Source organism: Catharus ustulatus, chromosome 18 (genome assembly GCF_009819885.2).
Source record: "Catharus ustulatus isolate bCatUst1 chromosome 18, bCatUst1.pri.v2, whole genome shotgun sequence".
Classification (NCBI taxonomy): Eukaryota; Metazoa; Chordata; class Aves; order Passeriformes; family Turdidae; genus Catharus; species Catharus ustulatus.
Genome location: NC_046238.1, coordinates 3,495,967 through 3,767,781, shown reverse-complemented (window position 1 = coordinate 3,767,781; position 271,815 = coordinate 3,495,967). Strand labels below are relative to the sequence as shown.

General features: G+C 47.8%; 12 protein-coding genes and 2 long non-coding RNA genes across 41 annotated transcripts; 8 read left to right on the top strand and 6 right to left on the bottom strand.

Moving 5' to 3' along the window:
* Positions 1–6,636: 6,636 nt before the first annotated feature.
* Positions 6,637–72,181, top strand: HECTD4 (HECT domain E3 ubiquitin protein ligase 4). 4 transcript variants are annotated; one of them, XM_033075505.1, is made up of 76 exons: positions 6,637–6,821; positions 16,221–16,738; positions 19,038–19,127; positions 19,483–19,613; positions 20,912–21,020; positions 21,677–21,815; positions 22,954–23,124; positions 23,873–24,065; positions 25,272–25,433; positions 25,529–25,642; positions 25,841–25,981; positions 26,316–26,548; positions 26,951–27,096; positions 28,886–28,956; positions 29,408–29,513; positions 30,068–30,188; positions 30,991–31,113; positions 32,279–32,403; positions 33,422–33,575; positions 33,833–33,933; positions 34,701–34,899; positions 35,809–35,928; positions 36,984–37,088; positions 37,656–37,819; positions 38,123–38,356; positions 38,491–38,683; positions 38,838–38,942; positions 39,026–39,114; positions 39,385–39,560; positions 40,224–40,359; positions 40,490–40,631; positions 40,744–40,910; positions 41,425–41,571; positions 42,661–42,845; positions 43,198–43,351; positions 43,585–43,865; positions 44,273–44,462; positions 45,286–45,367; positions 45,942–46,144; positions 46,305–46,440; positions 46,957–47,139; positions 47,355–47,525; positions 47,950–48,119; positions 48,406–48,521; positions 49,313–49,416; positions 49,632–49,793; positions 49,914–50,062; positions 50,272–50,351; positions 50,469–50,632; positions 51,150–51,387; positions 51,813–51,949; positions 52,117–52,243; positions 52,686–52,823; positions 52,939–53,075; positions 53,227–53,387; positions 53,528–53,709; positions 54,047–54,252; positions 54,540–54,670; positions 54,827–55,032; positions 55,862–56,041; positions 56,329–57,635; positions 59,037–59,244; positions 59,870–60,093; positions 60,175–60,326; positions 60,733–60,839; positions 61,546–61,669; positions 62,658–62,848; positions 63,509–63,655; positions 64,309–64,428; positions 64,539–64,694; positions 65,937–66,040; positions 66,866–67,087; positions 67,406–67,572; positions 67,960–68,155; positions 68,375–68,597; positions 69,645–72,181. In XM_033075505.1, the coding sequence occupies exons 1-76, from the start codon at positions 6,651–6,653 to the stop codon at positions 69,779–69,781; spliced, it is 13,254 nt and encodes a 4,417-aa protein (XP_032931396.1). In that variant the 5' UTR covers positions 6,637–6,650; the 3' UTR covers positions 69,782–72,181. The 4 variants fall into 4 exon arrangements, with proteins under 4 accessions (XP_032931396.1, XP_032931394.1, XP_032931395.1 ...); XM_033075503.1 differs by having other exon boundaries at positions 35,782–35,928; XM_033075504.1 differs by having other exon boundaries at positions 30,991–31,119.
* Positions 72,182–72,924: 743 nt separating this feature from the next.
* Positions 72,925–80,931, bottom strand: TRAFD1 (TRAF-type zinc finger domain containing 1). The gene is made up of 11 exons (XM_033076130.1): positions 80,616–80,931; positions 78,986–79,121; positions 78,862–78,915; positions 77,624–77,879; positions 76,150–76,410; positions 75,774–75,847; positions 75,426–75,641; positions 74,467–74,590; positions 74,010–74,292; positions 73,529–73,601; positions 72,925–73,418 (listed from the first exon to the last, which is right to left on the bottom strand). Exons 1-11 carry the CDS (start codon positions 80,663–80,665, stop codon positions 73,377–73,379), a joined length of 1,569 nt encoding a protein of 522 aa, XP_032932021.1. The 5' UTR covers positions 80,666–80,931; the 3' UTR covers positions 72,925–73,376.
* Positions 80,932–81,035: 104 nt separating this feature from the next.
* NAA25 (N-alpha-acetyltransferase 25, NatB auxiliary subunit) lies at positions 81,036–107,432 on the top strand. Its single transcript, XM_033075789.1, has 24 exons — positions 81,036–81,114; positions 83,821–83,906; positions 84,679–84,817; positions 86,393–86,511; positions 88,016–88,090; positions 88,852–88,959; positions 89,356–89,434; positions 89,866–89,977; positions 90,748–90,837; positions 91,129–91,298; positions 92,840–92,952; positions 95,007–95,214; positions 95,664–95,750; positions 96,619–96,799; positions 97,330–97,429; positions 100,781–100,932; positions 101,469–101,594; positions 101,837–102,080; positions 102,259–102,382; positions 102,742–102,807; positions 103,236–103,333; positions 103,534–103,644; positions 104,055–104,201; positions 104,334–107,432. The coding sequence occupies exons 1-24, from the start codon at positions 81,057–81,059 to the stop codon at positions 104,454–104,456; spliced, it is 2,916 nt and encodes a 971-aa protein (XP_032931680.1). The 5' UTR covers positions 81,036–81,056; the 3' UTR covers positions 104,457–107,432.
* A 540-nt stretch (positions 107,433–107,972) lies between these two features.
* On the top strand, positions 107,973–112,035 carry ERP29 (endoplasmic reticulum protein 29). The gene is made up of 3 exons (XM_033076142.2): positions 107,973–108,123; positions 109,414–109,552; positions 110,784–112,035. Exons 1-3 carry the CDS (start codon positions 108,004–108,006, stop codon positions 111,284–111,286), a joined length of 762 nt encoding a protein of 253 aa, XP_032932033.1. The 5' UTR covers positions 107,973–108,003; the 3' UTR covers positions 111,287–112,035.
* A 953-nt stretch (positions 112,036–112,988) lies between these two features.
* TMEM116 (transmembrane protein 116) lies at positions 112,989–124,035 on the top strand. 2 transcript variants are annotated; one of them, XM_033075390.1, is made up of 11 exons: positions 112,989–113,063; positions 113,797–113,843; positions 113,972–114,035; positions 117,543–117,674; positions 119,744–119,848; positions 120,273–120,322; positions 120,682–120,765; positions 120,857–120,995; positions 121,644–121,788; positions 121,867–121,940; positions 123,513–124,035. In XM_033075390.1, exons 2-11 carry the CDS (start codon positions 113,830–113,832, stop codon positions 123,711–123,713), a joined length of 1,008 nt encoding a protein of 335 aa, XP_032931281.1. In that variant the 5' UTR covers positions 112,989–113,063; positions 113,797–113,829; the 3' UTR covers positions 123,714–124,035. The 2 variants fall into 2 exon arrangements, with proteins under 2 accessions (XP_032931281.1, XP_032931280.1); XM_033075389.1 differs by lacking the exon at positions 112,989–113,063 and adding an exon at positions 113,339–113,419.
* A 2,056-nt stretch (positions 124,036–126,091) lies between these two features.
* Positions 126,092–145,588, bottom strand: MAPKAPK5 (MAPK activated protein kinase 5). Of its 3 annotated transcripts, none has more exons than XM_033075809.1 (14): positions 145,341–145,588; positions 142,299–142,372; positions 141,343–141,418; positions 140,505–140,602; positions 138,481–138,589; positions 136,628–136,717; positions 135,971–136,066; positions 134,943–135,023; positions 133,456–133,643; positions 131,821–131,941; positions 131,160–131,290; positions 130,230–130,351; positions 129,852–129,956; positions 126,092–129,060 (listed from the first exon to the last, which is right to left on the bottom strand). In XM_033075809.1, exons 1-14 carry the CDS (start codon positions 145,374–145,376, stop codon positions 128,966–128,968), a joined length of 1,422 nt encoding a protein of 473 aa, XP_032931700.1. In that variant the 5' UTR covers positions 145,377–145,588; the 3' UTR covers positions 126,092–128,965. The 3 variants fall into 3 exon arrangements, with proteins under 3 accessions (XP_032931700.1, XP_032931701.1, XP_032931703.1); XM_033075810.2 differs by having other exon boundaries at positions 130,236–130,351; positions 145,341–145,446; XM_033075812.2 differs by lacking the exons at positions 140,505–140,602; positions 142,299–142,372; positions 145,341–145,588 and having other exon boundaries at positions 141,343–141,420.
* Positions 145,589–146,402: 814 nt separating this feature from the next.
* On the bottom strand, positions 146,403–154,857 carry ALDH2 (aldehyde dehydrogenase 2 family member). Its single transcript, XM_033075917.1, has 13 exons — positions 154,687–154,857; positions 153,638–153,742; positions 152,512–152,652; positions 152,167–152,246; positions 151,721–151,832; positions 151,186–151,314; positions 150,660–150,773; positions 150,251–150,353; positions 149,470–149,654; positions 149,031–149,195; positions 147,911–148,068; positions 147,231–147,345; positions 146,403–147,010 (listed from the first exon to the last, which is right to left on the bottom strand). Exons 1-13 carry the CDS (start codon positions 154,807–154,809, stop codon positions 146,978–146,980), a joined length of 1,563 nt encoding a protein of 520 aa, XP_032931808.1. The 5' UTR covers positions 154,810–154,857; the 3' UTR covers positions 146,403–146,977.
* Positions 153,769–156,371, top strand: LOC117004811. Its single transcript, XR_004419686.1, has 3 exons — positions 153,769–154,078; positions 154,252–154,402; positions 155,890–156,371. It is a non-coding gene; the product is annotated as an uncharacterized LOC117004811 (long non-coding RNA).
* Positions 156,372–157,283: 912 nt separating this feature from the next.
* Positions 157,284–168,167, bottom strand: ACAD10 (acyl-CoA dehydrogenase family member 10). Of its 2 annotated transcripts, XM_033075915.1 has the most exons (15): positions 168,103–168,167; positions 167,274–167,486; positions 166,434–166,582; positions 165,688–165,882; positions 164,412–164,570; positions 163,584–163,743; positions 163,072–163,213; positions 162,738–162,806; positions 161,851–162,032; positions 161,204–161,354; positions 160,573–160,718; positions 159,938–160,111; positions 159,251–159,543; positions 157,874–157,927; positions 157,284–157,663 (listed from the first exon to the last, which is right to left on the bottom strand). In XM_033075915.1, exons 2-15 carry the CDS (start codon positions 167,419–167,421, stop codon positions 157,586–157,588), a joined length of 2,100 nt encoding a protein of 699 aa, XP_032931806.1. In that variant the 5' UTR covers positions 167,422–167,486; positions 168,103–168,167; the 3' UTR covers positions 157,284–157,585. The 2 variants fall into 2 exon arrangements, with proteins under 2 accessions (XP_032931806.1, XP_032931807.1); XM_033075916.1 differs by lacking the exon at positions 157,874–157,927.
* A 38-nt stretch (positions 168,168–168,205) lies between these two features.
* On the top strand, positions 168,206–181,927 carry LOC117004764 (BRCA1 associated protein). The gene is made up of 12 exons (XM_033075839.1): positions 168,206–168,359; positions 168,508–168,666; positions 169,108–169,291; positions 170,103–170,292; positions 171,588–171,701; positions 172,122–172,270; positions 174,095–174,170; positions 174,648–174,786; positions 175,126–175,235; positions 176,780–176,869; positions 178,680–178,783; positions 179,731–181,927. The coding sequence occupies exons 1-12, from the start codon at positions 168,278–168,280 to the stop codon at positions 180,089–180,091; spliced, it is 1,758 nt and encodes a 585-aa protein (XP_032931730.1). The 5' UTR covers positions 168,206–168,277; the 3' UTR covers positions 180,092–181,927.
* Positions 181,725–190,563, bottom strand: LOC117004765. Of its 2 annotated transcripts, XR_004419679.2 has the most exons (4): positions 189,452–190,563; positions 188,109–188,265; positions 187,005–187,157; positions 181,725–182,291 (listed from the first exon to the last, which is right to left on the bottom strand). It is a non-coding gene; the product is annotated as an uncharacterized LOC117004765 (long non-coding RNA). The 2 variants fall into 2 exon arrangements; XR_006163090.1 differs by lacking the exon at positions 181,725–182,291 and having other exon boundaries at positions 185,571–187,157.
* A 525-nt stretch (positions 190,564–191,088) lies between these two features.
* ATXN2 (ataxin 2) lies at positions 191,089–239,848 on the top strand. 16 transcript variants are annotated; one of them, XM_033075475.2, is made up of 25 exons: positions 191,206–191,310; positions 197,945–197,981; positions 199,581–199,640; positions 200,330–200,401; positions 200,606–200,756; positions 207,153–207,277; positions 208,444–208,535; positions 211,166–211,363; positions 211,869–212,047; positions 213,520–213,729; positions 215,726–215,908; positions 217,382–217,570; positions 218,203–218,310; positions 219,188–219,258; positions 219,944–220,251; positions 220,668–220,731; positions 220,847–220,999; positions 221,912–221,972; positions 223,859–224,043; positions 224,635–224,767; positions 228,875–228,928; positions 233,893–234,038; positions 234,606–234,833; positions 238,168–238,336; positions 239,182–239,848. In XM_033075475.2, the coding sequence occupies exons 1-25, from the start codon at positions 191,303–191,305 to the stop codon at positions 239,208–239,210; spliced, it is 3,213 nt and encodes a 1,070-aa protein (XP_032931366.2). In that variant the 5' UTR covers positions 191,206–191,302; the 3' UTR covers positions 239,211–239,848. The 16 variants fall into 16 exon arrangements, with proteins under 16 accessions (XP_032931363.1, XP_032931366.2, XP_032931364.2 ...); XM_033075473.2 differs by having other exon boundaries at positions 221,912–221,978; XM_033075472.2 differs by lacking the exon at positions 239,182–239,848 and having other exon boundaries at positions 191,089–191,310; positions 221,912–221,978; positions 238,168–239,175.
* A 523-nt stretch (positions 239,849–240,371) lies between these two features.
* Positions 240,372–266,233, bottom strand: SH2B3 (SH2B adaptor protein 3). 4 transcript variants are annotated; one of them, XM_033075924.2, is made up of 8 exons: positions 265,833–266,233; positions 257,185–257,967; positions 246,054–246,155; positions 245,693–245,784; positions 245,509–245,603; positions 245,117–245,331; positions 244,714–244,885; positions 240,372–244,445 (listed from the first exon to the last, which is right to left on the bottom strand). In XM_033075924.2, the coding sequence occupies exons 2-8, from the start codon at positions 257,938–257,940 to the stop codon at positions 244,132–244,134; spliced, it is 1,746 nt and encodes a 581-aa protein (XP_032931815.1). In that variant the 5' UTR covers positions 257,941–257,967; positions 265,833–266,233; the 3' UTR covers positions 240,372–244,131. The 4 variants fall into 4 exon arrangements, with proteins under 4 accessions (XP_032931815.1, XP_032931816.1, XP_032931817.1 ...); XM_033075925.2 differs by lacking the exon at positions 265,833–266,233 and adding an exon at positions 259,440–260,421; XM_033075926.2 differs by lacking the exon at positions 265,833–266,233 and adding an exon at positions 258,241–258,262.
* Positions 266,234–268,810: 2,577 nt separating this feature from the next.
* PHETA1 (PH domain containing endocytic trafficking adaptor 1) lies at positions 268,811–271,261 on the top strand. 2 transcript variants are annotated; one of them, XM_033075805.1, is made up of 2 exons: positions 268,811–268,973; positions 269,479–271,261. In XM_033075805.1, exon 2 carries the CDS (start codon positions 269,490–269,492, stop codon positions 270,255–270,257), a length of 768 nt encoding a protein of 255 aa, XP_032931696.1. In that variant the 5' UTR covers positions 268,811–268,973; positions 269,479–269,489; the 3' UTR covers positions 270,258–271,261. The 2 variants fall into 2 exon arrangements, with proteins under 2 accessions (XP_032931696.1, XP_032931695.1); XM_033075804.1 differs by having other exon boundaries at positions 268,811–268,984.
* The last annotated feature ends 554 nt before the right edge of the window (positions 271,262–271,815 follow it).

Here is a 271,815-nt window from a genome sequence, read left to right as displayed (position 1 = left end):
GAGCTTCAACTTTTCATGTCATTCAATTGCCACCACCCCAAGCCTGGGCAGACTGGGTAATCAAGCCTAAAAAATGCCTTTTTGATGTGTTTGTCAGGCCCAATCAAGAGCAACATGATAAGAGAATGGAGCCCAGCACACAAAATGTGCTCCCTGTGCTGATGTCACTGCCTGGAAATGATAATCTCATGAAAAGGGTGATGCTGGTGACTGACAGCACTGCTCTGCTTCTCCTGTTGATTCATTGATTGTGGGGTTATTTTAGTTGAAGTTTAGTTCCTCTTGGCTCTCTGTTGGCTGCTTGTGATGTTTTTTTTAAAGAAAAGCATGAAGTGAAGGTTTATAAAACAATTCCTATTCCCTGTCAGGAGCAGGATTTTATAAGCACAGGACATTCCACTGCAGCACCATCAACTCACCTGTACCACACCACAAAGGAAGAAACTCTCCTGCCTGTAGCAGCATGAAAAGATTTCCAACCATCCTGGCTTCACCCAGGGGCCAGTCCAGCCTAAATGTGAAATGATTTGGCCTTTCCTGGTTTGTGCCATCTGGCTGGAAGGAAAATAGGGAAAAATAAGTGAGTCAGAGAGAGCATGAAAGGACTGCACCTCTCACACAAATCAGCAGCATCCCAAACCACAGCACACATCTCCAGCCCCTCATATTTACATCCTGTCAGCTTGTTCACTCACTGGGACTTCATTGTATGACAGTTCTTCTTCTTCTTTTAAAAGCAGATTTTTGGCTGGGAATGGAGGAAAGAGACACTGGAGAAAACAAGAGAAATGCTGCAAAAAAAAAGAGAGGAAAGGGAGGAAGGCTCCTTGGGAAGAGCTCCTTTGGAGATGGGGGCACTTAGAGCTGCAAGACAGCACCACACAGAGAGCAAAATTGCTCTTCCCAGAGGAAAACCATTCCACTTATTCCACTTTGCACAGCTTGGCTTCAGCTCTCAATTAGTGGCTTTCAGTTTCAGCTTTGTTTTGAATGCCTGTCACCACTGAAGAGAAAATCAGCACAGACTGACATTTGCTCAGGCCAGGGATTCACTGCCCTGCCTTCCTCTGTCAGGAAAAAGGGTTGGTAGTGCTAATTAGGATTTCACACTCTTGGATATGATTTATGAATTATGAAATTTCCAACACCACTTCATTTAAAATCCTGTTTTCCCTCTTTTCTTTGGTGTCCTGTTGGTTCACACTCTCAAGGGACACCTTCCACTGTCCCAGGTTTCTCCAAGCCCTCTCCAGCCTGGCCCTGGACAAGGAAATTGTCCCAAAATGTATTTTCCTCCTGGAATGTTACACTGCAAATATCAACATTTTAGCTGTTTATTCTGATTAGGATTGAACATTTTTAATAAATATTCTGTGAAGCTGTGCCCAGATCTCAGCTTTGACCAATGTCTGGGAGGGGAGGGAGAACTTTTCAGGGATACCAGTTCTGGAATTTGGCCATTCCAGCCCTTGCTCAGGATGGAGTAACAGGAATTTCCCCTGTGTTTGAACCAATCCCTGTTTGAGGGAATCCCTAAAACACAGGGATTGCAGGATTAGGATTTCAACCAACTCCCTTGGGAAATGAGAGAAAAATCTTAAAATACAAATGTAGACACTCAAATTATTTCTTAATAGGTTAAGAGAGAAAATCAGTTCATGACACTTTCCAAAGGTTTTAAATAAAACTTCAACTAAAAGATGGGGTAAATCTGAAACCAGAAATTCTACCTTGTCACATACTTACAATATTGAGTAGAATATTGTACCAGATTATTTTTTTCATTTATTTATCCCTCATGTTACTGCACCAGTTTTCAGAGAGGTTGGATTTTGAAACAGCACAGAATAGCTGTATTTAAACCTACCTATTTTTGGATAGTAATAATGAGTCTTCTGAGACATTTGAGATTCAGAAATTCAGGACAACCACTCAGGGATCTGCTCAGCTCCCAACCACTCTTCCTCACTGATGGGCAGCATTTAGGTACTTCCAGAAAAGGCTAGTTCAGTAAAAAAATGAAACCTGAGCACTGTTAGGTGCCAGCACCTCCAGGCCAGGTTTGCAAGGCAGTGATTCATACCCTTGTTTCCTATAACCCTTATTCATTTTAACAAAAATATCTATTTGTTCTTCCTTCCTCAAGCCCACCTTGCAATCTTCAGCAATTATTGCTCTTCTAAATGAGAAAAATGAGAATGTTTCCCTTTGCAATTAAAATGTATTTTATTTCACTGTCTAGTTTCTTCCTTCTCCTCTGTCAAATCCTGATTTTTTTTCTATTTCAGTCCTTTCTAAGATTTACTTGGAGAAACTGTATTTTTTGATCCCAGATAATGTGCCAAGAAATGCCAGTATTCCTTGGGTAGTGCCCTTATTAATGATGGCATTTTGGCTCCCTAAATAACAAGTACCAGGCAGAGGAGCCAGGATTCAGGGTCTGCAAATCTGGTTAGTGCAGACCACGTAAAAATAGCAACTTGTTCTTCTTTTTCACACATTTCTTAGTGCCACAATGGTCACTGGAAGTGTTATTTCTAAATGAACAGAAAGATGCACAGCAGAGCCTTGGGATGAAGAGAGTTCTCTCCACACATAATAGCTGTTAATGTAAAATTAAACTGAAGGGTGAGACAATGGTGGTTTTAATCCCATTACATAATAGGCAAATTTCAAGTAAAAATAGGGAATTTCCATTTGCAGCTCTCAGGAGTGAATTTTTGCCCACAGACCACGAGCATCTTCTGCTAAATCTCAGTGTCTGTGACGTCCAGAGAAGCACAAGGACACAGGAGACCTGCACAGGAAGGAGCTGATCCTAAAATCCTGCCACAGCAGCTCAAAGAACCTTCAACATCTGCTCCAAAATAACAGGAAAAATGCAAAATAGTGGAAGCAAAAGACTGGTTTTCTGTAGGAGCCTATTTACAAGTTGAAGGTCTTACTCCTCCAGCTTGATGATCTGTGTCACAAAGTTATTCTGGTCTGTTTTTTAAGTCTTCACATAAAGTAGTCCAAGACTTCTTTGTAGCTGCTGTACCCCTCTGACTGCACCTTGAAGCTGCAGTGGCTGACATTTGCTGGTGACAGGCAGAACACAAATATGATATTTTTTTTCATTTCATTACACAACATCTTCTGCAGCAGATGCCAGACAAACTGCATGGAGTTTGCTGCATCCAGCACAGCCCTGGTACTGAAAATTCCATGTAGGAAACATCAGCATTCCATGCTATGTAAGTTTATAGATTGTACAGCACACTCTTAATTCCTGAATGGCAGGTAATTCAAATAATTTAGGAAATTACATGTACCAGTAATTATTTCATTTACCTGCACTAAGGCAGGACAGAGTACATTTCACAGTTTTATTCCATTACTTTCATTCAATAAATGCTTTTTAACTTTGGATTGTCAAGTCAATAGAATTCAGAACTCCAAATAAGCAAATCAATAAGTATAAAATGGTGAATATCCCTTTTGTTCAGCTTGGGAAGTGTTCACACAGATGTGGCTAGAAGGAAGACTTCCCAAACATCTGCACAATGTGCAGGTCAGAGCCAAGGGGGCTTTTTTCACTGGGACAGCTGCCCACAGAAACCCACATGGATCAGGACCCTGTGGGAGAAATTGTCACCAGAGAGGGGACAAAGCACAGCCCCTGCCAGGGGACAATGTGGCCACACACCTCACTCAGTGCCTCACCTGCTGTGGAAGCTTCCAGAGCTTCACTCTCCTCTCCTGGCTCTGAGTCAGCTCCTCAATCCAGTAAAAGGCCTTGGCTTGCATCCCAAGGCGGTGGGTTGGATCCACAGCCATCTCAAACACGGATTCTCCATCGGGAGCTGCTGTGGCAGCCACATTCCTCAGGATAAAGCAGTGCAGGAGGCCTTGGAGAGAGCACAGGAGAGCTGCAGACAAAGCATTTTCAGCCCTGAATTATCCCTTTGCAGAACAGGTACATCCAAACCTCTGGAAAACACTGCAAACCCTTTCTGCTGATGTCCTTCACCTTGCTTGTGAAGGAAATCCCATTTGATTCCCAGTTCTGCTGTTTGTGCTCATTTTGTGGAACAGACTCGACTAGCACCATGGTAGTACCACAAGATCTAAAGCTGGAATGCTTTTTTGGTGGAATGTTACTCCCACTAAAATTGCACACACACTTGGTGTTTCTCTCCCTCTGTTCCTCTCACGTGTGGATGAATGAAAACAGAGTCAAACTCCCACTCTGGGAACAAAACAATAACACCCATGGCTGTGTCCCCATGAAATGTTGTGACTAATCCAACCCCAGGAGTTTTTCCTTTGCTCCAAGGAGCCTTTGGGAGCCTGGCTTATCTCCCCTGCCAGAACTCAGCTGCCACATCCCACCTGCCAGAAAATGTCCCAGTCTCAGCATTCCCTCTCTTCTGAGTCCTCCCAGGGCTCCCATGGGAGGATCAGGGTCCATCTGCAGCCGTTGTTCTCTCTGTCACGTCTTGACCAAAAATAACAGATGCCCATGAAGCTTCTCCCTCATAAAAACGTTTGATAGCAGCTCTGCACCCTCTCCCTGTTCAAAAATTACTGTAGCACAGAGACAAATAATATCTATTTCTAGAATAAAACCAAGCTTGGAGACTCTTCTACTCTCCAGCACATGAATAGCAGGGATGTCCTACCAAACAGTGCACAGAGCTATCACACAGATCTCTAAACTGCTGCTTGTTTGAACTTACCTGAACCCTGTGTCAATTGAACTGGCCTCAAAAACAAGCTACACAATGGTGTGAGTGCTCACACTGCTGAATCAGGGCTACAAAAGGGCTTTGTGTGGGTCCTATGTGGAGTGGTCTTCTACTACATGGGAAAAAATGCTTCTTCCCAACCACATTTAATAGGATATAAAGCACTGGTGGTATAATTCCAGCTCTTAATAAGCTTTTCCTGCAATAGCACAGCACATTTGTTATAATGCACTAATATGTTAAATAATTTAATCTGATCAAACAGGTAAATAAATGCATAGAGCTCTATTTCTGCTCGGTTGTGCACAGTCACCGTTCCATGAAAAGCAGATACCTGCAATGGGAATCCCCACAGCAATTATCCACTAAAACTATTTAACATTTATCACCACATCTCTCTCATTAACATGATTTGTCTCAGCAGCACGTCCTTTGCTGAACATCCAGGTACAGCTGCCTGTGACACTTTGTGCCTCTGAACGGGCTCAGGGCGAGGTCTGAGGGAACTGAGGGTGAAATTAGGCTGAGAAAGAAGAATCAGTTTTCCTTTGGATCCCCCTTTTCCCACATGTTTTGAGGTGTTGCAACCCTTTTTGCTTTACATCCTCTGGAATCCATAAATCCAGAGTACAGATTTTAAGGGACATACCTCACCAGTCCTTTGGGAAAAGTTCCTCGAGAGGGGACAGGATTCCTGCGAGATGGTGACGAAGGGAAGGGAGAAAGGGAAACAATTCTGTGAGGGGACTGAAAAAATAGGGGTGAGCAGAGGAGAAACAACCATGAGGGGAACGTGAGGGACCAAGATGGATCAGGCCTGGAGGGAAATGGGAATTTCAGAGGGGCCCGGTAAAACAAGCCAAGGAGGCTGAGAGGAGAACAGCACTGAGGGAGCAACACTCAGTCCAGGCAAAGGGTGGCAGGAGGTGAAGGGCTGAGGGAGCGACCATTGCATGAGGGTGAGACCCGGGGGAGTGAGGGGAGCAATCCCTGAGGGGCTGAGGGGAGCAATCCCTGAGGGACGAGGCATTGAGCCCTGAGGGGAGCGCCCCGCGGTGCGCTGAGGGGAGAACACCGGGTGCGGGTGATCCGCCTGCCCACGATGGGGTTGAGGCGCTGAGGGAAGAATACCCGGGCTCCCCATGATGAGGGTGAGGCGTTGACAGGAGAACACCCGGAGAGGTTTTTGCGCTCCCCTCTGCGCGGACGATCCGCTCTCCCTGGCGCGGGTGAGGCGCTGAGGTGCGAGATGAGCGGGGTGAAGCTCTGAGGGGAGCGCTCCCGGTGCGGCTGCGGTTGCCACACTCCCCGCAGTACGGACGAGGCGCTGTGCCCGGTGCAGGTGAAGCACTGAGCGGAGCCACACGCGGTGCGGACGAGGCGCTGTGCCCGTCCGTACTAAGCAGAGCCACACGCCGTGCGGGTGAGGCGCTGTGCCCGTCCGTACTAAGCGGAGCCACACGCGGTGCGGGTGAGGCGGTGGGAGTGAGGCGCCGCCGGTGCGGGCGGAGCGGCGGGAGCGGTCCGGGGGCGGAGCTCCGGCGATGGGGGCGTGTCCCAGCCCTGGGGGCGGGGTATCGGGGGGCGGGGCCCCGCGGACTGGGAGGGGGCCGGCTGTATTGTTCCCCGCGCGGTGCATGCCGGGCCCGCCTCAGCCCCCAACATGGCGTCGCGCTGTCAGCGGTGTGTGTGAGGCGGACGCGGGACGCGGGGCTGCGGGCGGGCACGGCGGCTCCCGGAGCTCCCCGGAGCGCCGCCGCCGCGGTGGCAACGCGCCGCTCCTCGCTGCTGCCCGCCGCGCCCCGGCTGTCCGGCGCTCAGGCCGCTGGGGACGCGCCTGCCCCCGCCCTGCCCCCGCCATGGGCGGGTAGCGGGACCCGCCTCGCCTCAGCCCTGCGGAGCCCCCCCGCCCTCCGCGCCATGGGGTCCCCGGCGGCCGCTTCGGCGGCCGCGGCCACCGACTCGGCGCAGTGGCTGTCGGTGAAGGAGGAGACCATCTTCCTGCACGACGGGCTGATCCGGGTCACCGACCTGGCCGAGCTGCCCAGCGAGATCATTGGGGTGGCCGAGCCCGGCGACACCGAGCTGGAGGTGAGGCGGCCCCCGGGAGGAGGGGAGGGACGGGGCAGGGCCAGGGCTCAGGGGGAGGATGCCCTCGGCAGAGGGGCACGGTGGCAGCGGAGGCCTGAGGCGAGGAGGACGGGGGATGGGAGATGGGGGTGCAGGGAGGATGACTCGGGGAGGATGGGGGGGCCGGGATGCAGGATGCTGGATGCGGATGCCGGCTGAGGGATCTGGAGTCCGGAGCCAGCCGGTGTCGAGGCGTTCTGCTTGTCTTCAGTCAATGTAATTTATGTCAGATAATAATGAAAGTGGAGCTGGGCAGGAGGCTGGTGAGGTGCTGATGTAAATGGAGGGTGAACTGTTGGTGCGTCCTCCTTGTTTTGAATCCATAAGGTTTGGAAATCAGAGCCGCGCTCACGGATTTCAGCGTGGCCTTTGGCCCGTTTATTTTTATTGAAGGTTTTGTGTCTTCTTGCTGTTACTTTTACACGGTTTGTAATTCATCAGCCTTACAACGACATGCTCAAGGGTGCCCGGGTGTTTTATTCAGCTGTTGCCAGTGATGGTTATTAAGGAGCCAGGATTTTCATCGCAGCTTTCCCAGAGCTGCCCGTGGTGTTGGCTGCAGGCGGGCGGTGCAGCTGTTTTATCTTAGGAGGAGCCGCTGAAGGACTGAATGTCACGGATTATAGGTTGCATCTATTTTGTAGGCTGCATTTTTTTTTTCCTCCCCTCTGTGTGCCTCCCTTCTCCTCTTTCACCCCACCCTCCTCCCCAGCAGTGTGGCTCGCAATGACACAGGGGCTTTGTCACCGGAGCTGACAGGGGAAGGTCCAGCCCGAGCTTTATCTCCGGGCTCTGTTTGCTCCCAGGCATTTTAGACTGAAAAAAAAAAAATCCCTTTTAGTGAGGCTTTAGCTGCTGTCTGGGGTGTTGCTGAGAAGAACCCAGTCCTGACAACATCATTGTTCATGGAGTGACGTGGAACCTTTCTGGGCTTTGGGGAAACTTCCCCAATCTTATCTAAGGGAAGATATTTTCTGCAGAGCGTGCGTTTTGTGTCCTGTGTGTTGGGACACTGGGGAAAGGCTTGGGAAAATCAGCTGCTGCCATGAAATGGATGTTGGCAAATATCACATGAACAGGAAAAGGGAGATTTTTTAAGGTGGCTGACTTATCTCTGTGTGTATAAACATAGAATGATTCTCCCTTGTGATCAGAGTTGCTCTGGCATTCAGTGCAGCTTGGATGCAAGAAAATATTTTGATTCCGTGGCATAGTTCTAGAAGCAGCATTGAGTTTAAAAGCTGTGCTAGAAGAATAATGTGCTCCCACAGCATTTTTCATATTATACCCTAAGAAAGGAGGATATCCTTTAAAAAACAAACAAGACCTTATTTTAAGATCTTGCCAGCCAGGCCAGAAGTGTGTTCCAACCTGAAACTTGACACAGAGCTTCACTTGAAAAGCACTTCAGCTCAGGAGAATTTTTTATTAGTGTTAGGAATGTTCTAAAACTCCAGTTGTTTGGGAGAGATAGGAATGGAATTGGTGCTACTGTGTCTTGTGCTTGATGACATTTATTATAACAAGTGTTGCAGCAATCCAATGCCACTGATTCACATCATTTTTCCTGCTCCAGAGATTCTTTTCCTGTTGTTCGTGTTTGCAGTGCAAAACTTTTTAATAAATAATTAAATATGACTTTTTGCTGTGGTGCTTATTTTTGATAAGTACTGATTTAAAATTATTTTGCTCTTTATTCTTAAGTCACAGCTTATTAAAGCCTTTTATTTCCATTCACTGATAGAATTGATGATCACAAGTGATCAATTTGTTTTTCAGATTGGTTTAGAGTTTTGTATTGAGGGGGGAGGGTTTTAAAAAATGAAATTTCACATGGTGCTGATGTTTAATATTTAACTTGTATTTTATCTGCCTTTTTTAAAAGCTGTTTTTATTTAACTAAGGGCTACTTTGGTGCTGTGGAATGGCTTTGAGGAGCCATTTTGTGGAAATAGGTGCACACATCTGATTGAAGTGTGGCCATGCAATCGACTGCTACACAAGAGCTCATTTACACTCTTTCTACTCCTACTTGCAGTGTAATAAATATCTTTGAAAATGGTCCAAACAGAAATCTCTTGGGATGTGCTATTGGCCAAGGGTAGGAGATGCTGCAGCTGCTGCTTTGATTAGGAAACTTCTTTAATTCACTTCTTGTGCTTCATCAGTGGTGGTCAGAAGCCTGGCTGAATTTCTGAGCTGAAGTGCTTAATTAAAAATGTATAATGTTTAATACTTTAATGGATATTTTTTTGGGTGGAGAAGTATCATTCTGGGCTGTTTTGGTTAAATATCCCTTGCAAGGGTGTATTGGTGACTAATGTCAGTGTGTTTGGATGTGTTTCCTTTGTCCTTCTGTTCAAAGGTTCTGTCTATTTATAAAAAGAAAAGCAGAGGAAAAAATGTTACAGCGCTGGTGTTGTGCCAAGAAAGGCTTATGAAAACTTATTATTTTGTTATTTTGACTCCCGTGCAGCTTTGATTTTATCTTTTTGTCTATTTGTATACATTGTTATTTATACATTTACATTTTAGCGGTATGTTACAAGAGCCTTAATCTTCTCTTGCAGCTTGTTCTAGGAGTATGTTGAGTCTTAAAGGGTGTGGAGGTTTTTGCTCTGTGATGATGTGTGCCAACTTCTTAGATTGTTTCAGCCTATTTAAAAAAAAAAAAAAAGGCTTTAAAAAAATGGATAGAATTTTGTAATGAAAAGCATGAACCGAGTGCCCCTGGTGAGGGTTTCCCACTAAAATCCTCCAGTCAGGAGATTAGTCAGTGATTCCAGAAGCCTTTGGACTTTTAAATTAAAGCCTTTCACACAGAGAAATCTTGGAAAGAGCAAAGTCTTCTTCTTGGAGACAGCCCTAAGTGCCAGAGGAGTGTCCAGGAGGGACATTGTGGCTGTTCCTTGACTACCCCAAAGGGAACTGCAGCACTTCCAGAATCTTCCCAGCCAAGGCTCTGCCCTGCAGTGTGGTCAGGGTTTGTCTGAAGGAGAAGAGATCACTTAAACCAGGGAGATTTCATCTGCCAGCTCTGCAGAGCCACCACAGAACCCCAGAATGGGCTGGGCTGGAAGGAACCTTAAAGATCATCCTTAAAGATCCTCCAGTATCCCCCCCTGGGAACCTTCTCTGGGTTTAGCATGGAGCTGTTGGGATCATGTCTGTCCTCACCTGCAGTTTGGACTCTTGTTCAGCTCTGTTCTGTGGGACAGAGTCAGGTGCCACTGAAAATAGTTACCTTTAATCAAGTGGGAGGTGAAAAAATAAAATTAAACAAATAAGGAACAAGTGGTGGCCTGGGCTGGCCCTCCACAGACAGGTTGAAGAGCTGAAGTCCAGTGCTCTTTTCTCAGCATGTGCCAGTCCTGTGACTGATTTGTGTTTGCCCTAAAATGATTTAGACTGAAATTTTCACCCATTTTCCTCCTGGTCCAGGGAAAACATTTTGTCACTTTTCCCTGATGGCAGAAGGAGAAAGCAGCTCCCTGCAATTATCTGGGTCAGTGCTTCCCAAACCTTTCTGCTTGTGACCTTAGTGCCATCTACAAGCATCACCTCTGTCATGCTCAGAGTCCCTGATGCCACCACCAACAATTGGCTCCTTCCTAAGTGGGTGACCCTTGCTGGGGTTGTGACCTCTGACTTGCAAAGTGCTGATCCAGGCGTGTGGCAGCCTTGGAACATTCTCATCCTGCCTGTGCCTCCCCTTCCAGTGCTCCAGGGTTCCTCTGGCAGCATTTGGAATTTATTAAACTCTGATATGGACCATTGTACCTCTGATTGGGCTTTTTGAAATTGTGTTTTAGGTAACCTTGTAGACAAACATTAGGAAACGTCTCAAAGATGATTTTGCAAATTTGTTTCCCAAGTATAGATCTTGTTACCAATTGCAGCTGATTAATTCAGTGATCTGCACTTTCAGATGTTTCAATTACAAAGATTTTTCTTTACCTTTTGCAGCCATTTTTACCTCCTACTTGAGTGAGAACCAAACAACTATTTCATGAACAAATAAAAGAGACAACACTTTATAACATTTTATTTATTTCCTGCTTGCTTGTTCTCTGTAATTTATCTGAGATATGAAGGTTATTTCATAAATTTGTGTGGCTACAAAAATTATTTGGGATAAAATTGTAAAAGGTAGTGGTGCCTTAGTGCTTATTTCTGAGCAATGAGATTTCCAATGCTTTCACAAAAGAAAATAGCTGAGTAGTTAAAACCCTGCTCCACACAGGACTCAGCAGAGGTTTTGGACAGGAGAATGAGGTTAAAATTTCTTGGAGCAGAAAAAATTGGAACAACCTTGAGATTTGTAGTTTTTAACTGCAACATTAAAGCATGTTGTAAAGTGCAGCAGCTGCTAAAACATCAGGGAGAAAATGTTCACACATATTTGTATATTTGACACGTGGTGTAGCAAGGAAAAGGCCTTGGAGAGGGGTTAGGAAACGTTTTAGAGGAAATTCAGGTGGGTTTTGCAGAAAATGCCCAGGGCAGGAATGCTGCAGGTTCAGCTGGGATATGTTTCAATCTTCAGGGTACCTTTAAAACTGTCCCTTGTGTTCTTTCTCATACAGAATAATCCATACTTTTTGTAATTCAGTGTTTTTACATTGTTTTATTGGTGTTTCTAGAGACAAAAGAGCAGAGTGAACAAGTGGTGCTGCCTGTGCTAACTCTGTACAAGAGAAATGACCTTACACATGTAATGGGGTACTCAAAGTAATAGAATTACATTTTTTCATGCTGCTTTTAAAGGTGTTTTACAATTTTGAGGTTGTTTCTGTTTTCTGTCTGGTTGGTACCTCCTGTGAGGTGGGAATAATGCATGTTTTATACTCAGAGGGGTGTTAGGGGTGTAATTGATCCTGATAAATGTTCCACCATCTTCATCTTCACGTGTGAACTTCAGCCAATTGAACTCTGGAGAGAAAGAATTAAATGTTATTGGGGAGATTTAGAGGCTTCCCTTTCCAACTTTAGGATAAAAACCCCTCTTTGTGCACAATTTCACTGCTCCTCAGTTCCCTGTGTAGCAGAATTAAAACACACACCCCCCAGTGCCAGCAGCAGGGAGAGGACAAGGGGCAGGAGTTGTAGCCAGAGGAAAAATTGCCTTTTAGAGACAGCTCACATTTAAATTTACTTAATAGGGTGATAAAACCTCAGGCTAAAACTCTTCATGTATATTAGTGTGTGTTAATTGTGCTTGGTCTGGTGTTTACTACCAGCAGAGAAACATGTTGTCCTGAAAACAGGGGATGTCAGCCACTCCTTTTTGGAGCAGATTTGGCAAAAATTCTGTTTATTGGGAAGAATTAGCTGGGTAAGGTCATGGAGTAGGATGCAAAAGGACAGATATTGGATACAGGGGGAAAAATGACACCTCCCCATAGTTCATCTAAAATCAGATTCCTTTTGTGCTTCTGGATGCTGAAGATGTCAAAGACCAATTAGAGTGATTGAACTTTGGCTCTGCCATTTTCTAATGAAAATATTGACTAGAATGGATTTAAAAGATCAAACAAGGAAATAATGTGTAAAGATAAGATACTGTAAAATTAAAATAGTGCCAATAAAGCTATTTAATAGCACAGTTTTTAGTTATATGTAAGTAGCTACTTGGGTAACTTGTTCTATGGCAAAGTGATTTGTTTGTTACATCCTCTTCATCCTTTTTAATTCTGTCCAAACCTTGTTAGTCAGGAGTGTTTGAGTTGGGAATGGATGGATCAGGGACTGGGTCAGGTGAGGTTTGTGTGGGGCTGGGTTTGGTCCCTGCCCTGAAATTTTGAGGCACCCCAAAAGGTTGCTGCAAATCAGTCCCAAATCCTGAGGCAGCAGAAAAGGAAATTTTAGCTTTTATAAACACTGTGTGTATCAGAATTTGTGAAAGAACACAATGGGGGTTTTCTTGCATTTTATTTTAACTTGTTTTGACTTCAACTAGTTGGAAGATGACAAGCTTTACCTGGAGATGTGAGAACCCTGGGATTCCTGTGTGGAGTCTGTGATGTATCCAGAGGAAAGCACTGATGGATGTGGCAGGGACCAAGTGCAGCTCTGGCACTGCTGGGGTGGGAAGGGCTGGGTTTTTATCCAGGGAGAGCCAGATCAGTTCCTTGGGATGTTTCTGAACCCTGGAAGCTCCCAGGATGTTTGACCCAACCTCACTGGGAACATTTGGTCTTAAAGCTCCTTTTTGGAGTAGCTCTGTACTGACCTCTAGTAAAAGGCTTTTGAGGAAAAGAGCCTTTAATTTAATTTACTGAAGTGACCTGTGTAGCAGATGACCTCACACCTTTCTTCTAATATTCTCTTGTTTTCTGGAAGTACAAATGCCTGTTAGACCTTCAGTGGTGCTGAATAATTAAGGGTTTTTTTCCATAAGCTGTGTGTGAAAATCAGATGATGTAAACTGCATTATCAAAAGTCTCTAAGTCCCATTTTGGAATGATCTTGTAAATCTGTTGAAGCTGATGTACTTCCTGTATCATTCACCCAAATTAGTGCTCATTTCCCTTGTGGAAGGCTGGAGAGAAACACTCTTAGCAATCCCAGACAGACCATGCACACTTTTAAAGCAAATTGGCAACTGTGAGATGAGGCAGAAACTAAAACTTCAGCAGGAAAAGGCTTTTCATCAGCAAAACTGCACATCTTTGACACTGACTTGTCCTGATTGCTACAAGACAGACTCAGAGCTGTAGAACCATATCAAAGGCAAAAAAAAAATTAATTTTCCTGTTAAACTGTGGGATTTGAGGAGCAGGACATGCAACACCAAGTACAGCTTGTCTTTTGTGGTGGTATCTTTGTTATTACCAAAGACCACAGACTTGTTTTCTTCAGCATTTCAATCTGAAAATGCAAACCCATTTCTGCAGCTTGTCACTTAGTGGAAAGTCCATCCAGTTTAGTTCAAGAAAATAAAAACTGTTCTAGAAAATAATTCCATCTAGTACAGGAAACTTATTTCTGAGACAGCAGAACACACAACTTAACAGGAGGTGGTTATTTTAAATGTATAATATGTGGTTTAGGAATTAATATTCATAATCTCTTGGAGAAATTAATTAAAGGAGCTTTATTAGGTATAAGGAGCTCAATACAACACCCATTGAAGTGTAATTACAGTGTGAATTCCTTTTGAGTGAACTTTTCCTGGCTCTGCTGGTGAATGTCCTGCTGCAGAGCTGTTTCCTTGCCTTCAGTCAGGGGCTGTGTGGCACTGGCAGATGTGATTTGTCCTGCAGCATTTTAACAAGCTGTTCAGGAGTCTGCAATTAGCCAGCAACATTTCTGTCATGATCTCTATGACTGCTGCCTGCAATTAAAAAACCCCACAAAACAAACAACCCTGGATGCCATTCCCCATGGCAGCTTTGTCTCTCATGTTCCCCCTCCCACGTTTATTTTGTTTATTAAATGATGGAAGGACAGTTTTACAGCATAAGGATGAGCCAGAGATTGTGTTTGAGGAACTTTGGAACGTGGCCAGAAGCCCTTTGGACACCAAATCCCTTTGGACACTGGATCCAGGGTATCACAAAATGCTTGGCTCATGGCTTTCCTTCAGCTTAAGTAACTTTGCTGATCTCCACTGTTTTTGTTTGCTGGAAGGAGAAAAGTTGTCTGTAAATGACTGAAAACTCTGAGTTTTCCAGTCCCAGGCTGGGTATTAAACCATAAATACATTTTTGTGTCATGCTTTGTTTTCTGTTGTTCCAGCTTGGTATCCAGTTTTATTTAGAAATGCCAAGAAAACCTCTTTCTTCTGTCTGAAATGATGAGGAGGAGACTTTTAGGGTTTTTAACTACAGCAACAACTTGAAGTATTTTGAGAAAGGTGCAAGATGATAAAATTTAAGAAGGGAAAAAAGCAGGGGAGGGAGAGAATGTAACAGAACTCTTGGTGAATTGGAGAGAACTGATTGGTTGGTTTGTTTGTTTATTTGAAGAGCTCCAAAACTAGAACAAGCATGTTCTTATTACACAACATTAGCGACCTATTAGTGTTCATAGAAGGGCTCCAAACCCCTGGGACCCTCCAACCTCCCAGTTCTTTTGAAGTTTTTAGCAAAATTGCCTCGATTACAGCACAAAGCTCAAAGGAGGGAAATGTTTATTTTCCAAGCTACTCCTTGGTGTGTGTATTTTTCTTTACAATCTATGTTGTTGTTGTTTATTGAAAACTTAAAAGTCCCCATCAGCAACCCCCAAACGTGGGTTTGGTGAGGATGCTGACTCAGCAATAGCAGCCTCACAGAATCCCAGTTACAGGGTGGGAAGGGACCTCTGGAGATGGCCCAGACCAAACCTGGAGCAGGTGACAAGGGATCTCTGGAGATGGCCCTGTCCAACCTGGAACAGGTGACAAAGGGATCTCTGGAGATGGCCCTGTCCAGACCTGGCACAGGTGACAAGGGATCTTTGGAGATGGCCCTGTCCAACCTGGAGCAGGTGACAAGGGATCTCTGGAGATGACCCTGTCCAACCTGGAGCAGGTGACAAAGGGACATGTCCTGTGAGGGAGACTCCACACCCTCCCTGAGCAGCTGTCCCTCTCCTTTGCCATCCTCCATGGATAGAGGTTCATGTTTTTTAGTTTATGGCCAGCACTCCTCATCCTGAGATGGACACAACCTCACTCACCTGTTCTTTGGCCTCAAGTCCAGCTTTATCCATTCCCAAAAATTAAAAATAATATCCCTCCATCTGCTACAGACATCAGGTATCGAAAAAAATCCCACCACAACCGTATGGAATATTTTTCCCCTCTTAAAAAAACAAACTTTATGTGGAGGATACAATTCCTCCAAAACCATCTTCCCCTGGCCCCTGGAACTTGCTATAATAGATAAGGATCCTAGATACCAAGGTTGAGCCAAATTCCTTAAGATCTTGGTCACTCTCCTAACACTTTGCAAGATACAGTAATTTCACCACCATAAGGTGCACCGGACTATAAGGCGCACTTCTGGGTTTGGGAAAAAATTTGAGTCAAAAGGGTGTGCCTTATAGTCGTGAAATTACTGTAATTGGTTAGAAATCAGTCTGTGTAATTGGTCAGTTCACCTTTAGAACTTCTCACTTAGATTGGATGCTGTTCTTTGTATAAACTTTTATTGGTTGTAGTTTGAATCCTCCCTGAACCTGTAAATATGGCTGTCTACAATCCCTGCTCGACCACCCTTGGCATGAAATAAAGGTTCTTGTGGAACTCGTCAAGTGAGGCCTCTGGTCTTTCTCTGCTGATGAAATGTGAGCATTTCTGGTCCTGACAAATACCACCAGGGACCAAAAAAGAAAAACCACACCTTTATAACCACCCACTTTTCCCTTTCCTAGATCCTGACCTTCGAGACCAAGAACCCGACGGAGCTGGCGGAGCGCCTGCGCTCGGTGTGCGGGAACCAGAGCAACGCGTACGCGCGGCTGCTGGAGTACCGGCTCAACGCCCTGCGCGGGCTCTGGAACGCGCAGCGCCAGCTGGCCCTGGAGGAGCAGCACGACCGCGACAGCTCCGGGGACGAGGAGGCGCTGGCGCTGCTCAAACGCCAGGGTTTGTTACAGCAGCCGGAGCAGGCTCCCTTCACCTCCCGCATGGGGCTGCTGCTGGTGTTCCCGCTGATCCAATCGCAGAGCAGGACGGACCCTGCTCTGTGTAACATCACTGCTGAGGTGCTGCTCAATTGCCTTCGGGACTGCCAGCCCCTGAGCCTGACCAAGGAACCGGCTGATTGCCTCAATGGCATCGAGGCCCTGCTCTGCTCCTGGCTGGAGGACGCGGCGCCCTCCGGCCAGCACATCCCCTACAAGCAGAAGGAAAATGCTGCTGCTGCTCTGGTTGCCTTGGCTTGTGCGAGGTGAGGGAGCTGTGCTGAGAGAGCAGGGAATCGTGGCGTTTGTGAAGGTTGGATGTAACATCTTGGAGTATTTCAATTCAAGGGTTAAACTGAGGTTTGGCATGAGGTGAAATCCCAACCAGATGTTCTCAAGGGGTTACAGGTAAAATAGAGAGAATTAAGGAGCTTTGACAGGGTCACAGGTACACAAAAGTTTGAGAGAATTAAGGAATTTTGCCAGAGTCCAGCCATGATTCACCACTAACCATATCCCCAAATTCCACATCCATGGTTGTTGAACCTTTCCAGGATGGTGATTCCAGCACCCCTGGGCAATGCTGTGGTTGGTATTCATTCTCTCTTTCCATTGAAACAAATAAAAAATGATGTGATTTCACTGGTGATGCTTATTTTTAGCTTGCACCAGCCTTTCTGATATTTAAATATTGGGTTGGAAAGGGTGAAACTAAGCATTTCTATTCTGCATGTGTTTAGCATATGCAGAAGCAGAAGGATCTGGGTTAGCAATGCCTTGTGTGCATATTGCTGCTTCTACTGCAGTGAGCTGCTCTAGGACTGCTTCCAAATGTGTTTATCAGGGAGAAAAGTTTTCTTTTCCCCTTTGTCCTGCCCTTTTGTGCACCTTTCTTTGGCTGGAGAAGGTGGAACTGCCAGCTTTCAGGACAGTTCCTTTCAGATTTGATTTCAGTGTTGTCTCTCAAATGTCTGGAGGTATTTTTTCATTTTGTTGCCAGTGAAGAGTTCAACCATTGTAGGTTAAAATTCTCCTTGTCCTGCATGGGTTTGGCATCAGGTGATTACTTTTAATCAAAACCTATTTTTATTAGAGGATGGGGAGAGGGGGAGGAAATCCAAAACCTCTGCAAAGCCCTGTGAACATGGCTCTAAAGTCACAAGGAGCCTTTTGGAAATGTTGGATTGAATGTTTCTCCAGGTCCCAGCCTTGTCTGTGAAGTTGTACTCTGATTTAAGATGTTGGAGTTCCCAGGATATGGCATGATTTGCTTTAGGAAAAAGTTTATTCAAATGAAACCTACTTAATCTCTAGTGCACTTGTTTTAATGAAGTCAATGAGAAATTTATGGTATGTAGCAAATTATTCTGTCCTGACAACTGCCTTATCTGAAAGGCAATGTACTTGAACATAGCTCAGAGAAATTGGATTTGATAAACACAATCTCTTTTTTTTTTTTTTCTCCCAGATGTCAATTTGCAGGAAATATGGGATGTTCTGTTGCAACTGAGCTAAATTTCAAGTAGAGCTTTTGAACTTCAGGTTGATCTTTTATTTTCTTTGCAAGTCTGTCTTGCATTGCTTAGAGAGATCAAATATCCCACTGTGCTTTGTTCACCTCTGAAAGCCTCACACTTTCCCTTTAAATATCTAAGTCATGTGCTGAAGAAAAAAACCTTGAAAATGAGACTATTATTGACATTCCTAGTTGCAATCTTGGGTGGTTTTTATTGCTAAAAATAAAACAACAGGGTAAATATTGCTTTAAATAATTAATTGAGGTGCTTTAATGTGTTTGGTGTCAATTTTCTCCAGGCTGAGGTTTATCAGGGAAAGCAAAGAGCTGAAGCTCTGATTTTTGGGAGCAGGGCCAGGCCCAGGGAATGGCTGGAGCTGTGGCAGGGGGGTTAGGTTGGGTATCAGGGAAAGGTTCTTCCCCAGACGGTGCTGGGTACATCCCCAGGGAGTGCAGAGCTCCAGGACAGTTTGGACACTGCTCTCAGGGACAGGCTGGGATTGTTGGAGTGTCTGTGCAGGGCCTGGAGCTGGATGATGATCCCTGTGCTTCCCAAAGTAATGAGAATCTTGATGAGAAATGGATGTCTGGTCTTTCCTGTCTGAGTTAGGAGTTGCAGCTCCAGCTGGGAGTGCAGCAGCCCTCACTCACACTTGTGCTCAGCCAGGGAGATCCATGGCTTGCACTGGAGGTTAAATGTGGTTAATCAGCTACAAGAAATGCTGAGAGAGCTGCCTCAGGAGCAGGTTGGGATGTTTTATCTTTTATGGAGATTGCCTTTATGAACCTGTTGTTGATGACCCAGCCTGTGCCTGCTGCTCTCCCTCCCTACTGGGGCTTTCTTCCAAAAAAACGTGGTGGAATTTAGGCCAGTTCTCTCTGTCCCCCTCTCTTCCTCCTTCCCCTTCCTCCAGGAAAGAGCTGCCAGGCAGAAGAGAAGCTGATGCCCTCTCCTGGCTGTGATTCTGGTGTTGTCCATGGCTGCTGTTGTGTGTGTTCAGTCTGCCTTCCATAGACACCTTTAATTCATGTTTTTCTTGTCCTTTTAGAGGGTCGCTGAAAACCTTTGTTCATACAGTGCATCTATTACAGAAACAGACTGAGCTGGGCTCCCTGCCTGTGGCTGATGTTCTCTACAGGTTTGTACAACTTTGCTCCTTAGAAACTTTGCCAGCAGCTCTGAGAATGTGAAGTGCTTGTAGGGAGGAATGTCTTTAGAAGTGATTAAAAGGCTTTGGCTTTATTGAAAGCTTTCGGGAAGATTGAGATTTAGTCATGTGCAGAAGACATTGGGAAATCAAATCTAAAAGCATTGATTGGGTTTGGGGTGTTTTGTTTTTATTTTTTTTTCATTAAATATTGATGATTCCTTAAAGTGGTTTATGAACTGTGACAGAATAATTACTTCAAATATATCTTTGTCTGAACTTTTAATTTAGCCAATATTTCCTACTGCTGTTCTTCATGGAGTTTTGTTTTATTTTCTGCTTAAAGGTTGTTGCTTTTGGAGGGAGGCCCTGGATCCCCCTCGTGCCTGCTTGGAGGGAAGCACATCGTGTCCTGGGGCTTTGAGGACATGTTACCTGCCCCTGATGCCAACACTGGGGCCAGCAGTGAGAATAAAGGTGAATTATTTCATCCCAGTCACTATCAGGAGGACAGGATGCTTTAAGTGCAGATGAATGTAAAATGTTGCTTTTTGGTTGCTGAAGAGCAGCTGCTTGTTGTAACCCTGTACCTAAGATGTATTAGGAATGGTATGTCCCTTAATTCCTGTAAAATCTATGGACTGACCCCTCTGTTATCCTATTGGAAGCCACATTTCCCCTCCCCTTTCCTGACCCTAGAAGAGACCCCAAACTTCGGGAAACTTCCTCTTTGCCCCCTGGAAGCCATGAAGAAATAAACCGAGGAAAACCCAGGGAGAAGGAGCCTCTTTGTATCTTTTTTCCTGTTCATGTTTTCCATCCCAGGCTTGTCCTGCTACAGAATTGCCAGGTAGCAGAGCAGTGTTGGATGGGGTAACAGCTGCTGGTGTGAACTGTCAGCTTGTGGGAAACAGTCCAAAGCAGTCGATCCAGTGACCCTTCCTGACTCCAGTGGGAATTTTTCAGAGGGGTCAGACAGAGTTTGGATATTATCCCCTTGTTAGATCATAATCACTGCCCCTGCAGTGTCCCTGTGTTCAATGGACAGCTAATAGTGGCACAGCAAGTTTATTTTTAGAAGTACAAGTTCATTGGTTTTTTTTCCCCTCTCTGCTTTTGTTTCTACCCAGTTGATTTTGAAGCTCTTTTTTTAATGCTTTCCTTTGTATTTCTTTTCCTGGATTCATTCTCAGCTTTTACTGCTTTGTTTCATTACTATTTTTGTAATAAATAAGAGTTCACGTGGTTTTAGAAATATTAGTTCAAGCTTTGATGAGATTTGATGCAATCCATAGGAATTAAAAATTTGAGTTATTTTAGACTACCTGCAGATTTATTTGAGAAATTTCTTTTTAAGTGTTTAGGCAAGAGAGTGAGTGAACTTTTCCTTCCTGAGTGTCCAGATCCTGTGAACTTCAATAGATTGACTGGACTTGTGTCCCATCTTGATTATTAATAATTACTGCTCTGTGTTTCAAACACATTTTGTCCTAATTGAAGTGTTCAGAAGGATCAGAGCAGCTTGAGGAGAATCACAGAGTTTGATTCTTCTCCCCTCTCACTGTGTCTCATCTGGGCACCTCTGAAGGAGATGTGAGGAAACCACAGGGTCTCCTTGGCTGTGCCTACAGCAGCTCTCAGAGCACCAAACAATAAATCCAATATTAAAACAGGATTGGTAGTGACCTGCCATGAGCAGGTGCTGGTTTCCATGGGGAGAATTCCCAACTGGAATTTTACAGAGCTGCTCTCTGCTCTCCTTGCTCCTGCTGCAGATGCAGACCTGGGCCGGTGCCTTGCAGCCGATGGGCTCTACCTGTACACAACCAATTCAGTGGGCAGGGGCATCAGCAAACTGGGATCAGGATTGCATGGAACTCTGAGGTAAGGGACACCTTTCTGCAGAGCTGCTGAGACCCAAAAGTTCCTCTTCTGGGAAACCTCTGCCAGATGTTGGGAGCAGCAAGACTGGAGGATATGGAGCTTGGAAGGAGCTGATCTCTGAGGTCCCACCCAAGCCAGTCTGTGATTCCGTGATATTGTGAATTTTCATTAAATGCTATTTTAATAAGTTGAGTTTATCTGAAATTCTTCTTGAGTGTGTTTTTTGTCTAAAATTAAAGAGCAAGTTGAGGTTGGAGAACCATTAGTTCACCCTCCACAGCAGCAGAATTTTAGATTCAATTTTATTTTTTAACGTTTGCTAAGTTGGTTGATTCTTTGCCGCGAGGGATATGCTACAGACCAGTTCTGTGAGTTTTTATTTATAGCTGAATTTGTGAGTGTTTGTTTGCTAATTATGTCATTCATTAAGTAATTAGTGCAGCTGTGACTCACAGTACCTCCTTGCTTCTTCATTACTTGAAAACCACGAGGCTTTTTACGCTTAAAGCCTTTCACAACAAAAATCGCTGACTCGAGTAGAAGTTCAGTCAAAGTTCAACACTGTGGTTGTGAGTTATTTGAAAAGAAAACAACAACAAAACAAAGAAACAGGGCAGGGTTGAAGGAGTTTGAACATCCTGGTGGGTTTTTTCCAGGGGGTTTGTGTACTGCCGGAACGAGGAGCTGGAGACGGGCTGGGTGGCTTTTGGCAACGGCAAACTCCTCCATCGGCCCGTGTCCTTTGATAGCAAACCTCACTACCTGTTCCAGCTCGTGGATCAACATACCCTGCAGGTAAAGGGGACAGCAGCAAAACAGGCTGAATGAATCACACACATCTGAGCTTTAGTTTTGTCCTTGAATTTTTTTATTTGGTGGAACTGCATTTTTCTAACCCCGCCTCGAAGTGACCGTGTGGTGAATGTGTAAGTTGTGGTGGTGATGTTACTGTTTCAGTGTGGTTTATATATAAATATATGTATTTATCTGAAATTACACTGTTCTGTATTATGGGGTACTTAGAGAGCTTGTTCATCCTGGAGGGGACTGAGGGGAGACCTCATCCCAATCCAGTTTCCTCAGGAGAGGCAGCTCTGTGAGCAGGGACACGACCCAGGGAATGGCTGGAGCTGTTCAGGACTGGGTTGGGTATCAGGGAAAGATTCTTCCCCAGGAAGTGCTCAAGGCTGTCAGAGCTCCAGGAGTGTTTGGACCCCTCTCCCAGGGTGCACAGGGTGGGATTGTTGGGGTGTCTGTGCAGGACCAGGGTTGGATGAAGATCCCTGTGGGTCCCTTCCCTCTCAGGACATTCCATGATTCCAGTGTGGTCACATCTTACAGCAATCAAACAACAACAAAATGAACTTTGATTTAAATCAATAATATGTTCTTCTTGAACAGCTCTTTGTTCTTCCCCTGTCCCAAAATTCAGGTGTTGTTGTGTTTTGTAGATAAATAACTGTTGCCCTTTGTAAAACTGGGGTAGTTTGTTTACTTTGGGGTTTTTCCTGCTGTGGTTTTAAGGATGGATATTCACATTTATATCCAGTGTGTTTCCTGACACTGAGAATGTTTAGATTCTCTTTTTCTTCTCAAGTTTCAAGCAATGTTTGAGAGAAGTTGCAGAAAGTAGGTGACTCAATAGGATGTGTATTTTCCTTGTGGTACTGTGGGTTTGTTCTCCATCATTAGAGAGGAGCTGATCCTTTTATTTTTAGATAGGTTAAATTTGAGATCTATGAGCTGGTTTGGATATTTGGCAAATATCACAGAATAGCTGTTGGTAATAAATCAATGTAATGCTGCTACTAAATCCAATATTAAGCCTCTTCTGCACTAACTGCATTTGATCTCTATTTATTTTCTCATACTGTTCATACTTATGAGGCCAAACTACAAAATGAGACCTGTTAAGATGCTTTCTGTCTCCTAGGTATGTCAGATAATCCCAATGCCAGTAAATCACTTCCCAGTTGGCAGCACTATGACCACCGTGCATCTTTCTTCAGATGGAACTTTTTTCTACTGGATTTGGTCTCCTGCAAGCCTCAATGAAAAAACCCCCAAAGGCCACTCTGTCTTTATGGATATTTTTGAAATTATAGTAAGCAAATTGTGTATTTTCTATGCCAGATGTTGGTGACATAAACCAGTTTAATTAAATATCAGCTTTTTTAAATTGACATATTAGGTTTGGGTATGGATTTTATGTGAAATAACTGAACAGAACAGAAGGTGAACTGTCCAACTCCATCTCCAGAGGGTGATTATATTTAGCAATATGACTTCTCTTGTAGCATAAAATGTATTTTTTCTGTCTGGATTCCTGCTGAGCAGAGGAGGATGGAGTGGGATGGTGGAGCTGGAATTGGGAGGCTGTAGTAGTACAACCATGGAAAATCCTAAAATCACATCTTCATTAAGAGATGCATTCTGCAGTAAAACATCCCCTGAACGTCATGGGCTGAAGAAATCACTGCTCACACTTTCTGCCTGGAAAAATGATTCAGAGCCAAATGATTTGCAAGTGAAACACCACTAAGAAAATACAAGAGGATTATATATTTTTGAGCAGTTTCCTAAATAAACTCAAGTTTATGACGAGCAGTTCTATCTTTAGGAACAGGCATAAATAGAAGATATCCTATTAAATATCTCAAAGATATCTTCTATTAAATTATTCTATTGAACCATGAAGACACAAACAACAAAATACTCTTGTCTTGCTTTCAGAACTTTGTTTTTGCAAGAACTTTTATCAGCAAAATTTCACTTTATATTCCCACATGATCCAAATCTCTCACCTATGGATTTCAACATCTAAAATACTTTTTTCCCCCCCATTTTCCTAGGTAGAAAATGGCATTTGTATAGCAAATCCTCTGCAGGAAAGAATAATCCTGATGAGGAAAGAGGGGGAATCTGCCAAGAGCATCAATGAGATGCTGCTGAGCCGCCTGTCCCGGTACCGCGCGTCCCCCTCGGCCACGCTCGCTGCTCTCACGGGCTCCACCATCTCCAACACCCTCAAGGAGGACCAGGCAGGTCAGAAACTCTTCACTTTGCATTTCTTACACACAACATCCATCCTGGTTATTACTGAGCTCTTAAAAAAAACCCAGAGTGTGATTTTTGGCTCATTTCCCAAAATATGCAGTTGGAAAATCCGCGGTTATCAGTTCCTGGGTTAAATGAGGGTTGTGAGGAAAGTTCAGGGATGGAAAATGGGATGCAACCTTTTCCAATTCCATGATTGGACTGATTTGGACAATCTGATGTTGTATTTCTCTGCTGGCAGCTCAACTGGACTTTTAATTGGTGTGTGAAAATGGCCTGCAGGTTAGAAAATGGAATTACTGCTTCTCCAGTCACTGGAATATTACAAATCTTAGGTGGTTTTGCACTTTCTTGAGGTCATCTGCACAATGTTTGGGAATTCTTTTATGGAAACAACCCAAATTAATGAGGGAATCTTGAATGAGCTGCACTGGGTGCTTTCAGGATGATCTGGAGCTTTGTTAGATTTGTCTGGAGATTTTATTGAGTTTATCTTGAATGATTTCTTTTCTTCCTTCACAAGTACATGAGTTTTCTTTCTTCAATTTGAAACAACTGGAAGTATTTCCATAAAAATAAATTATACATGAAATGGCTCTACTTCCAGGGAATTTGGCAAGGAGTTGGCTTGGAGAGCTATTTTAAAGGTTGTGTTTTGCCATTTAACAACTCAAGTGCTACAGAAAAAGGAGAGTAAATGGCTATTCCTGGCTGATTCTTGAGTCAGCACTCAGGAAGTGTTGATCAGCTGTTGCAGGGGGGAGATCATTTGGGCTGTCTGTGTTTCATGAGGAGCAGGAGAAGTTAAAACAGTAAATGCATAGTGAATCTCCAGTGATCTCTGTGATGAGATCATCTGACTCCAAGTGCTTCCACTGGAATTATCACCACACAATTCTCAATAATTTTGGTTGCACCTAATTTTTTTTAAATTTTATTTTGAAGTTGTTCTCTTTAGTTGAATAACCTGTGAAACTCTTTGTAGCCTTGTGGGGATTGATGCTGAATGTGTGAGGTTGGGAGGCCACACAGAAGTCATGGATGCCCCATCCCTGGAAATGCTCAAGGTTCATGGAGCTCTGCAGAAACTTCTTAACAGAACTTCTAAACATCAATTCCTCTGAAACCCCGAGCAGAGCTCTGCCTTGCTGTGCTCAAGTGCAGTTTGTGACCTTTCTCTGGTGTATATTACAGCTGCCAACACAAGCTGTGGGCTGCCCCTGAAGATGCTGAGGAAGACCCCAATCTACACGTGTGGGACCTACCTGGTGATGCTGGTGCCGCCCCCGGGGGGCTCGGGCAGTTCGGCCACGCGCTCGCTCTTCGGGGGCACCAGCGCTTTGTCCTCCCTAAAAAGTAAGTCAGAGCCATTTGTGGCAGTCTGGGAGCCCTTGGCTGTCTGGAATGCAAGAAACTTCTCAGGAATTGATTGGAGCTGTGTTTCTGTGCAGTTCTTGCCTCCAGCCTGGTGTTCAACATCTCGGATGGGCAGTTCACCAGCAGGGCGGATCTGATCGACGCCGCGGGCAGCTCGCTCGGACGGGGGGCTCTGGTGCCAGGCCTTGGTAAGGAGCACAGCACTCCCTCACATCCTAAAGAATCCATCTGGCTTTGAATTTGCAGTCAGCTGCTCTGCAGTGAGGTGGGGTTGCATGTCCATAGTGAAATTTTAAAGCAAATCGTTTGGATTTACGATGCCTATAAAGATGCTTCAGTCTGGTTTTTCTGCTGAATTGATGTGGGAAATGTTTTCCTTCTCTCAGGTGCCTGTTATGATACAATGAATAACATGATCTGGACGTGCTCCAATGATTATATTGATCAGTGGTGCAATCCTGGGAACCAGGCATTCCACTGTGTGTGCCAGAGGCTGGGAGTGAGTCATGTCATTGCAGAGCCCAAAGGTGAGGGGAACCCAGGGGTCAGCACTTTGTACAGAGGGGAAGGGAAACACAGGAGTGGCAGAGAAAAACAGACAGAAACTGCCTTGCTGTTAAAAACTGAGTTCATTCCTGAAAAGAGTTGTAACTATTGGTCATGGTTTAGCTTTGATTTAAGAGGGAAAAGTACAAAGTGAGATATGTGGAAGATTGCAGATTTTTGCTGCCTTCAGCACATTAAAAATATGTTTTGGGTAATCCTTTCATGCCCTGAAGTTGATTTATTGCATTTTAGAAGCAAAGGTTGATGATGCAGTCTGTGTTTATAGACAGCATTTGAACTCTCCTCTCCTTCCAGGGGATGCAACAACCACAAATGAGGTCATTAACCAATTACTGCACCATGTTGGTGCCATGTGCATCCATCAACTCAACCTCCTGGCAGCCAGCAACAACCTCCCCATCAGCAATTTTTTGGGCAAGCAGCATCCCATTGAAGCCCATCACCTGAGCAGCATCTGTGACATTATGGAGAAGGCCATGGTCAATGGAGACACCTGCATCATCCGCTGCATCCTCGTCGTCTTCCAGGTACAGAAACTTCCATGGGCTTCAGAATTCCCATGGAAAAGTGAAAAACTTGGTTTGGAGTACAGGCAACCACTGTTTTCATTTTTATTTAATTTTATTTCTTTTTCTCCATTGGAATCCATGTAATGGAGGTTAGCAGTGGCTTTGCAATATTTTGTATATTCATTTAAGAGCCCTAATTTAAATGTAATCTCTGTCTTTACAGATTAACATAAAACACAGACAGGTTATTTCCTTCTTTCTTTGTATATCTCTCCCCTCCATTTTTTGATTCAAAATCAAATTCTGACTCTCAGATTTCTAGACCCACACAAATAGTTTGAGAAACTGACTGCAGAAAATAAAACAATGTAAGTAATATTTATTTTTACTATTAATATTTTTGTCTTTAACTTTTCTTAGGTGGTTTTTAAATTTTTCTTCAGTCCCCAAACTGAAAGGAACAGAGACATTGTCAGAAGGTCTGGGCTGTTACTGTGGCAGTTACTGATGGCCCCAAGGGATCAGATCTGCTCTGAAATCCAGAAGGAAGTTTGTCTGGCTATTAGGTGAATATCTGTTTTATCAAGTACAACCTAACTCAGATTTTAGTTTCTTTGACACATGAACATTCACCTGGTATTCAGTTTAATATTACATTCACAGGAGAAAATATGTGATGGATTTTAAGATATAATATGGTAAATTACAGTTAAATTATTGCAGTTTGTGTGGAAGAGGAGAAGTACAGTATGTTGATCTTGATGAAATAACAGGTAGTAATTACTGTCTTACTTGTAATTTGGTTTTTTTACTTGCTTTCTTAAGGAGTTTTAAAAATGTGTATTATAAAATAGTTGCTAAATTCAAGTAAAGTTTCCTTGAACAAATTCCTTATTTAGTTACTGTTGTGTTCAGGAAAAGGCAAAGCTGGTGTTGGCAGCTCTTACCTCAGTGTTTTAAGTGGTAACACTGGAGTTCTGAACAAAAGGAACCTCAGGAGAAGCAGAAATAATAATGCTGGAGGGGTTAATAATACTGGAGGGATTAATAATACTGCAGGGATTGATAATACCTGAGCAATGCTCTGAGACTGAAGACCCATGAAAAACAAAACCAAACTGTGGCTGTATCTCCTGAAAAGGAGATAAGGGAGAGCTCAGGGCCAAGGAATGCTGGCTCCAGTGTGCCAAGGACAAACAGAACCTGCATTTTCCAGTGGGAAGTGCTCCAGAGGTTGAGAACAAAATCTTTTGAAGATCAACCTGCATTTTCTTGGTGTGAATCACAGCATTCCAAATTTCTGTGCAACTCTGAGTGCAGAATAATTTGGCACAGGAGGATTACCTGGCATTTTCAGGGCTGTGTCTCCTGTGTGTTCCAGTGCTTGTTCCACAGCTCCAAGGTGGGCACTGGCTGATGTTTCCTTCCTCCTGTTTTCTCCTTGGGGGATTTTGGTGCCAGTGGAACCCTCAAAGGGAGCTGGCAGTGTGTGATAACTTTTCCTGAGGTTTCTATCAGAGTGGATCAGCATGAGCTGGAGGGAAGGAAGCTGCAGTAATCTCTACTCTCAGTGTGAAGCTGAAAAACATCCCAGGTTGTTTTGTTTTTTTTTTGGTTTTTTTTTTTTCTGTTACTGAAAAAGAAAAGGGAAAGGAAATGGCAAAGTTGTGTGATGATTTCAGCACTTCAGGCAGGCATGGAGTGCTCCTTTGAAGTGATTGTGATCTCAGTGGGGGAATTCACATGGAAAGGACAGAGTTCATCACAAGTTAGAGGGAAAAAGTCTCCACCTGGAATGTTTCTGCAGAGCTGGGGTGTTCCTGAAATGCTCCTTCCAGAATCTTCTGTGCAGCTTAAACTAAAGCTTCTATAGAGCCAGTCTCCACAAAGTACAAAACTGCAGCAGTGGTGATTTCTTGATTATTGTATTTTTATTTTTTCACTGTTCTTGGCACAGAGGAGCCTCAGCTCTTACCCCATCCCAAAGTTTTTGGAGGTTTTCTCTGAGCCATCATCATTTTTCCTGACATCTCTGTTTCTTAACAAACTGATTGTGCTGCCCTGTGTGCAAGTGATGAATGGGGAGTTTTCCAGAGGGAAGCAAACAGCTCTTGGAGAAGCTTTAGGATCTAAACAATAAAATATAATTGATTACAAGAGATTCCTGGAGAAAACAGCTGCTAATGTCCTAATATTGATGTTAAAATCTGGAGATGCTTTTCTAAGCCTTTACACAGACATTGTAAATGTTCCGTCAGGTGCTGAGTCTGTGGTGCCATTTGTCACCTGTCCACTGAAATGCTTTTGTTCACTTCTAAACCCATCAAGTAATGCCTGGTTTTATTTTTTCCTTAGCTCTGGTTTAAATATCCTGTATCCTGGAGAAGCAGAAATCAATAATTTATTGAAATTGGTCTTAACTGAAGGTGAGAATGTCTTATTGCCTGGTGAGAGTGGGGTTTTTCTGAGAACAAAATATCAAAGTGCATCTCAAGCTTAGAGGGAGAGCTGCTTTAAATCCATACTTTTCTAGGCAATTATGGAATGCTTCAACTTCCAGGTGGAGAAAAGGAATATCTGCAAGTACTCAATCAGAGGTGATGTTAGAGCTCAGTGAAGGAGGAATCATGTCCTCAAGTTCACCAGGAAATGGGAACCTGTTTTTGGAAGCAGCTGATGCTCAGGAATTTGTTATTTCACAGCAATTTGGTGCAATTTGGGAATTTCCAACAGTGCCATGGGCAGGAAAAGTGTTCCCAGTCTGGGACAGCAACCCTGGGAATGGAGCCATTCCAGTCTGTGTTAAATGAGGGATTGGGGAAATAAAATCCAGTCTGTAAAATGCTACTTTGCAGAAGTTTTTTATTTCCCTTCTAGGAGAGAGGAACAGTGGCCTCTCGCAGCTCCGGGACGTTATCCTGACCAATTTGGCTGAGCAGCTGCAGAACAACAGATTTGGGAGTGAAGATGATGATCATTACAGGTAAAAACTCTATTTACAGAACATTTTTCTGTTATTTTCATGAGATGAACTTGCAGGAACTTCTGCTTGGTGTGTTCCTGCAGTGTGACCTGAATGGTGTTTGTGTCTGTGGGGGAAGGTTTCTCTAGGGTGAGGGAGAGATTTGATGTTTTAGGGCAAATTTTGGATGTTTCTGTACCCAGCCTGGGTTTGGAATTCTTTGTTGCTTGCCATGTTCATGGTAAATTTGAATGATAATTTAATAAGTAGGATTTTATGGTATTTCTCTGCATGTCATAGGTGACTTTCCAGTAGTAAAACTCAATACATGTTCAGTTTGGGAGGAGTCTTTTATAGGAGCCATAAAAAATCAGATTTACATCAGCACAAAGCCCTGGAAATCTGTTGTGCTTGTTAAACATTTCAGCCTTGGGGTTTTTCATGTCTGAATTTGAAGTTTGATCCTTGTTTAGGTTTCTCATAAACTGAACTCCTGCTTGCAGAGAGGGCTGAGCTGTACAAAATGCACAATAATTCCTGATTAACACTTTGCCCCTTTCTTGCCTCTCTCGAAGACTCAATGATGAGCTCTTGCACTACATCCTCAAGATTGTTGTCAGAGAATCTTGTGTCTTAATCACCAAGTGCCAAACTGTATCTAAAGATGACTTTCAAAGGCTTCTTTCAACTGTGCCTGTAAGTAAAATGTGGTTTGATAAAAGCATCTTTGGCTTCTTTTCCTCCTTGAATCCTTCTCTGAGTAAAAGGTGAAACTTTTACACTTGTGTCTAAACAAATCCAGAAGAATTGTCTTTTGTTAGTGCTGTGCAGGGAAGAAAAGAATGATTTCTCACACCAAAGGAATGGGTTTATACACTGATGTATTTTCCAGTTGCTCTGGTTGCTGTTCAGTTTAAGTGAAGTCTGTGGATTTCAATATTCAAAGCCTTACAGCAGTTTGATTAAAAAATCCAACATGCAGTTGTGTGTTGTGGTTCATACAGGCTGGAAGAGTTATGAAAGAGTCACAGAAATGAGTGAGAGCTGACATTTGCTGGTAAAACTCTGGGCAGCTCCCTGAGAAGGGCAGGTTGAGCTTCCAGAAAAACACCAGAAGGGGCCAGGATGTCCTGACCTGGGGGGGAGGAGAAGTGTGGAACCATCACCTTCAGGAGTGTGAATTGCATTTATCTCTCTTGTGGCATTATCTTTTCAGAATTAATTAATTCTTGGAGTTCCTGCATATTGCTATAACATTCCAAGCCTGAACAAAGTTTTGCTGCCTCGATATTTTTGATTTATTTCACAAAATTCAACGTTTTGCAGCCGATTTCTTAAATAGATAAAATAATTCCTTTATAAAATTATATAAAATGCTCTTTCTTTTCTCCTTCCTCAACCTTTTTTTCCTCTCTCCAACTCCCAAGCCTGAGGCTTGCCTGACTCAGGGTTGATGAAGGGTTTGGATAATTGCAAGTTTTACTTATTTGTGTTCAAGGCTGCGTCCTCGTGCTTGCGGTACCTGATGGCTGTGCAGAACCACCTCCTCAGTAACACAATTCTGATTAAACCTGATGACAATGATGACAGTGACAGCTCCTTGCAGGGAGAGACATTGAAGGTACAGGTAAACACCAAGTTTTATTCTAGTATGGCTCTCTCCAGTCAGTGTGCCTGTGACACCTTGTTCCTGCAGTGCATTTGCTGTTTGCTGGTGGTTGTTTTTCCTTTTGATAGAGTTTAAATAGCTGGAGAACAGGGAAAAACAGTCCAGAGTAAAATCTGTGCTCAGGATTGCAGCTTCCATTCCCTATTATCAGTGAGAGCAAACACTTGCCTTCCTAAATCTATCTATAATGAGATTTTAAATAGATTTTAATTCATATGTGCTGGCATGGGAATTTCCTTTACAACTATGCATTTTTTCTTCTCCAAATCACTCAGGTGGTCCTTCAAAAAGTATTTTAAATAATAGAAATAATAATAGAAAAGGAATTTCTTATTTGCCTTAAATGGCTTCTGCTTTTTTGCAGTTTAAACAAAGTTTATGTAGAACCACCTCCATCAGTTGTCTGAAATAGGGAGAATAAAGTTTGTGCCAAGGAAGCTGGTAGAGGACAAGGTTTGAGGACAGGATTTGGTAGAGGACAAGGTTTGAGGACAGGCTTTGGTTGATTGAAGTTTTTTAGGATGCTACATTTCACACTCCTTCATCCAACTCCCACCTTGGCCCTGGAGTGCAGGTTGTCTGCTCATGGTAGTTTTGTTATAATTCTTCCCTAATGGAATTGATTTCTGAATTTCTGCAGTTTTGCTCAGCTGGTTCCCTCTTTGAGGCTGGGGGTGTTTGTGAGCTGCTGCAGTTGGAAGTGATTTGTTCAGGCTCATTGAGTAAATGCTAACTGCTGGAGTATTTCTCTTGTCTCACTATTCACTGTTCATTGTTCAGTTTTTCTCTCTGCAGTGCTGCTCATCCCTGCTAGGACATTGTCACCAGTGCTGTGCCTTGGCTGGCTCTCAGCTCTCTCCTGTGCTGGACTTGGGGCTTCCTTCCCTCTAGAAACTGGATGTGCATCCTGTAAAACATGCACCTAGTTTCTCCCAGCACTTTGGGGCTTAACATTAATCAAATTTAAGTCTTGGATGAATCTCCTGCTGCAGGCCTGCCAGGTCACATTATCATTCTTTTCATTTGGAAATCCATTTTGTTGTTCTGTTGTCCTTTTTTGGGGGTTCTCTAAGAATTTAAGTATCCTGTAACTCTTTTTTTTTTTTCTTTTTCTTAGGAACTCAAGACCAGCATTTTGTCTCTTGCCACACAAATTCTGACAGGATGTGATGAAGTCTTAGAAATGCTGCAACAAGTCACTACAGCACTAATTAACAGTGACATTTCTGACAGGGAGCAAAGGTAAGGCAGTTGGGAGGATCCTAATTTGGAACCAGGCAACTGCTGCTCTTTGTGCCTTATTGTTACAAGCACAGTTAGCATTAATTATTCTTTATCAATTTGTATTTGAGCTTGGAATGCACAGGAACTGTTTCTTCCTGTGGTAATTGTTGAGCACTCAGCTGGAGGAGAATTTAGAATCCCTCTCTGTGTCAGTCATGATCATCTGTAGGTTGATATTTCTGTAGGAACCTCAAATTGGGAAGGTTTTAGTCAGTTGTAATGGTATTTATGAGTAGGACACCTGGAAATAAACTGTAATTACCTGTAAATACTCCTGTAACTAGAACAATCTGTTTATTTTTCAATTCTTGATTATCCCATCCCTAATAGCTGGATTGGATATTTATATATGCCAGTCCTTGGGTGGTGATTTGATATCCCACATATTCCATCTCCTGCCCTTCCCTGTCTCCCCTCTCTTAAAAATACACCTTGGGAATGGGGTGGAAATAAAAGCTGTGAACTTTTCTCTGCTCAAACAAGCAGCTCCCTGTCCCAGCTGTGCTCCAGGTTTCACTTTCTGCTTCCCTGGGCCTGCAAGATTAGTTGTGTTTATTGACAACACACAATTCCTGGGTGATATTTTCATACGCGCTCGTGTTCAAATATATTTTTGTAGCTGCAGATCCTTTTCAAGTCCTTTGAGCTCCATGTGCTGGGAGCTGATATCCACACTGGTGCATTTGTGTTTGATGGGGACTTTCATCCCCTGTGCCCAGGGGAGCTTATCCTTCTCTGAGTAATTATGAAACTGTTGATTTACTGTCTCTGCTCTCAGATTGTTCAGTGAGAACTGTCAGCAATTCAAGGTCACTGACACTTGGGAGAAATTGTAGTGGTTTCAAGATTGTTTTGGGGATTTTGTTAATATAATACAAACATTCTCTGCTGAGTTCTGAATTGCTGCTGCAAGATGAAGCAGAAGTGCTACTCTGTGAAAAGAGCTGTTCCTGTGTAACTCTGGCTCTCCTTGCAGGTTAAAAGGCCTGGAGCAGATCACAAAGGCCACCATGCTTGGCCACCTGCTGCCTGTGCTGCTGACATCCCTGATGCACCCCAACCTGCAGACCCTGACCATGGCTGATGCCCTGATGCCTCAGCTGGTGCAACTGGTCCTTTACACCAGCCAGGTATGGGCTCTGTGCCACCCCTGGGGCCTCCAAAATGCTGCTCAGCTTCCTCCAGAGACTCACCCACACCCCAGAGTTCAGATTCTCAGCAGCTGCCAAAGCTGCTGATGCTGAGTGTTAAACTTGGCTTCTCCAGGAGCTACTCAGTAATGATTTATTGTCAATAATTATAATAGGATTGTTAATGATGTCAATAATGAGCTCTTTAAATGCTTTACAGTTTGCATGTCCCTAACACTGTGTATTTTGGGCCACAGACTGCACTGCTGCTAAAAACCCAGTCTCCAGTTTTCTCAGAGCTGAACAGTTCCCCCAGTTGTGCTCCAGAGCAGAAAGGGAAGCAGTTACCTGATGAGAGGTGATTTTCTTTACATTTGGGTCTTTTCATGGGATAAACTGAACTATAATGTCTATTTGACCAGCAGTTTTTATTTGAATTATTTTTAAAGGTGTGCTGGAATGATTTCTAAGGCTGTCTCAGTTTTATGAAAGCTTTTGCAAAAGGCAGTTAGTTCCAAATTTTGTTCTCTATATAGACTTAAACTATTTATAACTTCAGGTTGTTTACACAGATTATGGTTTGTTTTGGGTTTTTTCCTCACCTCAAGCATTAGAAATGAATTCTAAATGTTCCTCTCACAATAAATTAGGCTAAGGAGGACCATCAAGAGAAAATGTAAATTGCTCTGGCAGCATGAGATACAGAATTAAAACCATTGCAAAGCTATTAAATGGTTTAATTTCCAGAGAAATAACATTTTTAACTCCTGCATTTAAATGCTGTGTCTCAGCTTAAAGTTTTCCAGCTCCTGCTTAGGGACAGAAACAAGCTGCTAAAATCAAATTAAAAATGCTTACTTACAGCAATGGAGAATTTAGAATACTAAAGAATTTGTGACAATGGGTTTTTTGTGAATAAGAGTACATGTAATGTATGAATAATGATGATAAAATATATAATTATATAATGATAATAATATGTATAATATATGAATTCCATCAATACAGGAGTCAGTTCCTTGTCTCTGTGTGTCAGTACTGAGAGGTGATTTTTAATTCCTTTCTATCTGAATGACAACAATCTCTGTGCTGTATTTGAAGCCCAATTTCTCCCTCTAATTTCAGGATGCTGGAGGAGAAGGAAGAGCCAGGATTCCTGACTGGTTTGAAGATTCCTGCTCCCTGGGCTGCTGGCAAGACTGTGGAGACAGTGCATCCTGTCAGGGATAATTATAAATTTAAGGAAACTGTCCACATTCCAGGAGCCCGCTGTTTGTATCTTAGATTTGACAACAGATGCTCCTCCCAGTATGATTATGACAAGGTAAGCAAGGGCCAGCTCAGCACCTCTGCAGTCAGGGAATTCCCTCCAAAAAAAATGGGAATTCTGCCATGGGACAAGTGTGGGGGGCTCCAGGGATTGGGAGATTGAGGGGTGGTTTGGGTTGGTTTTTCCCCTCAGAAATTCTGTCAGTTCTGGTTTTTTAAGAAATAATTTCAGGTTGGCTCAGGCTGTCCAAGTTTGACTTTTCTCATTTTCACTCATGTTCAGTTTTCCTTATTTCCTTATTTTAATCCAACTGCCTCCTTTGACCAGCACAGCTGGTTTAAACTGGGCAGAGCTGGAGAGATTCCTTTCTCCCTGATGATAAAGAGTTTGTTTACCTGGATTACTAGGAATAAATAATTTTGAGAACAACCAATGGCACTTTTCCACTTTGTATTATCAGAGAGTGTTGTCAGAGTGTGTTATCAGAGTGTATTATCAGAGCTGAGTGCTGCTGTTTATTCATTGGCACAGAGCAAGTCCTGATGCTCATAAATAACTAATGGGAGTATCCTCAATATTAATATCACCCATTACTGATTAAACTCCCACCAAAATCACTGACAAAACTTTGGCTTTGCTGGGAGCAGGATCAACTCCTCACTGCTGGGGAAGGAATTTGTTCTCTCCCTCAGGGCTGGCAGTCAGGATTGCTCCTGCTCTCTGCTCTGTGAGCAGGGACCAAACCCTGGAGTCCCTGAGTCCCTGTGTGCCACAGTTTCCCCATCTGTAAAATGGGGATAATAATACTTAACCCTGCTGCCCTCACAGAGCCTGTGAGGTTTGGTTCACGTGCATGGAGCGCTTCGAGAGTCGAAAGCGCGGTGGAAGTGCTAAGTATTATTATTATTATTAGGTTTTCTTGTTTTTCTCTTACAGTCTAACAGTGTATTTTATGTTTTGAAGTTGGTGATCTATGCTGGTCCTAGCACAAACAGTAGGAAGGTTGCTGAGTATGGAGGCAATACACTGGGATATGGCAGCCGTAGTGTCTTAGGAACGGGCTGGCCCAAGGACTTAGTGAAGGTACAGTATTCCCATGTGCACACTCCTTCCCCTAAAATCCCCTTTGGAAACCATGCCCAGCCCATTTTACCCTCCCAGCTTTGCATTCCAAGCTTTTAAATGTACAGTTATCCATGATGAGATCCCTGCTCAGGGAGCTGTTGTGTCCTTGGGGGAGAACTTGAAGCTCGGCTCTGTGTTCTCTGTGATGCTTCCCTTGGAGTTTGTTTTGTGTCTTCCTGGAGTTCCTGATGGAGATGTTTGGAGTCCTGGAGTCTCTAATGCTCTTCTCCTAAGTACACTCTCCTAGGAGAAGTTCTGTGCAGATTCTCTTAACCCCCAAATATATCAAGTAGCAAATTCCAACCATTTCTGTTGGATTTTCAAACTTCATTGGGTGCTTTTGGCAGTAAAACTAAGAAGAATCTCTCAAACTTCTTGAAACCTCAGCATTTCAGTGCTTTGGAAATGTGTCCCCTCACACTTTCTACAGTGTGATTTTATTTTTAATGTATATTTGTGCTTCTACATTGTCCCACACTAAAACTGGGCTTATTTACATAACAAAACACATTGTAAAAAGAAATCAGGAGGTAATAAAGTGGAAAGAAATTTCAGACAAGAGCTCCATTGTTCACAATCAGTAGAATTTTGTTTATTTTTCACACATGGATTTTGATACTATTGTGTAAGCAAGCTGCTTGATGAATTTGTTGTCATTCTTCAACTGAAGAGCTTGTCTGTCTTCCTTCAGGAAGAGAATTGTTAATTATTGCCTGGTTTCTTGCAGACAAACAGTGAAAATCAAGGCGAAGTAACACACTGCTAATTTCTGCTTTGGTAGTTCTTTTTGTTTTACAGCAGCAAAAAAAAATTTCCACTAAAAGATACCTTTACAAAAAGAATAAAAAAAACTTAAATCAGAATCTTATTTGAGATAAAAACACCCCCTAGATAACTGTCATTAAAAGCATTCATCTCTAAAAAAAAGCCTGTAAAAAAGCCTGTTTGTTTGCCTCAATTATTAAATATATTTTCTTTTTTTTCCCCCCTCTTCCTGCCGTGGATATTGGAAGGTGGAAGGAGACACGGTCACGTTCTCCTTTGAAATGCGGAGTGGGCGGGAGCACAACACTCCTGACAAAGCCATGTGGGGCTTTGCCTGCACTGTCCGAGCCCAGGTATTGCAGGGGGAAATGCCAGGGGAGAGCTGCAGCCTGCACTGCCTCCTCCTGCCTGCCACACATCCCACCCCATGGAAATGGAAACCAGACTGGTTGGGGCAGTGAGATAAACCCAAGAGTTTGGGATGCAGAGATGGCTGGGGATGGGCTGGCACTGGGGATTCATGGAGATCGTTTTTATCAAATATCTGTTCCTGTCCCCATCCAGCATCCTTGCTGCTTGGGGGTCAGCATTTCTTTGTAACAAGCCCTGAGGAAATAATGATTCCAGCCCTGGAAGAACAGAGGGGAGGGATTCTGGGATCAAACACAGGGAATCCTGAATCCCACTCCAACTTGGGATAATAACTTCACCTGTTCCTTCTTGGTTCAGGAAAATGTTTAAATCCCTTCTTGTCTTGAGTTGTTCTTACAAGTTGCTGTTAATTGTTGAGCATTTTTTGTGTAAGAGTTAAAATAGATATCAATTTAAAATATTATGTGTAAAATCTCCTGTCTTGAATCTGTTGGAAAGGACTTCCTGATGGATTGCTTGAACTTCACTTCTCCCTGTTCCTGCTGCAGGAATCCTCAGAGGATGTGTCAGGAGGTTTGCCTTTCCTGGTTGATCTGGCCCTGGGCCTCTCTGTGCTGGCCTGTTCCATGCTGAGGATCTTGTACAATGGGCCAGAAATTACCAAAGATGAAGAAACCTGTCAAGAGCTCTTAAGATCTAAACTCTTACAAAGGTAAAAAAAAATAAATCAATTTTGATCTGAGTGTTTTGTGAATTCTTGTATTGAAGTCTTGTGCTTTAAGGTGATGTTTGGATTCATTTTTCCTGTAGTTTGTTCAACAGTTTGTGTTGCAAACTGAGGGAATATTCTCCTAAACAGGGGGGTTTTAGAATAAAAGGAGGGTTGGTTATGCTTGGTACAAACCACACTTCATATATTAATATTTAATCTTTGTAATGTATCATTGATTGATGTTGATTTCTCAATGAGGGAGGAAATAAAAATCCTTTTAATTGGTTTTTCCTCCTTTTGCAGGTGCCAGTGGCAGGTGGAAGCCAACGGGGTCATATCTCCAGCCCTGACTCCAAGCCCTTCCCCTTTGCCTCTCACCATAGAGGAGGACAGGGAGTTCACATATCCCTCTGATGTGCTGGTGCCTCCTGTTGGACACTACTTTGATCTGCCCAGGATTAGGCTGCCCCCAGGAATCATGATCAAGCTCAGGGAAATTTCTGGACGTGCTCGGCCTCAGTTTAGACCCAGTATAAAGTAAGGAGTCCTTGTTTCCCTCTGGGCTTTGAACTTTCTTTGTGAATGCAGCATCTGATGATTTATTGAATGTGAATTGTCCAAGTTGGTCTCTTACTCCTGATTAATGAGTTTGGCTTTCCCTGGAACCCTAGGGAAGTGATCCAGCCAGAAGTCATGGAGGAGATGGTGGTTTCATGTGTGATTAAACATCTCAATTTGGTTGATGCTCTCCAGTCCCTGATAAATTTCCAATATCAGGAGGAACACGCTGAGGAATATGATTTACTTTGTAAAATTATGGGAGAGACCTTCAAGAAGCTGAATGCCATGGAGAGACAACTGCAGGTAAAAAGAAAATTATTTAAAAGAATAAAAGGCTTGTTTTGAGGTTAAAGCTGTATTTTAGCACCACAGAAATACAAAATGTACTCAGATTTCTTATTTTAAATTCCCTTCTACAACTTAAGTGCAACCAGTGTGATTTTTGTGTCTCTATCAGAGTGTGGCTGAGCTGGAGCAGAAGTGGCAGAACGAGGTGGATGATGCCATGCACGGGAAGCTGGAGAACAATGTCCCCTTTTTTTATGACTATCACTTCAATGAGGTGAGCCCTGGGGCTGCTGGGGGTGCTTGTGCCCCACTCTGCTCCCTCAAAACATGTTCATCCTTCTCCTTCCCTTTGTTTAGAGCAAGATGAAGGAGCTGGAGCTTCTGTGTTCAATGAAGGAAGTTTCTTTTGATGGGAGTGATCTTGAGAACGTGGTCCTGGCGTTAAGGTCAGTATTAAGGGCAGCTTCAGGGGAATTCCAAAAGTATCTGAAAAAATTATTAGAAACTTCTATACTTAATATGTTAATATTAATACCTACAACTCCTTGTGTTTCCTAATGAATCACTTATTTATTTCTTCTGCTTTCTCCTTTGTTGGCACAGAACAAACTGATGCCATAACTCCTCTTTAGCTGACCTTTCCCACAGTAACACTTCCCTTCTGAAACCATTCAGACATGGACTTGCCTTCTTTTGCTTCCCTTACATAATCCTAGGGAGAAGTTTTTCCAAGAGGTGAATTCACTGATCCAGAAGACCTCTCATCCCTTAGCAAAGACAAAAACCTTGGTGAAGAGTTTGATGAACAGAGCAGAGCTGTTGTTACATGTGACCATTGCAGCACAGTCTGGGATCACAAGGAGCATATCTGGGACCCCTGCAGAGACTCCAGGTACCAGCATTTGCTAAAGATCCCTTTTATTTCTTAGTTTTCTCTCTTTTGCTTTAAATTAAACTATTTTCTTCCTAAATAAAATGAATTCTTTTACAATAAATAAAGTCGAGTTTTTGTTTTCTGATTGCCGTGGTGATGGTAAATAAGAATCTGAGTAATGATAGGTGGAATTTAAACTTCAGTCTCCTGATTTCTTGAGAAAAAATACTTAACCAAATTTTAAAAATATGATTTGAAACAATTCCTGAAAGCAGGAAGATCCTCAGAGCTGGTTTTGTGTTTTGTTTGTAGTGAGATTTAATCATGTCTGAGCTGTAATTTCCACACTCTGTTTACATATTTCTTATGAAAACACAAGTGACTTGCAGTTCTTCTGAATCTCCCTTGTGTTTATCTTAACCTGTGCTGACTATTATTTTTTTAAATCTACATTTGGAAATTTGTGAATTTGAAGTCTTCAATTCCAAATCTTTAACTCTCAACAGGGTTGAAAACAGGAAAATTCTCAGATCTGAGCTGCACGTTCTTGCTTAGACTGGGTTTTCCCCACCCTGTGTTTCAGCTTCCACTGGGATATCCACCAGTGCTTTTAAAACCAGTTTGTAAATAATTTCCTGTGTCAGGAAGGACCTTTTTAATTATTATTTTGTAATACCTCAGCCTGTAAATCAGCCTCTGAGACCAAGGTGATCTCTCACGCCGTGCGCCAGCCCGTGTTCCTGCGCAGCATGTCGGCCCCGTCCGACCTGGAGATGATTGGCAACGAGGACATCGAGTTTGCCCGGGCCAGCCAGAGGTACAGCAGGGTTTGTTCCTCCCCTTATCCCCCTGAGCTGTTCAGTGATCAATCTGATCCAATTTATCAGCATTTGTGGCGCTTGGCTCAGCCACCTGCTGCCAGGTGTGACATTGCTGTTCCCTCGCAGGCGCCGGCACGTCACCAGCCACAGGAGCAGCTCCTTCACCCTGCTGCAGTCCCTGGCCATCGAGGACAGCAGGGACAAACCCACCTACAGTGTCCTGCTGGGGCAGCTCTTCGCTTTCATCGGCACAAACCCCGACCAAGCCGTACGTTGTTCTTGCGTTTCAAATCCCAGCTGGCTCAAAAACAGGAGCTGCCCTCTGTGTGTGTGTGTGTGTGTGTGTGTGTCTCACAAAAATCCCATCCCAAACCTCCCAGGTGTCCAGCAGCAGCTTCCTGCTGGCTGCCCAGACCCGCTGGAGACGTGGCAACACCAGGAAACAGGCGCTGGTGCACATGAGGGAGCTGCTGACGGCCGCCGTGCGCGTCGGGGGCGTCACCCACCTGGTGGGCCCCGTGACAATGGTGCTGCAGGGAGGGCCAAGGTGGGTGCATGCCTTCAGAATTCAGGGCTTTGGTCTCTGAGGAAGGGAATAAATTGTTTTGGGCAAGGGAAAACCAGAAGTGAGTGGTTGTGAGGGGACAAGTTGGCAGAGCTGAGGTTGCAACAAACGCTTTGTGGGGTGAAAAGGCAGAAATTTCTAAGAAATGCTTTTATTTATCAGTAGAACAACTTTCATACTGGGCTGATGTGTACCCAGGCATGTATAGAGGGTATCCTTCTCTCTATTTAATTCTACATTAATTTCAGTTAGGCATTAGTGGTAGATTTAGCTGATACTGCCTTCTAAATGCAGTAAATGTTTTGTATTTTGTTTGTAGCGAGATTTAATCATGTTTCATATGAAAATGAGTGACTTGCAGTTTCCCTTCCAACTCTCCCTTGATGAATTCTTAACATGCACTGTTATTATTTTTTATTATTACGATTTTCTTAAAGCTGCATTTTGGCAGTTTGTGAATTGAAGCCTTCCATTCCCAATGTCTAACCCTGCACAGGATTGAGGAGCTGACGTGTGGTGGGATGGTGGAGCAGGTCCAGGAGGCTTTTGGGGAGACGATGACGTCGGTGGTGTCGCTGTGTGCCCGCTACCCCATCGCCTGTGCCAACAGCATCGGCCTCCTGTGCACCATTCCCTACACCAGGTGGGAAGGCAAGGGGGGAATCCACACCTGGCCTTAGCAGGCTTTGCTTTAAGGAGCAATATTTGTATAAATACACCCCCCTTCATCATGAGGAATATCTGAGAACATCCAGTTAAATTCCCTCACAATTCCATCTGGGCAGGACAAGGGGGGAGGTGGAAGTAATTTCACCATTATAAGCTGCACCATTTTGACTAAAATTTTGGTCCGAACCCAAAGTGCGGCTTATAATCAGGTGTGGCTTATATATGGACAAAGAAAGAAAAGTTGCTGTTTTAGTTTGGAGGACAGGTGTCTGCTGAGAAAGGCAGGAGCTTCTCTTTGAAATGGAGAATGTAAACCCCCTCCCTCCAAATTGTTATAATTTTGAAATCAAGGGGCTCTCAGGCAAAGATATGGGAATTAGGAATAACAGTTCTTTACTAGGGAAATTAAAATAGAAATACAGCACTACAAAGAAACAAACCCCAAACCCTGACACAGTCAGAGCACAACCTGACACCCGTCAGGCAGGGTGTTGGCAGCAGTCCCATCCCATGGTGGCTGCATCCTCCTGCAGTGACAGATGTGGCTCAGTTGGAGCAGTGCTCCTGTACAAGGTGCAGTTTCCCTCCGGAGCTCCAGTGGGGATGTGGAGAAATCCGGTTTTCCTCTGGAGTCCAGTGGAGAAAGGGGCTCCCTTAGTGCCCCAAAACCTCTGTTTTTATCTTGGTAAGAAATGTTGGGCTCTTCCCCCTGGCTGGAGCAACTCCCAATGGGATGCAGTAATTTTATCAGTGCCACAGTGGGACTCAATGGCCATGAGCAGAAAATGACTGGCTGGAGGAAGGATGGGTTGTGAAAAGATAAAGAACACTGCCCTGCCTGGTTTCAATGGATGGCCCATTAGCAGAATATCTCCCACAGAGATAAGGATCACTGCCCCAACCCTCAACAGATGGTGACAGAACAGATACCTTTTATCACACTCTGGATTGTAACCTGCGGCTTATTATCGTGAAATTACTGTAATTAATTACTGAGCTAACAGCAAGCTCTGCATTCCCATGGTGATGGAGAGGTTCATTCCACCCTAAATTTCTCCTGCAGGAGTGAGGAGAAGTGTCTGGTGCGTAGTGGCCTGGTGCAGCTCATGGACAGGCTGTGCAGCCTGAGCAGCCAGACAGAGTCCAGCTCCAATGAAAAGCAGACCAAGAAACAGAAGGTGGCCACCATGGCTTGGGCTGCCTTCCAGGTGCTGGCCAATCGCTGTGTGGAGTGGGAGAAGGAGGAAGGTAGGAGCACTGGAGATAACTTCTGCTCTGTGTGTTAGACCTGGCTGAGGAGTGGTGTAAATGTATTCATTCACCAGGACTTAGGACTCTGTGGATTCTTAAGAAGTGAATAGAAAATTCAGTGGATTTTCTTCTTGCTGTTTTTTAATTCTGGCTTTTTTCCTCCCCATGGAAATAATTTCAAGTTTTGCCACTTGATTCTGTTTAAACATAATCAGAGAACCCAGAGGTTCTGAGTGGCATTTCTCCTGTGGTGGAATTCACCCATAGCACACTTTGGATGGCTTGTTTTTGAGGTGTGTACATTGATTTTTGTTGATCACAGCTGTGTGTTCTTCCATCCCTTCCAAAGGAGGTTCCACAGATGCTGTTCACTCTGGGCTGGCCAGGCAGGTCTCCAGCCTCCTCACCAACCATCTGGCCAGAGCCACTGAGTGCTGTGGCAACCAGGCTGCAGGGAATGATGCTCTGCAGGATGTCCTCAGCCTCCTGAATGACCTCTCAAGGTACCAGGCCTTTGTTCTGGAATATTTTCATCCTGTATATCAAAGATCAAAGGATCTTTTGTGGAATTTTTTTAAACCATTCTAAAACTGACCCTTAATCTTAGTGTTTAATCAGTGCTGTCAGATTATGGAAAAATTGCTACAGATGTTTTGTCAGGCACTGAAATTGCTTTTAATGCATCTTGTAAATGATAAATGATTTTTGGTTTTAATTTCAAGATTTTCCCTTTCAGGAGTCACATAGGCAAAGCCATCCTGAGCCAGCCAGCCTGTGTGTCCAAGCTTCTGTCCCTCCTCTTGGATCAGCGTCCTTCTCCCAAGCTGGTGCTCATAATCCTGCAGCTGTGTCGTGCTGCCCTGCCTCTCATGAGTGTTGAGGACTGTGGAAATGTGGAATTGCCTCCCTGGAGTTACTCAGTGCCCTCTCTGAACAGCGAGCAGGATGATCCCAGTGACCCAGCCTCCAAGATTGCCTCCCTGCTGCTGGCAAAGCTGGCTGATTATGTTGTGCCAGGTACCAGCAGCTCTTTGCTGTGCCCAAGGAACTCGTGTTTCATGGGATATAAAGGACCTTAAATCCCATCCCACCCCATTCCACACCTTCAGCTGCCCCAGGTTGTTCCAAGCCGCATCCAGCCTGGCCTTGAGCACTTCCAGGGGCAGCCACAGCTTCTCTGGGCACCCTGTGCCAGGAGCTTTTGTACTGACAGAAAGCTCAAGTGTTGGGAGGTGTCTGATGTATCACTGAGAGCAGGACATTCCTGTGACTTCCCATCTTCCTCCTGATTTCCCTGACCTCAGAGCAAAGTGGGGGGGTCCCAGTGATGTTTCAGGCACATCCCAGATGTGTCAATGTTAGTTCCAAGGGTTAAAAAATTCATGGTTTGTTTCTTTGTTTTCTTTTTTCCTTTCTACTTAAAGGCTGTCAGACAGTCCTTTCTCCAACTGCCTCTGAGCCAGATACCACCTTGGCAAAAGCCAGCCCTAAAAATTCCATCAAAGGTGATAAAGATCCTGGAGAAGAGAGCGAGGCAGTGGATGGTAAACTCTCTATTTTTATCCATAAAAGAGAAGATCAATCCTCCCATGAAGTCCTTCAGCCTTTACTAAGGTAATCTCAGCTCACTGGATTGGAATTAGAACCAGTTTTGTCAATTCCCTTTATCTTCTCCTTTTTTCCAGTGCTGCAGCTGCAGGAAAAATGCATCCTAGATATGAGTAAATGGGAGAGCAAAGTGTCTGCCCAGTGTGTTGTGCTTACTGGCAAAGCAGTAAGATAATGCAAAGGAACCTGGGAGCATCTTCATCTGTCTGAAAGCAATCTCATGAAAAATTAGCTACTTAGGCTCAGTGTTTCTGATGGAATATCATTTATCTTATTTATGGTGTGTCAAGCTGGGTAGGGCTAATAAATAGAACTGTCAAGGCAAAATGGCTTTAAAAGCACTGCTTCAATAATGCATAAGCTGGACAATAATTAGCTATTAAAAATTTTTAGTATTCTCAGCACCCACCTGGGTGTTGGGATCACTGAATGCCAATGCTGTCACCTCTTGCATTTTCATCTTCCCTCATTCTGTGGGTTGATTTTTGAGCCCATACTCTAAAAATGACACTAAAAGGCACGAGTGAAAAGTGAACTGAGAGCCCTGGGCATTTGTGATCAATAAAAAAAACATTTCATGAGGCTTCTTCCTGAGGGGGGAAGGGTTAAATTGCTTTGCAAATAACTGCATGCAATAGGATTAAATCCCCTCTGTAAATGGGGCATGTCCTTCACTGCCTAATATTTCTCTTGCTATGGAGCACTGAGCTACAAGGGTGGCTTCAAATCATTTCAAACCACCCACAATACATGAAATTGGGCTGTGTAGCTCAGCTGTGTTCTCCAGCAGTCAGAACAAAGCTCCTGTGTTTTGTTTCCCCTCCAACAGCAGCTCAGAAGGTCGCCCATTCCGACTGGGAACTGGAGCCAACATGGAGAAGGTGGTGAAGATGGATCGGGACATGACAAAAGTAAGAGCAGAAATAACTAAAGGATTGTTCAGCATCCTAAAAATTGATAATAATTGATAGCCAGTCAGAATTCTTGGGCTTTACTGATGCTAAAACCCCTCTGTTAAATGTTTTATTCATAATTTACCTCTGTAAATACAAATCAAATACAAGGGTAAATGATGAAAAAGAATTTCAGCTGATGCTTCCTGCAGCCATTGTAGGTCAGCAGGTTTAAGCCCCTTCAGTATTCTTTCTTCAAGTGTTTAATGCACATTGATAATGCAAATGTTAAACCACACACTTGAATTAAAATGTAATGTCTGTTTTCAGGTATGCTCTTGAGTGTTTGCACCAGGAACACTCAATGGTGGCTTTTTGATCAGAGAAACTCAACTGCTAATTTAAGAATGGAATGTCAAAGGCAGTGACTTGATCCCTGATCTCTCTGTAGATAATAAAAAGCAAAAGACAGAGCTTGTCTGTGACTAACACACACCCAGGAGAGGGTTTTGCTGTGTTCTCAGCACTTTTTACACGAGCAGAGTGACCAAACAGATCTGACATTTGCCTTCCATGGTAATTTCCTTTGCAGAGTGGCTGCTGTGAGGTCATTACAGAAGAAGCTGCTGCAGCTCTTAGGAAGGCAACCAAGTGGGCACAATCTGGGCTGATAGTGAGCGTGGGGCCACCCATAGAGACTGTCAATCCAGAGAGCACCAGTGGCTTGTCCACTGGGGACAAAAAGAAGACTGCACAAACTTCCATTTGCAGGGAGAGGAATTCGGAGCTCGCCAGGTAAATCCCTCAGTCTGCACTCTGCTTTTCTTTCTACCAATATTTTTAGATCATCTGACTGGGTTTTTTTCCTTTTTTTGTGTATATGTTGTTGACAAGTGAAGCTTCTTTTCACTCTGGTTTTGAACTGAGTGATCAGATTGCCTTTGTGTCCTGGCAGGACGGATCCGGTGAGGCCGTTCATCAGCGGCCACGTGGCAAACAGCATGGCAGCAGAGGTGATTGCCCTGCTGCACAGCCTGCTCATGGCCCCAGAGTCCAATGCAGCCCAGATCTGGACAACAACTGCTGAAAAAGTGAGCAAACACAACCTTGAGTTGTGTGGGGGTTGAGTAGTTAGGGAATCTGATGATGAGCAAGGCCCTGAGCTGCTCGTTGTGATTTCCACACCAAGGTGTGGAATTGCACAGACCCAGCCCTTTCTCAGCTGTCTCAAAACAAAACCTCAGAATTTAGCCGTCCTTAGATATTGTGCTGTTTGTTGGGGAGTTCCCTTTCCTGTGGCAGGTTATTCTACCTTGGCTGTATGGTTTTATGTTCCTCTGAATCCTGCAGCACCTAATTTATTCCTTAGGTGAAATCCTCAGCAAAGACTTTTTCCAAGATTGTTTTATCCTAAAAGTTACCAGGGAATGGTCATGGCTTTGATGGTGCTCACACTTCAGAGAATTTGGAATATTCTGAGTTATATAATTCTTTTCAAGAACAAAAACAATTCTTTTGAGACTGTGTGGGCTGGAGGCTTGGGGCATTGGTTTTTGTTGGAACTGTGCTTTGAAGTCATTCCCTGGTATTTTTACTTCTGTCTTCAGGTTCTGTCTCGGGCTCTGATGTACATTCCACAGCTTGGCAAATATGCAGAGAGCATTTTGGAGAATGGGAGCAGCAGTGGAAGGAAACTGGCTAAACTTCAAAGGATTGCTCGGCAGGCAGTGGCTGCCCTGTGTGCTCTGGGTGGCTTTAAGGAGACAATTAAAATAGGTTCTGAAGTTCAGGTAATTCAGCACTGCTCATATTTGATATCTTAGTGAGAATTGCTGCTCTCCTGAGGTTTTTCCCTGCACTGGGATCCTTGGGAGCAGGATGTGCTTGTGGAACAGCAGCTTGTGGAGCCTTGTTTCCTAAAACACCCCCTGTGCTTGTGTGTGATGTCAAACACTGATTCCTGCTTGCAACACCTTCAGTCTCATGCAGCTCTTCTTTGCTTTAGGTTTTAGGCAAAGGAATAGCAGGAAGCATTGGAGTTGTGGCATCTATTAATGAGCAAGAAGGTATAGCCACGGTCAAATTCCCACCCACCACTATAGACACTAGAAAGACCTCCCAGGCATCAGACACTTTAACTATTCCATTATCTAGGCTCTGTGTTCCAAGATCTGAGGTATGGCAGTTTTAAACATCCAATATTCAGTATAATCTTGATTCTTGCTTTATTTCTGTCACAGCATACTGACTATTAATCTACAGCACGTAAAAAAAGTGTTTCATCTTTGCTTTTCAATGATTTGTAATGTTTGCCTTGTTTATTTAAGCATATATTAACAATATGTTTAAGTTCTCATTCAAGTAACATAAATATTCATCTTTTGTGCTTAAAGATATTCCATTGCATACTGGGTTGGGAGGTTTTGTGGTTAATTTCTGGCTTGGTTTAGGGGTGGGTTTGTTTTTTTTTCTTTTATTGGTGTTTGGTGCTGATTTTGTGATAGTAAAATATAAGAATTAACTCCAGGTAATAAAACACCCTCATTTCTTAGAAACTAACTACTTGAATTTAACTTTTTACCGTGCCCCCCCACCATCAGGCATTGCCTCTTCATAAACTGTCCATTACTGAGAAGGTAGTACAGGCAGTCCAGTCCATGTTGCTCCCTCAGGAGGGAAGTCTCTCTATTCACACCTCACTTCCTGCAACAGGAGATGGCTCAACCCCAGTAATGGCAGTGGTCCGGCTCCTTGCTGAAATAAGAACCAGGTGAGTCCTGGCTTTGTGCACATGAGTTCTGTGCCCTTCCTCTGGGGGTGTGCACCAAGGGACTGCAGAAATTCCTCTTTCCTCCCTTTTAGTTCATCAGTGTCCCTGTAACACTGAGCAAATGCTTCAATAAATAAATCCATTTATGAAACATGGAAAAGCTGCCTTTGGGGAGGGTCCAGCTAAAATCAGGGTTAACATCACCCTTAAACCACCCTTGAATTCAACCAGCTTTAAATTCAGCACACACTTTGTAACACTTTAAATGTATTATTTTTCTGCTCAGAGCATGCCTGGTGATGGCTCAGCTGTTGGAAGACAGCTCATTCTGTGAAGAATTCATTCAACAGTGCCCAGCTGCTGTGGAAGTTCTGAATTTGGTGGCCCAGGAGTGCAGCCCTGGTATGTAGCAAAACATTTTCTTGGCATATTCAGGTCAGAGACAGAGCAGCTTTTAAAATCATTTCAGTGTTTTCTCCTCCAGCTACTCAGAGTTTAGGAACTGGCACAGGACAGAGTGTCTTGTCACAGCTGCTGATGGAAGAGCAGCTAATAATCAGCCTAAATCATTAAACATTAGGCAGTAATTTAGGTCAGAACAGGATTGTTCTGTGTATCACAGAAGCAAGTCCTGGTTCTCTTCTGCACACTCCACTTGATTGCTTCCAGCATATCCTGCTCTGTATTCCTTGCAATTATTATCTGTGTTTTCTTTTTATTACCTTTTTTACTGGTTTTTCCAATGCTTTGTTATATTCCTCATCCTTGAGCTCTCCTTATTTAAGGAAAGCACTGGGGCCCAGCAGAAATCTTAGTTCAGGGCAAGTTTTTAGGAACATGCCAGAGAAAAAGTGACTGAAGTGAAGGGTAGTGATTCAGGTGTAAAAGGGTGAGGACTGATTTTTGTGACATAATTTTTTTTTTTGCTTTCCTGTCTTTGCTGGGCCATTAACTTGCTCACTAAAATGAACTTTATATCTTTATTAACACAGCAGTGTCTTTGCAATCCAAATATAAATTAAACATGAGAAAACACTTGAGTATGTTACCCAAACAATTAAATTGAGGGTAAAATGTGAGTGAGGCTGCAAATATCAAAGTGCAAACATCATACTTATTTGTGTATTAAGATTTTTCTTGGATTGGAGGAAGCAGCTGGAAGCTGATGCCTGGTTTGGTTGTTGTTGTTACAGGGGAGAGGCTGGTGGTTGTGGAGATGCAGTGTGAGAGGTTACGGATGCTGTACCGCGACTGTGCTCGGCCCCCTCCTCCTCCCCTGCAGGCAGACAGGAGACAGGTGAGCACAGGGACAGTGTCCTCTGTCCTGGGACACCCCCCTGCTGCTGCCCAGATTGGGGAATTTTTGAAATCTCTCATTTAATGTGAATTTCTGTGCTGGGATAGAATTTGTTGGGGTTGTGTTAAATGCACCCCTCGTAAACTGTGTGGTTGTGTTTTAGCGGGTGACTCGAATTGTGATTGGTAAAATAAACTGTTCTGTTGTGTCTGCAGCCCAAAGAAATCACCTGGAGCCCATCCAGGGTGTTCCCCCCAGTGAGAGCCTGCATGTTCTCCTCACACCTCACTGCTGTGACCTTCCTGGCAGATCCCAGTGCAGGTGGGGGACTTCCTCGGGGCACCTTTATCTATGCCACCTCCCCAGTGCCAGTGCAGGTGAGACCTCACAACTCTCCAATATTTTGTCATTTAACATCCAACAGGTCAAGAAAATTGCCTCTTTAAACTCTGTTTTGTAAATAACTTTTTAAAATGTGGTATTATTTCTATTTCTAGGCACCATCATTCTACTGGGAAATTGAGGTGGTTTCCTATGGAGATACAGATGATGACACTGGGCCAATAGTTTCCTTTGGATTTGCCACAGAGGCTGAAAAAAGGGATGGGGCTTGGACAAACCCAGTGGGCACCTGCCTCTTTCACAAGTAGGTTGGAGATTAAGCTATGTTCAGTACATTTGTCAGCAGACTGGGGAGGAGGCTGTAGTGAGCAGTACATACTTGTAAATTGAAATGCTAAAATGTTGGACTGGAATATCTTTGCAAAATCAGGAGAGCTGAGTTTTCTTTTGAGTGTCACAGCTTTGGTGGGTGGTGATCCTGCTCTGGCTCACTGTGTCCTTGTTGCCCCTCAGCAATGGGAGAGCAGTGCATTACAATGGCTCCAGCCTGCTGCAGTGGAAGAGTGTCAGACTGGATGTGACTCTGTCCCCTGGTATGTGACAGCATGGCTAAAATCCTTATCTGCTCCATCAGAAAATCCTCTAAATGTCAGGGAAATGCTGGAAGGGAAAACTGATTAAATCCTTTTTATGATTGTGTTTTTCTCCAGGTGATGTAGCAGGAATTGGATGGGAAAGAACAGAAGGAACTCCCCCTCCTCCAGGGCAGCCAGCAAAGGGCAGAGTTTATTTTACATATTGTGGGCAGAGACTTGTGCCCTACCTAGAGGATGTGTCTGGTGGAATGTGGCCAGTTGTCCACATTCAGAAAAAGGCAAGTTTGTAACAGAATATAATCTTAATAAACTTTCAGAAATATTAAAAAACATCATATGAAATATTGAACCTGCTCTGCAGAAAAGCCAGTTGATCATTTTTACCTTTTTTGAGTAGATTGAGGTATTCATTATCCCTCCCAGGTATTGTGCCATTATTTTGGTATTCCCTGCCCATTAGCACAGCAGTGTGCAGCTGGCCTGGCAGGATGCCTTGTGCCATGCCAGGAGCTCCTGTGAGCATTCCTGGCCAGCAGTGACAGGATGCCTTGTGCCATGCCAGGAGCTCTGTGAGCATTCCTGCCCAGCAGTGACCTTGTTTCAAAGCACCCAGCTCAGGCTGCTGCAGCTTGAAGCTGGAAAGCGGGCGAGTTCAAGGTGCACCCTTAGCAGCTTGAAGCTTTCCCAGAGTGCCAGCTGGGGATCCTGGGTGGTGGGGAGGTGTGACCAGCTCCTTCCTGGGGCAGAGTGAGGGCTCAGAGCAGGATCTGAGAGTTTCCCTGGATCCTTTTACAGAACACCAAAGTGCGAGCGAATTTCGGCTCGCGGCCGTTTGCCTACGCCGAGGGCCAGGCTCACCGCAATGCCGCCGACCTGTGCCTCGACCTGGCCGAGGAGATCAGTGCCAACTTCGAGGCCTTGCCCTTTGCCATGGCCTCTGACAGTGACAATGATGCTGGCACCAGCATTGCCTCAGACCCTGGCACCCACGGGCCCCCCTGCAGGATCGCCGCCGTCGCCACGGCTCAGCAACGTAAAGTGACATTCACTCCTTTGAAAGCTCTCCCAGCAGAAATGCCAAGCAAGGATTAGGATTTAAGCCCAGCCTGGCTGCAGTCTTTAGTCCTTAGGTAGTGCCTGTTTTGGTGGGGCAGTACCACAAGTCAAAGCCATGTTTATCTGATTTTAGACAAGGCAATTAAAGCTATCTTTGGTCTTCCTCTGTGTGAATACACAAATTATTCGTAATTAATGCAGCTTCAATGAGAACTCATCTCATTAGGGCTTGGGATACAATAGGATGTCATGGTGGATTGGATCAGCCAATTGGTTCTGCTGTGTCAGAAGGAATTGCATTCCCACCCCCTGACTGGAGAGCATGGAATGCTGTATATCTCCAATTTCATGGGATGTCTTTGCATGCATTATCATCTCATTATTCCTGTCTGTGTCTTGCAGAGTATGACAGTGACACATCCTGCCACTATAAAATGGAGCTGAGCTATGAGAACTTCATCACCTCAGGCCCTGATCCTCACCCCCCTCCTATTGCAGATGATGAAAGTGATGATGATGATGACGATGATATTCCCAGGGTGAGGAATGTGGCAAACTCTGCCTCTTATTTAGAGCCTAAAACCAGATCTTGTCATTTAGATTTAGAAACTCTGCCACACAAGACTTCTTCCTGCTTCCCTAACAAAAATACAACTGCTGGTAATTTATCACTTCTTGGTGTTCTAAACCACTTCTGTCTTTGTAGGAGGATCACTATGCCCTCTTGGTCAAAGCCTGGGAAACCAAAGTTTTCCCTACAATTAGAAGAAGATTCCGTAATGAGGCTGAGAGGAAGTCTGGGCTGGATCAGATTAAAGGAGCTTTACAGTTAGGTATGGCTGTATTTCCTTCCAGTGCTTAGAATTTGCTTTGTGCTCATGCTTTTTCTTTAGTACTTTTGCTATGTTGGACTATTTAAATAGGGAAAAATATGTCAGAAATAGTGACAGAATTTGTTGTGATGTGGATATAGAAACATTCTGGAATAACAGTTAGGGAAGGAGCTATATCCATTCATTTTCTGTCTGTGTCTATTAAGGCAAAACTTTTTAGGTTTAAATAATAAGGGGAGAAGTCACACTAAGAGCAAGGTAGGAATTCTGAGCTCTCATGAGAAGCTCAGGAAAAGCTTTCTCAGGAAAATTCCCAATTTCCATCTTTCAGCCTGACTGAGAGTATTTAATTGGAAAACTCCCCTGCTTGGGATCTCAGTGAGAATAAGAACTTAATTCAAGTGACTGAGGGAAATAACTTGCACTCCCTGTTGTCTTTCAGGAATGGTTGATATAGCAAGGCAAACTGTGGAATTCCTGTATGAGGAAAATGGGGGCATCCCAAGGGATCTCTACCTCCCCACCATTGAGGATATCAAAGATGAAGCAAACAAATTCACAATTGATAAAGTACGGAAAGGTAAGGGCAGCACAACAGAGCCTGAGGGGTGGAGAAAAACTTAGAGGTTTTTGGGATCTACTGCAGAGATTGTCAGCTGAAGAAAAAACCTGAAAGTGGTGTCCCTTTCTGCCAGGTCTCACCGTGGTGACTCGCTCTCCTGACAGCAACAACGTCACCAGCAGCGCTGTGGGAACAGCTCTCCCCAAATTTGCCATTCGGGGCATGCTGAAGACATTTGGCCTTCATGGGGTTGTTCTGGATGTGGATTCAGTGAGTAAAGACACACTGGGGGGGCATTTTAATGATCAGCATCACACAGCTGGGAGAAAAACTGCTCAGGATGCTGGATTGGGGCTCTGTTGGAAGGAAAAATGTGGTTGTAATTATTGCATTACTGACAGTGGTGGGGTTGGTGTTGCAGGTGAATGAACTGGTGCAAGTAGAGACCTATCTGAGGAGTGAGGGGGTCCTGGTGAGGTACTGGTATCCCATTGACATGTTGGAAAGGCCACCTGCAGGATACAGGAGGACTGCAACCAATGGATTGGTCACCCTGGATAACACCAACATCCAAATTCACAGGTGAAAAAAGAAATGTGGTAACAAAGAACTTTATTACCTAAATTTTAATTACCTGAAGAGTTGTGCAGTTACTGCTATCTTATTTTCATGGTTGGATTTAATGTTAAGGAATTAATAGAATTAATGTTTGTGTTCCCTAGGGAGCTGTTGAGGAGTGAAGCTGCCCTGGCCAAGCTCTACTGTCGCATGGCTCTGCTCAATATTTTTGCTCCCAAATCTCCCCACATGTTCACCCGGCTGTTCCACATTCCTGCCATCAGGGATATCACCCTGGAGCACCTGCAGCTGCTCTCCAACCAGCTTCTTGCACCACCTCTCCCTGGTAAACATTTGGTTTTGTTACAGCTCTTCTTTGGGGACAAAAAAAAAAATTAATGCATTTGGAATTTCTTTATTAGCTGGTAAATAATGAGTGTATTTAAGAATGAGCTGGGGAGATCACCCTTGCCAGGGGCTGGGCTGAGGCTGGTGAGGGGCACAGCTGGCATGGAGAGGCCATCCCTGGGTGGGTCCTTTCTCCTGCTGACTTTTAGGCAAGGAGTTTTCCACTTGAAAACAGAGGTTGGGAATCTTCCAGGTGTTTTACAGCTTTTGTTTCCCAGGTTATGTAAACATCTGGAATGATCTCCAAATTTGTGCTGTTTTCCTTGTTATTCCAGATGGAACCATCAGCTCAAGCTCCATTCTCCTGGCCCAGTCCCTGCAGCACTGCATCCATTCCCAGACCTGTGCTGCCACTGACCTCTTCTACCAGGGCAATTCCCAGGCCATCAGGGAGTGGCTCACTGTGGCCATCACTCGCACCCTGCATCAGGGAGAGGAGAGTCTGTTGGACCTCACCAAGCAGATCTGCTCCTTTCTGCAGGTAAAATAGTCACTCTTTCATGAGTGTTGGGCTCCCTTCTCAGGAGCCCTTGTTCTCTGTGATTGTCATTGTCACAGGGAATTGTTTCTCTGGATGGATTCTGTTATCCTGATTGTAGTGGGCACACTGAAAGCAGAAGCAGTAGCAATGCTCTGGATTGAATTAAAATGAAGTGCCCTAATTTGCAATTAATTAAACACATTGGCTATAGAGCACTCTATGAATAAAGGAGAGGGAGGGGGTTTGCTGCTCTCTGGGATCTTCCATGATGAATTGTCCTGTTACAGGCGGCACCAGAACAATTTCCTGCTGAAGAATTCCCAATTTCCGAATCCAAAGTCAACATGGATGTGAATTTTCCTGGGGCTGCTTTTGTGATTGTGTCCTGCAAGGAAAGTCAGTCTGGCTTCCGAAAAGAGTGAGTCATGGAGAGGGGCAAGGCTGGGGCTGAGCCTGCCAGCCTGGGCATGGAGTTCTTTATTTTTTTTGAGTTTTCTCACATTTATTCTGAGTGGTGGCTGGGATGTTTCCCAGCTGGTTTGAGCCTAACCAAGCTGTGCTGCTGTTTCCCCAGCTCATCCCTGTACAAGGCCCCCTGGGCTCGGGTGCTGGTCTATGGGCTGGGCCACAAGGTGAAGAGGAACGGGCAGCTGAACCTGATCGAGGCCGTGTGCTACCCCCGCGACGCCTCCCCCACCAACACCGGCCTCACCCCGCCCCCCACCACCAACCAGTACCCAGCTGTCATCACCCCCACCGACAGAGTGCACATCAAACTGGGTGAGCACAGCCACAGCACCAGGGCAAAGCCTGCACTGCCCTCTCAGAGCTGGGAACGGTTTCATTACAGCCTCTGCAGCACCTTCCTGTGTCACCAGTCCTGGCGGCACTCAGGACAGAATTTTTGTACAAGGAATTCATTCTTAACCAAAAAAGAACCATCTGATTCTGGTTTTTATATTCCAGGAGTTCACCCAGCAGTGTTTGTATTTGAAATATTTTATTCAAAATACAAATTTCTGCAGTCTTGGTGCTGTTGGTGTTTGAGGAGCTGTTTCAGATGGAGAATGGTTTTGTTTTTTTTTTAATTACCTTTTTAGGTGTTTGTAGGAGTCTCTTATCCACAGAGTAATATATCTGCAGTGTAGCAATACTTAGGTCACCCCAGCTTCTCCAGCAAGAAGAATCATTATTTTTCTTTTCATTATTTTTCTTTTTATTCTTGCCCAGAGGGAGTGACAGTGGGATTTAGAACTGTGAAGGTGACTGGGTGCAGCGAGTTCTTAAAACTTCCCCTTGGAGATCCAGTTCTAGTACCCATCAAACAGAAATAAATTATTTTGAGGGAAGTTCTGTGTGTATATTTAGATATGTTCAGGCTCAAAATTATTCTGTTTTTGTGACTAAAATGTTCTCTGGACATTTATAATTACAGATTATATTAGCTTATCAATATAGACAAACATTCCTATTTGTTTATTACAAGGTGCTACAGAGAAAATTCTCACTTACTGTAAGTTTAGCCTTGAAAAAAAATCCTAAATGTTACTGCTTTTAGTTTATCAGTGCTCAGAATCATGATAAATATTTTCTTGGATCTTTTTCTTAGGAGTGTCTCCTCCTCCTGGAGCTGTGCTGGTCCTGCATTCCCTCCCCCTGGAATTCCCCCTGGCAATGGCATTCACAGAACAGCTCTTAACCTGGAAATTAGAAGATGGGGATGGAAAATCTGAAGATGAGCTGGATACTATTCCTGCCTCAGTTCTCTTGCAAGTAGTGGAATTTTTAGGTGAGAATGGAATATTTCCTCAATAATGAGCACTGATAATGTGCTGGCTCTGGTGGAGAGTTCAGGAAACAAAAACTACAGTTCAAATTTTCTGAGCTCTTCCACTCTAATGAAATTTTCTTCAAACTCCAGAAATTTTCTGTTGATCTGCAGTTCTTGGTATAACCTCTCTGAATTTCTTACTGCTGCCATGATGTTGAAATGAGCTTTTCTGGTGCTTTTTTTAATGATACTCTCTGCTATGTGTGCAACACTGCTGACTGCCATGCCTTACCTTCCTCACACAGGCAACTTCCTCTGGACCACTGACATGGCAGCGTGTGTGAAGGAATTGATCTTTCACCTCTTGGCCGAGCTGCTTCGCAAAATCCACAATCTGGAGCAGAAGAAGAACCCAGCAGGGCTGTCCTCATCCATTGCCCTGCAGCTCAACCCCTGCCTGGCCATGCTCATGGCCCTGCAGTCAGAGCTGCACAAGCTCTATGATGAGGAAACCCAGAACTGGGTGTCTGGGAATGCCTGTGGTGGCTCTGGGGTAGGAGTGGCTGACCAGGGAAGGTTCTCCACGTACTTCCACGCCCTGATGGAAGTGTGCCTGGCTGTGGCAGAAGTCACCTTGCCCATCAACATGAGCGTGACAGCCAATGTGATCTCATCCACCAGTGCCCCAAATCTTAGTGACTCCTCCTCTTCATCCTCATCTTCACCAGGGCAGACCCCACAGAGCCCGAGCTTGCTGTCCAAGAGGAAAAAAGTCAAAATGAAGCGGGAGAAAACCTCATCCTCTGGGAAAAGGGCTTCGTCCAGGGCGGCCGAGACGGACGCGGCGCTGCTCAGCATCGGGGGCAGCAAGCCTGAGGACATGCTGTGGTTCCACAGAGCTCTGACCCTGCTCATAATCCTCAGGCACCTGACCAAGAAGGACCCCCAGGGGCTGGGTGTGACCAACGATGCCGTGGCCGATGCCTGCCAGGCCCTGGTGGGTCCCACCGCCCACAGCCGCCTGCTCGTCATCTCCGGCATCCCCACCCACCTGGAGGAGAGCACGGTCAGGAACGCCATCAGGAAAGCCTGCAACGCCCACGGGGGGGTGTTCAAGGATGAGATCTACATCCCTCTGCAGGAGGAGGATCCAAAAAAAACCAAGGACAAAGCAGAGGGAGGCGAGTGCAGGACGGAGCTGGAGAAGCCGACGGTTTCCAGCAGCGCCGACAGTTTGGACATCAGCAGCTCCAGCAGCGTCACCCCCGCCATGAGCGTCAGCGCCTCGGCCTCCACCAGCCAGGCCTCCCTGTGCAGCTCCCAGGGCATCTCCCGCACCGTCAGCGACATCTCTGTGGATCAGTTCCAAGCAGGGCTGGAGCTGCCCATCCCACCTGGATTGCTGGAGCAGCCTCATGTGGTGTCCAGCCAGGAGAGTTTGGATCTGTCCCACTGCAGCACGGGCAGCCTGGGCAGCCTGGGCAGCCTGGGGGAGCCGCTGGATAACGTGGAGACGGCCTCGGTGTCCGACGTGGGCTCCATGTACACTGTGACATCTCTGGACAATCAGCCCCTGCTGGCACGGCCCATCAAGGGCTTTGCTGTGGTGGAGGTAATGGAGAGTTTGTTGGAGGTTTTCTGGAGGAGAGTGGGATCTCACTTTAGGAACTGGCTCTTTCCATGGGTGCAGGAGGAATGTATGTCTAAGAGCATGGGAGACTGGGAGTTCTCAGCTTGGACAGGATGGTTGAGGAGCACAGAATTCCCTTCTCCACATTCACAGTCTCAGGAACAATCCCTGTCTCTCAAAGGCCAGAGGGGACCCAGTAGTGGAGTGATCCAGCAGCAGAACTCTTGTGTGCTCCTGTTTTCACAGAGTGCTGCTGAAGCCAAGACCATAAATGAATTCCTAAGGGATGAAATTCCTGGAGGATTGGTAGCTGTGGAGCACAGCAGCCAGTACAGCTTCCAACTGAGGAAATGTTTCAACTGCCTTGCAAAGGCTGGGAGGACATGTCAGGGGAAAGATTATTCATTTCCTCTTTCATGTGCCTTTCTCTAAAATTTGCTCTGGCTCTGGGATGGATTTAGAGATTGGGGCCTTTTGGTTTGACCCACAAGGCAATTATTTAATGTTCAATCAGTACATTTTCACCTATTTTGAACCACCTATGGATTCCTCTGTAAAACCACTTTAGGAGAGATGATAAATTTTGTTGCTGTCTGGTTCCAAATCAATTTTTAAAAGCATTATGGGTGATTGCCATTGCTGCTGGGTCACTCCAGGTGTTCAGCTCTGCACAAGAACCTTCCCCTCTGCTGCTTCCACAAATTGCCTGCTGCACAATTTGTGCAACACAGCCATTCCTGATAGCCTGAGAATGCAGAGAGATGTTTTTGTGTAGTCTAGGATTGTATCAGTTCCTCTTTTAGAAGAAAATCAGCTTGTTCAGATGGAAACTCTGCAAGTTGCTATTCTGGAGCTGTTAATTGATGTGAAGACATCACTGAAATAAAAGCATTAAGTGTGGAGAGAAAGCTGCCAGAGTGTTCACATGGAAACTGCTCCAAGTCTGGAGCTGCTCTGGTTGTAGTTCTTCAGGGAATCAAAGGAAATTGCTTTTCCCTTGCCCTGTGTGGCTGAGGCTTCAAGGTCTGTGCTAATTGAGATTTTTCAGACAGGAGAATTGAGGGACAGCAGAGTTACAAATAATGCCAGCTGACCTGGCTGACACCCTCAGCTCCTTCCCTGCTGTTCCCAGGGGCTGTCAAATGGGAGAGCTGGGTCACAGCTGGGCCTGTTCACTCCCAGCATGAGCATTTCACTCTTCTCAGGAAGGATCCTTTCTAGGCTGAGCCTGAATTTTGGAATCACATTCCTGATAGCAGAGAAGAGAAACAATAATGATTATCTGCATGGGGAGGGGGGAAAAACTTAAACCCCAAATTCCTATGAATGGAAATGAATTTGTTTTCTCAGAATTGCTATGAACTAATTTCATTATTTGTACAGATAAGGTCAAGAGCTAAAATAGAGAAAATCCGAGCCAGCCTCTTCAACAGCAGTGACCTCATTGGCTTGTCCAGCCTGGATGGGGAGGATGAGCTCATGGAGATGTCAACTGAGGAGATTTTAACTGTTTCCACTGTAAATCAGAGTTTGTTTGACACCCAGGGGAGCCCAGCACTGGAAGATTATTTCAATGATAAGTCAATCAAAGGTAGGTGGTTGGATATTGGCAAATCTCTCTTGTGTTCAGTGTTTTGGGGGATGATCAGAGCTCAGATCCTCCTTGGTTCATCAATATATATAAATCAGGGGTGACAATGAGCCAGGGAGAAATTCCAAAGTAAGTTTTATCCTTCCAGGGGCCCTTTGCAAGCTGAGCATTGCTCATTGTCCACCCAACTAATCAAATAAATAATAAATAGATAAACAAAACACTCCTCAGCAACCTAAAAGACACTGATTTCATTCTTTTGGGACTTTTTAAAAAAGAAAATAGCCACTGAAATAACTTCTGACTGCTAGTTCTGTTGATAGATGTTGCTGTCTGTCTGCACAACATAATTTTTATCCTGGCATGATAAATAAGGTGCTCTTCTCATCTCCACTACTCCCTCAAGTAATTATTACAGAATGTGGCCAGTTCTCTGTTTAATGGGGTGCAGAAGGAGGAGATTTTTCACTGAGATGTGATTGATTTTTCCTACCACAGTGACTTTCCATCTCAAAGCAAGTGCCATGTCATAGAATATTTTATCTGAATGGCAAATTCTACCAGTTCTCATGGCATTTTGTACCAAATTGTTGGGTTGGTTTTTTGTTTTTTTTTTTTTAATTAGGCGAAAAACTGGTCCCAGGCGCTCGGGAAGTTCTCACAGAGATCTTTAAAAGCTGTGTCCATTCAGAACAAATGCTGAGCCTGACCCCAGCCAAGCCCATCAAGGTGGCTGACATTTACCTCAGCAAGGAGCAGATCAATTCCCAAACCCCTGGGAACCTTCTCCACGTTTTTTTCACCAACGTCCGCCCTCCCAAGAAGGTGCTGGAGGACCAGCTGACCCAGGTACTGCTTTGCCAACTGTTCTCAGCCTCTTCTGGTGTCACTTGAAGGCACTGGGTGATGATTCACTTTTTGTCTTGGAAGATTTTAAGGAAATATGGAGTTCCCAAGCCCAAATTTGACAAGAGCAAATACAACAAGGCAGGCAAGGAGCAGCACCCGGTGAAGGTGGTGAGCACCAAGCGCCCGGTCACCAAACCCCCCACCAAGGAGAAATCCATGCTCAACAGTGTCAGGTGGGTGTCCTCAGCCTTGTGGCACTTGGGGAATATTGGATTTCACTGCAGGAATCCAGGTTTTTATCCCCAATCCCTCTGTGCTTCCATGGATTGGATTGGAAACGCGGCTGTGGCGTTAATGTTGGAACGTCTCAGATTTCTGGGAATTATTTGGCAAAGTGTTTCTTTATTCCAGAGATTTGGGGTGGAGTTGTTTGGACCTATTTATAGAACACTGGGATTTGTGTTCATCAGTGTTCTATCCCAGTGCACTTATTCCAAATAACAGATCAGGTTGGACAGGCTTGAAGCAGCCATGGCAGGAGTGGGACAGGATGGGCTGCAGGATCCTCCCAAACAATTCTGGGGTTCTGTGAGCAGATGAAGGAAAACTTCTGATCCTAACACCCACTTTGTCCCTCAGCCGAACAGCCTTAAGTGAGAAGAAGCCCACTGTAAAGCCTAAATCTCCTGAGAAGAGCAAACCTGAGGAGAAGGACCCTGAGAAGTCTCCCACAAAGAAACAGGAAGGTGGGAGCTGCAGAGAAAAAAATCCTAGAAAAATATTTTTAATGTGTTTATATGACTTTATGATTTGGTTTGTCTTTATTTCTAACAAGTCTGGTTTTTTTTAAATAGTGATTTAAAATCTTGCTTTTATTTGTGTCTCTGGGCCCATCAGTGTGAGAGCAAACAGTTTTTGCAGCAGTGTGTAGGGCATGTCAATAAAACAGGCAGAAAACTTCCTAAGGGGTGTAGTTCCAAGGCTTTGGACCAGGTGGGTTTAAATTGTGCTTCTCAGTTTATATTGGGAAATTCCTCAGTGGAAAATTGGATAAAAAAGAATGACTGAGATTCCTCAGAACTTGTGGAGGAGACAGCACAGCCATGCCATGACAGGGTTTGGGCTCAGAACTGTTCTTTAGTCAGGTGGAAGAGTGGACAGGTTTGGACTCCTCTCTTCCTGGTAGGAAGTTAGCTCAGAAAATGGGAATTTCAGCATCCAGCCAAGCAGGGATCCTTGGTGCTGGGTTACAGAGATATTGCAGAGGGGCAGTGGGGATTTGAGCCCTTGAGGGGAGTGAGAAGGTGCCACTGACTGAGGTGGGTGTGACCAAAGTGTGACGGATGGAACTCCCTGGGAGAGGCTCCAGGTGGGATGGGAGAGCAGGAGGAAGCTGGAGTGAGAACTTCAGGGCAAGTGCTGAACTCTTTTGTGGTGCATGTTTGGTGGCAGTTCCTGAGGAGAAGTACCTGACCCTGGATGGGTTCCAGCGCTTCGTGGTGGATCGCTCCAAGCAGGACATCCGCAGCGTGTGGAGAGCCATCCTGTCCTGTGGCTATGACCTGCACTTTGAGAGGTACAGCTAGCACAAACCTGGGGGAGCTGGTACTGATCCACTGTGCTCACTCTAAACCCTTGATCCCAAGTATTCCTAATCCAAGAAGCTCTAACACTTCCATCCATGGCTGCAAGGCTTGTAGGAAAATAAGTTATTTCCTCAAAATAGATTTTAAAAGTCATGTTCTGTCCAAATGCAGGTCCTGATTTCTTGTGCACAGCATGGCTGACAAAAGCAGATGCCACAGTGTCCTTTAAGGCTTCCAAACTGTGTAATAAATGACCCTGAAGGGAACTGTAGCTCCCTGTGTGTCTTTGGTTTCCTTCCCCAGCCAGTGCACTGGGTCATTGTTTAACTGGCACGGTTGTTATTTGGTCAGAAATGCTGTAGAAGAGGGAGCTGTTAAATTTCTTAATATTGTAAAGGAAGAGAATCCCTTAAATGAATTCTCCTTATCTGCCTGTGTCAGGCCACAGGCTAAGTGCCCCTTATCATCTCCAGAGGAGACAGTGCACTAACAGAGCTTAATAAGCAGGGTCTTTGTGCCTAATTATTTAATATCAGTGAGGAGAAGTGGGTGATGAACCAGCTGGGATTTTTACCATGAAACAGCTTTGCTTAAGGAAAGGGGAATGAAGAGCAGGGCACCAGCTTCTGCTCCAGGTGTGTGTGGGGAGTTGTGCTCTAGGTGTGTGTGTGGCTGTGCTCCAGGTGTAGAATTGTGCTCCAGGTGTGTGTGTGGCTGTGCTCCAGGTGTAGAATCGTGCTCCAGGTGTGTGTGTGTGTGGTTGTGCTCCAGGTGTGTGTGGCTGTGATCCAGGTGTAGAATTGTGCTCCAGGTGTGGAGTTGTGCTCCAGGTGCAGCTGCCCAACACACTGTGAGTGAGCAGCTGTGCTCCAGGTGCCCTGCCAGGTGTGTATGTGGCCATGCCCCAGGTGTGGCCATGCTCCTGGTGCAGCTGCCCAGCACACAGTGAGTGAGCCCTTGTACCCTGTGCCCTGCCAGGTGTGCCTGCATCGACGCCAGGCACGCGCAGAAGGCGTCGCGCAAGTGGAGCCTGGAGATGGACGTGGCCCTGGTGCAGTACATCAACCGCCTGTGCCGCCACCTGGCCATCACCCCCGCCCGCCTCCACCCCCACGAGGTGTACCTGGACCCAGCTGATGCAGCAGATCCCAGGATTTCCTGTCTCCTCAGTATGTGTGGAGGGTTTTTTTCAGAGGAAGAGTTGGGAGTGCTGCTGGTGTGCAATTGGAGGTTGGAGGTTTGGTGGGAAATTCTTCAGTTGCAAGTGGAAAAATGGATTAAAAAAAATAATTGAGATTCCTCAGAACTTGTGGAGGAGACAGCACAGCCATGCCATGACAGGGGTTGGCTCAGAAGTGTTCTTTAGTCAGGTGGAAGAGTGAACAGAGACAGGTTTGGACTCCTCTCTTCCTGGTAGGAAGTGCCAGGTTAGCTCAGAAAATGGGAATTTCAGCATCCAGCCAAGTAGGGATCCTTGGTGCTGGGTTAGAAGGGAGGTGTTTACTCCTCAGGCTGGAGCAGGAAATACCTGCTGGGTTCAGCGTGCAGGGGGAGGAAGGCTGGATTTCCATTCTTGATTTAGGGCAGATTTTAGTCACTAAATTCTGTTCATTTAGGAGGAAAATTCAGTGATAATGGGAGATTCTGGAGTGACACCCTGATACTCAAGATTCAGGGAGGGACATGAGGGATGCTGTTCCTGCATCCTCAGCACAGGGATCAGAGGGGCTGCTTTGGAAGGGTCTTGTGTTGCTCCTGGACCAAACCTGCTGGGATTTGCAGGAGGTGGAGAATCTGTTGGTGTCTCTGACTGGCATTTCCCCCTGCAGATGTCCCTGTGGAGAGCCTGAGGCTGCGCTTTGCCCTGCTGCAGTCCCTGAACACCACCCTGGAGACGTTCTTCCTGCCGCTGGTGGAGCTGCGCCAGACCGACATGTACGGGAACAGCATCGCTGCCCTGCTGCAGGAGGCCAAGGGTGAGCAGGGGGCACTGAGTGTGGGACACTGAGTGTGGGACACTCTGCAGGGCACTGAGCAGGGAACACTGAGTATGAGACACTCTGCAGGGCACCAGGGGTGTCAGTGTGTGAAAGGAAGTTTTTGTATTGGGCTAGCTGGATAAAAACACTCCCAAACCACTTTGGGGGAGTGAGGAATGTTCAGAGATTTCTCTTCACAGAGATATGAGGTATTAAATGTATTTTTGGGGCAGTGTCACAGCCCTATTTTTTATCATCATTTGTTGCTTGTAGCTTTACTGTCAAAACATCTCAGACTGCTGAAAACTATTTGGCAAAGTGTTCCTATTTACAGAGATTGTGCTGGAGTTGCTGGGATCTATTTATAGAACACTGGAATTGTGTTGATCAGTGTTCTGTCCCAGTGCACTCATTCCAGAAGACATGAGGAACAAATAGATGGGACTTGGAGAAACCTGCACTATGGCAGGGGGTAAAACTGGATGAGTGGAATCATGGAAACCATTCCATGATTTTATAAAATGTATTTTTTAAAATTTAGGTAGGTAAGACATGGCTAATCTAATGAAGGGGAAATTTTTATTCTACCATTGTCCACTGCAGAATTTCAGGGGTAGATTAACTCTGCTGAAATGTGTTTGTTTCTTCAGGTTTAATCTTTTATGACACAAAAGTGACCGTCATGAACAGAGTGCTCAATGCCACTGTGCAAAGAACTGCTGACCATGCAGCCCCAGAAATCACCCTGGATCCCCTGGAGATCGTTGGAGGTACCAGCACTGATCCTTTCCAGCCCTGTCTGCAACGCTGAGCTGCTTTCCCCCAGCTCAGCTGCTGCTTTGTGAGGCTGGAGGTTCATTTTTGCCTTTGTGTTGGACAGGGGAGATCCGTTCCTCAGAGAATTCCTACTTCTGCCAGGCTGCCCGGCAGCTGGGCTGCGTCCCCTCGTCCCAGCTCTGCGTCAAACTGGCCAGCGGGGGAGACCCCACCTACGCCTTCAACATCCGCTTCACCGGGGAGGAGGTGCACGGCACCAGTGAGTGGGGGTGGGACAGGGACAGGGAGTGGGGATGGGACAGGGACAGGGAGTGGGGACAGGGACAGGGCACCAGGGAGTGGGGATGGGACAGGGACAGGGAGTGGGGACAGGGACAGGGCACCAGGGAGTGGGGATGGGACAGGGACAGGGAGTGGGGACAGGGACAGGGCACCAGGGAGTGGGGATGGGACAGGGACAGGGAGTGGGGACAGGGACAGGGCACCAGGGAGTGGGGATGGGACTGGGGGTGGGGACAGGGACAGGGAATGGGTACAGGGCACCAGTGAGAGGGACTGGGGACTGGGAGTGGGACTGGGACAGGGGAACAGTGAGTGGGGATGGGACAGGGACTGGGGACAGGACAGGGGACAGGGACAGGGAGTGGGGACAGGGACAGGGACTGGGGACAGGACAGGGGACAGGGACAGGGCACCAGGGAGTGGGGATGGGGAATGGGGAACAGGGAGTGGGGACTGGGACAGGGGAACAGGGAATGGGGAGTGGGGACAGGGATAGGGCACCAGGGAGTGGGGATGGGGACAGAGAGTGGGACTGGGATCAGGGACAGGGCACCAGGGAGTGGGATGGGGACTGGGGACAGGGAGTGGGGACTGGGACAGGGGAACAGGGAATGGGGACAGGGAGTAGGGGCTGGGGACAGGGACAGGGCACCAGGGAGTGGGACTGGGGACAGGGAATGGGGACAGGGCACCAGGGAGTGGGACAAGGGAACAGGGCACAGGGACAGGGCACCAGTGAGTGGGGACTGGGACAGGGGAACGAGGAATGGGACCAGGGCACCAAGGAGTGGGGACAGGGAGTAGGATTGTGGATAGGGGCAGGGACCAGGGCACAGGGGAGTGTGGACAGGGACCCCAGGGCACCATTGAGCAGGGACTGGGACTGGGGACAGGGAGCAGGGAACAGGGAGTGGGGACAGGGGAAACAGGGCACCAGAGAGTAGGGACAGGACTCCATAGAACAAGTGAGTGGGGACAGGGAGTGGGATAGGACACCAGGGAGTGGGGACAGCAGGTCTGTGGCACCAGTGTACGGGGTCAGGGACAGCCTGAGTGACAACCCCCATCCATCTCCTAATCCAGCACCAAATCCCATTTGCAGGCCAGCTGGTAGAACAAATATTCCTGCTGTTCTTGGAGTGCTGGAAAGCAAAGCAACACTTGGGAATTGAGCAGGAACAAAGGAATATTTTCATTATTTTCCCTCTGTCTTTTCCAGGTGGATCTTTCCGTCACTTCCTTTGGCAAGTGTGTAAAGAGCTGCAGAGCTCCTCCCTCTCCCTGCTCCTGCTGTGCCCCAGCTCTGCTGTCAATAAGAACAAGGTGTGAGATCCCAATGCCAAAGTGAGGGGTGTTTTCTCTTTCTGAGTGCTGGGTTTGAACAGGAGTGGGACACATTTGGTCAGAGGTGCAGAGAGAGGCCTCAGATCATGAAACCAACCAGGTCCCACATCCTGGAGAGCTGGAAGTGGGAGTTGGTGAATCCCCTGCTGCTCCTCCTGTGTGCAGCAGCTACTTGGAGAAGGAGACAAAGCAGCAAAATGCAAAATGGAGCAGAGTTAAAACTGCTGGGCAGTGTTCAGAGTCAGTTAGAGGTTGTCCCAGACTGGTGAACTTCCATGAATCTTTATTCTGTGGCCTATTCTGTGTCACCAGAAAGATCTGCCAGGAGAACAAGATGCTCCTTCCATGCTACTTAGTGTCTTACTTTGTGCAGTAGATGTTCTCTAGAAACAAGATAAAAGCTGGTGGTCCAAAGAATTCTCAGTAATTCCTTCCTGGGAATATTTTAGGGTAGGAAGCAGCTTGGTTCCCTGAGCTTCAGACAAACTGTGCAGCAAACCTGGCTCTGCAAATCCAGGCTCAGAAACCTCCCACAGCTGAAAGGTTTGGATATCAAACTGATGCAGCAAGTCCAGAAAATCCTGTGGGTGTTGATCAACAGCTTGGCAAAGTGGGAACCAACTTTCTGGAGTTGATTTGATCAGGAAGTGATAAAATTTACCAGTGTGTAAAACACAGGCAGATCCTTTGGGGGCTTGTCAGAACACTTGCACAGAACACCCAGAACTCTTCCTGCTCACACCCAGCCCCTCAGGCTGTGGGCAGCTGCTCACTCCTGCCCTGGGTGCCCTGTTCTCTCCACAGGGCAAGTACATCCTAAGCCCCAGCCCCATCACCTACGGCGAGGAGCAGCTCTTCCATTTCTTCGGGCAGCTCCTGGGCATCGCCATCCGAGCTGATGTTCCCCTGCCCCTGGACCTCCTGCCCTCCTTCTGGAAAACCCTGGTGGGAGAGCCCCTGGATCCTGATGTGGATCTGCAGGAAGCTGACATCCTCACCTACAACTACGTCAAAAAATTTGAAAATGTAGGTTCCTTTTCCCTATTCACCTCCTTTTCCTCAGGATCCCCCCATGCCTGCCCTTGCTGGTGGCTGCCAGGTGGTTTTCATGGAAGCAGAGTTGGGGGAGTTGGTTCCTTTTTGTTGCCTTGGAGAAGTTTCCCACACTCCCCTGCTGCCAGGCATGGTGGGATTCCAACTTCTGAAATATTTACTGGGATTGCTGAACCACACCAGAACCTCCAAAGCAGGATTTTGCTGTTGGAGTGGGTCCCTGTTGTGGGGACAGCTGTGACAAGGCCCTGCCATGCTGGTGACCAGGTCCTTGTCCTTGTTCTGTGACAGATCAGTGACGAGACGGAGCTGGAAGCTCTGTGTGCTGAAATCGCCTCCCAGCACCTGGCAACAGAGAGCCCTGACTGCCCCAACAAACCCTGCTGCAAATTCACCTACCTGAGCCTCACTGGGGAAGAGGTGGAGCTGTGTCCCAGGGGCAGGCACATCCCTGTGGGGTAAGGAGCAGCCTTCCAGGCTGGACATGGCACAGAACATCTCTGGAATTGTTCTCAGAGCACAGCCTCTCCAGAGGTGCTTTTGTTACAATTGGAATGATTTGGGAATGCTTTGCTTTGTGAGGAGTTGGCAGAACTTGGGATCACTGGTGCTGTTTGGCTCTGTCAGAGGCAGAGGAGCAGGGCTGGTCCCGGCTGTGAGGGATGGGAGGTGGGAGGAGAGGAGGAAGTGGAGGACAGCAGAATTAACTGGGAAACAGAATGCAAAGTGTATATTGCTAACTGTGGATTATTCCAGATCAGGATCTGTCCAGAAAACCCTTCCATGTGTAACATGAGGTGGGGCTCTCCCAGGTGCTCTCCTCACCCCAGATCTGTGCCCTGCAGGTGGGAGAACAAGGACGTGTACGCGGCCGCCATCCGCAGCCTGCGCATGCGGGAGCTGCAGAGCCCGGAGTGCATGACAGCAGTGAGGGCAGGGCTGGGCTCCATCATCCCCCTGCAGCTCCTGACCACACTCACCCCCCTGGAGATGGAGCTGAGGACCTGTGGCCTTCCCTACATCAACCTGGAATTCCTCAAGGTGCTCTGGCCACACTCCTGTGGGACACAGAGAGGGGGAAGGTGGGAGGGGAGAATCTTCTGCTTCTGTGCAGCCAGAACATCCTTGGGGAAGCTCTCTGTATTCAGGAAATAATAGGGGTGGGGCTCGTGCAGAGAGGAGTAAGAATTTGAACTTCCTTGAGGTAAAAGTGTGGGGAAGAGAGCAGAGCAGCAGTGGACACTGTCCCTGTCCCCTCAGGCACACACCATGTACCAGGTGGGACTGATGGAGACCGACCAGCACATCGAGTTCTTCTGGAGTGCCCTGGAGATGTTCACGCAGGAGGAGCTCTGCAAGTTCATCAAGTTTGCCTGTAACCAGGAGAGGATCCCCTTCACCTGCCCCTGCAAGGATGGTGGCCCTGACACCGCCCACGTCCCCCCCTACCCCATGAAAATCGCGCCCCCCGACGGCACCGCAGGTACGGAACCGGCACTTCCCAAGGGACAGGAGCTGCTTCTGCTCCTGGCACTTCCCAAGGGACAGGAGCTGCTTCTGCTCCCAGCACTTCCCAAGGGACAGGAGCTGCTTCTGCTCCTGGCATTTCCCAAGGGACAGGAGCTGCTTCTGCTCCCTGCACTGTCCCAGGGACAGGAGCTGCTTCTGCTCCCAGCATTTCCCAAGGGACAGGAGCTGCTTCTGCTCCCGGCACTGTCCCAGGGACAGGAGCTGCTTCTGCTCCCAGCATTTCCCAAGGGACAGGAGCTGCTTCTGCTCCCGGCACTGTCCCAGGGACAGGAGCTGCTTCTGCTCCTGGCACTGTCCCAGGGACAGGAGCTGCTTCTGCTCCTGGCATTTCCCAAGGGACAGGAGCTGCTTCTGCTCCTGGCATTTCCCAAGGGACAGGAGCTGCTTCTGCTCCCAGCATTTCCCAAGGGACAGGAGCTGCTTCTGCTCCCGGCACTGTCCCAGGGACAGGAACTGCTTCTGCTCCCAGCCCTGTCCCAGCCTCCAGCCCCTTTAACTGGTGTTTAATAAACAGTGACACGAGGGGCACGTGGTTATCAGGGTGAATAAGGAGAGAATTGGGATTTAAATGCTGTAGAAATAAAAATTTTGCATAAAACAAACTGCATCCAGCAAAGGTTCCCTACCCATGGTGCGAGAGTGGAACTGGATGAGCTTTAAGATCCTTTCCAACCCAAACTGTTCTGGGGTTTTGCCCTGTAGAGATGCAGAGAGACTTTACTGAAATGCTTTTAAAATTATTAAACTATTGGAAAAACATTGGCATGAGGCCTGATGGACAAGCACAGAAACACTGATGATTGAAAAACCCCACACCAGGCAGGGATGGAATTTTGGGTGGTGTTGGGGTTTGTTTGTTGGGTTTTGTGGGGTTGGTTTGTTTGTTGGGTTTTGGGGCGTTTGTTTGTTTATTGGGTTTTATGGGGTTGGTTTGTTTGTTGGGTTCTGTGGGGTTTGTTTGTTGGGTTCTGTGTTGAGCTGTAACCCTGGCTGTCCCCAGGCTCCCCGGACTCGCGGTACATCCGAGTGGAGACGTGCATGTTCATGATCAAGCTGCCGCAGTATTCCTCGCTGGACATCATGCTGGAGAAGCTGCGCTACGCCATCCACTACCGCGAGGATCCGCTCAGCGGCTGAGCAGGAGCAGGAAACGCCTGGAGGTGACTCCATGACTCTGCCCAGTGGAACCCCTTCAGTTCCCAGCCAGCACCTCCCCTGGGATGGGCTTTGGGGGTTAATTTATTTCCTGAACCGTCGTTCCCGTTACAGTAATTCCCGGAAGACTTCCATTTTGTATTCGTAGACTTTGTGGTGGACTGGTTCTTTTGCTGCCTTGTTTGTGGAATATTTGTAGGATAGTTTAGTAAAGACTGGTTTGTGTATAATTTAATTTGGGGGGAAAAGAAAAAACCTTTCCACCTGTACATTTCTAATTTTGTAATCCACAATGGTCTGCCCCGTGCAAACACCACTGGCAGGGAGGGCGTTCTGAAGAGCCCTTTGAGGGGAAGGCTCATGGATCACTCTCCCCTGAGAGGTTTTTGAGTACAAAAATGCCAAGTTTGGGTGTGGGGAGGGAATCACTGTGTGGGCAGGAGCAGAGCATTTCGTGGCACTTGCTTGAGGTTTGAAGCAGGGACTTTGCTGCCAAACTGCTTTTCCACCTTTCCACCACTTTCCTTGAGATTTTTTTAAACTCTGACCAAGCACATGGGGGCTGCCACAGGGAACTGGGGGGTTCAGCTCAACACTTTTGGGAAAATTTCCAATAGAACAGTGAAAGGGCTGTGATTCCATTGGGTTCCTGCCCTAGATGTTCTTGAATGTCTGCTTTGCTTAGCAACAAAATAATTTATTGTAATTAAAATATGAGCAGAACAAAACACTTCTCTCCAAAGGGTGTAAGATACCACAGTCCATCCCGAATGGATGGATTATCCTAATCCCAGTGAGCTCTCAGAACAACCAGGGGGTGCTCAAACACCTGGAACTTGTTTTTGTACTCAAAAATCTTTGATCCAAGAGCAAATTCTCCTAAACACCTCTGACCCCCGGCAGGAGGACGCAGTCACCTGTTGGAAGATAAAGTTCCTGTTTTGTGTGGAAAGCTGGGAGCTGAGTGCAGAGCAGGAACAACTCCAGGTCTCACTGCTGTTCTGGGTGGGTCAGAGCAGCCCCTCCACGGGGGTCTCATCCCTCCCAGGATTTCTGGGACTCTCCAGCTCTGCTGATTCCTCAGATCCTGAGTTCTGAGGAAGAGACCTCCCAGAATCCATCGGTGCTGCCCGGGAGGCTCAGGCTGAGGGTGCTGAACCTTCAGCTCGGTGTCCTGTGGCTCTGGAACAGCTCCTGGGAATCCCAAATGTATTTATTGTACATTATTGTGAATAGTGGGAACGCTGAGTGCGTGGGATGCGGGAGAGGCTGTGAGTTTGGGATGGGTGTCCTTGTTCTTCCGTGAGCGAGTGGGAATGGGAATGTGTGTGCAGCAGTCTTAGGTAGTCCAGAGTCTCCCAGCCCCGTGGTTAGGAAGCTGTTACCCTCCCAATGCATATTGCCCTGTCCAGGGAACAGATCCATGTAGGAAGAATATTTACTCTTGAATCTCGTCCATTTCCTGGTAGAAGCGTTTATGTAGCTCAGAAACCACTCGGAGCAAGCGGGAACACCTGGAGTTTACAAAGACCAAGGGAAATGAAGCCAAGGGGCAGCTTGGAGCTGGTTTGTTCCCATGGGGACACATTCCCAGGCAGGAAACGTGGGGAACACCAGCTGGATTCCATGGCAGAGCTGTGCCCTGGGCTGGGCTCCAATCCCGAAACGCTGAGGGGCCATCCCAGAGGGCTCCGTGTGCCAGCGGTTCCCAAGGCTCCAGTTCCAGCTGTGAGTAAGAAACTGCTGCTGCTGTGTGTGTGCTCCTGGGGGAGGCACAGCCGAGTGGAGCACACCTGGCCGTGTGCTGGGACGTTACTTGATCCCTATTTATTACAGTGAATTATTTATGATGACAAATAACGAACTTCTCATCGCTGCCGTTTGCACCTGGGGGTGTAAATGAAGCTTCTTCTACAGGACAAATGTCACACCAGTAACCAACTTCCATCGACTTTGGTTTGTTCTGGAGAACAGGATGAGCCCCACAAGAGGAATTGTGGGAGGTTTTTTTGTTTTGTTTTTTTTTTTTTTTTTAATTCCATGCTCCTGGGAAGGAAGTGCTGCAGCACCCCAGCTGTGGCTCAAATGGCCTTTTAATTAAAGCTTTTCTAATCATCCTTAATTCCTCGTGCTTTAAATGAACTTGACATTGTCTGTACTAAGCTTGTTTGTCGAAGCAAAGATTGGTTTGTGATGATTATTATTATTTTTTTTAATATATATTCATTCAGAATGTAAAATTATACTAAACAATGGAAAAACTCTGGAGCTGGGTATTAGTTCTAGCTTGGTGTGTGTCCATCTCGGTTCCATACACGGCATTAACCTGTAAGTGCTCTTGGCCATCGAGTGTACACTGCATAAAGGAGATTCTTAACATCCCTGGAGGTGTTTGTGTCCTTCTTTGGGGCTGCAGGGACTGGGATCTGCTGCTGAGGCAGAGAAGGGGGACAAAGGGAGCTGCAGCTTCTTTGTTGAAATTTTGCTCTGTTGAAATCCCACTTTTCTGGATTGGTGTTACTTGGGACAAAACCTGAGGATTTTGTACCAAAGGGAAGCACAGCCACTGCTGAGGTTGTTCCTCCTGGCTGTTCCTTGTGCCTGAGGCACAGCACAGGCTCTGCCACCTCAGTTATTATTTATTTGTCATATTTGATGATTCCTGACCCATGGCACCCCATCATCCATCCCAACCTCAGGGACCAGCTCTCATTCCCTGATCTTCCCCAGGAATGGGAAGAACACAGCTTTGGTGTCCCCCTGCTTTTAAATACCTTTATTCTCCTTGTCTAAACAAACACATTTGGTGGGAGCAGCTGTAAATTGTCTTTATTTTAGGAGGAAGTTCTCTCCAGCCCTCACTGGGCTCTGGCTGTTGCAGGGGGATGGAGGTGGCACCTGAGACAAGGCCTTGGGCACAACCCTGCCCCAGGGGTGGCTCATGAGCCCTGCCAGTGCCATCTGCTGCACCTCCTTCATTAGGCTGGTGTTTGTTCACTTCCCAAAGTCCCAGGGATTCCAGCAGGAACTGAACCCAGGGCAGGGAATGACAGTGGGAATGGATCCTCACAAGGTGTAGCTGTGGTCCTGTGTCACCCCAAGGGACAGATGGCACCGCACACCGGTTTGGGACAGCATCAGAGAAGTTTTATTCCAAGGAACTTTAAAAGCTTTTAACTTGAAAATGCAGGATTGAGAAGCCTTGGAGCCCCAACCCTCAACCCTGCTCAGTGTGGGACAGGTGCAGAGCATTGACTGCTCCCTGTTGGTGTCACCAGCTGTGCCTGAGCATCCCAGGGCAGGACACGCCCAGAGCTCGGGGTGGCACAAGGAGCCCACAGGGACACAGAACTCAGGTGGGGCCCAAGGTAAGACTCAGTTTGATGCCTTGGGGGTGGTGCTCAAGGTGATCAGAGACATAAAAACTCGAAATTTGCTCTCACAGATTAAAAATAGAGATTTAGAAAATGGTTAATGCCTAAAAATTGAAGCTCAGTGTCAGAACTTGCTTGTGCTTGGCCCAACGATTCTGGCAGAGCCTGGGACCAGGGCTGGGCACTCCGTGATTTTCTCTGGCTCACTCCTCCGGGTGTCCAGCTGCTGGGCTCTGGGCTTTTGCCTTAGGGGAGGGGAAAAAGAAAAATGCTGGTTTCAAATATGACTCGATAAGGGAGGGCTGTAAAAAGCAGCTCCTTGTCCTGGCACAAGCAGCAGGAGCTGCAGCCTCACCTTGGAGCCGCGGCGCCGGAGGCCGCTGCGCCCGTCCGCCAGCCCCAGGCTCCTCCCTCCGGCACTGCTGGAGCTGTGGGACAGGGACAGGGACACCTTCAGAGCAGGCACAGCCACCGTGCTGGATAAACACAGGACAGCACAGCAGGGACACAGGGAAGGGCGAGGCAGAGCCCCTTGTGCCTCCTCTGACCCTGGCCCAGATGCTGCAGCAGCAGAACCAGCTCCGTTCAGAGCCCAGCTGGGAGCAGAGCACTCCCATGGCCAGGTAATGAGGCCTCAGCCTACATTTTACCCCAGTGACCAGTGGCTCTGTTCTATTTTGAGTTAAAACCTAAATTTGTTGTTTGAAACTCAAGCAAGCACCAGCCAAATTCAACTGGGTCAATGTGAAGCCTTTGAAAACGCTTTCAGCTACAAAGGCAAGGGGATGCAGATCTGCACTAAGTGGAACAGAGCAGAAGGCAAAGGCATTCATTACCTTGGCTGGGCTGGAGCAGCTCTGGAGGAGCTGGAAGTGAAGGTTTCAGCAGCCTGGGAGTGAGCAGCTCTTGCCCGAGGTGCTGTCCCAGCTGCAGAGTCACCTCTGTCCTTCGCTGTCCCCTCGCCGCCATTCCCCTTCCTGGGCTTGCTGCCACCGGCTCTCCCTGGAGGGGACAACCCTGCATCGCCAGCCTTGGCCACCTCTGTCCTCAGCCTGGTCCCTGCAGCAGGGCACAGCCCCAGCTTCCCAAAGCCTTCTGTGTGCCAAGGAGAGACATCTCCTGCAGGGACAGGACGTGGAGCTGAACAGGAGCACCAGGAACAACCCCAGTGTCCATCCCAGGATCCCCAAGCACACAGTGATTTCATCCTCCCTCCCTCCCAGACCAAGAGCACAGCATGGAAGATTTTTCAGACAGAAGCACCGGGGAGCTCAGGCTGTGCTCTGCCCACACCTTGGTGCCGGATCCGTCGCCGAGCCGGCTCTGGCGATTCCCGTCTGTCCCCGTGGGGCTCAGCTGGCAGCTCCTGGGCTGGAATGTCACCTGTGGGGCTGGCAGGGCGCAGGTCACAGTGGTGCTGCAGCAGAACACACAGTGCTGGTCAAGTGAAGCTCACTCAGGTGAAAATTCCTGGGAAAACTGCAGAGCAGCAGCACTTGGGGGTGTTGGTGAGTAGGGAATTGTTACTGTGGAATCCCAGAATGTTTTAGGTGGAAAGAGATCTTAAGGCTCATCCAGTTCCATCCTCCTGTCAGGTTGGACTGGGATTGGAGCAACCTGGGCTACCAGAAGGTGTCCCTGCCCATGGCAGGGGGTGGGATGGGATGGGCTTCAACATCCCCTTCAACCCAAACCATTCTGGAATTCCATGACAAGCTCTGAAGTTTTATCAGATCTCATTCCCAGAACACTGATTTTGCTGAGCCTCCAGGAGAGGAGAGGGCCAGAACAACCAACCCAAACTTCAGCAGTTTGTTGGGACTAAATGTGAATGAACCATGACACAGAGAATGGGTGAGCTCAGCACCTCCCATCTTGTCTGTAACAGCAGCACATTCCAGAGGATTCTTCCCTGGGCACACCACTCCCAGGGCTGCAGTCTGTTCTCCACTTCCCCTCCTTGTGCTGCTCTCTCCCCTCAGCTGACTCATCCAGGGCTCAACTTCATTTTCTGTGTGACTCAAACATTCTGATTGTGCAACTTCAGGCCCTTTTGTTTCGTTTCACTACAAGAGCTTTCAAATTAATCCAGAACTTTTCAGGAGAAGCCTCAGTGTGGGACAACCCTTCACATGGACCCCAGAGTGGGAAAGTCTGAGGCAGGGACAGCTCCCTGAATTCCTGAAATGTGCCACAAGAGCCCACCCTTGAACAGTGGGATGTGATCCAACAGATCCTGTCCTGTTCAGTACCTGGTGATGAAAGAGAATCTCCTCTTCCAGCTGGATGCCACAGAATTCACAGGGAATCATGATGTCTCCTTCTGCCTGGACAGCTTGGGGCTGGGATGAAGGGACAGTCCTGTGGCTGCTGGACCCCCCAGCTCTCACACCACTGTATTCCCATGGATTTGGAGAAGAACTTCTCTTACTGAACGAGGCAAAGGCACTTGCTGGGTTACACCCTGTCTGTTACACAAACAACACAGAAAAATCACCTTTCCAAATGTCAGAGTACTCCCAATGCCACCCACACCCTTTGCAGTGACAGCCACACAAAAGTCTTCACTGCAAACCCCAAGGCACAAGGAAATCCCAAACCTGGTGGAGGATCAGATCTTCAGCAGGACACAGCTCCTCACAGAACTCACAGGGCAACATGATCATCTCCTTGTCTGCAGGAGAAGGAAGGAGGAAGTGCTCTGGTAAAAAATCCTCATTAAACCCTTTGGTGCCATTTCTGCTCTCACAAGCTGCACTCCAGGTTTCCCCAGATCCTCCTTCCCACCATTTTTACTTCCACAAGAACCTTGTTCCCCACCTGAGCCACTTTTAATAAGCTTTTATTTCTTCCCTTTCTGCTTTGCTTTAGGAGTCTCAAAAAGACTGATTTTGGTAATCTTTAACATTCCCAATCCATGTTTTCCTTTTCCCCCTCCCTCAAATTTAAGGATAAATCCCACAAGAGTGTTTATACCTATTTTGCTGTGGTTTGATGTGTTAAAGGACCCTGGAGAGTCACAGGAGATGTCAGACAGGTCTGCTCCACCAAGATGGGCAGATTGTCCAGGCTCTTTGGTGTAGTCATATTCCCAGAAATCCCTGGGAATGTCAGCTGCAGTGTTCTGGTGAGGATTATTCTCACTTTGCAGGCTGAGAGCCAACACATAGTCCAGGTCAGCGTTCCAGTCTTCAGCAAGTTGGGAATGAAGGATTTCAGGTCTCTCCAGCTCATCCCCTTCAAAAGACAAATATTGTAAATTTGAGAGAACATCAAAGCTGCCACCAGCAGCTTCCTCTGGATATCAGACTCAGCCCCAGGCTTTCACATGGGGACTCTCCAGGAGCTCAGCATCTCAAAGCCAAGGGCACCTCTACCAAATCCAGGAGGATAGAGAAAAATCATGGCCCAAATTACAGGGAGCAAACTCTGGTTTTGTTTTTAAGCCAGTTATTTTGAGACAAAAAAAAAAAAAAGAAGCAACTGGGCTTTTATCCCAGGCAGCTCAGCACTCCTGGAGCATTCACTATCCTGTATTTTCACAGAAAGGAATCACAAAACCTCACACCTGGACCAGCTACCAAATGAGCAGCCAGCTCTTCCTTTGTCCATTTTTTCCTCACTTGATTTCTTTGTGCTGTATGGGGTCCTGTCCCTTAAGATTCTGTCTTTAGGAGTTCTGTCCATAAGGTTCTGTCCCTGGAATTGTGAACCTTAAGGGTTCTGTCCCTAAGGTTTTGTCCCTGGAGTTCTGTTCCTAAGGTTCTGTCCATTAAGGGTTCAGTCCTTAAGATTCTGTCCCTGGAGTTGTGTCCCTTAAGGGTTCTGACCTTAAGGATTTTGTCCCTGGAGTGGTGTCCCCTAAGGCTTCTTTCCCAAAGGTTCTGTCCCTGGAGTTGTGACCCTTAAGGGCTCTGTCCCTAAGGTTTTGTCCCTGGAGTTCTGTCCCTAAGGATCTGTCCCTGAAATTGTGTCCCTAAGGTTCTGTCCATTAAGGGTTCAGTCCTTAGGGTTCTGTCCCTGGAGTTATGGACCTTAAGAGCACTGTCCGTAAGGTTCTGTCCTTGGAGTTGTGTCCCTTAAGGGTTCTGTCCCTGCAGTTACAAACCTCAAGGGTTCTGTCCTTGGAATTGTGTCCCTTAAGGTTCTGTCCCTGGAGTTGTGTCCTTTAAGGGTTCTGACCTTAAGAATTTTGTCCCTGGAGTGGTGTCCCCTAAGAGTTCTTTCCCTAAGGTTCTGTCCTTGGAGTTGTGTCCCTGGAGTTGTGTCCCTTAAGGGTTCTGATCTTAAGAATTTTGGCCCTGGAGTGGTTTCCCCTAAGGGTTCTTTCCCTAAGGTTCTGTCCCTGGAGTTGTGAACCTTAAGGATTCTGTCCCTTAAGGGTTCTGTCCCACAGCTGCTCTAAAACTCCTTCCCCCGCTCTGGCTCCTCCCAGTCCCATCCCCAGTACCTGCTCCCTGTTGGCTCCTCCTGGCTCCATCCTCATTGCCGAATCCTGGCTCTGTCCTGCTGCCCTTGGCTGCCTTGTCCTGAGTGCCACAGAGCCGGGGGTGCTCCTTGAGCTCCCTGAGCAGGACGTTGCGGCCGCAGCGCCCGCAGGGCTCGGTCCTGGCCCCGCAGTACAGCTCGTGCTCCTGCAGTTTGTTGAAAGCCAGCTGGATGTCACAGAACTGGCACAGCACGGGGCGCAGGGGGCACGAGGATGCCTGGGAAGACACACAGGGTCACTCTTGCCATGTGGGAAAAGGAGTTTGCTCAGCTTTGGAGCTCTGTGTTCCAAAGGAATAATCTGGAATTAGCTACAAGGTGGGAATGCAACAGCTGAAGCTCCTCAGACACTCAGGACATGATTTTAGATCCCCCACGTCACACAGAGCTTCCTGGATTTCAATGAGCACATCTAATATCCACACTGGTTTTTAGGGAAAAAACTCACACCTCACTTACTGCAAAAACTCCCTGGACACATTCTTTACCCCACAGTGAACAACAGCTGAGATGTCCTTCAAAAGGGGTTAAAAATAGATAAAACACACGATATTTGCAGATGCTGCACTAATAAAAATCATCATTTGCTTTGCAATCCAAAAGCACCACGCACACACAGGCAGGATTAGCTACTCCCAGGGTTTAGAAGTGGACAGATTTCCAAAGAAAATCCTTTTTCCCTCAGCAATCAGCAGGCTGAGGTGGCAGTTCCAGAGCTGTCTCTAAAGGAGCCCACAGGAAAGGAAGGGATGACATTTATAACAAGATTGTCTGTGACAGCAGCCAACTGGATTCAGAACTCAGAAAATCCCACTCTGGCCTATTTTAGTTTATTTTACAGGCTATTTTTAAAGTCTGTTTGGACAGATTGAGTTATTAAAAGTCACATAATGGCTCCAACAGAAACATGAACCAGTAAAGGAATGAAAAAAAGGCAATCATATTTTAAATAGCTATTTTTCAACTGACAAGGACAAAAAATCACCATTTATCACAGATACCTCTTTGATATGAGTGGCTCCAGGACTTTAAGGTGGTTTCCAATCCCTTCTCCCAGAGGGTGTGAGTTTGGGAAGCATCACTCAATAAAAGGATGCACAAGCCCCAGAAAGGCTCTGGAGTCAAACACCAGAGTATCCCTCAAGGCTTCAATAAGATAATTGAACTATAAATAATATAAATAATATAAAATGCACCAACCTCATGATCCTTCAGGTGGCTGCTTTCCATCTTCATCCTGCACTTGCAGGTGACCTGCAGCAAAGAGAGCTCATGAGGGGAATTCCACAGAAATGAGCAGCTCCAGAGCAGAGATGTCTCTCACCTGCACATGTTCAGACTCAATGTGGTTCTTCATCTCAGACTTTGGGATGGAGTCGCTGCAGTAGGGGCATATTTCAATATTTCTCCTACAGTGGATTTCATGGATGATGAAGTTGACTGCAGGAATGTCCTTTTTGCTGTGAGAAAGTTGCTGAGGTTACCGAGCAGAAATACACTGACAACAAATCTGAGCAGTTGTTCACAACAAAAAAATAATGCTGAGGAAGATTTCAATGAGTTCATGGTTTAAAGTGAGCCAGGCCTCAAGGTTCCAGCACAAGTGGATATTTAACATGCAAAAGTCACATTGCATTAAGATAAAATCCAGGTGGATTTATTTATTTATGTGAAAGGTAAATCTTGCAGCATAAACAAGTTATCACCAGGGTTCCAATTAATAAATTAGTCTGAGATGATAAAAACTTCTTCCTGAAAATAACTTGGCTCTGAGAGGTCAAACAGTGCTTTGGAAAGCAATCAAACCCTGGTTTTTTATACCTGACAGATCCTGTTCCAGGGTAACTGAATGGTTTGGGTTGGAAGGGACCTTAAAGCTCACAGGGACAGCAGTAACAACACTACTCTGCACCCCAAAATTCCCCAACTCACCTCATTTTACCCCAAAATTTTCTGTCTTGAAACCAAACACAAAAGGACCAAAAGGAACTGAGGCACCTGGAGTTCAGTCCTTACTCCTGCCTCAAACAGGATCATTTCTACATGGATCATCCCCTTTCCAGGAAATCCACCTTGAAAACACCTAAATTAGTTTTATAACCTTTTGTTTGCTAAAACCACAGCTGTTCAGCTCTCTCCCCTGCCAGATCCCAGGCAGCCAAAAGCAACAAAGTCCAACAGCAGCGACTGAACTGTGCAGGCCAAACAAACCAGGCTGATATTGCAAGAAACTGTCTGAATTTGTATGTATTTTGGGGAAAAACAACTGCAGAAAAAGTTAATTTATTTAGCTGCTTGTACTCGAGAGACAACTTGTGAGGTGAATTCTAACCAGCCACAGGATTACCAACGCTGGGGCTGTGCAAAGAGGTGTCACAAAGAGAAAAACTTCCACAACAACACTGCCTACCCTCCTGTGTTTATATTTCTGAACCACTGAACTGCTGAAGAAAAACTTAGAATCGTGTGCTTTGTGCGGATCTCACTGAGAACCCTGGATTCTGATCCGAACGTTTCGGTTTCTGTTCTGCCTCCCTGCTAAGCCAGAAGGGAAATCCAACGCCCAGATGTTTACACCAACGCCCAGATGTTTACAGAAAGGCCGTCTGCGGTATTTCACAGCATTTCAAGGAATTGTTCCCCGACGGGAAGGCGGGGTGGGCTCGGCCCAGTTGGACCGAATCCAATCCTCACTGACCCTCAGCCCGGCCCTCACCGACCCTCGGCCCGGCCCTCACCGACCCCCGGCCCGGCCTGGCCCTCACTGACCCCCGGCCCTCACGGACCCCGGCCCGGCCCTCACCGACCCCCGGCCCTCACGGACCCCGGCCGGGCCCTCACCGACCCCCGGCCCTCACGGACCCCGGCCCGGCCCTCACCGACCCCCGGCCCTCACGGACCCCGGCCCGGCCCTCACCGACCCCCGGCCCTCACCGACCCCGGCCCGGCCTTACCAGTTGCCGCAGAGCCGGGACTCGGCGGCGGGCACGGCCGCGATGGCCATGGCTCCGTGCGGTGCCGGGCCCGCTTCCCTCACACCCCCGGGCACCGGGCCCGGCCGCTGCGAGCGAGCCGGGCGGGGAGTGGCGAAAGCGAAAGCGCGGCCCTGAGGGGATCGGCGGCGGCGCCGCTCCCGGGTGGGCTGAGGGTGTCGGTGGCCCGGGTCGGGTCAGGTCAGGTCGGTGCCGATCTGGACGCCCCGGCGCGCGTCGCTGTCGGTGCCGCGGTGAATCCCGGTGAATCCCGGTGTATCCCGGAGTATCCCGGTATATCCCGGTATATCCCGCTGTGCCCGGTGAGCCCCGCTGCCCCGGCGCCCCGCAGCCCCGCCCCGCGGCCCGTCCGCCGTTGCCCGCCCCCGGCCGCGGCTGCGCGCTGCGTTCTGCGCTCTCATCATGGCGGCGCGGGGCCATGTGCAGGACCCCAACGACCGCCGCCTGCGGCCCATCTACGGTACGGCCCCGCCGCGGCCCCGGCCCGGCCCCGCCGCCACCGCGGCCCCGCCGCGCTCCCCCCGCGAGCCCCCCGCGCTCCCGGCCCCGCGGGGGCTGCCAGGCTGCGGCGCCCGCCCGGCCGGGCCGGGGTCCCGCGGAGCCCCGGGGGTGCCCCCTCGGCCTGGGGAGGGGATCGCAGCCCAGGTAACCCCGGCCGGAGCTTTTTGCGTTGCCGCGGAGGAGCCGGTAATGGAGTGATCGCTGAAGGAGCAGCCGCGGATGCCCCGGAGTTGTTGGATGTTGTGGCACGGAGCGGTGACGCTGTTGGGGGAATTAATTGGGAGGCAGGAGAGAAGTGGAAGGGGACGGTGGCGGTGGGAATTGTCCGGTGGTGTTGTGTCCCCGGCTGTTTCCGAGGGTGTTCTGTGCTCTTCGGTTGTTTCAGAGGTTGTAGGCAAAGCTTGGCTTTATGCAAATATGGAGAAAGAAAAGGAAAACACTTCCCCGGGCTACGGTATCGTTTCGTCCCTTAAACCGAAGACTTGGTGTTCAGGAGAAGAACATTGTTAACTTTTTCAGCAGGGATAAAAAGCTCTCTGGAGAGGCGGAGAGCTGTCCTGGTGTGGGGCTGGCCGTGCTTTGGGATGCCCTTTGCTGGGGCACGGGGATGGTGCAGTACGGGCTGAGTCTGACGGGTTCCAGGGAAAGGGAGCAGGATGGTTTTGTTCGATTAACAGAAGTGTTAGAGTTAAATTCATAGAAGTGTTCGAGTTCGTTGCAGTTTGTCTTCATGTAACGATTTTAAGGTTTTTTTCCTTAGTTTTTAATCCGTGCAGTGATTGGCAGTTTCATTGATGTGCAGTTATTTTTGTTATAACCTGTGTGGGAAATGGTATTAATAGAAAAATTAAATTAAATGGGTAAATTCAGCCGGTATCGAAGCAGATGATGTTGAGCACCTCGCCGTGTACATTTTGGAGAGAGCTTTAGAATTCCTTCCTGCTCGTTCTGCACAGGATTCTCTGCAGTGCTGGGTTGGATCTCAGGCTGTGCTGCTGCAGAACCCGAAATAAAGCTTGTGATAAACACGGAGCTTCCCCACAGCAGCAGCAGTGTGAGGTCCAAGGTCTGCCTCTGGATTCCAAAGTGTGCCTGGGTTTGTGCCGTGCTTCTCCAGGATTCCTTGACAGCTCTGGTGATCTTTGATCTTGACTTGCTCTCCTTTCACCTGAGGGTTCAGGTGTTGCATTTCCAACCTTTGAACTTCCCCACCTAGGCTGAAGTTTATTTTCCTTCAGCTTCATTTCCTTTGGAGGCTGCTGTGACTTCCAACAACTTGACTTGTTGGGAAGATCCAGTCTCTTCATTCTGCTGTGGTTTAGGGAGGTTTGAGGGGTATTTGGTTTCCTTTGGGGCACCCAAAGCTGTGATGTCCTTGGCACAGCTGTTAATCCCAGTCAGGCAGCTCAGCGTGGGGGATAATTTGTGTGTCACTAAACTGGGTGACAGAGCCTTGAAGTAAGAATCCTCTGATGTGCTGTTCCACACCTTTGAAACCTCTTCAGTGAGAAATCCCCAGAGTTTTAATGTTAAAGGTGACCCAGAGGTTTTCCTAAGTTGAAATACCCAGTGAAGAAAGTGTCTTGTGGCTTCAGACTGGATTTCATGCAGCAGTGTTTGTTTTGGTGAGTGTGGAAAGGCTGCTTCATGAGAGGTTTGCTGTGGATGGGCTCAGGAGCCCAATTAACTCTGCTTTAAATATACAGCATCCATGGGAGCAAATGTGGAAGCTGCTGAATGTAAATCTGTAAATCAGAATAGATGCACCAATTTGTGCTGAGCATTTCCAAGGGTCACCCCTCAGTTTAAGAGCTCTGGCTCGTAATGGGAATGACAGGTTTGATGAGGAAAAGGTGTGTGATGTAATTTCAGTTAACTGGCAGGAGAGAGGCCAGAGCAGTGTGAGCAGCCCCTTCCTCCCCTTGGCATGTGAGGGGCAGCAAAGCTGGGTTTGGTGAGGAAGGAGGGATTTTTGAGGGAAGGGGAGCACATAGGGATCGTGTCCTGGTCTTTTTTGTAATTGTGTAATAATATCAAGATTAATCTGAAAATTATAATTCCGAGCTCAAACAGGAGAAAATGATCTGGAGATGGGTCTTCTGCAGCTGAAGTTTCACTGGATAGTGGGATATCCCCTTAGGAAATATTGGTGCTTCACAGTTGTGCCTCCAAAACCAGTCTGGTGGAAGGGTAGTGGTGCTCCAGGGGGACAGGTTTGCTCTGCCTGAGATATGGATGCTGTGGACAAGAGTTTCCCACTTTGCTGGAGTGTGTGTGTTTGGTTTCTGACCTCCTGCCTGTTAAAAGTCATTGAAAGTCTCTCAAAGACACACCAAATTAGTTTCTACTTGTCCTGCTAAAGCTCTGGAGCTGCACTGCCAGCAAAGAGCTGTTGCTGCAGAATCCTCTCTTTTGTTGGTGTAATGATCTGTGTGGAGTAATTACAAAAGCTTGTTTGTTTGAATGACTAAAACCAGTACAACAGATGAATCCTTCATCCCTGAAATGACAGTTTCCTGAATGTTTGGCTTAGGAGGAGCTGCACAGGGAAAATGTGGTTTGTGCTGCTGGTGTGACAGCAGGTGCTCCATGGTAAAATTGGAGGTGGCTTTCCAGAATGGCCTTGGTGTTCTGGTGTGATTTTGTGTCTGCTCTTCCTCTGCAGATTATCTCGATAATGGCAATAATAAAATGGCAATCCAGCAAGCAGATAAACTGCTCAAAAAGCACAAGGACCTTCACTGTGCCAAGGTGAGTGGGACTGGGGGGCACTGAGTGTTCCAGTTCCCTTTCTCTGGGAGCTTCCACAGAGATTTCTGAGCCCTCTGGAATATCTCTGTTCCAGCTCACCTCTATCCTGTTTACCTGAAAACTTGTGCAGACACCCTGGTAGGGACTGGAGTGTTTGTTCCACCTGGAATTGTTCAAGGACAATTTGAGCAGCTTGGTCCATGGATGATGGATGATTTTAAGGTCCCTTCCAACCCAAAGCATTCCAGGATTTCAGTATTTTGGAGGCATTTGCTTTTCTGCTTGTTTTTCTTGCTGTGCCCCTGCTGAGGGAAAGGGGTTCTGTTCCTCCCTTTCCTGAACCTGTGACTCTATTTCTGCTTCTCTCATTTCCCTGGGGGTTTCCCTCTGCAGTTCACTCCACTTCTACATTTTGAAAGCTTCTCAAGCTGCAGTGAGTGTCATTGACCTGAATCTCATTTATGTCATTTTTCTCTGGCCAGTTAGTGAAAGAAAACTGAGGACAATTGGCAGGACAGGTTAATTTGCAGCCTCCAGGTAGAGAAAACCGTGTGGTGATGCCTCAGGGCAACCCCAACATTTATTAAGAATCAAGTCCCCTCTTTGATGCTGTTGCATTTGGGAGTTTTTCTCTCCAGCCACATGGATTAAAAGCTTGATAAAACCTGGAGTTCTGCAGAGGGAGTGAGGTGGTTGGGCTGTACCCAGCAGGAGTGAGAGGATTTCCAAATGCAAGCTGTGTCTCTGAGAGCTGCCTGTGTTGTGTCCACAGGTGCTGAAGGCCATTGGCTTGCAGAGGACTGGCAAGCAGGATGAAGCCTATGCCCTGGCACAAGAAGTAGCAGCACTTGAACCCACAGATGATAATTCCTTGCAAGCACTGACTATTCTCTACCGGGAAATGCACAGACGTGAGTTTGTTTCTTCTCCCAGAAATCTTTTATTTGGGTTCTTCCAGAAGGTTTGTGCCCCACAGTTTGGTGGGAAAGGTGTAAAATCCAGGATTTGTGTATGTGAGAGGCTGTTAAGAGGCTCAGAATTGAAGTGATGCTTGCAATGCCTGTAGTGATCTTCATAAAGCAAAATAAAATCTTCATTCTGGTTTCTTATCAACACCATTGTGTAGCAGGTCCTAAATGAATTGTGTTATAATGATCCAGCAGCCTGGCAGTTCACTTTTATTGATGAAACTACTGGAATTTGTTGTCAGTGGAGTGACAGAGATGACAAATCCCCCAGGGTGTGTTGAGGGGTTCAGGCCTCAGGGAGCTGGTGAAAAATGGGAGGGAAATCCTGAGCTCCCAGCTTTGTCAGGTCCTTTGTAGTGATTTGTATTTTCAAAATAGTGAATCATCAGCGTTGGAGTGATGGAGGAAAGTTGTGCTTTTCTGAAAGATGCCACACCTGCTTTTCTGTAGCTTGAAGAGTTGTTGTTTCTGGCAGCTCTTTGGGGAGTGTGGTGTGGGGATACCAATGTTTATTGTGGAGTTTGGTGGGTGGTGCCCCCAAAATTTATTGTGGAACTGCTGGAGAAAGGATCAAGGGGTGAAAGAGCTTCAGGAAAGAGTGTTTGCATCAGTCTGCAAAAGATCAATTGCTTCTGTTGTCTCAGCTGATTTCTTTGTGTTTGTGGAGCTGAATCATTTTTTTGAGTAATACCAACATTTTTTGTTTATTTTTGACTTTGACATAAACCCCTGTGAGTGACAAGGGCCTCTCTGTGATTGTTAACAACTTCTGTTCAGCTGAGCTTTGTAACTTTAAGGTTTGTAAGTCAGGAACTGGTGGGTGTCAGGCACTTCCACTTTTGGTCCTGCAAGAAAATTGTAATTAGATGTTTTCTCCATCTGTGTCAGGGATGTATAAACTGTGTGGAAGACAAGTTGCATTTGATTTTCTGTTTCTACTCTGAGCTACAATTGTCTGTGGAAGGATGAAAATATAAGAAAGTTTTGCATATTGTACTATCAGAAGTTTCTTGTCATGATAGATCTGTTATTAAAAAGTATAGTGTGAAATAATTGTTTAGAGTACTGATCCAGCCAATTGGGAAATAGCAGGATGTGATTAATGTGAGTAAACCTGTGATAAAAATAATTAATTTGCTATTAGGCTCTGGAAGTGTTTGTTTTGATCCATGATTCACATGGAGCAGTCATTCTGCCAGCAGGAAAAACCTTCATTCAGTTTAATGCTCAAAAATAGACAAACTTACTTTAAAAATAGACCTAAAATTCCCCTGAACAGTTCAGTTGCTGCTGTTGAACTCTATTTTGATTTAAGTCTATTTTGAGCTTTGTTTTAGAGTTTTTTTAAGCACTTTCCTCCTTTGCTTGATGTTTGTAGTGCCTGGGGGACAGAGCAGCATTTTTGGGGCTGCTGAGTGCAGTTAGGTGCTGTTCAGAGCATCCCTGGTGCTCTTTAGGGAACTCTGCTTTAAAATATCCCCAAACTGATCTTAACTCTGGCATCTGGTTTTGGTTTAGCTGAGCTGGTGACTAAACTTTATGAGGCAGCTGTGAAGAAAGTCCCCAACAGTGAAGAGTATCACTCCCACCTCTTCATGGCCTATGCCAGGGTTGGAGAATACAAGAAAATGCAACAGGTATGACCAACAGTTGGTGTTCTGGCTGGTTTAAAGAGTATTTTTCTATATATTTTACTCTCATTTCTAAAAAATCTGAGAAGTTAAACTCTTGGTTGGTTTTTACAGAGAGGTTTAAACCTCATTTTTTGGAGGTGGGTTGTCTGAAGACAAAAGTTTTGTTTATTTAAAGCTGTCCTTTACTGATCTGTGGTTTAGTACTGACAGTACAAAATAAAGGAATTCTGGAATAGACACATCTGGGAAGAGTTTCTGATCCTTGTTTTCACCCTTGATTCTGGCCTTAATTCTCTGGTAACTTCAGGAAGAGAAATCCTCCCCATGCTCTTACTTGAGCATGTAAAACACAATTTGTATTGCTGTCATCCAGTGAAGAAAAACTAAAAAGCACTGGAAATATCCCCTCTGCTGGCAGCACAGTGTCCCACTGGTTGGTTTTGTTTGCATCCCTTCCAAATGAGGTGTCTGGTGCCTGTAAATGGGAGATGATTTTCAAGGCCTGCATGCTTACTGTTCTCTGTGAAAAAGCACAGAGAGACAAGAAATAACTGCTAATTTCCCTCTTGTTCCTCCTGTGACTTGGATTTTAGCACAGGTTTGGCTGAAATTACTAAAAGGAGTTATTGGTGTGCCTGAAATGAGAAACCTCATGATACAACCCAAATTTTAGATGTGATGGATCACAATAATGAGTGGAGAAAATGCCACAGATAACAATAATTAACATTTGTGACCTTTTGTATGTCAGAAGTGACATAAAAATGTGGGTCTCATTAAATGATCATTTTCAATATCAATTGAATCAAATCATCATTATCAATATCACATAGAGTGATTTTTGACCTGTGCTTTTGGATTTAGGGATGCAAAAAGTGTGTGGCTGATTAGAGAATGAAAATAAACCCCAGTGTCCTGTGCTCTGGGGTATTCCAGCTGAAAATCCTGGAAAATGCCAACTGCAGTCAGGGAATTGGTGGTGCTAGACTATTATGTGTAGTTTCTTGAAATTAATTACAGATTTTGTAGAGGTAAAAATCTTGTCCTTTATATACTGTGAGGGGAATGTGTTAAGGAAAATTATGATTTCTTTGAGTCAGCCAAGTTCTTTGCTCCTCCTGCTTTGCAGGTGGAGGTGAGCCCAGATTTGGGTGTGAAGGGAGGGTTGAGGGCTGCAGGTTCCTCGTGGATTTGTCCTTCAGCACTGGAGAAACCTCCTCACTCCCAAAGGAAAAATCTGCTTCCTCCTGGAGTTCCACTTCCAGTTAAAGCTGTCATGTGTGTGGGCAAGCAGTGCTCACTGCTGTTAATTGTCAGACCTGCACCAAGTCCTTGGGAACATTCCCACCCTCAGTTTTCCTCAGGGATTTGTGTTAGGAGGGAAGAGTGGCGAGAAGTCCTGCCATGTGCAAATCCCGTGTTGTCTGCTCCCATCACTGCTGCCCACCATCATCTTAGAAATAAATCTATTTCAGGCATGGTGAAACTTGTATTTTCTGTTTTGCAGGCTGGAATGGCACTTTATAAGATTGTTCCCAAAAATCCATATTATTTTTGGTCCGTGATGAGCCTGATCATGCAGGTGTGTGCAGTGTTGGGTTTGGCTGTTGCTTTGTTTTGAGGGAAAACATGATGATTTTGGGTAAAATCTGTGTTTGAGCTGCTTCTGTGTGATGCTGGGAGAAAGACTGAGCCTTCCTTAAGTAGCATTATTGTTGTGGTCCCAAATAAAGGCTGTTGATGGTCAAATTTAACTGTTGTTTTACCACCTTTATGCAACTTGAATTATTCTCTCATCTGCACTAATATCCACCTGCCATTTTGGCAGAGAGATAATGAATAAATCCTCAACTATCTGCAGTTTCTCAGTGAGAATTATTCCTCTCTAATGAGGTTATAAAAGCTCTTGGAGGGAATAAATGAGAGCTCTGGAATTAGCAGCAAGTCTGCAGGAATAGGCACAGATCAGCTGTGCTGCTGCTGCTTGAGGCAGCACATTTGGGCACTAATCAGACACAAAATCAAACCAAAATAAGCTTGGAGGGTTTGAATCACATTCTCTAAAATCCTGTGCCATTTAAAACACAAAAGTGTTCTGGCTCCATTTTTTTGCCACGAGGTTTGTGTGCTCAGACATGCAGGACTCTGCTTGATGTGATCAAAAATGAGATTTTCAATTTTATTGCTGCCTTTTCTCAGGTCACAGATGGCAGCTCCAAACAGGTGGCTGGGGGGGATTGGAGAAGCTGGGTTTGTTTTTTTTCCTCTTCCAAAGTGAAAAGAGCAGTGGGTGGGACATGACAGAAAATTGCTGAGTGTTACAAGAATCCCTCTCTTCCTCAGTCCATCTCAGCACAGGATGAAAACCTCTCCAAGACGATGTTTTTGCCACTTGCTGAGAGAATGGTGGAAAAAATGGTCAAAGAGGACAAGATTGAAGCTGAGGCTGAAGTAAGGCTTGGTTTGAAATTTGTTGAGACGGGGAATGCACTAAAGGAACTTGATTACCTTGGAAAACTCAAAATAATCAACAATGTTTTGGAATTAAGTGTGGATGGAGAGGACAGAAGGAAAACCAAAAGCAGGGGGTAGGAGGGGCTCAGCATCCTGTGGCTGAGGCAATTTTTGGGGTTTGATTTGACTGATGAAGTGCTTTGCTCTCTGGGAGGCCTCAAGAAAAACCTGAGGACTAAGAATGGAAAAAAAAAAAACCAAAATTTGAGTATTGCACCCTTGGGAATACTGCAGATATCTTAGCAGACCTGGTATCCCCTATTTTTTCTCTTTTGGCACGTCTGGGTGGGATTTTCCTGGCAAATTTTGTTGCAGTCTGATTTTTCTTTTAAGGTGGAGCTGTACTACATGATCCTGGAACGTCTGGAGAAGTACAAGGAAGCTTTGGATGTTGTGAGGGGGAAACTTGGAGGTAATTTATTATTTAATAAATCAGAGTTGTGTGGAGAATACAGCAGTCCCCCTTCACTTCTGATTTGTCAAAAAAAAATAAAAATTAGGAAGCCTGACTTGAAACCAGTTTTAACCTCAGTGTAAACTCTGGAGTTTGTGCAGCCTGGTTTTACCTGCTTTGTTTATGGTATTTAAACACTATTCAGGGCTGAGCTTTGCAGTGGTAAATTGGGATCATGTTCTTGGTTGTAAAACTGAAAAGTCTTCAATATCTGCATTTTAGAGGGGTTTAACTGAAGGTTAAAATGGACTCAGAATTGGGGTGTGAAGATTTCCATGGGGAATCTTTCTGGGTTGGTTTGGGGCTGGGCTGCAATAAGAAGTTTTGTGCTGGGAATAGGGAGGAAATGCAGGGATGAGCTGAGCTTTCCATGGTTTTTTTTGGTGCAGAGAAGCTGACAAGTGAGCTGCAGAGCCGGGAGAACAAGTGCATGGCCATGTACAAGAAGCTGCACAGGTGGCCCGAGTGCAACGCGCTGGCCAGGAGGCTGCTGCTGAAAAAGTGAGGGAGGATTCCTGCAGTCCTGCAAAAAAGGGATGGAACAAAAATCCCTGCTTGGTTGGGAATGGCTTTTGTGGTTAAAGTAGGAGAATATCAAGGATTGCACTTCAAAGCCAGGCATGAGGGAGAGTCGGGGTCAGGACTGGAGTTGCTGCTTTTTCCAGGCAGAATTTAGCAACTCATGAATGCAATGAAAGGTTGTTTCCCTTAAATCCTGTGCTGATTGTCTGGCTCTGACTCTGCAGATCTCATCCTGTCCATGATTTACATTAAATTTTCTACATCTGAATTTCTCCCATTTGGCCAGACAATGTGGGAAATGCACGTAAAGCTTGGAACAGATGCAGCAGGAGACAGAACATTCCAGTGTGACCAAATCTGTCTCAGAACTGTCAGCAGAGATGTGTTTGCTTTTGGATTTAGCTGTGCTCTCATCTTAGAAGTTAAATGCAGAAGAGAAACTTCTGCCTTCACATTTTGTGGGGATGTTGTTTAGCTCTGAGTGGAATGTGAATTTTAGGAGAATTCATAGCTTGCCTCAGTTTTGAATTGAAATGGTTTTGCTTAATATATTTCCAGAAATTCAGGATAATGGTGTTCCTAAGATTTGAGACCTTTTCAAATGGAAACAATTATTATTACAATTGGGTTTTTTCTGTAATAGGATTATGTGTTCTTCCTTAATTCAGCTTTGGCAAGAAATGTAGTTTTAGCTGTTAATCATTTTGGCAATTCGCTAAATTTTGTCCTGTGCCTGATTTTTGTTTCAGCTCAGATGATTGGCAGTTTTATATAACCTACTTTGATTCAGTGTTTCAACTCATTGATGAATCCTGGACGCCTCCAGCAGAGGAAGAGCAGTAAGTTGAGAATTTTGCTGCGAATTTGTTTTCCCTTTGTGCTACAGCAAATTGTTTGGGTTGCTATATTCAATATTAGATGTCAGAGCCCAAATGATGTGTTTTCCCTGCTTTGTTTTGTGTGTTTCCCCTGCTTTTATCTGGAGGCTGGGAATAGTTGATGGAAATAGTTTGGACATTACAGAACTCTTGCAGCTCATGTTGGACTGAGTTGGAGAATCATCATTTCCCCGTCTGGGAGTGTGCTGTCAGTGAGAACTCTCCAAGAACCTTTTGTCTGTGTGGTTGCAGCTCTCTGGAAGGGGAGGTGCACTTCTCCATCGAGCAGGCTGTGAACTTCATCGAGGAGAGGATAGCAGAGGAGTCCAAGAGCTCCCGGCCGCTCCGGGGACCCTTCTTGGCCAAGCTGGAGCTGATCCGGCGCCTGCGGCTCCGGGGCTGCAATGATGAGTACAAACTGGGTAAGAGCCCTGTGGGGAGAGTTCATCCCTGGAGACAGAGACAGCACAAACTTTCTGCTAAATCACTGAGTTAAGTACGGTAATTTCACCATTATAAGCTGCACCATTTTGACTAAAATTTTGGTCTGAACCCAAAGTGCGGCTTATAATCAGGTGTGGCTTATATATGGACAAAGAATGAAAAGTTGCTGTTTTAGTTTGGAGGACAGGTGTCTGCTGAGAAAGGCAGGAACTTCTCTTTGAAATGGAGAATGTAAACCCCCTCCCTCCAAATTATTAGAATTTTGAAATCAAGGGGCTTTCAGGCAAAGATATGGGAATAGGAATAACAGTTCTTTACTAGGGAAATTAAAATAGAAATACAGCACTACAAAAAACAAACTGCAAACTCTGACACAGTCAGAGTACAACCTGACACCCTGTCAGGCAGGGTGTTGGCAGCAGTCCCATTCCATGGTGGCTGCATCCTCCTGCAGTGACAGATGTGGCTCAGTTGGAGCAGTGCTCCTGTACAAGGTGCAGTTTCCCTCCGGAGCTCCAGTGGGGATGTGGAGAAATCCGGTTTTCCTCTGGAGTCCAGTGGAGAAAGGGGCTCCCTTAGTGTCCCAAACCCTCTGTTTTTATCTTGGTAAGAAATGTTGGGCTCTTCCCCCTGGCTGGAGCAACTCCCAATGGGATGCAGTAATTTTATCAGTTCCACAGTGGGACTCAATGGCCATGAGCAGAAAATGACTGGCTGGAGGAAGGATGGGTTGTGAAAAGATAAAGAACAATGCCCTGCCTGGTTTCAATGGATGGCCCATTAGCAGAATATCTCCCAGGGAGATCAGGATCACTGCCCCACCCTCAACAGCTGGTGATAGAACTGATACCTTTTATCACACCTGTATTGAAATTACTGTACAGTTTTCAGTAGGAAATGACAGCTGTTGTTGTGTATGAAAAGAGTTTTTAAAACGTTGGAAGATGGATTTTGAAGAAAGGCAGGGATTTCTTCAGGGCTTGGAGGAGCCAGCAGGGAGGTTTTCAAAAGGATCTCTGGGATTTAGGAGCATCCAGGCACTGACACTGCACTCCTGGTGGGAAGTCTTGCTGTTAGCACTGGAATCTCTGGGTGGGTTTTGATCTTTTTATGGCAGCAAGGCCAGGTTTTGCTTTTTAAAAACCTGCATTTAGGGAATCAATGAAAAGGGATGTGATTAGAGCAACATCTGTGCTATTTCCTAATTCCTTTTGTTTTTCCATCCCAAGTGAAGCCATGGTGAGATAAGTGGAGGCTGCGTGTGCCTGCCTGGATTGCTGAGCTCTTATCTGCTAAAGGAGCTTGAATGAAGCTCTTGGGCTTTTTTTAATGTGTCCTTGGTTACCAGAGACATTGAGCCTCTGTTAAAATCTCTGTTAAAATCTGCACTAGTGCAGCTCTCTGTTTTCTAAATCACTCTGTAATCTTGAATGGGGAAAAAAAGCACAAACAATGATTTCTCATAGTGATTTCACTTGTACTGGAGGGTGTTAAAAAAGTGGCCTGGCTTTTTTCCTAGGTGATCCAGAAGAACTAATGTTCCAGTACTTCAAAAAATTTGGGGACAAGCCCTGCTGTTTTACTGATCTCAAAGTGTTTGTGGATCTCCTCCCACCCAGCCAGTACACAAAGGTAAGGAAATATCAAGAAGTGGTGGCAGGAGCTGCAGTGGTTGTTTGCACTCTGGTCCCTTTATCTTAAAATACCTGTGGATCATATTAAAGGACTGGAAACAGTGAATTTTTACTGCTTGAAATTCAGAGAACTCTTTGTGCTGTAGAAAATATCGTGAACATCTGAACACTTGAGAAGTTTCATTCAGAGGATTTTTACTGGAGGTTTAAAGCTAAGTTTGATCCTGCAGAGTCTCAGATCTGGTATTCCTTTGGCATTTTTATTCCCATTTTTCAAGGTATCAGGGTGCTTTGAGCTCAGAGTTTGTGTTTAATGGGAAGAAGCTTCCCCCTCATCCCATGCAGGGATGTCACAGTGCCAAAGAAGGGACACACTGACCCCAAACCAGGGCTCATGGAGGCACCTGTGGCAGTTTTTTCCAGAATCTCTTTGTGAAACAACTCTCTGGAAAAAGAGTTTCTCTGAAAAGCCCGTTTGTGCAGAGTCATGAGCAGCCTGCAGTGACTTCAGCAGCTGGGAATTCTGTCACTCACCCCAGTGTTTGTCTGAGCCATTGTGTCCAGGGATCGGCCCTGGGGAGGGCAGAGAATCCAGGATCAGCCAGAGCCTGGGGATAAAATGTTGGTAAACAAAGTGTGGGTAGTGAGGTTCTCTTGGGTTATTAAAGTTTTTTTTGATTCCTAATGCAAGCTCTTCCCACAGCCACACTGCTGAGGGGAGCAGTGGCTCTGGCAGGGATGGCTGTGGCTGATGTTTTATGTTTAAATGTGTGTTTTTAGCCCACTGGCAAGAGATGTGGCCAGCAGGATATTGAGCTCCTAGTCCTGGAAATGATGATTCCATTGTAAGGGAGCCCTGAAGTACTGAACAGGTTTCATCCCAAAACCAAGAGTGGAAAAATTATATTTAAAAATAGTTCAGACTCCAGTTTGTCAGAGTACTTGTAAAACCATGACTCTGACTTTTTAATTTTTTGTCTGACTTTAAAACTGTTGCTGTTTTGCTGACTATATTCTGGAATATATATTGTATTAAACTGAATATTGGGTGGTTTTCTGGCTGACCCTGGAGCAGCATCTGCAGCAGTTTAACTTGGTCAAGGACACGAGGAGCTGAGGAGGTTTTGTGGTGCTGAAGTGCTGATGAGTTTTGACATGAGAGTTCCACTTCAGTAGCTGAGATCATGATCTTGCTGGGCTGTGACATGTGAGAAAGTGCAGGAGTGATGGTCATTACACCAACCTTGACTTGCTGCAGGTGTAAATTGGAGAGCAGAGCCAATGATGTGGTTGACCTTGCTCAGCTTGGCAGAGTTTCAAACTGGAAAGATTTGTCAACACAACATTCATCAAATTCTTTGGGAAAACTGGAATTGTGTGTGTTGTGCTTGGTGCTGCTCCTGAGCTTTTTGCCTCAGGCTTGCATTTGATGCAGTTTTCTGTGTCAGTACCAAGTGTAGTAAAACTGAATTCATTGGCTTTAACTCAGATTTAAATTTGCAGACAATGTTGGGGTTTAGAACAAGGAGCTGCTGCTCAGCTCTGTGTGCTGTGAGGAGTCTTTTTTCTCCCATTAAAGCTAAACAGTGAGAAGCTGATTTTTCTTACAGCTTAATTCCAAAAAGAAATCATTAATCAGAGTTGATGACCTCACTGAGTACTGCACATTACTTCAGAGCTGAGGGAAAATGTAACAGTGAAAAACCATCACTGCCTGGAAGTGTGCTGAGAAGCCTGTCAGTAACTAATTTTTTTAATTGCATCTCTTATTACCATGAGTGTTAGCAGGTGCTTGAACTCCCTGGTGTATCAATGAATTGGAAACCTGCTCTGATTTTTCTTCCCTCCATCTGTTTGATGAAACTCAATAAAACCTCAAGCAACTCAAAAAAAAAAAAAATTGAGCAACTCAAATAAAAATCTCACAGGCTGCTTTTGAACCACAGTGGCATCAACATAGATATTTCCATCTTGGTTTTTGTTTCATGTGGATTTGATTGGAGGGAGGAAATGATGCTTGCTCACCTTTTTTCCACGGCGTTTTTCTCGCAGTTCATCCGGCAGCTGCTGGACGTGATCCCGCTGGTGGCGGCGGCCGAGAACGAGGTGGCTCTGCCAGGTGACATCAAGGCCCTGCAGCAGCACCTGTGTGTGGTGCAGCTCTCCAGGCTGCTGGGCATCTACCACGCCATGGACAAGAAGCAGAAGCTGGCAGTGGTGCGGGAGCTGATGCTGAGATATCGCCACGGGCTGGAGTTTGGTGAGCAAAATCTGGAGCGCCGTAAAACTTGGTTTTCTCCTTTCTGATTCTACCCTTCACCTTCCCTGAATTGTTGCTCCTTTTATTTTTATTTTTCTTTCTTTTCAGCTGTGTATCTTGAAGATAAATGAGGCTTTCCTGGGTGGTTCAGTGTGTGTTTGTGCTTTGCAGGATTTGCAAAGCCAGGTTTTCTCATAGCACACATTTGTGGTCAGGAGTTATTAATTTGTAAATCTTGCAGCTGTGGGAGTCAGTTCTCCTTCCTGCAGATGTCAATGTTTGAAGTGCCCCAAAGGCCACTCAGTGATGTGTGAAGTTGGATTTTAAGACAATTCTGATTTTATAAATTAAACTCTGGTTGTGGTGCCACCCAATAACCCAGACTGTGAAATTAGCTGCCAGCACTGTTAGTCATTCATGGTAACAGGTTGGTTTTTTTTTCTTTTTAGGGAAATCTTGTTTGAAAACTGAATTGCAGTTTTCAGATTATTACTGCCTGCTTGCAGTTCACCTGCTGCTTGATCTGTGGCTGGAAGGTATGTTCCCAAAATTGTGCCTTGCTCTAATAGCTCTGTGGGAGGTTGGGAAAGGGAGGCTGTGTCCCTGTGGCCACTGAGTGCCTGGTGTGACTTGTTAGGCCTGGAGCTTTCTGGTTTGTTTGGGTTTGTTTTTTTGGGGTTTTTTTTTTTTTGCGATTTAAGTATTTCAGGAGTCCCTCTGACCAGCTGGTGTTTGCCCTGAATCTCACTGACCTCTGAACAGATTTAATTTTTATGCTTAATTCCTTTTTTCTCTCCCTTTGCACAAGTTCTGCTGACAATTCCTTTCTGATACCAGAAGTGTTTTGAGAACATTTCTTTCTCTTCCTGACATACTTTGCCTTTTGGATCCCTTGTTTCTAAACTTGCTGGGACCTGTTCCCTGAGTTAAATTTGCCTGTACTCCACCCCTGCTCCTTGTGTTAGTCTCTTAATCCCACAGTGTCCAGTTCTGGGTGTCCATGTGTACATTCCTGCCCTTCCATGTAGTTCTCTTTTTCCCAAGGAAGATTTATTCTTTAACCTGAGTAAATCCATGGTCAGGTTTCCTGCAGGAAGGTGGATGTGGCTCTTGAATTCCTGGCTCTTTAGCAATGTGCAGGCTGGAATTCCCAAAGAGCCCAGTATTCAAAATGGAAGGTGACTTTGCCTGCAGTGTGCTCTGTGCAGATGTGAGCTAGATGCTCCCTGGGAGGGATTATTCCCCCAGCATTGCCTCAGGGAGCAGCTGGAGTTGTGGAGCAGGTGTTAGGTCGGGCCATCTGCACTTTGCCATCCCTGGCAGCGCTCTGAGCCTTGTGTAACGTGGGGAGAGGGAATTGTGCCTGTCCCTGCTCACACCTGCCCGTGCTGTGTCTGTCACCAGGTGAAGAGGCAGCTGTGTGGCAGTGCCTGACTCTGCTGGAGGAGGGGCTGTCTCACAGTCCCTCCAATGCTCAGTTTAAGCTGCTGCTCATCCGGATCTACTGCCGGCTCGGCGCCTTCGAGCCGGTGTCCGAGCTCTACTCCAGCCTCGATGCCAAGCACATCCAGCACGACACCATCGGGTGGGTGGTACATACTGAGAATAACCAGCCCTGCTCACCCCCAGCCTCACAGCTGCAGCATCCTCTGCCACCCAGAATTCAGCAGATTGTCACATTTTCACGTGCTGCTGTGCCAAAAGCATTCTGGGATTTTTGGGAGGCGCGTGCGCTGCGTGCTCGCCCTTTATCTTCCCTGTGTGATTTTGATCTGTGGTGGGTTTTTTAGAGTATTAATTAGTCTGGAGGTAATTGGTGAAAAGGCTGGCTGCCAGTCAGAGCTTGGTGTTGCAGCTTGGGAGCAGCAGTGAAAGCCAGCACACCCCAAACCCTTGGCTGGTGTGTTTGGGGGCTCTCACTAAACAGCTCTTGTACCTTTAAAGTGAAGAAAAAACTCCAAGCCCTCACATACTGCTTTTAAAAAATGGAGAATTCATTCCACTAAAAGCCTGAACTTGCCCATGAATGCTGTTAATGCTGTTAAATGTCCAGATGTGTCCTGTGCAGCTGCTTCCCAGGCAGTGGCTGACATTTGCCTGTGCTGTTTGTTGCAGTTATCTCCTGACACGCTACGCCGGCTCCCTGGGCCACTACGCTGCTGCTTCCCAATCCTGCAACTTTGCACTCAGGTTTTTCCACTCCAACCAGAAAGATGTAAGTTGAAAGAAACCCCCCATGACCTTTTAACACAGCAAAGTGTCTTAGAGCAGCTCTGTGCAAATGTAGTGGTTTAAAGCATGTCAAAGAGCAGTGGTAGGTGCAGCTTTGTAGCTTCTGCTACAAGGATTTGTGAGTTCCTGTTACATGAGGTTTTGTTTCAGCTTCTTTTCTGTTAGAACCAGTTTTAATGCTCCTGATAAAACAGGTATGATTGCTTTTATGTGATTTTCTGCAATAATTGAAGTGGAATGTCATGTGGAAATAAGTGCTGGTGTTATAAATTTGGAATTTTGGAAAGTTACATAGTGCTGGTGGGTCAGGATGGGGATGGCACATGATGGATCCTTCCTGTTACAGTCACTGGAGCTGTGTGTTTTCAGTGAGGGTGAGGGGTGCACTTCACTTTAAAGGGACCATCCCATTCTGAGGAGTGGGAATATATCCTGAGTATTTGTATTTTACACCCTGGGCACTGTTGAGAGGTAGGTGAAGAAGATTATTTTTACTTCTTAAGAAACAAAGGTGCAATCCAGTTGTAAATCTGCCAGTCAGCCACTGGCTGAGTTGGTTCCAGAGGCTCTGCTGTCACACAATTTCCTCTCCCACTATCCCAGCAATAGATAAAAACCCAGGAATTGTACTGAGCAGTAAAGATTCTCACACAGAAGTCACTCAGAAGCAGCAGCTTGCTGTGCTGGCAGCCCAGGAGGTTCCTGTGTGCAGGATCCCTGTGCCTGGAGTGTGGGTGCCGAGTTCCTGTGAGCTGTGCCTGACACAGAGGTTTTCCTGAGGATGGGAACATGGATTGTTCAATGGGATGGGAGCTCACTCTGCTCTGTATCCCTCACTTGCTCATTTTTTTCCTACTTGCTACTGCTTTGGATTCCTGAGAGTGAAGCCCTGGATCCAGACACATTTGTTTTTTTACTAGAGGTGTAACTTTTCAATCTTGTTTAAAAGTCATTTGGTGGATGTTAACAAAAAACATCCCTGGAACCAACTGTCTGAATGAAATCCAGGTGGAAAAGTGAACTGAAAAACTTCTGGATGTGATTCTTCTGCTTGGGAACACTGTTTTGTAAAGCATCAGGAAATCATCTTTCCATGGAAAACAATCTGAAGCAGTTGAGGTGTGGCTCCCTTGGGAGCAGGTTATCTCTGGCATGAATGGTGGAGCTGCTGATGGCAGAGAAAAGTTGGATATTGGATGTCTCCAGTGGCTCAGCATCTGGACATGGATGGTGATGGCTGCATTCCAGGTGCTGTTGGCAGGAGAACACAGCTTGTGTTCCAGAAATCCCAAAAAGGTGTTGCCTTGCTGCTGCACCTTAAAATGCTGGGATTTCAAGAGGCCAGCAGGAGGACAGAGCTTCTCATGTGACAAAATGAAGATGAAACACTGGAACCACTCACATGATACCTTGGAAATGGTGTTACAGCCAAAGGACCATGAGCTGATGTTGCTCTCAAGTTTCCAGATCTCTCCTGTGTTCTGGACACTTCCAGTGGTTGTCTCCTTCAGATCCTTTTGATGGGAAATGCCTCAAAAGCTGTTCTTGCAACTGGGAATTGAAGGTGAAGGCTCAGTTCATCCTGCTGTTCCCTAAGGATTGTGGTGTGACAGGAGTGGGGAAGAAGAAGGATTCCTTACCATAAACATGTCACCAGGTCAGGATCTGCTGGATCTGCTCCCAGTTTCTGTGCTGCTGTGGTTCTGCTGGAGCTGCCCCTTTATGCTCAGGGTGCTTGGAGCAGCTCCCACTCAAACCCCACAACCACATTTACAGTTTTTGTCCTTTAAAAGTTCCATTTTTACAGATTTCTGGTGCTGCCTGCTCCCCCCTAGGTTGATGCTGAGATAGCTGGAGTGTCACAGCACAGAGCTGTGTGTGGGATCCTGCCTGGAGCAGGAAGTGTGGGATGCAAATGAAGTCTGGAATAAAAATAGAGCTCCTGAATCAGACTTCTTGCTTTGGATAAATCTGACTTGCTGAACTTGCCAGCCTGACGTGGATCCTGTGTCACAGTGATGCCATCAGTAACAGCCATGCAGGATGCTGTGCACTCCTGCCACTATTCCTGCCAAAGACGGGGAGGAGAGAGAAGGCAGCATTGCTATATTTGGCCAAAACTAAAAAGGCAACTTTATCCTCCTTCAGCTGTGCAGAATCACCAGGAATCTCTCTAATTTTCTTGTGTCCATGCATCTTTAATCTCTGCAGATACTGCAGGTAAACCACTCCAGCATATCCTGGGAGGGATTTAAAAACCATGAATTAGAGCCCATAGCCCAGTCCCTGACAGTCACCTCTGCAAGGCTGACTCAGAGTTTGTTGTTGAATATTTGGTGTCTTTTTTTCATTCAGTGCAGATAACCAAATTACTTAAGGGGGAAAAAAAAAAAATAAAGACAACTCCCTAGAGGATATTTCTCGAAAAAAAAGGTGTTTTGGATCTGTGAGTGTTGCCTTCTGGTCTCTCAGAGCCTTCCAGGCTGGTTGAGTCTGTTAGGACCATATAAAATTCAGTTAAGCAGAAGCTTTATTTGGTGCCTCCCATCTTCAGTGCAGAAGAAAACAGTGGATTTGCCAGAATTTCTCAGTTGTGGAGTAATTCTGATGTAAAAACTCGGCTGTCACTCATGGCTGGGAGCATGAGTGTCTACAGTTAGACATTTTCATTAAAACACTGCTTGTCTGGGGCTCCTTCATTGTAAAAAATCTCTTTTTTTGGAGATTGCTTGGACTGAAGTGAAATACTGGCTGCCTGCCTTGTATTGCTGCATTTCATCAGAGGGAAAGCAAAATATCCCATGGATCCTGAGAGCTTTTGGTGTTTGTATTGTGCCATGTACACACTGTGTGATATTATATTCAGAATTCTAATAAAAAAGAGAAACAAAAAATGTGTGAGTAATTTTTTTATTTATCTATGTCATGGTGATATGTGATGCACATCCAAGTCAGTTCCAGAAAATCTGGGCTATATTTCTTTTGCCTGGAATTCTTTCTCACAATGAAATGATGATTTAATGATTTGAATTACGCGTCTAAAAGGAAAAGGAAGGGAAAAAAGCCTTCAAAAAATCTGATCCCTGTGGAGTATTTTTCATTGTGGTGACAGAACCTCACTGCCCATGGAGCATCTGGGCATTCCCAATTTAAAGCAGCAGAACTGCTTGGGTGACTTGGAGAAGCAGAAGCACAAACTCCTCCCAGGGATTGAGGATCTGCCAGGTCCTGCACCTCTGCTGAAAACCACAGCAATGCAGTTCCTCAGCAGTGACCTGTTGGTTGTTCTAATTTGGGAAATCACTAAGGAGAGCTGCTGTGTGTTGTGTTGCAGACCTCAGAATACATCATCCAAGCCTACAAGTACGGGGCGTTCGAGAAGATCCCGGAGTTCATCGCCTTCAGGAACCGGCTCAACTCCTCCCTTCACTTCGCGCAGGTTCGCACCGAGCGCATGTTGCTGGACCTCTTACTTGAAGCAAATATGTGAGTACAGCTCCTGCCATGGCAGAACTGGGAGTGGGCCAAGAGGGGCCTTGGGGAGTTGCAGCTGCAGAAATCTCAGAGCTGCAGCTCTGCCGCTAAAGCTTCGTTCTGGTTTTAATGGTCGCGGGTTGCACCGCGGAGATTTAAAAAAAATCTGTTATGGAAAGGGTTGTCAGGTATTGGAGTGGGAAGCAGTGGAGTCACCATTCAGAAAACATGTGGGAGGGCACTGAGGCCATGGTTTAGTAGTGGTGGTGCTGCTTTAGTGGTTGGACTTGGTGATCTTAAAGGACTTTTCCAGCTTTTGGGATTCTGTGATTCTGATTTGCTGCCCCTTCACATCCTTGTCAGTGCTGTGTGTGTCCCACTCCTGACAGAGAGAAGAGCTGAGCAGTGCACAGAACACAGTGCTGTGTGTGTCCCACTCCTGACAGAGGGGAGAGCTGAGCAGTGCACAGAACAGGGGCTGGTAGTGAGCTGTTCTCCCTCTGCAGGGATCAGATGTTTGATTCAGTGCTGCTTGTTCTTACCTACAGATCTACCAGTTTAGAAGAAAGTATAAAGTCCATGAGTCTGAGCCCAGAGGAGGATGACATTCCATGGAAAGATCTGCGTGACAACAGAGACCTGACAGTCTTGTTTAGTTGGGATCCAAAAGACAGGTGAGTAGAAATATCCTCAACTCCCACACAGCAAAGAAATTCCCTCCTGTACAATTCCCAAATTTCAGAGATCCTTGGGCTGGCTGACTTAAGCACCACCCACCACTGGCAGCGCTGCCCTTTTAGATATTAAATTTTCTGAATTTCTGACCACTCCTTCCTCATCATACAGAACTGGGGAGCTTTGGGAAGGCTTTTGTGCCTGGAGCATTTTCCTGAAGAGCTCTGGTGCCTTTCTCTAGGGACATTTCTGAGGAACATCGGAAGCTGTCCCTGGAGGAGGAGACCCTGTGGCTGCGAATCCGATCTCTGACGTTGAGGCTGGTGAGCGGGCTCCCAACTCTTGCTCACACCATCCAACCAAAGAACTCTGAAAAGACTGCAGAGAATGGTGTCTCATCCAAGATTGACACGATCAGAGCCCTCCTGCAGCAGCTGGAAGCAGCAGTGGATTCAGGGAAGAAGTTTCTAGAACAAAAAATCCAGGTACCAGTGAAGCTAAAGCTGTCCCCAGTTGTTGATTGTGAATGCATCGTGCAGGCTGCAGAGTGCACTGAACTGCCCCTGGGTTTGTGGAGTGTGACTGACTGGGAGATGTGCCAGGCACTGGGTGGGATGAGGAAAAGCTGCAACACCTTTATCTTTTTCTTTGCTTCTTGCCTAGTATCCTGTCCTTGGCCCTCCTCCTACCCGAATGGCTGGCTTCTTCAGCAATGGCAGCTGTCAGTGCCAGACTAGCTTGTTTTATCTTGTTAGTGATATTTATGAACTAGATACCAATGGCTTAGGTAAGTGTTTGGGGCAGGGGTTTGACCACATTGCCGTGGTGTGTGGTGGGAGGGAGCCACATGGCTCTGTTTAGGCTGAACACTGCTGGGCGTTGGAGGATGTGGACTCAAAACTGTGACTTGGGTGTTAATTTTCTGTCTGACACCAAATTATCTGAGCCAGTGCCTTCATTTAATGTTTTATGTAAGTTCATTTTTTCTGCAGTATGTGGTGCTGTAATACTGGCTCCTCTTTGAAAACAGTTGCATTTACTTTTGACTACTGACACTAAATTGCATTTAAATGCCTCGAGTATAACAGAAGTTTGTAGCTTATCTTTTTTTTCTTTCTTTCTTTCTTTTTTTTTTTTTCTCTCCAGAAGATTCAGCAGAAATCCAGGAAAGAATAGGGAATAGTTTCAAGTCTTTAGTAGAACGACTGACAGGTAATGGTGACTCAAGAACAGACACTAAGGCAGAGCTCTCTGGCTGTCTGAGGATGGCTGTGGAGTTTCTGCAGGGATGATGGGCTGTGCTGATGCATCTGCAGAACCTGTGAAAGCTTGAGAGCAAGGCTGGGATTGCCCTTGGCTTGTGTGCTGAAGCTGCTGCATGCTCAGAATGTGCTGTGCCCTTCAGAGCATTTCTCTCCCAGCCTGGGCAGCTCCTTCTCCTGGTGCTTGGGTCAGAGGGGCTCATCAGGGGTGTGGAAATGTTTGTCATGAGCCAAAACTCAGAGGAGATGGAGAGGATTCATGATCTCAGTGCCCTGACAGTTCTGCATGTTACACTCAGATACCTGGTGTACAGAAAATGCACATTTAAGGTGATCTACTTCATCCTCAAGTAAGGCTTTTCTTTTTTTTCTTTTCAGATTTGTTCAATAAATGTAAAGGTGATTTGATTGAAGTCAGAGATGGCACATTGAAAACTCATCCAAACCTGTTAGAAAATTTAGTCTTCTTTGTTGAGGTATTTTTTTTTCCTTTGGAAATTAGAAATTTGGGAGTACTGTGGGGTGAAAATATTGGGACTGAAACACAGTGAAAGTTTCATCTCAGTCACTCATGAGGGATTTTGTTGCTTATTTTAATCATGCTGAGTTTTACCAGGAACACTAAAATGAGTTGAGAATAAATGCAGCTTACAGATTTTTTTTACCTTTCTTGCAGACGATCTCCATTGCCCTGTGGGTATCGAGTTACTGTGACAGTGTCCTCCGACCTTTTAAATCCAACCTGCAAAAAAAGAAGAAGAAAAAAAAAGAAAGCAGTGTAGCAATGGTACAAACAATATTTCTTTCTCTCTTCCCTAATCACAGCTTGTTTATACTGAAAGGAAATTCAGGATAGGTAACACAAACATGGAGTGGAGTTTATAAACTGGTGGTGGTTGATGTGGGTAATGATTACTTGGGGGTCATTTTTGCTGTTTAAAATCAATGTGTCATATCTCTGTGACATTGTGTGACAGTTTTTTAATGAGAAATACAGTTTAGAGTGTCTTTGACCTTCCTGCCTGGAATGCACCACAGTAAACTTGTCAGCTGGGAGTGTTTGTCTGGGCAGGTAAATTATAGCTTAGCACTGGTGGGAAGAAGAGAATTATATAGAATTATATCTTACAAAGTGAGTTCTATAAAATGGCCATCAATATGTGTTTGTAAATTCAAGACCTGTGTTTGTTTTTGTAGCCACCTGTATTTACCCATTTCCTGGATTATGTAACTGAACTCCAGACATTGACTTCCAATGTAATAGATCATATCAAAGGGCTTGAAATCATCCTGACTGCACTAAAACCTGAAGAGCTGTCCCTCAAGGGCACTCTGCTTTTACAGGTAAGGGATTCCCTGTCCAAACATTCTGCTCCTCAGGAGTTTCCTTTTGGTGTTTGAGATGCTGGAGAAATTTTAAAAGGGGGATTTCAAGAGTTGCTGTGGAGTGAGTGATTTCTCTTTTGCACTTTGCAGGAAGAAAAAAAGTTTACAAAGACTGTGCAAGGGAAGGTCCAGAGCAGTTACCATCACTCAGTTCAGGAAATTGGAGAGCTGCTGAAAAAGAGACTTGATACCATTAAAAAACTAAAGATTTGAGCAATGCATCCCTGACAGACTCCACAGGGGAGTGACACCAGAGTCCCAGACAGAAGCAACATCCACTCTACCATCACTTTAATCCAGAACTTCCTCATAATGCATGAAGGACTTTAAATCATGAAACAATTTTTTTAGGTATTACAGATGTATTGAGCTGATTTAAATTATTGTACATAAAAGAAGCAGGGACCCTTCCTGGGGTTTGACCACTTTTTATACATGTTCATAAGCATATTGCAACAGGAGAAAATTCACTTTCTTCCCTTTTGATCTCTAGAACCAACTGGAGATGGTCTTTAGAAGCAGCAATAGCAATCCAGTGTAAAGCATCTATCTCCAAGGATATTTTCATCACCATACAGTGTTGATAATTTTTGTATGGTCCTTGCCTTAGAAATGCAGGAAGTGTAGATGTCCACCTTCAGCCACCTCTGATGAACTGAGCCTGGCTTGGAGCTGTTTTGTCTGCAAACCACCTGGTCCTGCTGCCAGAATTCCCTGTGTTGGTCCCACCTGGTCCTGCTGCCAGAATTCCCTGTGTTGGCCCCATCAGGGAGAGGTGAGGCCTCTGTGGTGGGCTGGGAATCATCCAGAGCTGGGGCAGGATCCTCCAGGAGAGAGCAGGAGGGAGGAGGTGTCTGTGCACAACTCGGGAAAACTGCAGGTGTGATGAGGAGCAAACTTCAGAGAGAGAGATGGGAATGGGTGTTTCAGCAAAATAAATTAAAAAAAAAAAAGACAAAACAAGAGAGCTTGTAAATAATGGCTGCAGTGACATGTGACACTGCTGGTATCATGTCAGTTCAATGTCAAACAGCAACATCATGACTTTAAAAAAGTGTATTTAGATTACTGAAACTTTAAGACTTCAATATTTTAATAGAAATGGAATCCTATTGGCTTTGGTTTTAAGTTGGCAGAGGTGACTTTTGCTTCTGCTGTGGTCTGAGGCTGAGATCCTTTTTGTACCTGTGTGCTTGCTTTTTGCAGTTGAACTTTGAGTATCCAAGCACTGGCTCATGAAGCTTTCTGTTAGAAAGCATGACCATATCACCTGCTCCCACAGAATCTGCATTTCTGCTGGGTTTTTTTTTCATGTTCAAAGAGCAATGCAGCCTAAAATTGATAGGCAAAAAATAATAAAAAAAAAAAGTTCATGTACCTGCAATACAAGGGACAGGTCAGACCCAACAGATTCCTCATCTCCTGGTTTAGAGCTGCAGTATCCAAGTCTAGATTTAAAGTTTAAAGAGAACTTGACTGCTTTTGTCATCTCCTCTGTTTTGTTAGTTATGCTAGAATGTTGATGAGAGTATTTTTTTAATAAATCCCCTGTATTAAAAAAAAAAAAAAAGTCCTATAGCTGCTCTTGCTGGATTTAGTTTGGCTTTGCCCCATCCTGAAAGGGAAAGAAGAAGAATGTCTGCAGGTTGTGAAATTGTAAAAGATGTTCCTGATGGTTGAATCACAATGTCTGGTAAGTGCTCTGGGCTGGAGGAATACCAAAATGTGTTAAGTCTGTTTTATAGTAATACTTTTACTGAAAAAAAAAAAAAAAAAAAAGCAAAGAAAAAAAGAAACAGAATTGTTATGTTGTATAGAAATATAATTTTTGAAAGAAGGGTGTGGTCCTTAAATGAAAGCAAGGCTGGTGACTGAAGGTGATGCTGTCAGGTGTGTAGGGTGAGTGAAAACAGCCCCAGTGCTGAGGTGGGGCAGTTCAGAGCAGCCCTGAGCCAGAAATGGGCACTGCCCTTCTCAGGGGGACAGTGCCACTGCTGCTGTCCCTGGCTTTGCTCAAACAAAGGTGACACAGGGGACAGTCCAGGGCTGATCCAGGCTGGAATTTCCTTCCTCTGCTGCTACACCAGGTTGAGCTCAGTTGTGTCAATAAGCAATGGTGACAATGTAAGTGAGGTTTAAAGATTAAGAGAACCAAGCATTTAAAATCCTCCTGTGTGCCTGAAAGCAGAAGTTGGGTTTAAAAAAGTTTTCCTGCATCCCTTGAAAGCAGAACTGAAACTGGGGGGGGTCAGGGGCTGGGACAGGATGGAACCATGGCTCACTCACTTCCAGCACAGGGAATACTGACTGTTCTCAGTGCCAGCTGCTGTTCTTTCCACTTCCAGCCACTGGGAATGACAACCTTGGCAAACTCAGAGCTTTTGGATTTACTTGGTGGTTTATAAAAGCAGAGGCCATCTCTTCCCAAGCTGTAGTTTCTCTAGGAGGAAACAGTGTACAAAAATGACTCCGTGCTGGCTGACTGGGGGCTTGCTAGAGGGAGAATTTCTCTCCCCCTATAAATTGTGTACAGTTAAATATATTATATATTTCTTACAAAAGAGCATTTCCCCTCCAGAATATGTCCCACACGGACCTGGTAAGAAATTCAAGCTGTAACCCATTGCTGCTGTTCCCCTTTTTTCCACTCTTAGGATTTGTTTTTGTTTGTTTGGGATTTTCTTTGGGTGATGAATTGTAAAACATACCTAGAAGAAGCTACCAAGACTACTGTTTACAGACTGAAAAAATACTGCTTTTATACTACTGGGATCATGAGCCACGATCCTTTTACAGATTTCCTCAACTCCTCTTGGCTTAAAATCTGTGTCTGATGTAGATAAAGGTTGGAAATCTCCTACCCTGCTTTGTCTACACACAGGACAAACTGTACAATGCTTGTTTGTGTTGTCCATCATTTTTGTACTTTTTAACTGGTCAAAAATTGCATTTATATTTTGCAATCCTTGATAATCATGACTTTTATTTTAACGGCTAGTAAACTTAGGGAATTTTTTTTGTTGTATTTGCAGCCTTATCTGAACTTTCTCTTCCTTGATTATTGTTAATTTATGACTGTAGGAGATATGTACGCCTCAGCCTTCTACGGACTTAAGTGACACAGCTGCAACTGAACTGCTTTAAACTGGATGGGTTTATAATTTATATAAAAGTCAGTTTCGTTACAAATCAGTATTGCTGCCTCATTTTTCTGCCTGGATGCTCTGGATGCGATCAAAGAGGAAAGATGGAAAAAGAGGGAAAATTCTCGTTGTTTTGCAGCTGGGGATTAGGTGCAGGATGATGTGTGCTGGGGGAGGGAGTGCGGATGGGTCAGTGCTTTTACTTGATGAGCTGTCTGTGCTCTTCATGCATTGCTTGCTTTTCTCCACTCTTTCCACGATCCAACCACGTTGTGTCCAATTGCTGGCTGGCAGTGCAGGAGATCTCCCCTGGCAGCACAAAAACCTCTCAGGGCTGTGGCAGTGCCCACCTGGATAGAACCACACACCCCGGCTTCTGTCCCTGTGCCCTCCCGCCCTTCCGCTGCTCTGCAATTGCTGCTGGACGCCGCTCTTGTCCTGTATCACCGGCACCAGCAGCTGGCCCGGTGCGCGCGGAGCTCGCTCGGTGCGCGCGGAGCCCGGTGCGCGCTGCCCGCTCCCCGCCCGCTCCCGTGGCCCCGGGGCGGGGCGAGCCCCCGGCGGCGGCCGTCGCGCCGTCACGTGAGCGCGCAGCTCCGCTCCCTCCGCGCTCCGCCATGGCTGCGGCGGCTGCCGCCGGCTCGGTGCTGCTCTGCCTGCTCGGCCTGGTGCTGCCCGGCGGCAGCACGCTGCACACCAAGGGCTCCGTGCCGCTCGACACCATCACCTTCTATAAGGTACGGCGCGGCGGGCGCTGGCGGGCCTGCGGGAGCGAACGGGAGGGGGGCGTGGGGCCGCTCCGGGCTGTGCATCCCGCGGTCAGCGGCAGCCCCGGCGGCCGGGGCACGGGAGGAACGCGGGGGGCGCGGCGGGGCCGCGGGGCCGCTGCCGCCGCCACCGGCACGGGGAGCGCTCGGTGCTGGCGGAGCGGCCGCGCCGCAGCCAATGGGAGCGCGGCAGCCGCGGCCAACAGCCAATGGGAGCGCGGCGGCCGCGGCCGGCAGCCAATGGGAGCGGTCCAAGTGGAGCCGAGCCGCGCGGTTCGGCCCGGCTCGTTCCGGCCCGGCGGTACCGGCGCGGGGAGGTCCGGCCCAGCCCCGAGCCCACGGCCGCTCGGAGCCCGGGCTGTGCTCTCTGTGCCGGTGAGGGAAGGCAGGATCGTGAAGGGATGGAGTGGGAACCGTGAGCTCTGCTCTGCTGGGTCGTTTCACTTTTCATCAAATAGCAACAAGCTTTTTTTTTTTCACTTTTTTTTTTTTCACTTTTTTTTTCCCCTTCATTAAATCATTTTGCAAGGAAGGCATCTTCCCATGGCCTCGTGTGCTCCCCAGCAGGCCCAGGACGGAGCTGCAGCCACCTGTGCACACAGATGTTGTGCAGTGAGCGCTGTGTATGTAGGTGGGGAGCTGTGGTGCAACCTCAGCCTGCTCGCTAGAACAAAAAGATTTTGCAAGGTCTTCTCCTGCACGGAGGGGGAAATCCCTCAAGGAGTGACAGAGTCCGTTGCCAAGCTAATTGAAAAAGGCAGAGCAAGTTTGAAGTGAAGAGGAATCAATTAAAGTGTGAATTCTCCATTTCCTGATCCAGTACAACACCTCCAGCATCTCCCCTGCCTCCCTGTGCCTCCTCTCATAGCCAAGAGTGCAGCTCTCGTGCTGGGACACTTCAGAATAATATATTTGACCTCTCTGTTCTTCATGTCCCACTAGAAAGTGGGGGATGTGATGCCAGTCAGATTTACAATAAGCAAATCTTTTAATTAAAGGCATTATCAGATCCCCCAAACCTACCCAGTACTATCTTTATCATCTGGTGCAAGAATGCAGACACCCAAAGCTCAGTCCTTCCTCCACACAACAGTGAGTCATTTCTGAAAGGCCATAATTATATAAAATTTCCATTCTCCTCTGCATCTCTCCACTGCACAGGAAAAAAAGGACAAGAAAAAGCAACTTTTGGTGATTTGTAGATTGCTCAGACCTAAAATGATGAAGTTTTGTCTTTTCCCCTTTTTCTTGTTGTTTTAGGTTATTCCAAAGCATAAGTTTGTCCTTGTGAAGTTTGACACACAATATCCCTATGGTGAGAAACAAGATGAGTTTAAGAAGCTGGCAGAGAGCTCAGGCTCCAGTGAGGATCTGCTGGTGGCTGAAGTGGGAATATCAGGTGAGGAACTCTGAGTGAATTCAAACAGCGTGGGCTGGTGAGGAGGGGATAAATTGCAGTGTGATTTCTGCAGGATCTGAGGTAATTCTGGAGGTGAGAGTGGAGCTCCTGCCCTGCTGAGCCTGGCTGTGTGTGGGAGAGCTGCTTATCCATCTGGGCTGGGTAATGAGGAGTCAGCCCACGCTGCTGAACTGCTGCCACCTCCTCATCCCCTGCAATTCTTACCTTTCTTTTTTTTTTCCCTTCTTGCTTTTTTCCCTTTCTGTCCCATGTGCAAGGAACAGATCTTACAAAGATCACATTTTAGCCACAATCCTGGTCAGACAAAGAATATTTAATGTGATTAATTCCATGCAGCAAACCCTGGGGCAGCACAGCAAGGGGTTGTTGCGCTGTGGCTGCTCTAACTCAATGTGATTGTGACTGGATTAAGAGAAAAAGAGTGAAGAATAGATCAGTGTCACCTGATGTGCTCTGCCTTTGTAGGTTCAATTAAGAATTTAGGCTTAATTATCAAACTGTGAAGTTTTACCCACTCTGATATTTTGAAACATATGTGGAATACTCTAAGTAGCATAATTGCAATGTCTTTGTTTTCTGTCCTCAAGAATGAACATAATTTATGTAAGATGAGTAAACATCTTGTAGCTTGGCATGCTGTCAGAACCTAATTATTCTTTGCACATAGACAGGAAAAACTTCTTTAACTGTAAAATCAGATAAAATCAATGGACAGAGGAAAATAAGAGGAAAAAGGGGATTGATTTCCCATAAGGAAGATGGGATTTGTATGAAAGGTCCTGCCAGTGTCTTACACCCTCACAGTCACAGCAAAACAACATTACAGTCTTTTTCTTTGGAAAACCCACTCCATGTTTGCCTTGCACAAATGATTTTATGAGGTGTTTTTATTTCAGTGTGTGGCCTTCCCTTGGTACAGGCTGCCCAGAGAATGCTCAGGGCCCCAAGGCTGCCAGAGCTTAGGGAATATTTGGGCAGTGCTGTCAGGTACAGGGTGGGATTTTGGAATTGTCCTGAGCAGGGCTGGAAGTTGGACTCAGTGATCCTTGTGGGTCCCTTCCAGCTCAGGATATTTCCATGGCTCTGTGATTTCCTGGCAGACAGATTATTAGGACATGTTGAAGCACTGGCTCCAAATATTTGTGGAGGAGGGAATCCTAAATGAATTTTTGATTAACTGTGCTTTTCTGTGTTTGTTTTCCCTCGTCAGATTACGGTGATAAACTGAACACTGAGCTGGGAGAGAAGTACAAGCTGGACAAGGAGAAGTTCCCTGTTTTTTACTTGTTCCAGGATGGTGACTTTAACAATCCTTTACTTTATGGTGGTGAAATCAAGGCTGGAGCTATTCAGCGCTGGCTGAAGAGTAATGGCATCTACCTGGGGATGCCAGGCTGCCTGAAGGAGTATGATGTGCTGGCCAGCAAATTTGTGAGCACCACAGAGAAATCTGATCGCCAGGCCCTCCTGAAAAAGGGGCAGGAGAATTTAGGAAAAGCAAAAGAAACCGAGAGGAAGTCAGCAGAGCAATACTTGAAAATTATGAGCAAGATCCTGGAGCAGGGAGAGGAGTTTGCTGCTAATGAAGTTGTCCGAATCACAAAGCTGATCGAGAAGAACAAGATGAGTGATGGAAAGAAGGAGGAGCTCCAGAAAAGCCTCAACATCCTCGCTTCTTTCCTCAAGAAGAATAGTGAAAAAGATGAGCTCTGATGTGTTGGAGAACTCTCTACAAGCTGTGAAACATTGTCAAGAGTCCTAACCAGTTCTCCTTAATGCAAGCAAACTTCCCGCTGACTTCAAGAGGGCAGCAGATTTCCTTCTGGGATTCTCAGTTTAGAACATCAAGAGGAAAACATTCCTTAAAAACACAGTATTCTAAATGTTGGAAAAATCACCCAAGAGCAAGACACCAGTATTGTGTAGTACTATCCAATAACAGTGTTAAAGCAGGCAACAAAAAAAAAAAACCCTCTAGATTGGCCAGAAGCTCATTCCTGGTGGTTTTTACAGTTCCTTGGCTAACAAATAACAAAATTCAGTCTCTCATTCCATCTTACATGCTGTAAAAGGTATAGATTGGGTGCCCTCGACATCACCACCTTTCCCTGTCCGTAATATCCTTGGGTTTTATGCTTGTTAATCTACCCCTCACATGCCTTGTGTTGTCCCACTTGGGCTCTGAGTCTTGTTCTTACCTGTTGTTGTCTAAGAGATTCAGAACTTCCTTTTTCTGCCTTCTCCTTCCATGGCTTCTGTCCCTGTTTGCTTTGGGTATCAGCCAGATGCTGGCAGTGAAGACAGTTCACAGCTTGCTCCTCATTTTCTGTCCAGAGCAGCAGTTTCATCAGATATTCTCCCGAAATCCTTGGTTAAACCCTGACACAGTGGGTGAAGTGAGTTCTGAGCAAGGGCAGAGTCTCCTTGAGGTGCTATTACACTCAGTCTCACCAGTTTGTGCAGAAAATCAGGTAAATTCGGATGAGTTTTCTTACAATGCAGAAGTGTTTTACCTGTCCAAGCTTCACAAACAGAATGTTTTTCTAGCCTCCAAAAGTAATTAACACTGTCAAACGAGCCTCATCAGTGTTTGGTAGTTCTAAATATTTAAAAAGGAGGTCTTGTATAAGAGGAAGCAGAAGTATTTGTGTCCTTAGAAACCTCATCTGTGTTATTTAAAAGGAGATGTGTGGCCCAAGGATCAGGTCAGTTCTCCAAACTGTGCAGTTCACACTGTGTGGAATTCGGATGCCTCTGGAAGATGCTGAAGCCCTGGTCAGGGTTACAGAGTTGGAAAGAGAAACACCTGTGAGTTTTACCTTAAAAGTATGCTTTAAACAAAACTGATTCCTGTGGGAGCTTTGCTGCCTTTTGAATCTTGGGGTGGGTACAAGGAGCAGATGTTGCTGTGAGATAAAATGTATTAATAATGCTATAATAATAAAAAAAAAAAAAAATCCACTTCAGAGCTGCTTCTTAAACCTCTTAATAGAGAAACTAGAGAAACTATAACTACTGCTGATTCCATGATCAGAGGGGAGGCCTGACTGCTCTGTGTGGCCCCAGGAGCTGTGAAGGAGCCATGCCCGGGATCTCTGAGGGGAGCAGACCAGGAGCCGTGCCCGGGATCTCTGAGGGGAGCAGCCCTGGAGCTCTGAGGGGAGCAGCTCCAGGAGCTCTGAGGGGAGCAGCTCCAGGAGCTCTGAAGAAGCCATGCCCAGGATCTCTGAGGGAAGAAGCCCCGGGAGCTCTGAAGGAGCCGTGCCCAGGCTCTCTGAGGGGAGCAGCCCCCGGAGCTCTGATTGAGCCGTGCCCGGGATCTCTGAGGGGAACAGCCCCAGGATCTCTGAGGGGAGCAGCCCAGGAGCCGTGCCCGGGATCTCTGAGGGGAGCAGCCCAGGAGCCGTGCCCGGGCTCTCTGAGGGGGAGCAGCCCCCTCAGCGCCGCCGCCGCCCCGTGCTCCTCGCAGCTCCTTCCCGCCCCGGTGCCGGTGAGTCACGGAGGGGCGGGGCCGCGGCTCCGCGGGGTCGCCTCAGGGCGGCTCCGTGAGGGGAGCCCGGGGCGATGGTGACCGAACCAGCCCGCCGGGGTTCTGCCCCCTGAGGGATGCACGCGACGCCGGTCCCCGGGACACCAATCCCGCTGTTTGCCCAGGGCTCCTGCACCCTCAGCCCTTCTCTGTGACCGGGCTCTCCCGCAGCCGGCCCCGGCGGCGGGGGCCGGGCGAGGTGCGGCCCCGGGGCGGAGCGCGGGCGGTGCCCGGAGCCCCGGAGCGGTGCGGCGGCGGTGGCGGCACTCATGGCCGTGCCGGCGGAGGTGGAGCGGCTGGATGGGGGCTGGCAGGAGGTGAGCGAGCCCCGCCGGCACCGGGACCCTTAGGCACAGAGGCTGCCCCTTCCCCGGGACCTCGCTGTGCGCGCCTCTCCTCCATCCCCTCACGGTCCTTCCCCGTCTGTGCGCCCCGATCCGTGCTCGGCGGCACCGGCAGCGCTGCACGATCTTCTCCCGGTCCCTGTCCCCGTCCTGTCCCTCTCCGGGACCCCGCGATGTCTGCTCCGTGCTGCCAGCTCCTGTCCTGATTCCCGGTCCCTGTCATTCCTTCCCGGTCCGTGCTGCCCGTTCCTGTCCTGATTCCCGGTCCCTGTCATTCCTTCCCCCGGGACCCCGCGCTCCTGCCGCCCTGGGGCCGTGTCACCTGAGCTCCCTCCCGTCCTTCTCCCCAGGTCTACTCTGCGCTCCAGTGGATCCAGTTCACCATGGCCATGCTCAGGTACGACACGCTGCCCATGGAGTTACTGTCTCGAAGATTATTTTACCCAGAAAAAAAGAGAACTCGCGTCTCCCAGCGAGGCAGACGCGCTCGTGTTCCAACCTGTGCTTTTTTGTTTTTTTCCTCAGCGTTGTAGGTTCCAGCTCAATTATTGCCTATGCTGTATTCCAAAATGCAGTGCGGTCCCCCGAGGTAAGGTCTGAGTTTCCTCCTCCCTCCCCAAGCCATGGTGTCCCTGCAGGTGGGTCACACCTGTGGCACAGACTCTCTCCTAGGAGCAGCTGCAGGTCTCAGGGTTATGTGCTTAAACCTTGTTTAATAGGGAGGTAAAGGGCTTGCTAAGAACTGGGCTCTTTGTCTTGGTAGGAGGTGAAAGGACTGACCTTGAACCTGTGCTTCTGCAGGGAGAAGCAGGTTCCTTGGTCCTGTGTTTTCTGCTGCTCCAGGAATGTCCTCCAGTTGTTCATGAGAGCAGGGATTTCTTGGCATGCCCTCCTCAGTGGGGCCACACTCCTGAGGGGCTGAGGAGTGCACAAAGCTGAAGTGCAAATTACAGCTGCCCCTGCAGAAAAGCTTTTACAGGTGTTGGTCTTTAGTTGTCTCTGAGGAGCTTCTCTGGGCAGGTGTGCTCCTAAAACTGATCCCACAGCCCTCCATCCCATCCTGCCAGGCTTGGATGTCCACACACTGCGTGTCCAGGACTTCCTGGGGGCAGTGAGCCAAGCTGATCCCTGTGAAGTTGGGATTTGCTGTCCAGGCTTTGCAGGCTCAGCCTGGCCTGTGGACCACGCAGAAAATCAGTGGAGCTGGCAGCAGCTGTAATTGTCCTTACTTCATCTTCATGTTCTTTGTACATTGTGGGTTTGATCTGCAGCCCAGAGAATGGGATTTGAAGGGAATTCCCAGAGCTGTCCCTGGGGAAGCAAGGAATGCAGGCCACTGACACATTGTTGGATGACCCGGTGGGAAGGAGCGCATGAGTCCATGTTTGCAGGGCAAATCTGTCCCACTTACAACAGGCAGGACCTTGCTCCCAGCCAACCTCCTGGAAATGCTCTGCACATCCAGAACAAACTGTGGAGATCTCCAGGCATTCCCAGGGAAGGACAAAGGCTGGGACTGGAAAACCTGCTTGAGCTTGTGCTGCTCAAGGTGCACATCAAAGCCTCCTCCTGCCACATCTGCACCTGGCAAGCTCCAGATGTGTGGAGCTGGGTTTGGCAGTGTCCTGCTGTGACTCAGCAGCCTCATCCCGTTGGTTTCCATGGCTGGGTTACTCAGGAGCCCTTCTGCTCTCAGTCATGTGATGGAGCTGAGGCTTGGGAACTGCTCATGAGCCACACATGGCTCCAGGTCACTGATGGGCCTTTCCTGCTCCAGCAGGTCCAGATGTTTCTGCTCAGATTATTTCTGCAAATCCGGAGAGGAGGGCTGGATGCCAGCTGGAGGGACTGGTTTACATCAGCCTTCCAGGCTCTTGTGCTGCCAGGGGAGATCTGGTGCTGGGTTTCAAAAGTAACAAAATCTCCAGTAACTTCCCCATCGTCTTGTCCTCATGTCTCGAGGCTGAAGTGGAAGTTTGTAAACAAAAGGGCTGGAAGAGATCCATATCAAAGCTGGCCACAAACAGCTTATTCCCTGAGTCATGAGGACCCACAGCAAAACATTTAAAAATAAGCAGCTCTGGAGGCTGGGAGGAGAAGGATCTTAGAAACACTTCCCTTCCTGCCCCCAACCTCAGAAATCAAATATTGAATTCTTGAAGCTTGTTTTCTGTCTCCATGGGGTCAATAAAACCCTTCAGCCTGAGGTAAATCATTCAGAAGAGGTGATGGCAAGCAAGGAAGAAACTTCAGCTCAACAGGTTTGAGGAAGAAACCTCAGCTCAACAGGTTTGAGGAACCTTCAGCTCAGCTTGTGCCATGGCCACAGAGCCAGATCCACGTGTGTGCTGCAGCTGGAGCTGCCAGGATGTAAATCATTACATCTTTGCAGTCCCTTCCTCTATTTTATAAATACCAGTGGTTATTTTCTTTCCCCTTTTGCAAGCCAGAGCCACACTTGCCCTTATGTCACCTACTTCTTTATTCAGGTCTCTGCCAAAACAGCTCCTGGCCCCAGCAGCAGTGCCTTGCTCCAAGGGCACTTGTGCTGGAGAAAGAGATCACCTGTTTGATTGCAAAAGTGGCTTCTTTGCTTATTTTAGAGCTGTTTGGTTTAACCTGCCTTGATCACGATCTGGACAGTGCCCCCAGCCTGTCGTGCCAGGGCTTCGTTTCTGTACCAGTGAGGAAAGCCTGGTTAAAAAAATGCATTTATAGGTGAAATCAAATTAAAATTTACTCCAGATCTTTAGGCCTCATGCTCCTTCATGCCCTAAGGACAAATCTGGCTCAATCAGATCTACCTTAACTCTTATCAGTCTTCCCAAGCTCACTCTGATTGCACATGGGAACAAGCAAAACACAACGTGATGGGTGGCATGCATTCACTTCCAGGACAATATTGAGGCAAATCTCACCAAAAACTCAACTCCATGAAAAGAAATACAAAATCAAAGCCTCCTAAAGCATTTCCATGCTGTGTTTAGCATTACAATTTTCTGTAGGGAAAGAAAAACACCACAATTTGTTCTCCTGGATGCTGAAAATGAGGTTCCAAAGGCTTCAATTAAGAATGCAGGTAATTAGGCTGCTTTTCCAGTGTCTCTGCTCTCCCACTAACAAGGAAAATGTTGGCCTGAATTTTGCACAAATGTTTTCCTGCAGTGTTTACAGTCCTGGCCAGCGTGTGCAAACTGGAAACTGTTGTTAAAGGAGACATGACTCCTTTCCAGCAAGATGCAGCAGAGACTGATGGCTCTCAGTGGAAATTAATCTGGCTTGTAAAATAAACCAAATTTTAGTCACCAGCTGAAATGTCATGGAACACATAGAAAAATGTTTGTGTTTACCTGAGGAAGGGTTTGTGTTTACCAAAAGTTCTGATTTCTGTGTGAGTTTATTTAAAACACAGTGTCACTTCTCCCTGCCAGCCTGTCCCATTCTGCACAGCTGTAACATGATCTGGGATATTTTCTGGAAGTTGTGATGCTGCTCTTGGATCCTGTGGCAGAAATGGTGGTTGGAGTGGGGAATGTGCATTGGAACAGTTCCTGAGAGCACAAATCCATGAGGAATTTCCCTGCAAGGAGAGTTGTCTCAGCAGAAGAGCTGGGGGTGACAGTGTTAACCTGGTGTTGATGTCTGAGCACAGTAAATCTTTCTGCCATCACTGGTGTAGGAATATTAAAGGGCTGAAAACAAGGATGATATTTAGAAGTAAAGGCTGAGAAGTTTTCATCTGGTAACTTTTCTTTGAACTTCCTTGGCTGTGAAAGTAGAGGAGACTTTTTTATTGAAGCTCTCAGGGTTTGCTGCAGATGAATTGACTGTGTCAGAAATGTCACAGTGCTTCCCTGAGGGTAAAATCATCCCTCCACAAAGTGCCACTTATGCCCCACTTCCCCTCAATTAAGGCTTTCAAAACAACTTTGCAGTGACACTTTACTGCTGAAAAACTTTCCTTACCTGCAGAAAAACCTTTGGAAGGCTGCATTAAATATATTTATGTCTGATAATGAAGTAAACCTGCAGCTGGGTGGGGGAGTGGCAGGGCTGTGACTCCACTCACACCTGCTGAGCCTTTTCCCTTTTCCAGGTGCGGCCACTTTTCTACCTGAGCCTCTCAGATCTGTTCCTGGGCTTGTGCTGGCTGGCTGGAGCCCTGCTCTACAGCTCACCCCCCTCCCAGCAAGACCTCATCTGCTACAACCTGCAGGCCACAGGACAGGTGAGTGACCTTGGCACCACATTCCATAATTAATCTTGTAATTTGTCATAATTAACTTTTGGTGTGTGCCACCAGCAGTCCTCACAGCACAGCGACTGCCAGGGTGGCAGAGCTGGATTGTGCCTGGCAAGAGCTGTCACTGCTGTTTGCTCAGGGAGAAATTAAAACAAACTGAGCCCTTGCCATAGCAACCTTTCCTCAGGGCATGTGACAGTGCAGGACCTCCTCACCCAACACCCTGCAGTGCCCTTGAGAGGTGGGAACACCTTGTGCGTGAGAAGGAGCCGGTAACAGGTTGAACCAGCAGACTGTGCAGAGCAGGAGGGGTCTGGGAGCTGATGGAATGAGTAAATAAAAGTCTCACTGTGCTTCTGGGTGTCTCACAAACACTTGGGTCCCAGAAGGTGTCAGTTGTGCTGATGTTGTGCTCATTGTGCTGAGGTGGGGATGGGCAGGGACAGCCCAGCAGTGGAGTTTGCAGCCCTTAGAGAGGCTCACACTGGAGTCCTTGTGATGTCTCATTTCTTAGGACCAGTGCAATATTTTGCTTTATCCAGGGTTTTTTTTTGCTATTATTTGTGATGTTGTAGTGGATGGAGCTGCCCAGTGTCCAAACTGTGTCATAAAGGAGGAGATTGCTTTGTTTCTTGGATTTCCCCTCTTTCAGCCTCATAGCTTTGATTGATATGAATGTAAATACTGCTCCCTTTGCTGTCCCTCATTCTCTCCTCCTCCTGCACTGCAATAATAAAGTCCAGAATAGATATTGTGGTTATAATTGCACAACTCCCCCACGTTCTTCCAGTTCAGTTCCAGTGGCCTAAAAATGTCCTGGCAGGCTCAGCTCCCGCTGGGCAGCACAATGGGAGCCACACAAGTGGGATAATGAGGGATTCTTGTGGCTCTGCTTTATCTCCTGGTGGGCAGTGCTGCAGGACTGTCCCCAGCCCCAAAGCTGGGGCTCAGGAGAGCAGAATTCCCTTCCTGCTGGCACCTTCACAAGTGGCATTTGGGTCTGTGTTGCAGAAGGCAGTGCTGACATTCCATGAGCCTCTCCCAGGTGTCCTGAAGTGCTGGAGAACGATCCTTGGGAACTGTTCTGGCTTTCTCTGCAAGTAGTTGGAAAAGGGCAACAGCCCCTCATTAAAACTCATTTAATGAGCTGCAAAGTCACTGCAATGTTCCTGTGGCAGCCTCTTGAGCCAGCCAAGAGCATTCACAACCTCAGTGAAGGAGGCCAAGTTTGTTTAGTGACCACTTTCCCAGCTGTGGATGATACCAGGGTGGCAAACCTGTGCTCCTTATTTTTTTGGCAAAGATAGCAAAGCCACAGAAAAAAAAAATTCCTTGTCCAGCCCTTCCTCTTTGCCTTTGCCACTGAAGTTTGTGTTTCCTGTGACAAACACAGCACATGCATGTACATGGTCTGATTGGGCAACCTGGAACAAGCAGGAATTTGGAAACAAATTTAATCAAGATTTGGGGGGGGTTTATAGGAAGTTTTAGATAATTGGACTCATCTCAAGCTATGATACTGTCAGTGTGCTCTATCTTCTCTCCTTTTTGCCATGGAGAAAGAAGTTTTTGGGATGTTAACTCAGGCTGAGGGAAGGGAATATCTGTTCTCACATTCCTCTTGAAATATCCAATTGTTTTCTGTTTCCGTGAATTCTCTGTGCAGTGAGCTCATTATGCAAGAAGCAAATCTAAATGTCACATCTGTGCTGTGTTTCCTAATGGACATAGCACTGAGAGGGTCCAAGTGCCTCTGAAACCCTCATTGCCAGGCTCTGAGCCAGAAAAATGAGCCAGGTCACAAAGATTTTTATTCCTAAGACAGCCCTGCTGTCATTGGTTCTGTCTGAGGCCAAAATGAAGCTGCTTTTGTGTGGTTTAAAGTGGGAATCTCTCTCCAGCCTGGCTCTTCCAGGTGAGAACAGCCCCTGTGCTCAGACCCTCACCTTTGGCAGGTTTTCATCATCCTGCCTCTGTTCCATGGCGTTTGGGAGGAGCTAAACATGCTACAGGAATTGTTATTCCAGGGCTGAAATGTTGGGTTTGTTTCTCAGATATTCTACGTGGCCTCTTTTCTCTACACTGTCAACTACACCTGGCACCTGTACATGGACCTCAAGGTGAAATACAACCAGAACCTCTTCAGGGTGCCCCCCCAGGTGAGTGGGACTGGTGTGAAGGCTGGGAACCAGGGACAAGGACTGAGTGTTACTCAGGAAAACCCTCCCTGCATTGCAGGCTGAGCAAATACTTCACACACCCCGTGACCAAAATCTCTCCTTGCAGTTAATTCCTCCCTCACTCCTAAACAAGGAGGCACCACCACTGCCATGACCAGGCTGGGAGTAGCCCAGATATTCCTGCAGGATGGCACATTCCTCACATTCCTTATGCAGCTCTTCCCAAAAAACCCATCAGCCCCACTGCCCTACACAGCTGTGCACAGCAAACTTTGGATCCCAGCTATTCCATCTGGAAATGCAGGAGCAGCAGGCTGGGCAGATCCCCCTCAGCTGCTGAAATGCTTCCTGTGAACCAGGGGCTGTACAGAAATAATTTTATTAAGATTTTTGGATTTTGCAGGTTGTTGATTATGCAAGTTGTGTTGGCCGAACAGCAACGATCCTGTCAAGGTAAGATTTCATTCTCTCTGGCAGAGGCTGTGGATTTGGTAAACTGCAGTGTGCTGATACCTGCTTCCTACTTGTTTTGTAAACCTCATCACAAACAGCAGAACAACCTCATGAATGCAGACTAAGAAGGTTTTTTTCAACCAAGTTAATGATAACTTTATTAACTGGATGTGGTTTTCCAGAAGACTTCCCTTTACCAATGATTAGCCCTCACAAATGAGAGCCCTGATGCTGGTAAAGCTGATAAAATACTTTTCCAGAGCAGTGCCAATAAAAACAACTTTCAAGTCCTCTGTAGTGATGTGAGAAAAAGGGAGCAGTGCAATAAGCCATGACCATGCTGTCCTTCCTCCTCTCAGCCTGATCCCTTTCTTCCTCATGGTGCCGGTGTTCTGCCTGGGCAACAGCAGTAACTGCTACCAGAACTTCAGCCAGAAACATGGGTGAGCTTCCTCCCTTCCTCCCTTCCTCTGGCACAGCCCCAGGGCTGCTGGGGGTGGGCAGGAGCTCAGGCTGTTCCCTGTGTCCCCACAGGTGTCTCCTGATGCACACGGAGATGGCCGAGCCCCCCGGCGAGCCCCAGAGCCCGAGCGGCTCCGTTTGCCGCGCCATGCATTTCTACGGCATCGGCGTCTTCCTCATCTCCTTCCTCATCAGCTTCGTGGCCATCCTGGTAAGGCTGGGCCTTGTGCAGCCCTTGGATGGCTCCACAGGCCAGGCAGTCATGGAATCATGGGATGGTTTGGGTGGGAAAGTGTTTTAAGCTCCTCCCACTGTCTCAGGTTGCTGTCCAAACTGGTCTTGGACACTTGCAGGGATGGGGCAGCCACAGCTGCTCTGGGAAGGATTTGCTCCCAATATCCCATCTAACCCAGCTCTCAGTTTTCAGTCCCTCTTGAGCACTCACTCTTGGTAAGTAGGAGAATAATTGTGTGGTGTTGCTTCCCTTTTTGAAGGGGTGGTAGAGGAGGGAAAATATCACTGTGCCACCAGATAAATCCATCTGGAGCCCTGTGTTCTGTCAAACCATCCCAGAAATATTTAGCAGGATTTCAAAGGCTTGGAGCTTGGCAGAAGAGATCACCTCCTGCATGGGTCAGCAAGAAGTTGGACTCCATGATCTTAGAGATCTTTTCCAGCCTAAACAATTTAAAGATTCTAAAATCAATTCAGAATCTTCAGTTTAGAAAAGGTCACATGCAAAGCAACACCTGCCACAGGATTTCAGTGCTGTGTGAAAAGGCTGGACAGGCTGGCATCCATCCTGGATGAACCCAGCAGATCACAGGCTGTACAGTAACATTTATCTGTTCTTTCCCAGGTTATCCTGAGTCAGGCCCGAGGTCTGTACAAAAGGTTTGTGAACTCCACAGGATTCCTGGGGGATCAGCAGTGGGCCATGATTAAGATGGTGGAACAACGAGTGGTTTTTTACCCTGTGGCCTTCTTCTGCTGCTGGGCTCCAGGTGAGCAGAGAGCTCCTCCCACAGCATCCCCCAGAGAAGTGGGGTTAACTTCACCCTCTCATCCATCCCTTTCCACAGCTGTCCTGCTTGGAATGCTGAAATTAACTGCTTCAACAACCAGCAAAATCTACATGGCTCTGCTGATCCTGCAGGTAAATGTCTGCCCCTGCAGCCTCCTGGGCCCTGCCTTCTCCCCTTGAGTCTCCTGCCCTGCATCCCTGCTGGATCTCTGCTGTGTGAACCCAAGTCTCAGTTGTGCTTTTCATTGGCAAAGATCTTGGTTTGGTGCTTGAAAAGGTCCCAGCACCGTGACAGTTTAGTGGTGAACTCAGTGCTGGTGGATGTTTGCACTTGGTGACCTCAAAGGTCTTTTCCAACCTCACTGATTCTGTGGTCATGGAAATTGTAGCAAATTGAACTAGAAAGGATCCCCAGAAATTTTTTCCCCCCCCATGTCTCTAAGTTTTCCCTAAGTCTCCAAATGTGATTCCTTAATAACTTGTCCAGCTCCTTCCTGTGTTTGAGGCAGAAGTTAGACATTTTAGTAAAAGTAATTTTCACTATTATAAGCCGCACCATTTTGACTAAAATTTTGGTCCGAACCCAAAGTGCGGCTTATGATCAGGTGTGGCTGACATATGGACAAAGAATGAAAAGTTGCTGTTTTAGTTTGGAGGACAGGTGTCTGCTGAGAAAGGCAGGAACTTCTCTTTGAAATGGAGAATGTAAACCCCCTCCCTCCAAATTATTATAATTTTGAAATCAAGGGGCACTCAGGCAAAGATATGGGAATTAGGAATAACAGTTCTTTTCTAGGGAAATTAAAACAGAAATACAGTACTACAAAGAACAAACCCCAAACCCTGACACAGTCAGAGTACAAGCTCACACCCAGTCAGGCAGGGTGTTGGCAGCAGTCCCATCCCATGGTGGCTGCATCCTCCTGCAGTGACAGATGTGGCTCAGTTGGAGCAGTGCTCCTGTACAAGGTGCAGTTTCCCTCCGGAGCTCCAGTGGTGATGTGGAGAAATCCGGTTTTCCTCTGGAGTCCAGTGGAGAAAGGGGCTCCCTTAGTGTCCCAAAACCTCTGTTTTTATCTTGGTAAGAAATGTTGGGCTCCTCCCCCTGGCTGGAGCAACTTCCAATGGGATGCAGTAATTTTATCAGTGCCACAGTGGGACTCAATGGCCATGAGCAGAAAATGACTGGCTGGAGGAAGGATGGGTTGTGAAAAGATAAAGAACACTGCCCTGCCTGGTTTCAATGGATGGCCCATTAGCAGAATATCTCTCACAGAGATAAGGATCGCTGTCCCCACCCTCAACAGATGGTGATAGAACAGACACCTTTTATCACACCCTGTATTGTAATGTGAGGCTTATAATCAGGTGCATCTTGTGTATGGACAAAGAATGAAAAGTTGCTGCACCCGGAAGTGCGGCTTATACTCAGTGCGGCTTATAATCGTGAATTACTGTATATAGTTATTATATTTATTTCACATACAAATAGGTTTAAAATAGATTCTATATTTGTATGGCATTTCTATTTAATTAGATATTTAATTAGATATTAATTGGATATTTATTAAAGTAACAGCACCATTTCTCTATCACACGAAGATAAAATCCTGCTGCCAGGGGAGGTTTTCCTGGCATCCCTGAGCACGGAGCAGTGCTGGGATCCCCGATTCAGATCCCTGACTCCCCTGTGCTCTCCCCCAGGCTCTCACTGCAGCCTCCCAGGGGCTCCTGAACTGCCTGGTGTATGGCTGGACCCAGCACGTGTTCCTGTCCCTGAAGCGCGGCTCCCGCCGGGACGTGGACACCCAGACCCCTCTCCTGCGCTCCCAGAAGAAATTTTACTCCAGCACGGCCCCCAGCAACCTGCCCGACACCGCGGGCTCCTCCTCCACCCTGCTCTGATGCCTGCCAGGAGAGAGGCAGAGTCCTTGCAAGTCCTGCAGAGCTGGGATGGGACTGACCCTCGGGCAGCACAGCGGGACTGGCAGAGCTGGCTGCTCAGTGGACAGAGTTATTTATTTGATGGATTCTTTCAACGTGATCAATCTTTAGTCCAGACTTTCTCCTCCTGGAAATATCTGTAGAAATACAGCAAACCCCATGTAACAGCTCAGAGACCTGGTCCAGCTCCTTGAAGGTTGGGCAGAGAATGTTTTATTTTGTTTTATTTCTCCAAGTCGCTGCCTTTACAAATTAACAGTAAAGCAAAATGAGTGTTTTTCAACCTCTGCCTTTTCATTCTCTCTAACCATGAGAATTTGCACCACCCTAAGAACCAAGTGCAGGGAGTGAAGAATTGCAAAGCAGGACAAAACCTGCCTGGAATTTCAACACATTTCCCTTCCCTTCTTCCTGCTCAGCCACAATACTCCCAAAAATCAGCTGCTTCGACCCTGTGGAGCATCTCTCATGAACCAGGTGAGCAGGACTTTGTCTGAATCTCTCTTTGCATTTCCAGATGTTCACATGAATTATTTACTGAGGTCCCAACATTCCACAGGAAATAAACCAGATCTGGAGCTGTGTTGAAAACAACACTTCACTTTTACACTCTTTCTTTTCCAACAGCTTCACTTTTTGGGGGTTTTTACCTCTCTAGCTGGTCAGCCCCAGATCCCAGCACACTGCCAGGGATGTTCTGTTCCAGCTGGTCCGTAAGTACCGCGTGTTTTTTCCATGCGAGATTTTTTTTTCCACGCGTGTTTTTCCCCACGCGTGTTTTTCCCCACGTGTGATTATTCCCTTTTTTTGGTGTTTGCCCTGCTCCCTGTCCATGACTACAGCGCAGTATTTACGGACCAGCTGCAACAGAACATCCCTGTCAGTGTGCTGGGATCTGGGGCTGACCAGCAGGTTAGACAAGAAGAGGAAATACTCCAGCTTTGTGTAATTAACTTACACAACATCGCTGTGTAAACTCTGGGTAAGTCACACAAGGAGGTTTGGTCAATGACTTATTTTCTCCTACAGAGTAAGACTGAGTGAAACAATTCAATTTTGTTCTTGTGCAGGATAAAAACAAAGTTTTCACCTGGTCCTTCAAATCCTCCCCTAGTCCCAAAGTTTGGGTATGGATGGCTCTCAGTGTTTCTCCAGCCCCAATTCAAAGGCAGATATTCCATGTGGGGATGGGATCTGTGCCCTGGCACTGGCAGGGAATGAAACACAGCCAGTCTCATCCCTGAGAGCCTCCTGCACCCTCCTGGGCCTGACCCCGTTTGTGGAGCTGTGCAATTTGTTTAAAAGGGGATTAAGTGATGATTGAGTGATGGAAGATTACCCAGGAAGCAATGATTGGATTGCTAATGGACCATCAGAGCTGGCAGGGGGTGCTGACACATTCCCAGGGCTCCTCAGACAGCTCAGCACTCACTCTGTTTGTTTGAGGGGAGTTTTGCTGGAAAGAGCCATTCCATGGGCACTCCCAGCTGGCTTGGCTGCTGTAAGTGCTCCCAGGAAATTGTTCCCTCAGTCCTTTCCTCAATCTCACCACCCAATGCCCTGAGAACTCCAAGCAGAGGGAAATTCTCTTACAAGGAAGGAGCCTGAGCACTCACACCTGTCCCATCTTGTGTCCTGAAATGCTCCTGGGACAAGGGTGTGTCTGGGTCCTGTCACCAACTCAAGAATCCAAGTGCCAGCCCAGGCTCTGTGTCCAGAAGGGTGGGGGGAGCACTCCTTGCTCCTGGAAAAGCCAGCAGGAACAGAGGCTGATCCATTTTCCAGCACCCAGCATCCCCCAGTCCCAGCAGATCCCACTGATCCACCTGCAAGGAATCATCCCCAAGGATCTGGTTCCTATTTCTGCTCACTGCTCCTTCCCTGACTGCCCAGTCCAACCCCACAGCCCTCAGGGCTTAACTGGGAGCACTGGGCAGCTGCTGCTGCCATCTGATGGAAAGCTGGGCTTAAAAAAGACAATTTTGTGTCAAGCAGAGCCCAGGCTTTCCTAGGGATTTATCCAGGCTCCCCTGGCTGTCATCCTTCCATCTCAAAGCTTCATTCAAATGTTTAAGAATAAGGGAGGTGGGATGGGGGACTGGGGGTGCCAAAATAATGGAATTTCTAACACTGGAAAAGCCCTCTAAAATCCATCAAATCCAAAAATGAACCCAGCATCACTGTATTCACTGCTAACCACACCCCAAGTGCTGCATCCAAACCTTCTGGATGCTTCCAGGGACAAGCAGGGTGGCAGAATCCTGCTGGTTCATTCCTGCTGCTTCCTTCTCTCCTTCAGGGATTTGGGAACCAAACAAAAGCAGCCAGGACCTTTTGAGTTTAGTAAAATCATTTATATACAGGATGGGTAATATTTACAATGTAATACTGATCCAAAAGGAACTAACAGGGAACACTGAGGAGGAGAAATGAGAACATTTTAACACACAGGAGTTAAACATGGGGACAGAGTCAGGTTTCCAAAAGAAAATCCAGAAGTAATGACAGCAAAACTTTGACATTTGCTATTTCCAATCAAACTCTCTTTCACTAATTTTCATATATCTAGAAAAGCTTCAAATAATCAAGTCACAGGAGAAGCCAGTCATACAGAAAATTTTGAAAAGGTCAAATGATTTCAGAGATTTTTCTTCACTTAAATAAAATTCTAAAAAAAACCCAAAACCCAACAAACCTCCAGAGCTTTCCCACATTTTTTTTTAGTGTTTGTACAAAGAAATTCTTCTTTGATCCCACACTTCCAGCTGGAGATATTTACAATATTCACAGTCTGCTAGAAAGGATCAGTAGATTTATTACCAAGTCAAACCTTGCACTTGCTTCAACTGAAAAATAAACTGAACACAGGAAGGAGAAAGTCAAATGCTACATTCAAACACTTAAATGAATCCATTAAAGTGATTGAACTTTGAAATGTAAAACAGAACTTTTCCAAGAGTAAAAAAAAAAAAAAAATCAAACTTTTTCATAGAAACAAAACCATTTGACCTTGAGTCTTCAAATTTTGTTTTCTTAATCTGTCCCTCCTCCCTCTGCTTCAGATCAGGCCCTTATATATCACAGCCAAGAAAATGTAAATTAAATTCATCAAAAGCAGTTCCTTGTGGCAAAAGCCCTTGGAAATTTGTACAACTGTTCCCACCTCAGGATCAGCAGCACTTAAGGGATGAAGAAAAGGACGAATCCTCCAAACACACCAGATCCCACCTTCCCCCCTGCCTGCACTTCCAACAAATTCTGGCTCCCAAAAAACTGCCTGAGCATTTTCCTCCTGGGAGGGCAGAGTCACAAAGTGCTTTTGGAGGGGATTTTTTGTTCTGCCATTCAAACAAAGGTGATTTCCTTGTTTCCATCTCTATCTGCCACACTTGAAAGGTTCAATTTCCCAGAAAAAAAATACAGATTTCAAGTTCAAAATGAAACCATTTCAAGACATGACCTAGAATTAGAGCAAGGACAGAAAAGCACGTAACAGGGCTTGGTGGTACAGCCAAAAAAATGACAAAAATTCTCAATTTTTGCTAATTCTCTTCAGCTTTCATCAATAGGTCAGTGCACAAATATTCCAGGTAGTGTCAGAGGTACAATTCCAGCTCTCACAAACACTCCCTGCTCCCATCACAGGATGGATAAGCAGGGATTGTTCTTACCCTGCACTAAATCAAGCATTGGAAAACTGTCCACAGGATTAAGTAAAGCTGACAGAGAACAGGAAACAAAGCATCTCCTTCATGTAGAAAAAAACAAGTCACTGTTTAGAAAATTGTATAGAAAGAGTCAGACACTGCTTTGCCATCCAGCTAAAGCTGCAAGGAAGTTTTGGTATAGAAAAAGAGACAAAAAAAAAAATAAAAACAACAAGGTTGGACTTGTAAAGGAGGATTCATGGCTCAGGTTTGTCAATGTAAACCCAAAAATGGATGAGCTGTGAAAGACAACAACGTTCAGGAGTGGTCACTGATGGCCCTGGGTTGGCACTTCAGTCTGCAGACCAAACTCAGCCATGTCTGCACGGATTTGGTACCAAAATAGCTCTATAAAAAGCCTCCGCCCCATCTCCAAAGAAAGAGAAGCAGAAAAGGTAGAAAACTAGAACTATGTACAGATTCTTGCCATTGGTTTGCTTTGTCAGGATTTAAAAAAGCAGCTTTTGGAGCCAATGTTCCAGACTAGAGTAAGAACCTGCCCTGGGGAGGCAGGCAAGGAGCAGCCCTGCAGTTGTGGCTCCCCCAAGAAGGAGCTCAAAGGCATCAGAGACGGAAATTTGGGCTCCAGAGACAAATCCCAGAGCACTGGGAGCAGCTCTGCCAAACAAGAGGACAAATCAGAACCCCCAAGCCTTGGATCTTCTAGGAAGGAAGGAAAGAATGGGAATAGAGGGGTGGATCTCAAACAAACCCCAGGCTGGTCTCGGCACGTAGAAGATCCCACCATGGAAATTAAAATAAATTGTGCATAAGAACTTGTGCATAAGGACTTGAACATTCTTCTGTTCTGCTGTTGGACAAGGTGAGAAAAAGAAGAGTTTTGTGCTGAATGGTTGATTCAGCCTTAAAAAAAGCTCTGAGGAAGATGAGGAAGAAGAAACAGAGGAGGTTTAAAGAAGGTCTGAGGGAGATGGGGAAGACAACAAAAAAAAAGAGAGAGAGTCACTGCTCAGAACTGAAAATCTCAGCAAGAACATGGCCTCAGTGCCTGGCCAAGGCACCAAGCCAAACTGAAGGCTATTTAATTGATTTTTCTCTACCTAAAGAACTGGAATTTAGGTGCCAAGGGGAGCTGTGAATTTGAATTTCACAGCACTTGCTTCAAGTACTCACTGAGCAGGGGCTTGAGAAACTGTGGCTCTCCTTCGCTTACAGTCACTGCAGGGGTTGGATGTGGCAGGTGAAAGGCAGCTTCTGCAACTGGTTATTAAGAAAAAGAATGGTTTTTAACAATAAAATCCACCCCATTTGGGGGGCTCATGATTAACAGTACATAAGTGATCATATATACCTCGAGGAACTGAGTTTTAAAAAAATATTACAGTACCAATGATTTTTTTTTTTTGTATCTACAACTATACAGCATTTTCAAGCAGTATGGAAATTTAATGAAATAATTATGATTTATTAATTTACATAAAAATACTTTTTACAGTTAAAGAATAAATCTTAAATGGTAAAAAAAATAAGATTAAGAAGCTCCAGCTATTGAGAGTCGTGGGAATTTGTCTGCTCTTCAATCACTTGTTTGACGATTTCAGCAAGTTTTAGTCGATCCACTTTGTCTGTGAATCCTCTGCCTGGAAGAGAAAAAAAACAGGGAATCAGCTGGAATTAAACAATGCTTCACACACAGACTTAGGGCAACAGCAGCACAAGATTCAAAAGGAATTACAGGCATAGTTCTGTTGGGAAAATGGAACAATTTAAAATCTCAATTAAAGAACAGAGGAGGAAGCAGGATCAAGCCCTTGTGAAGGTGGCTGATCCTGGTCCCTGGTATCCATCACCTCTGCCAGGAGCCACCTGAGCATTCCCAAGGTCACTGTCCCAGTTTAATTCTGCTTCCCACCCAGGCTGAGCAGCCTCCAGCAGGGAGAGAATAAACAGCTGCATGGAAAGCAGCTCAAGAGGTTCCTAAATGGATCAGAGAATTCTGGAATGGTTGGAAAGGACCTTAAAGGTCAGGGACACTTTCCACTAGCCCAGGTTGCTCCAAGCCCTGTCCAACCCCTCCTTGGACACTTGCAGGGATGGAGCAGCCTCAGCTTCTCTGGGCAGCCTGTCCAGGGCCTCCCCACTCTCACAGGGAAGGTTTTTGCACATATCCCATCTATCCCTGCCCTCTGGCACTTGAAAATTCCATTTGTGCTGTTGCATTCCTGGTGCCTCTGAAAACTCAACCCTGACCTCAAACAGAAATTTCAAAGCTTCTCTTTCACCCCCATTTTGGGAACACCAGCTCTGGCAGAAAGGCTAGAACAGTGTCAAAACCTCAATCAGCCCAAATCCCATCAATGTGGGGTTATTTCCACAGCTGGGGGTCTGTGTTTCCCCCTTCCCACACTCCCTGTCAGAGCAGGGATCTCACCATTCCAGCTGAAGCTCTGCAGGGTGTCTCTCAGCAATTTGCATTCTCTGTTGTATTTCCAGGCCTCCTGCATCACTTCATTCAGCTTCTCATCTTCATTCTCTCCTGTTTGGGACAGCAAAGGGACACAGGAGGTTTGGCCTCATGCCTCAGCAAACTGGGCAGGAATAACTGCTGACCCCACACCAACCAGGAAATGGCCTTTAAACCAAATATTCCTGTTTCAAAGTTCTTTTAACAGCTCTGCCTGTCACCAAAATTCCACATGAAGCCAAATCCCAGCTCAGGAGTTTTGTTCTTCCTTCCTCACCACTGACACACGCACACCCAAAGCTGGTGTGGCACATTTAGGAATAAAACATTGTTAAAAGTGGCAACCTTTACCAGCCTGTGGTAGAATGCACTGAGCAATCACATCTCTGAGCTTCTCCAGGGCCACGTTGGAATCATTGCTTCCATTCTCAGGGTCATGGATGTAAACACCATCCTTTGGCTTGGTGCTGCACAAGAACAAGGGGGGAATAATTAAAATTTGGGCACAGCTCAAGTTTGTTACTCGTTGTGTAACTGCTCCAGTCTAACACAGGGAAATTGGGAGACAGCTTCAGAATTAATTATAATTACTGTCCTGTATTATGAGATCATTTTAAGTATGGACAAAAATATTTCTTTAAATTAATTCAAATAAGGGTAATCCTAAAATGTATCAGTCTGGTTTTCAGATTAACTTGAGAGGGAGAGAGAAAGGGAAAAAGAGAGAAAGGGAAAAAGAGAGAAAGGGAAATAGAGAGAAAGGGAAAAAGAGAGAAAGGGAAAAAGAGAGAAAAGGGAAAAAGAGAGAAAAGGGAAAAAGAGAGAAAAGGGAAAAAGAGAGAAAAGGGAAAAAGAGAGAAAAGGGAAAAAAGAGAGAAAAGGGAAAAAAGAGAGAAAAGGGAAAAAAGAGAGAAAAGGGAAAAAAGAGAGAAAGGGAAAAAGAGAGAAAAGGGAAAAAGAGAGAAAAGGGAAAAAGAGAGAAAAGGGAAAAAGAGAGAAAAGGGAAAAAGAGAGAAAAGGGAAAAAGAGAGAAAAGGGAAAAAGAGAGAAAAGGGAAAAAGAGAGAAAAGGGAAAAAGAGAGAAAAGGGAAAAAGAGAGAACCCGAGCTCATTCCTGCCCTCACTGGCACATCCTGCAGAAAAACCACACTGTGCCACCATTACAACACCCAAAGTGAGTTAAACCATCCAAACTGAGCCTGTGCCACCCCCCAGAGCCATTTCCCAGCCATCCCAGCTGGCTCCATGCTCCTTCCAAAGGCAGCTCTGAGTTACCCCAGGAGTTTCCGCTTGCGCAGGATCGGGTTGTTCACGGAGTGAAGGGGCTTCAGGCTCACTTTGAGGTCTTGGATTCTCATGTTTGCAAGTTGTTCTGCATGAGCCTGTTGGATCCCTGCCACCATGGCCTGGAAAGACAAAAGGAGCACTTGGTGCAACAGCACATGGGCAAAAAAAAAAAAGAGTCACCAAAATCTGATTTATTTTGGAGATGTGCAAGAAAAATCAGGTTTGCATGAAGCAAGGTATGGTTATAACTAAAATCAGTGACAAAATATCCCTGGGGGAGACAGGACAAAGGATCATCTCCACATATTCACAAGATTGACTGAAACCCTCTTTGAGCAGAAATTAAAGGATTTGTATAATTAGTGGGGATAAAACATGACAAGAAGAGGAAAGAGCTCTGGAATATCCCTCAGGCTCTGCTTTCTACCCCCAGCACGTGGCTGCTCCTTACCACCAATCTGGGAGCAGCTCCTAAAGCCCAAATTCCACATTTCATTTTCATTTTTCTTTCCATTTGCTCCCTAAGATCTCAGGCTCTCCTAAAGCAGAGGAGAAGCTCCCTATCTGCTTAACCCCACATCACAAAAGCCCTTCAGCCATCTCAGAGCTCTCCTGCTCCTGTGCAGGACCAAAACCCTGCTGTTCAGACCTTGTCCATCATCAGCTGTGCAGAGGGCAGGATGTTGTCCAGGGCCTCTGTGGAATTGAGCCAGGGATGATCCAACACCCCCTCAATGGTCAGGCGTTCCTCAGGTTTCACCTTCAGTAGCCTGGGGAGGAGAGAATAAATCCCTAAGAAAGGTTTTGTTGATTTACAGAGCATTTAAGCATTTTAAAGGTCAAAAAAGAAGTTTCTCCAAGAGCTCAAACTGCTCCAAAATGAGCCCAGCTCCCTGACCTGCTGTGGTTTAATGCTGTCACAGCTCACCCAGGGCACAGGAAGGTGCTAAAATAAATAAACAACTTTATTCCAAGATTGCTGAAAACTCCATGAAATCTTTTTTTTCTGGAAAGAGAATTTCCAGATAAATTTATGTTCTCATGATGAGCACAACTAAATAATAAAAGCCAAAATTCCCACAGAGTGCTGCCAAGTCATCCTAAAGTCTGAATGAGAATGGGAATGACTCCATGAGCTTGTCACACTTCCTTAGACAACTCCAGATCAGCTTCTTGGCTGCAGAGCACAATTGTTAAATGTACCAAGAAAGTGGAAATAACTTGTACAAAATGTCAGCAGCACCACAGGGGAGCTCAGAAATCCCATTTGCTGCCAAGCAGGTTAAGTTCACTTTTGATACCAGACACGTGCATTGCTTTTCCTTGCATTTTCCAAATCCTAACCCATTATCAAACCCTCACAAAGGTCAGGAATCAGCCTGGATCCATGTGACAGCATCCTCAGAGCTGAGTTTCATGGGAATTTTAAAAAACAATGAAGCCTTTTGCCTGTGTGAGAATAAAGAGCTGAGCTTGGAATAAAGGAAAGTTAATTTAGTGAAATGCTGGGGGGTTCTCCTGCACAGCTCTAAAAATGTCCCAGCACCCTCTCCAAACAATGTGAACCCTTGGAGAATTTACAGTACATCTGAGGAGCCAGTGACACCTGTAAATTACTTCCCCAACTGATTTTATTTCTTGTTTATATTGCTTTTATTCTCTCAGTGATGCAAAGGCAGTAAGTCTCTGTCACTTTTTCAAAAAGAAGTGAGGTCAAGCCCTAATCAGTGCCACGTTCTTGCTCCCAAACAGAGCAAGTCTTTGAAACCCTCCCAGCTGAGGGGTGTGCCCTGCATGGAAAACAGACTCCATTAGCATTTGGAATAAAACATCCATGCAAAACCTTATCTGAGTCTGGCACCTCATGAAATCTCCCTCTCCATCCTCCTGCCTCCTCTTTTTAGGCTGTGTATGATGTGTTTAAGGGACAGATTTAGCACATCCCATTGATTTTCACAGCAATTTCAACATTATCCCAGGAAATCTGTGCTGGTTGTGCTATCCTGAAACCCTTCAGTGCTCCCTCTCCCCTTAAAGACTAAATACACAATTCACCCCAACAAAAGAGACATCAGAATTAAACACTTGTGCAGGGAAAGAAAAACATTTCCCAGACTTGTTTTATGCTGGATGGAAGGGAGAATTTATCAGCTGGATGAGCTGCAGAAAAACAACCCTTGTGACAAGGCACTTCCAGGAGCTTTTCCCAATTCCTCACCATCAAAACATTGCAATTCCTCAAGACAAGCACAGAGCAACACAGGAGTTTCCTGCACAGACTCACTTTCTCACAATGTCTTTTGCCATTTCCGAGATTTGGCTCCACTCTTCCTCTGGGAATTCAAAGCTCCCTGTCATGATCTTTTTCCTCATGTCCTTGGGAATCGTCCGGCTGTGGTGCTTGGAATAAAAGGGGGGGTACCCACACAGCATCACGTAGATAATGACCCCCAGGGACCACAGGTCACAGCTCTGCAAGCAAGGAAAGGGTCACTCTGGGGGAGAAGTTTGCAGCAGACAGTGAGGGAGTTGTGATAAAAGTTCTGTGGGATTTCCTGAGGGAACAGAAGCAGCTCAGCTCCTCCTCCAGATCCACCTTGGTGGATAAATCTGGCTGCTGTGAGCAAGGCAGCTCCAAGCTGAGCAACTTCCAGGTGGTTGGGAATTGTGTGGGAACAGCCAGGGCTGCAGAGGTGTGAGAGGTTTGTTCAGGATATCTGAATCTTACTGCCCCAGTCCCATAAAGAATCCAGTTGTTTATTATGGGAGACTGAAAACAGAATCATCCAACAAAGGAAGCAGCAGGGATATTAAATCAGGAAGGAGCAGGACTGGATTGCCATGAAGGACAGAGCCACCCCTGGGGACAAGGCCCTTCCCTCAGCAGCTTTCTCCCCCAGTGCCACCAGGGCTGCACAGATCAATTCTTCACAGGAATCATGAAAAGAAAATCACTCCCACCTTGGGAATCCCAAATCAAGGGACAAGAGAGGGAAGAAGAAACTCCACATTGAAAACACTATTGGCACATTCTGAAGTGTCTGCTACAACCACCAACCTGGCTCTCCAGGATGGAGAGAGGCAGGCAGAGCCCTGAAGAAGGCAGATTAATTAATTAATTAAATTAATATTTGCTTTAACTCTCTCTGTGAGGTTACTAAATGCTAACACTGCACACCAGGCACGTGGTGGAATAAACAACCATCCCTAAAGCTGGAATCAGGGCAAATCCTTACACTGGGATCACAAACCAGATCCATTTAATTAAAACTGGCACACACATTTTTTAATTAAAACAGAACACTCAGTGGTTCAAGCACTGCTCAGCCAGCAGGAGACAGTGATGATAAGAAGGAGGAAAATATTTTGGAATGCCCCAAAAAAAGATTATGACCTTCCAGGACATTTCCTGCCATCATTTTGCCAAGATTCCAGCAGCCACACAATAAATTCTTGGTTCCTTTCCAGAAGATCCAGGTACAGAGCAGTTTCTGGCACAGCTGCCTGAACAAGGAATGCTCTGCACATCCAGCAGGAAAGAGATTCCCTTTGAACAGAGGTGAAAGAATTTCCCTCATGGCCTCACTCCAGCAGAGTCATTCTCCTCTCTCCAAAATCTTGTTCATATTTAGTGCTCCTTAAGAGCATTTGTTATTTTTTCTTTATTAGAGGATCAATAATTAGGTTTGCACTAAATATATATATTATTATTTGCTCTATCAGAAGCACCAGTGGGGTGGGGAAGATTTTTAAAGATGTTTCCCAGCTCACCTTGTTGTAAGTGTAAGGGGTTGGAGACGTGGGGATAATACCAGACTTTTCTTTCTGATGTCTTCTTTGTGCCTCCAATACCTGGTGAGAGGAAAAATCAAATCAAACAAAGAAAAATCCATCTCATTAGCAGACAACACAACCAGCAAAGCCTATGCCAAAGATTCCTGATGATTTTCCATTCAGGAAGCTTATTCCAGCTATTGAAGATTACCTAACTCCAATTTTTCTCTCTAAGAAAGACTGGAGCTTCCTGCATGGGGAAAATATTAAATATAAATCAGAGCACTGAAATCTCCAGTTCTGCCTGAATGAAAGCAATTGCTCAGAACCTCCAACCTCTCCATACTTGGAACCAGAACCCAAGGTGTGTTTGCAGCTCCAGAACTGTCCCTTTTTGCTTCTCCCAGAATAAATCCCATCAAAAGTGTCCCTTGCTGTGGGTTTGGGTTGCAGGGAGCCCCAGCAGGCTCCAGCTGAGAAGGAATTTTCAGGGCATGCTCTGATCTCTGAATTGCCCTTCCCAATGATTAAAGGCTGCCCAGCACTGCAATTAAATCTCCATCTGCAGCTGCTTTTCATTTTCTCCAGGACTCCAACACAAAGGACAGGGGAGAGGGGGAAAGCAGCACCACAAAGAGCAGCCTGTGTGTAATTACAGGTTGTGTTTAATGACAACACAAAGTGCCCAGGTACCAACCCTCTGCCACTGCCCTTTGTGAGCAACCACTTTCCAGAACCTTTTTGTTCCAGCAAAGTCCTTTTTAATGGAGCCCTGAATGAGTTTGAGCTGGAAGAAGGATGGCAAAGCAGGGATTTCACCAAACCAGCTAAAGGTCAATTGTCACCATCAGTGCTGAGCAGAGTCTGGGAATTCTGCCTTATCAACAGATCCCTGTGGCACTGCAGCTCAGAGTGCAGTGATTGCTGCACTCAGAGCCCTGCCCAGGGCTGCAGAGGGGGCTGAAATGATGTGGATATGGCAATAAATGATCCCCCTTTAGCCCAGAGCAGGAACTGGTTGTTACCTGAGGTGCTACATAATAGGGAGTGAACTGGGGTGTCATCAAGTCACCTTGGTCTACTTTGGCAAACCCAAAGTCACACAACTTAACAGGTGCATCCTAAAACAAGGAGAAGAGGCTTCATTAGACAAATCTCATTAAATCAGCTTTTCTAACACATCATTCTCCCCCTGTCCTCATCTCACCATTTCCAAACCTCCACCTCACTGTATTTATACCCTCACACTCCACCAGGCAGCTGAAAGGTCACAAACTGACCTTTCAAAACAGAGTTTTTGCTTTTCTGGGTGCACTGGGCCAGGAACAGCCCCCTCAGGGATGGGGAAACACTGAGCCCCTTGCAGGGGTCACTGCACACCCAGGCTGCTTGTGAGCAGGAGAGACAAAAATGGTTTGGCTCTATCAAAGCACCTCCAGGTAGAGGGTCAGGACATCCTGCTGAGGGGGCAGAGCTGGATTCTGTGTTCAGCTGGAGAAGCTGACTCAGTACAACAGCAGCAGCAGGGACTCACTGCCCTCCAAGGAGATCAGGGGATGGAAAAGCACCAAGTGCATCCAGTGATTCCATTTTGTCACCAAAACATTGATGCCATTTTACCACTACTCTGAGAGCCACCCTTGAGCCATTTTACAGAATTCAGCAGCAAATGTTCATCTTACCAGAGAGTTATCCTTGAAGAGGAGATTCTCAGGCTTGAGGTCTCTGTGTGCAATGTTTAGTGAGTGGCAATGCTGCAAAGCCAAAGCTATCTGGAAAAGGGCACAATAAATCAGCCACAATCACTGACCTCCTCCTGCAGCCTGGACATTTATTTCAGCTTTACAAACAATATTTCCAACCCCAAACATTTTCACTGCACTTGGATGGAGTTCTCAGTTAGGACAAGCCTGACCCTGCTGGGCAGTGGTGCAGTGAAGTGACAACTGGGACATGAATGCCACAAAAAAAACCAAAAGTCAGGCTGGCCTGGGCTTCCCAATCACCTCAGTTTGAGAACTCAAGGCATTGAGAGCCCCCCAAAGTGAAGCAGGTGGTGCCAGTGCCCCTTCCCTGCTGTGCCAGGGCTCCAGGGGGCTGCCCCTGCAGCAATTCAACACTCAGCAGGGAATTCTTGCTTCAGGATTCCAGGGAATGATTCACTGCACTTGTTCCTGCCTGGAGATCCAACACTCAGGCAGGTTTGCTCTTTAATTTTGGATTGTACTGCCTGCACTTTAATTATTCTGTGGATATCCCACAGAAATGCATTCCTGGATTTTTTCAAGGATGCTTTAGGAACCTGCAATCCAGGCAGGAAAGCTCCAGGGACTGCACATTTCATTTAAAGAAAAGCCAAGTATAAATATTTAAACAGCATTCCTGAGCCACAAGTGTGGCACAGCCTCACAACCCTTATTTGGAAGTATCCCTGCTGGATTCTGTAGGATCCAACCCAAGTTTAGAGTCCTTAAAAAACTCCAAATTACTGTCACAGGAAAACTTCACTGCTAATTTAGCTCAGCAATAAACACAAACACATTCCCAGAGAAAATGAGGCAGTGCTGTGACAAGTTTTAACCATTCCTGGGTACAAGACAGTGATGAAAAACCACTAGAGAAAAGAATTTTAGAGAGACTTTCACATTTCAAACTTCATTTCTATAAACATTAAAGCAAAGAGTTACTTGAGACATGAATAACCCAAGTGTACACAGAGAATTCAAATCAAAGTCTTGACTTCTGGTAAAGTTTTACAGGATTTCCCCACCATGGCAGAATCAAACAGCCCAAAAGATGTCAAACAAACTGGCAAGAATAATTCTGTACTTCCACCTCATTTCTTTGTTGGATGAGACCAAAAAGTACCAGCACAGTTAGAAACAAGTCAAAGCACAAAAGTAATACAAATTTTTTTGCCCCAGCTGAGGGGAACTGGGGATCCCAGCACTGAATTCCACAGAGATCCTTCTGAGAGTCCCACCAGCAACAAAAAACCTGATGGACACCAAAACCCCTGCAGAAACCACCATGGAGGTTATAAAACACAGCACTCAGGAGGGAGCTGGGAGAGAAAGGGTGAAGGAAAAACACCATTGGAACAAACAGACACAAAATCAGAACAGACACAATCCTTGGTATCTTCCAGGGATTCCATAAGCCCAAGCCCAGAAAAACCCCTGGCCCAAAGGAGAGAAAAGCCAAGGGGGTCACGAAGATTCCAGAGCTCAGGAGTCCTGCTGGAGGCAACACTTTTAGGACAAAAGGAATGACAAAATTCTCCTGGAAATCTTCTCTAGAGCAGGTGTGGAAAAGCAATGTTAAGCCCAGCAGACCCAGAGAACAAGCCCACACCTTCAATCCTTCATCCCTAGTAAAGCTTTGGCATTGTCACTTATAACAAAGCAGGCAATGATCATCGGATCACAACTGAGGATTCTTTTCTTTATTCCTTTTTTCCCACCCTTCCAGCCCCAGGAATTGTCCCTACTTTAGCCAGAGCATGATGGATTTGCTGGGACAGGGGGTGACTTGCCTGCTTTGTTACTTGGCTGGCTTGCTTCTCAGTAAAGTGCCGGTGCTGGCTGATTCTGTGGAAGAGCTCTCCCCCTTCCATCATCTCCATTACAATTAGGAGCCGAGCCCTGTTCAAAAGCATTTCATGTTGTTACATTAAAAAATCATCCAAAAGAACAGAATTGCTAAGCTAAGAATGCATATTTCACACAAACACTGCTTTCTCTACGCTGCTTTTGGGGCTATTTCGGTGCTGTCCTTTTTTTGCCTTTGTAAAATCTGCAGGATTTTCTGGCTCCCAGGAATGTCCAGTTTGCTCCTCCTGATGGGCTCCCACATCCAGCTGGAACAAACTTGGCATGGATACATCCAGTTCCACTCAGGATGGAGCTGGAAGCCATGTGGACACTCCAAGGGGTTACAGTAATTTCACGATTATAAGCCGCACTGAGTATAAGCCGCACTTCCGGGTGCAGCAACTTTTCATTCTTTGTCCATACATAAGCCACACCTGATTATAAACTGCACATTACAATACAGAGTGTGATCAAAGGTATCTGTTCTATCACCAGCTGTTGAGGGTGGGGCAGTGATCCTGATCTCCATGGGAGATATTCTGCTAATGGGCCATCCATTGAAACCAGGCAGGGCAGTGTTCTTTATCTTTTCACAGCCCATCCTTCCTCCAGCCAGTCATTTTCTGCTCATGGCCATTGAGTCCCACTGTGGGACTGATAAAATTACTGCATCCCATTGGGAGTTGCTCCAGCCAGAGGGAAGAGCCCAACATTTCTTACCAAGATAAAAACAGAGGTTTTGGGACACTAAGGGAGCCCCTTTCTCCACTGGACTCCAGAGGAAAACCGGATTTCTCCACATCACCACTGGAGCTCCGGAGGGAAACTGCACCTTGTACAGGAGCACTGCTCCAGCTGAGCCACATCTGTCACTGCAGGAGGATGCAGCCACCATGGGATGGGACTGCTGCCAACACCCTGCCTGACTGATGGGTGTCAGGTTGTACTCTGACTGTGTCAGGGTTTGGGGTTTGTTTCTTTGTAGTTCTGTATTTCTATTTTAATTTCCCTAGAAAAGAACTGTTATTCCTAATTCCCATATCTTTGCCTGAGAGCCCCTTGATTTCAAAATTATAATAATTTGGAGGGAGGGGGTTTACATTCTCCATTTCAAAGAGAAGTTCCTGCCTTTCTCAGCAGACACCTGTCCTCCAAACTAAAACAGCAACTTTTCATTCTTTGTCCATATATAACCCACACCTGATTATAAGCCGCACTTTGGGTTTGGACCAAAATTTTAGTCAAAATGGTGCAGCTTGTAATCGTGAAATTACTGTACTCTGCCCTCAAGGTTACACAGCACAAAGATGCTTTTGAGTCTGGATCCCCCATTATTTTATTTTACAGCTTTATTGCCATCATTATGAAGGATAAAAAAATAGGAAGGTGGAGATCAGGGCTGCCAGATCCTCAGGGAATTAACTCCCAGTTCCCACCACACAGTAAAATCAGCTACACCAGAGCCTAGGACAGGTCTCAGCTCTTTCATTCTCCCAGCTCTGATGATTTTCTCCACTAAGATCCTATCAGAAGAAAATATTTTTTCTCCTAATATAATAATGCACCCAAAAAAAACCAAAATCACTCTGCTCCATGTTTTTCTGTGTTCATTTTAAGCAGGACAATGCATTGAGAGTTTTCAGGGCTGAATTTCATATTTTTAGAAACAACTCTTTCACACAATGCAGACTGAATCAATGGAAAACCTAAAAAAATGGAGATGCATTCAAACCAGGAAGTGAAGGAGGCAAAATAATTTAAATACACAAAAGTCAGGGGGGGAAAAAAAAACCAACAGCTGCTTGGCCTGCAGGATAATTATTACACCTGGGACCCCCTTTAAATAATAATAATAATTTTGTGATTAAAACCAAAACAAACCAAAAAAAAAAAGCAAACTCCACTATACCTTGAGCTAAACATGGAAAGCAAGCTGGTGGGAATGAATCACCCTATGTAATCTTACCTGGGGCTGGATTCATGTGGGAACTGCACACTGTTAGCATAAACTTCAATTATTTGAACAATATTGGGATGTGTTGCACACATCATGTGCAGACGTACCTTGAAGAGAAGGGAAGAGCTGTTACTGCACACAGGGACAGGCACCTGGGGGTAAAAACACCCCCAAATTGTGACAGGTTATGGAATCTCACTCAGTCATGGAGCTCTTTACAGGAATTTAAAGACAGAACCAGTTTTAAAGTAGAAATAAACCCTAAAATTCCATAATCTGTTTTGTGTCGTGGCTAAGTGCTCACAACAGGAACGTCACCTCCTGTCCCAACATCCAGGAATTTTCCCCACTTTAAAGTTCCCTGAGCTGATCAATCAAGCCAAATCTTTTATGGCAATTTTTATGATGATTTTTATGGCAATTTTAAAGGAGAATTTGCTCAGTAACAAGAAATGGAAGTTGCCTAAACCTCGAGGACAATTAATCCTTCAACAAATTCCCAACAGCTTGGAGGAGTGTCCATCATTCCACAGTTTAACACCTCAGGAATTCCCATCAGTGTCAGAAGCTCCTTTAGCTCCTGGCACAAGGGAAAATCCATTTCCACAACAACTTGAAGCATTCTTGGAGCAGTGACATCCAAGAGTGAGAAGTATGGAAACAAAATTCCCTCTCAAACTGGTTCTGTTCCATTACAAGGAGAAGAACAGCTTTAAAATACAGCTCAATTATTATAAATAAATCTCTGGAAGCACAGCCAGCAAATGGGGGTTTGGTGGTGGGGTTTTTATTTTGAAAACATCCCAAAAATTGAATTTTTTTTTGGAGAGAAAAGCAGGAACTGTACCTCATTTCGAGCTTTTGGACGATCGAGGAGGATTTTCAGTGCAAAACGTTCCTGGGAGGATTTTTTCATGCAGACTCTGGTATTACAGCAACAAAATCATTCAGTCAGCAAGGAGGTTAAAAAGAGACACCTGAAGCAATTGATTTGTAGCTGGGAATTCCCAGGAATGTCCCAGTTTGGGATGCACAGGGAACATCCCAGCTCTCACTGGAGATTTTTTGGATGGAAATAACTCAAAGCACACCTGAACACCCCCAGGGATGCTGGAATAAATAGTTTGGAATAGATAAAGTGGTTTGGGAAGGAAATCCTCATTTTGGATGATTTTTTTCTCTTTTCCCCCCCTCCCATTTAACAGCTGAGGAAAGGGCCCATGTTTGAACAGGCAGCCAAAAGAATAAAGCACAAAATGAATGTTTTAATGAAACAACACAAAAAGGATGAGGAGAACCCAGAGAGGAAGATAAATGATGGGAAGGACAAAGTGAGCACCCAGGAACAGCACAAATTGCCATTCCCTGAAGGAGAGGATTTGTTGGAAAAATGTTTTGCTTTCCCAGCAAGGGTTAGAAATCCATGAGGAGCAGGGCTGGGATGCAAAGCCAGTGGCAGCTTTGGGTTCGTGGGAAGAGCTGGAAAAACATCTGGGAAAGCAGGAAAAGAGCAGTGCTGGGGCACCAGGAGGAATTTCTGTTGGAAATGTCAGGAATTCTGAAATTCATTATTCCACAACCAACTCCTGTTCCTGCCTGGCTGTGGGAACACACCAGGACAGGGAAGAGAGAAGAAGTTTTCCATCCCAAATTCCCCAAAAAAAGACAAAACCCCTCTTGTACAACCCCAATGGGACAGAGGCGTTTGTTATTTATAATTTTCCATGTATCCCAACACCACATTTAATAAAATACTCACTGACTTCTCCACAGGTCAGGCACAATCCCAGAGTGTTCCCTTACCTAACAGGCCCACTGATCCCAGCTCCCAGCTTCTGAGTCCAGTTAATGTTGTATTCCTCTAAAATGGAGGTTTCCTGTTCAGGAAGGAGCAGGAGGAGGGAAAACACAGTCAATAAATACATAATAAATGAAATTATTACAGCCTTTCCAAAAAAAAACCCAGCTCAGCAGATCTGAGTGTAAAAGTGCCTGCTGGGGAGTTTGCTTTCCTGAGGAAAATTAAATATAAATATAAATAAATATCAATGCTCATGTCATGATTTACATGATTAAAATTGTCTCTGTGCAGCTGGAATTTCAAAGCAGGGTCATTGAGAGCAGTAAATGTGATTTTGTGCTTTAAATAAGTGTAACATCTCTCCCTGACTCAGTTCCAGCTTCCTACCTAGAAATGATCAATCACAATGAAACAAGGAGCCCATTTCTGCATTAAAATGCTTTTTTTTGGTCACAGAAAACAGAAAATTGCAGGTTTCAAACAGCTGGAACCATCACACTGTAAATTAAACCCTGCTTGATTAATTACAGATTTTTCTGATAATGAACCAGGCTCCTTTTGTCCAAACCCACTCAGATAGAGCTGGGTTTTGTTAGGCCACAGCTTGGGTGCTCTCAGGCTTAACCACATCCCAAGGCAGGCTGTAAATCCAGTGCTCAGAGCTTTGATTGATGCCCTGAGCTGAGCCTTTGTTCCTTTATTAAATTCCTGCCTCTGCTCAGGATAAATCACAGCAAAAGGAGCTGCTGCAACAGCAGCACTGGGGAAGGTGAGGAAAAATAATTCCCCAAAACTACAGGAAATTCATGGAAGAGGCCCCCCCTGAAGGTTTTGGAAAGGGGCAGAAATTTCAGTGGATCACAGAAATTTGTGGTTTTCAGGAGGAGCTCAAGAAACTTTTCAATTAAACTCAGATAAATTTCACTTGTTGGTGAAAAGCTGATTTAATTTTCCTGACATTCAGCTGCAGAGAACTGAAGGCAGCAAGGGTGAGATGAAAATGTCATTTTAGGAGGGCATTAATGAGCATTGAATTTCTATTTCCTATTCTGTGTATTTGCCATTGTTTTAAAGAAAAAGGCAACAATTTTACTTCCTGCAATTTTTAAATTCAGATCCCAACCTTCAGCTTTACAACTCAGAAGTTAAAATGAATAATGAAGTGATCAAGAAATGACATCCAAGCCAGGATTTGATGCCCAGCATCACTTCCACCTCCCAGCTCAGGAATGGGAGCTCCAACTCAGCACCAGCAATTCCCAACACCAGGACTCCACCACTTCGGGGGTCTTTTCCATCCTTAAGGATTCCATGATTCTGATCCTAAACAGCTTCAGAAATGCTTCAAAAGCACCAAAGTGTTTGAAAATATCCTAGGGAATTCCCCCTCTCCTACTCTTTCAATCTCTCCTTAATTCCCAAACTTGGATCCCTGTCCTGAATCCCAGACCTTGAACCCAAGAACAACCAAACCTGATCCAAACCAAGGATTTGAGAAGGAAAAAAAAAATCAGCATAAAGCATAAAAGTATGAAATTATGAGTTAGATTCAGGCTGTGCCCACAATTCCAGGGATTTGCCCAGGAAGTTTTGGTTGAAACCCTCTGCACTGGGAGCACAGAATTATCCCAACACTTCCACAACTGCTTCAGCTTTTTACTTTAAACCCCAAGAGTTTTCATGTGGACCTTTCCCATCTCATGAAAAACTACAGAAGTAATTAAATCCCTTTTTTTTCCCCAAGCCTTCAGGATGGCTCCTTCCCTGGGGTGTGCCAAGGAAAACACAGGGAACAGCTCTGACAATTGATCTCAGGGGTTAATTACAACCTCATTAGATTTCCTTCTTCTCTGGGCTTTTTTAAAGGCAAACCCCACAAATTTTCAATATGGAAATGCTCAAGGCCAAGCTGGAAAAGGCTTGGAACAACCTGGGATAGTGAAAGGTGTCCATGCCCATAGAGGGGGTGGAATGGGATGAGATTTAAGGTCCTTCTAACCCAAATTTTTCCAGGATTAAAAAACTGCACAAGGTAAAGAACCTCCAGAGAGGTTTGAAAACCTTGGTTTACACCCCTTTATCCAACAGGGAATCCTCCAGCTCCCACAGGAAAGCCAGCCAGGGGACAGAGGGATGCTGAGCTCACAGCCTGAACCTCACTGTGCTCAGCTCCAAACACACAAATCCCACACTCCAGAGCCTGACATCCCAAAAATCATGAAAAGAGAACAGGGGCAGTGAATGAGAAAGGAGTTAGGAAACAGGGTCAGAAACAAGGTTCTGACTGCTGGAAAATGTGGGGAAATTCTCTTTAAGGACGGGCTGTTCTTTGTGTTTGATTCTGGAGCTTTCAAGGCTGATAAACAAGAATATTTAATCCATGAAACAGCAGTCAACAAACTTTGAGTGATGTCTGGATGTTAGAAAACCAAATTATTTGGTGGTGGAATTGCTTTGATAAGGTTTAGTACTTGATGTGATTCAGTGATGTTAGATCTGGGAAAGGTGAACAAAGCTTGGGAAGAAGGATTTGGACAAAAGGAACTTTTGGGCCACGAGGACATTGGGCAGAACTCCCAAGATAAGGAAGAAAGTGAAAAATACAACTTTGCATCTGTGTTTACTCAGCTCCATTGGGTAAAAGGGAATTCCGGCAGGGACGGATCGTGACCAACTCGGAGCCACCGAGCCAGGAAACGCCCCCGAGCTAAAGGAAGAGAAGGACCGAGCGTGGCACTAATTACCATGGGGAATGAGAGAATCATTAACCAATCGAATCCTAATTAATAAGAGAACTGTACAACTTGTAGCCAATGAGAGGTAATTCCTTTGTTTGCTAAAATGTACAAATAGCAAAAAGTTTGGCTAGTTGGGCTGCTCGGTTTGCGGGATCCTTCGCCTCGCCCCTTGCGCGGAGCAAACAACCTCTGCTTCCCACACCGGGGGCTGCTTGTGGTAAAAAACCCCAAAATCGGCCACACGGGCACCGTGACCCGGCCACCCCAGCCCGGCGTCCCCCGCCTTCCCCGGCGGTTCTCGCCAACCTTGATCGTCTTGTCCATGTCGTGATCCTGCGACATCGTCCCGCGGGGCCTCGGGAGCCCGGGGCACGGCGGGGCCCGGGGGCGCTGCGCCGCGTCAGGCAAGGCGCAGCCCCGGAGGAGCCTTTGTGCCTCCGCCGCTCCGCCTCATGCCCGGCCGGGCGGGCCGCGGCTGCCGGACCCCGCGGCGCGGGGAGGGCGCGGGGCCCGCGCGGAGCCGCCGCTCAACCGGGAGGAGCCGCCCGGGACCCGGACATCGCCGGCACCCCGCGCCGGGCAGCCCCGCCGGCCGCCGCGGACCGCCGCAGCCCCGCTGCCGCCGCCGCGGCACCCACGGGAGGACGGAGCGGGATCGCCGCGCCCGCCCCGTGCCCGCCGCGGGATTTTAGGAGCCGCCGCCACGGCGCTGACGCGTTTTGCAGGCGGCTACCGGCAGCTCTAAAAGCGCGACGGTAACGGCAAAGCCCCCGCGGGGCTTTCGAGGGGGGCGGCGCCTTGTGATGACGTTGTAACCACCGATTCTCGGGGGGCGGGGCGAAGCGCGCTGCCCCCGCCCCTTGCTGCCTCGCGTGAGGGGCGGGGCAAAACGAAGTCTCGCGATACGTGGGTGGGCGAGACCTAACGAGGGGTATTGCCGCCCGTCGTCTCCCAGAGGTCTCGCGAGAACTCGGGGCACTCAATGATCTGAGGGGCCGGTGGCGCGAAGTCTCGCGAGATGTCAGGCGGCCGCGCGCCTGAGGGGTGATGGCCGCTGTTGGGGCTGTGAGGGGAAGCGGGGAGGAGAAGCCTCAGAACCGCTCGGGGCCGTCCGGCCGGGCACGAACCGTCGTCTCCCGTAACCACACCATGGCCGTGTCTCCCAGGGCAGCCCCCCCTCAGGCTCAGAGCCCCCTCACACCTCCAGCCGCGTTGGGACCAGGTCCCAGCTTTAGTTTCCCGTGTAACATCAAAGCCACACAAGGACAGCAAACAGGGCAGAAAGTCAGAGAAAATCCTTAAAAATAATGGATGCAGGAATTTGTGTGCGCTTGCACTCTGGCACAAGCCTACAAAAGTAGGGTTGACTGCACTGAGACAGGAAACGTTTATTTGGAGTGGCTACAACGAGCAGGACGGAACCAAACATTTTTTCCTCACGGATTTCACACTGCTCCCTGGCCCAGGTACACACCGAACTCAGTTCACTTTGCTCACAGAACAGAAACACAGTTTATAGAACAAGGGATATAGACTTAAATCTGTAAGCCAACACACAGTTGTTATTTTCTATTATATAAATCCTCCTAGACTAAACAAGCATTTAAATGATTTCTTGGGAAAAATAAGCTTATTTATCAGATAGAGATGGAAAGATCACACCCCTCTCCTATGGGTGACTGCACCCTCATAACACCCAAAATGTACCCAAAGTAAGCACCCATCCTGTTAGTGCTCAGCCAGCTGTATTTGGTATTTTAAAAAGATAAAGCCAAGTAGGTTTGTTTCTTTTTTTTTAACAAAAGCTCCTTTAAACACCTAAAAAATACCTCTTAATGCAGAGTTACGTATTTTTGTATACTAAATGTTGTGTGTTGAGCTTTCCTTTGCGTGTCATGAAGCTGCATCATTCTTTTCAAATTTGTGGAAAAGGTTGCTGTAGCTTAGGAATTTTTCTGTGGAATTTTGATTGTCACCTAGGAAAAAAAAAAAAAGAAAATTACAGGGGTATGCACTGGTGAGAAGCAGGAGAAAAACCAGTGCATCCCAGTCAGGGACAGGTTTGGAGACTGGGAAAGCTCAGGGAGAGGGGGTTTGGTTTTAACCAGTTTGGTTTTAACTCTCAGCCCAGCCCATGGCCATGGCACAGAGATGATTTGGAGCTCCCCCAGAGGGTTGGGAACCAGAGGAACTCACGTTTTTCACCTCCACATAGGCCTCCAGGCCATACTCCCCCAGCTCCCGGCCGTTCCCAGAGGCTTTGTAGCCACCAAAGGGAGCCTGGGCACCAAACACATCGTAGCAGTTTATCCTGGAATGGAAGGAAAGTGAGGATGAAACACCTGGAGGTCAGGGAAGAGCCCTCTGGCAGCACAGGGGTACCTGAGCTGTTCTGGGCAGATTCCTGGATTTGGCCATTCCCTCAGCCAACAGGATGAATCACTGGGATTTATCAGAACATCATGGAATCCATCCACATCTCACTTTATCCCAGTTTGCTGTGACTACCAGGGGTCCCTCACAGGAACAATTCCTTCCCAATATTCCCTCTGGCAGTGGAAGCCATTCCCTGTGTCCTGTCCCTCCATCCCTTCTCCAGCTCTCTTGGAGCCCCTTGGAAGGGGTTTTAAAGTCTCCTTGGAGCCTTCTCCAGGCTGAACACTCCCAGATAACCACTCTCATAGAAGAGAAGCTCCTATCTAAAACAAATTAATATAAAAAAATACACCTAAACTTTACCAAGGCAAAGCTCTGACATTACACCAAGCAAAATCCACATAACATCAAACCCACAGAGCTACCCAAGAACAATCCCAGAGAGCTGAGGCAGCAGCCAGGGAAGCTCCCAGCAGCTGTGGGAGGCAGGGCAGGCTCACCAGACTGTGCCAGCCCTCAGGCTCTGTGACACAAAGTTGGCTTTGTCCAGGTCCTTGGTGAACACCGCGGCTGCCAGGCCGTACTTGGAGTCGTTGGCTCTCTCAATGACCTCCTCGATGGTTTTGAATTTCAGGATCTGCATCACCGGCCCAAAGATCTGCAAAATGCAAGCAGAGCAAGGGGAATTGTGTGGGGATGGATGCCAGGGAGGCTGGGGGTGATGTGGGGCTCTGTGTGTGTGTGCTGAAATCCCAAGGATGTGAAATTCAGTGTCACTTCCCCTGTGACAAAGGGCCCAGGGTGTAACTTGGAGGGGAGATAATGTCACACTGAGAAACCTCACAGTGCTTCTAAACCTGGGGGTTTGCAGCAAGAGGGGGGAAAAAATGCCACAATCTTGGTTTGAAACAACACTTTTGTCTTAGTGTTTGCCAAGGAAGGCAGGAGCTTCTTTGGAATGAAAAACGTAAACTTTTTTTTCCTGAATTATTATAATTTTGAAATGAAGGGGCTTTTAGGCAAAGATATGAGGATAGCAATAACAGTATGTATTTACTAGTATGTGTAAATAAAAACACTATACTTAATAGGAAAATTAAAATAAAATGCAGGAGTACAAAAACCCTGACAGAACCAGAATATAACCTGACAGAGTCAGGAGTCAGAGTGTTGGGAGCAGTCTGATTAAATGGTAATTGCAGTCCTGCTGAAGTGACAGATGTAGTTCTGTTAAAGTAGTAATCTTATTTAAAAATACAGTTTTCTTCTAAAAGTTTAGTAGTAATACAGATAAGTCTACAGATAGTCAGATAGTCTTCCTAAAAAGCTTTAGTATTATAAATAAAGCTTATAGTATTTTAAATATCAAATTATACCTAAGAGTGCTTAGCTCCTCCCCCTAAGTAAAATATCAAATCAATTGATGTAATTTTATCAATCATTAACAGAAATTATCCCCCTAAAAAACAACAACATAAAAAGTCATAAAAAAAATAAAAACCACTGCTCCACCTATTATAACAGACAGTAAAAGAATAAATACCTTGAGTTACATCTCACCCTGCAACTGAAAGAGCCAGAGGGGAAAAGGGGCCGAGCAGGAGGGGCTGCAGGACTCACCTCCTCCCTGGCAATGGTCATGCTGTCCTGCACGTCCCCAAACACCGTGGGCTGGATGAAGTAGCCCCTGTCTGCAGCAGGGTTGCCCCCACACAGCAGCTTGGCTCCCTCCCTCTGCCCAGTGCTGATGTAGCCCAGGATCTTCTTGAACTGCTCCTCATCCACCTGAGAGCCAGGAGGGGACACAAGTCAGGAAAAGGGTTCCACTGCCACCTGCTGTGCTCTAGAAACTCCTTGTTTCAATAAGCAGGGAAATGATCATTTCTAAATGCCAGCATCGAGTCTTGGAATATCTGAATGGTTGATTAGCTCCTCCCTCCTGCACCACTTCAAATGAGGTTAATCAATAGAGCCAAGGATAGTCCCATTCTGATTACACAATGACTCAAGATTGGGACTGTTTGATGAGATAACAGCTCAGGGCATTTCCTGCTCTCACCTGAGGCCCCTGCTCGGTTTTGAAGTCAAAGGGGTTTCCAACCACCCTGGCCTTGGCCTTCTCCACACTCCTCTCCACAAACTCGTTGTAAACATCCTCCTGCACATAGGTCCTGGAGCCAGCACAGCAGCACTGCCCTTGGTTGAAGAACAGGGCAAAGTGGGCTTGATCCACAGCCCAGTCCACTGGGGAGAGAGAAACAAAACAAATGAGCAAATAAACCCAACCAGAGCCTTCAATTATTACAGAGACTGCTGGGGATACAAAGTCCTTTTTGTTGACAGCATAATAGGGCAGGAGTTACAGACTTAATTCTTTATTAAAGCACCCCAGACTACAGAAAAACATGTAACCTGAGGCAGGTTCCAGTTCTCATGGGAAATTATCACTTAGCTGCCATATAAAACCAAGTTGGCTTGTTTTAAATGTTTTTAAATAAAAAAATGTTGGCTCGTCAAGGCCAAAAATGAGTTTATATGCAAGGGATGAGGGAAGCAGGACTTCATAGGAGGAAAGAGTGGTGTGCTCCAAGAGAAATGGAAACAAACTGGAGCAAGGACTGCAGGAAGATAGTGAAACAATTATTTTTTTGTTGACAACTGAACTACCCAGCACTGGGAAAAAAGTGGAAGTGGAGAAACGCTGAAACACAAAAGCAGCAGCTACAGCAGGAGGCACAGAGTGGTGGTGTCAGGGCTCCCCTTCCTTTTCCTTTCCCCTCCAGCTCTGCTTGGAAGAAGCCAAGGGAAAAGGCACAGATCAAACATCACCAGCTACTCACTGTCTGCATCAGACATGATGATGTTTGGGCTCTTCCCCCCAAGCTCCAGGGTCACCCTCTTGAGGTTACTCTCAGCTGCAGCCTTTTGGATCAGGTGTCCAACCTGCAGGGAGAGCAGAGCAGCTGTTGGAATGTTGGAATGAACTCCCCCATCAGCAGGACAGCTCTGGGTTTACATCTCAGTGAGGTTTTCATGTTAATCCCCTCCCTGGCAGGGCTTTAAGGCTTCACCTCCAGTAAGAAGCAGCTCAAGGGAAACAAAAGGAAATATTCTACACAATCAAATCACAACAGAGCCTTATGTAATGCAAACCTCCCACCCTGGGATCAGCTTGGAATGTGGAAGGCAAAGCACCTGCAGGATTTTATGGAGCTCTGGGCTGTGCCCTGCTGCCAAGGGCTCCCTTACCTCGGTGGAGCCAGTGAAGGCCACTTTGTCGATGTCCATGTGGGAGGAGATGGCAGCTCCTGCCGTGGGCCCATAGCCAGGGATGATGTTCACCACACCAGGGGGGAATCCAGCCTGCCAGTTCCAGCAGCACACAGCAACATTATTCCTTTTCCAAACCAAGCCTTTCACTCCCCTCCTCTCTGTGACACTCAGGAGGTTCCCACCAGCAACAGCCTTTACTCCTTTGATTTCCCCTTTGATTTCCCTGTGCTTTTTTTAATTAAAATTGCATTAAAATTCCTCTTCCCACCCCACATCCCAAGCACAATTTGAAGGTGTATATACACAAATAAACACAGATATATGTTCTCTTTCTGATCACCCTGAAGTTCATTGTCTGATCAAACCTCAGAGAGTCCTTCCCTAATCAAGACTTACATCATCTGCACATTTATATGAACAAGGGTTTGTTTTTTTTTTTTTTTGCTAAATCAACCCAGCCTTCCTGTGTCCAGCAGTGATGGAATCCTGGCCTTGTCCTCACCTCTTTGATCAGATTGGCCACGTAGAGAGCACTCAGGGGGGTTTGCTCTGCCACTTTCATCACAACCACATTCCCAGTGGCCAGGGCAGGCCCCAGCTTCCATGCTTGCATCAACAGTGGGAAGTTCCACTGAAAAACAAAGAGGGATTTGCTGGTGTGAACTTGAAAGTTTCTGCTTAGTAATTAATCAGTGAGATCTACTCCAAGAGTCCTGGACTTTTTCTTATCACACAAAGTTTTTGGGTTAATTCTAGGTAGTAGTTTAAACTTAACTGTGGTTCTGAGTCAGGTAATTCCTGAGTTTAATTCCTGGGTTTAAACTCCCCCCCTTTTTTTTTTAATCAGCAGATACAAACTAAACCACACTCAGAGAAATCAACAGGTAGTTGTGCACTCCCCCAGTGAAGTAAGAGCCCTCCCAGCTGGTGCAAGCCCAGCTTTGTTCACCCCTGGGAGGAAGCAGTGGTTGGCAATAAAGGGGAACTTAGAGTGCCCCACTGAACTCTTGCAAGGACTGCTGTTACATTTTACTCACAGGGATGATTTGTCCACACACTCCCACGGGCTCATGGCGTGTGTAGCAGAAGAAGTCTCCATCCAAAGGAATGGTTTTGCCATGGAATTTATCTGACCAGCCTGCAAAGTATCTGGAAACAATAACACTTTGGTCACTGGAATTAAAATAACAAGTCTGCTGCCAACAGAAAATAAGAGAGGCTTCCTCTTTCTCAGTCACTTCAGACACAGCTCAGTGCAGGTATTTCCCAAACAGGTGATTTAAAGAATGGACAGTAAATAGAAATATTTGTGTCTCCCACTGCAATTTCTGTGCTGTAAAAGATCACCATCACTTCTTTGACTTTGGGAAGTCAAAAATTAAACCTAAAGTGTCTGGTATGAAACCACCAGTCAGATGCAGATTGGAGGTAGCTGACCCTGCAGAGATTCAGTTCCATGGGCCAGCTTTGCCTCCAAACCCACCTGAGACATTTAACCACCATGTCCAAATCCACCAGGTAGGAGATGGCGTAGGGCTTGCCATTGTCCAGAGTTTCCAGGGCCTGCAAAAGACAGAGGGGGAAATCACATGTACAGCCTTGAGACACTTCTGTTTGCAGCCTGAAATCTGTCTTGCACATTGACCTTTTGCTCTCAGCTTCCCAAAAGTGCTTCCCCATCCCTTGTGGGTCTGTGCCAAGCTGGGGATGCAGCTCCCAGCCCATCCAGTCACAACCCCTGTGATTTCCAGTGCTTCCCCATCCCAAGCTGGGGATGCAGCTCCCAGCCCTCCCAGTCCCACCCCCCGTGATTCCCAGTCACACTCACGGCCAGGTAGGCGCGGTCCCTCTCGATCAGGTCGGCCAGACGGTTCAGCAGCTTCCCCCGGTGAGATGCATCCATCCTCCTCCAGGGAGAGCCCAGCTGGAACGCTGCCTTGGCTGCCTGCACTGCCTTGTCCACATCTGCCTGCGGGGGAGCCCAGGCAAAGGCTGAGAAAGGAGCAGCCAGCCCTCACTCCCCCTCTGCAAACAGCAAAAGCTCTCCCTGCTCTCCAGGAGGAAACAGCCTACAGCCAGACAGCACAAGAGGCTGCTCCTGCCAGGCTTTTAGGGGAAGAACCTGCAGCCTTGGCAGCTGCCCCACTGCAAGGCACTCCTCAATCCCACACAGGTACAGCCCTGGGCCACCGTGATGAGCACCAAGCTCAGCACAAACACTGCGAGGTCACAGCTTTCCCACCCAGGCTGCATCCCTGAGGAGGAAGGAGCAGGAATGGCAGTGGAGCAGATGGGTGCAACAGCTGTGCAGCCACAGCCTCTGCCTGTGCTCACCCTCTGTTATTTCAGCTACACACACTGCAAATATCATCAGGTTATTGCTGCAATGTCACCTGCTGGGTTAATATGTGCATCCTAGAACAAGGCATGGGAAAAGTGCTGGAAGTCTGCTCTTGGCACTTTTTCACAATCCAGTCTAGAGGAGTTTTTCCTTGACCAGCTGTCTCTGATCCATGACTTTGTCCTGTCAGGGCATTTGCTGGTTCCTGCTTGGTTCTCTGTCCTGGCTTGCTGCAATGGTCTCGCCAGGACAAGCCAGGCTGCCACAGACAAGCAAACAACAAAGGGTTTCCCTCACTCACTCCTCCCTTGGGGAACACACACAAATTTCCAGACTGTAAGAAAAACCCAAAATTGCTGGGAAACACCACCTCAGCTCTGCCACAGACTCCCAGGAGGGCCTTGCATAAGACAGGTGATGATTACACGACTTTATTCCCCAGCATTTCTCTTTTTTTAAGCAGTAGTCCAGGAAGGACACAAGCAGCACTTGGTATTTGCATAGATCAGACCCTGCTGCAAACACAGAGCTGCCCAGGTGAGATGTGGGGTGGTGTCTCCCTCTGGAGCTGCTCTCATGGAAAACAAATCAATCTTATCCCAACAACATTTACCTTATCGCCCTCAGCCACCTGGCAGATGACTTCTCCCGTGGCTGGGTTGATGGTGGGGAAGGTTTTCTTGCTGACTGCATCGTGCCATTCGTTATTTATGAAAATCTGCAAGGAAAAAGCCAAGCAGGGCTGAGCCTTTGAGCCAGATCCCAGGGGAATCAAGGGGAGCTTTGGTTCTTTGATGGCATCTGAGGAGCTTGGTTAATTAAAAGGGCTTAACTTGACTTGTGTGGGCTCCAAACCTGCAGCAATAAGGAGATACTTTAGCCTAAAAGCACACAACACAGCCTCAAGTGAATAGAAGAATTCACAGCTCAGCAAACAACATGTGAATTAGAAAAGGTTCCCATCCTGGCAGGTCCTTGCACAAGCTGGAAACAGAGACACTGGGAAGCTCAGGAGACTGAAGAGTGGGAAAATGCTTCAGGCACAAACAACACAGTGAGTTGATTTTGTCCAGAGCACCAGAGCTTTTACAACATTTCTCATAGTTTTATGAGTCTTAAGGGTCTTTTCCAATAAAATGATTCCATTATTTCCCAGATTAACCGATTTTAGACTCCCCATGCACCAGAACCAAATCTTTCTTTTTAAGGATAATTTTTTTTTTTCAGGTCTGTGGCGAGGGAATGGGAGTGCAAAGATCGCGGTGCTCGCCAGGAACTCGCTGAACGCTCAGAGAAGCACCGAGAGCCTGGGCACGGCCACGGGGGAAGGAGTGGCCGGGTCCCCTGGAACTCTGCCTTGCAGCAGCACCTCGCACAGGTGATCCCACGGGGTGTTCCTGGAACAAGGGTCCGCTCTCTGCAGATAACCTTCCCTCCCCGTGCCCTTTCCCCTTCCTTAGGGTGTTCACAGCCATGCGGGGTTGCTGAACCCACCGAGGGGAAGGGGACAGAGCCCGCTGGCCATGGGACACACGCCCTGTGCCCCACATCTGCACTGTTCCAAGGCTTCGGGCCCAAATCCCCGCTGCTCCGGGCTCAGCGTCACCCGGGCTCGATGGCCCCGAACCCCCCGGCCCAGCCCCGCTCCCAGCACGGCCCTACCTTGTTATAGGCGATGTCGGGCCGCGGGTTGGGCGCCGGGATGGGGGAGGCGGCGGCGGCCGAGAAGGGAGCCCGGAGCAGGGCCGGGCAGAGCCGGGAGCCGCGCACCACCGCCCGCAACATGCTGAGCTCAGCTGGGCCGGGCCGGGCCCCGCAGCTCGGGACAGCCCCGCTCCGCCCCCCGGCCCGGCCCGGCCCCGCTCGGCACGGCTCGGCACCGCCCACCTCGGCTCGGTGCTGCTCTCACCCGCACGGCACGAGGAGAATCAGCTCAGCGTCCTTGGTTCGTATGGAACAGGCTCGGTTCGAGCAGAAAGCTCGGCTCGGCTCGACTCAGCACCGTTCGGGTCGGTTCAGCTCAGTTCGGTTCGGTTCAGCTCAGTTCGGTTCAAATCAAGTTTGTTTGGTGCACCAGACACGGGCGTTGCTCTGTCCCTGCCCCTGTGACTCTCCCTGTCCCATCTCTGCCATCTCCCGGGCCATGCCCAGGGAATTTTGTGCCTTACTGCAGGCAACAAGTAGTGAAAAAGAGGGGGGAAAAGCCCAAAAACTAAAAAACAGAAACATCCCCGCTGAGCTGGTTTGAGCTGGTCAGTCTTGCAGGAAGGTGATGAGGGAGAATTTGGGGTTAGTCTTGCAGGAAGGTGATGAGGGAGAATTTGGGGTTAGTCTTGCAGGAAGGTGTTGAGGGAGAATTTGGGGACCTGGACTCCCAGTTCCACGTTTGTGCCACCATTACCGTTCACCCAGGGACCCAAAAACCCCTCCGGTGTGTAGGGGCAGTGAATAAAGCCAGGGAAACGATTTCACAACAGGGAGTTTCTCGGTGAATGCAAATGAGAGGCTTTGTGAAATCCCTCCCAACAACGGCTAAAGGGCTTTTTCTCTGGTTTGTTTGAGATGCCTTGTGCAACTTCAGCGTGTCCAAGTGCAGATTTACATGCAGGGAACAGAGGTGTGCTCAGGTTATCATCACTATCACTAAGGAAGTCACAGACCAAAAATACAAAGAGGTTTTTAACCTGTGGAAAAAAAAAAAACGTGTAAGAGACTCAGTGAGGAGTCTGTGAAGGGTGACAGGGTTTATTAAAGGGGACAGGAAAATTGTAGAATACAGGAGTTTAGGAATAGTTTCACGCACTGTCCCGGACAGCCCAGGTCGCTGAAAGTCTTGCTGGAGATTCCTGCATTTGCACTTTCCAGGCATTTCTCTCAGCAGAGGAGAGTGTCAGCAGGGAGGAGCAGCACAGCCCAGAGAAGGCAAAACGCCCGCCCGAGGTGATCCAGCAGGACACGGATTAGGCCGTGTGTGTTCCTGATCAGCTGAAAACAAATCCTCTTGTGCTGGATCTCAGCCTCCCTCATCCTTGTCCCCATATCCCTTGAAGGGTGACAGATTCCCTGCCCAGGAGCAGCCCTTTAGAAAGTGGCTCTCGCAGGGACCTCTTGTTCTCCCTCCTGTCACAGCCCTGCGCGTGTTAAACCACCCGTGCGAGATGCCAGACCTGCTCTACCTGCAGAGATGTGCTCGTGTCTCCCAGAGGGAGCGGCTCAAGGTACCCCCACGGCACCTCAGAGCTGAGCTGCAGCTCGGGGCTAAGCCCTCGTGAGTGTCCTGTGTCTTCTGCTGACCCCGGCATGGACAATACATGACATTGAGCACTTAGTCCTGGGTTAAATAAAGCTTTTTGTTCTCTCCAGCAGCCCCTTCCCTCCCCTGGGGCTTGGAGATCCAGCAGCACTAAAATCCTCCAGGGCAGACGCGGCTCTCACCCCCCTGAGCTGCCTGAAGGAGTTGGGAGGTGCAGGAGTCAGGTGCCTGCCTGGGAAGCCATCCCAAATATCTGGGCTGGGCAGATCCAGGCTCAGCTCCCTCCCCCTTCCACAGCAGAGCCAAATGCCTGAGGTGGAGGTGGAATTTCACCCTGGAGCTTGGGAGAATCCAAGGCTCAGGTTACCGGCTTCCCTACAGCCTCATAGTCCAGCCAGCACGGCCCCCCAGGGCTCTTTGAGGGGCTGGGAGGTGCTGGCCACCCCGGGCACAGGGCTGGGAGGTGCTGGCCACCCCGGGTACAGGGCTGGGAGGTGCTGGCCACCCCGGGCACACGGGCTGGGAGGTGCTGGCCACCCCGGGCACACGGGCTGGGAGGTGCTGGCCACCCCGGGCACACGGGCTGGGAGGTGCTGGCCACCCCGGGCACACGGGCTGGGAGGCTGCACCCACGCTGCAGGAGGAGAATCCAATGAACTGTACCCATTAGTTTCATACTTAATTAATACTACATATAAATTGCTCCTGCTCATAAAGTTACCACAGTTGTTGCCACAGTTCTCCCCTTGCTCTGGCCTCTGTAAAGCACTGGAAGCTCCCAGTCTGCATCCTCCATGGTCCCCAAAGAGACCCCACCACCCTCATGGGACCATGGAGTCCTCCCAGTTTCTCCCAGTTCCACAGGGCAGGCACTGCCTCAGCTCTGGAGTATCCCCTGAATACAGAGACCTCGAGGACTGGATTCAGTTCCACCACCAAAGCCTCTTCCAGCATCTGCAAGTTGCTGGAGGTTGTGCTGAGAAAGAAAAGTGCTGAAGAAGCAGAGACACGCTGGTCCATTCTCTTTATTCCCAAAACCAATCCTTGCACTCCCAGCAGTCACTCGCAACCAACTTCTGACTTCCTGCAGCCTCGTGATCCAAGGATGGGCTTTGCCCTGTATTGAGCCAAGCAATAACAGCACAGATAACACCAAACACCACTGGAATTGGAAGCTCACAGGCTGCCCTTAGCACAGCCTCTCCCATGCCAGAGTTTGGTTTGGTCCCCATCCAAGGTTTCCCAGTGCTGCAGCTCCTGGCTCAGCTCTGCTTTGAAGATTCCTGTCCTGTGAACCCCTCAGGACCCTCAGCCAGATGTGGAGCTCAGGTCCAAGGGAAGTGCTGGGCTGGGATCTGCACTGTGGAGATGTTTTGCTCCAGGGACCTGTGGAAGAATCACAGGGGGCTGCAGGAGCAGGGCAGGATGGCAGCAATGTCCCAGAGCATTCCAAATGGGGAAATTCCAGTGCTGGGGAAACACCCTCACTGGGGACCCCACAGCAGACAGGACAAATCACCCCTCATGCTCACAGGCCCCAGAAGGGAGGGGTCCCAGTCACTTTTTGGGTCAGGAGAGGCTCAGGAATCTGCTCACCTTGGTGCCCTGAGCAGCTGTCAGTGCCACTGCCTCAGTCCTGGCATTCTGTGCCTGGGGAAGAGGATGAGACACATCAGATGCCCCTGGTGCTGCCCCCTCTGAATGGGAACCTGAGCTTCCCTCTGCTCCTCTGGAGAGGATCTCCCCAGAGAGCTGCAGGGACAGGCAAACCTTTGGGATCAGAGTGTGAAATCTGCTGGCTCCTGGTGTGGGGTGAGGCAGGATCAGCTGAGATCCTGCCCTGCTCAGCCAGGAGTGCCCCAGCCAAGGGCACCTGGCTGCCCAGCACCCAGGGATGAAGCTCCCCCTGGCACTGCCAGCTGGCACAGGGCAGCCTTGCCCTTGGCTGTGCCCAGCTCTGGAGCACTGTGGCAGTTCCAGGCTGAGAATATTTGGCTGTGTAACAATCCCTCTGCATTATCTTGCTGTTGCAGGCAGCAAAACTCCTCCCCTGGCTTTCACAACACAGTGCCACAGCAAAGGCTGACAGTGCAGGATTGGTGCCAAGGGAAAGAGCCCTGGCATGGATGTGGAGGTGACAGGGATGAGGGGGCTCTGTGGTGCCACACACCAGGAGCAGCATCTCCACAGGCCCAAGGCGTGGAGTAGCAAGAGTGTGGCAATGCTGATGTTTGGAGACTTGGCAAAGATGAATGTTTCGAGGAAGGGCAAGATCTGCTCATCTCAGCACCTCCAAATTCTCCACAGCTGCTGCTCCCCTGCCCTTTCCACCTTCTCAGTGATCAGTTGCCAAGTGCCCTGACATGCTGGCATTTGCTGGTTTCTGCCAGAGCACACGGAAACACTTTGGAAGAGCACCTGGATATTTTTTTGGCAGCTGAAAGGAGGTTAAGTAACCCACTAGAATTTGATAATGTCACTAGAATAATTGAAATATAATCTTGGTAGCAGCCCAAGGGTGGGGCTGTTTGCTTCCACTCACACTGTGAATGGAAGCTGGGGAGGTGCAAGCAGCTCCCTGCTCCGTGTGAGGGACCTGCCAAGGGAGCACCAGAGGGACACAGTGAAGGGAATTAACTCAGCCTTTCCCACAGGGAGACAGGAGTGAGGCTTCCCTGGACAGGGAAAGGTAAGGAACAGCCATTTCTTCCACCAAGATAGCAGGACCTTGGGTGAGCGAGCACAGCTGGGCTGGTGTTAACCTGCTCCTCTTGGGAGTGCCAGTTTCCAAAATCCCTGTTTCCCAGGAGATGAACTCTGTTACAGCCATATGAACCCAGCCCTTTTCCTCCAAGCCACTGGACTCCAGGAGTGCCAGATCCCTGATGTGACCAGGAGAGCCAGGACACTTGGAGGCCACAATCCTCACCCTGGGGCAGGTGCAGCAAAGCAGCTTCAGCACAGATGTCTCACCTGCAGTTCTGGCAGAGGACATGGAGTGGCTCTGGAATGGAAAGCCCCACTGGATGCCCATATTTTCCAGCAGGGGGCTGTGGGCACAGGGGCTGCCCCAGGGTGTGCCCAGGTGCTGTAACTCCTGCTCAGGAGCGGCCCTGGCCCGGCCCAGGTGCTGCAATGGCGTGCCAGCAGCTTTGTGGGGGGGAGCTTCTCAAACACACGGAATCCTTCTTTAACGGCAAAATCCCAACCCAGCTCAGCCACAGACTCTGCATCCTTGGGACTGCTGTCACCTGGAGCTGGCCTCCCTGGGGACAAGAGAACAGGACACTGGTTTAGAAGAGCCTGTGTTACATAATCACATCCCAAACAGCCAGCCCAGCAGGACTTGGGGAAATTCCTCTCTAAGGGATGTTAAAATAACATCAGATTTAATTCTGATAAAAGCTGCAAGGCCACACCTGATGTGTGCAAAGCACTGAGAGCTCTCTCCACCCCTCTGTGAGTCCCTTGGCAAAAGCTGGTGCTGAGCTGGAAGGTCTGAGAGCTCCATCTGTAGGACACAGCTCCGGGCTCCCAACTTTGGTCTCTGCTCAGTTCTCCCAGGAAAGGAAAGACCCCACAGCACAAACAGCAAGCAGGAACAGGCTGTGCTGGAGCAGGGAGGCAGCTCTGTGCCCCTGGCCTGGCTGGGCTCCTCACCTGCCAGGGAGCCACGGTGACGTCCCTGCAGCATCACAGCCAGGCGGAAAAAGACAAAGGCCAGGTAGAAATTCCAGTTCTCCGGGAGCTCCACTCCCATGTGGCCACAGTACATCTGGGAATACTCCTCTGCTGTGGGAATTCCCAGGTGCTCCAAGTCACACTTCCTCAAGCCTGGAAGATGGGAAGAGGTAACAGTGAGTGAGCTGACAGAGCAGCTCAGAGCTCCCTAGGGATGGTGAGAGCCCTGTGGCACAGCCAGGCCCTTCCTGCACCCTGCAGGACCTGCACAGCTGCTGTGCTGGCTCCATATGGAACCAAAATGCACATGGGGCATGGTTAGGGTGAAACTGTGACTGACAGAGATCCCTCCTAAATGATGGAACCTCTCTGTTTAACCCTGTATTTTTCTTTTTAACTTAGGGCACAAACCACTCCTGATCTGCCTCACAACTTTCCCACCCAAAAGAGTTGCCCAGCTTCCCAGCTGGAGTGAGAGGGAAAACAATGCAAACCCAGAATCCTTTCCAGCTGCACTGAGCCCCAGTGCTAGCTGAGCTGTTTGGGCAGGAGCTGATCTGTTCTGAACTCTGGTTCCTCTGTGTGTGCCAAAGGTGACAGTGCCCCCTGTGTACCTCTGCGAGCACCAAAGTGGGCTGGCAGGAAGAAGCTCATGCAGTTATTCGCCAAATCACACATGGGATCTCCTAGAGTGGCAAACTTCCAGCCCAGCACAGCAAGGACTTCTGGCCTGTCTGGATGAAAGACCAGGTGGTCCATCCTGTATTAGAGGGAAAAAGAGATCAGAAAAGTCTCCAGAGGAGGGAAAAATCCCAGTGCTCAGCAGCAGTAGGTGGTTTCAGTGCTCTTCATTCTCTTCAAAAATTGCCCAGTTCTTTGGAAGGCAGCACAAAGTGACAGATTAATTTCTGCAAGCAGAGGATGGAGGTTACCCAATATTGAACTCCCTGGTTAATAATGGACTAAACTGTGCTTTGGAGAATTAAACTGAGTCAGAGCCCCAGATCAGGGCTAATTCCTGAGTACTGCAGGAAGAGCTGATGATCCTCCAATGTTAGACCAGCATTTCCAGCTGCTGGATGAAGAAACTGAATCTCATTTCCTGGGAATTCTGACCCTGACCCAAACCCCAGTTTTTGGGCTGCTCTGAAGCTGCTGCCCCAGCCCAATCAGCACCTTTTGGAGTTTGTGGGTCATTTTACACTCAGTCCTTGTTTCCTGCTGGGATGTGCTCCAGGGCAGTACCTGAAATCACCGTGCACCAATGTTGTCTTCTGGGATTCAGGAAAATGCAGAGGCAGCCACTGGATGAGCCTCTCCATGGCTGGGATAACGTGAGTTTCCACAGCTCGATACTGCTTGGTCCATGTCTCCACCTGCTGCTGGATGTAATTCCCTGGAACAGAGCACAAAGAGGCTTCAAAAGGGACACAGAAAAAGTCAGACAGCCAAGCAAATCTCAGTCCAGAACCCTGATTTAAGCTCCAGGAATTTAATTGCAGTTTCCAGGGGTCTCATACATTCTTAACTGGGCACTGGATTTAATGTTTAGGTGGAAATAATCCAATCCTGGGCAAAATGTAACTTCTCCACCAGCTCCAGGAAGCTGAGCTATCTCTGCAGAGGGACTGGAGGGGATGCTTTGGTCAGAGATGGCAGCAGAGAAGTTACTCCTGTACCCATAGAGGGCAGCGATGACAACAAACAAGGCAGGAAGCTCTGGGAGGCAGGAGAACTTTGGGAACTCATGGCAAACCTGGATTTGCAGAGCTCTTCACACCCTCCCACCACACCTGCACATTTACACTCTGAACTGCTCATCTTCACCTTCCCTGCCCCCAGTTTGAAATGCTGACACACAGGAGAAGAAAAGCTCCAGAGGTTCCTCTCACCGTGCTCCCTGAGGTCCTGCAGCTTGGCTGCTCCGAGCTCCAGGCTGTGGATCCTGGCGAGGGTCTGTGCCATGGCGCCGTACCAGGCCCTGCGCCGGCGCGGCGGCACCGCGGGCAGGGACACAGCGCGGGGGATGTGGCCAGCACAGTGCTCCAGCAGGCAGAAAGGAGTGCCAAGGATGCTGGGGAAGCAAATTGGGACCAGAGGGGCTGAGGTCAATCTTGCTACTGCCACTCAAATCTCACCTGCATCTTGAACGTGTCCCCCAGGCCTCACCTGCACGGGCAGGTGAAGAGCAGCCCCAGCAGCACTTGGGTACTCGCTGGAGCCCAGCTCAGGCTGTGGCAAGCTCAGCCCTGGCCACTCCAGCCCCAGGAAGCTGAGCTTGGAGCCAGGCTCCAGCAGCAGCTGCTGCCCTGCTCCCTGCAGTGGGTGTGAGCTGCACTGCCCACAAACACCAGGAGCAGTGGGCACACAAGTTCCAGTACAAGGCTGATTCCTGCAGCCAGTACACATCTGAGCAGGTCTGAGGGGTGTCCTGTCACAGATTTGCTGCTGTCTTTGCTCTCTTAGGTCTGGCAGTTGGAAAAATCCTTTCTTCATTGCAAACCTGAGCACTCTGCTTCAGCAGGAAGCCCTACAATATTGCTTTATAGCTACTTTTCAAAGAGAGCTTTTGGATTAATTGCTGAAATGGGACACACCTAAATCAAGCCAAATAAAAGTGATTCTCTCCTTTGAACTTCTAGGGGCTCCTCCAGCCCACACTGCACAAATGTTCATTAGATCAGAGCACTTAGTGAACTCTGGTTCCCTCTCTCCTCATCTTTGGGGGAATCTGGCTGCAGTTGTCAAGCCCAGAGGGAAAGCTGAGGGACAGGATTACCTTCTGTCCTCGCAGAGAGCAAGCACAGGGGGCACAGGAACACCAGCCTCAGCCAGAGCCTTCAGGATCCTGCCAGGGAGGGAGAGAGGAGCAGGGGAATCAGTCCTGGAGCTGCAGTGTTGGAGGCAGACACACATATCATTGTGCTGATTTTTTAATGCACTAAAATAACGTGGCTAGGGGGAGGTGAAAGGAGCACACCCACATCTCCCCATGGCCCAGAGCCCTCAGACCTACCCCACACTCTGGAAAACAAGGGGAGGTCATAAATGTTCTGCTCCTCTGGTGCTGAGGCAGCTCCTCAGGCACAGCAAAGTGCAGCAGGACCCCTCACCTGTATTCCCTCGGGACAGAAAGGCCTGAGGGGCCATCGGGAGGCTCCTCCTCCTTCTTCAGCACCAGCAAACGAGCTCCAAACTTCACCGAATAGCTGCGGGTGGGCTCTCCATGGTCAAACTGCCGTAACTCCAGCGGGGCTGGGTTGGGAGCAGAGGGTCAGCACTTCTCCAGCTTCTCCATCCCCTTCCTGCACCTGGGGCTGAGATCTCACTCTGTCCCAAACCCCTGGAGAGCATGGCAGTAGCTCACAGGTGCCTCACAGGACAGGAATATTCCTGGCTTCTCTGGCAACTTGTGCTGAACCCCTCCCAAAATGAGGAAGTCCTAAAATGTTATTTTATTTTTAGGAAAGTGATGGATCACTGAAACTGGAATGGCTGTACTGTTTGCCTGGAGATTAGAAACCTCTCCTTAATATTATTTTTCAATCCCTTTGTCATATGGAAAAAGCCAGTAGCTCCAGAATATCCAGGTTTTCTGATGGAAGGGCCAAACCCACTGCAATACCTGTTGGGTGGGCACCAAGAACATCTTCAAGATACTTCTGCAGACGATCCTTTGGGATTTCCATTCCTGGTCTCACTGAACGAGTGTAGGGAACAAACCCTCGCAAAGGAAATCCCAAATGGGTTTCCAGCTCCTTGAATGCTGCTTCTGGGTCATCAACCTGAAACCAGGAGGGAGAGAGTAAAATTTCCAGGTAAAGAGAGAGCCCTGCATGGTTGGGATGCATTTATCTGTCAGTCCATTATCCCTGACACACAGGAATTCCTGGGTTATTCCCTGCCAACACAGAGCTTCCCACTTTTACTCTGCCCTGGAGAGATGTGATGGTGGCCCAGGCACTGTGAGTTGGGCTGGGTTAAGAGCTGGAATTTCCCTGTGAGGAGTCAGGGGAGTGGAGGTCACTCTTCCCCCCAGTCCCACTCTTGTCCTTTCCCCAATGGTCCCCAAATAAAAGCCCTGTGCTGACTGATCCCAAGGCTTGGGGGTAACCTGTCAGTCCCCAGCTGACTCATCCATGAGGCCTCAGAGTTTCTGGGAATTCATTAACTGGGACTCATTTTCTGGTGTGGTTGTCTCAACCACACAGATGGGGCTGTTTCTCCAATAGGGAACAGAGGAACAGGAAGGAGAAGAGACTTCCCTGAGGTTTGGAGGGTTTGGAGTAATGAATGAAGCAGCCCACAGGAGACTCTGCCAGTAATCCCTGCTTTAACCCCACCACATCCTGCAGGGACAAGCACAGCCTGGAACAAAAGGCCTGGCAAGACTCAGCCACTTCTGCACCCAAAATCCACTCCCAAATCCCACCCTGGCTGTGTCACTTTGTACCTTCACTGTTTTCATTCCAAGCTGGGCTGCTGCTTTCAGGTTGTGGCTGCTGCTGTCCAGCAGGATGGATTCCTGGGGCTGGACACCCAGGTGCTCCAAGCACAGCTTGTAGATCCCAGGGCTTGGCCTGGGCATCCCTTCCTGGTGTGATTCAACCATCTACAGCAACAACAGATGGATTATGCATGAGCCTGCTGTGACCACAAACATCTGGGCAGTGCTGGAAATGGAGATGGGAGGGTGGGAAAGAGACTGGTCTAATTAACATGGGAGATAACATGGAGCTGGGTAGGCTGTGGTTCCAGGGACTGTGTGGGTGCCAACTGCTCTGGCTGTGGCTCCTCAGCTCCAATCAGCCAAACAGGCTCAGCCAGTCCTTGCATGGAGGATATCCAATGAGCTGTCCCAGTGTGGGAGACTCACTGGGTGTCCCAGACCAACTGTCCAGTGCTGTCCAGGGAAGCCATGGATGGCAGCACCCTCCAAAGGCTCTGGAAAAGCAGTGTCCTGACCACTGCACCCACCCCAAAGCCACCTGCTCAGCAGCTGTTGATCATAGCCATCCACCTAAAATCTGCATCACAAAGCACTGAACATTCCCACTGCCCTCACAACCATGAACAATCCAAGCAGCCATTCTCTTGCTCTGGTAACACTCCAGCAACAGCAATGAATCTATTGGATGGATATAAAGCCAACACTAATGGAAATCCAAATTTAATTCTTTACCCTCCACTAATTGCTGTTGTTCCAGGAGCAGCACACACCAGAGAGGCTGTGGGTATTGGAGCCTTGAGGTTCATGGTTAAACTCTGTCATCTCTGCAAAGGTGAGGAAAGGAGACTCTGCTGGGAGAGGAGCTCTGCATGTTGGGGCAGTGAATTTTTTGTAGTACAGGGACTCTTTGAAAAGTCTTTACTCTTTTAAAGATTTTTTTGTGTGTGTTTGTTTGTTTTTTAAAGCAGGCAGGGTACTGAATAATGAGATTTATTTCTAGTCTGGTGTTGCAGCTTCCAAGTCCTTTATCTCCATCGCTGCCTGTGCCTGTTACACAAACTCGTGGTTGTGTGGGCACTTTGCAGTGGATTTGCAAATGTCACTCAGCCCCTCTCCAAGTGCCTACAAGGAATTGTGTCAGGAAATCTTCTCCCAAGCTGTTCCACTGATGTCAACCAAACTGTGCTGCTGCTCATCTGCTACCTGCACTTAAAGAATTCCAGTTGCTGCTGTCACAGGTGGAGGAACAGAGCCCCTTTTGGGATCCATCCAGACTTACCACATCAAAGTGCTGCTGGTCCTCGGGCAGGGACCTCTCTGCATCCCCCAGGCACAAGTTGTGGCTCAGCAGAGCTGTCTTAAGCCCTTCTGCCCGGATACACTGAGCTGCTTCTGCCATTATGGGGAGCTGTTTTCTCATCTCATTCCGGATTAAATGCCAGAGAAAGGAGTGCACTGGAACACGGGCATTTGCCTGAGAAACAGAGAAACCCCAAGAGTGATAATGGGCCAGAAATGGGGTGAAAATAAGAGTGGCTGGGTAGGTAGGCTGCCTGATCAACTTATTTTGCTGTCCTGCTTCCTCTGGCAGCAGGAGGCAGGCAGGGAATCCTTCAGCTAAATTGCTTTGCCCAAATAAACAAATGTTCTCACATTCCTAATTCCACAGCAGAGATAAAGGGCTGATTTTGGGAAAGAGAAGTCACTGGGACTGTGCCTGCCATGGGATCAAGGCAGTTAGAGACAGATACTGATAGCTCAGCAGGCAGGGGAGGAATCTGCATTTTAGACTGAGGTGTTTAAAAAGGACTTTATTCCAGTAGGAATTTAAGGCAAATACATCTGCCTGCCCTTCCCAGCCACCAGGGTAATGGTGAAATCTGCCCTGCTCTGACAGCAGTGCTTCCAGGATGGAAAATCCAGACCCTTCAACCAAGGAATTTCTTTTTAAAGCTCCTCTTTCCTCACTGGACCTGTTTCCACGAAGTCAGGAAGCACAAGAACAGCAAGGGGAAGTTGGCTTACAATCTCAAAGCACTGCTGTCCCAATTCCTGCAGGAACTCCACAGCTGTCAGCTCTCCTCTGGAATACTGCAGAGAGAGGCTGTTCTCCCCTCCAGCCAGTGCAGCTTGCTGGATGGTGCCGGCTGGAATGCAGCTCCGGGCCTCCCAGTCTGCAGGGACAACAGCAGGGAAGCCAGGAAAGAGCATCAGCAGAACTGGGACATCAGCCTGGAATCCCTCTGAGCTCAATACATGGCCCAGCACTGTGAGAATGATGTGCTGGACTGGGGTGCTTGACCCAGCACCGAGGGAAGAGTTTGGCATTCTGGGAACTGCAGCCTCATCCTGTTTTTAGTATGGAGAACTCCTAAAGCTGCTGAAGGTGGCATCAGGTGGTGGCACTGCAGGACAGTTTTGTTACAGGGGGGTTTAGGGTGGTCACTGTTACTTCTGTGACTTTTGATGTCACAACAGGTCCCACCCTCACAAGTTCTTGGGTTTCTCACCAGAAACAGAGACAACTGAAGGTGACACCTGAAATTTATCTTCCCTCTGTGCACAGGAACAGCAGGAGTTTTGGTGACCAGGGAGCAGATCAAGAGAACAGCTGGAGTTCTGCCAGGCCTCAGTTAGGCTGAAATATCAGGGAAAGGTTCATTCCCCAGAGGGTGCTGGGCTCTGCCCAGGCTCCCCAGAGAATGGGCACAGCTCTGAGGCTGCCAGAGCTCCAGGAGCATTTGGGCACTGCTCTCAGGATTGCTGGGTGTCTGTGCAGGGTCTGAGCTGGATGATGATCCCTGTGGGTCCCTCCCAGCTCAGGACATTCTGTGTTTCTGTGGGATCAGGAATGGGAATACACACCTGTGGCTGTCCTGTGAGGGGCTGGGAGCAGCACCCCGCTCTCCTCAAAGATCACAGCTTTGTAGGAGAGCCCTCTGCACTGCTGCTGGCTCAGCAGGAGCCGCTGGATCCCGGCACACGGAAGGTTCTGGGCACTCCTCAGGTACATGATGGGAACCACGGGAGAGGCCAGGATAACTCACACCTCAACCAGGGAGAGAGGCTGGAGCACGACTGTAGAACCACAGGGGAAATGTTTATTTATGCACACAGAATCATGGAATTGGTAACGCTGGAGAAGACCTCCAAGATCATCAAGTGCAACCTCGCTGGATCCACCAGACCCTTGGGCCAAGGGCCACCCCTGCTCACGCTCTGGAGACTTCCAGAGATGGTGACTCCACCCTGGGCAGCCACTGAAGCGTCCCAGCCAAACCAGGAACCCCTAAAGGGGATTTTACACAGGATCCACCTCCCTTCAAGTGCTGGGGACAATGGGATCACTCATCACAGACACACGCTAATTACTGATCAAAATCAGTGACTGCAGCCGTGTGAGGGTCTGGCTGTGCTCCCAGGGAACAAGGGACACAACAAGATGACAGAAGCTATGCCAGGTTGGACATCAGGAGGAATTCCTTCATGGAGAGTGGTCAGGGATTGGAACTGCCCAGAGTCCCTACAGGTGTCCAAGGAAGGCCTGGACGTGGCACTGGGTGCTCTGTGACAAGGTGGGGATGGGTCAGAGCTGGACTCGGTGATCCCGGGGCCTTTCCCCCTCAGAGTCCCCGGGCTCCCTCACACCTCCCGGCCCACAGCGGGCCAGGCTCCCGCTCTCGCGAGAACGTACCTCGAAGTCTCGCGAGAAGCAGCGGCCGCCCCTCGCAGCCCCCCGCGCGCCGCCGCCGCCGCCGCGCCGCCCGCTGCGTCAGCGCGCCGTGACGTCACGGGGTCAGAGGGGAAAGGTGCGGGAGGCGGAAGCGGCGCCGGTCCCGGTCCCGGTCCCGGTCGGCCCCGCGGAGCCCATGAGCGTGTCCCTGGTCGTGATCCGGCTGGAGCTGGCCGGGACCTCCCCGCTGCCCTCGGGCTTCGCCTACAGCGCGGCCGGTGGGTTCCCCCCGCCGGGGGCACGGGCGGGGCAGCGCGGCCGGGCCCGCTCCGCACCGCGCAGCTGCCAGCGGGAGCCGTCCCGGTGCTGCCGGTGCCGCGGCTCCGCGCCCGGCGCCCCGTCCCAACGCCTGCTTTGTCCCCGCAGCTCCGGACATGGCAGCGGAGAGCACCGGCGCGGCCCCCGCCGCCGTGCCCGCCTGCCTGGAGGGGAAGGGCCCCGGGGAGCGGGCGGCCATCCTGCACCAGCACCTGGGCCGCAGGGAGATGACCGACGTGATCATCGAGACCATCCAGCCGCTGGCAGGTACCGGTCTGGGAGAGTGTCCCGGTGCTGTCACCGGGCAGGCAGGGTGAGGGGTGCGGAGTCTGCGGAAAACAAGCAGGGTAGTTCAGGAATGGGCGCTGGGATGCGCTGGGCAGAGCTGGTTATTCCTGGTGGGCATTCCCACTGATCTCAGCCCGATCCACAGCTCCACCCCGAGGGGCAGCCCCGATCCCCGGGAGCAGGGACAGGACCCAGGGAACGGCTGGAGCTGTGTCAGGGGGGTTCAGGCTGGATCGCAGGGAAAGGTTCATCCCCAGAGGAACCTCCCAGGGAGTGCTCAAGGCTGCCAGAGCTCCAGGAGCATTTGGACATCGCTCCCAGGCTGGGATTGTTGGGTGTCTGTGCAGGACCAGGAGCTGCTCTGGGTGATCCTTGTGCTCCCTTTCCCTCAGTAATGGGGAAACTTTGCCTTTGTGAAAGATGAAGGAGGAAAATCCTCGGACACTGCATCAGCTGAGGACAAAACTAAACAGGAGGATCAAGGCAAGGAGTGTGAGGCTGCTCCAGACTCGCCTTCCAAACAGCTCCCAGACCAGATTTCCTTCTTCAGCGGGAACCCCTCGGTTGAAATCGTTCATGGAATTATGCACCTGTACAAAACAAAGTAAGAATTCCTGGTTAATGGTAGCTCAGGTGGGAATGGGAGGGTGAGGTGGCCACCCCGAGGCTGTGGGGACAAACAGGAAGGGTGACTCGCTGCTGGGAATGCAGAGGGTGACTGCTGTTAGTGGTGGAGCTTGGGGCTGTCTCAGCTGTGGGTGGCACCTGTGACAGCTGTGTGTGACACTGGCAGTGTTGAGGACTTGTGAGAGTGTAGGACAAACACAGATTCCAAAAACAAAAAGACATTTGAAAGCAGCTTTCCAAAGGATCCCACAATTAAATCATGATCTTTGGTGATAGCCCTGGGGAGCTGTGTGAGGCAGGAGGTCTCATCCTGTATTCCAGGGGTGACAATTCCACACCACTCCCATTTCAGGTCTTCCTGGAAGCCACCAAATGGGCATTGGGAATAGTAACAAACATTGCTCAGTTGTTCTAGGAGTAGTGGTGAACATCTGGGGCTTGCCAACTTCAGGTGTTTTTATAGAAAAACAATTGTCAAACTATTTCTGGCAACCCCACTGTTCTTGGAGCTGCCCAGGTTAGTCCTTGGCTAAAGGATGCCTGTTGGTGGTCACTCACCACAGCCCCTTCCTCTCCTCCCTGATGACAAAAGACAGTTAAATTTTGACAGCAGAGTTGCTGTGACTGTGTGGTGGGGCTGTGTGTCCAGCTGTGCCCTGCCCCAGGAGCTGTGTGTCCCAGCTGTGTGTCCAGCTGTGCCCTGCCCCAGGAGCTGTGTGTCCAGCTGTGTGTCCAGCTGTGCCCTGCCCCAGGAGCTGGCTCCAGCTGTGTCCCTGCTGTGTCCCCAGCAAGATGACATCCCTGAAGGAGGACGTGCGGCGCAGTGCCATGCTCTGCATCCTCACTGTCCCTGCCACCATGACCAGCCACGACCTCATGAAGTTTGTGGCCTCTTTCTACGAAGTGATTGAGCACATGAAGATCATCAGAGACTCCACCCCAAACCAGTACATGGTGCTCATCAAGTTCAGCTCCCAGGTAAGATGCTTCCAGCATTCCTTGGCTGCAGGAATGTCACACAAAGTCACTGCTCAGGAGGCTTCACTGCACTTACCCATGGAAATGCAGCCCAGAGAATTCCCAGGGCTGGTGGGGTTAGTCCCACACCTGGGAGCAGTGGATGCCATGTTCTGGCTGTCCTGTTCTTTTTGGCAGGATGGTTTTTAAAAATTAGTCCATTTACAGAGTTCTCCATCTCTCAGCTTGTTCAGAGTCTTGTGCACCCAGCCAGAGGGGTTCCCTTTGTTTTAAGAAAGACTTTTCCTGCTGTTGGGTGGTCTCACAGCCACTGCCAGTGTGGAAAGGACAGAGCCCCCCAATCTGAGAGCTTGGGGGTGAATTAATACCCAGTTAACAAGTTTTCTTCTTCAGGCCTCTTGGACTGGCAGCTTTAAATTCCCCCCTCAGGTTCCTGTGTGGACCCTTTCCCTTGGACATTCTCTTCTCCCAGCTGCCCATTATTTATTTTGGGGTTCAGGGAGAGGTTTTCCCCAGCTGTGAATTCTGCCTGAGAGATTTCCCCAAGCCCTTTGTGCAGATGGAGGATTTGTGTGAGCTTTGTGCTAATTGCAGTAGTCACAAAGATGGTTTTATCTCTCATTGCATTCAATTACTCAGGCAAATATTTAGTGCTAAACAGCCTTAGAGCAAATCCCATAACTTTTGTTCAATTCACCCTGAAATTCCTGTTTCTCAGGCAATTCCCTGAAGCTCTGTTGACCCCAGGTAGCAAAACAAATCTCCAAGTTCTCAATGCTCCTGCCTGGAATCCCAGGAGAATGAGAGTGTGGCATTCAGCTGATGGCCTCAGTGCAGTGTGGTGGTTGTGGAAAAAGGGTTTGGGGAGCTCCTGAGGGAAAAGGAATGATGGATTTGGCAAGGTTTGGCTCTTTTGCCCTGGAAGGAGCCTGGACTGTGAGTGGTGAATGGATTCCCTCCCAAACTGTTGCTCCTGTCCCTGTTACCAACCCCTTACATTTTTGTAGGGACCAAATTTGCTTTGCAAATGCACTGAAATTTCCAACAGAGGGTAAAACAGGTGCTGAAGGGAAATCCCCAATTCCTGCTGAATGCTCCAATGTCAGTGTGGTGTCACTGCCCTGAACTTCACTTGTGGTGGTGCCAAACCAAAATGCAGTGCCTGGAGCTGCCTGACAGCCCTCCTCTGTGTTCCAGAGAAAAAGGGAGGATGTGGGAGGTTTCTCCTGGTCTCCCTTGGTTGGATCAGCTGGGATTTTTTTGGTTTTAACCAATTTGCCCTGCTGTGTGGCCAGGCTGATGCAGACAGTTTCTACATGGCCTGCAATGGGCGGCAGTTCAACTCCATCGAGGAGGACGTTTGCCAGCTCGTCTATGTGGAAAGGGCTGAAGTCTTCAAGTCAGAAGATGTAAGTGTGGTTTTTTTCCCTGCACTTCAGAAGGTTTTAACAGGATTATTTGGAAAACAAGCAGCAAAAATATCTTAATACATCATCCCCAGCTCTGTTTCCCATTCCTTGGAAGAGTTTGTGTGGTGACTCCATGGACTTTGTGCCTCAGCTGTGCCTTAAACCTACCTTGGGTTGTAATTTAGGGAATGCACAGAGCACAGTGGGGCTGGTTGCAGGTGCAGCCCCTTCACTGAGCCCTGGCTGTGGCCCTTTGATTGTTGGGGATCACTTTCTTACCTTTGCAATGAATTTCCAAGCACTGTGTGGCCTCACAGCATTCCTGTGTCGTCATTTTGGTGCCAGCAGTGATGGGAAGTTGGAGTTAATTGCTGGTGATGGGAAGGTGCTGAGCAGTTTCTCTCTGCTTGGTGCTTGCAGGGGGCCAGCCTGCCTGTGATGGACCTGACAGAGCTGCCCAAGTGCACTGTGTGCCTGGAGAGGATGGATGAGTCTGTGAACGGGATCCTCACCACTCTGTGCAACCACAGCTTCCACAGCCAGTGCCTGCAGCGCTGGGAGGACACCACGTGAGAGCCTGGCTTTATTTCCACCTCTGAGGCCCTGCTTGCAGTGCTGGGGGTTGTGCTGACAAAGCTCTGCTCGTCACTGTGGGGGCAGGAATTACTGCAAGTCCTGGTGCTCAGTTTTTCCCATTAAGGGGCTCCCAGAGAGAAATCTCCTCGCCAAAAGTAATTGAACAATGATTCCCAGGGGCTCACTGCTGAGGCAGGGAAGGGGAGGTGTAGAGGAATGCTGATTGTTTCAAAATACTCCAGGAGAAAAGTGCTGGGCTAAACAGGCCTGGCTGCACACACAGCCCTGCTGCACTCAGCCCTGGCAGCTCAGCCAGGCCCTTCCTGGGCACTGCAGATGGTTCTGCCCCTGCCTGGAGCTGAGGGGCCTTGTGGGGAGCCCTGCAGCCTTCTCTGCTACCTGGGTGCTGGGAGGGGAGGAGGAGGAGGAGGAGGTGTGCAGGGGCACACTGGGAAGAGGAAGGCAGGGGGAGAAGGGATGATGAGATGGCTCAGTAGATCAGGCAGGGGAGCTCCTGCTGCTCCAGGTGAGTCGTGTTCTCCATGGCACTGGGCAGGTTGGACCTGTGTCAATCCTTAAAGCAGCTGTTCTTGCTGCCACTGACCCTTTCCTCTTGGTGCTCCCAGCTTCCTAAATCCCTGTGGAGTGGGATTTAGGTGTGCCTGGAGCCCCAAGTGCTGCTGCCAGCCAGGGGTGTTTACCATTCCTCTGGACACTTTGATTTGCTGCACCTCAGGCAGGCACAGACCCTGCAGCAGGAGGCTGCAGATCCTCCCTGAGGCTGCTCCATCCCTGCTATCCCAGCTCCTGGATTCTCTGATGGAATGAGAGGATGATTGTAGCTCTCTGTGATCTATCACTCCTAAGCCAGAGTAACAGAACTCAGTGAATTCATCAGATTTGGAGCTGTGCAGGGTGATGAGCTGCTTTGCTCCATAAATCCAGTGGAAATTTGAGGCAGTGGAGCGTAGCCAGTGCAGGAGTGAGATCCCAAATAGCCCTTAAATATGGAATATACAATTTAAGCAGAACTTAGGCTCCCAGTCTAAAGAAATGACAAAGGAAAACTCCTGTTCTCCTTGCTCAGGCACCATGGAGGCTGCAGGTGCCTGAATTTGAAAAGGAACTGATTGCAGCCCAGTTGTCTCTTCCCTGGAAGATCTCTGGGGCTTACCCAGCAACTAATGCAAAATACATGAGCAGTCCTGGCAGCAGGATGCAGCCTCAGTTATCCCATTGCTGAGCTGAGCTGTTATCCCATTCCTGCTGCTCCAGGGCTGGACACAGCTTCCTTCTGCTCTGGGCTGTTCTGTCTTTGTGGCAGCACCAAGGGAGTTCCAGAAGAGATGAAGGATCTGGATCTTTGGTAGATCCAAAAGGATTCCTGCTGATTCTTTCAGGGTACAGTTATGGGATGTTCTTCCTGGGAAAGCTGAGATTGAATCTTTTGGGTTGGGCTGGGATTGAAGCATCTCCTCAGGGTTGTTTTAAGGACTGAGGGGTGTTTGCAGAGTGTCACCCAGCATTGTGTAATTCCTGTGCCCTTCCTCAGTGTGTAACTTCTGTGTGAACCCCTTGGACAGCAGCAAAACCAGATCCAGCTGAAAAGGCTTTGGGAGAATTGTTCTTTGTTCTGTCACCAGCTTAAAACCATAACTTTGTGTGGAGTGAATTTGGGTGGGGTAAATGGGAGCTGTTGGTGGTACAGGGAATGCTGTGCACAAGGCATTTCCCTGGAGCTCTCTGGTTCTCCTCTCAGTGACTGCAGAGTGAAGATGTTGCTCCCTGTGTCTCATGACATTCCTGTTGCCCTCCAGGTGCCCTGTGTGCAGGTACTGCCAGACTCCAGAGCCCGTGGAAGAGAACAAGTGTTTTGAGTGTGGAGTTCAAGAAGTAAGTAGGTGGGTGGAGGTGAGATCTGGCCTAGATCTGACTGCACAGCTGCTTGGGATGCTTTGGGGCTTAATTCTCAGGCTGATTTTGGGCTGGTTTGACCAGCCCAACTTTCCTTTGGAGTTGTATCAGTGCTGGGAAGGGAAGTTACCTCACAGGTTTCCTGTTCTGCTGAATCTCTGTGATTCTTACAAAGATCAGTGTGACAACTTGATGCTGGTGACCCTTGCAGTCTGTGCCCTCCAGAGCTTGCTGAGATCCCTCATCCCTTAGCTAAGGCCACTCTCCCATCTGGGTGGGATTTATCCATCCCCTGCAGGGGTGTTGCTGCCTTTAATGGAACAGAAAAACGGAGGGAGAGTGGGAAAGCGAACACTGCTGCTTGCTGAGGCTGTGACTGCAGTGGGGGTGGCTCACGCTGCCTCAGGGTGCTGCTGCCCCCCAGAGCTGCCCCCCAGAGCTCCCTTTGTGTTGCAGAACCTGTGGATCTGTCTGATCTGCGGGCACATCGGCTGCGGGCGCTACGTCAGCCGCCACGCCTACAAGCACTTTGAGGAGACGCAGCACACGTACGCCATGCAGCTCACCAACCACCGCGTCTGGGACTATGCTGGGGGTGAGCTGCACGCCTTGGGGATGGGGCAGAGGGAGCCACGTGTGCCTGGGCTAATCCCTGACTTTGGGCAGCAGCCATCTCTGCTCTGACAGCTTCCTGGAGGAAGGAGAAATCTCTGTCAGGAACCAGGGTGGTCCCACAAAAGGAATTTGTTTCTCCTTTTCCATCCCTGTGCTCTGTGCTGCTCTATTTGCAGCCACCATAAGGTGGCTGGGAGGAATCTGCTGAAGAACCAATCCATTGGTGTTGGCTTTGTGCCTTGCTGAGGGGCAGGGTCTGGGGGGTTTAATTGTGCTCCATCAGATCTGAGTGCCCATGGTTGGATTTTTTTCTCCCCAGACAACTATGTCCATCGGCTGGTGGCAAGCAAAACTGATGGCAAGCTGGTTCAGTATGAGTGTGAGGGGGATATGTGCCAGGAGGAGAAAATTGATGCCTTACAATTAGAGGTAAATATTTTCACTTGTTGGACTCTGTGTTGTGGAAATGTTTCCAACCCTGCCACGGCCACGGTTCAATCCCATCAGCTGAGGCAGCAGATCTGCTCTCAGCCTGGAGGGAATTGTCTCCAGGCAGGAGCAGGATGGGTTTACTGCTTTTTTTTTTTTTCCTCCTTTTTTTTTTTTTTTACATTTATTATTTATTTTTTTTAAGCCTCTCCTGGCTCTGCAGAGCCAATGCAGCGCAGTGTGAGCTGCCTGCAGTGTTGTCCTGTGGTCACTGGTGATTGAAGAGGAGCTGCTTGTGCTGCTGCAGACAGGGGCACTGGAGCGTCTGAGTCACCCCCCAGACCCTTCCCAGTGGATCTGTGGCTTGGATTCAGAGGCAGGATCTGTGTGGAGCTGTCAGTTTGGGTGGTTCAGCTCCCAGAATGAAGGAGGATGCAGGAATCCAGAGCTGTGCGCTCACCTTGGCGAGCACAGAGAGCTGCCAGGCTGATGCCAGCTCTGTTCTGTTCCCTCCTCTTGAACAGATAATGGTTTATTTATTTTTTGTACCTGTTGCCCAGCTTCTCCTCTCCTAAGTAAAGGAGAGGAGCTTGAAATCCCTGCTTCACTGAGCAGGCACTGCAGCACGATTTCAGCCGCATTAGACACACGAGGGTTTGTGAGGAGGAACAGCCCACAGAGACCAGGCTGGAGGAGCTCATTGCTCACATCAATATTTGGTTGCTTTTCAGTGAGTTTTCTGAATAACACTTAGATGCTAAACCAGCTAATTTTAACCCTTTTTTTTTTCCTGTGAGGTGATTGCTTGAAGCATGTAAGATCTCTCTTTCTTATGAGATTGAAGGATTCAAGAGAAGGAATTTGGCAGAGTGTTTTGGCACTTGGAAATTGCTGAGAGTGATCAAGGCTCTGTGCATGTTTAATTCTCTAGTGAATGCCTAATTTGATGCTCATTAGCCTGATGAAAAGGAGTAATCACCTTTTTCAACCTTCTCATGACTCATTTGCAGAACCAAAAGGGAAAAGATGGGATGTAGGGCATAGATCCTTGTTCACATACCAAAATGACATTGGAATGGGCCATACATGTTGGAGAACAGTAATTGGGAATGGTTACAGAGAGCTGAGGCTCCTTTCCCAGAAATCTACTTGTAGGAAACTGGAAATGTGCATTGATCCTGCTGCACTGGAGTTTGGGTTGTGGATGGGAACTCTTCCCCTCAGCCTTTGGGATCTGAGATTCTCAGGACAGGGATGGGTGATGCTTCATTTTCCTGTAGACATTTATTGCTATCCCCATGAAAAATCTGTTTCCTCAAACAGTTCTTGGCTTGATACTTTCACTTGATCCTTGTTGAGCTCTAAAGGCTTTCCTTAATTAAAAAAAACCCCAAAATGATTTGATGAGGAAATCAAACTGGTGAAAGCCATCAGCTGGTTCTGTTCTTGTGTGTCCAGAACCTGATTTCATCTGTGGATTGGAACCCTTAGGGCTCCTTAACCAGCAGGGCCACCCTGAGTGCTGTGTGTCTCTGTGTTTGCAGTATTCCTATTTGCTGACCAGCCAGCTGGAGTCCCAGCGGATCTATTGGGAAAACAAGATTGTCCGGATCGAGAAGGACACGGCTGAGGAGGTGAGCTCTGCCCTGGGCCTGTGGGAAGGGTCCTGGCCCTGTTCAGTGGGACAAGAAGGAGCTGCTGGTCCTGGCCCTGTTCAGTGGGACAAGAAGGAGCTGCTGGTCCTGGCCCTGTTCAGTGGGACAAGAAGGAGCTGCTGCATCTCTGGCTGAGCCCAGGCGCCGCCTGCCGCAGCCTGCTCTGCTCCCAGCTGGGAAAATTGGCTCTGAGATGGATCTGTCCCTTATCTGGCTGCTCCCAGGGAGCAATTTGCTGCTCAGTGGTGCAGAAGCAGGTAGATTGCCACAGAGATTGCAGCTTGATTTAAATGTGCTGCTGGGGAAATGCAGCAGTGGTGGTGGTGCTGCAGGATCCTGGAGCCATCCGTCTCTCCGACACGCATCTCCAGGGAGTGGTGGTGGAGCAGAGACAATATGACTTTAATTTGCTTGCCTGCAGAAGGTGGAACTGTCTCTCTGCTCCAAATGCATATTGATTTGCCCTTTCTTTTTGATCCCCTCTTTTCTCCTCATCACCCTTTGGGAAAAGTTCAGAGTCTCCTCCTATAAAACATCCTGCAGGCAGGACTGCTTCAAAATGTCACCAGGAAAAATCCAGGGAGGATATTCTACTGCTTGTTCACTCCACATAGATCCTTTCAACCAGGTTTAAAGTGAGTCAGGATTTAGAATTAAGTCCTTAACTTTCTTCAGGACTTCTGTTTAACCATTTAAGTGTCTGCAGTTAAGTGAAAATAGAAATTGTGACCATTGAAATCATGGTCATTGGCCTTGCCCTAAAGAACAGTCCCAGGAATCTTAAGGAGAGCCCTATAAAAGGAAAATATATCAAAAATCATCTTCCAAGTGGCCAGGAGACACAATCCTCAAAGCAGCTTCAAAATGAAACCACTCTGATCCCAGCTCCAAATATTGGTTTCACATTTAAAGATCCAAATAATTTTATCCATGGCACTTACTCCACATTAGTGTTGTCTGGACCGGTGCCACCATGCAGTCTATTCCATTATCAGTGCTCAGGCTACTTCCCCAAATTACCCATCAGCTGCACAAACATTCCCTGATTAGGACTGGAAGGCTTCAAACCTGCTCTGCATCCATGTCTAACACTGACATTTGTCCAGAGTGATCCTCCAGGAAAGCATTTTCCATTAAATTCCTGCCCCACTGCATGTGAGCACTCTGGAGGCACCAACAGAAGGGAAACAAGAATTCCTGACTCTAAATTTCCTGTAAGTCTCTTGCTGGAGGTTTGACTCCTGGAGAAGGAGAGTTTGGATTTCTCCAGGAGCTGGAATGGTGCAGAGGGAGGAGGAAGGCATGGCAGGGGATGTTTGTGTTTGTGTGAGGGAGATATTGGTGTCACTGGGTCAGTGCCTTGTGACAGCACTGCTGAGTCAGCCCTGTTCATCTTCACACTCAATTCTCTGAGCTTTAGTTTAAAATGAGCAAAAACCCAGCCCTGTAAGGCCTTGAGGTGGAAATCTGAGTTAGGTGCTGAACCAAAGGAATGCTGGATGCAGGCAGGAAGAAGTTAAGGAGCTGCTGCAGCTTTTGGCAGTGCCTGGCACAGATCTGCAGCCAGAGTTGCTGTTCTGTGGGAGCAGCTTCCACGGCAACGTGGCTCCTGTCTGGGCTGGAGGGGAGCACGGGGGGTCCTCACCACAACAGAGCCTTGGCTCCAAACTTTCCTTACCTGGGAGAGGAGCTGGTCAAAGTCTAGGAACAGCTCTGGAAAACGGAGTGTCCTGATGAAAGGGCAGTGGACTTTGAGCTGTTGGAAATGCCCCTGTGTTTGTTTTTACAGATTAACAACATGAAGACCAAATTTAAAGAGACCATTGAGAAGTGTGACAGTCTGGAACAGCGGCTCAATGACTTGCTCAAAGAAAAGCAGTCAGTGGAGAGGAAGTGGGTATCTCTGCCAGGTTTAGTTCCATGCAGCCATTAAAACACGGTGCACTGACATCCAAAAAGAAAAAAAAACCCCTGCTATTCCTGGGCAATTTTGAGCTGTTTGAGCTGCATTACTGAGAACATGGCTTGCTTTAAAAAAAGCTCTGATTTCTGTAGGTGTTCACAAATGGGAAGTGTCTGAGTGAGCACAGCTTTGGGCCCTGAGCTCCCTTTCCACGCTCTGCGTGTTTAGCATTCAGGGATCCTTCCTCTCCCTGCTCCCAGCCTGTTCTGCCCTTGGTGGGTGCATCCAAAGGGATCAGAGGCATCACCCAGCACAGAGGAAAACAGATCTTGGAGGAAGATGTCAAACCTGGGAATTGCAGATCCATGTGCTCCCTGGGTGGGACTGTGTCCCCTCTTCTCCCAGCCCAGGGCCTGTCCAGCAGGGCCTGGAGCAGGGAGCACAGGCACTGTGCTCACCTTCCTGAGTGGGAAACAGGCAGAGGAGCCTGCCAGCAAACTGCCAGGGCAAAAGCAGAGTTGTTGGGAGCAGGAAACCCTGTCTGAATCCTTGTGGGAGCATCTTCCTTCCCACTTGAAGGTATTTTGAGGGTGTTGGAGTGTGGCAGGAGGCCCTGACTGCCCTCAGCTCTCTCAGGGTCTCTTGCAATCCCTGTGCCCTTTTTGGCACCCATTCCAGAAGCTGCAGGTTCGTGTCCAAGGTCAGTTCCATCTCCCATCACCCTGCCTGTTGCCTGTGCTGTTGGCATTTGGCATGAGATGGAATTGTCTGACCTGGGGGAGATTTCAGAGCCTTCTTGGATTGCCTCCCTTTGCTGGAAAACCAAATTCCAGGTGGAGTTGGTGGGCTGGGGTACATTTATCCAGTGAAAAGGCTGAGGTGGTGTTTGCTCTGGGTGGGCAGTGCTGCTCTCCTGACTCCTGCTTCTCTCTGCAAGGTGTTCCCAGCTGAACAACAAAGTGGCAAAACTCTCCAACGAGCTGAAGGAGGAGCAGGAACTGAACAAGTGCTTGCGAGCAAACCAGGCCTTGCTGCAGAACAAACTGAAGGAGGAGGAGAGGGTGTTAAAGGAAACCTGTGAGCAGAAGGACCTGCAGATCTCTGAGATCCAGGAGCAGCTGAGGGATGTCATGTTCTACCTGGAGACACAACAGAAAATCAACCACCTCCCAGCTGAGACCCGCCAGGAGATTCAGGAAGGACAGATCAACATTGCAGTGGCATCTTCTGCCAGCTCCTCCACTGCAGGCACAGGCAAACCTTCCTCCAGGAGAGGCCGTGGCAAGAGAGGGAAATGAGAACAGGAATTCTCTGCTCCCACCCTGGAAGTGGCCGTGGCAGCAGCAGGCCAGGCTCACCTCGGGACTCGGGCTGGGAACGCCCAGCTCACTAAAGCTCAGCTAGAAATTGTCTCCAGAGCTGCTCATAAAACTGGCTGCCAGTCAGTGGAGGTGTCTGTGGTATTTAAAAGCATTTCACTGCACTATTTAGCTGTTTTTAGGCAGATCTTGGTGACCATTTTGCCTTCCCTCCTTTTCAGAGCCCCTCCCGTCACGCGTTTGACTTTCTTGGAGAGTGTTTTGGGGTGGGGGGTGTGTGTCCATGTCCAACATCCCATTCCCTGCAGGGATGCTCTAGAGTAGGCTCAGCCCAGTGTGTAAGGCTTCTCCAGTTCTTCTCCTGGATTAAAAATATTCTCAATTAAGAAGTTATTTAATAAACAGTGTAAATTAGGTTATATACATCTCCTTTTTGTGTGTGCAGTCCTGACACTGCAGAACTGCCTGTGCAGGAGTAGAACTGTAGTTTGGAAAGAAATAGGAGTGAGGTGTGGAAAATAAACCATCTTAGTGGTGTAAGAAACCAGGCAAATCCTAAAGGCCAATGTCTGGGAATTTAAAGGCTTTTAAGGGACTTTGCTCTGATCTCTCTTCAGTTCAAAGGTGGCCTTTGAGAGGCCAGTGCTTGCTGTGCTGCCTGTGGGGCAGAAAGGGTGAAAGCTTTGTGTTCTGGATGCTGTTTAATGTGGTTATTTTAGAGGTATTTCTACAAATGAAGTAGAGTGATGTGTGAGTTGGGGAACACATCCCAGCATTGCCATGCTCCTGGAGCAGGGAGTGTGTGTGTGTCCTGCCTGAGCTGCACTGGGAGTGTTGGTGAAACTCCAGAGCTGTTCTCAGAGCCAGGTGAGGAGAGGGACAAGCACAGCCTTTACCAAACCCTTCCCACATTCCTGGAGCTGCCCCTCCACTGGATCCTCCCCAGGAGCTGCAGCTCTTGGTTCCAGTTCTGTGCTCACCAAAACTGTGGCACTGTCCACAACCTCAGCTGGCAAAGCTCCTGTGTGACTTGCCCCAAAGGGACACAGGTCCTGGAAGGGAATTTTGTGCACAAATCTTGCTTTTGGTTTGGGTTTTTTGTTGGTTTTCACTTAGAATCTAAGACTTGATGCTCTGGGGTGGGAAGTTTTCCCCTGGAGAAGCGACTGTCCTGGTTGCTGTTGTGCTCAGAATCAGAGCATTTAAAGGCTGATCTTTTGTTAAAAATGTTGGGGATGTTCCCTGTTGTCTTTTCAGGCCACAGGATGATCCTGGTCCTTGTTGGAACAATCATGACCTTAGTTTGGAACAGCTGTGGCAGAGCAGGTCCAGCCTGGAACACAGGCATGAAACAGCCAGTCCTTTATTGCTAGAAGTTGTTCTTTTTTTGGCCCATTGGAAGGGACAAGGAATGAGCCGGGTGGTTCTCATCCGCTTCCTGCCAGAGCTGAACTTCCTCCTTGGAATCACAGGGCTGATAGTGCACTCTGGGCATCCCCTGCTTGGGTTTGGAGATCTGCCCCCACCACCTGGAACCTTTTCTGACTTTGTAGCAGGAATGTACACTCACTTTTCCAGTGTGTGGATTGTACTACCAGGCCTCTGCCTTCTGTAAATGACTCTAAGGACCTCGAGATGTACAGCACGGCTTGCTCTCCTAGAGAAACTATTTTATTTAAGATATATTTTTACACCATTAAGATCCTCTGACCTTTTGCTGAAGGCTTGCTTTGTGTAGAACACTAAAGATGCTGTACTGTATCTTGGAATTCATTTTCAAAAAATGTGATGGAAAATTAAACCAGCGTGCAGTTCTTTCTGTGTGTGTGTTCCACTGGAGGGGAGGGAGGAGGTTGTTTTGGAAGTCTGATCGTTTTTAACTCAAAGGCAAAGCTGTCCAAACAAGCTCTTGGTCTTCTTTGGGCTGGGGAAGTTGGGCTCAGCTGAGCTGATAGGAGCAGATAAGGCTGGGTAGTTCTTTCTAGGCAGCTTGGAAAAAGCAAGAATTGTAGAATGCTCTGTGTTGTTAAACCAAATAATTCTCAGTCCTTGAGTCCCCTCCAGCTTCTCCTTGAACCATCCCAGGTGAGCAGAGAAGCTGCAGAGTGTGTCTGGGTCTTTATTCACTGCTGTACATCATCATCCCTCCCTTGGGAGACTTCCCACAATGAAATGGGGCCTGTGGTGAAGGGAAAGGTCTGTGACTTTTCCTTACCCCTCATCCAGACCCACAAGTGCCTGGAAAAAGCTTTGGCACTGGGATCTCATCCTGTGGTCAAGTTTTGACATCAGCAAGTGGAGCAGCAGGTCAGGCCTGGCTGTGACTCACTGTCCCCACAGCAGGAGCTGCAGCAGCACTGGAGAACTGAGATTGGCCAAGCTCCTGCTGTGGTTACAACCCTTGAAATAGAATTTTTTTTTTATTTTGAAATCCTGAAAGGAACACACCTTTCCCCAGCTGAACAGCACAGGGGTTTGCTGGCTGTGCTGGGTGATTTCTCAGGGAGGAGGACACAGCCTGCCTTGGCAGGAGCAAGAAATGAGGGACCTGCTCTCCCCACAGCCCTGCTGGTGGCCAGCACGTGCTGGGAACTTCACTGGGTGCTGCTGTTCCCTCTGGAAAAGAGAGACAAGATCTGTGCCTCACATAATGGCAGGGACCTTTCCATCCCTGCTTCACCTCCTGGCAGGGAGGGAGCAGGACCCCAAAGGGATTGTGTGGGCAGGGGCAGGATGGTGACAGGAGCCCCAGAGGAGGCTGGCAGGGGCTGCAGCAGGGGCTGGGGGATTGCAGTGGGATTGCAGGGGCCAGGGAGGAGCCCAGCTGGAGCAGGGTCCCAGGCAGCAGCCACACAGAGCTTGGCAGTCTGGAGGAGGCTGCAATGATTCACTCCAGCAGCTGCTCCCCAGTGAGCACAGGGAGAGGCAGCTCCACAGGCTGAGGGGGAAGGCAGGGACAGGGCTCTGCTCCCCTGCTTGGGAGGGAAGTTTTGGGCAGCTGGAGGTGAGCTGGACTCACTGCTCCATGACAGGAGTGTTGCACCTGAGCCATGCCAAAGCTGGGCTGGTGGTTTGGGGTGACACATCTGATATTCTGGTTCTGGTTCCAGGGTCTCGTTCATTCTTAGTCCCTTAATGCCAATTAATCCCCTCCATGTCACCATTCTGCAGAGGAGCCAAAGTCCTGGGTGAGGTGACCTATACCCAGGGAAAACCTTGCACAGTGCTGTGAGCAGAGTGGACACAGAGTCCCCTCCAGGTGTCCATCTGTCCAAGCTGGAGCCCCCCCAGCCCTCCAAGGGGCTGCTCTGCTGTCCCACCACCTGCTCTCAGCTCCCTTTACCTTTCCCCTGAAGAATTCCCTAAGGCCCACTGGAAAATTCCTGCCTTGATTTGCACCAACTGACTTGTCTGTTCTCACTTGAGCTCTGAGAAATTCACATCCATTTCCTCAAAACCTCCTCTCCCCGTTGGTTTTTTTTTTAACATAAATGGGCATTTTGGTCTAATATGTGCATTTTAAAGGCAAACTCATCCAGCTGCTCCAAAGGAGATCCCACACCAGGACAGCCAACATTGTCTGGGGTGTGTTCTGCAGCACATGAGGGATATCTGTGTGTTCTTCCCCCAGCCTGAATTCCTGCACACATTTGCCAAGGCAAGAATTGTGCTTGGGTTCACCCCAGATTCTGAGGAGTAACAGTAAAATAGGGACAGGTTTGCTGGGAGCAGGAAGCAATTGGAGATATTTGCTTTCATTCCAAGTAAAAGCCCCACACCTACAGCTTCCTGCTCCTGCACCACCCCTGAGCAAACATTATTTATAGCAGCAAGAGCAGTTATTGCTTTGCCCCTTCTTGACCTGGAAGTAATTGGTTAATTGAGTTAGACAACAAACCTCAACACACTCCCATGGTTTCCTTCCACCTTCTCCCAGGGAGCTGCAGAGTCAAACTCCTTCCATCCCAAGCTGGTTAAAAACATCAAACACCTCCTGGAGAATAATGTTTACTTCCCCACCAGGAAACTGGGCCCTGTTGAATCTTCTTCAGGGCCAACAGCTCCTCCAAAGCTGCTGCTCCTGGGGGTTGTTGCCTTGCTGGAGCTGGGGTAGGTGGGGGCTCTTTGGGGAGGTTTCCTGAGCTGTGCTGAGGCTGTGGAAAGCTTTGCTGCTGCTGCTGGGAGCTGAGCTTACCAGGAAAGTGAGGTTTTGGTCTTTGCAGGTTCAGTAATGTGCTGATTTGGTGGTTGGAGAGGTCGAGGGCAGTGGGTGAGGATGAGCTGTGTTAAGCACATGCTTTATTCCCAGCCTGGGATCCTGGGCTGTGCTGATTTTTCCTGGAGACAGATTGCAATGAGCTGGTTTCTTTGCCTGTTTTCTGTGTCCCTATGTGGTGGCAATGGTCTTGGAGGACAGTGTCAGTGTGGGACATACCTTGGTCTCCTGGATGCAAAGATGCCAAGATGATGTTTTTGATAACAATTTACAGGCCTCTGCCTCCCAGTCTCCTCTTCTTTCATTTATGTGTTATTTGTGGAGCATTCTTTGGGGAGGAAGAGCCTCTTGCCATGTACAGGAGAAGGGTTTAAACAGGTGAAGGAAACCCTCCTGCTCCTCTTTGGGGTGCTGGGGGACTCCCACTTACATATGTGAGTGAGGCCCCGAATCAGCTTCATGATCTGTGTGTCAGAATTCTGTAAAACTAAACCAAACCCACACTAAATCCTTTTAGCATCTGCACCAGGACTAGATCTCCCAGAACAATTCCTCTGCATCACTGGGAACCTTAGCCCAAGCAGAATTTACTTAGGCTGCAGAAACTCCTGGTGCTGTTGGCTGGAATCCATGGTCTGTGTGGAGTTCCAGTTGGAAAATCTTCTGTGAGGGCTGGAGGAGCTGAGTGGGAGATGTGGCCAAGCAAGATGGGTGAGCTGGAGTTACCCACAGGAGACAGGGATGTGCTGCAGCTGGAGGCCCTGTGCTGATGGAGGGGAAGCCTGATGGTCCTGTCCAAGCACAGCTGTGCCAAGAGTTTCCCTCTGCAAGTGCAGGGGTTGCACAAGGAGCAAAGAGGACTTTTCCCAAGCAATTCTCCTTGGCAGCTTTCAGACATGCTCTGGCTTCTGGTGAAGAAGAAATCCCAGCTGGATTCTGCTTGTTCAGTGAAGGAGCACCAAGAGCCAGGTGCTGCCCTGGGATCTGGGAGCTCCTGGCTTCCAACCCTTTCTGAAAAACCCCCCTCAGTTTCATCATAAGGAGCCAAACACCTTCTCCTCCTTCCAAAAAATCAATGTGGAGGAATGATCAATGGTGTAAAAGCCGAGGCTTACGTGGGAATGCAGGCAGCACTCTGCAATCACAGCGTTTTCCTCTGCAGAGATCGAGTCAAACTGCAGAAGCAGTTAAGAGGATTAGATATTTTTGATCATATTTGCAGCTGTGCTTGCTGTAACTGAGAGGAGAAATCCAAATGTGTTGCCTTGGGAAGTGACTGAGGGCTGGAAGGGAGTGCTCCCTCGGGACCCTGCAGCCAGGGTGTGCTCAGACCCTGCTGCTTCCCAGAGCCACCAGGAGCTGCTGTTCCTGCAGCTGCAATTGTGGCACCAGGCTCCAGAGAAACCTCCCTGGGAGCCAGCCTGGATGCAGGGCTCTGAGCTGCAATGGTGGCTCCAAAATCTCAGAAGGCTGAGGTTTCCCAAGTGGCACAGCTTGAACAAGGAATGCTGTGGAAGCCCTGCCAGGTTCAGAGCCAGATGTGAGAGGAGAGATCTCTCCCTGGACATCTGCAAGGATTTCTAGCACTGCAGTGCTAAGTAAGGAAAACTAATTCCACTGTACAGTTAAATTTCAGTGTCTAATTCTCACACATTCAGCACTGTTGGAGTCCAAATAACAATACCTGTTCCCTCCAAACCCATCCCTGCAGAGATGCTGGGATGTGCTGCCAGCACTGCAGTAGGAAGCTCCTCAGTTTTTCCTAAGGGACACTTCCCACAGGCCCTTAACCCCCAGGATGGGCTGAGGGGGAGTTTGGATCCATTCATCCCTTTTTCCATTCTTAAATGTAAGTGTGGCCAAGGTGGAAGACATTGCTGGAAGTGCTTGGCCCTGCTCACAGAAGCTGCCTGGGCTTTCCCTTCCCCATGGATGGAGCCTGGGATGATGCCCCTGTCCAGGACAGGCAGGTTCCTCCTGAAGTCAAAATCCCAGATCTGAGCCCCAGGTGAGACATCCTGGAGGAGGGGAAAGTTTCACATCTGATTTCCAATTTGCCTGATGATTTTAGCACAGTGAACAGGGGAAAGAGCACCAGAGGTAAAAAATTCAACCCTTTCCAAACACAGTCACGTGGTTGTCATCTGCCAAAAACATAAACCACAATCACAATCCTAAATTTGTCCTTTGAACATACCTGTACCTGCTCTGTAGTAGTTTCCTTCTAATCCCCAGGGATTAATCCTGAAGTGCATTGAAACATCTGAGGTGAAGGGCTGCAGTGGAAATTCCTTGCAGGCTGGTAATAACAACTGAAAGCTGCTCTGTGAAGCAAACCTGAGGCTGACTTGGTTTTTAATGGACATCTGTCTGTAGGGGGAAAAAATGCCATGGCAACTGGCTTTCTTGTTGGCACGGCAGCCTGAGCAAAGGGCTGGGGAGAGGATGGGTATGGGAGGGTCTGTGTGCCTGTGCTGGGAAACCTGGAGGTAAACTCGGCCAGGCTGGGAGGCAAAGGTTGTTTATGCTCTGTGAGCACCAGATCTTGAGGGATTTAACAGCTAAATCTTGGCATAACGATTGCTTTGTGTGCTGCTGCTGCTGCTGCTTAGCAGGAGCCAGGCTGGCTTTCCCCCTCCCTTTCCTAAAAATGTGAAATCTAAAGGCATAAAGCACCTGATTGGTGATTTCCTGGCGCTCTGCTGGGCAGGGTTGGTGTCTCCCACTTTGCAGCCCTGTACCAACGATCACTGCAGAGCCATGGCTTGCTCAGATGGATCCTGGAGCCGTGCTGGGTGAGGAAGGAAATGCCCCTGTCATGTCCAAGGCCTGTGGAAATTGAGAGTAAGGGTCATGCAAGTGTTGATTATGGGTGCACAAGCTCTGGCACTTTGTGCCTCCATCCAGAGCTGCTCAGACATCAGCATTTCCTTTCATCTCCTGTTGGCTGCAGGAGAAGCAGCTGGATGCATGCATGGCCCAGCAGGGACATCCATCACCCATGCCCTGGCTGCACTGAGCTGCAGGGCTGAGAATTGGGAAAAAAATGGCAACAAAACTGCAAGTGCAGATCAAAAACTGCATCTGATGGGAGCTGGTCTCTGCTCAGAGCTGAGCTGGGAATTTGGCAGCTGGAGGCAATGGGAAGATCAGGGTGGGGGGGAAAGGCAGAGGTGGCAGCAGCTGTTCCAGGTGGTTGGTTTGGAATTTGGGGTTCGGTTTTGCTGGGGTACCAATTCTGGTCTGGCCAGGGGTGTGTCATCAGTCTGAACTGAGGGCAGCTTTGCTGACAAGCTACATCGTATCTCTCTGGGAAGTGCTGCCTGTGTGTCACAGCACCTGATTTGTTCTCTTAATATCCTTCCAAGCGTTCGGAGCTCCCCGTGCTCACAGCACTGCTCACAAAGCTTTACCCTCCCAGAGGACGGGTGGGGATAATGGCACTGAAGAACTGAAATCTTCAGGGAAAACACGTGTGTGGAAAAGCTCAGTTCTCCGAGCTCCTCCAGCAGCTGATTTTGCTTCAAGTACCCCCCTGTGCCTGTGCTGCTGTCCCTGTAGCCCAGCGGGTTTGGATGCTGCTGAGGATCACCCCGGGTAGCTCAGGGAAGGGAGCACAAGACGAGCAGCAGGTTAGATCAAGGAAATGTTACATCACACGGCACTTCCTGCTAAGTGCTGCTATTATCAGCCTCATTCATCTCCACATGCAAATACAGCCTGCACATGTAGTCACACATCTGGATGGAAATAGCACTCCTGGCAAGGAGCAGCTCCAACCTGCATCGTGGACAGGAGAGGCAGAAGGGAACATGATTCTTCATTAGGAATTGTTTCCTTTCTTTCTTGACTGAATCCTGAATTTTTCTCCAGCTAAACCACCACATCCACTGCTGGCTGCTCTTTGTCACAACGTCATCGACATCCAAAATATCAGCTGTAAATGGTGCGGAAGAACAAAAAAAAAAAAAAAAAAGTGAGAACTTGATAAAACCAAGCCATCAAATAATAAATATTGGGAATGCTGGGCTATCAAGAAAAGCATATTCAGGTAGAAATAAAGGGAATTACATGCCCTAACAGCAGCAGAATCCCATTACACTGGAATTTGGGGAGTTCACTGCAGTGTCCCTGGAGAAGCTGGCTGCCACTGGAAACCCTGCAGCTTCTCTGGTGGTCATTGCTGAGCTATTTTAAATGATCACTTCTATATTTACTTTTAATCTGCTTTTTTATAAAGATGCTCAACAAAGAAAAAAAAGGGAGGGCACAACGAAAGCCAAACAGAGCTTAACAAAACAAAGAATACATTGAAGGGGAAAACAAGTCAAACTGCAACTGCTCTTGAGTCATTACTGAGGATGTGGACACCAGCCTATTCATCCCTGCTTTCTGAGCACATCATGTCACCCTAAAATGTACTTCAGTGTGTTCACGTGGTGTCTTAGAAACTGTCTCTGTATCTTTTGACATTCTTGGGCTCAATCTTTGCCCCACAGCCCCTTCAAACTGCTGCAGGTGCTTTCATGGTCCTAAACCTGCAGCCTCAGAAATTGCCACTGCTGTGAGCTGTGAACATTCCAGGCTGGAAAAGCATTGAAGTGATGTCCTCTAAAAACCTCATGTTGACCTGGATGGGTTCTACTCGCTCTCTTATCAGACTTCCTTGTGCTTTTTATTTATTTTTATTCCTTTTCAAAGTTGTTAAAGGTTCAGGACTAACCAAAAGCTGTAGAATTTATAAACAGCACCCTAAAGAGGTTGGTTCATAGAACCATGGAATATCCTGAGGTGGAAGGGACCCATAAGGATCATCCAGTCCAACTTCTGGCCCTGCTCAGACCCTTCAATATCTTTGTAGCCTCTTTTGGGCACTCTTTATCAGCTCTATATATTTCTTCTATTTTTATATACTATTATACACTTCTCTAACAACTATTATTATTATTACTATATTGCTATATATTGTCTTATAAGTGCTTTTTCATGCTAGTGGGCTTTACACAAATAAATATAAAGGATTTTTCTCAGCTGCTCTTAGGGATTTATTTATCCCATCACACACAGTGAACCAGACTCCTGCTCTTACAAAAAATGCTCCCAAAATTGGTGCCAGCGGTAACCTTTGGCTCTGCAGGTGCTGATGTTTCCCACAGAAACTCTTGGGCTCCAGAAATCCTCAGTGCCCTTCTCACTCAGTTCTGTGGCTGTGAAATAGTGAAGCATCTCGTGAGTTCACTAAAAGGATTAGAAAATATAATTTCCTAAAACTACCGGCTCTGTTTAGAGTATTTTAAATGGAAAAATTCTTCATGCTGAGCCCATTTTGGGTAGGATCTGTCATCCAGCTCATAAAGTGTTAACCACAAGGATACTTGGGCCTGTGAGGTAAAACAAAACAATCAGTTTAAAAGGTTAAATGTAAGGAAGATGCTAATTTAAGAAAGCTGTTCAATATTTGCTATCTTTTCACCATTGTGTGCTGCCACCCACAACTCTTCCAACTGCATGGAAAAGCTGTTGCTTCAGGAGCAAGGTGTATAAATAATGCCTGCCTAAGAGCACTGCTCCTTTTTATTCCATTGGAATCCTGTGGGATTTCTAGAGCATTTCTATGAATAGATTAAACTCTGAGCATTTCGAGTAACCATGGCTATAAATCAATTTAGCTCTTGGTTTTTAAGTTGCATCTGCTCTTACTAATCCTGTACGTGATTTTTTTTTTTTTTTTAATAGGACAGACCAGGCTTTATTTTTGTGTACGGGTTTTGCTCTGGTGAAATTCCCACTCTGCACCAAGCAGGTTTCCACACACAGCCACTGCACCCTGGATTTCTGCAGGGAGCCTGGTGATGGTGGACAGGTAACGTGGAGTGAGGGGAGAACCGGCATCTTGAGCTTAAATATTTTACCCACATCAGCGCAATGCGAATTTAAATTTCTATACTACAAGGGGAAGCCCTGACTGCTCCTAAATCTGTAAGATGGAGGGGCACTGCAGGGGAAGCAGCCATCCATCCTCCGGCCCCATCTTGCTTTCCCCCAGGAGCAGGGATGTGTTTGGCACCGATGCCTCAGCATCTCTGCGGATCAGGGCCAGCAGCTCGCCAGGGCCTGGCGTCCCCCACCGGCCTTTCTCAGCCGGCCGGGGCTCGGCCATTTTTCCTCCATTTCGTTGTCTCTCGACGCTTGGTTTCTTTTGAACGATGCGCTGCGGGCCGAGCCCGCCGCCCTCCCACCGCCGCTCGCTGGGGCCCGGGGAGGGGCGAGCGCGGCCGGGCCCCACCAGGCCGCGGCCTGCGGGCCCTCAGCGCGGGGAGCGCAGCCCGTGAGGGCCGGCGGGACCGACCCGCCCGGTGTCACCGGCGGGCGCGGAGGGGGCTGAGCGGCCGGGGGGGCTCTGCCGACCCTGCCGGGGCCTCACGGCCGGGCCGGGCCGGGCGGGCGCTGCCGCCGTCCCGCGCCGCCGCCGCCTCACGTGTCCCCCCCTCCCTCCCCGCCCCTTCACCCGCCGCAGCACCGCCGCCGCGCCCTCCGACTTCCCGTAAAGAGTCCGCGCCGCCGCCCGCCCCGCGCCCGCCGCCGCAGCTCCGCCGCGCCCCGCCGGCACCGCGGGGGTGCCCCGAGCCCGCGGGCGTGGCCGCCGCGCCCCCCGGCCCCGCCGCCGCTCTCGCCCCGCGGCGCGGCCCGGCCGCCGCCCGCCCCCCCCCGCGGATCCCTCCGCGCCGCGCTCCGCTCCCTCCGCCCCGCTCGCACTGTTTGGGAGCAACCGGCCGAGCCAGCGGCGCCCCGGCCCCGCCAGCGCAGCGCGGACCGGCCGAGCGCACCCAGCCCGGCGCGACCCCCGGCGCTCTCCCTTCCTCCTCGCCATGTCCCTCAAGCAAGCGGCGGCGGCGGCGCAGCCCGCCGGCAACAACCGCAAGCCCCCCGGCGGCGGCGGCCCCGGCCTCCCGTCAGCCGCGGGGAGGCAGAACATGGGCAGGTGGGTGCGCAGTGCTGCGGGACCGGCCCCGGCTCCGGCCCCGGGCCCGGCGCGGGCGCCGCTCGCCCGCCCCCGCCGCCCCCCTCCCCCCCGCCCTCGCCCCGCACCGGCCTCCATGGGCGGCGGCGGCGGCCGGGGAAGGGGGGGCGCGGGGCCCGCAGCATGGCGGGGCCGGGGCGGGGGCCGCGATGGCGGCGGGCGCGGCGCTCGCGGCCCCGCCGAGAGGGTTCCGCAGTGCCGGGGCGAGGCCGGGCCGCGGCCGGTGCCCTTCAGGCGCGGGGAGGGCACGGCGCGGAGGCTCCATTTCGGCCCCCTGCGGGGCCCGGGGCGGGGGGCGCCGCTTCCCCCGGGCCGACGTGACCCGCCTGCCGAGGAGGGAGCGGGGGGAGCGGGGGGCGCGGGCCGCACGTGTCGGGGCCGGCGCGGGAAGGGCCGCGAGCGATGGCGGCGGGGCCGGGGGGCGGCCCGGGCGGGGAAGGGGGCGGCGATCCGGCCCCGCGATGGCGGCGCAGCGCCCTCGGCTCACCCGGGGGGGAAGAGGGGGGAGATTTTTTATTTTTTAAAAATCATTTCAATATATATATAAGGGATCGTTTTTATTTTGAATAATTTTTTTTTGGTATTTTTATTTGATTTTTTTTTTTTTTTTTCAAATAATGGAGATCGCAATAAAATTCTCGCGGGAAGGCGGGCCGCGCCGCGCCGCTGGATGGTGGCTCCGAGCGCGGCCTCGCTTTCTCGCAGATTTTTGGGGCAGGAATCTTGCAGAGGCTGAGCCCTTTCCTCGCCTCCCCCCCCACCCCACGCTCGCTGCCTCTGGAAGATTGATCCCGCTCCTGCTCTCAGATCGCTAGCTACACAAATCCACTCGTATTTTTTTTCCCCTTTCTTTCCTTCAAATAATAAACTCCGTAGTGCTGTGAATTTTTCCGGGGCTGTGGGGGTCATAACAAAACGATCAGAGCAGGACGGTAACAGTTCTGAAGGTCACAGTCACTCAGAGCAGTTTCATTTCGAGTTTTATTCATCTTCCTCTTCAACTGAACGTTTATTCCCACTCGGTTTTGTGCACTGGCAATAAAACAGAATTTACAGTGGCCCCATTGTTGGACATCACTGGAAATAGGGTTTTACTTTGTTCCCAGCCAGTGGAACTGGAAGCGGAAGGGCTTTGGAAGGGTTGAAAAGGACAAAATAAATAACAACAATACCTCAGCAGCTCAGAGCACCGATTTAATAGTTTTTACATATGGCATTAGGTGGGACCTGATGTTTGCTGGGCTCTGTCCCTGCCAGCACACAGTGGCACTGTAGAGGTTAATGTGAAGGGCAGCAAAACCTCCAGCTTATTTTTTGAAATTCAGCCTGATGGCAAGCACTTGCCCCCATAGATTTGGGTATGTGAGCTTCAAATTCTTTCCCAAGTTTAAGATTAAAGCCACTGGGTTTCCCCTACCAGTGTTGCCATTCTGATTCTATTGGATAAATTCCACTTCAGAACTCCTTAGGGAGTTCTGGTGGGGCTGCTGAATGACTGGCATGTTCCCTCAGAGGTGTTCATGCTCTTTCTTTCTTCATTTTTAAAGTTATTTCTGAATGGAGGGTGTGTAAAATCACAGTCCCATGGAACACCTTCAGAGAACTTCCTCTATAGCTGCCCTTGGCCTTTTGGGAAGTACAAATTCAAAGATGGTTCATGCTGTAAATCTGACCATGAATGAAAAGCTAAGCACCTTTTCTGGTCAGAAAAATGAAAATTTAAGTGGCCTGCATCTTGGTATCAATTTGATGTATTGTATTCTTTAATAAAAACCTAAACATCTTCAGTTTATACCAAGCTTTCTGCCCAGCAGCTCGTTTCCCTGCAACACTAACATTCCCATGAAAAAAAAAAATGTTACTTTTCATGGCTAAGTTGTTTTTGAAAGCTTAGTTTGGGTAGAAAACCCATTGATAATTAACTGTCCTGGGCCTAATTTTCTGCTGTGGGTTTGTTACTGGAAGAATTGGGCTGAGCACTTGTCCTTCTACCTCTGATCACGAGGGAAGGGTCAGCTCTGCTCACTGCCTTGCTCTCCATGGGTTCATACTGCTGCACATCTGTATTTCAGATTAGAAAAGGTAAAAATCCTGTGTGAAAAACCCAGACATTCCAGTGTTTTTCACTGCACTATTAATTGCCTTTACACAAAGGGAAAAATCAGAAATGAAGGCATCCTTGAAGATGTTTGATATATATATATATAAAAAAAGGATTAATACCTTTATTATATTATAAAGTGGCCCCAAGTGAAGTGCTGTGTTTGTTTAATGTGCACTATGGCAGATGGGCTTGGGCTGCAGGGGAGATGCCAATAGCACAGCAAGCTGTAATTAGGGAAAATGTAGACTTGGTTCACAAACTTGCTCCCTGTGCTGTCAGAACATTATCTAACATCTATTTTCTGTGTTTGAGGGGAGTTTTTGCTGTTATGCAAGCACAGGAGGGTTAGCTGTCCTCTGGCTGCAAGTTGTATCTGTCCCAGCCTTCTTCCATCTCTTCATCCTTTTTTTGTTGTTAATTTTCCCCCATTGTTATTTTATCTGAAGGTAAAACACCTCAGAGTCAGGGTTTGGATGTTTCTTGTCTTGTTACAATTGTGACAGAAGGGATTTTTCATTTTGGTAACTTGCTTGCCTATCTGGGCGTGGGGTAAGAGTTATTGACCTTTAAAAATGGCTTTTTCTCATCAAAAAACTAAAACTGAAACCACCCCATGGCTCAGTCCCAAAAGCAAACAACACAAACTTCTTGCTTTTATTTATTTCCCTTCTTCCCTGACATCCCTTTGTGGAGAGCCTCACTGAAGGCTTGAGGATGGTGAGCATCCCTTTGGGATGGAAGGGAAGGGGAATGTGGTGCTGGAATTTCAGGGCACTGACTGTTCTGGGGATTTGATCACACGTGCCAGGCAGAGGTTTTCTAGTTGGTTCTGACATCTTTGTGTGGGTTTTAGTGCAACTGTGCTAAAGTGCTGAGCAGAATGACTGCTTAACCTGCAGGCCTCTTATCACTGTGGGTGCACTTCAGGGTGGTGTTGTATCCCTGCTTTTGGGTAACTTTTAATTTAACAACTGATTCATGGCCATGTCTGTGAAGGTTCTTCAGTGACTAAACCATCAACAGGTTCCAGGTGTGCACTGGGCCAGACTCGAGGTTTTTACACATCCAGGTGGAGACAGGAATTGACATTATTGGTGTCAGTACTGGGGGAAAAAGTACAGAAAATAAAACTGCAGCACTTCTTGCATAATCTTCATTTGACATCTTCAATTCATTTGACTTTGTGGAGCCAAACACTGCACTGAAATAAAACCTTGCACTTCAGATTTCTCCCTTAGAAGAAAAGCTTTGCCAGCTCTGCACTAAAGTTCTTTAGAGTACCCTGTAAATTTGTTTTCCAAGCTGCAACAATGTCAGTCAGTGCTCCAGAAACATCCATTCACACTCTTTAAATTCAAGTCTTTGTAGCTGCATTTCTGCTCCAGACATTAATTGCAGCTTGTCTGCATTTGTTTCTTAGTTTCAAAGTGAAGATGATGCTGGAGAGAAAACTGGAGACTTTTTTTCCCACCCAGGAATGACTTTGTTTCCCTTCCATTAACTGGGAAAATACAAATGCGTGACCTTGTTTTGCTTATACAAACACTCTGCTTGGCATGTAAACATTAAGGAGGGAGGTGAGGGATGCTGAGGAAATGCTCATAAAAATAGAAAAAAATGTGCAAGTTGCTGCTGGGAAAAAACATTTATAGTGCAGCTTTTGGACCCTGATGGAGACTTTGCCTCTTGGTGTGTGACTGCTGGACCCAAGGGGTTGGCACTGAGTTTAATTGCTCAGTCCTTGCTTTGTCCTGAGTTTGGGACTTTTCTACCCCAAAAACAAAGAGTTTCCAGCTTGGATTTGTCAGGCTATTGTGCCTTCACCCAGGTTTACCTTTAACCACACATCTGCAATGTAAAATGATATTTTTTTTTTTTTCCAAAATTTTGCCATGTTTACCCTAATGGAAATGGAACTTTAGGTAGCAGTGCCAGATTGCTACTGAGCCTTCCTAGATTTCCTAGATTTCTTTGTGTTACTTTTCTGCTCCAAATTGTTAAACATCTGGCAAAACCCATCTACCTTCTGCTTTTGTAAAAGTCCTGAGGGTTTGGGTTTTTTTTTCATATATTGCATCAAAGATGTGTCTAATGGTAGTTTGAACTTGAGTCTTCACCTATTGGAATATGAAACTCAAGTTGATGGCCTTGGCTTTAGCAGAAAATACAGATTTGGCTAAATTATTGCATTGGTAGGATTGGTAAATATATTTTTTTTTTCATCTTGGTGGATGTGGTTTGTTGTTGTGTTTTGGGTTTTTTTCAATGGTTTGTGATTAACAGTTGTAGCTGGAAAAAAAGAGGACAGATCTATAAAGAGACCTGATAGATCAGAGAATTCCTGCTTTAATTCTTGGCCTGGTGTAGAGGTTGGGACTTCCTGCTGATGTGGATGAGCACGGTCAGTTTGTTTCTTGAAGCAATGTGGGCAGGAACAGTAATTTTGGAAATGTGGTAAGAGATGGAAAATCTGGAACACTTGAGTTCACGCTTTGAGGGAATACTCCAAACTTTCTGCCCAGTCTAGCAACCCAGTTATTTCAGGTCTAAGAATACTTTGTCACTAAAAATGGGAGTGGTTTGTCTTGCAAAGAAACGAAACTCTTTCACTTTTGATCTGTAGCTGATGGAGGAAGGAGGATCTTCTAAAATCAATGACAGCAGCAGATGGAACTGATAAAATTGTTTGACTTTGCCCAGGTTCTGTGAGTGACCATAACCATTTTTGATTGTGGTAGGACAAATCAAACTGGGCTGTGCCTCTTATGTGAGCTGAAATGACTTTCAGAAAGAGGAGGGTCTAAATATTATACAAAAATGCTGTTCGAGGTTCACAAGGCTTCAGTTCTCTTGGAAGCCATTTAACAAATGTCAGATTTTGGTAAATGGTGAGATTTGCTCCACAGCAAACCTGATATTGTGAAGCTGCCCTGTGGAAAGTTAAGGTTGATGGGTAGTTAAATAAAGGTTATTTGCATTAGAGCTTTTTTAGTGAGATTAGCACTCTGCAATATCCTGAAAATTCCTGCTGGGCACCCCAAATCTGCAGTTCTGCCATCAGCCAATGCCCCCAGTGTGTGTGATGCTCTGAGACCACAGTTCTGTTGCAGAAGCTTGTTGGAAATGAGTCAGGTGATAGTTTAGTGGTTTTTCATTTTTTCCTCATTAAGGCCTTTCATGGCTCTCTGATGGCTTTGCCTATTTCAGCAGAATTTATTGAAGGGTTATTTATGTTCACTGGGAGAAATTCCTTTGATTTTTTTGACTACCCTGTGAGCTCTCTTTTATAAGGGCCTGTTATTTTGGGGGGTAGGTTGTATTCAGCCCCAGCTTGGTGTTTTTAAAAGCATTTGAATGCAGTTGGCATCTAATGAAGGTGCTCAGGAGCTCTGAGCAGCCTGGTCTAGAGGAAGATGTCCCTGCCCTTGGGATGAGGATGGATCTTTAAGGTCCTTTCCAACCCCAGCCATTCCCTGATTCTGAATTTCCAACCCCAGCCATTCCCTGATTCTGAATTTCCAACCCCAGCCATTCCATGATTCTGTGACATCCAGCTGGATCTAGATTTCAGTGTTGTTTAGATAATACCAGCCATGATTCTTCAGGTGTCTATTGAAATGGTTGTGTGTCAGTAAGGTGAGTCTATTTAAAAAATTGAGGTTTATTTTAATAGAACAGAAGATTTATTTTTGCCTCACATTCCAGTGAGCACTCCTGAAGTCATAACACAAATCTAAATCACTATGAGGAGTATTTGAAACTAGGACTTGGTACAAGGGAGGAACTTAGAATTGAACACCCTGGTGGAGCTGTTGGACACTTTTTTAACAGGGATGTTTTGGGGCTCAGGTGCCTGGGGTGGAGGCTCAGACCCTTCCAGATGTTCTGAGCATCCCCAGGTGTCCTGAGTGCTACTCAGAGACAGATTTGCATTAGGTGGAGCTGATGTTTTTGGGGGAATGGGCAGAATTGTTGTGGTTGCAGGGTTGTGAGAGCAGTTAGAAATGAGCTCTGTAGGTAGCCAGGGCTCCTCTGTGGCCTGTGACAAATTCAGGTGTTTGGGTGGCTCAAATCTGACACGGTGACAACATCTGGAGCCTCCTGCCTCAAGAAAAGGACCCTCTGTGTAGGACTTGAGCCTGGTCTGGGTCCTGGTTTTGTGTGCCATGAAGTTTTGGAATTTAGTTGCAGGATCATTCTTTTATTCTTACTCTGATTTTAGAAGCTTGGTGTTTTCATTTTGTGCTTTAATTTAATTAAATTATCACAGGTAACCCCCCTGCCTGCTGATGGCTCAGCAGGTTGGAGCCAAACCCATCATTGGGTCCTTGTCAGGCTTTGCTCTCTAGAAATGCTGCTTTTCCCAAGTGCTGCTTTTCCCATTCCCATTCTCAACTCTAAATGAAGATGGGTTTGGAATTCTTGCTTGGTAGGAAATGCAGCAGTTTCAGCAGCTCTTTAATCACGTCCCATGTGTGTGTTTGATTGCAGAGGCCGCAGCAGTGGCAAAGGACCACCCCAGCCTACGGTGAGTTTGTGCTTTCTCCTCTTTGTGCCAGTGCAGAGCAGGAGGAAACAACTTCTAACAATGGCAGATACTGGAATATTCTCTCCATTTTTTTCCTGGGGATCCCATGGTGGGTGGATACTTCAGAGTGAGATACAATTTTCTAGAGTAGCATCTCACATTCATTTAAGTCTCCTGGGAGAGTGAAGTGGGGAAGGTTCATTTAAACTTTTGAGTGCACTAGTGTAAACATTCTGCATTTTCTTGCAATTACAGCTGTAAATATAAATAACATTTAACTTAAGGCAGTGCTTTTTGAGTTAGTCCCAATCTGAAAATGTGAACTTGGCTTCTCCCTTAACCAGATGACAGTAAGGCAGCATTTAATGAAATAAAAATAACTACTTTGTTTAGCTTTACTATAAAATTACTGAACCATTATTCTCAGTAGCTCCAATGTGCAGCTTTAGTTGTTCTCAAGGCTGTGTATTATTGGAGTGTGGATGTGGCTGGACTTGCAGAACATGATTTTATCAGAGCTAAATACATGGATCTCGATTGAAAGGGTGAATCTTTGAACTTCACTAATCAAATATTTGCCAATTTGTTGCTGGCCTGGTTTTCAAAGATGCCCAATTTTGGGGAATGGAGCAGAAGCAGAAAGATTTAAAAGGGCTGCAGTTTGCTTACATAAATGTTTATTGAAGATACCAAGACACTTGAGGAAAATGAAAGAAGCTTTGAGGAAAACTGGTGGAAAAGGTCACAGGCAAACACTAAACATCCCCAAATGTTGTTCTGTGTGTGCTGTGTACTGAGAGCTGAGCACAGGAGTGTCCCTTAACTCCTCTGTTCAGCCCAGGAAAGTGGCTGACAATTAAAAATTCGTTGTCATTTGAAAAACTCAGAACATGGTGAGATCCCAAGAGCTGTTTTAGCATCTCTTGTTTAACAAACACCAAGAGATACCAGGTATTGCAACAAAACACCTGCACTGAGGTGAATGTGTCCTCCACAGCCTGGGGACACCAGCCCAGCTCTCCTAGTCAGGATTGCAGATCCTGGTGCTGCACTGAGTTACTCTGGACTAAATTAATAACAGGGTTTGTGGCAATTTAGCACTCCACAATTTGATGGCTTTAGCTGCTGTTAATGTGTGTAATCAGGGCTGGGAGATGAAAGGATGAGGTTGAGCAGGCCTGAAAACACCTTTTTGCTTCTGCAGCACTGCAAGTGCCTTATTCTCTTGATGGTCCTTAAACCAGCAGGGCTGTTTTTGTTTAAAAACAAAGCCCTGCTGACATCCCTCAAATCTGTGCATATCAGCTGCACCCAGCCAGCCAGAGAATTTCCTTAATGGAGTGACATTAGGGGTTTTTTTAGCTTGTTTAGGAGGGTGTTAGATCTTTAACTGGTCAAAGAAAAGCCAGGGGCCCTCTGAAAATCTCCCCTGGCATGTTTAGTATTAATATTTAATAATAAACATTCCATGTATTTTACCTGAGTAATATTTTTACCCAGTATTTCTGAAATTTTTCTGTGTACTGATGAAAACCTGGGTTGGGTGCTCTGCTTTTTGGAAATTCTTCAATATTCATGATGGCTTTTTTATTTTTTCAGATTTCTTTCGATGGCATCTATGCAAACATGAGAATGGTTCACATCCTCACATCAGTTGTTGTAAGTCTTCATATTTGTAAGAATGGTTCCTGTAGTGACAGGGAATTGTTAACTAAACCACTAATTGTAATATAAAGGAGTGAATATTAAGCACTTTTTGCCAAGGCTGAGCTTTAAAGGATCACAGAAATTTTAGGCTTGGAAAGGTTTAACTTTAATGTGCAGAGGTACATCAATTTCTTAGGTGCACTGGTTGTATTTTGAATTTCCTGCCTTTAGAGAGGTCTGGATAAATAAAATGAGTCCATGTGCAGGGATTAGAAACCTTTCTCCCAAGATTTTAAGGGAAGGCCTGACATGGCAAAATGAAGTAAGGCAGACTGTCCCACATCTGCTTGAGGCCAGGATAAGCTTTTATCCTTATTTGTACCCACACAGGCACAGATTTGGGGTTTGCACAAAACCTTCTTTGTGTGTTTTAATGGTCAGGAGTCTTGTGAGAACCAAATATTCTCCAGTGAGTATCTTAAATCCCTTCAGAGCTGCCCCTACACACCCAGCTATTTGAATTTGCAGAGCACAGCAGTGTATTTATAAATGGGCAGATGCTGAATGAGGAGATTTGGGTAAAAATTGAGCTGTGTTTTTATACTTTGGACCTGTGTAAAGAAAACATGCTAAAGAAAATCACTGTAATGTCATTTGTCATGTTGGTAGAAAGTTATATTTTCATTTTTCTTGCTTTCTAGGGATCCAAATGTGAAGTACAGGTGAAAAATGGTGGTATATATGAAGGAGTTTTTAAAACCTACAGTCCTAAGGTAATTTTTATTACATTTTGACCCTTCCTAATACCAAATAACCAACAATTGCTTAAAATTTAAATATTTACCATAAATTATGTTTACTGCTCATGCCTAGATTTACACCAGCAGATTATAAATACCTAATTTTTGCCAATAAATGAAATTTTTGAGGGGATGAGTGTGCAGTAAAGCAGTGCCTTGTGTTTGTGTTTCCCACAGTGTGATTTAGTGGTTGATGCTGCTCATCGGAAAACTGCAGAATCCAGTTTGGGGCCAAAACGAGAGGACATCCTGGAGAGTATCTTGTTCAAGTCTTCTGACTTTGTTATGGTGCATTTTAAGGATATGGATACCAATTATGCCAGAAGAGGTATATTTGCTTTCAATTTTTTTTTTCATGTTTCAAATTTATAATTCAAAATTTTTTGAAGTAGGATCCGAATGCTGAAGTTCGGATTTAGATTTGTAATTCTTAAAGAGTGCAGAACTTCAGCACCTTGTGAAATTAAAAATTTATAAATTTTTAAAAATAATCATTTTGAGTAGCTGGTTTGGTATCTGGAAAGCAAAGCCTTAGTGGTTTTGAAGAATGTTTTACAGATTCTATGGGAGGCAAACACATTTTTTGTAAATGTCTTGCTAACTTTCTCTGTTAAGTGTTATATAAGAATCATTGAATACAGAAACACTTTGGAAAAAGATTGTTTCTCAGAGTTGAGATATATAGTTATACTGAGGTAATTTCTGTGTCTAAACTTGCATTCATAGAAATATTCTATAAATACTCCTGCAAACAAAGCTAAAAATTCTTTTAAAATCCTCTATTTGTGCTTTAATTTTTCCTTTTTTCTTGTAGACCTGTAGGTAAAGCTCTTTAAAATACAGAGAGGTTTCAGACAAGTCCTGAAATCTTGAAGACATTGAAATTGTTCAAATTAAACAATTTTGCAGGCAGTCTTCATACTTTTAATGTCTGACCTCCAAGCCCCTGATTATTTTTCTGGAAGCTGAGAGCTCATGAGTCAGTTCTATTCCTTTGCAGATTTCTCTGGTTTTGGGCAGCAAATCTCCAGAGTCTTTGTGCTTAATGTTGCTGATTTTCTAGGATAAGGAATAAAAGGAATTACCCAGGTTTTTGTGGCATGGGGTGCAATTGTCTCTGTGTACATTTGCAGGTTGATTAACAACTGTCACAGGAGCTCAGTGGTTATTGGAACACAGGTTTTATTCCCATTAGCAGGGACTTAGAGATGTGTAGGGACCTGAGGACATTTAATGAGAATTTCTCTCTTCACCTTGTGTTTGTACCTGTGGATGTTCTTGCCTGATTTAAAGCTGCAGAATGAGAGGTTTGTTGTTTCAAGGAATTTTTGCTTTTCCCAGATGATGATGCATAATGTCAGAGCAAATGCAGCATTGAAATGCAGATAAATTCCAGGTTCTGGATGGGACTTGGAATTTAAATTACATGAGAGCTGTTTTATAATGAGTTTGGTATGAGCATCACTTTAATGTAAATGCAAACTGGGGCTCTCCCTCAGCCAATCTTTATAGATTTTGAGCAGACTGAATGAGGAATATACTACAGCTTCTAGGAATAATTGCTCAATGGACATTTTCTAGAAGAAAATGACTGTTTCAGGTGGAACAGTCCCTCAGTTCACTTTATTAGGTGGAATGACTGAGTCTAAATCTCTTAAATACTGGAGAGCTGAAATAAAGCCATGAAGACTTGGAGCAAGATAAACTGGAAGGCTGCAGGACTTGATAACTCAGAGTGGGGGAATTAATCTGCTTTCCATTTTGTCTCAAAAATACATTTATCTGGAAATGACACTTCAGAGTGTCACTCAGTCTCTGATCACACCTTCAAATTAGAGCAATGAGGGGCTTGCTGCTTCCTGGGAAATTAAATAAACAAGGATTCAAAAGGCTGGAGGTTTATGAATGTGTATGGAGGAACTGCTGGCCTTTTGTTCTTGTAAATAAACCCAAATTTTTGTGGTACTGGGTGATTTAGAGTGAAAACTGACTCTGAACTCCTGCCTGAGGACTTGGTGCTCCTTGTTTTGGGAATTGTCTCTGCTTGGTGCTCTGATTACACTCACCTAGGAACAGAGACTTTTAAATTGTCTGGAATCCTCAATGGATTTTGGCTTTCACAGACAGGCAAGGAGAATTTGAAAATACTTGGTTGGAAAAGCTTTAAAATCATAGTAAAATAAAAGGGCTTTTCACAAGCTCTCCATTGGGAGGCTTACCTGGAGCAGGGATGTTGGGGTCTGATGATCCTTGTGGGTCCCTTCCAACTCAGAATATTCTGGAATTCTGTCTGTGTAGTTTCTTAGACATTTTGTGGAGCCCTTGAACTAAATAAATTCCTGCAGAAGATACTGTTTTGAAAATTTTAATGCATCCTGGTCTCCCAATTCAGTATAAGTATCTATGGATTTTATTTCTGACATTTATTCCCTGCTGGGCTGGAGGAATGTGGGCAAATGGGCTCCAGGTTTGGGTAGCAGAGATCTTCTCTGGATTATGGAAAAGAGACTGGAAGAGGAATGGGAAAGAGCAGCAGCTGGGGAGAAAGGGAATGGGGTGGAGTCTCCTTTGAGAAGAAGGAAAATAGGGTTGTGTGTGAACAGCCTGTGCCAGAGCAGCTCCCAGTGCTATCAGAGCCCTGCAGCTTTGGGGCAGGGAGCTGATAACCCCCCCAGAGAGTTCAGGGGAGGGAGCACCAGTGCAGGCCTGGAGGGTGGAACTGGGAGCAGCACACGTGGGTTTGTGCCAAGCATGACACTGCACCTTCAGAGGCACCCAGGAGAAAGCCTGGGGTCTGCCCAGATTGTGGAAATTGGGAGAGAAATTGGTGGGTCTGTGCAGAAAGGGGTGTTGTGGCTGTAAATGTTCCAAAAAATCAATGTGTCCCTGCTTCCTGGGCCCTTCTTTGCAGCTCTGCACAGACCTTGCAGCTCCTGGAGGGGCTTGTTTGGCTTCCAGAGGGATGGGAGGGACTCACCTGAGGGTCTGCCTGCAGAATTGAGGTTTGCTGCAGTACAGGCAGGCTGATGAATGAAACATGCCCTGGAAAACTCAGGTGAAGCTGTATCATACCCATCATCCCCCTTTCAGACTGTTCTGTCTGCTTTTAAAGAGGGACTGACACTGATTTCTGTATGTGCAGTGGAAATCAGCTGCTAAAAACCCTCAGTGCAGGCTGAAATCCCTGGCTGTACATTCACATTATCACATCTTTCTGCTCAACCTTTGAGTGCTGAGATCTTGTTGCTGCTGGATGATTTGGGCTCCTGATTGATGCAGGGGGTTCTGTTTCTCCTGATTCTACACAAGAATTGTTTCCTGATCAATCCACAGAGCTGGTTTGCATGGAATTCAAATTTCACTAAGTTGCCTTCTTGGCTTCTCTTTAAAGACAAGACAATTCAAACATCCTAACTTACTGGTAAAGTAAAAGACTTCTGCAGTGTTTTTATTGTTTTTTGGCACACTGAGGAAAATACTACAAATCCAATGAAAAGAAAGGCAGAAGAGAATTGGCTATTTCAGTTTTTCCTTGAATTAGCTCTGAAAGTGGCGTCTTTCCAGAGCAAGTGTTGCAAGGGGAATAGCAGAAAGCATCCTATGAACAAAGGAAGGAAATGTTGGCTCTGCAGAGCCGGTGGTAACTGGTTTTAATGTTTCAAATCAGTAGTAAGTAGTTACAAAACAAATCAGAGTTTAGTGTTGAAACCTTTAAGGTGAAACCTCACTTGATCAAAGCTTCAGTGAGTGGCATCAGCACCTTTGGCACGTAGCACTGATTGGTTTAATGGCATTTCAGCTGCAGACTGGCACTTAATTGCACATTTGTGCTCTTCACCAAAATCTGTTTGTGCAAACAAGCATGTTAGACATTGAAATTAATTAAACCCGGACTCTTAATTGCTCTGTTCTGGCACTTTTTTCTTTAACAGTGTTAGCAGCACACACTTGAAGAATTTGCCCCAGCTGAGTTTTTCTCAGAATGTGGATTTTTAATTTGTCTTCATATGAATTTCCATTGCATAGAGTTCTCGTTGGGATTTTTTTTTTTCCATTCATGAAAAATGATTTCATCATTTTTTACCAGGTTTTAAAACAAGATTTTTGATACCCAACTCCTCTGCTTAGGAAATGTCACTTGAAGCAGGTACAAAGGCAGTGGGGGCTAATTGAGTGTTAGAGCCTCAACCCCTTGTTTCTCCAGCTTCCATTTGATCTTTAACTTGGGTTTTGCTGTGTAGAAAAGGGATTGATTAAAAATTTGGCCTTGTCAAGGTGTCATGAGAATTGCTTGTTCAACAGCTCAGAGATAAGAGGCACCAGATAAGGGGGAAGCTGAGCAGTGTCCTGTCAGTTATTGCTCTGCCAGTCAGCACTTGTAGCAGCAGCTCATTTACTTTATTAATAATCTTAAGAGCCACATTTTTATTTTGGAAACTGTTATTTTTAGAGGTTTTTTTTTCCATTCTTTCTCAATTTTGTTGCTGATTAATTTTGGTAGAGGCTTTGCTGGCTTTTTAATTCTGTTCTCCTCTGTGCCTGCCCTGCTGTTTGTTCCAGGAAAATACTGATCTGTGCCTTGAGGTAGCATCCTGCTGCATTTAAACTTTGCCTGGATGCTCTTGAGACCACATTGTCTGACTGGGAGTGCCTTTGTAGCTTGAATTTCTCCTGTCTTTGAATTTCCTTTGAGCTGTAGAGGTTAAAGTGGCACAGTCTCACTTGTGACTCCCATTGTAAAATGGGAGAGGAATGCAGAGCAGTGCAGCTTCCTGTGCCCTGTGATATACTGGATTTACTGGGAAACTCAGCAGTGACTGCACACATCCTACTCAGACCTGCAGCACTTGCTGATAGTGGAGTTTTTGTTTTGACTTGGGTGTTTTTTCCGTCTGTATCATTACAATAACAGCGCTTCTGAATGTTTGTGTGGCTGTTTAAATAAGAAAATTAGTGGGTTGAGTAGATGAGTCTTGTTAAGCTGGTATTTTATTCACAGTATCCAAAATGGCACAGTTGTGTGGAGTTTGCCTGGAGGAATTTAATAGAAATTAAGGAAACACCCTTCTGAAATATCAGGTGCTCCTAATTCTTATTTATCTCATCTCACTGGAGAGGAGCTCCCTCCACTCCCAGAGATGCAGAAACAAATTTCAGTTTCCTAAAAGACATAAACAGCTTCCAATTTGGATTTGGTGTAAAATGTCCCAATTTGAGCAGAAATAAAACATGGAATTAAGGCAGTAGCAGCACTGGTTTGTCTGAGTTAAGCCATGGGGTGTTGATAAAGTAAATGCAGAGTTTCCATTCTTAAAAATTCTTAAAAATGTGCTCTTCAGCTGCTGCTTAACTGTGATTTGTAGCACTGTGTTCCTGTGTAGTTTCAGATGACATTTTACACATATATAAAGTATATATTATAATAAATTATATTTTAAAAGCTGTTTGTGTGAGCATTTCATGGGCTGCTGCTGGCTGTTATTAGAGAGACCAAGAACAGTGAATTTTTATTCAATATATGTGCAGAATTTCACAGTGAGATTGGGTAAAACAGGAATAATAAGCAATGTCAGCAGCCTCTCTTTAAAACATCTTCAGTGATTGTGTAAAAGCTGTTACATCAGTGGCCAACTTCATATGTTGGGAGTTCTTTTCATAATAGCTTTAAAGTTCATTTTTTTTTTTTGTGCAGATTTTTAGATCTTGCCAGAAGTTAATTTAGGCCACATTTTTCCTTATCTGGCACTGCTTGGTGGTTTGATTTAATCTTTTCTAAAAGTCTCAAATGTTTGCTCCTTATTTCATCAGTAGAATGATGATAGGAAATTCTGGATTGAAGACTTAGTTATTTTAGCCTGATTTATTTATTTATGAGTTTATAACAAGCTTATTATTTTTTTTTAAGTTCTCTATGTAGTTCTGAGATCTGGTTGCTTACAAACACAAAAGCTTGGCTTCCTTGTTGAATGGCTTTAGATATATTTTTACAGCACTTGTAATACTCTGGTATTATCCCTTCTTAAGTCAGGCTTGAATGAAACATGAACAAGTCAAAATAAGTGTTTGTGATCTTTATTTTTTGATGTTTTTAAATTTTTTATGAACAACAGAAGAACCTTTTTAGTTATTTATTGTCCTATGTTGTTGAGAACAAAAAGTAGAGAGTTCCTGAATTTTTCTGTGTGATTTGGATAAGCTGCTTGGAAAAATTCTGGCAGGAGAGGAGACTTCTGTGTCCATGTCACAGGAAATGGGAGCACCAGGCTGGTGGATAATTGCTCTGTTGGTGTGTTGAGGAGTTGTGGAAATAGAAGAAATTTGGATATTTGAAAGGAAAATTGTATTTTGCCCATTTGGGGAGTTGCTTTCCTGCTCTTCTGATATTTGCACACTGCTGTGGTGTGCAGTTGTGTGGGCTGGTTGGAGAGGAATTTTATACAAGTCTTTGGTTTTCTAGAGGAATAAAGATCCTTGTGTTTTTTCTCTTTTTCTACATGTAATTGTAGAAAACATTTTGAAATAACTGAAAATAATTCTATTATCTGATATGGGAGAAGTTGGTCTGGAGCAGGAACCTTTTTGATATCCAGCAGCTCCAGGAGAAGAGGAATGATGATTCTGCTCCTGTGATTCAGCTGCATTTGGGCTGTTGCTCAGATAAAAACCAGTGTGCAAACTTCCCCAAACTGGTCTCACTGGTCCCATCCCTCCCCATGTGTTGCAGATGCTTTTACTGACTCAGCCATCAGTGCTAAGGTGAATGGAGAACACAAGGAGAAGGATCTGGAGCCCTGGGATGGAGGAGAGAACACAGCTTCTGAGGAGCTGGAGGCACTGGAGACAGATGTTGTAAGTGATGATTTTATCACCTCTGGCCAGCAGTAGAAAATGAGCTGTTTCCCTGGACATTGAAATAATTCCTTAATTTCAATCTGGTAATGAAGTTTGGAGGAGCAGAATTGCTGCTCTGCATTGTGCTGCTGGGTGTTCAGGCTTTGCCAGCAGCTGCCACAGCCCTTTGGAATGATGTGACTGAGCAGAGCTGCCTCACAAATGGCATTTTTGGCAAATTCTGCCCCATGGCAGCTGCTGTGGTAAGGGCTGTGTTGGACTCCTGGATCCAAAGAGCAGATTTTGTTAAGGACTCCAAAGCCAGCAGTGCCCCAAAGTGATTTATGTTTAATCAGAGCATTCCTGTCTGACTGTCACTGCACTTGGAAATGATGGGGAGATTGTGCTCAGCTAAGTGTCCCTGGGCTGCAGATGGAGGGAATTGATGGAAGCCTGACCCAAGCACAGGGACAGTCTCAGATGATCAATCATGAGATGAAGAATATGGCCTCAAATGCCATGTCCTCATCTATCACAGCAGTCAGCTTTTCCTCAAGCAGAAATTCTTGTAGCCAGGTATTCAGTGTGTGTTCAGGGAGATAATATTACTGATTAGAGCATATTAGCTTTGGGTAGAACGATTCTCCTGTCAGTTTTGGTGTCCATACTGCAGAGCTGAGATTTATTGGAATACCCAATACTCTCAGTGCTTTTATAAAATATTCAAACCATTTATTGTTGTGCTTGAGTGCTGTGATAGCAATTTTACTGTTGTGCAGATCAACAGGAGTCCTCTGCCTGTGGTGCCTCTCAGGTAATTCCATCAGTGCTTTTGAAAAGTTTCAGAAGTGTTAATTTGCACTTTTTGGAAGAGGCAAAAAAGATATTAATGTATGTATGTCTTGCTAGTACAGAGTGAACATGTACTTAAAAAAACTCAGAAAATAATCCAAAGACTCAAAACAAACCAAAAAAAAAAGGGGATTTTACAGTTAGAATCTGTGCAGCTGATGAACAAAGCTCCCTAAAATAAACTGTGGCATTAATAACTTTGTTATCTGGACAGTGAATTCATAGGCCCAGGAAAAAAAGGGCAGAAGGTTTTAACTTCTGCCATCAGCCCTTAATTTGAAGGGAATGTGTTTCCAGTGTCATTTTGAAAAACAAGCATCATTTTCTTCTAGTCTAATGGATGGGATCCCAATGACATGTTTCGTTACAATGAAGAAAATTATGGTGTAGTGTCAACTTATGACAGCAGTTTATCTTCTTATACGTAAGTTCCAAAATATTTTGTTATTAGATTTGTATTGAATGTTCTCCCTGGTTTAACAAACTTTATATTCTACAGCTCATTTTGCATAGTTTCTGAAGTTGTGGAATCGAATAACTGCAAAAGCAATGAATGAATGGTGCTTAAGAAACCTTGCCAGCTTTCTGTGAATAGTTAGATGTAGAAATCTTTATATATTCCCTTAAATGGGCACAGCTCATTCCCATTGCAGAGTTTTCTGAATTTAGCCATGCAATAAAGCTTGTTTCTTGCAGAAACTTCCAGGAATAGGGTGGAAAACTGTGAATTAATCTGTATGTAGCTGCTATACCTATAGTTTTTGTTTAACCTAGCAGAGCAGTTTGGCTAAATCCTGATTTTATTGAGACAATTGATCTGGAAGTTACTGGAATGCTGAAAAACTGCAGCTCACCAGGGTGGGGGTTGTGTGCTGGGGATGGCTTGTTTAGCAGACTTGTCCAGCTCTAAAGTGAAGTTTTAGTTAAATATAATAACAACTGGAATATAGAAGTAGTATAAAGGCTGCTCTGGCTACTCTGGCAGTGATTTATTCCCCAGAGTCTGCAGCTCTAATGTTCACTGCAACTGCAACACAAATGGACTGCAGATGTTCACAGCCATTGTGAAATGGCTTCAGTATTTCCCCACTCTTTTAACCCCCGAAGCAGAAACTTATTTTTTTGAATATCAAGGAATCACAGTGAATATTTGGGATTTTTTTTTTTTTTTTGGTGTGTGCACTTGTCTACAGGTCTCTGGTTCAACAATGTGATTTCTGTGTTTTGTGCAAATGGACCTGTGACATGGTGATAATCAAAGTGTCCTAATCGGCTTATGTTTGAATCCTGGGGAAGCTGTTCTCTCCTTCCCTTCACTGCTCTAAGTACTTTTTGTACTTTTGAACTTTAGTCTTCCATCTTTCTGCTTTCTGGATATTAATGGAAACAGATTAAAAACATGAAGGTGGCTTTAAATTAATTGAATTTTTTTTTCTCCCCCCTAGTCAAGCAACTTGTTTTGCATATCAGTCTGCTGAACTGGGAATCTCTTTCCCTGATTTTCCAACTCTGGGATGAGCAGCAGTGTAGTTAAATGCTTAGATGTGCAGCTGAAGGATTGTAAAGGATTTATTATGTGATTGTTGTTTTTTTCCTAGAGCTAAGCAGTAGCAGGTGTAGTTTGTCAAACTGCATCAAGGTACAAGTTTGTGTTCCAGCAGAAGTATTGATCATCAGCAGGGTTCTGAACAATGTCATCCTGCCCATCCCCTTTCTCTCATCTTTAATGGCCTGTTAGAAAACATGAAATCATTCCCTGCCCCTTCAGGCTGCCATACATCCCTTCCTTTTTTGCACTCACTTTAAATAAATTAGGATTACTGGCTGTTCTACTTTCCTGTATTATTAACAGAGGGACCTGGGACCAGGTTTAAAATGTAAATTTTATTTGAGCCCAAGCTTTATGCTGAAGGGTTTTACTGAATATTCTTGCAGTTATCATTGATAAGGCCAGTAAATGTTTTGACTGGCCTAAAAAAATGTGGGGAAAAACTTGTGCTGCAGTAGCTGGCCTGGAATTTGGCAAAGCCACTTGTTTTCCTCGTTCTGCCACCAACACTTGAGCAATTTTGCATATATTATTTTATGTTTGGCTTGTATCTCCACCTACTTGCTTTGTTTTTCTCTTTTATATTATTCAAAATATGGGCAGTAGTGATTCTATAATGCCCAGCAGAGAATGGGCCAAGCCTCAGCTCTGTTTTGTATTTTTATGTAACCTATTCTGAAGTAAGGTTGGTGGAACAACTTTTGCAACTGGAAGTTAAAATCAGGGGGAAAAATCGCTTTTTTAAAACCTGACACAAAAATTAAGACACAAAAATGGGTGTCAGAAGGAGGTGCCAGGTATGATCCCATCCCTGGTTGGATTTTTTCAGTGTTTCAATGCTCATATATTGAATTTTGACTTGGTGGCTTTCCTAAGGGATGATTTTTGCAATATTCCATTGCCTGCCATAGAGAGAGACATGGAATGGGTGGGATTGAGCTCCTGGCACTCAGAGATGAGTCAGGAATTTCTGCTCCTGTGCTCTGAAGTGTTGCATCCATCTTTTCTGCAGTTCTTCATAACTAGGAGAACTGAAATTCTATGGCTGGAATTATCAAAGGATTAAGGATACCACTCTCTAATTTCAGTAGGATTGTGTTTGCTGGCAATGTGTAAATAATTTTTAAAATGTCAGATTTGGGCTCTTGGAGTAGCTTCCTATGTAAACAACAGTCTGAGGTTTTTTATTCCTGCTCTTCTCAACCATGTTAAGAGTTGGAGCCTTTACACAGCTTTTAGGGACTGGGGATTTTACAAATCCTGTGGAAAACTTCTGCACCCTGACCTCAGCTCTCTAGGCAGGTAAATGACCCTGAATTTGTCCTTAATATCAAACCAGTGCAGAAATTCTGTATTAAAAAAAAAAAAAAAGCATCCTACTGGCTTAGAAGCAAGAATTTTTTTCACTCTGACTCGGTTAGAACTAACACTGTGTGATTTTTGTAGCTCCTTTGTGCTTTTTGAATGCATTTCAGAGATTCTTTTCCTTTCCATTGTCTTTTTAGGGTGCCATTAGAAAGAGATAATTCAGAAGAGTTTTTAAAACGGGAAGCCAGAGCAACTCAATTAGCAGAGGAAATTGAATCAAGTGCCCAATACAAAGCTCGGGTTGCCTTGGAAAATGATGAAAGGACAGAAGAAGAAAAATATACTGCTGTTCAGAGAAATGCTAATGAAAGAGAAGGACATGGTGTGAACACTAGGTACTTGAGTACACTATGAATAGTATTTTTATTTAAATTATGGAGGTATTTTGGTACTGTAGCAGTTTACTCATTGATACTGGGCTTTTTCAGCAGGCCTGATTAGGTTTGGAACCTTGTGTAAACAACCCTGTGCTGGTTTTGGCACTCAGGCTGACTTGGACACCTCTGCTTGGCCCTGTATTATCTGTGTAGTGAAACAAACTTCCCCATTCTGACCTGTCACCGTGGTGAATTTGTCCCAAATTACAGGAAGGGGCAGTGGTTTAGCTGTGTCCTGGAGAATTTCAGGCATTGCTGCTAAATCCTTCGGAGCCTGTGGGCTCATAAAGTGGACTGTGTGGCCACTATCAAAAGCCAATTCATGAGGTGACTGTTGGGTCAACATCTGATACTATTTAGACTTTTCCCCTTGGCTTGATGGGAGAAAAAGAGAGAAAATGGGGAGGCTTTTTGTTGCCTCTCAGTTGTGTCTCAACGCTGATAGAAGTTTGCTGTGTTTCAGAGAAAATAAATACATTCCACCTGGACAGAGGAACAGAGATGTCCTGTCCTGGGGAAGTGGAAGACAAAACTCACCGAGGATGGGCCAGTCTGGATCAGGCCCACCCATCTCAAGGTCTGGATCCCACACTTCAGAATTCAGCCCTAACTCTGGAGCAGATCAGAGAGTAGTTAACGGAGGCAAGTATCTGAAATCTGAGTGAATGCACCTCCTAACACTGCAGAAAATTACCTCATTTTGTGTTGAAATGCTGTGGGATTAGGCTGTGTGTTCCATAAACCAGGTTTGCACTCATCATTTAACACAGAGGTTGTGAGTTGGATTTGGGCTTGGCTTACAAAGGATCTGTCACTGCACTGTGCTGTCTGTGGCTTTGCAGAGCAGAAATGTCATTTATTTTCCTCCTCAAACACCTTTGTCTTAGATGATGGTGCACTGTGTGGATTTAAAGATGAAAAACTGCATCAGCACTGCAAAGCTCTGTGTGGAGGAGCAGCAGTGCTGACACCTGGTGAAAGGCAGTGGCAGGAGGAAGCTTTCCTTCCTTTCTGGAAAATAATAAAGCCACTTGCTGACTTCATGAAAATGGGAGGAGGGAAACAAGAACAGTTTTAGAAAAAAAGGAATCTAAAGCCTTCCCTCCAAATGGGTATTTGAGTATTTTCTGCTGGATACATGGGTAGTATTTCTAAGCAGGCACTGCATGGCAGGAATGGGTGTCCCAGAAACCAAACACCATTTCTGGATCTCAGCAGTGACCTGTCCTCAAGGCATTATTTGTAACATTTAAAAATGCTATTGTAATAAATTGCTGTGAATAAATGAAAAATGTATAATACTCAAGTGATCTATCTGGAGAGGAAGTCTGAGAAGCATCTAAAGGTAAGTGAGACTTCCTTTCTAAAGCCAGAGTCAGCTGTATAAAGGATGGACAACTGAGCCTTGCCCAAACAATGCTAACCTGTAGTATTTGTGGTTTCTCTCACCCTATTACTCTGCTGAATCAACATCATAGACCTAAAATATTCAGAATGGCTTGTAAATTCAATTAATTCTGCTTTGGAAACCATGAGCCCTATATCCTAGATTAAAATCCTCCATTAATACCTCAGCTAAGTGACAAAGGCAGAAATGTCAGGGTTCAGACACTGAACACCGCTGGTTTTTGTAAAGATCCAGCTCCTAGATGGATATTTCCTCATCCTTTGGTTTGAAAGTAGCAGTTTGTGTGGTCAGTACTGTTTGTGAACAGCTGTTTGAGAACCTCTGGTAGCTGTTGAGGACCTTGTGGAGTGCTGGGTGCTGTGGAGCATTGGTATGTCAGGCTAACAGATCAAACTTTACTGTCTATTCCTTAGTAGTGTTTGTAGATCCTAATTAACCCTTTGGGGAGCCTGTGACATTCACAAGTTCAATTCGACCCAAAACCAAGGTGCAGAAACTTTTAACCTCCTCAAAGGGTTAAACCACGGAGAAAAAAAAAACAAAACAACAACAAAAAAAATCATTTTGTCACATTTTACTTTTTTTTTTTTTTTATATATATATATCTGTTGACTCCCCCTTACCCAACCCCTCCCCCTTTTACCCCCCATAAATTTTTTTTTTTCTTTAGTTTTTATACTTTCCTTCATATCATTTGTTCTGTCAGGTGTTCCCTGGCCATCGCCTTGCCCATCTCCTTCCTCTCGCCCACCTTCTCGCTACCAGTCAGGTCCCAACTCTCTTCCACCTCGGGCAGCCACCCCTACACGGCCGCCCTCCAGGCCCCCCTCGCGGCCCTCCAGGCCCCCGTCTCACCCCTCTGCTCATGGTTCTCCAGCTCCTGTCTCTACTATGCCTAAACGCATGTCTTCAGAAGGTACAATATACCACAGTTTGTTCATGTTTTTATTTTTTTTTTTTTATTTAGTTTCTTTAACTCCTCCGTGAGTTTTTAAGAGTTGGTTTTTTAGTTTTTTTTTTTCGTTGTCGTTGTGTTGTTGTGGTTTTTTTTATTTTTTTTTTTTCCTCTTCATGACTTAACCTGTAATTTGTGTTTAACTTTAGTTTGTCAGACTATTTCTATTAACCTTTTGTTTTTTTTTGTTTTGTTGGTTTGGTTGGTGGTTGGTTTGTTTTTTTTTTTTTTTTTGTTTGTTTGATTTGAAGAGCTTTACAAAAACGAAAGAAAGCTGTGAAATTTCCCGAGTTTGGTATGAAATTAAACTCAGCTTTGGAAACGCTGCTCAGTGTCTTAAATTACCCAACAGCAACATGCAGGACCTGATAACTTTAGAGAGCATTTTAGGGCTATAAATTTATATAAAATTCCAATTTTAATACAGTTGTTCCACAAAAAGCATAACTAACATTGAATCACCTCTTGTAAAACAACCAATAATCATAAAAATGCTGTATTCAGAGAAGGGAACTGTGGATTGGGGTAGGATGAGCTACTCCCAAGGTGCATTTGTAGAAAATTTTTATTCAGAACAATAAATCATCTCCCTAGAAGTCAGTAATACACAGACCTGTGAGTCTTTGGTAGCTGTATGCAGAATTATCCCAACTAAATCTATCCTTCTACAATAAGGAACATGGTTTTTAATTTTTATTTGAAACCCTGCACAACAGAGTGTAGCAAGCCTAGAAAATGCAGTGTGGTTATAGTGAGCTCCCTGAAAACTTGCAGTGGGTGCTGTAGTTGGCTCCACTGGAGCCATGGGAGAGATGAATTATCCCTCAGCCTGGGCAGGAACCAAAAAGGGGGTGGTGGCCACATCTGTCTGGCCTACTGTCCATTTATTGTGGTTTTTTTCTGGAGTAAGGAACTGAGAATCCACCTGCAAATTGAATTATTTCTTAGCACTTGTTGGTTTGTCAGTGCTGCTTACTGCAATGTTTAATTCCTGCTGCTGCAAGATTATTCCTTGGAAATGTGTATTCTTTAAAATAGCTGTATGATAATTTGTATTGAGGTAGACTGGAGATTCTTGGTTAAAATAGAGGCTGACATTTAAAGATTTATGTAACCAGGAGAGGTATTTGGTATTTTAGAAGTTTTTCTGAAACCTAAAAGCCATTATCTGAACTTGACCCTCTTACTGACCCACGTTAAAAATGAACTGCAATCAGCCAGATTCTGTTCTCACACAGTTTCTCCTTTTGAAGTATCAACATTTGAGTCTAATCCTGTAAAGAAAATGTTTATTAGGATGTAAGAACTGTATTGCTGCTCAGATTTGAGCATAACTATGGTGTGGCAGCTGTACAGACTGTGCAGAATTCCTGTATTCACTTATGACTTTGGCTTCTGGTGTTAAACATGCATGACTTGAACCTTGGGATAACAATCCCTTGTTTAGTTGCAGTTTTTGCTGACTTGTAAATGAATTGTGACCTGCTGCAGGCAATTCAGCCTCGCTGCAGAGAATGCTCTGCTGAAATTCCCCAAGAGCATTGGTCAGCCAGTGGTGACTATAAATGGTTGGGATCACTGAGCACCTGACAAAAGCACTGGGAATTTTTTATTTTCTGGAAAAACGTTTGATAGCCTGGAACTGTGCTTATCCAGGGGCAGCTGCACCACTGGCCTTTATGGCTTGGCAGTGGTGGATGCTTGGATTGAAATATTTTAAATCCAAGCCTTGCACACCTGTTTCAGTGCTGATAAAACCTCTGAATACCCAGGAGCTGCCCTGGGGAGGTGATGAGCGTTGGCAGCCTGGCTGGACCAATGACTTGGCTTTTTTGCTTGATTTATTGAGAGTTTAAAGATGAAATGCAGTTTGAAGAAGAGATATTTGTTGTATTTTTTTTTTTTTTTGTGGTGGACATTAAACACTTATTGTGTGGGGTTGTCTTTTTTTCCTCAGGGCCTCCACGGATGTCTCCAAAGGCTCAACGGCACCCTCGAGGTCACAGAGTCTCTACTGGTAGGGGTACAATTTCAAGTGGCTTAGAATTTGTATCTCATAATGCACCTGGGGAAGCATCTACTGCTGCAGTGGCACGAGGCAGCCCTTCAGGTGGGACGTGGTCATCAGTTGTCAGTGGGGGTAGGTAAAGCTTGGCTTATTGCAGATGGCTTGCAGGGGGATCCTTAGAGTGGGAATGCTCAGCAGAATCCTCCCTTTGCAGGCAATTCAGGCTCTCAATAATCAAATCCTGGGCTGAGGTTGGAGTTGGGAGAAGGAGGTTCCCAGAGAGCTGAGTGAGAGTTGGTGCAGTGTTGTCCTAACTGTGGAGTCAGGTGCTGTGTGAAGAGGAAGGAAGGAAGAGTGTGGGAATTAGTTGTTGGAAGGATTCATTTGTAGGGGATTTATTGGAGGAGTTGTTAGAGATTTGCCACTGCATCCCTGAGCTTGGTTATGGCAGCGTGGCTGGGTTGTGGTTTACAAATGAAGGAGGTGTTTGGGTAGAGGAAGGTTGGTGTTGAAAGAAGAATTGATGCTCAAGTTAAGTTGGATGTGTTTCTCCTTTAAAATTTTAAGTGGTGGTGTTGTTCTTGGCTGCTGTAGGAGCAGTTATAGTGAGTGTCTTTTTTTTTTTTTAACCAGTTAATATATATCTTTTTTTTAATATTTGACTTAAAAGTTAAAGCTCAGTCTTGTGCCACAGGTCTGGTCTGGAGTTGTTGAGTTGAGGCCATGTTCTGGTGGGCTGTCAGGAGCTGGGTGTTTCCTTGAGGGCAAGAGAGCAGCAGTTTGGTCATTTTTAGGTATTTTTTGGGTATTTTTTAGCAGGGCAGAATTCCAGAGAAGCATAGTGGGAACACATTTCTCAGAAAGAAGGGATAAATTAGACCCACATAGACTTGTTGCCTTGTGGAAAAAACTTCAGCTCTTCTGTTGATGCATTATTTGTGATTCATCTTCCCTGTTTATACATTATTAACATGCATGTAGGACTGTTAAACACTTACCTGCCTTTCTGCTCACTCACTGGGAGTTAATATGTGACAAAAAGCACAAGTGGGATGAGCAGGAAGCAGGAGTTACAATTTACTGCTCAAAAAATACACAACTTTCCTTGCTTCTTTAACACAGGGGCAAAAACATACCTAAAAGCACTTTTTTTTCAATAGGCTGTGTTGTTTTTTTTCCAGCTGGCAGACCTCCAAAAGAGGACGCTGTAAAATGGATGTGTTTTTTCAGCCCTCTTAAAAAAATGTTTAACATCTCTCTGTGTGGAGTCCTGACCACCTTTTGTGTTCTGCCTGAAACTGGGTTGATGTGAGCTGTTGTAGTTGTACTGCTGGGGACTTGGGGAAGCATTTTGCAGATTCTTGGTGGGATTAGAGGGCAGTGATAATTTTTGGGGGACAATTTGCAGAGAAATCACCCCATTCTCTGAAATGCTGCATTGTAAAGAACTAGGAGATGTGCCTGGAAGGTAAACAGGTTTTCAGTTACCATATAATGTCACACTAAGTGTTTCAAAGCATGTTTTTAGCCATTTTAAAATTAAAACAAACTGCTGAGCAGATGGAGAAGCTCATCCTATAACTGCTTTTTCCTGTTTGTTTCTAGTTCCAAGATTATCCCCTAAAACACACAGGCCTAGGTCTCCAAGGCAGAGCAGCACTCCCATGGGACCAGCTCTGCCTTCTCCTCAGCCTGGTACTATTCCCACTGAATCTGTTGCCATGCCTGTTCCAGCTGCCTCTCCTACACCTGCCAGCCCTGCATCCAACAGAGCAGTCACCCCTTCCAATGAAGGTAAGGCTCTCTCCACCTTGCAAATGTTCCCTTTCCCTTATTCCTGACAAGGAAAATTGAGGATGCGTGAAATTTTACTGTGAGTTCCCATTTCTCCAGCTTTAAACTAAATTTGGAGATGTCTTTATGCTTGGTTTCTTGTGACCTTAAGGAATATGAGTTTATAGGTGTGTGACTTGAGGATTTCTTTTTCCAAGCTGAGTTTTTGCCCCTTTTCTGTGTTAAAGAAATATCAGTCCACTGGTTTCAAACATTTTGAACATAGCAGAAGGAATGGGGGAAAAAAACATTACAGGAGCACAGTCAAATGTGTAAGAACTCTCAAATCTTTGTCACATTCTGAAGAGCTTGGACTGCTGAGAATAATTGGCTCTCAGTTTATAGTTTGTTCAGCCTAATTAAAGTTTTGTGTATGATGAGAGGGATGAGTTTAATTGGGTTTTTTTTCATTTGACAGTAGGATGGGGAGGGAGGATGATCCTCCAGGCACCAACTAGATGCAGGAAATGTGTAATTTAAAAGGTTTTTCAAACTAAAAATGGTTAAATCTCTCCCCTGTTTCTCTCTTGCCTTCTCTCTTTGCTTAGTTGGAGTTGTGTATAGGAGAATAACTTTGGCAATTTCTTTTCCAGCTAAAGATACCAGGCTTCAGGACCAGAGGCAAAATTCTGCAGCTGGAAACAAGGAGAATATAAAGCCAAGTGAGACTTCTCCTAGTTTTTCTAAACCTGAAAACAAAGGTTTGTATCCAAAGCTTTCATGTACTCCAGTGCTATAGGAATTGTGCCCACTAAACCTGCTGTCCTGGCTGCTTTAATTGGCATTTTAAGGAAGGCTTGGAGGCAGTCTGGTGTTCTACAGTGAAATTTGGTCATGTAGTTGTGAAGTGGCACTTTGAAATGTTGTTTGTGACTCATTCCATCAGCACCAAGTGTAGAGATGCTCATGTGGATGGTGTGATTTCACTTGGGTTTTTTTCTTTTTTTTTCCTCCCTTCTTTCTTTCCCTTGCTCACAGAGCTGCTTTTTAGCTGCCTTTGGACTGAAAGTGTTTCTGCTTTGAGCTGTGCTCACAATACTTCTGAGCATGGTGGTCAGCAGAGCTTTTCTCACTGTGCCTTTTCCTGATGTACCTTACATTTGTTTGTCTCTGTAGTTTATTCTCAAAACCCAGAATCTTTCCATGTTGTTAAACTGAGAACCAAATTCATTCATTCTCTCATTGGAGAAAGCTTTAAACCATAAACCACAAAGCTCACCTTGCTGAGTGTTTCTCCTTCACTTGCTGTGTTTTGAAATGCTGGCACAAGCTGGCTTGGGGGTTTTGTTGCATTTTCTTTGTGTTCAGTGAGTTCTGCAGTCCCTGCACCTCGGGGCTTCTGCCTTGGTGTGGTGCATCAGAACTAAAGATAAATCAGTTATGTAATGCTCTGCTTTCACAGAAGCTTTCTGTGTGCTCATACACGTAGGTCATGGGATTGGACCAAATTAAAACCCAAAAAAAAAGCGTTGGATCTCATTTTTATATCTGCAAAACCATTCTGTTTCTGCAAATTTAGTAATGTGTATAAAACTTGTATTAGAAATGCTTGGACAATGTTGATCTTGTGTTTGGCAGGTGTCTCTCCAATTGTTTCAGAGCATAGAAAACAGATTGATGATTTAAAGAAATTTAAGAATGACTTTAGGGTAAGTTTCTCTCTGTTAATGGTGTCATCATTCTCATGTGCATCCAGATTATTTTAATGAGTTGGACACACTGTATAAATTAACAAGTCTTTATATTTTTGCTTAATTTATGAAAATATCTGTAAGAATTCATGTTAGATATTGTAAAATCAATGCTGACTCTTGTTTGCATAATTACCTAATGCACATAAATGTGAATATTGACTGTGGAGTGAAAACAGGACTTGAAACCTGTTTGATCATTAGGCACAAATAATCATCTCACACTCCATATGGAGGAGCTGTTGCAAAATTAAATGAAGAGCTTTGCAGAGGAAAATTGAAGATGAATTCATATTACTTATTTCCTGGTTATAAGGGTTTATTAAATCAGGCTAGCTTTTCAAGTGGTGCTGTTAAATCACTCAGGGGATGAGTCCAGAGGGTTGCCTGAAGCTTTCCTGTCACACCCTAATCAACATAGAGGTCACTTGAGTGGCTGAAGAGCTCCTTACACAGTGCCAGCTTAAACACTGTCAGTGCCCATGGATTTCTTTCCTAGTAGAAATGGAAATGTGTGTTTTAAAAGGTCATTTCTAGATGATTGAGGCTTGTGGGACTGTTTTACTCTGTGTGTGTGACAGCATTAGATGTCTCTCCTGGGTTTTGAATCAATTTACTGAATATATCCCTTGGGTTTTTCCAGTTACAGTCCAGTTCCTCTTCAGATGCAGTGGATCAGCTGCTAAACAAAACCCGAGAAGGTGAAAAATCAAGAGATGTAGTTAAAGAAAAGACAGAATCCACCCCTAAGGAATCTATCATAGAAGCTGGCAGTAACACCAACTCCAATGGTGGCAGTAGCAAACCCAACAGTCCCAGTATTTCTCCTTCCATGAGTAACAGCTCTGAGCAAAAGCGAGGGCCTGAGGTGACCTCCCAAGGTGTGCAGACATCTGGGCCTGGAAGTAAACAAGACAAAGAGGATAAAGAGGAGAAGAAGGACACTTCTGAGTGAGTAATGATGCCTTTTGGAATAAGCACATCTTTATTAACATCAGGCCTTGGGTAGAAGTCAGGACTGGGTGACACACTCCTGGCTCTGAGCGCTGTTACACAGGGGAGGGACTGCCCTGAAAGTCATCTCCTGACTCAGTGCAGAGCTCTGGTCCTGTGGATGCCAAGTTCATATCTAAAATGTTACTTCCATATTTTCCTGGCTCACATGAGCTGTGGTATCAACTGGAAAACTTTTGTGGATAGTTGTAGTAAGAGTCCCTCAATGAGAGTGGCTTCTTGTGTGCCACAGGAGGTTTGACTTCTCAGAAATCTGACTCACAGATGGAAATGAGGTGTTTCTTAAATTCTTAATTGCAGATACTCCTGGAAAAGAATAATGCCTAACTTAATTTTTTGTCCTTTATGTTTAGGCAAGTTAGAAAATCAACACTTAATCCTAATGCTAAAGAGTTCAACCCCCGATCTTTTGCTCAAGTAAGTGATTTGATGTTTAACAGAGCCTTTTGAGTAGATCTTTATAAGCCAACCTTTCCTTGGAGGATACTCAAACTAACCCTGCCATATCCATATTGCTCACCTCTGTTTGTAGCCGAAACCTTCTACTACACCAACCTCCCCTCGTCCTCAAGCTCAGCCCAGCCCCTCCATGGTGGGGCATCAGCAGCCAACCCCCGTGTACACTCAGCCTGTTTGTTTTGCACCAAATATGATGTACCCGGTTCCAGTGAGTCCAGGCGTGCAGGTAAAGTGCTGCAAACTCCTCAACACTTCCCAGAGATCCTTAGGAAGCTGAGCACACTTAGGGGGGTCATGCAATGGGTTGGGTTGGGTTGGGAAGGAGCTGAAAGGTCAGCTCGTTGCAGCTTGGGAACTCTGAGTTAAACCAGTGAAATAATACAGCTTGTATTGCTCTTGTAAATATAAATCACCTTGTTAAGTTTTGTCTGTGTAAATACTGACTTTTCCCAGTGCTCCCTCAATCTGGATGTTCAGATAATCCCAAACACTTGTAAATGCCAGCAGCCCACGTTTATTGCAGATCTGTGCAGGTTTCTTCCCAGTCCTCCAAGCAAAGTCTCACTCTCTGCAACTGTTCCTTTGTTTCCAGCTGTGTCCCACTGGTTTCTGATTGTTGTAGGGATTTCAAATCTAGCTCCATTATCATAGAATATCCTAAATTGAAAGGGACCCACAATGATCTTCAGCCCAGTCCTTGTCCCTGCACAGACACCCCAACAATCCCAACCTGTCCCTGAGAGCAGTGTCCAAATACTCCAGGAGCTCTGGCAGCTTTGGGGCTGGGACCATTCCCTGGGGAGCCTGGGCAGTGCCCCAGCACCCTCTGTGGGAAGAACCTTTCCCTGATACCCAGCCTAGCCCTGTCCTTTATTCCAAAAAGCTGCTGTGGGGCTGTCAGGTTGAGCCCAGTGCCTGCAGTAGCAGCAGTAGCGTTCCTGGGCTGGTTGTTGCCAACCATCTGCTCTTAGTTGTGTGTCCATGCAGCCTTAATGACACTGATCCAAGAAAATCTCATAGGTTAGGCAGAGTTCACTAAACCATGTAACAGAAACACATCAAAGCTGAGTGGGGCCCCCACCCCAGCAGACAGTGAGTTTTTAAAGGAATATCATACCTTCAACTTCTTCTGTTTCAGCCTTTGTATCCTATTCCCATGACGCCCATGCCAGTGAACCAAGCCAAGACATATAGAGCAGGTAAAGGTGAGAATAATACTGCCTGTTTGGTTCTCAGTCTGCATGCAGCATGGCTAAATGACAAATGTTTGTGTGTTTTCTAATCCATGGTCATTTGGTTTCAGTCGATATTTTAAATGCTATTTTTAATAAAGGGATGTAAGTGGAAATACTAATGGATTTTTAGATAAACTAATTCAGCCAGGTTTGAGTAATGGGGGTTGCTTGGTTTGGAATCTGATTTGACAAACAGGAAGATGTCTCTGTTACATTAGGGTGAGCTGCTCATCTCCTTTATTTCATGAATATTACAGCTTTGTTTAAAGAGAACTTCTCTGCTGGTTTTCTGTACTGGTTTGCAGCAGTGTCCCAGATGGTGCTTTAATAGAAGGGTTTTTTTAACAACATGCAGAGTCACTATTTCTTCAGGAGAAGTTTGCTCTGCTGCTCTTCTGGAAAGAGCTGGTTCCAGTTTGTTCTTGCTCATTCCTGCTGCCCCAGTGGCTGAACAGCTGGACTAACAATGACAGTGTTTCAGTGACACCCGTGGCTGTGGAGTCACCATGGGTGGTGAGATGTTCCCTGTGCTGGGCAGGGCAGTGAGGGAGCAGAAAGTGCTGCTCTTGTTCTGCTCCTGTTGCAGGGAGTGCTGTATCTGTGCCCAGTGAATGCATCTGCAGTGGCAGCCAGTGCTGCAGCACAGGAGCAGCACTGCAGCTCCAGTCACTGCAGGAGGAAATTGTTTGCTGCTGTTCAGAAGCAAACAAGTGGCCTTTATCAACCTAGGGCAGACAAAAGCCTGCAATGTGTTTCTGTGTTAAAACACAGTCACTTCACTGTGGGCTCACCCCTGAAATCTTCTGGTTGGTAGCACTGTTTTAGTCAGAAATACATTACTGAGTGCTGGTTTGCTGGGTGAGGCAGCTCCAGTTTTAATTCCTTTTTAAGTTCCACTATTTCTGCATATCCACCTGTGTGCAGCACAGCCCTGAGGGAGCTGCCTGGGTTACAGCCCTGTGCCTCTTCAAGTTGCCTCCTGTATTTACTTCTTTCTGTTGTTGATCTGCAGCATAAATAAAATCACTGAGTGAATTTACTGATGTTTTCAACATTTCCCTCTCCTCTCCCTAAGTGATTTGGGCTATTGCCCCTGCAGTGGAGTTTAGAGGTGCTTGAGGTAGCTCAGTTAATAGTTGCAGCCCTCCTGGAGCTCCCATGCCCATGCTTTGCAGGCTGAATTAGTTTGTTCCAAGTGAGTTGGGTGGTCACCTTCCCAGGAGAGCTCAGGTGATCCCACACTGCTCTGCTCTTTTCATCTTTCTTCCTTCTTAATTATTCCTTCTCCTTATAGGTTCTGACTCCCTCAGTGTTGACCTAAAATTTGCTTTCTGCTGCCCTGAGGGGTGACACAAAACTCAAAAGATGTGAATACTTCAAGTTGTGGCTGTGTGGAGACCTTTATTGTGCTCTCCTCAGCCATAAGCACAAGTTATTTTGACATAAAGACTCAGATTTCCAGCTGATGGAACAGTAGCTGAGTTGTTCCCATAGAGAGTGAAAAAGCCTTTTAAAAGGGTCAGGATTAATTGGTTAATGTAGGTATCCTGATATAACCTTTCTTTTCTGATTCTTGTCAGTCTTTCTCTCCCTCCACCTTCCTTCACAAAAAGGCAGGGCTGGGTTTGAGGATGTTTATATGCAGCCCAAAGGCAGTGATGAAAATCCTGTGTTTCCTGGAGAAACTTCTTCACACTGTTCCTTTTTGACAGAGCTCTAACCCTGGTTAAAGGTGTGGGCTGAGGATATTCCACGTGGTCCCAATAACATTATTATCACCTAGAACCTTTCAGGAAGCTCCAGATTTTTTTCTCTGTGTTTCTAACATGAGACAAATCTTTGTTTTCCAGTACCAAATATGCCCCAGCAGCGGCAAGACCAACACCACCAGAGCACCATGATGCATCCTGCCTCGGCAGCAGGCCCTCCAATTGTAGCTACTCCACCTGCTTACTCTACGCAATACGTTGCATATAGCCCCCAACAGTTTCCTAATCAGCCTCTTGTGCAGCATGTGCCACACTACCAATCTCAGGTAAGAGTCCTTTCCATGCTCCTGATCAATCCAAACACAAATCATGAAGTGGCTCAGAGCTAAATAAACCTCTTGTGTCCTGTCCTGAGTCACCCTGAAGAGTTTCTGTGTTCTGGAGCACACGTGCTGATCTTGGAATGTGCTTCAAAGCCTTCAAATTTTAAGGTCCTAATGAATTTTAATGTCCTAATGAATTTTAAGGTCAGTTTAGAAGTTGGCATTTATTATTGATATGGTTTTTTAGCTCTTTGAAGAATTTCTTTAGGTCGTGGCCAGCACATCTTCTGGTTAAGTGTTCTAAAATTAACTTACTGGGTGGACTGCTCTTACTTCAAAGGCTGTTAAATCTACATGTGTAATTGGATAAATGTATAAGCTTGGTGCATTATCAGAGTGACAAAAATTGGATATGCCAGTGTTTTCTGTCAGCCCTTAAATTTTGGAAGCAATTGGGACGATCTCAGCTCGCTCTGCATTCGAGCAAGGCCGAGCTGCCTCTGCTTCAACCACCACTATTTAGATGACAAAAAAAACTTTCTTTGGAGTAATCCCCCAATTAACTGTGTGGTTTTTCCTCTGTTCTGCCTGCAGCATCCTCATGTTTATAGCCCTGTAATACAGGGCAACGCTAGGATGATGGCCCCACCAGCACACGCACAGCCGGGTTTAGTATCTTCCTCTGCAACACAGTACGGTGCGCATGAACAGACACATGCTATGTATGGTAGGAAACGTTTTGTGTTCTATGTAACTTTTTAAGTCCTTACCTTGTGCAGGGGATGTATTTAATCTCAGCCTTCAGGCATGGGTATCATTCAGTAGATGTGGTTTATATTTCATAAGATGATGATGATGAGCAGAGCATTGAAAAAACTGAGCCAGCTGGTTCAAATGAAAACTCAAGTGTGCTGATTTCAGTAGGATACCAGTGACCAAGATGAGATTTCAACCTGGGAGCTGCTAAAGAATATCTGCTGAAAGAAGTTTGTTCAAGTTCTCTTGATGCTCTTGATACATCATCCCTTGTTTGTTCCTTGATTATAATTAGTACTTGTTTTATTGCAAGGTTATGACCTCAGTTTCAAACTTGACTTTAGTTCTGGCAACTAGTGAAATGCTGTCTTTATGATACTACTGGCATTATTAACAGTATGAAACACTGCTGTTTAAGCAAAATAAACCATGTGTTGCTTACCTTTCTCATTTGGTAAGTCAAGAATAAGTAAATGGAACAGCTCATGTATTGCTCTCACTTGGACAATTAGTCTCTAGCATTATCAGATGGGCATTTTTCACTTACAGTGAAGTGCTGAAAATGTGGGTTACCTTGTGACAAAAGTAAAATGTGCAAGAACTTTCTGAAGCATTATAAATGTATGATAAGTCAAGGCCCAATTTGGAGAAAAAAGAGTTCACTGCAAAACATGCTATTGAAAGAGGTAGAGTCAAGGTTGTTTAAGGCTTGGAAATTGTCATAAAATGTCAAAACAGCAGATGGTCTCTTGAAAACATGGCATTTCAATACTTGTTATAGCATCTGAGGAAAAGTTTTATTGGGTCACGTATATTATTGACTTAGATTCTAATAAAAGATTTTCTGTACCTTTAGACATCTTTGTATGTTTTCGGGTGCTTAGTTTCACACTGCTACTTCATGGAAGTCCATGACATGTCATGAAAACTTACAGAGAATCTGGAGTTTAGTGGGAAGTTAATTCTGATTTTTAAGAGGTGTCTTACCCGTCTGAAAACATCCTGTCAGATCTCTGCAGTGGTGTGGTAACAGAGTTAAGAAACAAAAATAACTTATTTTGACACTTGGAGGAAGAACATTTGAGCTCGTTTATGCTGAAGCTGAAATGGAAGTTACTTGTAGAGATTAATCTTTCTCTCTCAGGTCCTTGCTAATTGTATTACTTTGATCTTTTCAACTCTTGTGCTTGAGGTGTCCATGTAAACAGATATTCTGTTTGCTTTTTGATTAGATTAAATAGAATTCCGATAAAGTGAATGATCAAAGGCTTTCAGACCTTTATTGGTGAAAACCCTCCTCTCAAATTCTAATTAAAATAAAACCAAACATGAGATAATCTGAGATTTGATTCAGAATGGTTGCATGTGACTTCCTAGCAATTTCCCATTGTGCACCATCCTTATCTTCTGTAATCAGTGGGTTCTGCAGTGCTGAAGTACAAGCCTGTTGCCTTGCTTGGCTTTGATCAGATGTCTGTATAGTTTTTTTTTCACTGATATTCTAACTTACAACTGTTAGATCTCATTTTGTGTTGGTTTTGCAGCTTGTCTGTTGTAGATATGTGACTACCTGCCAGTGCAAACAACTAAGTTGGGTCAAACTTGAGAGTTCTTTGGTATTTCCTGCCATGTAATTAAATATTACTTTCCCAAGAGCACCTAATTTAACAGAAATGGCCTGTCCTCCTGTGTTCTTTCAAGTAGCTACTTTGGTGACTCTTCTAAATATTCTCCCACCTTCCAGTAAATGATGGAGTGCTTGAAATTTTTGTTACTGAAACCACTCAACCCAAGAGGATCATGAACTCCATGTGATAGAGCTTTTTGAAGGGTGTGTTCTTGCCCCTGTGCAGACGTGTTTAGTGAACATGAACTGTCTCAAATGTACCCTTCACCTTCCAAGGTGACAGTGACACATGCAATGACTCCTGATGTTCTGCAGCAGCCTCTCAATTCACTTTTTTGCAAGTCTTCCATGTGCTGAGTGCCTGAAGACCTGGCCCAGATGGACTGTGCTTCCTCAAAGTGTGTCCAGCTGTAACGTGTCCACTTCAGCTTCCATTTATCCATGTGTGGGAAAAGGCAGGAATGCCAGAGGTGACCAGTCTGAGCTGCCTGTGGAGCTAAAGAACATCATTATTGGAATTGTTCACATCTGACTGAGTGACTATAAGAAAATATCCGTAACTTATGCTCTGTCTTTTGGGGATCTTAAGTTTACCCACATTTGAACTGAATATACCTGAATATACCTTTGATTCTGGTCCTCTCTTAAAAATAATTTGAAAGTACAGAGTAACAACTTGCTGAGAAACAACCACCACTCCTGCATTTGATTTTTGCTCAAACAATTTCCCTTTTAGCTCTTTAAAATTGCTATCTGATTTTTAAAAAATATATTACTGCTTCTTTTTAGCACTGATATCAGGATTCAGTGGGCCACGCTGCCCTTTTAATCTTCGAGGTGCTGGTGCTTGCTTTGAGTTACTCCTGCAAAATTCACTCAGTTTTTCTCCTACAAATGTGGTAGAGAGAAGATGTCTGCAAGAACTACTGTGCTGAGACCTGGGGGTTGGGGGGAAACTGCTTATCAAGTATTCCTAAGGTGTGAAATGTTTTCTGGTAAGATCTGAAACTCCACTAATGGTTTGGGACGTAGTAACAGCCTGGCAGCCAAGAGAAATTCCTGTGGATTTAGGGGAACCACCCTCACTGCCAAAAGTTTGGGGTTGTTTTCCTTCCTGTCTCGTGAAGAGATAGCTGAATCCAAAATACATACAGTGACCTACACTTGGTGATAAGCACTCTTCCATTTTAAAGGAAAGCACTTTTGTCTGATGCTGTTTAATGGGATATTCCTGCACCTCTGGGATTTCCTGCCAGTTCACAGTGTCACAACCCCGCTGTTGCCAAGAGGGACAAGCAGAGCTGCATGTTCCCAGTAACCCCAGCTAAAGACAGGACAGAGAAGTGCTCAGATCATTGAGGTTTTCCCCTCAGAATGGGGAAGGACAATGTCCAAACTTTCTTCCCAGCCAGACGGTAACAGCGTCTGTGACGCCTCAGCTGCGGAGCCGCCCGTGTCCGGGACACTTTGAGATGTGGCACTTTTTACCTGGACACAGCCCACCTGGAGGTGTCATCCTTGCCCTGCTCAGCTGCACCTCGGGTTCACAAGGCTCTGTGTCTGTCTGGCAGCTGCTGGCTCGGGGTGGCCTCCCAGTCCCTGTCCTTGGGCTGCTGGAGTTTGCTGGCCACGGTCCCAGTTTGGCTCCTGTGTCACACAAAGCCCAGACCAGGCTTCTGCTGCTGGTAGAAAATTTGGTTACTGAGTAGAGTCCATTCCTGTGACAATGAACTTGTGTTAGTTTTCCATGTGGCTGAATTGTTTCCAGATAATTGGAGTCTTCTGAGAAACTTAACTTTTGTGTTTGAGAAGTTGTGTAAAACCAGACCTTGGTTTTACACGGATGCATTTCCTGTTTTTTGTGCTCTCATTCCTGTCCCTGTTCTCCCTTCCCCTTTCCCTTTCTGCATATGTTTTACTGGTCTGGTGTTGTCTCTAACTTTATCTGGTTTCTGTCTCAGCAGTAGAGTAAATTCTATTCCCCTGATAGTACAATGGTGGATAAAATATAAACTTCAGAGGATTCTCCAGGGACTAAGAGTGAACCAGTCACCAAAGTTGTCTTGGAACTGTTCAGAATGGCAGTGCTATAGCTGAAAAAGCAAGGGCCAGTTTCTGCTCTAGTATAATTGCATTTTAACCTTCTTGTTACAGTGGACAGTAATAGACCATGAATTGACATAAAGTTACTTTTTGTGTTAATTAAGAACTGCAGACCTCAGTGTCACAGTTAAGAAGGAAGGCTTACTCGAGACTTGTGTTTCATCTCCACTCATTTGTAAAATGAAATATCTAGCTCTAATAGCAGCTAAGTAAATAAAAATATCTGCATGGTTCTAGAGTCTTCAAAAAAAAAAATTTTAAAAAAATTAAGTGACACTGACCTTTCCAGAAGATGGGAAGTATGCACGTGGCAAGAGGCTAATTTACCTTTCTATTTCCCAAATTCAGCATGTCCCAAAATACCATACAACAAGGAGACAGGCCCTTCTTTCTACTTTGCCAGTGAGTTGGGTTTTTTGTACTAATTTTGATTGTACAGAAAAGCACTTTCTAAAGAACCACATGTTAAAGGAATGGGACGTGTTGAGGGAACAAGTTTCCTTGCACCAAACCAGGATGTGGAAAACGCAGGAAGGTTCCTCTCAGTGGGCAGGGAATGGAGCTTTGGAACAGATTTATGTGATCACAGGAAGCTGAGTTGTCAATTCTTCAAAAATTTGTTTTGACTGTGGAATAATCTCTGATTTCACTACCCAGTCTTTCCATCTGCAGCCACAAGTGGGTTCTGAGAAATCCACGGGGTTTTGTGGGTGGTGGGGCCCTGGCACAGGGTGCCCAGAGAAGCTGTGGCTGCTCCTGGATCCCTGGAAGTGCCCAAGGGTTGGACAGGGCTTGGAGCAACCTGGGGTAGTTGAAGGTGTCCCTGCCCATGGCAGGAGTGGAACAAGATGATCTTGAAGGTCCCTTCCCACCCAAACCACTTTGTGATTTTGTAGCCTCTCCTTAAAGCTGTGGGAGCTGCCTTGCACCTTTTCATGAGCCAAACACGATTTTTACACCTGAGCAGCTTCCTAAAAGGAGAAGTAGCTTGGGCCTCATCCCTCTAAAAAGTTGTGGCTCAAGTTTTGAGCCCCTGGGAGGAAATAACTCGAGTTGCAGCTGAGGTGGAGGAAGTTTTCTGTAGAGCTGCCACTGAAGGGGTGCTGGGAACAACTTGTGGTCATGATTGTATGGCAGGGATGAGATGAGGGCTCCTTGGCAGGTGAATTTATCACTTCCAGTCCCTGGCTCAGGTGGGGCTGTGCTGGTGAGCAGCAGCACTGTGGGATGAGGGACTGGTGCTCTCTGGACACAACAGCTCAGCCACACTTCCCAGGAAAGGCAGAGAAGTGCAAAGTCCTGCCTTGTCTGCTGGTGCTCAGCAGCTTTGGGGAAGCTGAGGTTTGAGGGGGGTGCTTGCAGGATGAACTCTCACCCAGGACATGGCAAAGGAGGAGTTGCAGTCTCAGGGTGTTTCTGTTCTTGCTCCTGTCCTGCCGTGGCACTTGTTGCTGTGTCTGTCTGTAAGTCTGTGCAGCCCATGCCAGGCACTCTCCTGTTTGTTTTTTGTTCTTTTTTTTTTTTTTGCATTAGCTCATGCAAGAGGGATGTGAGAAAAACCACTTGTTCTCCAAAAATCTCCTCTGGAGCAGATTTCCTGTGTTTCTTGTGCCACACTGGTTCTGCCTGAGCAGGGGCTGTAGGGTGCTGTGTTCATGCCTCTTGGTTTGGTGCACTGAAATCACTTCAATAACCTCATTCCTTTCTTGGGTTATCTTTGAAGTGAAGTCCACTCTACCTGTGTAAAATGACTTCTTGAAATGTTTGTATGATGAAAGAAACATTTGCTATTTCTTTGCTTCCTACCATTCAGGTCTTTTAAATGTAGTTATCCTCACCATCTTACTGGCTCTGGCAATAGTTTTGAAGTTTGTTCAATGGTCAGTTCTTGAAAATAGGCTCTTCAATGCATCTTTGGACCATGACCAACGCTGACCACCATTGGCATCACTGAAATTCCAGGGAAAAGACAAAATTACAAAATGACACAATGTGGTTTCACATATTCCCTTGTAGCTGGGAGTTCTGCTTGATTTCTGCTGCTCTGACCTCTTTTGATTTCAGCTCCTTCTGTGGGTTCTGTGGCTGACTACTTCTTGTTTGCTCTCAGAAATGGGGTGCAGTTCTGTAGAGTTGAATTCAGTAATTCCAGTCCCTGTGATGTTTTGTTTTTTTCCCCATTCCATGACTGAGTCGCTTCCCTCCCCGCGTGTCCCTGCCAGGTCAGTGCAGTGAAATATCTCACATGAGAAGCAATTTGATTATAGAAAGATGCAGAAGTGAAGCAGGTCAGCCCAGGCAGAGGAATTTAAGGCATGAAAGGTGAGAAACCCCCAGTGTATTTGTGCTGGAATGAGCTGAGGTGACTTGCAGTAAGGTGTGTCCTTTCACATTCTCAGATAATAGGTGGCCATTTGGAAAATCTCCAAAATACTGACAGCTGGGGAAAAATGTTGGATAATGGGTATTTTTTTTTCACCTCCTGTCTTGTCTTATTTGCTGTTAATTTGTGTAGTGAGCTGTTTTGATGACCAGGCAGAAATTCCTTTAAAAATCCCAGGGAAAGTGTTTTAGTTCTGGCTGAGCAGGTGAATTTTTCATGATTTTTCCAAGACTCCTTTGACAGCCCTGCTGGTCTCAGAGATTTCATTGGCTTGGCAGGAATTACTTGCCTTAACTAAACATGAAAAACCATTTACACTGCTGGAGTTGGAGTCTGAGCTCTGGTTTTGAACTGGGAATGCATTTCAGACCTGCTGAGTTGTTCTTGTTTGTGTGCAGGGACTGGCCAGGGTTTAGAGAAGTGCCCAGATAACATTTTTTTGAAAGACACTTTTAATATTACTATTAAAACATAATTTGCAGCAGCATCTGAAGTGGTTTGAAGCTCTACAAATTTGGTCATTAGGGTGATCTGCTAAAGACAAAATGGAGAGGAGAAACTAGAGAAATAAATATTTTTCAGTATTAAAAAAGTCCAGTGCTTCAGATCCAAAGCTGTGGATGAAATATTCGGTGGTTTTGGAAGAACTGCACTATGATAAAAACCTGATCCTCCCCTTGGTTTATATCTATTCTTTAGGGTGCTATTCCTTGGTTTAAGTGGTGTCTTAAGAGAGAAATTCCTTATTGTGAAGTTTTATTGTAGAAATATCTGCTTCAGAACAACTGAGTTCATTATTATGGTCATAAAGAACTGAAAGATGAATTGCACAAATGGTTTAAGGGAGTCCCACGTTATTTTGGGGGCTCTTAACAAGCAATGTGGGAAGCCTTGAGTATCTTACAACTCAGAATTAAATTTCATATACATTTTAAAGCCTCTTGAATGGAGTTGGAGTTAATTTGTAGTCAGAGCTTGCCAGCTCTGTGGCTGAGGCAATGGGAGGATTGCTGGTCTAACGTGCCTTTGGCAAGCAAATCATCCCTCCTTCTATTTATTTCTGTTACTTTGGCAAAGGTAATAATTTCTGGCCTTCTTCAGAGTGTAAATAATAATGAGGTTGAGAAATTTTCCTCCTGTAGAAAGATATAAACTTGGTACTGTAAAAATGATCAGTGTTGCCACTGATAATTTTGGTGTTGTCAGAGGAGAGATGTCTCAAAGTCAAGTAGGAGCATGGCTGGGATGCTGCTGCAAAATACATTTTAGTAGTGATACAAAACAAAAAAATTAAAAATACTTGGATTCCAAGCATGACCAATGCTGTGGCAGAAGATCCTGGTGCTTTTGACACTGTGCTTAGAAAATATTGAGGTGATTTTGAAACCCCTCTCAATCAGGAAGTCTCAGAATGTACAATTGTGCTTGCACATGTGGATAAGAACATTAGGATCAACTCCAGGCTGCAGGAATTTAGTTCATCTGCATTAATAGCCTGAAACTGCTCATCACTGCTCGGCCATTTGCTCAGTGAAGATTTAATAGAGCTTGCCAGGGATTAAGTTAAATGTGGCAGGCAGTTATTTTCTAAAGGAGGAACTTTCACAAGGGAGAAAAAGCCTCAATTAGACAAAAATATCCTGGCTCTCTGCATTCTGGTGAGTTGGAATGTATTAGAACTTGGATTTGTAAGGTTTATAACAAACCAGACAGGAGGAAAACTGCAATGGCCATCAAGATAATACCATCATATAATACCAACCCCATTAAAAAATATATAACCTCATCAGTAATTAACTTCAGGGCAACTAAAAGGCACCAAAACAGATGAGGAGCAGGTTGATAGTTTTATTTGGCTGTTTGCTTTTTTAGCACTTTGTCAGCAAAACTCCCCTTGGTCTTTCAGGCTGTGACATCAGAGGGATTAACACGTGTTGTCACACACAGAAGTAGCTGCAGACACAGCCTGGTTGTTGCACAAGACCTAAAAAAAAAAAAAAATAGAGGAAACATCCTCATTTTGAGGGTCCTGCTTTCCCATTGCATGCTTTGTGTTGAAAGGAAGACTTGGTGTCATTATGGCTTTTCATACTTGCTTAGATTCCCTCAAAAGTTAAAAAAAAAAAAAAAAAGAAAATAGGATTTAGTGTGGCCCATTTGAAGCAGGACAGAGCAGGATCCAAGAAGGAACTTGGTGTTTGTTGTTGGAGACTGGCACGGCTGTAGCAACAGATGAAAGTTTTCTGTTGTTCATTTTCTTCCTTTTTGGGAATTTTGTACCTTCTTTGCTAGTGTTTGAAGGAATGAAGAATTCCATGGCAGTGTTGGGGAGCTCACAGGATGGTGGTGATCCAGAACAGATTGGCCTCGAGGGCAGAGGCAAAATGGGTTTTATTTTAGCACAAGAAAGTGGCTTCAGCAAAAATTTGATGCTCAAGCAGCCTCAGTTTTTTCAGCTGTGGTGTGTTTATTTACTCTGGAGCTCATGGGCAGAGTTTGTGCTTCCCTCTGACTGTTCTGTGAGAAATTTCCAGAAGAGTAGCATGGTGAGGTTAGCCAGGTATAAGGCCAAAGAATTTTTTTTGGATGGTGGAAATAAAAATGGCTCGTAACATCTTTGAAAAGTATATCTCAGGAAATCCTAAATTGTACGAAAATTATAAATTTGATCTTTCAAACTGGTCTGTTTGACAAAACAAAAGATGAAATACTGCTTTTCTCTCTGTAGTATATGTTACATTATCAAATTAGGGAAGATGATCTGTCTAATTATGGTTGTTTATAGACTTTCCTGCCAAACCAAACCACACAAAAGCAAGGTAAGCTCATCAGCTATTTGCAAGATAAATACATATTTTTTTTTAGAAGGGGGAGGGAATACATTTACAGACTGAGTTGTAGTGAAATCTTCAAATGCAAATGGTGACTTGATAGAGATGCATGTCCTGCACCTGGTGTTAAATATTTCTCTTTTTCATCCTAGTTTCCACTGGCTCACTTGCTCAGCAGTATGCCCACCCTAATGCTACCCTGCACCCGCATCCTCCGCATCCTCAGCCTTCTGCCACCCCAACTGGCCAGCAGCAAAGCCAACATGCTGGAAGCCACCCTGCTCCAAGCCCCGTGCAGGTAACACAACCCAGGGCCTGAGCAGCTGCAAATTGGGTTTAATGGTGTTGAAGGGATTGCAGCTGACTGGTGCTTGAGGTTGATATATTGATTTTTCTGGGAGGAAAAAGTTGGAGCAGAGTCTAACTGCTCATTTCTCCCTGTTCACAGGGGATGGGGGGTGTTTTAAGGAAGGATCATAATTGTGTCAGTGCTTTTATGTGAGTGAAGTGGAAATAGCAGATAAATGCTGGGAGGTGTTTGATTGGATTTTGTCAAAGCAGCTGAAAACAAAGTGGTCCTTGGAATAGTGCTGCATTCCTTAAATCCCTCCTGGGAGTAACTCTGGCTGCAGCTGTGAGGCACTCCCAGCTCCAGGTTCTCCCTGCTTTTACCTGGCACTCTGGGTTCTGTTTGCCAGCAGAAGCTGAGCCTGGTGGGTTTGTAAAGAATTTCCCAACCAGCACAGGCAATCCTTAAATTCACCATTTCCAGATTGAGAATCGAGAGCAGTTTCCCACTCCTTTCTTAGCAGGATCCATGCCATTCCTCAGCCCTAACCCAGGTGATCTCTGTGTTTTCTTGCAGCACCACCAGCACCAGGCTGCCCAGGCCCTGCACCTGGCCAACCCCCAGCAGCAGTCGGCGATTTACCACGCAGGTCTAGCTCCAACCCCTCCTTCCATGACGCCAGGCTCCAACACGCAGTCTCCACAAAACAATTTTCCTACAGCACAACAAACAGTCTTCACCATTCATCCCTCCCATGTTCAACCTGCATATACCAATCCGCCACACATGGCCCATGTCCCCCAGGTAAACACAGTTTAACAGCCTTCAAGACTAAATGTCTTAATGCCACAAAAAAAGTTAGGACAGTCGGGCCTGCTGAAGTGATTGCCAATCTGTCACCTCTCAGCACAGACTTACCTGTTGTTGTTCTTTAGGTTTCTGTCTGTACATTGCCTTTATTTAGAATTTGACACAGTGTGTTTGGACCTCAGCTTCCAACACCTAGTGCATCTGCAACTGTAGTTTAATGAAGACATCTTAAGCTGGCACTGCTACTGAAATAAATTGAGCTCTCTTCCCAGTTCCTGGCTCCCATCCTTGTCCCTGCCCCACCACTGTGCTCACAGAACTGCTTGGCCGTGGAGCAGAGCAGGCTGGGGACATGATTCAGCTGAAATTTGCCTCCCCTACCCCCTTTTTAGGCTATTTCTTGGCCAAATCGGTTCCCTGCTCAGTCAGGTGCCTGATCCCAGGAAGAGCTGGCATACAGAAAGGTTGGAGGTGGGAGCTGAGTGCAGAAAGGCTGAATTGCTGCTTTTGGTGGCATTTTCAGGCTCTGCATCGTAGATAAATTTTATACAAACCCATCCAGAAAAGGATATGACAGGATTTCCAGGGAGCAGCAAGGCAGTGCAGGGAGAGAGGAGAGAGTTAAGGTGGCTGCAGGACAATCCTTGCAGAAAGAAACCTCTGTGTGTGTGGTGTTTGTGTGGGGTGTGTGTGGTTCTAAATGAACTGCTTGTGCTGAAGATTCCCAAAGATTGTTGGGCAACCTAAAACAACAGTCTTTGCTTCAGAATCAGAAACCCACTTCTCTGAACTGCTCTCTTGTGGTCAGCTCCCTGAGAAGAAGGATTTGGGGAAGGGAAGCACATGATAGATTAATCAAGAGCTCTGTGTAAAGCAGTGTGACACAGGTTTTCTGATGTTTACTAAATCTCCTGGATTTAGTGTCCTTTGTCAAGTTCAATCAGTAATTTGCCTGCACAATTTCTTCTTCAGACCAAGAACTTGGTGTCTGGCTTCTGCCTTCTTATACAGGTTAACAATAGTTTGGGATAAAGTGACTAACTGTGATTAGGGATGTTAATCTGACAGGTGTCCAGTCCCTTGCAGAATTCTGATAAAATCTTTGCTTTGGTCCCTGGGACAGTCAGTTAAACCAATAAATCAATAGTTCTTTAGGAATCGTTTTACTGATGTTGAGTTTTTAGCTTTTTGATGCTCTCTTAGGCTTTTGATTTCTCTGCTTTTTTTGGGGAGAGGATAAGGAGAGGATGGCCAAAGCTGATGATTGCTGTGGCATCTTGGCACATCCTCCTCCCCTTCTCTGGTTTCTGCCAGAAACAAGACTCCTGCTCTGCTCTGGTGTGAAGGCACTGCTGTGAATGCCTGGGTTGTGTTTAGAGCTTCTCAGAGGGGTCTTGGCTTAGTGGCATGTCCAGTGCTCTGATTTGAAACATGAAACATTTGCTTGAAGGCTGTGAAAGGGTAAAACTGTGCCTGAATTGTGCCCTGGCCAGGCCAGGGATGCAGGATGTGACCATTGCCTTCCTTTCTGTGTGCCAAGCAAACCAAGTTCAACAAATCAGATCCAGCTTTGAGTCAGAACTGACTGCTCAGGCAGGACTTTTAGCAATCACAGGCAAAGCCTGCCTTGCCCTTGATTTTAACTTGTGCAGTCTCTTCTGCAATTCTTTTAGAATGAAAGCTGCAATTTGTGAGAGTTACACCAAACTAATTGACTTTCCCAATGAAGTAGTTCCCTCCAAAATCTCTAGTGAAGGAATAACTACAGTTCTGTCAGAAATTTTAAATGCATGTAAATTATTCCATCGTGGGGAAACTAATCACTGGATTTAATAGTTTTTTAGCAGCCTCATTCCCAGCTTCTAAACACAATTCTGAAATACCATGTAGTAAGAATTTCAGTCAGGCCAACACAGGGGATCAATCCAATTTCCCTTCAGGTTATCAGATGAATCTTGAGCTGGTAGATATCTCACTTGAGAACCAGTACTTTAAAATTCATTACACAGTGCTGTCAGCTGCCAATTTGCAAAATGTTTGAGCCACAGCAGAAAAATTTTATCCACTGTGTGTATTGACTCCAGCTGCTCTATGAATAGCTGCTTTATAATGATGGCTTCTACAATAGCATGTTTGTCAAAGTCAACGTGGAGCCAGTCCTGGGAGGTATTTCTGTTCCACAGCCTGATCTCCTAAACCTTTTTTAGAGCAAGAGTGAGATTTGAATTGCAGTTCCTGCCTTTAAAGGCTTCTGGGGTGCTACTAACACGTGCAAGTCTGATCAAAGAGTTTGGGAATGTCTGTGATGAGTCAAAGTAACCCTTTTTGTCTTTAAGAAATAAAATTCTAGCCACTACCTGCTATCTGTCTTTACTGGCATGGGAGACCTGTGAGGCTGCAGTTCTGGGCTATGGTAGAAGGACAAAGCAAACCTTAGGTACAAATGATGGGGTTTTGGGGCTGTTTTGTTTTTTTTTTTTCCCAGGAGAAATCCACTGAGAGCTCTGAGTTCCTTTGTGCTTTTAAGAAATTAATGTTTGCTAGGTTTTTAAATAAAATGAATTGATGACCTCTAGAGACATGAACTGCTCTGAGCTAAAGAACCCACCAAGTTCCTGAACTTATTTGCCAGAGGTGATCAGCCATGGGAAGGATTAATCTCCTTTTCCACTGAGACTTAGCCCTGATTGCTCAGATTACACAAGAACTGCGATGAGCTGAACTGGAAGCAGAACAAAGCTGCCCTGAGAGTGTGAAGGGATGAAATCACTCATGTCAGGAGGACTTGGCTGAGCACTGTGTGGGCACAGGTCACTGGAGAGGACAGGGAGGTTCCCAGGGCAGGGAGCCAGGAGAGAACGTGGGGTTGTGCAAGGAGAGAGCTGGGGAAGGGATGCCAGACTCCCAGTGCCTGTGAAGTTCCTGTCTGTACCCTCTAGGAAGTGCTTTGATGTAGGTGACTAACAGAAATGTTTTGAAGATTTGTTGCTGAATTGTTTTTATTTTTTTACTACCCCCCTGTTTAATGCTGGCAAAATGGCTAAAACCGAGAACGCGACTCAGAGCCAGCAGTAAGGACTTGAGCCCTTTTTTTAATTATTATTTTTCCTTTTTGTTGTTATTATTTTTATTTTTTTATTTTTTGTGTTACAACCTCTGCCTTAACCCCTAACCTAGTTTAAAAAAAAAACAAAAAAAATACAACAAAAAATCCAAACAAATGAAGAGTAAACCTCCGGATTTGCAGCCGGAGCAAACTTTCGCCAGTCATGTGGCCAGGAGTTGCTGCCTCCTTGTGACCATGATACTAAAGAGCTCTTTGTTTCAGGCTCATGTACAGTCAGGAATGGTTCCTTCTCACCCAACTGCCCATGCTCCAATGATGCTAATGACGACACAGCCTCCCGGTGGTCCCCAAGCCGCCCTCGCTCAAAGTGCACTACAGCCCATTCCAGTCTCGACAACAACACATTTCCCCTATATGACCCACCCTTCAGGTGAGGAGTGTGTGCCCGGGAGACCTGCACCCTAACTGAGCCAGGTCGAGGAGTGAGGACTGGGAGAAACCAGATTTTGGGGAAAAAAAAAATTTAAAGACAAAAAAAAAAAAAAAGACCGACCAACCTTAAGATGTCCTTGTGTTTCGCAGCTGCGCTTTGGCAGCCTGGAGGAGCGTAGGTTTAGCTGGTGAGATGTACCTAATGCAGGGAATGTTCTTGCTTTTTCTCTAGCTGGAGTAGAGAAAAGTAAAGTGTGAGACACTGGCACTGTGGGACTGAGTTTTCCAGGTGTTGCCGTGGATTTGCCGTGGGGGATGGACCGTGTGTCGTTTATAATGATCAGAGGTTGGATTAAATCTCCAGGGCAGGAGTGAAATGTTGTGTGGGGGTAGGGCTGCTGTTAAAGTAAAGTGACAACTGTAATCTAAACTTGAATTCAGAGTAACATTCTGCAGCTTTGCTTTGGGGGAAAAGTTGGAGTTGTGTGACTTCTTTCCGCTTTAAATTTAACCTTATTTAGGCTTCTTTGATTATTCAAGTTCAAAGAGCGTCTGAACTTCTGTAGTGATGTAGTTTTACCTGATGTTTCCTGGGGAATGTGTGAGCAGAACAAAGCTGCTTGCTGAGGGCTTAGGTAGGGCAAAAGAAAAAAAAAAAAATCATCCCAAGGACATCTTGATGTGCAGGGTTTTGTTTTGTTCTCTAAAAAAATAAAAGAAAAAGAGAAAAAAAAATAAAAATAAAAGAAAGTTGAGCTCAGTAGTTGTCCTGTGACCACTTTACTAGCAAACTGTTGTGTGGCTTGCCAATTTATTATTTACATTTGAACTTTTTTTTTACAGTACAAGCCCACCACCAACAGCAGTTGTAAGGCTCATCTGGAATAACTGAAAGGCTGGATACCTTTTGTAGGCCAAATACCCTCCTTCTACTGCTTCTGCCAACTGGAAGCACAGAAAACTAGAATTTCATTTTATTTTGTTTAAAAAAAAAAAAAATTTTTTTTTTTTTTTTTTGATTTCTTGTAACATCCACTAGGAATGCTAACAGTTCATCTTGCAGTGGGAGAGATTCGGACTGAGTAGAGGCATTTAGGAACTTGTGGGCTATTCCATAATTCCATGCACTGTATCTGAGTCCTGCAAGTGCCCCAACTCTGCTTGCTGAAAACTGGAAGTTATTTATTTTTTAATGACCCTTCAAAGTTATGAACTCGTCAGCTAGCAAAAGAAGTAACAAGAGTGATTCTTGCTGCTATTATCACTAAAAATCAAGACTTGGAGATCCCTTTTACTTCTAACTAAACTTGAAACAGGTTCAGTAAAAAAAAAAAAAAAAAATTCTAATCGTCAAACGGATGAGTTATTATTTATAAATCACGTTTGATGAGATAATCACTATCGTGAGACAGTGATGTAACTTTTAAGTTAAGAAAACTTTTACTTTGTAGATAATATAAAATAAAAACTTAAAAAAAAATTAAAAAATAAAAAAAGTTTTAAAAACTGACCCTCCTCGGTGTTTGTGTGGTGATTTTTGAGGTTCTGGAGCCAGGGTTTGCCCTGAGTCTGTTCTGTGCTGCTGCTGCAGGGGCATTGCAGGAAGAAGGGAAAGGTTTGGGAATCACAAATTCAGTTTTTTAACAAGGTTTTGTCTCCAGGTGGTTTTGTGTTCCTGATCCCTCAGGGGTCAGGTGGGGTCAGGAAAGATCCTGGATGAGCCTTTAAGGTGATGAAATAAAAGTCAGGGGTGCTGCTGGAGAAGGAAAGGAAGGGTGAGAATTCCCTGGCAGAATGCCTTGAAAAGATGGGAAAAAAATTATCCAAAATTATCCAAGTGCCACGTCCTGACTGTCCTGAGTGCTGCAGGCATTGTCCCATGGGGACAAACCAGAGGATTTTCATATCCAAGAGTGCATTTCTGACTTTTACCATCCAGTATCCACTAAAACAATGTCCAGGCACCTGGAGAGAACCAGACTGAAGACTACAAGTGAGAAACAAGTTCTAAAAACAGTTTATTAAGAGCAGATTTTTTTTTTAATATTACGGTAAAATTGCATTATTCAAGAATAAGTTACTTGTACAGTACATACAGAAACAATATATAGAAAAAAAATTACTATACAAGAAGAACTTTTCTGTGCAGGTGAAAAGTAGAACTTTCAAATTAATACACTCCCAACACAATTGTTGGCTTTAATCGTCCTGCTCAAGGCTGAGTTAGGGAATACACAGTTGCCTCCCTGCCTCTGGGAGCTGCTGGGGAATGTTGGGGCTGTTTGGATCAAAGCTAAAAGTTTGGAATGCTGGATGGCACCGGGGTTTGGTGGTCCAGATGAGGGATGAGAAGTTTTGGCCACTCCCTGGATCTTTTCCTAGAGGTTTCACCCCAAAAAATCATCAGCCCAAAGGGGTGGGTGGGGAATGGTGGTGTCAGTGTTTGGTACCTGCTGGTGCTGGTGGGATGAGGGAGGGAGACACCAACTAATGCTTGATGCCAGGAGCTCCTTCACAACCTGACACCCCAGGGGACACCAAGGCCACCAAGCAAACAGCAAGGGGAAGAGGAGGGGGAGGGATTCTGGCCGGGCCCAAATCTTGGATTGTGCCCTAAAGCGAATCCCTGCTGTCACAGAGCAAAGGCACTGCCTGGTTTTCATCTTTATTGCTAAAAACTGTCCTGAGTAGCTGGGTGAAATGGGGCTCCCCATCCTCCAGGAGCTGCTCCTGTGGCTCCTGGCTTTGTTAGGTGGGATCCAGACTCTGGTGCCCATCTCCAGGGCCAAGGCACAGGCTGGTGGCCACTCCTGATTTTATTTCTGAGGAGGTTGTGCCTCCACAGAGCCACCCAGGGGCTCTCCCTTGGCTTCCCCTCCTCCCAAAATTCCCATAAATTCCAGTAAAAGCCCACAGGGGCTGGGGAACTAAACCTGCCTTCTTCTCTCAAGTCACAAAAATATTAAAATCCTGCCAAATACTTCTATACCATAGGGTGGAATGGCTTAATGCTCTTTTCCCACTGCTACAATGCAGAGGAGTGAGTACCTTAGGGCTGGAGGAACATGCTGCCAGGAGCAGAGTCAGGCTCTGACCTGTGTCACAAGCCAGATGTTTTCTAGGAGAAATGGGATTTCAATCTCAGTCCCCCCAGGAGCTTGGGAAATAACCCAAAAATCCCCTCAGGACCTGCTGCAGTGGATCTGAAATGAGGAGAGCTGGACAGCCCTCGCTGCCTGTGGTGAGTCTGGGGCTGGAATTAACTATTAAATAATCAGAGGGGCTCTGCCACTGCTCACTGGTGGGGAGAATAGGAGTTCTTCCCCACTGGAGTTTGTTTGCATGGGGGAAGTGGCTGACAGGGAGATAATGAACCCAACGTGTATTTTACTAATCAAGCACAGCAATTTCCATTTAAACTGCGGAGAGCCCCCTTGCAATTAAACTGCAGGTTAAAAATACCACATGCACACGCATGTTTCAGTTCTGGCACTGGAACAATAAAGTCCTGGCGTGCCAAAACAACCCACCCCAGCAGCATCTGATTTATCTGGCAAGGATTTCTCTGGATTCATCTGGCAAGGGATGTGAATAGCGCTGCCTTTTCCCAGCCCATCCTTTCTTTGCAGATGGAGGGAGGCTCGGGTGATTCCACCTCTCCTTTTGGGGGAAAACCCCTTTGAATGCAGCTGCCTGGAGCTCAGTGGGACTAAAACCAGGAATCTTAGCAAGATTTAGCACATCCTTGTGTTTTCCAAGGCTTTGGGAAGCAGGCAGCAAGCGAGGAACGGAAACAACTTGTGCTGTGCCATCCCCCCTTCCTTTCCCCATCCCTATAAATGCAGGAGCACGGGGAGTTATTTATGAGCCTCGGAGGAGCTGCCTTGCCTGGCACAAGCCAGCCCTGGGGATGTGCTCCTGCCTCTGGCTGCAGCCTTTGTGCAGCTCCAGGGAGGAGAATGGGATGCGGATACAGCTGAGGAGCCCAGCGAGGACAGGGCTGCCTTTGTTCCTCCATCAGCCTCTCCGGGGCTGCCAGTGCTGCAGGACCAGAGCAGTTTGCTCTTAATGCTCCAATTTCAGGCACAAGAGTAGAGAAAGGGGGGAAAAAAAATCCCTTTGCCTGCTCTAAATGCACAGAGCCCAGGAGAGAGCAAGAGCAAGCAATGGGGAGGCACAGAAGGAAAACCTAAATGGTTTCTCCAGTTGATGGTTCCTGTTTGTCCCAGCCTCATATTTTGATTTATAAACCCAGATTTGTTCTCGTGGCTGCTTCCTGGGCTGTTTGGCCCCAGATATTTTGGCTTTGCCCTTCAACTCACCCAGAACCTGCTTCACCCCAAAGCCTGTCCTAGAGGCTGGATTTTTGTGGAATTCTCTAACTCAGCCCAACGAGGCTTTGTTTTCAAATTAATTGCTAAATATTAATGCTCCTGAGGGCTCCCACCTGTATTGCAATTTCAAGGGAAATAGAAATTTAAAAAGCTTTCTGTAAGGCAATCTCAAGGCAAGTTTTACATCCAAAATCCCAGGGAAGGCTGGGCTGGGAAATCTGGAAGTTGAATGCTGTGAACATCCCCTCCTGTGTGGCGCAACGGCTCCAGCCCTTCCTCTTTCCTAAAATAACACCAGCTTCTCACAAGTGCTTCCTCTCTCACGGCTGCCCCAGGCAGGTGAAGCAGCCCCAGAACAGCAGCAGAGTTTGGGGACATTTGGGGATCAGGGGATGCTGAGACCCAGGGGTCTGGACAAGTTTTTCCTCCAGGTGAGGAGGTGTCCCCAGGGCCCCCCATCGCCTGCTAGAGGCCACTGTGGAGCTTTAAATGCCACCAAGCTCCTGGTGATGGGGTGGTTTGGGGGGAAAAAGGCAAGCAAGAGTAGGGGGGTTCTTAGGGGGAAAACTGACTTTAGATTTGTGCCTAAAACCACTGGGATAAAATGGTCCCATCACTGGGATAAAACTGTTCCATCACCAGGATAGAACAGTTCTTTCACCAGGATTAAAACACCTTCATCACCAGGATAAAAACCCATTCAGCACAGGGATAAAAAACCTCCATCACTGGGATAGGACACATCCATCACCAGGATAAAGGGGATAAACCCCTCCCTCGCCAGCAGGAGGGGTTTGTGTCAGTCTCTGTGTTAGTTCTGGTGCCATGGCTGAGGATGGAGCAATTAGTGTTCAGTCTCGATCAGAGCAGGGTGAGGATCCCTCTGGCTGGCACAGGGAGGTTAAAAAGGAAAAGCAGGAAAAAGCCAGTTTTTGCCTTAGCTAAAAAAAAATAAAAAAAGCCCAAACCCTGCTCATCACCCTTCGTGGGAGCTCAGCTCAGGTCGGGCTTTGCTGGTGGGTTCAGCAGCCAGGGTGGGAGGACGAGGCCTGGAGCAGCAACTTGACAATGAATTTATAATCCTTTTTTCCTTGTTATCCTGGATTTTTTTTAAACTTTCTCCAATTCCTTGGGTGTAACACAAGCCCCTGGTTCCTCAGCTGGGCGCTGTCGTGTCAGGGACAGGCGGGACACCGGGCACAAGCGGCGTTGTGTAAACAGTAACGAGAAAGCTCCGATAAGAACAACAAAAACAACAATAAGAGGCCCTTTAACAGGCCAACGAGAGGGAGCACACCCGTACAGGAGTGAAAAATTACCCCCTTCCTTGCAAAAAAATACAATAATAATCCCTAACCAGAAGGAAGAAACAGGTACATTCTTTCTCTCGATGGATGCCCCAGAAGGTCTCCAGGATTTCTCCACCCGAAAGTGCATCCCAGTGCCGCCGTGGTGCTGGTCAGAGTGGTGTGTACTGGTTGTCGATGGCACGGACGTGGCCCCGGCCCGGTGCCTCCACCTCATAGTCCGAGTCGCGGGGCCGGGCCGTGGTGGCCGTGGTGGCCGTGGTGGCCGTGGTGGCCCTGGCCGGGCGCAGGCTCTGTGCCAGCTCGGCCGGTGGTGGCACCAGGTGGAAGATCTGCTCTGCTTGGGGACCCCCGGGGGGCTCATCGGGGCCGTGTGGGCAGGAGGAGCCGGCGGGGATGAGGCTGAACTCGGGGCTCCAGCCGGGAAAGGGCAGGGGGAGCGGGACCGTGGTGCTGGAGCCGGGAGCTGCAGGAGGAGGGAGGAGATGCTGCTCAGGGGGATGCTCCTGGCACCCCATCTCTGGGGGTGCTGCGTGCATCCCATGACCCCTCCCATGGCTGGGAGCAGCTTCTCCTTTCTCAAAAGAAGAAGTCAGGAGCTTGGGAGTCACCTTTAGCACCACTGCCCCGAGGCTTCCTCTTCCCCACTCCACCAGCAACCAACCCAGCTGTGCCCAGCCCTGGAACACCCAGAGCCACCCTCCATCCCACGGGAACATCCCATTCCCACACACCTTGTGCCTGGGGCAGGACCACGACGTAGCTGGAGAGCCGCACATCGCAGGCGGTGCCGCATTCCAGCGGGATGGGGTAGCGGTGGAAGTGCTGCAGCATCTCCACGATGGAGGAGAAGCGCAGGTGCTGGACACGGCACTGGCCCCGCTCCGTCAGCGCCAGCCGCAGGTGCTGCAGGAGGAGCAGGAGCTGTTAGCCTCCCTCCTGGAGCACAGGGATATTTGGGATGGGGAACATGCTGAGGATTTTGTCCCTTGGGAGAAGGGCACCCAGCCCGCTGCATGCATTGGGTGGAGAGCAGGAGAGCATCTCCCTGGGGTGGGATGTGGTGGGACAGGGGCTGCCCTGCAGCAGGAGGCTCCTGAGATTCCCCTCCCCATCCCAGCCCTGTCCTGCCCGTACCTTGGCTCTGCCCTGGAAGTTGAAGGTGAGCACGTACTCGCCGCGGCGCGTCTCGCTCTGCCGCACCAGGAACACGCCGTGGCCCTCCAGCCCCCGCAGCTGCACCAGCTGAGCCGCCTTCACACGGGAGATGGGCCCGTGGAACCAGGGGCAGGAGGAGAGGAACTGCTCCATCTTCGGCCCCGCCGCCTCCCCCGGGCCCCCCGGCGTCGCCCCTGGCAGGCAGAGGGATGAGTGTCCCTGGGAAACGGGACCCGTGCCCACCGCCCCCATCCCCTCCCCTCTCTGTGCCCCCCTCAAGCCATTTGGGGAAGGCCAATCAGCCCAGCCATGGCAGGATGTGGTGACCCCCCAGTGAGGGACACTCTGTCCCCAGGGTGTCCCCAGCTCACCTTGGCTGAGGGGGTCGGTGCTGCTGGTGGGGCTGGCGGCCGTAGGGTCGGGGTGTCGGCACGTCAGGAGCTCAGGGTCACCCGTGTCAGACCTGCTGGGGACAGGAGCAGCCAGGCTGAGTGTTGGCAGTGGGGACACAGAGCCACTGTCCCCATCCCCAGGCCCAGGGACAGCAGCACTTACCCCCTGTGCACACACTCCCGGATCTCGGCCGTCCAGCAGCTGAGCTGCTGCTCATCCCCTGCCTCAAACAGGATGTCGGTGGCGTTGGTGACCTGGGGGACATCAGAGAGGGACATGGGGTCTTCAGAGAGAGAGAGAGAGAGAGAGAGAGAGATGTGCATCCCCCACCCCCCCACCCACCCATGCTCGGGACAGCAGGGACAGCACACCCCCCACCCTGCCCTCCACATCCTCCTGTGCATCCCCTCCCCGGATGGGAAGAGGAACTGAAATTTGGCACGGGAGATTTTGGGAGCCACGTGTGGCCCAGAGGGTGGGAAAGGCCCCGGGGGTGGCTGCAGCCCCTTCCAGCAGGACCTACCTTGAGGACGAAGGTGTGGAGGTTGTCGGGCATCTCGAGGCGTGTGCACCTCCGCACCTCCTGCACGGCGGAGCAGGCGATGAGCAGCTTGGGTTTGGAGCCCTGAGAGGGGGAACACAGAGCCTGAGCTGAGCCCCAAACTCCCCCACACCCCAAAACACTGCCCCACACCCTAAAACACTGCCCCACACCCCACCCGAGGAACAGCAGCCAGCAAGGAAATACCCAGCTCTGCAGGGAAATATTCCCCCAGCAAGGAAATACCCCGTGTGGTGAGGAAATACCCCACTGTGGCAAGGAAATACCCCATGGCACTGCCCAGTCACCTCAGGGGGGGCTGAGTGACATCCAGACCCATCTCAGGGGTCCCAAGGACCCTGCAGTGGAGGGATGGGTGGAGGAGAGGAGGGAGAAGGGGGTTCCCAGCAGGGCAGCACGTTCCAGGGATGTGGCAGCGATGGGGAAATTGGGGTGCAGGCGGGGAACATCCTGTGAGGGTCAGTGGCCTGCCAAGAGCTCCCTGGCGGGTTTGGCACTGACACAGGCACGTGACAAAATGCTGAGCAAACACTTCCACAAAGGCTAAAATATCCCTGCGGCAGCTTTCGGTTCCTCTGCCGGCCCGCTGGCTGCCGGGAGGCTGCGGCAAGCGGCACAGGATCCAGGGTGCCAGGGGGGCAGGAATTTCCTGAGCACCTCTGCTGGGTGATGGAGCCAACATTCCATGCTCAGCCCCACAGCCAGAGCCATCCCATCCATCCCAGGCAGTGCCAGATGTGCCAGGCACGCTCATGTCCCTCATCCAAGGGAGATCCCTCATCACACTCACCCCCTGCTCCAACCTTGCTGCACTACAGCTTTTTGGTTGGCTGAGATTCACGCAGTGGCTTTATCATCCCGTGGGATGGTGGCTCCAGTGGAGCTCCCCACTCCACAGCCACTGTCCCTACACAGGGACAGTGTCTCTACACTGTGGCACTTCACCCCACAACAGCATTTGCCAACCAAACTGCCCAAATTCTGTTTGTGATACTCACAGCAAACCCACACCCACCATGTCCCCAAACACCTGTGTGACACTCAGAGCGTCCCCACCGGACACTCAACCACACCATCTTTAGCTGTGCATTTTTTTTCTTTTTTTTTTTTTTGTCTTTCCATCCCCCCTCCTTCCTCCCTCTCTAGGCCAAGCACTCGGTGTTCTCTGGGGCCGGAAATGCAGCGAGAGAGGGATCAGCCCTTATCAGCACCGAGCTGCACCAAAAAGAAAGTTCTTAGAAGTCGCTCGAGTACGGCGTCATGCACAGCGCTGGTGACACCGCGGTGGCTCCGGCACCCCCGGGCCCGCTGGTGACAGTGATTGCAGCTGAGCTGAGCTGTGCTGGGCTGCAATCACTGTCACTGGGCTGCTGTGAGGCGCTGTGCTAGCACCGGGGCTTTATCCCCAAGGAATTTGATTTTTCTGCCACTTTTGGAACATAATTGTGCCCTGTGCAAAGTCCTGTGAGGAGAAGGTGGAAGGATTGCTCATCCTGGCCGCTTTCCCACGCAGGGGTTGTGACGTCCAGCATGACCCTGGGCGGGTTTTATCAACATCCCAACCACAGCCTTCGGGTCAGCTTCTTAGGAAACCGGGGAATTCCAGGAAAAGGGAGTTCGGAGAAGCCCCCTGCGTCTGTCGGCATGGAGAGCGCAGCTGGAGCATGAAGGGAGAAGGAAATGATGCAGCACAGAGATACAGTGCCCAAAAAGCCAGGCTGGGTTCGGAGAAGTGCCTACCACAGGCACAGTGCCCCCGCTGCCGGGGCGCCGCACCTGACCGCAAGATGCCCTGCTCGATGTGGCCAGTACCAGGAAAGGGAGTTCTCAGTAACCAAAAGTGCACACTCAACACACCAGGGGTTCACCCACAGGCTCCTCGGCTGGAGGTGCCCCAGCAGCACTGCAGGGATGGGTAACACCCGCTGCTGCCTGCCTCAGTGAGCTCAGGATGCTCAGAGGGAATGTTTAGGATGTTATAGATGTTGCTCCAGCTCAGCCCCAACCCCACCAGCATCAGCTTCCACATGGAGATTCGCCCCACTGCTCCCAGACCCTGTGCAAATTTCCAGATTTCCAGATCCTGTGCAAATGGGGGAAAGCCCAGCATGAGGTTGAGCACCCCCAAAATCACCTGGTTGTGACACTCTGGGAAACTGCACTCTCAAGCCTCCAGAAGAGAGCTGCCATTGCTGTGCCATTCCCAGTCCTGGCACACAAAACTGGGCATCCTGGGCTGTGCCTTGGGTCATTCCCCAGCTCTCCCAAACTCCCTCTCCCTGTGGCTGAGCCCTGCTGGGAACCTGTGGCCACCTATGGAGATGACAGTCCCACAGGATGGGGACAGAGGAGATGCAGCAGCTCTCAGCACCCACTGGGATACACCAGTAATTTTGGTTATTGCAAGGAATTTCTCCACAGTTTAAAAGCACAAAGCTTCAGCCAGGCCAGGGCTGTTCCCAGTGCCAGGGGACATGGGGCAGACTGGAATACAGAGGAAAATGCCCCCAAGAACAGAATAACCTCCTGCTCCCTGCCCTGAGCATCCCACAGAGCCCCTCCAGTGAGGAGACCCCACTGCACCCCCTCTGTGTGTGCCCACATCCCCTATCCCAGACACCCCCAGGGTGCCACAGCACAGAACAACCAGCACAGCACAGGCAGTGCCACCAGGGCACCCACAGCCCCTGCACACCCAGGGAGGGCAGGGCAGCCAGGAGAAAGTGAGGTTTCCCAGATTTGGGAAGGAGCCCCATGCCAGCTCAGCCCTGTGCCTGTGCCAGGAGTGTGAGCCAAGGTCAGGTCAAGGTCATGGCTGCAGAGTGGAGCACCTGCATTTCCTCCTGGCAAACCCAGCAGCAGCCCTGGCACAGTGCTGGCACTGCCAGCTCCTCACTCCCTGTGCTTGTGGCACTGGCTCCTTCAGGGGTGGCATTCCTCCAGCAGCTCTCCCAGCACCTTCCCTTGCCCATGGTGAGGAAATCACTGCCTGGGCACAGCAGGTCCCTTACAAATCTCCAGCAAGGATATTTGGGATTTATTTGGCACAGGTCCTCCCAGCTTGCCCACCTGTGCCAGGAATGCTCTCCCCACAAGGCTGTGAGCTGCTGCCACCAGGAACAAATCCTGTCTGCATGCTCAGGGGACACTGAGGCTGCTGGGGGAGCTTTTTCCACTCAGGTGAGGTGGGAGGCAGCTCTCCAAGAATGAGAGTGGTGGCACAGCAAGGATGGCAGTGGCATGGTGACAATGGCAGTGGCTTGGTGACGAAGGCAGTGGCATGGTGACAATGGCAGTGGCTTGGTGATGATGGCAGTAGTGTAGTGATGAGGGTGGTGGTCTGGCAGTGGTGGCACAGCAATGACAACAGCATGGCCATGACAGCAGTGTCATTGTGACAGTGGCAGTGGCACAGTGATGATAACAGTGGCACGGTGATGATAACAGTGGCATGGTGATGATGGTGGCACGGTGATGATGGCACTGGCACAGTGATGATGGCATTGTCACAGTGATGATGGCATTGTCACAGTGATGATGGCATTGTCACAGTGATGATGACGGTGGTTGGGCCATCAGGCCAAGCTCATGCAGACAAATCCTTCGAGAGCAGCAGGAGCTGCCCCCAGCCCCTCCACGCTCCGGGGGTTTCCCCGTGCCAGCTCTCACTTCCACTCTGAGTCACCCACAGGAGGTGGGGAAGTGCCTGAGCCCTTGTGCAAGGTCCCCAACGGATACGGGCGAGATTTGTCACTTCTTGTAAATCACAGAGCTCTGTCCTTACGCAAGGGACAAACCTCAGCCGGGGCTGCAGTGCCAGGCCTGGCTGTGCAGGATGGACTCAAAACCTTATCCTGTGCCTGCAGCCCTGGGGGAAGTTGTGAAGTTTTCCAGGAACATGGATACACACAGCTCTTTTCCAGGGAATGCTGGGTGAACTGGGTGGGAAACATCCCCTGGTGCCAGGGCAGGGCAGGGGGAGGCAGTGGGGCTGTGAGGGCTCCAAGGATCCTGCTGGAGAGTGCAAAGTCTGCTGGAGCAGCCATCGTCCTCAGGAGTTTGCACCATGGGTAATCCCAACCTTCATCCTTGGGGATTTTGTGTGGCAGGAAATCCTGGTGGTTTCCCTTGGGAGTTTCACCACAGTTAAACCCAATGCTCACCTTTGAGGACTTTTGCACCGTAGATAATCCCAAAACGTGTCCTCAGGGCTTGCACCACGGCTAATCCTGGTGTTCATCCTCAAGGATCTGCACCACAGTCACTCCAGTTATTCATCCTCAGGGATCTGCACCATGGCTAATTCTGGTATTCATCCTCAGGGATCTGCAGCGTGACTAATCCCTCTGTCCTCCAGAGCTAATCCCAGTGTTGGGGGAGCTGACAGCACAGTTAATCCCAGTGCTCTTCCACAGCTCATCCAAGGGGAGAGGTCCACCCTGGACAGCCCCTGCCAATGCTGGTTTTTGGGACAGGGACTGGAATCCCACTGCTTTGGCCCATCCATGCCTGCTGCAGGGACCCCAGGCTCAGCTCAGCTCAGCTGGGTGACACATTCCCAAAACATCCCTGCCTCCCTGCAAAAGGACACTGCTCATTTGGAAACCTCCTGACAGCACCATCCTGAGCTCTGCTCTGGGCTTGGGGAACCAAAGCCAAACAGGAACACGGGAGGTGATTCCCACTGCTGTGCGAGCTCATCATCCCCTACCCCAAAAAACCCTCTCTGGCCACCCCAAATCCGCGCCAGCATCCTCAGCCCGACACCAGAGGCACAAAGGAGTTTCCAGGACACGCTGTCTCCGAGCATCCCGCGGGCAGGGGACAGAGCTGTCCCCGAGGGGACCGTGCCCAGCGGTGACAAGAGGCACCGTTGTGCCGGCCTGGAGCGCTGGCTCGGGGGCACAAAGATCCCTCTGTTCCCATTGCGGGCGGCTGCCGAGCGCCGGCGAACGGCGACGGGAGAAAACACAGCCCCGACCCCAGCGCTCCCTGAGCCCCAAATTCCCATTAAATTAACCTGGGGTGCTGCAAAACAGCATCCCAAGAGCCACGGGGTGATTCTGTGGGGTCCCCAAGGAATCCCCTGTCATCCCTGGAGCTGCTGGATCCTCTCTTCATGGATAAACCTCCCTGCTCTGAACGAGGCAACATTCCCAAACTCCCCAAATCCTGCAAAGCCCCCAAAACCAGCTCACAGCAGGGCTGAGGGTGATGGGGGCTATAAACAGGATCTGTAAACAGCCAGCATTCTCCAGCCCCTTGATTTTTATTTTTTTTTTAATTTATTTTATGCCAAATTCAGTTCCAGCGTGGGCTGCTCTAATAATTTCCTGGAATAAATAATGAGCATGGAAAGTAAACAAGGTGACTGCGTGCAAGAGGGAGCTGCTGCAGCCACGACTGAGTCACCCCAAACCTCAGCCCCAGAGGGATGGAGGGATCCAGCACAGACTCTGCAGCTCCCCACAGTCCCTGGGATGTCCTGGCATTTTCTACCATCCCTAAGTTTTGCATCACCCATGGAATGATGGAAAAGGTTCAAAATCCCATTCAATCCCACTGGATGGGTATTTTCATTCCTGCCCCTTGCCCAGGGCTGGAGGAAGTGAGTTTGCCCAAAATGCTCATTTTTAACACAATCCCAAAATGCCATTGAACATCACAGTTGCCCATCATAGGCTCCCTTGGAGTTGGAACCAGGTGGGAAGGAGCAGAGCCCACCCCAGCTGAGCCCCCACCAGGGCTGGGATGAATCCTTGAATCCTTCCAGACCCCGGGCTGCCTGCGCAGGCTCTCATAAATATTTACCTTTGAAAGAAGCAGCTCTCAGCCTTGAAACAACCACATCCTGGGCCGTGAAAAGAGAGAGGAAAAAAAAAAAAAGAAGAAAAAAGGGGAAAAAAAGAGAGACAACCACCCAAAAAACCCCACTAAGCATCTCACATCAACTCTGGGGATCAAGCACCCAGCAGCACTCACAGCTCTTCTCACTCCAGCTGTGGGAAGATTTGGGGGAGAAGCCACTCATTCCCTGAGCACTTTCCCAGTCCTTTTTCCTGTGGTTTGCTCAGTATCTCCATTTTTTACCCACTTCTCAGCTGGCACGTGGTGCTTTCCACCCCGAGCAGCTCTGCAGCCTCCCTGTGAGTGACACTCTGATAACAGGGTGCGCACAGCAGTGGGACAACATCCCCAGGAAGGGCGGATTTTAAAGGATGGGGCTAAAAGGATGGAATCCTTCCAAGCCCAAAACCCCAGAGTTCAATGAAGCAGAGGTTGGGGTCCATCCTGCACCCTTCCCCTCACACCCAGCCCCAACAAGCCCCATCCCAGCAACAGTTTCCAAAATAAGAAACTCCGCTCTTCAGCAATTAACGCCGGGGCTGTGGTTACGCTGCTAAAAGTGTTTTTTCCGTGCATGACCAAGGATGGAAAAAGTTGTGGTTAATAAATGACAAATAACCTTTGTCTCCTTGCCCCCCCCTCCCACCCCCCTCGATACCCAAAAACAGAGCCGGGGGGAGGGGGGAGGGAGCAAAAGTCACCACCAAAATCTCACAAAGCCCTGAGGCCGCCCAGTCCCCGGTGCCTTCGAAGAACAGAGAGCACAGCGAGGGATGCGCCCGCCCTGCCCCGGGGAGAGGCTGCCCCAGGGTTTTGGGGTGCCTTCAGGGGAGGTTTTGCCTCTCCCAAGGGATTTTCAGGACACCCTAACCCCTCTAGTTCATCATCACAGCAGTTTTCCCAGCTCCTGGCTGTGTGGTCCAGAGGGATGCGATCCTTGAGGATGCTGGGAGCAGGATCACAAAATCACAGAATAACGTGGGTTGGAAGGGATTTTCGAAGGCCACCCAGTCCAACCCCTCTGCAATAAACAGGGACACCAACCAGGTCAGGATGCAGTCCCTGGAAATGCCAAAAAAGGGATGCAGTCCCTGGGAATGCCAGGAGAGGGATGCTGGGAGCAGGATGTTTGGAGAGGGATCATAGAAGCACAGAATAGTTTGGGTTGGAAAGGATCTTGAAAAGCCAAGGAGCCCAACCCCCTGCAACGAGCAGGGACATCTTGAGCTGCATCAGGACAGGATGCAGCCCCTGGAGAAGCCAAGAGAGTGATGCAGACCCTGGGAATACCAGGAGAAGAATGCCATGAGCGGGATGCAGCCCCTGGAGATGCCAGGATACCAAGAGAGGGATGAAGTCCCCAGGAATGCCAGAAAAGGGTGCCAGGAGAGGGATGTGATCTCTGGGGATCCAGACTGATACAAACATGACCTTTCCTGGACCAGGGATGGGATGATGGGACACTGAGGTCCTTCCCATCACTGGCAGAACTCTTCTCAAGGTGTTCCAGGGAGGAAAACTCCCCCTCCACCACTGCTCTTCCTTGGCTGAGTCACTCAGGCCACGTTTGAGCAGCTCCAGGAGGAGCAGGGATAGGGAACAGGGACCAAACCACTGGGATGTGCCCCATCCCGTGTCTGACCAGCTGCCACTCACAGCCCCAAGCACCAAAAATCGGGGACAGGAACCTGCTGGCTCAGGAGGTAGCAGTTCTCAGAAACCAGATTCAGGTGAAAGGGGTAAAAAAAGAAAAAAAAAAAAGAAAAAAAATTAAATAAAAAAGGAGGAAAAAAAATATGAGAGAGAGGAAAAGAGGAAGTCAGAGCAGCCTCACACTGAGCAGAGATAAAAATACTGCTCCTCCCATGGCTTCAGCAAAGATGTTTGAGCTGTGGCAGAGGCTCCAAGGGTTTCTCCGGAAGGAGTCTTCCCAGCTAGTCCCGGCGTGCCATCAATTTACGGGATGCGCTGGATTTCATTAAAACACTATAAAGAAAGCAGCACAAATGCAAATCCCATTTCCCTTCCCCTTCCTGTAAAAACATCTGGTCAACAGAAACGGCTCGGGACATTTCCGCTGCGAATCACGGATTTCACGGAGTTTGGGATTTGGCCATGGGAGAGGGATCTGGGGCTGGGGCTCAGCTGAGGAACGGGGCAGCCCCAGAGATGACAAACCTGCAGCTTTGGTTTAAATTGATGAAGGTGGAGAGACCTCAGAGGTACCCAGTCCTAAAGGTTATATGGGATTAAATGATGAGGGAGAGGAGAAAGCCTTTAATGCCCTAAGGAAATCAGGGAGGGCTGGGGAGGATCAGCCTCATAGCAGACATCAGAGAATCCACCTGGGCTGCAATTCCAGCACCATGCCTGGGTTTTCCTGTGGCACAGATGTAAATACAGCCTTATTTACAAGTACCATCACCCCACTCTGGTCTCCTCAGAATGTTCCCAGGGTGGGATTGATCCCCAATCCCGTGCCCTGCAGCCAGGCCGTGACCCTGTCCCAGGAGAGCTCCAGATCCCATCATCCCCAAATCCCTCCTTTGCAACCTCTTCCCAGTGCTCCAGGGAGGAGGGAGCAGTGCCAAAACCAAGCCAGCTGTGGCTGTGAGCAGGGGAAGGGGAGCTGCTCCCTCTCCCAAAGTCCTCATCTCCTCTGGCACACGCCTGGGGCAGGGGATGCCCACTCCAGGCAGTGCTGTAGGTTTTGCTGGGTTCTCCAGCACAGCTCCCTGACCCCTTCACCCAGCACAGCCACCCAAGCAGTAAATGGGATCAGGGCTCTTCAAAGCCACCACTCCCTTTGATGCTGGGCACGTTACGGGATTAAGCTCAGAGGCCCCATTGGAGCACCAGGAGAAAGGGAGAAAAATTAGATAAAAGCTGCCAAAAGCAGCAGGATCCCCCCTCCTTTCTCCACACACCTGCCTTCTCCAAGGTCATTCCAAGGGGATGGAGATTTGGGGGCTTGGCTTGATGCTGTAAAGCCCTGAGGCTGAAATGAAATTTCAATTGCATCCCATTATTTACAGGGTGGAAAAGGGGAAGGGAGGAAGGGGGAAGGAAGAAGAGAAAGGGGGGAAGGAAGAGGAGGAAGGGTGTTTCCAGGGAGACCCTGAGGGTGACTAACCTCACAATCCAGAGATCAGTTTGGGTTGAAAAATTCAAAGAACTAGATTTATAGCTGCTTATTTAAACCCACCAATTTTCTATGGTGATCAACAGCACCCTCAAATCAGGAACAGACCCACGAGATGGGGAAAAGGCAGTGGCAAAGTCCTGGGAGCATCTGGGGAAGGAGGATGGAGGGGAGGGGGCTCCTCACATTCCCAGGGGGTTGTTGAGTGTTCTTTAGTTATTTTAAAGGAAAACAACATCCCAACAAACTGTTCTGTTCTCACTGCTCTGTGGTTTGCCCCCGTGCTGGGTTTGGGGAGTGGGAGCCACCGGCACCGCGGGGGATTTTCCACCGCCCCCGGAATCCAACCGCAGTCACTGGGAAAGGGTCTGGATTGATTGTGCTGTAAAGGAGACAGGAGCTGGCCCCAGCCCAGAGAATTGGAAAGGAAGGAGCCGCCCTGAGAATATTTGCACAGGAAGCAATTTAATCCAGAGGCTTGCAAAATCCAGCAAGGAACATCCCCCACTTCCGCAGGCCTGGCTGAGAATCCCCCAGCTCAGGGCTCAGGGACCGCGGGGTCTCCGGCCTGTGGAGCACCAGGAAATCTCCATCCCGTGGAGACTGCAAGGAATAAAGCTCAGAGCACTGGGGGAGCGTGGTCAGTGGCTTGTTCGGAGTGTCTCCTGCCCCTGGGTTAAAGCTGGGCAGGGAATGTGGGGAGAGGAAGAATGTGCTGGGCTTGCTTCCCAAGGGGGAGGGAAACAAATAAAGAAAAAGGGAGAAAAGGGGAAAAAAAGGGAGGGGGAATAGGGACAAAAAAGATGGGAGCAGTAAAAAAAAAAAAAAAAAAGGGAGAGAATTGAAAAAGGAAAAGGGGAAGTGAAAAAAGAAAAAGGAGGAAGAAAAAAGAAAAAAGGGGGAAGAAAAAAGAAAAAAATATATTAAAAAAAAGAAAAAGGGGGAAAAGGATAAAAGGGGGAGAAAAGGTGTGAGGGAGGGAAAAAAGGCAGCGCTATCCAGCTGCTGGAGCACCCTCCAAGTGCCCCCGAGCGCCTCTGACCTCCCTGTGCCCCGGGATGGGGACACACACTCCCACGGGGACAAACAACTGCAACCCTTGACATGACAGAGCAAAACCAGCTTTTACTTTCAGATGTTACGATTTTGATGTTGTTTCTTTTTTCAAATATTTAATATTGGAGTCATTTGACGGAAATAGCAGGAATTCAGCCAGCTGCTCCCTGACCCTGCTGCCCTGAAGGCAGGGACAAGGCTCCAGCTCCACCGGAGGTTTCCTCCTTCCGAAGCACAAGTTTGTCATCAAAGTTAAACGAGAACAAAACCCATCACGCCTGTGCAAGTCAAGTCCTGCCATGTGGAGGAACCATCTTTTTGCAGATTAAACATCCAGCTCCCCCCCACATCACTCCCCACTCCCTCACATCCTGCATCATCTCCGCTCCAGACGCATCCCAGCATCCCTGCAGCAGCCGAGAGCCGAACTTCCAGTCACAAAACTCCTCACAAAAAGTAAAACTATGAGTCCCACTGGGAACAGAGAAAGGCACAGAGCCTAATTCCTCCTTTCCCTTTCCTCTCCCAGCTCGCCCAGACGAGCAGATGCTCAGGCTGCTCAAGCTGCAGCACTGGGGACAGGGTGAATTTGGGGTTCATCACACTGAGCTGCCCCTCACCTTGGTGGAATGGGTCTGTGAGGCTGGGATGAGTGAGATGGAGGCCACCAGCCTCTATCCCCAGCTCAGAAGGCTGGTGCTCTGCTTCCAGTTGGAAAACCCAGCTCTGGAGTCCCAGCAGGGAGAAATACAATGACATATTGACCAACTGCAGCGACCAACACACCTTGATCTCAGCACCTCTCACTCCCCAAACATGACCCTGCACGGGTGGCTTTGTCTCCTTCTCACGGTATTAAATAAACAAGGCTCAGCCTCGTGTGGCTGCAGCAGAGGGAGAGCAGTGGCAGAGCAAACCCATCTGGACGGTGCTGGATGCACCATGGCCCTGCTCCTCCCTGTGGGATGCTCTGACATCCAGCCATCATCCCCAGCCGAGGAACACAGCACCACTGGCTGGAACAGGCAAAAACCAGCAGGTCCTTACCTTGGGCGGGTCGAAGAGCTCCAGCACAAACTCCTCGGCGTCGGGCGGCCCCGCTCTCCGCAGCACCAGGCGGCAGCGCTGCCAGCGCGTCCCGCTGTCCAGGGAATTCTCATCCAGCAGCCCGTACTTGAGGAGCCCCTCCTTGCGCACCTCTGGGGGCTGCTCCCGCGACAGCCCCCACGGCAGGATGCGCTTCCCCAGTCCCGGCTTGAGAGCCGCCTCCGCCGCCTCCCCATCGCCATCCCCGGGGAGCGCGTCCGAGGAGCGGCGGCGGAAGAGGCTGCGCCAGCTCCTGCGCAGCTGGCTGAGCGAGAAGGGTCTCCGTGCCGGCCCCGCCAGCTCCTCCGAGCTCCAGGACTTGCGCAGCCCCGAGGGAGCAGCCTCGGGGGCTCGGACGGGTTGTTCAGGGCGGGCACCGGGCTCCGTCTCCGCTTTGGTGGCCACCGTGCCCAGGGAAGCGTCGGTGTGCCGCCGGTGCGTGTCCCGGTAATCCCGCGCCGGGCCGGCGGGCAGGATGCGGAGCTGGTTCATGGCGATGCCCTCCTTCACCTCGTGGCAGAAGTACTGCTGGAAGAGGTCGGTGAACTGCACCGAGAAGTTCTCGGCGGCCAGGAGGTCATGGTGCGGGTGCTCGGTGGCGAAGCGCAGGTAGTGCCGCGCCAGCTCCTTGGCGGTGCTGATGGCGTGCAGCTCGCAGAACTCATGCCAGCCCCGGGGATGCGCTGGCGTGCCGGCCGGCAGCGAGTGCCCATTCATTGCCGAGGCTCCAGCGAGGCGGCCGCGCTGCAAGACAGAGCACACGGGTGGTGAGGGCAGCCCCGGAGTCCCCGTGTGTCCCCCGCCCTGGGTGGCACGGCCACACCCCGCTCGGAATGTGTATCCACAGGGAACGCTGCGGTCAACCGGGTCCTACTCAAAGCTGCCTCATTCCCACGGACACATTGGAAAAGGCCAGCGAGCAGCACGACCATGTGACCAACGCTGCGGCCACCAGCGGCCACCAGAGTGACCCTGAACCCCTAATCCCGGTGCAGCCTTTAACACGCCCGTCCCCACCTGGCAGGGCCGTGCCTCAGTTTCCCCACCTGCGCGGTGGGGAGCGGGCAGGTCCCGGCTCGGGGCGTCTGCGCGGCTTCCTGCCAGCACAGCTGCCTGCAGCTGCCCGCCGCCCGCGGGGACGCCTGGCCCGGCCACATCCGCTCGGCTCCTGCCAAGGCTCCGCAGCGCCGATGGGTTTCCCTCCAGGGACCGATTTCAACGGAGCTGATAAAACTGGAATGGGGGCGGGAGGGGAGGAAACAACATGAAAAGCTGTAGAAATGCAGGGATGGAGATGCCTCGCTGCCAGATCCTCCCCGGCCCCAGCGGCCTGGGGAGAGGCGGCCACGCTGCCGGCACAGCTCGGGGTGAGCTCTGCGGGACCGGGGAGCTGCCGGGCTTTGGCAAACCACACCGTATCTCTGCCCCCGGCAGATTTCTCTGCCAGGCCAATCTGGAGGCACCGTGCCCGGCTGAGCCGGCAGTGGCGCTCCTCAGGGCCGGCCCCGCTGCTCACCAGCGAACTTCGTGTTCTCTCGGGGCACTTATCGGGGCCGCGCACCCCGCTCAGGAAGGAAACATCGGCCAACCCACCCGGATCCTGCCGCACCGCCTCGGGCACCGCCACCTCCCCGAAACTCCGGCAGCAGCACCCCGGCTGCTGGGAGGGGAGGAAAAGCGGATTGCGTTTGTCAGGGGGAGGAAAAGTTTTAAAAAAACAAAAAATGAACAAAAACCCTGAAAGGCCAGGAGGAAGCGAGCGGGCGATGAGGAACGTGCGGGCACAGGGGATCGTGCTCGCAGCCGGGGCGGCGATAACGCCGGGGAGCGGGGCTCTATCTCTGCCCACCCGCTGCCCTGCCGAGCACGTCCCACCAAGGTTGCAGGCGAGGAGAGATTTTATCTGCCCCTCGCCAGCCTCGCCGGGCCCGGCTTCTCAGAAGAGCCGCCCAAAGCTCGGGGCCGAGCGGCGTTCGGGCAGAGCGGGGCATGCGCCCGTGGCAGCCCGGCCGAATCCCCCGGCAGGGCCCCGTCTATCAGCGCCGCCAGCCCGCCCGTGACTCAGCATCCTCCGCCGCGCTCCCGCTTCCTCCCGGCACCCGGGAATCGCCGCCGGCACGCTCAGCGGGATGCTCCCGCAAAATGCGGAATGAAGCGAGGCGCTCGTGCGAACGGCTCCTCAGGCAGGTGGGAGATTCCCAGGGCAGGGAATTCACCTTCCGACATTTCAGACTCGCTTCGCTTCAGCTTCGGGAGGGGTTTGTGGCGCGGGAAAAGCCGGGCTTCGTCTGTGCCACGCGGTGGGAAGCAGCCGAAGCCGTCTCCAGCAGCAACGTCCAACCCGACGATGGGAAATATTCCCCAGCGCTTCCTCCTCCCAGTACTGGCACAATGCCGACCTCACTGCTTCTGCCTGGCAAACTTCCCGCATGGAAAGAGCTATCCCGGATGAATCCATGCTGGAGTTACCACAGCAGCCTCCTGTGCTCAGCCCCAGGTTTCAGTGGCAGCATCCACAGGGATGCGAGTTCCTGCTGCCGGGTGAGCTTCTCCCTGCTCCACAAAGCTGGAATCCAGCAGCCGGTGGCTTTAAGGCAGAATTTACATTTTATTCCTCGTATGTTCCCGTGAGGAGCTCCTGGCCATCCTGCAGATCGGATGAAGTCCTTCTGATCTCCTTAATTTGCTCTGAATGGAGAATCCAGACCATCCTTGGATGCACCATGGACTAGTTGGGATGAGGGACTTCCACCCCTGTTGGCTGCTGGAAGAGCTGCACATCACCAAGCCTGCCCCACCTCGGGGCTGTTTGTGGGTGCTGAGGTTGTTCTGGGGTGCTGGGATTGTTTTGGGGTGCTGGGCCAGGAACTCGAGGAAGAGCGGGACAGGACGGACCGGCCGTGGTGGCTTTGATGCGGGCTGGGACAGCGAGCTGGGGCTTGTGCAGGATCCAGCCCTGCAGCCCAGCCACCCCCAGGAGCTTCCCTTAAACTCTTGCCCAACCTGAGCGCTGCTGCGGCGGCACTGCCAGCACCGACCGGGACGGGAATCTGTGCCTGGATTCCGGCAATGGGTTATTTGTCCCAATAAATGCATTTGTTGTTTAGTTGCAGCCAGAGGAGCTGGCAGCACCAAGCAGTGCCAGGGCAGTGCTGGGAGCCAGTGCCGCAATCCTGCCACCCGCTCCCGGAGGATGAGCATTCAGGGCCAGCTGGCCCCGCTGCCACATCCAACTCAGCACCTTCCCACCACGGAGCAGCCATCCAGGGGCTGTGGCCACGCGGGAAGGGCACCCTCCAGCACCCAGCACCACAAATCCAGCCTCGAGGGGAAGCGTGAGGGAGCAGAGCCCACGTGGCCGTGCCTGGTGCCCGGCCCTGCTCACACTCTGTGCATGTGCAGCAGCACCACCCGAAAATGAAACCGGCCCCACTTGCCGCCAGCTCCACGCCAGGAAAATGCACGCCAGTGACGCGAGTAGGAAACGTGATTGATGCGCTGGCTTTCCCAGAAATAACAGTTCCCATCCAGAGGAGAAGTGTCCGGAGGCATTTGCAGCTCCTTTTATAAGCACAGGACTGTTCAGAACTCATCCCAAGGACTATTTTCAGGAGAGGGTGAAGCGAAGGGCTGGGAGACGCCCTGGCCGGCCCCGCAGCTCCCCGCTTCCTGAGTGGCAGAAATACAAAGTTCCCACAATCCCAAGAGCGGGAACATTGTTCCTTCCCAGGATGTCCTCCATGAAAAGAGCTATTCTGAGCCGGCTGCAGCCTTTCTTGGCATGGCCCCGCAGCCGCTCCGAGGCGGCTATAAAAGGCCAGGTTACAATGAACGGCACTTTTCAATGGAACAGCATCTGGCACGGCGGGTTTGGGGGGATGCAGGTCCCTGGGGGGGCTCAGGGGGATGCAGATCCCCTGGGGGGTCCAGGCAGCCACAGGTTGGTGATGCAGAACATCCCCCCAGGATGGGGATGGTGCAGCCCCTCTCTGCATCCCGATCTCCCAGAGATGGCAGGCACTGGAAGAACATCTGGATGCACCCCTGGATTGAGGGGGACAAGGAGAGAGTTGCAGCCATTTGAAGCTGGGCATGGAGATGCTGCCACTGGGGAAGGCAGGAGGGGTTGGTGCAGGGGGAGAGGTGGGGAAAGGGTCTGGCTGCAGCCTCGGGATGTGGGATACACCCACATATTTACAGCATCACTATAAAACAGGCAAAGCCAGTGCCAGCACAATCCACGGCAGAAACAGCCCAGCACTGTCCTCCTCTTCCCTCTGAGCAGCTCCCTGTGATGGTGAGGATTCTCTGGGTCTCAGAGAGGGTGATGGCACAGCACCATCATTCCCTGTGACCCTCTAGCTATTTCTACACAATCTGGAGAGTCCTACAAAGTCTTAGGGAGTCCCACAGAGTCTCAGAGAGTCCCACAGAGTCTCCCTCTCTCTCTTTTGGCTGAAGCAAACCAGCAAGTTAAAAAGCAAGAAAGCAGCAGGACAGAGAGATCCCTCAATCCACACGTCCATAAGGCTGTAGGAAGTCAGTTTAAAAGCCAATGTGGGAAGGTAGATTTTGCCCTCCTTCTCCCCCTTACTCACAGGACATACACACTCCTCACATTTCACCTCCTGGTGCTACACAACTTTCTATATTAAAGACCCAAACTGGCCTTGATTTACAGCTCTGTGTGGGCTGAGCAGCACCACAGACCTCTGGGGATGTGGGTGATGTGACAGCACTTCAAATCCAAGGGAAGTTCACCTGTTTGGCTTTCCCTGACCACTCCAACAGGACAGACAGGATGGAGACAACCCAAACTCATCTCAGGTACAATCCATGCTCTACACTGGCTCGGCCCAAAGCACAAACAGCTGTGACCAGCCCAGCTCCCCAAAAACCCTCAGCCTGCCTCCATACTGTGGTGTCTGGCACCTTGCAGCCTGGTTTACACCATCACACTCTCCTACACCCACTGCCTACGGGGAAAAGCCCGGCAGCAGGGTGGCCTCTTTCGACAGGGCTTGTTTTGTTGCATGAAATGAATTGCTGTGGTGTAGGCGTGGGAGAAACAGGGTGCATGGAGCGCTCCTGGGGGAGCAGCTGCCCGAGGGTCCCTGGGGACAGCAGGGAGCAGCCAGCAGCTCAGCTCCCAGCCAGCCTGGCTCTCCAGGCTCTCCATGCAGCCCCCCAGGGATTGCTGGATTTGGCCCTTTTTTCCTTGCCAAGCCGCAGCAGCGCTGCCGGCACCACAAACCCCACCGGCGCTGAGCGCTTGCACTTTCACTTTGTGTCACCCACTGGGATTTGTCCCGACACCTTCACAGTGTCCAGCAGTCCCCTGGGTGTGTGGGTGGGGAGGATTTGCTCTGGTGGAGGATGGAAGAGCCCTCAAAAGCCACTGGCACTCGCACCCCAACCTCTCCAACATAACACAGGGTGGTGGCAGACCTGCAGCCCTGTGGGCTCTGGTGAAACCAAACCAGATCTTACCAGAGGCAATAAGCACATAAAAGTAAAAAGAGAAAACAGAAGAAGCTTTGGGGAGGGGAGAAAGCACAGGGATGAGTCTCTCCTGCCCCAAAAACAAGCTAAAAAGTAATCCAAAGCACTGTTCTAGTCCCAAACAAGTCAAAGTGAAACCTTCCACTAATTCCACAGGCCTTTAAACCCCCCAACCCCATTTCCTGCCAGTAAATCCAAGTGCAGAAAGGACATGCAGGACCTGGCAGCACCAGATCCCTGCACAGGCCACCTCTTCCTCTGGCTGCAGCCCCAGAAAGTCCCTAGGCCACCAGCCCACAACTTCAGCACATCTTGAATCAATTTACAACAATATCAAAATCGCAGCTAAACAACTCATCCTGGTTTCCTTGACAGTAAATCCCAGCCCGGGCTGCGATGGCCGTGTCACTGCCATGAGCCAGCGGGTCCAGGCTCTCTGTGAGTGACCCTGATGGCATTTGGCACAGGCAGGACTGTGCATGCTGGCAGGGCATGGCAAGGCCATGAGGATGCTGACCGCTGGTGCATCGGCCTCGTGCTCCGAGCTCCTGCCAAGTCACGGAGCCAGCAAAGTCTGCAGGGAGCAGAGAGTCAGAGGAGCTGCTCGGCAGGCTCCAGGTGCCACCTCTGCTTGGCACTCGCAATGGGCACGGGGGCAGAGGCAGCAGGGGCACGGGGTAGGACCCCACAATATGGGGCACATGGGCATCACCCCACGGGTCCCCCACCCTCCCAGAGGGGTCACCCCCATGGCAGGGGCTGCAGGGGTCCAGGGAGAGGCAGAGGAGAGGAGCAGGGCTGCTTCTCTGCCTGTTGCACCCCTGGCTGTGGAATCTCCAAAATATGGATGCTGGGAAATGGGGGACGTCGAGGGATCCCAGAAGAAGAAGTGCTCCGGGGTCCTGTGGTGCTCTGAGGTTCCCAGGATGGGGCATCCATAGAGTAACAGAGCCCCTGGAACAGGGAGTGCCCACGGGGAAAACCGGAGCTGGGAGACCACGGGTCCCCAAGAGTGAACAGTCCCTGGAAAGAGGCAGCCCGAGGAAAGGGCAGGGATAAGGCACAGAAACGGGGTCTGGGGGAAGGGGCTGCTGTCCGAGGGCTGGCAGAGGAAGGGGCTCACAACCGCGTAAGTGGGCACCGGAGTTCCCCGAGTGAGAGAATCCAACCGGGGGCTCTCGGAGGAGCTCCGGGGGCTCCACAGGAGCAGCGGCCGCCTCGCTGCTTCCTCCCGCCGCTACTTTCGCTTTGCAGCGGCCGCTTCCCGGAGCCGCCCGTCCCGGTCCAGCCCAGCCCGTCCCGGTCCAGCCCAGCCCAGCCCAGCCCAGCCAACCCGTCCCGGTCCCGCCGCGCACCCGCGGTTACCTGCAGGAGAAGGCGTCCGGCTGCCGCTCGCCCATGATGGAGCGGCGGAGCGCCCGGGACGGGGCGGGCGGGATGGGGCGCACGGCTCAGCACGGCTCGGCTCGGCTCAGGCAGGAAACCGGGGCAGGCGGCTCCGCATTTCCGCCGGGCGGAGGCACGGGGCGCGGACCCCGGCCCCGGACGGGTTATGTAAAGCGGAGCGGCGCGGCCGGGGGCGGAGGCTGCGCGGGGGAGGAGCGGAGGGGCCGCCCCGTCCGTCTGTCCGTCCGCTCGTGTGACTGACCCTGTGTGTGCGTGTGAGAGTGTGTGTGCGCGTGTCTGTCCGTCCGTCCGTCCGTCCGTCCGTCCGGGCCCCGCCGGCGGCTCCGCGGGTGCGCCCGGCTCCGCGCAGCTCCGCGCTGCCCCTCCCCGCTCCTGCCTTTATCTTATCGCATCCGCGCCCGCGGAGCCAGCGGCACAAACAGCTCCCGGCCGCCGCGATCCCGGGGTGGATTTATTCCTCATTTTTACATGTGTATATTTAGTTTTTGTAACTTTTAGAATGTTTTCTCCGTGGATTTGGGGGTGTCCGTCCCAGCCCCCTCCCGGGAGTCGGGAGGGAGCCTGAGCGTGGGGCTCTGGGAGGCTCGGGAGGAAAACACCCCCCTTTCCTGTTCCTGCTTGGCCACGTCTTCCCCCAGCTCCGCGGGCTGGGACCCAAGGGACCTCTGCGGTGGCAGCAGTGGGCCAGATGCCGTCTCAAACACCATTTCTCATAATTTTCCAAATTATCTTGTGGCGAAAGGCACCGCAGGCTGCTGCCCACGTCCAGCCAGAGCGGATCAGGACACAGGGCCCACAGTTGTCCCACACCGTGGGCGAGGGCTTCAGCCGTGACAGAGCAGGCACAGTGTCCCTTGGTCCCAGGCAGGACTGGGGACTGGTGTGGGTGGACACGGGTCAGGCTCAGCCATCCTGGTGCCATCTCGTCCCAGAGGAGCAGGGGGCTCACGGCAGAGCTCAGCCTCCCACTCTGCCATGGGAAATGGACGGAAAATAAACTTCCACTGCACCTTTTCCCAGCGAAGGGCTGGACTGTGGTCTGTACCGTCACATCTGGCCCATTGACATCCCCCACTCGTGTTACTGGGTGTGCCAAGAGCTCCTACGAAGCCTTGTCTGGAATGGCAGCAGTGCCAGGGACAGAGGGACAGATCCTCACGCAGAGGGCACTCACATTGGGCAGGCAAAGTCACGGCAGAGCAGCCGTGGTGGTGCCCAGGGTCTGGTGCCCACCCAGCACGCCAAGCCAAGGAAGCCCAGGGATGTGGAGCTGGGATTTTACAGACACCACACAATGGGTTTGTGGGTGTTGGGGAGGTGGAAGCTGCAGGAATTTGCCCTTGGAGACACACTGAGCTGTTTGTGAACAACATCTGTGTGTCACCCTCCGTGGGGTCCCTCCTCAGGGGTGCTTTGAATACACCTCAGTTGTTCACCCCATCCATTCCCAACCCATCTTCCAGCGAAGAAGAGACTGAAATGCAAACTCCCTGCTGGTGCTGTGCCACTCCTGGACCACAGCCGGTTTGGACACAGCCCTGCTGCCCTCCCCCAGCCTCGGCAGCCCCCCTGATCAGATTTGAGCCATAACCCCTCAGCCTCTTCGGGCATTGCCTGGGATCCAGGTGGCTGCGTCCAGTCAGCCCTTCCCAAACCCCACAAGGAAGTGGCTGAGAGCAGCTGACATGATAAAATCTTACCTTGAAATCTGCTTTTTAATTCCTCCTGCCGTTGCTTTATGCATAATTGCACCTTCTGGCTCTTTTCCTGAGAACGGAGGAGCGGCCGGCGGATCCGGGTGCCTGCCCCCCTTCCCGCGGGCGGCTGTCCCAGCTCCCGGCGATCGCACTTTTCTTTATCAACTTCATCTATGTCAGAAGCGCCCTCTCAGCGTCCTCAGCCCCAGTGGCCTGAGATTTCTCTTTTGTTTTGCTTCCTGTATGGATTTTCTCAGTCCCCAACTGCTAATTCACTACCCCCGACTTCTGCTTTTTTTTTGTGTGTGTGTGTAGAGCTGCGCAGATGCTCACACACACTCACCCAGGCGCTGCTGCTTCCCTTCCGCTCTGCGCTCCCCTCAGCTTTTAACCATTGCTGCTTTCTTCTCCTGTTTAAAACTCATAGCTGCCTTCCAGCCATCCTTCCCCCTTCCCTCCTTAATTCCTCTGCTATGCCCCATTCTGTTTTCAGGATGGGTGGGGTGGTTTGGAAGCGGCTCATTTGGATTTCCAAAGGTGGGATGTGAAGGTTTTCAGGTGACATCTGCCATCCCACACTGAGGATGCCCGGAGGGGACCTGGGGGTGACGGCATCTGGAAATGCTTGGCTGTGAGGGTCTGTGCAGAGCTGGAAAATGCCCCCCCGAAAATCTTAGCCTGGTTTTTACGTGTTCCTTCCCAGGGTTGGATGGGGATGGAGGTGATAACGGAGGTGCTGATTTAGGGATAATTGGGCTGGTTGTGGAGGGGGTGGGGATGGGCAGGGTGGTGATGGAGGGGGATGGAGGCAGTGAGAGGGGCTGGCTACCCCCGCCGAGCCCCGCCGCGCTCCTGCCCCCGTGGCCGAGCTCCCGCCGCCCTCTCCCGGCCCTTCTCCGCGCTGCAGCCGCCTCCGGCCCTTCCCCTTCTCCGCCTGCCCCGGAGTGGGCTGGGCTGCAGGATCCCGGGGCAGGGAGCCCCGATGCCCGGGTGCAGGGCTGGGGACGGGGAATCCCGAATGACAGCGGAGCGGGGCAGGTTCTGACCCCCGAGAGGTGCCGGGAGTGTCGCGCCCGCCTTTCTGTGACAGTCAGGACTTGTTTGCCCTGAACTCCACAGCACAGCTTGGGATCCATTTGGGTTCCTGGGGATGATTCTCTGCCGGTCACTTTGGAGACCCGCAGTCCTTCTCCTCCCTGTGCCGTCGGGGGTCCCGCACAGTGCCGGGTACCCGAGACCCCCGGTACCCAGCACCCCGAGATCCCCCGGGGGTGACTCAGAGCTCCCGCTCACCTCGCTGAGCCAGCACCCGCCGCTGTGTAATCACACCAAGTCACCGGTCATGGGAGCAGCAGGAAGAGGAGGCCCAGAGCATCCCACGTCCAGAAATGCTCCTGGCACCCCCTCACCTCCTTTCAGATCCTTTTCTCCTCCCTTTCCCCTGCTGTTGGGCAAGCTCAACAGGGGAGTTCGTTTTCCCATCTTTGCCATCCAAACTTGACAGGGGAAGCTGAGGCACAGGGTCTGGGCTCCTTGCTGGGGGGATACTGGGGCACAACGGGGAAAATCTGGAGCCACTCAGAAGGGGAAGTCCTGGAACCTGTGCAGCAACACGCGACTGGGCTGTCCCAAGAGAGACACAATGGGAAGCAAAAATCCTCAGGGGAATTTTGTCAGTGTTTTTTTAGAAATCGGGGTGATTTTCCAGAACAGGAACAACCTCTGCAAGATGAAAATGTGGCTTTGGAGTCCCAGGAAAGGAAAACAGAGCTGGGACTGCTGCTGCCTTTTTCCAATTACCCTAGCTGCTCTAATAAAGATATTGCTTCTCCCCACGGCCCTTCCTGTTCTAATCTTGCCTTGTGAAAAGGCATCTCTCAGCAAGGCAGGGAGATAAGTGGTGCAGAGACCTGAGACTTCCCAGCAGCGACCTTGAACAAGCTGCTCTGCTCAGGAGGGAAGATAAAGCCCAGATGGTTTTATTGCTGGTTTGAATCCCTTTTTATAGCCTGAAAGTGAAAGTCTGCAGGTGACAGGGAAAACCCTCGGTGAACTCAAAAACCTCTGACACAAGCAGAAAATTACAAAGTTCTGAGCAGCTGTGCAGGGAAATGAGGGCATCTATGGGTGGGGAGTGGACTACAACCTGTGATAGAATCAGAGACAAAAGGATTTCCGTGATGGGGAGCTGTAAAATTGTTGCCAATGCCTTGATTGCTAAAATGCACGCATGGCTGTGGAGCAGAGCAGGGGGTGAAGAAACTGGAGGAAAGGGACAGTGAGTGATAAGGAGTGTAAATCCTTGACGCTGGTATTTACTGGGACATGGTGAAGACAGCAACTCTGCCAAGGTGGTTCTGTGAGCCTGGAAGGCCAAGTAGGAGCAGAAGTCAGACTGGAGGCTTGTACCCACTCATCTTCAGTCCCTCTGCACTGAGACCACCCCACACTCGGTTGTGGCCCAAGGACGTGGCTGGAAGATGAGGAGAGCAGCCAGGACTTGCAGCCTGGTCCCCTGCAGCATCCCCCACTCACACAGGACCAATCCATGTCCTGCCACCAGCCCTCCTTGTGGGATTTCTGTTGTCCCCCTTATCCACCAACCTCTGCCCGTTTCCTGCCAGATGCTCCCAGAATCCCAATTCATTGCCTCCAAAATTTGTTCAAAAATGCGACGTTGTGCAGAAACTCCTGAATTTCCCGCACATGTGAACATTCCTGAGTCCTTCCATACATTCATCCCAGGATGTTGATATTCTCTGCACCTTCCATTGCGTGCCCCCATCTCTCTCCCCCTGCCCGGTGCTGCCTGATCCTCATCCCCGGTGCCCGCAGCCGTGATTTGACGCGGATTTTGGGCCGAGCCAGGAGTTCCTTGCCCCGAGGCCGAGCTGCGGAGCGCTTTTCCAGCTCCTCCCTCCCTCCCTCCGCGGCCGCGGGGATGGGCGGTGGCGGAGGCGGGCGGGAGCAGCGCTCCGCCCGCGGGGCCGGGCGGGCCGGGCCGGTGGGAGCCGAGGACAAAGGTGACCGTGCGGGAGCGGTGCCCCAAAGCCCCCTCGCCCCATCCGACCCCGCATCGAGCGCTCTCACGGCCACCACGGCCACGCCCGTGTCGTTGATGCTGGTGACCGCCGCAGACCGGAGGTAAAGTCCAGGTGGGTGGAAAGCCTGGCACGGCGAGGCCACCAGCGATTAGGGGACAAGAGGAGAGGTGGCCTTGTGACAGGGTGCATGGCCACGGCTCTCTGGAGCGGCAGCCGGCTCCACGGCGCCGGCCAAAACCCTCTCTGCGTGTCGTGGGGAGGAGCGGCGCGACACGGAAAACACGGCGGGAAGGTCACCTGTGCCAGGTGACGTGAGGCACCGGGACAAGCCCTGCCTGGGGCTCCTCCATGGGAAAACACAAAGCTGGGGGGGGTGGGGAGAGGGGGGAACCTCGTCCCCAGTGAGCCCTGGGGAGCCTCAGCCCACCCGGCATCCTCCAGACTCAGCACCTTGTCTGGGAGCGGGTTTATCCCGAGCATCCCGGGGTTATTTATTCACCAGCTCCATTTCCTGGGCGTCAGAGCTGCTGCCAGCAAGAACAAAAAGCCGATGGTTCGTTTCCATGCAATTAAGGCGCAGCGCTGAGCACCCTCTGTCCCCGCAGGGCGCGGAGCCATGAAGCTGAACGAGCGGAGCTTGGCCTTCTACGCCACCTGCGACTCCCCGGCCGACAACGCCGGGTTCCTGTACAAGCGCGGCGAGCGGCACACGGCCTATCACCGCCGCTGGTTCGTGCTCAAGGGCAACATGCTCTTCTACTTCGAGGAGAGGGACAGCCGGGAGCCCGTGGGCGTCATCGTGCTGGAGGGATGCAACGTGGAGCTCTGCGATGCAGCCGAGAGCTTCACCTTCGCCATCCGCTTTGGCGGTGCCAAGTCCCGCACCTACGTGCTGGCGGCGGAGAACCAGGCGGCCATGGAGTCGTGGGTGAAGTCGCTGTCCCGAGCCAGCTTTGACTACATGCGGCTGGTGGTGCGGGAGCTGGAGAAGCAGCTTCAGGAGATGAGCCGGGGGCTGGCCGGAGGATGTGCGGGCACCCAGGAACCTCCCGGCCTCTGGAAGCCGAAGCCGTCGGGGCTGGAGCATTGGCCGGAGCGGCTGCCGGCTCTGCCCGCCATCCCGAAGGAGAACGGCTGTGCGGTGTGGAACAACGTGCTGGCAGCGGAGCGGCTGCCCGACACCTCTGGGTGTGCTGGGCACGATGAGGAGGAGAACCCGCGGCCGCCGCCGCTGCCGCCGCGCAGGCGGGTGTCGAGCGGGGAGGCAGCGAGCGCCGTGGGGCAGAGCCCGTCCACCTTCTGCCGCCTCCACGAGCAGTACAGCAGGGAGGTGGCCCGGCTGCGGCAGGACTGGCAGCTGAAGCAGCGTGGCCCCCGGCCCTAAGTGGTGGCTGAGCCCTGGGAACTTTCCAGGAGCTGGGGCAGGTTGCACATGGTCGTCCTTGGTGCTGGCCCTGTCCCCTCCTCACCTCGGGGTGTGCAGAACTGGCTGTGGTGATGATGGACCCTGCTGTGGTGCTAATGAGGGCTGGGCACCGAGGGACACCAGTGCTGCTCTGTGATGGTGAAATGGGCACCCCATTGGGTGTGGGGTGCTCCACTCAGCACAAGCAAACTACAAACCAGCCACTGGCTGAGGCCTCTTGGAAATCGAGCACAGCTCTGCCTCTGCTGGGACACTCGATGCTCTGGCAGTGGGATCACGCATTGACAACTTTTGGAGGAGGATTTTGAGGGGATCTCACCCGCCTGAGTGCCCGTGTGGGTGTTCCACAGTGGAGAGCCGGCTACTGACTTCCCCTCCCGGCCCAGCCCAAGGCTGAGGTCGGCTGAGCTCTGCCAGATCCCTCTGCTCCAGCAGGATGTGGTTTGAAATGAAAATATCAGTGAGTGCAGCCCTTCCTTAACAGCAGCAGCAGCTCCGCATGCTCCGGGGAGCCGGTGACACCCAGCCCTGGGCATTACACAGGGAGCAATTGCTTCCTGCAGCCTGGATGGTGAATTTGGGGAAGGTCAGACCCTGGGGGAATTCAGCAGCTGCAGGCCCTGTCTTGCTGGTGGATATTTTGGGACAGCACATCATCCCCATGCCAGCTCACTAAGGGGAAGCATCGCTCGTGGTGGCAAAGTGGGAACGAGTGTGTCAGCAGCAGAGCGTGAGGAATGATTCATGTGCCAAACCAGAGCAAAGCTGGCGTCTCATGCCTGTATTTCTCTCTTACTTCCACAACAGACACCCAAGCTGCTGGCCCAGAGGTGGGGTGTCCCACGCTGGAGCAGGTGGGAGCAGTCAGGGTGTCCTGGCTTAGGGCTGGGTGGCTCCATCTCCCTTTGCTCCCTTGGGACAGGCACAAGATTTTTCTACAATAAAAGTTGTTTTACAATTTCCCTCCAATTCAAGGTTCTTGTTTGTGCCTCTAAGCCCCTAGGGAGGGGAGTCCAGATGGGAATTAATGCTTTATTTTAGTCCTCCTCCTGTTCTCACCATGTCTGTGGGGCTGGTCAGGGACTGTGTCAGCAGTGCCCTGGAGCCCCATATCTGCCTGGAGGGATGGGGTGAGGTGGGATAGGGTCACCCTGGGAACATCAGGACACCCAGTACCAGGGTGGTCCCATGGCAGAGATGGATCTTAATCAGGATAAAATATCTGTCCCTGACAAGGTTGTTCACAGGACCAGTGACTCTGCCCTTGGGAAAGTGGCCAGCATGTCCCCATGTCCCCATGCCACCTGCACGAATATCTCCAGGTTCTCTTGAACACGGGGTCTGGCAGATGTTGGGAAGTTCCTTGGGGAAACTGAGGCACAAAGCCAGCCAGGATCACCTGCTCACTGAGAGCTTGCAGAGCGAGGAGCCTGCTCCTGGCCAGGCAGAGAATCTCCCTGTGGAATTTGGCATTTGGAGCAGTGCCAAGGGCAGCCAGGGTGCAGCTGCACCCGGA

What these genes read in the sequence shown, in the direction of transcription:
- HECTD4 (XM_033075502.1), top strand. Translation starts at nt 6,651, where the DNA reads ATGGGGTCCCCGGCGGCCGCTTCGGCGGCCGCGGCCACCGACTCGGCG. An exon ending in TTTGCCCGGGCCAGCCAGAG is followed by an intron (nt 40,360 to 40,489) that starts GTACAGCAGGGT and finishes GTTCCCTCGCAG; the next exon opens with GCGCCGGCACGTCACCAGCC. An exon ending in GCCCCCCGACGGCACCGCAG is followed by an intron (nt 68,598 to 69,644) that starts GTACGGAACCGG and finishes GGCTGTCCCCAG; the next exon opens with GCTCCCCGGACTCGCGGTAC.
- TRAFD1 (XM_033076130.1), bottom strand. Translation starts at nt 80,665, where the DNA reads ATGGCCATCGCGGCCGTGCCCGCCGCCGAGTCCCGGCTCTGCGGCAAC. An exon ending in GCCACCTGAAGGATCATGAG is followed by an intron (nt 77,880 to 78,861) that starts GTTGGTGCATTT and finishes GTGTCTTCCCAG; the next exon opens with GCATCCTCGTGCCCCCTGCG. An exon ending in TCCGGCGCCGCGGCTCCAAG is followed by an intron (nt 73,419 to 73,528) that starts GTGAGGCTGCAG and finishes CCCTCCCCTAAG; the next exon opens with GCAAAAGCCCAGAGCCCAGC.
- NAA25 (XM_033075789.1), top strand. Translation starts at nt 81,057, where the DNA reads ATGGCGGCGCGGGGCCATGTGCAGGACCCCAACGACCGCCGCCTGCGG. An exon ending in AGGAGGCTGCTGCTGAAAAA is followed by an intron (nt 89,978 to 90,747) that starts GTGAGGGAGGAT and finishes TTTTTGTTTCAG; the next exon opens with CTCAGATGATTGGCAGTTTT. An exon ending in AAGAAAGCAGTGTAGCAATG is followed by an intron (nt 103,645 to 104,054) that starts GTACAAACAATA and finishes TTGTTTTTGTAG; the next exon opens with CCACCTGTATTTACCCATTT.
- ERP29 (XM_033076142.2), top strand. Translation starts at nt 108,004, where the DNA reads ATGGCTGCGGCGGCTGCCGCCGGCTCGGTGCTGCTCTGCCTGCTCGGC. An exon ending in ACACCATCACCTTCTATAAG is followed by an intron (nt 108,124 to 109,413) that starts GTACGGCGCGGC and finishes TTGTTGTTTTAG; the next exon opens with GTTATTCCAAAGCATAAGTT. An exon ending in GGCTGAAGTGGGAATATCAG is followed by an intron (nt 109,553 to 110,783) that starts GTGAGGAACTCT and finishes TTCCCTCGTCAG; the next exon opens with ATTACGGTGATAAACTGAAC.
- TMEM116 (XM_033075389.1), top strand. Translation starts at nt 113,372, where the DNA reads ATGGCCGTGCCGGCGGAGGTGGAGCGGCTGGATGGGGGCTGGCAGGAG. An exon ending in TCTTCAGGGTGCCCCCCCAG is followed by an intron (nt 119,849 to 120,272) that starts GTGAGTGGGACT and finishes TGGATTTTGCAG; the next exon opens with GTTGTTGATTATGCAAGTTG. An exon ending in CTTCTGCTGCTGGGCTCCAG is followed by an intron (nt 121,789 to 121,866) that starts GTGAGCAGAGAG and finishes CCCTTTCCACAG; the next exon opens with CTGTCCTGCTTGGAATGCTG.
- MAPKAPK5 (XM_033075809.1), bottom strand. Translation starts at nt 145,376, where the DNA reads ATGTCGCAGGATCACGACATGGACAAGACGATCAAG. An exon ending in GTCCAAAAGCTCGAAATGAG is followed by an intron (nt 140,603 to 141,342) that starts GTACAGTTCCTG and finishes CTTCTCTTCAAG; the next exon opens with GTACGTCTGCACATGATGTG. An exon ending in CGCAAGCGGAAACTCCTGGG is followed by an intron (nt 130,352 to 131,159) that starts GTAACTCAGAGC and finishes GTTCTTGTGCAG; the next exon opens with CACCAAGCCAAAGGATGGTG.
- ALDH2 (XM_033075917.1), bottom strand. Translation starts at nt 154,809, where the DNA reads ATGTTGCGGGCGGTGGTGCGCGGCTCCCGGCTCTGCCCGGCCCTGCTC. An exon ending in GGGACCGCGCCTACCTGGCC is followed by an intron (nt 152,247 to 152,511) that starts GTGAGTGTGACT and finishes TGTCTTTTGCAG; the next exon opens with GCCCTGGAAACTCTGGACAA. An exon ending in TGTGTGGACAAATCATCCCT is followed by an intron (nt 151,315 to 151,720) that starts GTGAGTAAAATG and finishes TTTGTTTTTCAG; the next exon opens with TGGAACTTCCCACTGTTGAT.
- ACAD10 (XM_033075915.1), bottom strand. Translation starts at nt 167,421, where the DNA reads ATGTACCTGAGGAGTGCCCAGAACCTTCCGTGTGCCGGGATCCAGCGG. An exon ending in GCTCTCTGCGAGGACAGAAG is followed by an intron (nt 162,033 to 162,737) that starts GTAATCCTGTCC and finishes TTGCTTCCCCAG; the next exon opens with CATCCTTGGCACTCCTTTCT. An exon ending in TCACCGTGGCTCCCTGGCAG is followed by an intron (nt 159,544 to 159,937) that starts GTGAGGAGCCCA and finishes TCTTGTCCCCAG; the next exon opens with GGAGGCCAGCTCCAGGTGAC.
- LOC117004764 (XM_033075839.1), top strand. Translation starts at nt 168,278, where the DNA reads ATGAGCGTGTCCCTGGTCGTGATCCGGCTGGAGCTGGCCGGGACCTCC. An exon ending in GACCATCCAGCCGCTGGCAG is followed by an intron (nt 168,667 to 169,107) that starts GTACCGGTCTGG and finishes CCTTTGTGAAAG; the next exon opens with ATGAAGGAGGAAAATCCTCG. An exon ending in ATGCACCTGTACAAAACAAA is followed by an intron (nt 169,292 to 170,102) that starts GTAAGAATTCCT and finishes CTGTGTCCCCAG; the next exon opens with CAAGATGACATCCCTGAAGG.
- ATXN2 (XM_033075472.2), top strand. Translation starts at nt 191,198, where the DNA reads ATGTCCCTCAAGCAAGCGGCGGCGGCGGCGCAGCCCGCCGGCAACAAC. An exon ending in AAGGACCACCCCAGCCTACG is followed by an intron (nt 197,982 to 199,580) that starts GTGAGTTTGTGC and finishes TTATTTTTTCAG; the next exon opens with ATTTCTTTCGATGGCATCTA. An exon ending in GTCATCAGTTGTCAGTGGGG is followed by an intron (nt 215,909 to 217,381) that starts GTAGGTAAAGCT and finishes GTTTGTTTCTAG; the next exon opens with TTCCAAGATTATCCCCTAAA.
- SH2B3 (XM_033075924.2), bottom strand. Translation starts at nt 257,940, where the DNA reads ATGAATGGGCACTCGCTGCCGGCCGGCACGCCAGCGCATCCCCGGGGC. An exon ending in AGCTCTTCGACCCGCCCAAG is followed by an intron (nt 246,156 to 257,184) that starts GTAAGGACCTGC and finishes TCCCCCTCTCAG; the next exon opens with GGCTCCAAACCCAAGCTGCT. An exon ending in GGTCCTGCCCCAGGCACAAG is followed by an intron (nt 244,446 to 244,713) that starts GTGTGTGGGAAT and finishes CTCCTCCTGCAG; the next exon opens with CTCCCGGCTCCAGCACCACG.
- PHETA1 (XM_033075805.1), top strand. Translation starts at nt 269,490, where the DNA reads ATGAAGCTGAACGAGCGGAGCTTGGCCTTCTACGCCACCTGCGACTCC.